Source organism: Onychomys torridus, chromosome 15, assembly GCF_903995425.1.
Source record: "Onychomys torridus chromosome 15, mOncTor1.1, whole genome shotgun sequence".
Classification (NCBI taxonomy): domain Eukaryota; kingdom Metazoa; phylum Chordata; class Mammalia; order Rodentia; family Cricetidae; genus Onychomys; species Onychomys torridus.
The window spans coordinates 71,536,457-71,824,814 of NC_050457.1; the positions used below are offsets into that span (position 1 = coordinate 71,536,457).

At 40.7% G+C, this 288,358-nt stretch overlaps 10 protein-coding genes, 1 long non-coding RNA gene and 1 pseudogene across 16 annotated transcripts; 4 read left to right on the forward strand and 8 right to left on the reverse strand.

Annotated features, from left to right (window-relative positions):
- Positions 1-3,061: 3,061 nt before the first annotated feature.
- LOC118596385 (zinc finger protein 58-like) lies at positions 3,062-23,038 on the reverse strand. Of its 4 annotated transcripts, none has more exons than XM_036207256.1 (4): positions 22,978-23,038; positions 12,674-12,800; positions 12,080-12,175; positions 3,062-6,839 (listed from the first exon to the last, which is right to left on the reverse strand). In XM_036207256.1, the coding sequence occupies exons 2-4, from the start codon at positions 12,795-12,797 to the stop codon at positions 5,266-5,268; spliced, it is 1,794 nt and encodes a 597-aa protein (XP_036063149.1). In that variant the 5' UTR covers positions 12,798-12,800; positions 22,978-23,038; the 3' UTR covers positions 3,062-5,265. The 4 variants fall into 4 exon arrangements, with proteins under 4 accessions (XP_036063149.1, XP_036063148.1, XP_036063147.1 ...); XM_036207255.1 differs by lacking the exon at positions 22,978-23,038 and adding an exon at positions 17,374-17,407; XM_036207254.1 differs by lacking the exon at positions 22,978-23,038 and adding an exon at positions 16,525-16,638.
- On the reverse strand, positions 18,956-27,295 carry LOC118596403 (zinc finger protein 58-like). Its single transcript, XM_036207279.1, is given in 5 exon segments — positions 18,956-21,302; positions 22,978-23,073; positions 23,562-23,655; positions 23,657-23,689; positions 27,213-27,295. Coding segments are annotated over 4 exon segments (1,524 nt in total). The 5' UTR covers positions 23,687-23,689; positions 27,213-27,295; the 3' UTR covers positions 18,956-19,998.
- Positions 27,296-33,286: 5,991 nt separating this feature from the next.
- On the reverse strand, positions 33,287-57,500 carry LOC118596392 (zinc finger protein 58-like). Its single transcript, XM_036207267.1, has 3 exons — positions 57,216-57,500; positions 47,911-48,006; positions 33,287-35,806 (listed from the first exon to the last, which is right to left on the reverse strand). The coding sequence occupies exons 1-3, from the start codon at positions 57,388-57,390 to the stop codon at positions 34,449-34,451; spliced, it is 1,629 nt and encodes a 542-aa protein (XP_036063160.1). The 5' UTR covers positions 57,391-57,500; the 3' UTR covers positions 33,287-34,448.
- A 7,943-nt stretch (positions 57,501-65,443) lies between these two features.
- On the reverse strand, positions 65,444-84,058 carry LOC118596400 (zinc finger protein 58-like). 3 transcript variants are annotated; one of them, XM_036207272.1, is made up of 5 exons: positions 83,940-84,058; positions 82,237-82,454; positions 76,677-76,803; positions 75,879-75,974; positions 65,444-68,694 (listed from the first exon to the last, which is right to left on the reverse strand). In XM_036207272.1, exons 2-5 carry the CDS (start codon positions 82,258-82,260, stop codon positions 67,562-67,564), a joined length of 1,380 nt encoding a protein of 459 aa, XP_036063165.1. In that variant the 5' UTR covers positions 82,261-82,454; positions 83,940-84,058; the 3' UTR covers positions 65,444-67,561. The 3 variants fall into 3 exon arrangements, with proteins under 3 accessions (XP_036063165.1, XP_036063166.1, XP_036063164.1); XM_036207273.1 differs by lacking the exon at positions 82,237-82,454; XM_036207271.1 differs by lacking the exon at positions 83,940-84,058 and having other exon boundaries at positions 82,237-82,524.
- On the forward strand, positions 84,018-100,842 carry LOC118596407. The gene is made up of 2 exons (XR_004946685.1): positions 84,018-84,293; positions 98,669-100,842. It is a non-coding gene; the product is annotated as an uncharacterized LOC118596407 (long non-coding RNA).
- LOC118596391 (zinc finger protein 58-like) lies at positions 97,542-110,475 on the reverse strand. Its single transcript, XM_036207266.1, has 4 exons — positions 110,397-110,475; positions 104,887-105,013; positions 104,015-104,110; positions 97,542-100,308 (listed from the first exon to the last, which is right to left on the reverse strand). The coding sequence occupies exons 1-4, from the start codon at positions 110,400-110,402 to the stop codon at positions 98,867-98,869; spliced, it is 1,671 nt and encodes a 556-aa protein (XP_036063159.1). The 5' UTR covers positions 110,403-110,475; the 3' UTR covers positions 97,542-98,866.
- A 4,636-nt stretch (positions 110,476-115,111) lies between these two features.
- Positions 115,112-128,392, reverse strand: LOC118596386 (zinc finger protein 58-like). Its single transcript, XM_036207257.1, has 4 exons — positions 128,004-128,392; positions 122,494-122,620; positions 121,628-121,723; positions 115,112-117,525 (listed from the first exon to the last, which is right to left on the reverse strand). Exons 1-4 carry the CDS (start codon positions 128,007-128,009, stop codon positions 115,907-115,909), a joined length of 1,848 nt encoding a protein of 615 aa, XP_036063150.1. The 5' UTR covers positions 128,010-128,392; the 3' UTR covers positions 115,112-115,906.
- Positions 128,393-132,181: 3,789 nt separating this feature from the next.
- On the reverse strand, positions 132,182-148,014 carry LOC118596401 (zinc finger protein 58-like). The gene is made up of 4 exons (XM_036207274.1): positions 147,894-148,014; positions 142,189-142,315; positions 141,422-141,517; positions 132,182-134,088 (listed from the first exon to the last, which is right to left on the reverse strand). The coding sequence occupies exons 1-4, from the start codon at positions 147,897-147,899 to the stop codon at positions 132,974-132,976; spliced, it is 1,344 nt and encodes a 447-aa protein (XP_036063167.1). The 5' UTR covers positions 147,900-148,014; the 3' UTR covers positions 132,182-132,973.
- Positions 148,015-150,737: 2,723 nt separating this feature from the next.
- On the reverse strand, positions 150,738-169,105 carry LOC118596387 (zinc finger protein 58-like). Its single transcript, XM_036207258.1, is given in 5 exon segments — positions 150,738-152,845; positions 152,847-154,555; positions 161,173-161,268; positions 162,053-162,179; positions 169,047-169,105. Coding segments are annotated over 4 exon segments (2,364 nt in total). The 5' UTR covers positions 162,177-162,179; positions 169,047-169,105; the 3' UTR covers positions 150,738-152,410.
- Positions 169,106-171,834: 2,729 nt separating this feature from the next.
- On the forward strand, positions 171,835-187,375 carry LOC118596195 (annotated as a pseudogene).
- A 42,864-nt stretch (positions 187,376-230,239) lies between these two features.
- On the forward strand, positions 230,240-249,113 carry LOC118596390 (zinc finger protein 58-like). The gene is made up of 4 exons (XM_036207264.1): positions 230,240-230,509; positions 235,796-235,922; positions 236,902-236,997; positions 247,157-249,113. Exons 1-4 carry the CDS (start codon positions 230,486-230,488, stop codon positions 248,689-248,691), a joined length of 1,782 nt encoding a protein of 593 aa, XP_036063157.1. The 5' UTR covers positions 230,240-230,485; the 3' UTR covers positions 248,692-249,113.
- Positions 249,114-265,514: 16,401 nt separating this feature from the next.
- LOC118596083 (zinc finger protein 58-like) lies at positions 265,515-287,129 on the forward strand. The gene is made up of 5 exons (XM_036206809.1): positions 265,515-265,545; positions 266,072-266,285; positions 274,995-275,121; positions 276,102-276,197; positions 283,329-287,129. Exons 2-5 carry the CDS (start codon positions 266,280-266,282, stop codon positions 284,516-284,518), a joined length of 1,419 nt encoding a protein of 472 aa, XP_036062702.1. The 5' UTR covers positions 265,515-265,545; positions 266,072-266,279; the 3' UTR covers positions 284,519-287,129.
- Positions 287,130-288,358: the final 1,229 nt, after the last annotated feature.

Here is a 288,358-nt window from a genome sequence, read left to right on the forward strand (position 1 = left end):
TCTATTGACTCAGAATAGACTTCCGATTCAAACTGGGAAACTGAGTCAGTTGTAGGTTCCCACAGGCCATCTTCATAACTCCAGCTGTGCCCACTCAAATGTTCACAGCTGACCATATTTAATGTTAACATGCCTTCAGGAAAGGAAAGATGGACAAGGTCATTGAATGGTTACCTGGGTATCCAGTCATTCCTCGAAGCTTGAAATATGCAGTTTGGGCCTAATTGCATGAGACCTTGATGTCTACTGTGGAAACAAAGGTGTACAGGGCACAAACATTTAAAAAGATGGTGCCTACCCTCACAGCCATAGGAGACCATCCTAAAACAAGGAATTGAGTCTTGTGGAGAGGATGACAGGGTTGTAGCCATCTTGTAGAGGATGACAGGGTTGTAGCCATCTTAGAGAAGGGTCTGACTGGGGGCAGGAAGCTCTGGGAAACCCACCAGAGGATGTGTTGCCCCTAGATCCAGACAATTAAGTGCCACATAAAAAATGAGTTCCAGACATTTCCTGCCATAACCTAAAGGATATGCTAGACTATATATCATGGCTGTTAGAGGGGACAAGTTTCCTACAGATAAAAAATGGGGTGTCTAATTGTCAGAGAAAATGGGTCTGAGATGACAAACTGCTGGAGGATATGGCAATTTCCTTGCAGCTACAACTCTTCAATCAGTTCAAACCAAGCATCTCTAACCTGAAGTAAGCACCACTCTTGAGCTTGTAACTATATAGAATTGGAATTCCCCCCAATTTCCTACCCAAATCCTTATCACCTGCTGGATCACCACTCAGTATCTCTCCTGCTCAGCTGCTGTGTCAGATGGATGGAGAGACCCAGGTTAATTCATAAGTAAAAAGACTCTGCTTTTGAATTTGGTCAGTCTCTTAGTGGTCTTTGGGGGGACTCTGGGTACAACACTGTGGACTCAGAAGTCAGTGCAGGTGAGACAGCTGCTTACTAAGTCACTAGGTGACCACATGGAGTCAAATCCTTGGCCACTATTTGGACCCTATGAGCCTGCTGGAGACAGGTACAAACTTCAGATGCAGTGCAGTCTGCTGTCTACAGGCTGTGGTTAGAGGCATAGGCCCAAAGTTGTAATGGATAAGTAGTTTGGTATATATAAATGTATATGTTTAATATATATATATATATACTAGATATACATGTTATTTATCTCTAAGGAAAAATGTAACCACAAAATTTCTAGGAAAATGGATGAATGTAGAATTATGATATTAAGGTGATTCAATCTCTGAATAAACTGTGTGTTCTCTTTCATATGCACAATCAGACAGTAATATATGTTCACATGTGAACAAGTTTACAGATGATTACACATATCTTCTAGAAAAGTGATCAAAATTTCTTTAAGGTTTATTAAAATGAAAAATTACATGCACAAATATTAAAGAACAAAAGTAAAACCTTAGCCGAGTCACAAGCAACCACTACCACCCGCCGTCGCTCACCTCCTCACTCAAAAGGGGCCTGCACACTCCTCTGCTCCATCCGCACAGTTTTAAATCAATGTGAAGTCCTCTGCTTCTGTTCTGAGTGTCCACTAACTACACAAAAGCTCATGGGTTCTGTAGTCTTCAGGTCTTGTTAATTCTTATGTGTGATTTTTTTTTACAACATTTTAAATAATAGAGTTTTTTCTTTCTTTCTTTCTTTTTTTTTTTTTAAGGAGATGAGCAGAGCCACCTCAGAGGTTCTGCTATACTATTCACTTCTCATGTTGGTTCCCTGAGAAGCTTTCTACACAGGGTATAGCTCTGAAAAATTGTTCCTTTATAGAAAAAAAAATGAATATCCATAAAGGATATTTCCATTTGGAAGGCAACCCCCCTTTCTGTGCCAGGAATAAATTATAACTAGGTCTTCAGAGACTCCAGGCAGGAAGAAAATGTTGACTCACATACACCTAGAAAACTTGACCTTTGTTTGGGGTGCCTTGTTGGCAACTTCCAGCTATCTTTTGTTAAAACTACACAGCAAACTGTCAAGGATGGGATGGGTTTAATCTTGACGTTTAGATCCTCTCTATGTGATCTACTCTAGAGGTTTGTTCATTTCTCTGTGTTCTACCTAATGTGTATATGACATTTACATGTTAATAAGCTGTATATGCAAAAAAGTTAACTATAGAAGGTATGTGAGACGTCTTGCAACTTTTTGTCCACCAAATTCATTTGACTGTTACATTCTTTTCCTAACATTAGTAATGATGGATAACCAGGAACCAAAGCATCTGTCATTACTATGGATGAAGGAGGGAGGTAAGGGAGGGCAGGGAGGCCACTGTTCATCATTCCTCTGTTGTGCTCATGGCAAAGCCAAGTAGAAGATACAAGGTGAGTCTGGCTGCATCTAATCTCTGCAAAGTCATCCCTGTCTCTTCCTTGAGGTTACACTGATGCAGAGCTCCTTAGTCCTCAGCATCTGAGCATCTTAGTGCTCCCCCTGTGTGTAGACATAGATTTGCTGGAACCTGGAAGCCTCTCAGATTGACTGTCTCTCACAGCAACCATCAATTGCCAATAGCTCCTCCAATCATGGTGAGACATAATGAGGTCATCGAGAATCTATTGTTGTATGGCTGGTTTTAGCCTGTGCAGGTGTTGTTCAAGTAGGAATAGCCACAGTGTGATTATGCATGGAATGGTCGTGACATTTCCACTAAATACTGTTTCACTGTACACATCTACTACATACAGTTCCGACAGTCTTTTTACCTCTTCTCTCTAATGGATCACTGAGTTTTGGCATTAGGGGTTGATATAAGTGTGTTGTGGAATAATATTTTTGTACACTGTGAAGATGTGTTATTCTGATTTGTGTAACAAAAAGCTGAATGGCCAATAGCTAGGCAGGACTTCCAGGCACAGAAGACACTGGGAAGAAGAAGGGGGGAGTTGCCAGGGGACACAGAACAAGCAGGATGGGCACAATGGAGAAGAGGTAATAGATCACGAGGTAGAAAGTAAATTAATATAAATGAGTTAAGCTATAAAGAGCTAGTTAGAAACAAGCCTAAGCTATCGGCTGAGCTTTCATGATTAATAATAAGTCTCTGTGTCATTATTGGGGAGTCAATGGTCCCAATGAAAGTCTGACTATGTAGGTGTCCAGTTTAGATCAGTGCCCTCCACAGGTTATGATTCTCTACATTTTGAACCATTGTGAGTCTGTGTATTATTCTCCATCTACCTCATAATTTGTTTTCTGATGGGTGTTGAGAGATGTCTGTGAGCATAAAGGTAAGAACGTGGATACATTTAGCTACTATGTCCACTAAGTCCAAAGGGAAGAAGGATTATAATGACCCCCATCTCTAGTGACCCCTGTTGAATACCTCAAGCATCTGCCTTGTGGACACTCTGGCCTCCAGGCTTGCAAAAGGAAGCAGGGATGAAGAGCAGGCCGCCCATCATCTCTGGGAGATGATTCAGAGAGGCTGATCTGGCTGGGCCTTTACAGTCCAGGTTTTGTTCTCCTTCAGCAGTGTTCTTTCCTTAGCTGTACCTGGTGGATCCACAGGAAGGCACCTGCAGCTTGCTGTTTAAATGAATGCCCACAGTTGAGCCTGCTGTACTGACTGGCCTCTTGGCTGATTCTGTCTTATGGTACCTAAAGCTTTTCTTGGGACTCCTTACCGCAGTAGGCATTGACCTGCCATCCTAGAACTGGGTTTGCTAGGGGGAGAAAACTGTAAAGTCAGGGTAAGGTCACAGCCAATTGAACTATGGTGTGAATTCCTTACCACTCGCCTGGCACTTTAGATGCAAAGATCCCCTATTGACAGCATCCTCATATGTCACAGAGACACTGAAGGCAGAGTAATTCCTATTTGCGTCTATAAATTGAGAAATTTAGGATGTGGTTACAGACTCCTCCACTTGGCAACTGAATTCATCCCACTCTCTTGTGAGACACGAGGAGAAATTAAATCTTTCTTACAGTTAAGGTGGTTTTCCTGATATGACCTACATGCCAGAGGGAGACTGAAGTAACAGACTTCCAACAGGTCTTACTTACCCATGCATCCTTATCCTCTAATATGGCTAGCATGCTATTTACTCTGATTGAGTCTGTGTCTCATTCAAGGGAAATGGTGCTATTTGAGCCTGGGGATGTCTAGCCATGCAAGGGTATTGCAAACCCTTTTTATTCAATTATTCATTTTTCAAAATAATACATATATGATTATGAGTATTATGCCCTATTAAACAAACTAAATTTAAACACACTTTGAGGTGTGTACTTTAGGATGTACTTCAACAGCATATACAGAGGACTACAGAACGAGAGATATATTGGATTTTCCTTCCCATCTCGTCTCTGTAAATAAATTTCATTTGGACTTAGCATGACTAGAAACACAATTCTAGGCATATTAGAGACATTTAATAATTTATAAGTCAGTGAATGTTAATGTTGAGACTTCAATTACCTTAACAGTTTACAGTAAATTAGTAAATGAGATTGAGATGACATTTTTGGATCTGTATCAATAGTAAAGTAAGACCTGCACCTACAATGTTTCATAGTTGATGATCACATATCCACTAATCAAATACATCCTTTCTGCTGAGTGAGTGCATTTGACACAGGACCTTATCTCAATGTTGTGGCCATTTCTATGACGTGACATTTAGAAATTCTATTCTGAACTTAAAATTGATAAGATTCTTTATTCTGGAATCAAATATGATAATATGTTGTGTTAGCATTTCCTGGGGAGAAAAAGACTAATGCTCATTCAGCCCAGATTGTTACCAATGCAGACCATTTCACCAAAATTCAACCTGGTGAGAAATATGAGTTTATGGAGATTCTTACACACCCAGGGGAGAGGTTATTACAAGAGCATGGGTGATCCCAGTGGGAAAAACAACAGTAACTGTACCACAGCTGAGATCTCACATTCAGGATACTCAACAGACAAAGTTATGACATGGTAAGTTTCACGGAACAATTATAGCTATAGAAGAAAATGTCATAAATCAAGGCAAGTTTCAAACACACTGCTTGAACAAACTGTAGGGAGGTTATAACAAAGAAAAGTTTCTACTGTTCTTTGGTGACATTCTTAGCATTTGTGCTTGTGGAAGTTAGATGTTCCTGTTGAGAGTCTAAAATAATTAAGGTAATAATATTCTCCACTATGGATTCATTTGGGTTGGATAAGTTCTAATGATTACCAAAGATTTTGCCATACTCCACACACTCACAGAATTTGTATTCAGAATGGATTATTTGATGTCTTTTAAGGGCTGAAGATATGTAAACGTTTTACATTTGTAGGATTTCTTTCCAGTATGAACTTTCTTGTGTCGAGTAAGGCTATAAAGATTAACAAAGGCTTTGCCACATTCCCCACACTTGTGTGGATTGTTTTCAGAGTGAATATTTTGATGTCTTTTCAGGTCTGAAGAATAGGTAAAGACTTTGTCACACTCGCCACACTTGTAGGGTTTCTCTCCTGTATGAACCGCCTTGTGTCTATTAAGGGCTGAGTGATTACGAAAGGCTTTGTGACATTCTTTACATTTGCATGGTTTTTCTCCAGCATGAACTATTAGGTGTTTTTTAAGGTCTAAAGTAGAGTAAAACATTTTTTCACATTCTTCACACTTGTAAGATTTCTCCCCTGTATGACGTAATTTGTGCAGAGGAAGGTAAGAGAGCACACAAAAGGTTTTTCCACATTCTTCACATTTGTGTGGTTTCTCTACAGTGTGAGATCTCTTGTGTACAGAAAGTTCTGCATGAGTACAAAAGATCTTGCTGCACACTACACACATGTAGGGGTTCTCTCCACTATGAATTCTTTCATGTCTCTTCAGTTTTGAAGGATAGGCAAACTTTTTGCCACACTTTTCACATTTGTGTCGTTTCTCTCCAGTATGGACTATCTTGTGCTGAGTCAGGGAAGAATTACTAGAAAAGGCTTTTCCACAGACTTCACACTTGTACAGTTTCTCTTGACAGTGAAGTCTTCTATGTTTCTTTAGGTCAGAAGTAGAGTAAAACATTTGGCCACATCCTTCACATTGGTAAGATTTCTCTCCAATATGACATAATGCGTGCTGAATCATGGAAAATTTAGAAGCAAAGGCTTTCCCACACTCTTCACACTTGTATGATTTCTCTCTAGAATGAACAAACTTGTGCTTAGTAAGGGTAGAAAGCTTAGAAAAGGCTCTGCCACATTCCCCACACTTGTAGGGATTGTCTTCAGAGTGAATTCTTTGATGTATTTTAAGGTCTGAAGAATAGGAAAAAAATTTGCCACATTCTTCACACTTGTATGGTTTCTCTCCACAATGAACTCTTTGATGTTTCTTAAGGAATGAAGGATCATAGAAAGCTTTGCCACATTCTTCACACTTATAGGGTTTCTCTCCAGAATGAATTCTTTGATGTTGCTTCAGCATTGATGGATAGTAAAATGATTTGCCGCATTCTTCACACTTGTAGGGTTTTTCTCCAGTATGATTTTTCTGGTGTACAGAAAGTGTTGAACGAGTACTAAAGGCCTTATGACATTCCTCACACTTGTAGGGTTTTTCTCCAGTATGAATTCTCTGGTGTATAGAAAGTTTAGAGCGAGTATTAAAGGTCTTACAACAATCTTCACACTTGTAGGGTTTGTCTCCAGTATGAAGTCTCTGATGTACACAAAGTGTTGAGTGAGAACTAAAGGCCTTACTACATTCTTCACACTTGAAGGGTTTCTCCACAGGATGAATTCTCTGGCATTGAATAAGGAGTGAGTTACCACCAAAGACCTTGCTGTAATCATTACAGTCATTGGGTATTGTCCCTGTTGAGCAAAAGTTGAGATAGGAACAAAAACTTAGCAACATTCTTCATACATATAATGTTTATCTTTAAAATAGAGATGGTTACTCATATATATTTAACCTTAAATGAGAAACTACAATACATTTCAACTCCTATGGGCAATGAGCATAATTCAGGAAACACAGTTGGTGAAAACAACTGGAATAAAAGCACAACCAAATAGCACATAGAAACAATGGAGAATGGCATATTATTCAAGGTGAAATAGCTAAATAAATTGTGACATCTAAAAGTATGGAAACTCTTAAGGTCATTTTGCTAACAGAAAAGCCCATTAAATAATACAGGTGTTATATGACTACACAGACATGAAATTATGAAGTAGCCATCCCTTGGATAAGAATAACTTTATTGTCACTTTGTGAGATAGGAGCAACAGAAATACATAATTTTTACCTTAAAAATAAAGTTTAAGGCAAAAATGATATGCTGCAAAATAAGTAGACTGTCCATAACTATTAAATAATGTATCTCAAGGATTTAGGGTGGTATTTCACATTTTATTTTGATGACATGAAAATATATGCCTGAAGGTTATGAAGTTATTGTAAACCTTCATGTTCAGCTGTAAATAACAGACAGAACTTTCACTGAAGAAAACCTATCTGTCAATGAATAGATAATAACATTAAGAATCTCTAATCTCTAAGAACTAATTTATTTATGATATTAAATAACCTCTGAGCAATGAAGGAGAGAGACCATGTGCAAGGTATGGACATGCAAGGACTTGTGATTACACAGACGTGGAAACACACAGGTCTCATGTTCACAGAATTAGACCCAATAGATCTCTTCACCTTACACTGTTCTGATGTGTTTTATAACTGGATATTCCACCTATGTAAATATATATAATACACACAGACAAATGCTTATAGGCATTGTGCCCTCTCCAGATATTAACACAGAACATCAAACTGCAAAGTAAAGAAAAAATCTTGAATCTGCAGAATTCTGAAAGCTTATTGATGAGCTATCAAATACATTCTCCTAGTTGTAGACAGTTTTACATTTGACGATATGTCCCCAAAGTACATGCATTTTAAATCATTGTTACTGAGTGTGTGACAGGAGAAAAATGAGAAGATATTTTCATCACTCATAAAGAACTCTGATGAGATGACTTTCATTAATATGAATGTACGCGATATGAAAGAGACTTATGTGTGAAGCTACTGTCTTACAATGGTTTCACACACGGTCTTTAGAAATTATGCAACTCTCAGATGTGAACAAACAGTGCAAAGTCTGTTACTGAATGCCCAAAGGGACTCCATTTTGCCTGAGTTTTATCCAATTGCTTCCCCCCCCCCTCCCCCCCCCCCCCCAACTAGAGAAAATGTTCTCATGTAGCCTCACCTGCAGCTTTGGAAGATCCACTGTTTTACAACATAAATTGAATCAATAAAACTGGCAATATTGAAATTTCAGACTCCTGGTTAGCATCTGGTATGAGGTAATTTTGTGTGTGTGTGTGTGTGTGTGTGTGTGTGTGTGTGTGTGTGTGTGTAGATCATGATGGGGAAAACTACAGAGACAACTGAACCAAGCTCATCAGAACTCATGAACTTCAGACCAACAGCTGTGGAGTCTGCCTGGGAATTGACAAGGCCCTCTGATACAGGAGACAGTTGCGTGGCTGGGTCTGTTTGAGGGGCCTCTGGCAGTGGGATCAGGATCCATCCCTGGTGCATGAGCTGGCTTTCTGAAGCCCATTATCTATGGTGGGACAACTTGCTCAGCCTTGGTGCTGGGGGGAGGGGCTTGGTCTTTCCTTAACTGAATGTACCTGCTTTGTTGACTCCCCATGAGAGCCATTACCCTTTCGGAGGAGGGGATGGGAGAGTTGGGAGGGGGAAAACTGGGGGGAGGCGGGAGGAGGGATGAGAGGGGGATTCTGTAGTTGGTATGTAAAACAACAACAAAAAATTCTTAAATTAAAAACAAGACTAATCACTTATGTCTTTGCTAACTTTGTTAAACTTTAGATATTTGGAGAAACTGAGTCAGGACAACTGTGTTGATAATTAATTGTACACCTTTTTAGTCTCACAGGTGTCTTTATATAAAGGTTAACCTTTCTATTCTCTCCTCTGGTTATATTCTTTGTAATAAAACAAGGACCTTAATGTAGAAGACCTGTTGGATTAATTCAGATTTTGTAAAGTTCCACCATAAAGAAATGAGGACATGGAGGTTACCAGTTTTTACATGGACTGTATTTATGTCTAAAGTTTAATTCTGTATAAAGCATCTTCAGATCAAAAAGTGCTAATTTGAAGATTCACATTTTTAACAGAGATAAGTGACTTTCAATTATAAAATCCCAAGTAGAGTCGCTAATTTACTGTAAACTGTTACAAAGATAATGAACACAGAATACCTAATGATGATTCACCTAATGAGTGATTAAATATCTTTAATGTATCCAAATATCTGTTTGTAGTCATGCTAAATACAAATGAATTCATTTGCAGAGACAATATTGGAGGAAGAGACCAATTTGTACCTTCTATTATACAGGCCAGTGTACATGTTATCCAAGTTAAGCAAAAAGCAGGCAACACAAAACAAATTTAAGGTTAACTTTTTGCTTAATAGGGAATAATATTTATAGTGATATTTTATTTGTATTGAAATGTGATTTTATTTATATGTTAATAAAGTTGCCTTGAGGTCAGAGCAAGCCATAGCAGAAGCCTGGTGGTGGTGGTGCACACCTTTAATCCCAGCACTTGGGAGGCAGAGCTAGGCGGATCTCTGTGTGCTCAAGGACACAGCCAGCATGGCAGACACATGCCTTTAATCTCAATACCAACCATAGAAGACCTGGAGGTCTGTACAAACAGGCAGTAATGAGGAGGTCATGTGGCTGGGTTTACAACCAATGAGAAAACAGAACAGAAAGTCTTTAAATAGACAGGACGCACAGAAGTAGGACTGGCGGAGAGGAAGAACCGCAGAAGCACTGAAGGGTAAGGTTTTCCGCTCTTGCTCTGACCTCGTGGTTTTTAACTCTGCAATCAGTTCTGTGTTTCTTATTTAACAAGCCGGTTACATCTACAAATATTCAAATATGAAGTATACTTAAAAAACTGGTTATTGGGCTGGAGAGATGGCTCAGAGGTTAAAAGCACTTCTTGCTCTTCCAAAGGTCCTGAGTTCAATTCCCAGCAACCACATGGTGGCTCACAACCATCTGTAATGAGATCTGGTGCCCTCTTCTGGCCTGCAGGGATATGTGCAAACAGAACACTGTATACATAATAAATAAATATATCTTTAAAAAAACTGGTTATTGAAATTGAATGCTTAAATAAAAAGTGTTAAATCCATACTACAGGTACATGGCAGGATACATCAAGGATCAAATAGCACACTTACCATCCTATGGGACACAGACCATACAAGAGTAAGTGGCATACTAGCCTCATCACAGAATAAGGATGCATAGGGAATAGGACTTGCCAGAATCTGCTGCTCCTGTCTCCCTCTGGCCTGAAAACCAGTCCAGGAAGTCCTATTCATTATCTGTAAGGAAGATGAATGTCCCATGTCCCACAAGACAGGATGGATTCTCTCATGCTGTAGAGGATCTTAGATTTTGCACCCGCATCTGAAATGTCTCAAGCAATGGAGACACTCATTGCAATCACTCTGCACTCAATGTATTATGAACTGATGTTGAGTATCCTATGTATAGGGGAACCTTGTACCTATACCTGGCACCCAAATGGTATGGGAACTACATGCTAGTTCAAATGGTCATGCTCCTTCCCCCGGCTTTCAATATTCCCCCTCTTAACAAAGCTAACCCCAGATTTGAGATGTCAATGGCTGATTGTGAAGGAGTCTTCAGCAAAGTGGTAGATAATGTATGACAGAGCCTCTGCCACAGGGCCAGTCAGCACAGCAGGATGAACTATGGACACTCATTTAAACTAAGTTGCATGTGCAATGGATGGACCCACCACAGCCAGGTAAGACAAGAAAAACCATCTGAGGAGGAGGAGTCATGGAATGTGAAAGTTCATCCAAACCCCTCTGAGTCACCTTCCAGAGACATCTGGGATGTTCTTCAGCCCTGCTCCATTACAAACCAGGAAAACAATGGACCTATACACACATGGAGAAAGTTTAAAGAAGTCAACAAGAGACATTTAGAAGAAGGGACCATGAGGTCTTTTCTCCCATTGGACTCCTGGAAATATGAGCCATAATGCTTCCTTCAGGGATAGCAACAATAGCAACCGAGGACTAGACTCTGAAACAAAACATTTCAGTAGCCATCATATATCTGGAAATGCCAGGTTTATAAATAAATTTACTTGATGTCTTCAATGACTTATGTAGGGCTATATCCAAGGAACAGTTATTCCTTGTAGATGATATACTTAACTGAAGAAAAAAAAATGGAGCCTTACAGCTCAGTAAAAGGCCTAAATGTATTACCTGCTGAGAAAGAGAGGCACACATTTCCTGTTACCATAGCTGGTTTGTAGGACCAAGGCTGAACACCTCACTCCCAGGCATCCCAGGACCTCTCATCCTTCTCTCCCTAGGTCTAGTAGTCTCACTCTGTATTACTTTGTGGAAAAGCAAAGCAGCCTCTGTTTAGTCAGTGGACCCAGTAGCCAACAACCCCTTATCAAATAAGTCAATGCTCTGACTCTTCCCTAAGACCAGTGGGGAATGAACTGTCCACGGTGGCTCTGGTTTGTCTGAGTTATATCCAACTGCTCCCCTCCCTAGAATTGTTTTCATCAACAGAACTGAAACTGTTGACCTATCACTGCTGCTTCTCTGTGATGGAATTGCAGGTTTGGATATATAAACCCAATCATGCCTCACTTCAGTGTAGAAATCTTTCCAGCATGGGCCTACACTAAACTCCAACAAATAAATGACTTTTCTGCATAGAGTAACATTTCCCTGAGTCTTACATTACAATGTAGTCTCAAGAAAAAGATAAACCTTGGAAGTCACTGCAAATACACGAACAGCTCACCACTGGGGAATTATCAAGCTTAAGAGACTTAAAACATCATAAACATCCGAGAGATGTCCTTTGACAACAATGGCAAGGAGAGACCTAAAGAATTAGCTCCATAATCATGTTTCAATGCAGATGGAAAAGCCTGCCTTTGTTGAACATTTGGACCTCTAATCTGTTCCTGACCCCCCATTCCTACACACCTGAATGCTCAGTGGCTGTTGCTTGTCTCTTCACACCTGAAGACCCTTGTCTTTGCTCCAGAAATGTCACCAGGAATGGCTTAGAGACAGCAAGACCTGTTTGTCAGAAAAGGGGACAAGATTGTTTAAGTGTTCTACTAGGAACTGGCATGTCCTTTCTAGTACAGTGTTTATAAGAGATAATACAATAAATGACTGCAGACAAGCAGGTCTTTAAATGTTTTCTGACTGTATTACTATAGTAGAGAAATTTACAGTGTCCAGATTCTCAGTCTTATTTAAAGGGAAAAACATTAGAACTGAATTATAAGACACGTTAATTAACAAGTGTGCTCCATGCCTCATGCTATTGAATTTCGAAAAAGTCCCATGGAAGTGAAGGAAACATGCATCCAACACTGACAGTTCAAACACACACCAAAAAAGAAAATCATTGAAATGTTTCTTAGATATGGAGCAATGTCTATAATTTTTCTTAAGGTGAAGAATATGAAACTCACTGTTGAAAAGCACAAGGTGCCATGAGATATGTACAAAGTGAGGAAGCTACATGTTGATGGTGAAATAAGAATTCACTATGGATGAGATCCTCACCAAGGAACACAAGGTTGCTGTAATTCTCCAACATCACATCCCTGTACAAGTTCCACTGAGAAGGCTCTAGACATTCCCACTCCTCTGGAGAGAAATCAACGGCTACATCCCAGAAGGACAGCATTTCCTGAAATAAAGATGAACAAATGACATCACACTTTTAATTAATTAAAACCACCAATAAGAATATAAATACCAAGATGCATCAGGCTGGATAGTTCTCCAGCTAGGGTCATTTGAGATGACAGAAACATAATTGAGAAAATGCCTCCCTAAGACTGTCTTGTAGCAAAGCCTAGGTGGCATTTTCTTAATTAGTAATTGATATGACACAGCACAGCCCATTATGGGTGATGTCCACCCTGGGCAGGTTGTCCGATATGGTATAGGAAAGCAGAATAATGTGTAGCAGTGTGATACGCTTGTATTATACAACACACACACACACACACACACACACACACACACACACACACATTTCTTAGAGGAGAAAAAAATGGTGAGGGAGAAGGAAATCTCAACACTTCATATGCACAACCATCAACATGCAGAATAATACAGGAAGAACTCACAGAAGAGATAGGTGTGAACATATGAACAAATCAACTACAGGACTAAGGCCACTATTGGAGAACTTAGAACAGAACAAACATCTCTCTGGTCTTTAGTCATTTTTCACTTTCTGTCTTTTCTCTGACAGGTATTGATCAATGTGTTTATGATATTCCTAAAATGTTTTCCATATATTACACCTGTTTGTCAGTGTGCTGTAGCTGAGAAATATATTTGCTGATGCTATTATCTTATTTCAAAATTTTCTAACTTCAGATTTCTGTCTTTCATATCTTATTGAATAAAGGCCCAGAATGATCTATGGGAATAGCCCTACATTATTTTTCCTTTTTATTAATACATGAAAATTATCAGCAACTTAAGTATTAATGGGGTATTTTGTAATAATTTTAGGAGTAAACTTGGATGATTTTCTCATGCTCATCTACTCAAACACTATAAATCAGGCTTCAGAAAAATACTTTACATAATGTTTACACACATCCAGCATTAGGAGGACAAGTACTGTGAGCACAAATTGCCCTCTTATCACACTGTTCCAGAGCACCTATTGTTTAGTAAGTCCCTAAGATTCAGTTTCCTGATGTCCCTGGCTGGTGGGAAAAATTGTTGTATCTCCAACTTCTGTGAGTTACATTGATAGCATGTAGCCTATCAATGTGATCAATTGGTACTTAACTTTCTCTGCCTGAAATAATTTCCAGTTTCACCCATATCATCACAACTGACTAGACTGGTTTGTTTTTCTGAAAACTGGTGCAATTAAAGTATATCATTCCCCTCTTCCTCATTCCAACTTCTTTCTTGTCCATCTCAAATGTATGACATCTTCTTCTTTATTATGGTTAATACAAACACATGACTATATACATATGAAAGGCCGATTCTGTCCAGGTTGCCTGTATGTGTGTTTTGAGATCTGACTCTTCACACGGGATGAACAGTGAGTGGGTTCATCCCTGGGGAAGACTAATTCTCCTTCTCTCAGCAGTTCTTTGGTGCAGGATCACACGAGACTGCCATCTACAGGGTGCTATATGTACATTGATGTTTTCATTGTTCAGGCAGTATGTTGTGGGTCGCCATTCCAACCTTGGCCTGGAGGTTCCAACCACCATTGAGGCTTTGGTAATGGTCATGCCTACAAGGCGGGGAGGAGAGAGGATGTGAAGACCCAGGATCAAGAGGAGAGGTCTTGCTTGGTTCTGGGACCCTGGACGCTGGAGGTAGACTGAGCAAAGTTCTCCAGAGAACATGGCCAGACTGTGCCATATCTTTGCCAGACCCTACAACCTATCCCTTCATTTGTAAGTTACCCCACAAAATAAACCTCCCTTTTAACTACGTGGAGTGGCCTTAATAATTTCACCAATATCTGGCGCCCAACATGGGGCACCTTCTAGTACTATGAAAAACTTGTCCTTAGGTTGGAGGCTCTCAGGTAGGACTCAGAACATTGTGCCTGAAGTACATGGTGTTTTCAGCACTAGGAGGGGGTGGGGCATGCTCTCAAGACTTTGGCGCAGAGGAAAGGTCTACTCTGTAAAGAATGATTACACTGAAAATGTCTTTTAATAAAGGGCAGACTTAAGCAGCAATGAGGAGGCCAATACATGTTCAAATAACAAGCAGGCCAGATAAACTTGGTGAATAGAACACCCTTTAATTTCTCAAGGGAAAAGCAACTGAACTGTGTTGAAAGCACCTTTGGAGCATGTAGACCATGTCCCCACCTTTACAACTAAGTGAGAAAAAAAACCCAGAAAACAAAGATTCCACTCTTTTTAACTATTAATTTCCAAGAGTAGGGGAAATGAACGACCATGGAGAATGGCAAGAGTCCAGACAGAGTGACGATGGAAGGCACTTCTATGAGAGAACTAGAGCAGGCCCCCACTGGAGAACTCACTGCAGGGGTCACCACTAAAGGAGCACAGCTCAGCGACAAAAGTTTAAATTACATATGGAATGTGTCAGCAGAAATTCACCACAAATAGTTCTTAAGTCAGCAATGTGCTGATTGCATGGATTTATCATGGTGCTCACTGTAAGAAACATGAAATGAACATAGAAAGTATTTCTCATGACCATCAAGTATGTTTAAATGTTTCTGGATACAGACTCTGGCTCGGAATTTGCTATGAAGCAAAGGACCACCAGAGGTCTTGTCCTCCCATCACAAATGCAGAGATGACAGGGATGTGCAATAGAGTAGACTGGAGTTTATTCTCTATCACAGGTCTGTTTACTTTAAATCACATGAATACACACACAGGTCTGTGAGTTCTTCCTCACCCTGCTGACCTGACACAAAAGCCTGGCACTGGAACCCAAAGCCATGTGAGGTTTTTTTTTTTGTTTTTTTTTTTTTTTTTTGTTTTTTTTTTTTTTACTTGTTCCTAGGGACCCTGCTTCGGGACTACCTCAACGAGCTCAAGGCAAGATCAGGATATGTTGACACAACCATTTAGGGCCAAGCAGACATCCTGTTGTTTTTACAGTTAGTCCATCCTACATTAAGGATGGAAGACCTTTCAAAGGTTAAGAAAACCCAGCCCTCCAGGTGAGGCCTGTAGTCAGCTTCTCCAGTTCCTTCTTCCTGCAGACGGTCCCTCTGTGTGTGTGGGGGGGGGGGGGGGGGGATGTACGTTCTCTCACCCCTAGTCAAAACTTTTCTATTGCAGCTGATTCTGGCAGATCTGTCTGCTGGTTCCAGAATTTCCCACCTGTAACCTTTTTCTCGTCTCAGATTTTTTTTTTTTCCTTTCTTAATTCTTTCACTGGCAGAGAAGATGAACACGATCGAGTCCTCAAGATCGTTACACTAGGCAGCTACAGAGTTCAGGACGGACCAGACCCCGTTTGCTCTACAGACACTGAGAAATCTGACAGCGTCCATGTGAGATGGCTCAGCTAGAGAAGCATGCTTCCCCACCAGAGCTGCTCACTGAGCTCCCAGCTCCGCCTCAGGAGCAGGCAGTCAGCTGACCATCATTAGTTTGCAGTCCCGGACTTTGCGCTGCCAGGTTGCTCTCTTGTCCCAGAAGCCCAAGCCTTACTTGGCTGTCAAGCGGTGTCCTAAGGAAACTGTCACTCAGGGCACAGTCCCTAAGGCCCTCACCTTAGCCCAGACCTGCAATCTCACGTGACCCGGCCAGTTCATCACAGCACTCCAAGGCAGTTTCTTCCGCCCTCCTACCCAGCCTAGGTCCGCTCCCTCCAAGACGGACCCCGGCATCCCGCCCAGGGCCTGAGGCTGCGCTGCACCCTGGACCAACCTCCATGTCAGAGACGCAACAGGAATGCAGAGCAGGACAGGACTCTCCCCAACTTTGGGGAAGACACACCTATACAAAAACGAAAGCTGAACTGGAATTTCCTGGACGGCTCCTTGTGATGTCACAATCGCATGGACTACATATCCCAGAATTCTGTGCAGACATCTACCCAGAAGCCTAGTGTGGTTCTTTTGTTTTTTCGTATCTTTTTTCCCACCCCCTGTTCTTGAACTTGTACTCTGCTTTCTGTTGTCTTTACTCTGGTAGTTAGCTCTTGACTCTAATGAGACTTTGTCTTAATACAGAGTACTAGAAATAAATAATCGTTGTTCCTCTGTATTGAACCTCTGTGTGAGCCATACATAGATGAGCCTCCGAGTTTTTGTGTGAACTTTGAAACCCGTGTAGTGAAGTTAGTTTGGTCGGGGACACAGAGGGCATACAAAGCATTGAACAAAAGTCCAACTCCCTAACATTTATTTGCAACAAACTCCCATAATCCATCGCGGGACTTTCCCACCAATCCTTAAGTCCTTGTAAATCTTTCAGATGTTAAAATACATAAGAAATTCAGCTTTAGTGGGAACACTACTAGTATTTTACCAATATCAACCTGGCTTTTCACCAACTCAGGTACATACACACTGTTATTAGTTCATGCTTATGTCCCCTGCTCCCATCCCACCTGGAGGGATACGGCCCCTGTCTCAAACAGGTGTGTGTAACGACCACTCGCCTATTATCCATTATTGGAATTCCCTCTTGTTTGATCTGTTTTGTTCAATTTCCTTTGCCTTCTGATACTGAAACTCTTCCTATGCGACAGTATTTTGAAAGTCTTGAACTTACCTTTGTTTCTCAAAATCAGGACACAGAAATGCTGATTTCTAAAATACAAAGATATCAGAAGTATCAAATAATCTTATTGAAATTTGACAATCAAATACGTTACTATGCACCTTAACCTCTACTCTGGTAGCCTCAGAGAGTTTCACTTTCAACTCTTACTTGGAAAGGCAATCCATTCTCAATGTCCACTTAGACTGTAATAGTTGCCAGGATGCAACTAGTAATCTCAGACGAACCTTTATTAAGTGTCCGGTTACCTTAAAGCAACCCAGAGCAAGACACAGCTTGGAAACTTGGGCTGCTTCGCTGTGCTCTCACATCCTGAGGTGACGGAGGCCGGAAAGGACAGCCTGTGGGGCCTTCAGTAGGCTCCTGACGAGGAGCTGCCATGTTGGCAGTGGTGGAGCATCCATTCTGCACTTTTTTTTACCCTTCTGAAACCCCAGGCAACCAGTAGCTCAACCAGCCAGGGAGGCCAAGCCCCAATTCACAGTGGCTATGGGGTGTGGGACCACTTTTTCAATACTAGGGCTGTGTGGCTCTCCCAGAGAAGCTATACTGGGTTCGAATGCTTTCTTTTCTTTCTTTTTTTAAAAGATTTATTTATTTATTATCTACACAGAAGAGGGCACCAGATCTCATTACAGATGGTTGTGAGCCACCATGTGGTTGCTGGGAATTGAACTCATGACCTCTGAAGAGCAGTTGGTGCTTTTAACCTCAGAGCCATCTCTCCAACCCTGCTTTCACTTTCTATGGACTCTAAGCCTGCTTTTTCTGTGATTCGGTATTCCTTGTTCTTGAAATTCCTTTGCCTCAAGCCTATGGTCTGCCTTGGTTTTTGCCGGAATAAGCCTGGCTACTCTTATGTTTCTACTTTTCCATTACAAACAAACAAACAAACAAACAAACAACAACAACAACAACAACAAAAAGTTGTCTTTTGTGTATGGATACCATTAAAAATTAATTGCCTGTAGAGGCTCCAGAGGGGATGTGGTATAATCAGGATATCCTGACATGGCCTAAGTGGCTTCATGGCCCACTTCTTTTAGTTACTTTCAAAACTTGATTTTTAAAGAAGGCTCTCGCTGGGCGGTGGTGGCGCACGCCTTTAATCCCAGCACTCGGGAGGCAGAGCCAGGCAGATCTCTGTGAGTCCGAGGCCAGACTGTGCTACCAAGTAAGTTCCAGGAATGGCACAAAGCTACACAGAGAAACCCTGTCGGGGGGGGGGGGGGGGCTGCCTCAGAATCACATTTCTCGAGACAACCTGTCATTTGACAAAGTTTTACAACCAGTTACTTAAGCAGGGCCTGGTCACTGGAGCAGATGTAGCAGGGGAGACAATGGCAGCAGACAGTCAGCAAGTCTTTCCCCTCACATCCTTACGGTGTCACATAATGAGCCTGCAATTTACTCTGATAGGGTCTGTGTCTCATCCAAGGGAAACGGTGCTACCTGAGGCTGGGGGTGTCCTGTCATGTAAGAGGATTGTTAAATTAACACCTTTAGCACTAACACTCTATTTCCCAAACCAGGACTTTTAAAAAATATAATTACACTTGGTTTTTAATTTTATGTGATATTAAACTATGTTTAAACTTGTTTTGAGGTGTGTGCTTTGGAATGTACTTCAATAGCATATACAGAGGACTATAGAATGAGAGACATAATGGGATTCTCCTTCCAATCTCATCTCTGTAAATAAGTTTCATTTGTACTTAGCATGACTAGAAACACAATTTTGGGCACAGTAGACACATTTAATCATTTATAAGTCAAGTGATTATTAAAGTTTAGGTTAATTACCATGTATTAACAATTTTTAGTAAATTAATAAACTTGAGATTGAGATGACTTTTTCATGTCTGTATCAACCTGCACCTACAGTGTTTCATACTTGATGATCACATATCCATTAATCAAATACACCCTTTCTGCTGAGTGAGTGCATGTGGCTTGGGTCCTTATTTCAATATGGATCCAAGTTTCTACGACATGACAGTTGGATTTACGAGAAAGGAAAGAAGACATTCTTTATTCTGGAACCAAATATAACTGAAAACGTATTCTGTTAACATTTCCAGGGGAGAAAAAGACTATTGCCCATTCAGCCCAGATTGTTATCAATTCAGACCATTTCATGAAAGTCCAACATGGTGAGAAATATCAGTCTATGGAACTTCTTACACACTCAGGCGGGGATGTTATTACAGGAGCTTGGGTAACACCACAGGGAAAAACAATAGTAACTATAACACAGCTCAGATCTCAGACTCCAGGAACCCAGTGGACAAAGTTAGGACATGGTAAAGGTTTCAGGGAACACTTACAGTTACACAAGAAAGAGAAGAGACTCATTAATCAAGACAAGTTTCAAACACACTGCTTGAACAAACTGTTGGAGGTTACAGCAAAGAGAAGTCTCCACTGTTCTCTGATGACATTTGGGCTGTTGGAAGTTAGATATTCCTGTTGACATTCAAAACAATTAATAATGATTACGTTTTTAATAATTAATAATTCGCCATTATGGATTCATTTGAGTTGGATTAAGATCAGAATGATTAGCAAAGATTTTTAAAATACTTCACAAACTCAGGGAATTTTATTCAGAATGAGTCATTTGATGTGTCTTAATGTCTGAAAAAGTAAACTTTTTAAGCCATTTGTAGATTTCTCTCCTGTATGAACTATCATGTGTCGAGTAAGGCTATAAAGATTAACAAAGGGTTTGCCACACTCTGCACATTTGTAGGGATTGTCTTCAGTGTGAATTGCTTGATGTCGTCCAAGGCATGAAGATGAGGAAAAACATTTGCCACATTCTTCACACTGGTAGGATTTCTCTCTAGTATGAACTCTCTTGTGTCTCCTAAGAGCTGAGTGATAACGAAAGGCTTTGTGACATTCTTCACACTTGTGTGGTTTCTCTCCAGTGTGAACTGTTTGATGCTCCTGAAGGCTTGCAGAACAGGAAAACCTTTTGCCACATTCTACACACTTATAGGGATTGTCTTCAGAATGGAATGTTTGATGTCGTCTAAGGGATGAAGATGAGCAAAAACATCTGCCACATACTTCACACTTGTAGGGATTGTCTTCAGAGTGAATTGTTTGATGTCGTCTAAGACATGAAGATGAGGAAAAACATTTGCCACACTCTTCACACTGGTAGGGCTTCTCTCCACTATGAACTGTCTTGTGTATCCTAAGAGCTGAGTGATAACGAAAGGCTTTGTGACATTCTTCACACTTGTATGGTTTCTCTCCAGTGTGAATTGTGTGATATTCCTGAAGGCGTGCGTTGCATTCTTCATACTTGTCGGGATTTTCTCCACAATGAATTCTTTGATGTTGCTTAAGGAATGAGGGATAGCAAAAGGATTTGCCACATTCTTCACACTTATAGGGTTTTTCATCTGTATGATTTTTCTGGTGTATAAAAAGTGATGAGCGAGTATTGAAGGTCTTATGACATTCTGTACACATGTAGGGTTTGTTTCCAGTATGAAGTCTCTGGTGTATAGATAGGGTTTTTTGAGAACTAAGGGCCTTTCCACATTCTTCACACTTGTAGGGTTTCTCTCCAGAATGAATTCTTTGATGTTGCTTCAGCATTGAAAAATAATGAAATGATTTGCCACATTCTTCACACTTGTGGGCTTTTTCATCAATATGATTTTTCTGGTGTATAAAAAGTGATGCGCGAGTATTAAAGGTTTTATTACATTCTTTACATGTGTAGGATTTGTCTCCAGTATGAAGTCTCTGGTGTATAGAAAGTGTTTTGTGAGAACTAAGGGCCTTACCACATTCCTCACACTTGTAAGGTTTCTCCCCTGTATGATTTTTCTGGTGTTGAATAAGCAGTGATTTACAATCAATGACCTTGCTGTAATTGTTACAGTCATTGGGTGTTGTTCCTGTTGAGCAAAAGTTGAGATATGAACAAAAACTAGGAAATATTGTTTATACTAATAAGGCTTATCTTTAAATTAGAAACATTTTACTAACAGAAATAAGTCTATTAAACAATACAGATGAAAAATAGCTGAAAAAAATCAATGAAATTATAAAGTAGTCATGCCTGGAAAAGATGAAGTTAATTGTGATTATGTGAGATTGGATCAACATCAAAATATACAATTATTATCTTAAGTATAGAGTTTTATTTTAGAAGATATAAAAGATATATTGCATAACAAGTAGACTGTCCACACCAATATTAAATAATATAGCCTAAGGATTTAGGACAGTATTTTATGTTTTATTATTGATAACTAGAAAATGAATACCTGAAATATATCAAGTCATAACAAAAAATTCAGGTTCACTGGTGAATAACAGAAATTTTGCTGAGGATTTTGTCAATGAACAGGTAAAAAAGTTTGTTTCTTTGTTTTTGTTTTTTTTGAGATAGAGTTTCTCTCTGTAGCCCTGGTTATCCTGGAAATTGCTATGTGGATGAGGCTAGCCTCCAACTCAGAGATGCACTTACCTCTGCCTCCCAAGTGCTGAGACTAATGTAGTGGGGTAGCATGCTTGGTGATAATTTACCTATTTCTAAGATTTATTCATTTACAAGATTAAATAACCACTGAGCACTGACTGGAGATAGACAATGAACACGGCATAAAAATGGGAGACTCAGCCAGGTGGTGGCGGCACATGCCTCCCGCAGCTCTCGGGAGGCAGAGGCAGGCGGATCTCTGTGAGTTCAAGGCCGGCCTGGGCTACAGAGCGAGTACCAGGATAGGCTCCAAAGCTACACAAAGAAATACTGTCTTGAAAAACAAAACAAAACAAAACAAAACAAAACAAAACAAAAAACAACAACAAAAACCCAAAAACAAAAGGGAGACTCATGTTTCCCTGTGAAAGGAAAATTCACAAAACCAGAGATATTAGATATTTTTATCTTACACTGTCTTGATGTGTTTTATCCACCCACCAAATATATAGGGTACATAAAACAAATGATTATAGGCAGTGCACACATCTAAATAATGATACACTATATCAAATTACAAGGTAAAATAAATCCTCCAACCCACAAAATTCTGAAAGCTTATTGCTAAGCTATTAAACACATTCTCCTAGTTGCAGACAGTTTTGATCTTTGAAAACATATCCACAAAGGGCATGCATTTTAAATCCTCATTTCGGACAATGTAATAGGAAAAAAATTTAGAAAATTTTCATCATTCACAAAGAACTCTGATGGGGTGACATTCATTAACATGAGTGTAAGTGACACAAAAGAAACTCATGTGAACTTACTGTACTCCAAAGGCTTCACCCTGAGGGTGGAGAAGAGGCCTGTAGAAAAGTGTACAGACTTTCATGCATTTCTCCCATTACAATGTAGATTCAACAAAAAGGAAAAACCTTGGAAATACACAGCTCACCACTGGGGAATTAACAAGCTTAAGGGACTTAAAACATCGTAAACGTCTGAGAGATGTGCTTTGACAAGCGAAAATGGAGAGACCTAAAGAATTATCTCCACATCAAAAGTTTTCAGTGCACATGTGAAAGCCTGTCTTTCTGTTGGAAATTTAGACCTCAATTCTGCCAAAACCCTTCTTTCCTACCCACCTGGGTGCATGGTGCCTGCTGCTTGTCTCTTCATATCCCAAGGCCCTCGCCTTTGCTCCAGAAATGCCACCAGGAATGGCTTAGAGACAGCAAGACCTGTTTGAGGGAAAGAGAACAAGACTGTTGAAGTGTTCTTCTTCCAGAAATTGACCTGTCCCTCCCAGTACACTGTTTATAAGGAAAGATGATGGAATAATTGACTGCAGACATCAGTTCCTTAAATGTTTTCTCACAGGACCACTACCGTACATGAAGCAATGTACAATGTCCAGATACTGAGTCTCATTTATAGAAAAAAAACCATTAAAACTGAATTGTGAAACACTTTAATTAACAAGTGTGCTCCAGCCTCATGCCATGGAATTTCTAACAGTCCCACTGGAGTGACTACTGAATGAAATATATATCCGACACTAACAGTTTAAACAGTAGAATGTTTCTTAGCCATGGAGCAACCTCTCTAATTTTTCTGAAAACAAAGGATATGAAACTGGCTGTTGAAATACTCCCATGAGAAACCATACAAAGTGAGGAAGCTACATGTTGATGGTGAATTAAGAATTCACTATGGATGAGAGCCTCACCAAGGAACACAAGGTTGCTGTAATTCTCCAACATCACATCCCTGTACAAATTCCACTGAGCAGGCTCCAGGCATTCCCATTCTTCTGGAGAGAAACTCAATGGCCACATCCCAGAATGACAGCATCTCCTGCAATAAAAACCAATGAATGACATCACACTTTTAATTAATTCTAATATAAATACCAAGATTCATGGGGATTGATAGCATTCCTATCAACTTGACACTAGCTGGGGTCATTTGAGAAGAGAGAAACATAGTAGAGAAAATGCCTACCTAAGACTGTCCTGTTCCAGACGGTGGTGCCGCATGCCTGTAATCCCAGTACTCAGGAGGCAGAGGCAGGTGGATCTCTGTGACTTTGAGGCCAGCCTGGTCTACAGAGCTAGTCCAGGACAGACTACAAAGCTACAGAGAAACCCTGTCTCGAAAAACAAAAAAAACAAAAAACAACAACAACAAAAAAAAGACTGTCCTGTAGCCAAGCCTAGGTGGCATTTTCTTAATTAGTGATTGATATGATACAGCACAGCCCATTAGGGGTGGTGCCCACCCTGGGCAGGCATTCCTCCATTCCTCTATGGTATAGGAAAGCAGGCTGGACAAGTCAGCAAGCAGTATTCTTCTGCAGCATCTGATTCATTACTTGCCTCCAGGTTCCTGCCTTGACTTCCCTCAGTAACCGACAGTTAACTGAAGTTGTAGCCTACAATAAACCCTTTTTTCTCCAAGCTGTCTTTCATCATGGTCTTGATCACAGCAATAGAAACCCTAACACAGGCATCATGTGCCTGTGGACACAAAAAAAGAGAGCTAGAAATGCTTCTTAAATAGGTGAGTACTATTGCTCAGACATGTCTGAAGTGGTCACATGATCTCACACTGTACCCATCTTCAAAGAAACACAAGTTAAAAGATGCTATAAACCCAGTTGGACACAATCCAATTCAAACAGATAAAATGTAAAGTGAATGCATCCAAAAAAAGAGCATTCACTTAGTGCCATATGCTATTATGCACCACACATACATACATTTCTCACAGAAGAAATAGTGAGGAAGAATATACTTTTCAACACTTAGTAAGTGTAATAATAAATGTGAAATGCAATGAAAATACAGATTTTGATGCAGTGGCTCTGGCTGTTGTCCTGGTTTCTGGATGTCTACAGAGTTCAGTAATGAAGCAAAGAGACATGAGATTGAGCAGGCAAAAGGTAAACTGATAAAGGAAGAACCACAGGCTAAATATCATTTAAGTATTTGAACATTTTTTTTTCTTCTTTTTTTTTTTGGTGTTTTGAGACAGGGTTTCTCTGCATAGTTTTGGTGCCTGTCCTGGATCTCACTTTGTTGACCAGGCTGGTCTTGAACTCACAGAGATCCACCTGGCTCTGCCTCCTGGGTGCTGGGATTAAAGATGTGCACCACCACCACCTGGCATTGAACATATTTTTTAAAAACTGTAAGAAAAGAACTAATAAATGGGAATTTAAAATAGAGTAGACATCACTGGATCTTTTAGTCACTTTCCTTTTCTACCTTTCCCCTGACAGGTGCTGACTGACACGTTAATGATAGTTCTAAAGCATGATGTGCACATATATACCTGTGTATCAGTGTGCCGCAGCTGAGAAATACAACTGCTGATGTTATTTCCTTATTTCAAAGTTTTGAAATTAATAATTATGTTTTTCATATATAATTGAGAAGAGTCCCAGAATGACCTATGATAACAGTCATACATTATTTTACCTTTTTAATTAATACATTAAAATTATTAGCAATATGTGTATGAATGTGTTATTTTGTAATAATTTCATTGGGAAGATTTGGATTGTCTTTCTCAGTTACAGTATGGTTAGCTCCTCAAACACTATCTTCGAGACTTCTGCAAAGTACACTACATAATGTTTACACACATTCAGAATCCGGGGCGACAGTACTGGGAGCTTCTCCTCCTATTACACTGTTCCAGAGCATACATTTTTTTTTGGGAAGTCCCCAAGCCTTGGTTTGCTGATGCCATTGATCAATTGGAAAAAAAAAAAAAAAACATTACTTCTCAAATTCTGTGAGTTACAATTTTTACATTTACCACGCTGATGAGATCATGTGTTATTTAGCTTTATCTGCCTGAAAATCACCAGTATTGTAACAATTGACAAGACTTTATTTTCTCTAAAAAAATTATTGAATTAAACTGTAAGTACATCATTTCCCCTCTATCTCCTCATTACAACTTCTCTCATGTTCCGCAACAGTCAATCTTAAAAATATGATGTATTCTTCTCTAATTATTATTGTTAAACACACATACACACACACACACACACACACACACACACACACACAGAGCACAAAAATACATAAATACATCTACACATACCTATATCAATCAGAATGGCCAATTCTGTTCAGTGTTGCCTGTCTGTATGTTTTGAAGACTGACCAGTTGTTCCTGGATGAATAGTGAGTGGGCTTATCCCTAGGGAAGACCGATTCATTCTCTTTCTCTCTCTCTCTCTTAGCAGTCCTTAGGTACTATACTTTGTTTACCCAGCAGACTGCCTCCTGCAGGGTATCATGTGAAACTGTCATTGTTCAGGGCTTGTTTAGGTAGTCATTTTGTTGGGGTATCATGGGTGCAGTTTCCCTTTATTTTCTAGAAGGCACAACTTCACAGCAGACTTCCTGGACCCCTGGCTCTCATAATCAATATACCCCCTCTCCAGAGATATTCCCTGAGCCTGGCATGCAGGAATTGTGATGTAGGGTATCTTTTGGTCACAGTACCACAAGACAATAGTTCTCTGCACTTTGTAAGTTTTAGCCTTCTGTATTGCTCTTTGTGCTGCGGAAAGAAGTGCCTTTGATGAGCAGTGACAGCTATACATCAGTGTAGGTCTAAGGAGAAGTATTTGGAGTGCAGTTATGGATTATGATGATTTAGTGGTATCAGTATGTTCTCCTCTATGATTTAAAGCCTAACAAGTCATCAGAGGCAGCTCCAACCATTATGTAGGTCTCCTGTCTCTTTTAAGTCCCATTGACAACTGCTGCTTATGCAAAAGTGTGACAGTTGCTGTGGCACCTTTAGAGATATCACGCCACACTGGTCATTGTTGTGGTTTATGGTCATAATAGCTAAGCAGGACTATTTATTGCTTCTCTCCCTTGGAGCTTGCAAAGCACCTTCCAGAACTAAGAAAATTCACCTTTAGACAGGAGATCTTCAGGTCAGATCCACCTCAAATGCTTTGACTTTGTGTCAGCATTTGGAGGAGGGAGTAGTTATTGTAACAAGACCTTTGGTACAGCAGAAACATATACTCTGTAAAGAGTGACTACATGGAAACCTGTCGTTAAATAAAGGGCAGAGCTAATTAGCAACTGGGACAACATATCTCCAGGTCACAAGCTAACTGAAGAATTGGTGAATGGCACATCCAGTAATTTCTTAAGAGAAAAGCTACCGAACTGTGGTAAAAGCTTCTTTGTAGCTAGTGGAGTACATTTCTACCTTTACAAGGAAGGGGGTGGGGGAAACCACAGATAAGACTCTTTTTAATGATATGATCACCAAGAGCAGGGGAAAATGGTCACCGTGGAGAATGGAAAGAGCCCTGAGCACAGTGAAGATGGAAACATACTTCTGTGAGAGAAATATTGTAGCTCCCCAATGGAGAACTAACTGCAAGGATCACTCTCTGTGTTGCCCAGCACTGGCTACCACTATTCCATGAGAAAGTGTCTGCTGTCTTGAGGCCAGTCTCCTATGAGATGCTGTCAGTGGAGGGCACTGCACCTGTAAACAGGATAGCATTTAGTAGGAATTTTAGCCAATACAATTAATGGCAACCATTTCAAGGGAATTTGAGCCTGGCAAAATTCGTTTTCTATGGAGGAGAAATGCAAATATTGTCTGCTCTAAGGTGGGCAAAGTGTCATTCATTAAAAATTGGTAACATTCTCACTATAATTGGGAAGTAGAAGTCTGTAGTCCACTTGAATAGAGGCTGGTCCTAGTCAAACCTAGAACAACAGAATGGACAGAGTAGACACATTAAGAACTCCTGCATCTCCTGTCAGTATCCCTCAGAGACACCTTTTCAGAGAATCAGACAAAACTGAAGATTGGTGGAAAGTCCAAGCCAGATGCAAAAGGAGGACTGGATTCCTCATCAGGTTCCTAACAGTAGCGACCTTCATTCAAAGCAGACTATGTTATGATCAAAGGACATAGTGCTTAAAATACAAACTACATACGTGTGGAATGAAAGAGTCATTAATTGATGATTTAATCCAGCATGTCTTGCAACATATGACTCAGAAAAGGGAATAAACCATGAAAAAATACGGGAGGCCAAATGTAGTATCTGCTTTGGAAACATGAATTACATAATTATAACTTTAATTTCAAAATATTATCACAAGCATTGCCTTTTACATTAGATGTCTAGATGTATTGGTGAATTGTATTAGTACATATATGGTTTCTGAGTCTTCTTAAAGTACCAGGAAGTGGAGTGTATGCAAAAAAGATTTGGGACATGCACCTTCATAGATCTGACTTAATTTTCTATAGATACTGCAAATAAAACAACGGAATGCAGATTATCAAAGAGATGACACTGACCATGCAACCATACACACCACTCAATTCAAACTATGTTGCTGCATTTGATAATGACTATGGAGGACACTATGAAACACATGAATATAATAAAAAATGACAATGTAATTAATGAAAATCTGTGCTGCTCAAGTTTATCCCTTGCATGTTTGATCCCTGTTCAACTCTTTTGCAATGTCTCTCCATGACCTCTGACATACTCATATAGATCGATGGACAGGAACTGAATGTCCTCACCCAGCACACCTCCCCTCCAGAGTGTCCCAGATATGACATGTCTCACACAGCAAGGTTCATGCATGAGTTGTAAACACAAGGAACTCCTCCCTCACACTGACATTAGAACACAAGGAAAGAAGCCTGGGAGGAAAGAGACAGGACTGCTCAACAAGGGCAACTGGACTGGACCTGTGGAAGAGCAGGAACCAACATGAGCAGTCTGCTTCATTGGTTGGACATGGCAGTGCCCATGTGCAGGACAGGGAGGAAGTGGTTTTGTTCTGGCTGACTGTGAGAAGCATCTGCACACACTGGAACCTCTGGAGTAAGGACAGGGGAAGGCATCCCAGCTGCAGAAAAAGACCCAGGAATGTAACCAGAGCAGCCACATCAGTCAAGAACTGCAGAATGGAAATGAAGAAATAATGGAGTCTCAGATTAGATATGAAAGGAGCAAACTGATGAAATCAGTGAAACCAGAAGAAATCAGCATCAGGTCATGACAGTTACAAACACAGATTAATCTCCAAAAAGAATGAACATTTGCTTCAAACAGTGAAAATTCAAGGGAGGCACAGAGAATTCTTCCTCAGAGTAAATACAAATAAGTATGTAATAACTAAAATGTAATGATTTAACAAAAATATCTCAATGACAAGACAGTTTAAATTACAAGTGAAATGGGTCAATAGAAGTTAACCACAAATAGTTCTTAAGTCAGCAATGTGCTGATTGCATGGATTTGTCATGGCGCTCACGGTAAGAAACATGAAATGAACATAGAAAGTATTTCTCAAGACCATGAAGTATGTTTAAATGTTTTCTGACACAGACTCTGGCTTTGAATTTGCTATGAAGCAGGGGAGGACCCCTCACAAATGCAGAGATGACAGGGATGTGCAATACAGTAGACTGAAGTTTCTTTTCCATCACAGGTCTGTTTACTTTAAATCACATGAACACACACAATCTGTGAGTTCTTCCTCACCCTGCCAACTTGTCACCAAAGCCTGGCACTGGAACACAAGGCCATGTGACCTTTTCATCTGTTCCTAGACATCCTGCTTCTTCTGGACTAGCTCAACAAGCTCAAGGCCAGATCAAGTCATGTTGACACAACCACCGTGGTCCACCCTACAGAAGAGTGGGGAAGACCTTTCAAATTTTAAGAAAACCCAGCCCTTAAGATGAGGCTTGGCATCACTTTCTCCAGTTCCCTATCTACTTGCAGAAGATGCCTCTCTCTGTGCGTGCTATGTGCTCTCTTACCCCTAGTCAACGCTTTTCTATAGCAGCTGATTCTGGCAAATCTGTCTGCTGTGTTCCAGAATTTCCCACCTGTGACCCTTTCTCGACTTGGATTTTTTCCTTTCTTAATTCTTTAGCTGGCAGAGAAGATGAACACGATCAAAGCCTCAAGACGGTTACACTAGGCCAGCTACAAAGTTCAGGACGGACCAGACCCCGTTTGCTCTACAGACACTGAGAAATCTGACAGCGTCCATGTGAGATGGCTCAGGCTAGAAGAAGCATGCTTCCCCACCAGAGCTGCTCACTGAGCTCCCAGCTCCGCCTCAGGAGCAGGCAGTCAGCTGACCATCATTAGTTTGCAATCCTGGACTGTGCACTATAATCACCCAGCACACCTCCCCTCCAGAGTTTCCCAGATATGACATGTGAATGCACCACGCTACCAGTCAGCTCTCCTGTCCCAGAAGCCCGAGGTGTATTCGAGCTTCACGTGGCATCCTAAGGAAACCATAACTCAGGGCGCAGTCCCTATCACCCTCTCCCCAGCCCTGACCTGCAACCTCACGTGACCCAGCCAGTTCAGCACAGCACCCCCAAGGCAGCTTCTTCCGCCCTCCCACCAAGCCCAGGTCTGCTCCCTTCAAGACGGACCCCGCACCCTCGCACAGTGCCTGAGGCTGCGCTGCACCCTGGACCAACCTCCATGTCAGAGACGCAACTGGCATTCACATTAGGACAGGACTTTTGCAAAACTTTGAGGGAGACTCACGTGTGTAGCTGAAAAGCCAGACTGGGATTTCCTGGATGGCTCCCCGTGATGTCACAGTGCCGCAGACTACATTTCCCAGAAGTCTGTGCGAACGAATTCCCAGAATCCAGGTATGGAGATTTCTAGAGTTCCTAGATTTATCTGGCTGCCTGCAATAGAGTATGGGAAGAAGCAGCAGAGTTAGCAGGACAGCTATGTGGAGTGAGGCTGGTGTTCACTTCCAGATCCACAATGCTAGATTATTAATGTGAATCGAGCCTTTGACAGAAATATTAGCCTTGGAGGTTTTCTTGTCCGTGTATTGTGATTTAATCTTACTACATCTTTACACGTAGACTCAGTTTTACTTCAAAATAACCAAGCAATACCCTAATGTAGGGATGAGAAGTATCTTTTAAAGATGTTTTCAAACCAGCCGTGGTATGTCACACCGTGCTCCTAACTGCGCAGCTGTTACTTGACAAATGGACCCGGAATGAAAGGCTGGACTGGAAAATTTAAAGAGACCCTGTATCTAAGTAAAAAGGAAAAGTCCAAACAAAGACAGATTAGGGCAGTTACGTTTAATGTCGGCTTTGTCTTCACAATCATTCCTACGAGTAAATAAATATTCCTTCTCCATTTATACGGACACTGTGTCTGTCTGAGCCATTCCTGTATCTGACTCCATGGCTTGGAAAACACTTTTGTGTGAACATTGGAATCCCTACAGTGCAGAAGATGGTGTGGGTCAGAGACAGTATAATCACTGAACAAAGTGAAATGTCCAACTCTCTGACATTTACTTGCAAAGATCTTCCATAATCCATCTCACGAGTTTTCAACCTGTCCTGTTTCTTGAAAACTTCCTTTTTTTTTTTTGAAGCTGAGGATCGAACCCAGGGCCTTGCACTTGCTAGGCAAGCACTCTACCACTGAGCTAAATCCCCAACCTCAACTAAGAATCCATGTAAGCTATCTAGTTTTTATGAGAGCTCTACTAGAATTTTCCCAGTGTCTCCATGGTTTTTCTCACAAATTCAGGTCCATATTCACCACCAGGTGTGCTAGGAGCTCATGCTTACCTCCTTAAGTGAAGGGTCACTAGTTCTGGATCCAACTCAGCACAGAGAGTTTAAACTATCTAAACACAGTCTAGAGTTTCCTATACTTCTACCATGAGTATATGGTACAGTTCCAATTCCACTTAGCTGTCACCTCTATGTTCCACGATGTGTGACCCCACAGGGACTGTTAGGAAGGACAGTGAATATCTGACTAGTTATATGGTAAAGCAGTTCTTTTTAAATAGTACTACAAAAGCCAGATCGATTCACTCTGTATCCATAAGTGTATTTTTTCCATTGATATTTTAATATTCTTGATACCCTTTTAACAGACTCTTATGGCATCACTTATGAGGTTGCACCTTCCTGACTACAAATCTAGTACAAAGTGCACAGTGCTGTCATGTTCTACTATCTTGGGACAGTGTAGAGCCCTATAGCACAGTTTCCTTCTTCTTTGGGTGCTGACCCTGGAGAAACTTTCCTAGAAGTAGTTTTGAGCATGAACCCCTACAATGGTCTCTCACCATGCAAATGAAATTGCACTTCCATAAGATAGAGACTTCCATGGATACACTAGCAGCTCAGATGTGTTGTCAGTTCAAAGTGCTACAATTGCCCATATTGGAGTTAATCTCACTGACAGTTACAGCTGATTTCACATGGTCTATAACGTTAAAGTCACTGTGCTTTAAAATGAGAATGGCACCTATAGGTTGAAGGCTTGAGCACCAGTTGGTAGGAACTGTTTGAAAAAGATTAGAGAGTGTGGCATTATCACAAGTATGTGTTACTGAGGGTGGACTTTGAGGTTAAAGAATCACATGTATTACCTGTCTCCTACTGGGGATCAAATGTAAGCTCTTTGCTACTGTTAGAGGGTTATGTCTGCCTAAACAATGCTATGTTCTCTAATAAAAGACTTTTAATCAATGAAATAATGAGCAACAAATTATTGTGTTGTCTCACAGCAATCAAAAAGACAATGTAATCTGTGATTATCCAATAGAGAAGAGAAATAATGTCTTACTCACTTCAGATCAGGCTCTAATGACAGACATAGTGATTCCATGAAAGTCCCTATCTTCATGAATCAGTCAGTTTATTACTGGGATTGCAGGCAGGATCACGGATAATGGATTAGAATAGGAACACACAACTACTCAACGCAGTAACATCGACAGTACTAAAAATCTGAGTGGACTCTGGGTAAGAATTAAGGAGGGTTGCCTGCCTTCAGCTGGGTGTATGACTTGCAGGGAGCTCCACTGATGAGGAAGTCTCCTCTCCTACAGTCCTTACTGCTTATATAGCTATGAGCAGTAAGCGTTCTATGAGTCCTGGAAATGTCCCCATACCTATCACATGCTTACTTCCTAAGGTTAATGAAGTCCCCTCCAGGATGGTATGTTTCCCTTGAGTGGAAATTGCTGTTGGTCAAATCACAAACAAATTCAATAGATGCTTCTGTTCAGCACTGTTTACTGTCAAGGGCCTATCCCCAAAGTATGAAGGCACACATGTTAATGGAGGGTCTTCTGGCCTCAATAATCTACAGTAGAAGAAGTTTCTCTTCTGGGTACTTCAAGATCTCATGAAGTGAACAATCCAAGCCTTCTGGATAACTGAGTTAGAAAATCATCTACATTAGGGTGACCTCATCACACATAGATGTCCTGGCAATGAGTTAGAGATGCACTTATATTCCTTATCATACCATACCTGGGAACATGTACCTGAAGGTTCCAAATAACTCAGAGGCTGAATATGAACTATAAATGCTCGGCCAATTGCTCAGGCTTATTGCTAACTTGCTTTTACATTTTAAGTTAACCCATATTCCTTATTTATACTCAGCCACATGTCGGTACCTTTATAAGCATGACACATTCATCTTCTGCTCCCTCTGGATCTGGCTCACAAGTCCTCATTCCATGCATCTCCTTCCCACCATTCTTAGTTTGGTTGCCTCACCTATACTTCCTGCCTGGCTACTGGCCAATCAACATTTTATTAAACCAATTCCAGTGATACATTTTTACACTGTACAAGAGGAATATTCTATAATCATATGTGTGTGTGTGTCTTATTGTTGAAAAAGGGTATAATGATTCACAAACCCTTTGCCACATTCTCCACACTTGAAGGCAGTCTCTTCAGAATGAATTGTTTTATGTCCCTTAAGATATGAAGGACTAGAAAATCCTTTGCCATACTCTTCACACCTGTATGGTGTCTCTCCAATATGAACAAATTTGTGTTGAGTAAATATACAAAGTTTGGTAAAGGCTTTGCCACATTCCCCACACGTGTAGCAACTGTCTTCAGAATGAATTATTTCATGTGCTTTAAAGTCTGAAGAATAGGCAAAACCTTTGCCACATAACTCACACTTATGGGTTTCTCTCCAGTTTGAGCTATCTTGTGCTCAGTAATTACAAAAGGCTTAGTAAATCCTTTTCCACACAGTTCACACTTGTAGGGTTTCTTTCCAGTATGAACTGTCTTGTGTCTCTTGAGGGTTGTTTGTGTACTAAAGGCTTTGTGACATTCTTCATACTAGTATGGTTTTTCTCCAGTATGAATTTTGTAGTGCTTTTTTAAGGCCCAAATCAAGTAAAGCATTTTGCCACATTCTTCACATTTATAAGATTTCTCCCTGAAATGATGTATGTGTGAAGTGTAAGGTATGAGAGCCTAGAAGATGTTTTTCCACATTCCTCACACTGTGTGGTAGCTTATTGGCATCAATTCTCTTATGTACAGAAAGTTCTGGGTGAGTACAAAAGTCCTTACCACATATTTCACATTTGAAAGGTTTCTCTTGACAATGAGTTCCTTTGTGTCTCTTCAGTTTTGAGGTACAGGAAAACATTCTTCATACTTGGGACATTTCTCTAGTATGAACTATTTTATGCTGAACCAGGGAAGAATTACTAGAAAAGGCATTTCCACAGAATTCACATTTCTACAGTTTCTCTTTATAATGAATTTTTCTATGTTTCTTTAGTTTTGAAGTAGGGTAAAACATTTTCCCACATTCTTCACACTGATAAGATTTCACTGCAGTATGACTTAATTTGTGCTGGATCAGGATAGAATTATAAGAAAAAGCTTTCCCACATTCTTCACACTTGTAGGGTTTCTCTCCAGAATGAATAAACTTGTGCTGAGTAAGGGTATAAAGCATGTAAAAGGCTCTGCCACATTCCTCACACTTGTAGGGATTGTCTTCAGAGTGAATTCTTTGATGTCTTCTTAGGGTTGAAGAAGTGGAGAAACATCTGTCACACTCTTCACACTTGTAGGGTTTCTTTCCAGTATGAGATATTTTGTGGTCAAAAAGGAAAGAAGGCTTAGTAAATCCTTTTCCACACAGTTCACACTTGTAGGGTTTCTCGCCAGAATGAATTAGTTTATGTTTGTTAAGGACTAAAGCAGAGAAAAATGTTTTTCCACACTCTTCACACTTGTACAGTTTCTGCCCACAGTGAGCGCTTTGATGTTTCTTCAGGTATGAAGGATCATAAAAAGCTTTCCCACATTCTTCACACTTGAATGGCTTCTCTCCAGAATGAACAAACTTGTGCTGAGTAAGGGCATAAAGCGTGTAGAAGGCTCTGCCACATTCACTACATGTGTAGTGATTGTCTTCAGAGTGAATTCTTTGATGATTTCTCAGGGTTGAAGAAGAGGAAAAACATTTGTAACATTCTTTACACTTGTAGGGTTTCTCTCCAGTATGACATATTTTGTGCTCAGAAAGGACAGAAGGCCTAGTAAATCCTTTTCCACACAGTTCACACTTGTAGGGTTTCTCATCAATATGAATTCGTTTGTGTTTATTAAGGATTAAAGCACAGGAAAACATCTGCCCACATTCTTGACATTTGTATGGTTTCTGTCCACAATGAGTTCTTTGATGTCGCTTCAGGAATGAAGGATAATAAAAAGCTCTGCCACATCCTTCACACTTGTAGGGTTTGTCTCCAGAATGAATTCTTTGATGATGCTTCAGCATTGAAGGATAGTAAAATGATTTGCCACATTCTTCACACTTGTACGTCTTTTCATCAGTATGATTTTTCTGGTGTATAGAAAGTGATGAACGAGTACTAAACACCTTATGACATTCTTTACACATATAGGGTTTGTCTCCAGTATGGAGCCTCTGGTGTATAGATAGGGTTTTTTGAGAACTCAGTGCTTTTCCACATATTTCACACTTGTAGGGTTTCTCCCCTGTATGAATTCTCTGGCGTTGAGTAAGGAGTGAGTTACAGTCAATGGCCATGCTATAATTGTTACAGTCATTTGGTATTGTTCCTGTTGAGGAAAAGTTGAGATATAATCAAAAGCTAAGTAATATTTTTCATACATATAATGCTTACTGTTAAAATGGAGAGATATACATATTTAACCATAAATCAGAAAACACAGTATACTTTCATACCTGTAAACATTGTCTATCATTCACAAAATAGAGCAGTAGAAATAATCTATGCTTTTATTGGAATAAGAGCACACTCAAATAGAACATGGAAATTGTAACTGGAGTTTTCTCCAGTCCTGCCTGGTTCATGGTCAGGACAAATCTCTCTCACCCGCCAGTCCTGTAGTTGCTCAAACCTAACCGAGTAAACACAGAGACTTATATTGCTTATAAACTGTATGGCCATGGCTGGCTTCTTGTTTTCTAGTTCTTCTATCTTAAATTAACCCATTTCTATTAATCTATACCTTGCCACATGGTGCATTGCTGTGGATATCGCTCTGTGTAAATAAAGTTCTGATTGGCCAGTGGCCAGGCAGGAAGTATAGGCGGGACAAGAGAGAAGAGAATTCTGGGAAGTAGAAGGCTGGGGAGAGACACCACCAGCCGCGGCCATAAAAAGCAACATGTAAAGACACTGGTAAGCCACAAGCCATGTGGCAAAGTATAGACTAACAGAAATGGGTTAATTTAAGATAGAAGAAGCAGATAACAAGAAGCCTGCCACGGCCATACAGTTTCTAAACAATGTAAGTTTCTGTGTGCTTTCTTGGTTGGGTCTGAGCAACTGTGGGACTGGCAGGTAAGAGAGATTTGTCCTGACTGGGCCAGGCAGGAAAACTCTAACTACAGCGCATGGCTTACCAGTACCTTACATGTTGGTACTCATGGCAGTTGCTGGCAGTGTCTCTCTGCCTCAGCCTTCTACTTCTCAGAATTCTCCTCTCTCCTACTGGCCAATCAGTACTTTATTTATTAACCAATCAGAGCAACATATTCACAGCATAGAAAACATCCCACAGCAGCAAATAATGGCATATTATTCAAAGTTAAATAGGTAAGTAAGTTCTAAGGCCAATTTACTAACAAAAATAAGTCCATTAAATAATATAGATGTTGCTGGGTGGTGGTGGTGCACACCTTTAATCCCAGCACTTGGGAGGCAGAGCCAAGTCGATCTCTTTGAGTTCAAGGCCAGCCTGGTCTACAGAGTGAAATCCAGGACAGGCAGAAAAAAACAAAAACAAAAACAGATGTTATATGACCACACATCCATGAAATTATAATGCAGCCAAGCAGAAAAAGAGAAAGTTAATTGTTTTTGTGTGATTTTTGAGTTATCATCAAAATACAAAAGTTTTATCTTCCACATAGAGTTTTATTTTGGAAGGTCCAAAAGATATGCTGCACAAAATGTAGATGGTCCAGCAAAAGATTAAATAATATAGCTCAAAAATTCTGGATAATATTTTATGTTTTTATTTGGATGACTGTAGGGAAACTTTCTCTGTCCCACCAGCCAGCTTCCAAATCATGACACATAGACTCATTACTCATTATGAAAGTTTGTCAATAGTTCAGGCTTGTTTCAACTAGCTCTTATAAGTTAAATTAACTCAATTCTTTTCATCTACTTCTTTTACATGGCTTAATTATCTTTACTTTGTAATGTCCATGCTGCTTGCTCTGTGGCCTAGCACCTCCCACATTTTCTAGTGTACTCTTGGCCCCAAAAATCTTGCATAGCTAATGACCACTCAGCGTTTTATTAAACCAATCCAAGTGACACATTCTCATAATAAAAAGATTATTCCACAACAGATGACATGAAATTACATACCTGAAACATATCAAGTCATGATAAAAACAACAAAACAACAAAACAAAACTTCAAGTCACCTGTGAATAACAGAAGTTTTGCTGAGGATATCTGTTAATGAATAAATTACAAAATTGCCTATTTCTTTTGTTTGTTTTGTTTAAGACAGGATTTCTCGGTTTTGTCCTTGTTGTCCTGACCATTAGGACTTGACTCTGAGATCTGCCTGCCTCTGCCTCTCCAGTGCTAGGATTAATGGAGCGAGCCATGACATATTTTTAAGATGTATTCATTTATAAGATTAAAGAAATACTGAGCACAGAATGGATATAGACAACAAATAAGGCATGAAAATTGGAGAATCCTGTTTGTACACAAAGTGAAAATTACAGAAGTACAGCTCATTGATTTTTAGAAAAGATTTCTTTATTTATTTTCTATACAGTGTTCTGGCATGTATGCCTACATACCAGAAGAGGGCAACAAATCTCATTATACATGGCTGTGAGCCACCATGTGGTTTCTGGAATTGAACTCAGGAGCCATGGAAGAGCAGACAGTGCTCTTAATCCCTGAGCCATCTCTCCATCCCAGCTCATAGATATTATCATCTTACACTGTCCTTACGTATTTCATCAATCTGCTTTATCCACCCACCAAAATACATAGTACATGCACAACAAATGATTATAGCTAATACATACTTCTAAATAACAATACCAGATATCAAATTGCAAAGTAAAAGAAAATAATCTTGAATCTACAAAATTCATTAAACACATTTTCCTAGCTGTGAACAGTTTAAATCTTTGAAATATATATCCCCAAAGTGCATGGATTTGAATCCTTATTACTGAATGTGTGTTAGGAAAAAATTTTAGAAATTATGTTCATCATTCACAAAGGACTCTAATGAGATGACTTTCATTAACATGAGTATAAGTGATATGAATAAAAGTTGGTATCTTACATTGTTTTCATAACTTGGTCTCTAGAAAAGTGCGCAATTTTTTGAGGAGTAGAAACAGTGCACAGTCTGTTACTGAACTGCCCAAAGTGGCTCCATTTTTGCCTGAATTTTATTCAACTGCTCCCCCAGCTAAACAATCCTCCTAAGAAAATACTTATGGGTGATATCATTCTGTATGCTGTGAATGTGTGTTGTTCTGATTGGTTGATAAATAAAGCTGCTTGGTCAATGGTGAGGCAAAATATGGTTAGACAGGACATTCCAACTAGAGAGAGAAGAAGGAGAAAGACAGAGCAGAGGAGACACTGTCAGCAGCCGCCAAGAGAAACAAGAAGTAAGCCACGAGCCACATGGCAAAGTATATATTTATGGAAATGGATTAATTTAAGATGTAAGAACTCGTTAGCGAGAAGCCTGACCCATTGGGACATGTCATTTGTAAATAATATAAGCCTCTGTGTGTTTACTTGGGTCAGAGTCACGTCCAGACCAATGGATGAGAGAGATTTGTTCTGACCGCGGACCAGGCATAATGCAGGAAAATTTGCAAGTACAAAACACGGTCATGCAGCCTCATCTGCAGCTTTGGAAGATCTCCTGTTTTACAGCATGAATTATCTGAATCAATGAAACTGACACTTTTGACATTTCAGGCCCCTGGCCAGCCTCTAGTATGAGGTATTTATGGGTTTGGCTTTACAAACCCAATCAAACCAGGGCCAGTGAGTCCATAAATGAATACTGTATTTCAGGACACCAAAACCAACCTAGTTCTTCTGGTGCTCTGAAGAGCTGTGTGTAGGTATGTTTCTCTGGTCCAGATTCTGGTATGTGGAACAATCCTGACAGGGACTCCTTCCCTGGGTCTCCTAAGTGGGGGGGATATTGACCAAAGAATTAATGCTTAAAAACTTCTAATCTGAGGTTGTATTAGTGAGTCTGGAAAACTCCCTGTCTTTTTGTCTACTCACTCATCTGAGGCACTGAGCTCCCCCTTATGGTCTTCTCTAAGACCCACACGTACTCTATTCCCAGCAAAACTCCCCCAAGAGACTCCTAAGACCAATAGTAATGGGGCCACATAATCTCACCAACCTATACATGCCCAATAAGGTCCCAATAGAGATAGGGCCACCTGTGCTGCAGAACACAAGCTGACTATGGGAGTCACAGAACCAGGGGCTATAATGTGGCAAGGGGGGAGGCCCTGAAGCATTGTGGTGGTGTGAAAGAAAATGGCCCCCAAAGGGAGTGACACTATTAGGAGGTGTGGGCTTGCTGGAGGATGTATGCCACTGTGGAGGTGTGCTTTGAGGTCTCATCTATACTCAAGCCTCTCCCAGAGAGACAGACCACTTCCTGTTACCTGTAGAAGATCTAGAACTCTCAGCTCCTGCTCGAGCAACATGTCTGCATGCTTGCCACCATGTCCTACCACGATGACAATAAACATCTGAATCTCTGAAAATGTAAACCACCCCAATTAAATATTTTTCCTTTATAAGAGTTGCAGTGGCCAGGTGGTGGTGGCACATGCCTTTAATCCCAGCACTCGGGAGGCAGAGGCAGGCGGATCTGAGTTCGAGGCCAGCCTGGTCTACCGAGCAAGATCCAGGAAAGGCGCAAAGCTACACAGAGAAACCCTGTCTCAAAAAACTAAAAACTAAAAAAAAAAAAAAAAAAAAAGAGTTGCAGCGGTTATGGTGTTTCTTCACAGCAACAGAAATCCTAACTAAGACATCAATCAAATGCCTAGCTACCTGTGGATCTAGGAATCCATCTCAAAGTGGCCAAGGAATTGCAGGCAGTTTTTCCGTGAGTTAGCTGTACTGCTTTTGTGGAAGAGTGGAGATGGAAGTTATGTTGGCTCCTTTCTACTGTTGCTCTGAGCCTGCTGCTTCTGAGACAGGACATTCTTTATGATTTGTGGACCCATTCGGACTAAGCCTGTGGTTGATCTTTGCTTATGCTCCACCAACACTTCCTCAGTTACTTCGATGTCTAGTTTTTATAGTTTGTTTAATTGTCTCTATGTAACAGGTACTTATGTATTTACAATTTAGAAGTATGACACACAAGGAAGTCAATATGTCTCAATCTCATAGAATCGTTACATCATCCTAAATATTGATATCTTTATGAGAAGGAAAATATATATTAAACTTTTAAGGTTGTTTGCCACCATATGTAGACACACAAGTGAATTATTGATATGCAAATGACTGGGTTCAGTCTTATAGAGAAACAAATGCCTTTTAAAGGTAGATAATAGTTTTTAAAAGTAGTCATATACTCTTTAAGCTCAATGAAATCCTGGCTCTGGAGATAGGATTTGCCCCACCCACTTCAAATTGAAGCCAATTTGTCTCAGAGTTTCTTTTACCCTGTCCTGAGTCAGGCTGGCTCCCTGACTCTGTGACAGGCAGAACATCAGGACAGCTCCAGAAAAGATACCTTGCATTTAAGAATAGACCTGTTTCCAATGCTACTATTAATTACCTCATGGAAGAAAGATGTATAGAATAAAAACAACCAATGGGATGCTGATCCATGTAATGGATAAAAAGGGACACTGTCTAAAAATATCTCAATACTGCTCTGTAGTGGAAGCACACACCTTTAATCCCAGCACTTGGAAGGCAGAAGCAGGTGGATCTCTGTTAGTTTGAGGCCAGCTTGGTCAACAGAACAAGTTTAAGGACAATCAGAACTATACAGACAAACCCTGTGTGGTGATATTTTGTTTGTACTCTAACAAATAAAATTTGCCTGAAGATCAGAGGACAGAGCCAGCCACTAGATGCCAGGCCTTGGTGGCACACACCTTTACTCATAGCACTCAGGAGGCAGAGATCCATCTGGATTGCTGTGAGTTCAAAGCCACGTTGGACTAATGGCATTAATCCAGGTTAAAGGAGAAACAGAGCCAAGAGGTGGTGGCACACACCTTTAAGCCCAATACTTGGGAGTCACATGCCTTTAATCCCAGCACTAGGGAGGTTGAAACAGGATGTGATATGGCTGGGCAGAGAGAGGAATATAAGACAGGTGGAAACAGGACTTCAAAGCTGTTTTGGCTGACTCGAAAGCATTCAGTCTGAGGATTCATGGAAACAGGATCTCACTTCCACTTCGCTTGAGGATTAGGTAGTCATGAGAAGTTCCACTAGTAGCTTGTTTCTTTGTTTCCTCTGATCTTCAAGCATTTACCCCAATATCTGGCTCCAGCTTTTTATTTAAGACCCATTAGGGTTCATGTAATAACTGTCTTACCTTTTTTATAAGGCTGACCTTGAAACATTCAAAGCACAATGGTTTAACAGTATATACATGGGTAATATTAATTCATCACAGTATCCTCACTGTGTCATTTGGATTCAACCTTCTTTTATTAAATTAATGTTGCACAATTATCTTCTTAGCTGAACACCTACCATCTTGACATCTCTAGCTGTGTCTGATAAAAATAATCAGAGCTGGGCTTGTAAATGTTGATATTCCTTTAAAACAGAAGATATAGGCCAAGTCATTGCAGCCTCACCTGAGTATCCAGTCATTCAGCCCAGATAGTTGCATGAAATGAAGCTTTAATTGCATGAAATTTTGAGATCTTCTGGAAACTCTAGGGTATACAGGCCAGAAAAACTAATACTGGGTGGGGAAGTCCACCTCTGCATTATGAGAAAGCTGTTGCATATAGTGATGTGTTGCCTTGCCTGTACATAGGTATGTGTGAGGATGTCAGATCTGCTGGAACTGGAATTACAATTATGTCTTACAGAACCATGTGGGTTCTGAGAATTGGATCTGGCTCCTTAGGAAGAAAATCCAATTCTCTTAACCACTGAACCATCTTTTACCCCTTTAGGAGGCAGAGTCAGGTGGGTCTGTTAGTTTGAGGCCAGCCTTGTCTACAGAGTGTGTTGTGTATGGTGGGTACAGACCCCATGAAAGTAGATGTTATTTAAAACCTCTCCCCTTTAGGAAATTTTCTTACAACAAATGGTAAATTTACTTCTTGCTGTGATCATGTCACATTGGAAATTGCTTAATGAAGGGAGATATATGTAAAGGTTCTCATGCCTGGTCCAAAGGAAATGAGATGTCTCAATTGATTCTTCAGTCAAGTACAGATTGAACTCTACAGTATATCCTGCTCTTGGTGTTTATAAAAGTTGTTCTCTCATCCTAGGCTTTTGACATCTCCAAACCCTTTGCTGAATGTAAGTTTTCTCTGTTTATATCAATGAAACCATTTTTAAAATATGAAAAAGATATCTATTAGATGATATTTCTCTAATAAAAGGATTAAGTTATTTAAGATAGATAAATAAATAAGATGGGGCAAAACCTTAAAACCTTGAAGCCAAGTGATGGGAAATCTGACTATATTATACAGGCCTTTGAAGATTATAGGAGTGTAGCCTGATAAAACCACAGCTGCCCTGTTCTAGGTAGCACACGTAGGAATGCCTGCTAGCTACTTCCTGCTGATGCAACTTGAAGTTTGACCCTGTACCTGGTGAGTGGTGATACATGACCATCAGGATGCTGGGGGTAAATGAGAAAGAGACAACATAGCTAAGAGAGTCTCCAGCTACCAATTTGAAATTGGGAGGGGGTATATAGGTTTGCCCCATATCTGCAATAAACAAGTCCATTACTTGCTTCTCACTTGACTCCTGGTGTCTGTATTGTCGACACCATGCCTTTTCACTCCCTCCCCAAAGGGTGTCCAGGCAGAGCAACCTGCAACATATGGCTCCCAATGAGGGGCTAGTGCCTGTGTGGGTGTCATTGCTCCTCTGGACATCCCCTTTCTTCCACAGTGTAATTTAGCACCCCCTGTTCAGTGATTGGTAGGTGAGTTGGCCCCTCGGTGTTTTGTGGGTTTGGTCCCTTCAGAGGTGAGCACTGGGACTCCCTCTCCTTTTCCCTTTCCTTGTTTGTCTGTTTGTCCATGTAGAGAGGTACATCTTTCAGTTTTGGGTTTCCCAGTGCCTCAATATAAGGGCTGACACCCCCCGGAGGTAGAACCCAGGAACAGCTCCTGACTACCACTCTCCATCCAGAGACACAATGTGGGCATACAGCCATGACCTAATTAACCATGGAAGTCCTCAACTAAGCACCAGTCACCTGGTTCCAATACATTCTCTGGCTGTTTTGTCTTCCTGTTAATAATTATCAAGTATCTGTTACAGCATGTGTCATGACAAGGGTCCATCAACAAGACTATCTTCAAGGTGCTCATGGTGTTAGAATTTCCTGAGTGTGGGCCTCCCTATGAGGTTATACAGGCTTGGCTTAGGGAAATACATAAGGCTGCTGCTAACTACTGCTCCCTCCACCCTGGCACACCTCCCAGAATAGCAATCCTTAGAGGGTTGGTAGTCAAAGACAGGTAAGGATCTGTATGGCAGACCAACCTAAGACAGGCACAGTCCATGGATGTTGTCTGAGGTGGGGACAACAAGGTCAAGGCATAGAACCTCGATTTCCACTGAACTGACAAAGAAAATGAATAAAAAAGTGGATATATATGTAACAGGAATTGTAAATGGTCTTTAATAATAATAATTAAAAAAAAAGTCTGGAGCCAGAAATTGGGGTAAATGCAGAGAGACAACGGAACAAGTCACCTTTTACTTCTAGGACTCCTCAGACTGAAAAACTTTCCTAGTTGAAAGTCTTTAGTTCCTGTCTCCTCACGCCTTATATACCTTTCTCTGCCCATCCATATTATTTCCTGTCTCAACATTCCTAGTGCTGGGATTAAAGGCATGTGACCTCCTAGTACTGGGAATAAAGGTGTATGCCACCACTGCCTGGCTCTGTTTTCTCTCCTAGACTGATTGAGTCAATCACATGTAGTCCAGGCTGGCCTTGAACTCACAGAGATCCAGAAGGATCTCTAAAGATTAAAGGTGTGTGCCACCATTGCCTGGCCTCTATGTCTAATCTAGTGGCTGACTCTATCCTCTGATCCCTAGGCAGGCTTTATTAGGGTACACAATACATCACCATGTATATAGGAGGAGCACAGCCAGCTAGCCTGATAAAACCACAGCTGCCCTGTTCCAGATAGTGTGCATAGGCATGTGTACTAGCTACTTCCTGCTGACCCAACTAGGAGTCTGCCACTGCTCCTGGTAATTGATGACACATGGCCATCAGAATGCTGGGGACCAACGAGAAAAAGAACCCACCTAAGAAAGTCTCCAGCTGCCAATGGGAAATCGGGAGGTGGTATATAGGTTCACTCTATGTCTGCAATAAATGAGTCTGCTGCTTGCTTCTCACCTGACTCCTGGTATCTGTATTATTGATGCTGCACATTCTCACCCTCTCCCCGAAGAGGATCCAGATAGGGTGACCCATAACAAAACATAATATACTTAATGGTCAAAAGTTGTTAAAGTTCCTACGGTTATGAAGGTCTATTCATGTTAACAAAAACTTACACAAAGATATCTATCTAGAAACTTATGTCTTTGCTCAATTTGTTAAACTTTAGCCATTTTATGTTTCTTAAAAAGGTCAGCCTTGGGGTTGGAGATATGGCTCAGTAGTTAAGAGCACTGACTGCTCTTTCAGAGGACCCAGGTTCAATTTTCAGCACTGAAAGGATAGCTAATAACTATGCATAACTCCAAAATATGACACCCTCATACAGATATACATGCAGGCAAACAACCAATGCAAATAAAAATGAGTAATTTTTTTTTAAAAGTCAGCCTTACAATTCTCTCCTCTGGTTGTATTATTTCTGATGAAACAAGCAACTTAATGTAGAAGGTCAGCAGGACTGATTTAGATGTTGTAAACATATATTATAAAGAGATGAGGAGAGCAAAGTTCCCAGTACATCCATAGACCGTATTTATGTTTAAAGTCTATTTTGGTATAAAAGAGCTTCAGTTAAAAAATTAACAGGGTTAAATTATTTTCATTTATTGAATCCCAATCTCAATGTAACCTGTGACAACAAAGGTAATTAAGACATAATAGTGGGGCTACAGAAATGGCTAAGTGGTTAAGAGCACTGGCTGCTCTTCCTGAGGTCCTGGGTCCCAGTAACCACATGGTGGCTCAGAACCATTTTTAATAGGATCTGATTCACTCCTCTGGTATGCATGAAAACAGCTCACTCATATCCATAAAATAAATATTTTTTACAAAGACATAATAGTTAATGATGAGTCACATTATTCATGCTTAAATATCCTTACTGTGTCCCAAAATGAGTTTGTAGTCATGATAAATACAAATGTAATTCATTTACAGTGACAATGTTGAAGGGAGAGACTAATTTATACTTTTCATTATATAGTCCTCTGTACATATTATCAAAATTAAGCATAAAACAGATAACTAATTTAAGGTCAACTTAAAGTTTCCTTAATATGGAATAATATTCAAAAGCATATGTACTTAAAATAATTGGTTATTGAAATTACATGCTTGAATAAAAAGGGTTAAATCTATACTACACTTGCATAGCAAGACACACCCAAGGTCAAATAGCACACTCATCATTAGATGGGACACAGAACTACGAAAGTAAATGTCACGCTAGCCTCATCAAAGGATAAAGATGCATGGGGAATAGGACTTGCCAGAATCTGTTGCCCCTGTATCCCTGTGGCCTGTAAGCCAGGCCAGGAAATCTTACCTATTATCTGTAGGGAAGAGGAATCACTCCTCATGTCCCACAAGACAGGGGGTGTATTCTCTCATGCTAAGGAGGATGTTAGACTCTGTACCACATCTTAAGCATCTCAAGTTATGGAGTCACTATTGCAATCACTCTGGACACAATGTCTCCTGAACTGATAGTTGAGGATCTTATGTAGAGGGGAACATTGTACCTATGAATTCTACCCAACTGTTATGGGAACTACATGCTAGTTCAAATGGCCATGCCCTGTCCTCTGGCTTTGAATTTCCTCCTCTTAACAAAGCTAGCCCCAAGCTGAGCTGTCCATGTCTGATTGTGTGAGGAGTCCTCAGCAAAGTGGTAGATAAAAGATGATGGAGGCTCTGCCTCAGGGCCAGTCAGCACAGCAGGGTGAACTATGGACACTCATCTAAACTAAGGTGCATGTGCATTGTGTACACCCACCACATCAGGTAAAGAAAGCAATACAGACTGAGGAAGAGGTAAGGTGGACTGTGAAAGTTCACCCACAGTAGTCAATATGAATTACCTTCCAGAGACATCTGGGACCAGCTCCTTAGCCCTGCTCCCATTATAAACCTGGCAGCCAGTGAACATACACATACTTGGAGGAAGTTTAAAGAATCAACAGACCTTGAGAAAGGATCACAAGATCTCTTCCTCCCATTGGACTCATGGTAATTTAGCCACAATGCTTCCTATTGTGCTAGCCACAGTGGCCACACTGACTGGATCTGAAACAAGTCATTTTACTAGCTCTGAGGTATCTGGAAACATCTGGTTTATATGTAAAATTTTATAATTTCTTTGTGGCTGGGTATATATCCAAATAACAGTCCTTGTACATAATACATTAACTTCAAAAATAAAACAAAACCAAAACACATGAGCCTTACAACTCACCTAAAGGCCTACATCTACTAACTGTCATGAAAGAGAACCACACAATCACTGTCCCCAGAATTGGTTGAATGGGCATCCCTGAGTCAACAGTGTAAGGCCCTGTAGATCACCCTGTCCTCCTCTTCCTGTCTGATGATCGGGCCCTGCTGAATCAACTGGTGGTAAAAGTGTTGGAAAAAAAAACAAAAAACCCAAAACTGCCTCTGTTAAATCAGTGTACCTAATAGCCCCATAAACCACTTTATACAAAACATTAATGCTTTGAATCTTCCCTAAGATAAGTGGGGAATGAACTGTCCAAAGTGACTACAATTTGCCTGAGTTTTATCCAACTGTTCCATTCCCCAAAATTATTCTAATCAACACAACTGAAACTATTGAGCCTTCTGCCTCTGCCTGCCTCTCTGTGATGGAATTGTGAATTTGGCTTTAGAAACCCAATCATGCTCACATCGGTATGGAGATCTTTCTGGCATGAGTCTGCTCTGAACCCCAGTAAATAATGGATTCATCTGCATAGAGCAGCATTCCCCTGAGTCTTAACATTACAATGTAGATTTAAAAAATGAAGAACCTTGAAGGTCTCTGCAAATGCATGCACAGCTCACCATAGGGGAATTACAAAGCTTGGGAAACTTAAACCATCATGAATGTCTGAGATGTCTTTCTTTGATAACAAAGACATGAAGGAGAGACCTAAGGAATTATCTCTACAACAACATCATCTTTCAATGCACATGGGAAAGCCTACTTCTCTGCCCCTGAACCCCTCATTCCTACCCACCTGGGTACACAGTGTCTGTTGCTTGTCTCTTCACATCCCCAGGCCCTTGTGTTTGCTCCAGAAATGTTACCAGGTGTGGCTTAGAGACAGCAAGACCTGTTTGTAGGAAAAGGGAACAAGACTGTTGAAGTGTTCTTCTACTGGGAATCGACATGTCCCTCCGAGTACACTGTTTATAAGGAGAGATGATGGAATAATTGACTGCAGACATCAGTTCCTTAAATGTTTTCTCACAGGACCACTACAATACATAAAGGAATTTACAATGTCTAGATTTTGAGTTTCATTTAAAGGGGAAAACATTAAAATCTGTAGGAATTAAGCAAAGTCACTGTATTTGAGATAGACATTAGGATGAATAGTTTTCACTGTATCTAGGGTTAAGTATTAGAATGAATACTCTTCACTGGATCAAGCATAAACTTTAGAGTGAATATTTGTTTTCCAAAGTACTTTGATCTTGGAGAATCATTGTGGTAAATAGTAAAGAATCTTTGTGGAAAACAGTGATTGTTTTCTGAGATTTGTAGAACTGTTTTTCTGAAGGGGCGTTGCAGTCTTCCCATGCCTTTGGTCACAAAATGCCTCTGGCGCACCTGAGGCTATTTGATTATTGTGTACTGCAAACCACAAAGGACTAATTCGTGGGGACAGGTGGTGCTTTCCTTGGAGAGACACAAAGAGTATATTAGGGACCTTGGTATAAGGAAATACTTTAGCTAAAAAAACAACTTTGTGTAACAATCAATAAATATGCATGACATATTTTGTACGACACCTGTTCAGAGTTCAGTTCAGAGGCTGGACCTTCCTGCTGTCATACAGGCCTTAAAATTGCATCTTGGATTGACCTCTTTTTTTGACAAATCCACAAAACACAGAACACTCCAACAAAAACTGAATTGTGAAACAATTGAATCAACAAGTATGCTCCATGGCTCATGCCACTGAATTTCTAACAGTTCTACTAAAGGTACTAATGAATGAAATATATATTCAACATTGACAGTACAACACAGACAGAGAAAAATAGTGGAATGTTTCTTAGCTATGGAGCACCTCTCTAATTTTTTCTTAAAATGAAATATATGAAAATGGCTGTTAAAATACTCCCATGAGATACCATACAAAACGAGGAAGCTACATGTTGATGGTGAAATAAGAATTCACTATGGATGAGATCCTCACCCAAGAAATCAAGGTTGCTGTAATTCTCCAACATCACATCCCTGTACAAGTTCAACTGAGCAGGCTTCAGGCATTCCCTCTCTTCTGGAGAGAACTCAATGGCCACATCCCAGAAGGACAGCATTTTCTGAAATAAAGATTAATGAATGATATCCTACTTTCAATGAATGAAAACCACGAATAATAATATAAAGACAAAGATGCATTGCACTGGATAGTTTTCCTGTCAACTTGACACTAGCCAGGGTCATTTGAGAAGAGAGTAGCATAATTGAGAAGATGCCTACATATAACTGTCCTGTAGGGAAGCCTATGGCATTTTCTTGATTAGTGATTATATAAAATAGCCCATTATTGGTGGTGCCCACCCTGGTCAGGTGATCCTATTTGGTATAGGAAAACAGAATAATGTGTAGTGGTGTGATATGCTTATATTATACACTGTACACACATGTACACACCCACATGAACATGTCTCACAGAAGAAAGTCCTGGTGAGGGAGAAGGAAACCTCAACACTTCATATGCACACTCACAAATGGAAATGAAATGAAAATACAGAGTCTGGTGCAGCAGCAGCTCTGGCTGAAGCCTGAGTTTCTGAATTCGTACAGAGTTCAGCAGTGATTCCAAAGACAGTGGCAGGAGACATGAGATGGAGCAGGCAAAGGTGAGAACAAGACCTCACAGAAAAATACAAACCTGTGAACACATGAAAAACCAGCAAGCACAGGATATCAACACTGAGAATTTAAAACAGAACTCTTACCTCGAGTCATTTCCTACTTCCTACCTCCTTTTCTCTGACAGCTATCTATGGATGTGTTTGTGATGTTCCTGAGCATGCTTTCCACATATGACGCCTGTGCCTCAGGGTGCTGGAGCTGAGAAATATATTTGCCGATGCTACTATTTTCCTATTTCAAATTTTTCTTGTAGTTAGAGGTTTCCTGCCTGTCCCAGAGTCAGGACAAACTCTCTCACCCACCAGGCCCACAGACGCTCAGATCCAACCAAGTAAACACATAGAAACTTACATTGTTTACAAACTGTATGGCCGTGGAAGGCTTCTTGTTATCTACTTCTATCTTAAATTAACCCATTTCTATTAATCTATACTTTGCCACGTGGCTCGTGGCTTACCATTACCTTACATCTTGTCATGGCGGTGGCTGGCAGTATCCCTCCTGCCCTAGCCTTTACTTCCCAGAATTCTCCTCCTCCTTATCCCGCCTATCCTATCCTTCCTGCCTGGCTACTGGCCAATCAGCACTTTATTTATTTTAACCAATCAGAGCAACACATTTGACATACAGAACATCCCACGGCACTTCCCCTTTTCTTTTTTTTTAAAGGAAGGTTTTAACTTTTACATAGTAAAATTACATATAACAAAACAATTATCAAGCAAGAATTATAGTTACAATATTAAAGAAGATATCCTATCTTATATTTGTGAGTCTAAGGTTTAATATCTAACTTATCTTTTATCATAATTGAGAAATTATAACTATCTAGTCTAACTAACTATCAGAGATTCTGCTTTTTCATTTTTTTTTTTGTTTGTTTGTTTTGCTTTTTGAGACAGGGTTTCTCTGTATAACAGCCTTGACTGTCTTGGAACTTGTTTTGAAGACCAGGCTGGCCTCAAACTCACAGAGATATATCTGAAACTGCCTCCGAGTGCTGAGATTAAAGGCATGTACCACTGCCACACAGCTGTTTTTCATCTTATTGAGTAAAGTTCAAGAATGACTTATGAGAACAGTCTTACATTATTTTTCCTTTTTATTGATACATGAAAATTATCAGCAATTTAAGTATTAATGGGGTATTTTGTAGTAATTTCATTAGTAAGCTTTGGATCATCTTTCTCAGTTATGGTATGCTCACCTCCTGAAACACTATCTTTTGGGCTTCTGAAATGTACCCTACATAATGCTTACACAAATCCAGCATTCAGGGAAACAGTACTGTGAGCACTGACCATCCTCTTATCACACTGTTTCAGGGCATCTATTGTTCCTTAAGTCCCCAAGACTCATCTTCCTGATGTCTCTGGCTGATGGGAAAAAAACATACCATCTCCAACTTCTGTGAGTTACAACTCTTGATTCTTATTATACTAATGAGATCATATGAACTTATCTTTCTCTGCCTGAACTAATTTGAGTTTCACCCATATTATTACAACTGAAAAGGCTTTTTTTTTCTGAAAAAGTCATTACAACTTCTCTCTCCCCCCAACACTCCACCTAAATGTAGGGCATCTTTAATTATTATTGTTACATAGAATGTACATACATACATATAACTGTATGACTATGAATAGCTGATTCTCCTAAGGGCTGCCTATATGTGTGTTGTGAAGACTGACCCCTTGGCACTGGATGGAGAGTGAGTGGGTTCATCCTTAGGAAAAATAATTCTTCCTCTCTCAACAACCTTTATGTACATTTTGTACGGGCTGGTTTATGAGTCAACTTGTCACAAGCTAGAATCATCAGAGAGGAAGAAGCGTCAGTTGGGGAAATGCCTCCATGAGATTCAGCTGCAAGGCATTTTCTCAATTGGTGATTAATAGGGGAGTGCCCAGCTCACGGTGGGTGGTGCTATCGCTAGGCTGGTGGGTTCTATAAGAGCAGGCAGAACAAGCCATGTGAAGCAAGCCAGTTAGCAGCACCTCTCCATTGTGCTGCATCAGCTCCTGCCTCTGGGATCCTGCCCTGTTTGAGTTCCTATCCTGACTTCCTTCAGTGTTGAACAGCAATGTTGAAATGTAAACCAAATAAACCTTTCCCTAACTTGCTTTTAGGTCATGATGTTTCATCACAGCAAGAGAAAACTGAGACACACATATTTTTTTGTTATTGTTGTTATTGTTTTGGTTTTCCAGAAAGGGTTTCTCTGTGTAGCCCTGGCTATCCTGGAACTTACTCTGTAGACCAGGCTGAACTCAGAAATTCTACCTCTGCCTCCTGAATGCTGGGACTAGAGGCATGTACCACCACACCTGGGTCGTTATATGTACTTCTTTAGGGATAGAACCACATGAGATAACCATCTACAGGGTACTATGTATATTGATGTTGTCATTGTTCAGATGCTGTTCAGGTAGTCCTATTGTTGGGTTATCACTGTTCTCTCTTGGAAGATTGCAAAGCACCTTCTAGTGCTATGAAAACTCATTCATAAATCAGAGGTTCTTGCCGAGGACAATTTTAAGAGCCATGCCATATTGCCTGCCTGAGTTAAGTTTCTGTTGTCCAGTATTGAGCCACTAACCAGAAAACTTTTGACATGCCTGAACAAGTCTTGAGTTATTAGAAAATAATTTAACATTTCCTTATCTTTCTGCTACAGTGACCATTAGTAACAATGTTTTGTGGTTAGGTTGCTTGGTTGGGTTGCTTGGCAACTCAACAGTCCCCTGATCTTTTCCCAAAGAAAGTTTCCTGGTCTGCTTACTATAAAACCCACCTGAGAGAAATAAACTTTTGCAGCTTGATCAGAATACTGTCTTGCTGTCAATTCTTTGTGTCTCTTGTCCCTTTCATTCACCATTCCCCCTTCTAGGGTCTCTGCTGAAGATCCCGCTGGTCGGGACAGGTTCTCAGGTCACACTGAGAGGATTGTTCCTGATAGGAACATGCATGGTGATTTCAGTGCTAAAAAGGAGGTGGGCATGCTTTCAAGACTTTTGGAGCAGTGGAAAGGTCTACTCTGTAACAATGATTACATTGAAAATGTCCTTTAATAAAGGCCAGAGGGAAGCAGCAACGAGGAGGTCAATACATCTTCAAATCAAAGCAGACTGGAGAAATTTGGTGAACAGAACACTCTTTGATTTCTCAAGGGAAAAGCAGGTGGCCTGTGTTGAAAGCATCTTCATAGCTCATACAGTGTGTTGCAAAATCTACAAATGAGAAAACAAAAACAAAACACAGTTTCCCCTCCTTTTTAATGATGACATTGCCTAGAACAGGGAAAATTGGTCACCATGGAGATTGGCAAGCGTTCAGACGAGTGAAGATGGAAACACTGTTCTGAGAGAACTAGAGCAGGTCCCCAATGTAGAACTCACTGCAAGGGTCACCCCTAAAGGAGCCCAGCTCAAGGGGACACGGTTCTACTTGGGGAAGTGTCTCCTGTCCTGGGGCCAGCCTCCTGTGACATGCTGTGGGTGGGGAGTGCACCTGTAAACAGAATAGCATTTAGGTGGGATTTTACCCAATACTTTTCATGGCAAATACTTCAGGGTAATTTGAAACTAGCAAAACTTACTTTCCATGGAGAAGAAATGCAAATAATGTCTGGTCTGAGTTGGGTAACCTGTCATTCCTTAAAAATTGCTGGGCTGGAGAGATGGCTCAGTGGTTAAGAGCACTGGTTGCTCTTCCAGAGGACCTGGTTTTAATTCCCAGCACCCACATGGCAGCTCACAACTGTCTGCAACTCCAGTTCCAGGGGATCTGACACCCTCACACAGACAAACATGCAGGCAAAACACCAATGCGCATAAAATAAAAATAAACAAATTATTTAAAAATTGCTACATATTCTCACTATGATTGGGAGGTGGAAATCTGCACTCTACTTGAACAGAGGCTGGTCCTAGAACAACAGAATGGATAGAGTAGATGTGATAAGAACTCCTGCATCTCCCTCAGAAATATCTTTTCAGATAGTCACACAAAACTAAAGACTAGCAGAAGATTGGTGGGAAGTCCAAGCCAGATGCAAAGAGAGAACTGGATTCCCAATCAGGGTCTTAACTATAGTGACCCTCCATTCAAAACAGCCTATCTATGGATTACATAACAGTGCTTAAAAAACACACTACTACACATATTATCAAGTAACAACTCCTAGATCTCTGTCCCAGCTCTTTACCCAAAAAATGTGGCATGAAACAATCATTATTTTATTTTTTTGCTTTAAACTACTACACTTTGAAATACTATGACTCAGAGAATGGAATTGGAACCATGAAAAATGCATGGGAGACCAAATGTAATGTCCTTTTTGGAAAACATGGAATTATATACTGAGAATTAGTTTCAAAATAAATATCACATGCTCTGTCCATTAGATGTCTAGATTTACTTGTGAATTTTAATTGTTCATATGTTGTTTCTGAGTTTCTTAAAGCAACAGCAAGTGGAGTGTCTTCAGCTAATGGTTGGGGCACACACTGACATAGGTCTGACTGACTTCTGTTAAAATAGATCCCGCAGAGAAGAGAACAATGGAATGCAGTGTTTAAGAGAATAGGCAGGGCAAACAGACACACCTCTGAACTCAAAATATGTAACTGATATGTTACTGCATGTGATAATGACAATGGGGGACACTATCACATGCACCAATATAACTAAATATGACAATGTAATGAAAATCTGTCATGCTCAGGTTTATTCCTTTCATGTGTTTGACCCCCGTTCAAATCTTTTACAATGTCTCTCCATGGCCTCTGACATAGTCATATAGAATAATAAGCAGGAACTGAACGTCCTCACCCAGCACACCTCCCCTCCAGAGTGTCCCAGATGTGACATGTCTCACACAGCAAGGTTCATGCATGAGTTGTAAACACAAGGAACTCCTCCCTCACACTGACATTAGAACACAAGGAAAGAAACCTGGGAGGAAAGAGACAGGACTGCTCAACAAGGGGAACTGGACTGGACCTGTGGAAGAGCAGGAACCAACATGAGTAGTCTGCTTCACTGGTTGGACATGGCAGTGCCCATGTGAAGGACAGGCAGGAAGTGGTTTTGTTCTGGCTGACTGTAAGAAGCATCTGCACACACTGGAACCTCTGGAGTAAGGACAGGGGAAGGCATCCCAGCTGCAGCTGCAGAAAAAGACCCAGGAATGTAACCAGAGCAGCCACATCAGTCAAGAACTGCAGAATGGAAATGAAGAAATAATGGAGTCTCAGATTAGATATGAAAAGAGCAAACTGATGAAATCAGTGAAATCAGAAGAAATCAGCATCAGGTCATGACAGAATCTAATGTTGTAGAATATTATTTCAAGGTGTGTTTTGGTGATGCTCTGGAACATTTGTTTAATGATGCAATGATGTGTTTGAGAAAATAAAATTCACCTGTGCTCAGTAGGTTCAGGCAGCAATTAGCGGACAGAAGTGGTGGGGAAGCGCTAGGTGGAGAAGGGTTTATAAGGAGAGGTGAGGGGAAGCAAGAGGGCTTTTGGGAGGATGTGAGCAAGGAGAGGAGGTGAGCTACTTGCTCTTCAGCCTCTCTGAAGAGCAGAATTCCGCCTTAACCTCTGAATCTTGAGTTCTTCAGAGGGAGAGAGGTTTAGTTAAGTTCCCTTTGTAGCTTTGCAAGAGTTGGAGTCTGAGGGAACAGTTTTCCCTTGGGGCCTAACTGCTGCTGGTAGTGGAGGAGTTGCAGTTGCTGATTCAGACAGCTATGGCTTAAAAGGCAGCAACCATTTATAAAAGAACAAGAACGCTGGGTGGTGGTGGCAGCGGTGGGGGCGCACGTCTGTAATCCCAGCACTCGGGAGGCAGAGGCAGGTGGATCTCTGTGAGTTTGAGACCAGCCTGGTCTACAGAGCTAGTCCAGGACAGGCTCCAATGCTACAGAGAAACCCTGTTTCGAAAAAAACCAAAACAAACAAACAAAACAAAAAACAAGTATTTAGCAAATTAGTATCCAAAAAGAATGAACAATCACTGCAAATAGAAATATTTAAGAATTGAGAATTGTTCCTCACATAGTAAATGCAAACAATTGTGTAATCTCCAAAATAAAATATCTTTAACAAAAACATGTTAATGGCAAAAGGATAATTACATCTGGGATGTATCCACAGAAGTTAACCACAAGTAGTTGTCAAGACAGTAACATGCTGCTTTAATGGATTTGTTAAGCTTCACAATCTAAGCAACCGAAACACAAAGTATTTCTCATGACCATGACGGATGTTTAAATGTTTTCTGACACATTTGTTATGAAGCAGAGGAGAACAAAGGGTCCTGTCTCCCCTCACAAATGCAGAGATGACACGGATGTGCAACACAGTAGACTGGAGTTTCTTCTCTATCACAGGTCTGTTTACTTTAAATCACATGAATACACACAGTCTGTGAGTTCTTCCTCACCCTGCTGACCTGACACAAAAGCCTGGCACTGGAACCCAAGGCCATGAGAGTTTTTCACATGTTCCTAGACATGCTGCTTATGGACTAGCTCAACAAGGTCAAGGCTAGATCAAGACTTGTTGACACACCATTGTGGTCCACCCTACATAAGGAAAGACTTTTCAAAACTTAAGAAAACCTAGTCCTCAAGGTGAGGCTTGGCATCACTTTCTACAGTACCCTATCTTCCTGCAGATGCCGCCACCTCTCTCTCTGTCTCTGTCTCTGTCTCTCTCTCTGGGCTATATGTATGTTCTCTCGCCCCTAGTCAAAGCTTTTCTATAGCAGCGGCTAGTGGCAGATCTGTCTGCTGTGTTCCAGAATTTCCCACCCTCGGGCCTAAGGTTTTTCCTCTTAATTCTTTAGCCGGCAGAGAAAATGAACACGATCAAGACCTCAAGACCGTTACACTAGGCGGCTGCAGAGTTCAGGAAGGACCAGGCCGCGTTTGCTCTACAAATAACTGAGAAATCTGACAGCGTCCATGTGAGATGGCTCAGCTAGAGAAGCATGCTGCCCCACCAGAGCTGCTCACTGAGCTCCCAGCTCCACCTCAGGAGCAGGCAGTCAGCTGACCATCATTAGTTTGCAAACCTGGACTTCACTATCATCTACTCCACGCTACTAGGAAGCCTTCCTGTCCCAGCCCAAGCCGGACTCGGGTGGCAAGCGGCGTCCTAAGGAAACCATCACTCAGGGTACCTTTCCTATCACCTTCTCCCCAGCCCTGACCTGCAACCTCACGTGACCCAGCCAGTTCAGCACAGCACCTCCATGGCAGCTTCTTCCGCCCTCCCACTCAGGTTCCCCTCCCTTCAAGACGGACCCCGCACCCCGCACAGTGCCTCAGGCTGCGCTGCACCCTGGACCAATCTCCATGTCAGAGACGCAACTGGCATTCACATTAGGACAGGACTTTTGCCAAACTTTGAGGGAGACTCACGTGTATAAACCAAAAGACAGACTGGGATTTCCTGGACGGCTTCCTGTGATGTCACAGTACCAAAGACTACGTTTCCCAGAAGTCTGTGCGAATGAATTCCCAGAATCCAGGTATGGAGATTTCTAGAGTTCCTAGATTTATCTGGCTGCCTGCAATAGAGTATGGGAAGAAGCATCAGAGTTTGCAGGACAGCTATGTGGAGTGAGGCTGGTGTTCACTTCCAGATCCACAATGCTAGATTATTAATGTGAATCGAGCCTTTGACAGAAATATTAGCCTTGGAGGTTTTCTTGTCCGTGTATTGTGATTTAATCTTACTACATATTTACACGTAGACTCAGTTTTACTTCAAAATAACCAAGCAATACCCTAATGTAGGGATGAGAAGTATCTTTTAAAGATGTTTTCAAACCAGCCGTGGTATGTCACACCGTGCTCCTAACTGCGCAGCTGTTACTTGACAAATGGACCCGGAATGAAAGGCTGGACTGGAAATTTTAAAGAGACCCTGTATCTAAGTAAAAAGGAAAAGTCCAAACAAAGACGGATTAGGGCAGTTACGTTTAATGTCGGCTTTGTCTTCACATGGAGTCCTACGAATATATAATAATCCTTCTTCCTCTGTACCTACACTCTGTGTGAGCCATTCATGGACCTGACCCCACAGCTTGGAAAACTGTTTTGTGTGAACATTGGAATCCCAACAGTGTAGAGGATTGATGAGGGACACAGGGACGGTATAATCACTGAACAAAGTTAAGTGTCCACCTCTCTGACATTTACTTGCAAAGATCTCCCATACTCCATCTCAGGAGTTTTGGACATGTCTTGCTCCTTGAAAACTTTCAACCAGTTATCTATGAAAGCCATTTAGTTTTTATGAGAGCTCTACCAGAATTTTCCCAGTGTCTCCATGGTTTTTCACAAACTCAGATCCATATTCACCACCAGATGTGCTAGGAGCTCATGATTATCTTCCAAGTGAAGGGACAATAGTCCTAGATCATAGACTCAGAACTGAAGCACAGATAGTTTAAACTACCTAAACACAGTCTAGAGTTTCCTATAGTTCTGTCGTGAATATATGGTGCGATTCCAAATCCACTTAGCTCTCACCTGCATGTTCCATGTAGTGTGACCCCACAGGGACTGTTAGGAAGGACACTGAACAGCAGACCAGTTAATATGGTGAAACCTCTTTTAATACTGCTGCAAAGTGCCATGTTGACCTACCTGTTGTTCCTTAGTGTCTACACATCTAGTACAATGTGGACAGTGATGTCATGTTCTGCTTCCATTTTGGGACAGCATCCAGCCCCATGGCACAGTTTCCTCATTCTTTGGGTGCTGACACTGAGAAACTTTCTTAGAAGTGTAGTTTTTTCATGAGCCCCTACAATAGGCCTTCACCTTTCAAACGTAATTGCACTTCCACAAGACAGAGACTTCCATGGATGTGCTCTTGGCTCTGAGCAAATTAATGTATCATTCGTACAAATTGCCAGGATTTCCCATATTGGAGTTAATCTCTCTGACATTTACATCTAGCTTATTTCACATGGTCTATTACTGGGATTGCAGACAGGATCACAGATAAGGGATTAGAATAGGAACACACATAACTCAAAGCAGTAACATCAGCAGTACTAAAAATCTGAGTGGACTCTGGGTAAGAACTCAGGAAAGTTGCCTGCCTTCAGCTGGGTGTGTGACTTTCAGGGAGCTCCACTGATGAGGAAGTCTCCTCCCCTACAGTCCTTGCTGTGTTCCAGGGTTCTGTGAGTCCTGGAAATGTCCAGGAATTCCCCATACCTATCACATGCTTACTTCCTGAGGTTAATGAGGCCCCCTCCAGGATGGGATGATTCCCTTGAGTGGAATTTGCTGTTGGTCGAATCACAAACAAATTCATCAGTGAGGGAGCAATGAATGCTTCTTCTGTCCAGCACTGTTTACTGTCAAAGGCACACATGTTAAGAGAGGGTCTTCTGGCCTCAATAATCTACAGTAGGAGAAGTTTCTCTCCTGGGTAATTCAAGATCTCATGAAGTGAACAATCCATGCATTCTGGATAACAGAATCAAGTGCAAGATGAGCAGACAGGAAGTAGGCTGCTTTCTTGTCGTCATTTCCTGTGGTGGAGGCAGGAAGGACTACCTGAGGTGGCAGTGGGAGCCTCCTGATCAGGAGTTGCAGTGTTGGCAAGCTTGGACCTTTCCCTCTGCACATTTTTACTCTTCTGAGACCTCTGGGTATCAAGAAGCCCATCCATCCAGGGAGGCGAGGCTCCAACTCACAGTTGGCATGGGGATTGGTCCCCTCTTGTTTTCGGTACTAGAGTGTGTGTTACCTGTGTAGTTTTCAAGTTAGAGAAACTACCGTTGGTCCTAATGCCTGCTCTTTCTGATAAATCTCTGCTTCTTTCTGATAAAGCCTGCTTGCTGTAGCTAAGATAGGACAGTCCCTCTGTCCCTGAGATTCCTTTGCCTTATGCCTCTGATCTGCCTTTGTTTCTGTCCCAACAAGCCTAGCTACTCTTGGTTGTGTTTCATCTTTTCCATTGTAGAAAATAATTCTCTCTCATGTATGGGCAATATAACAATCCTATGAACATATGCTGTCTTATCAAACTGAAAAGCTTGGCTCTAAAGCTAGGATTTGGCATCCCCATGTCAGACTCAAGCATGTTCGTCTCTAAGGTCTAAATCTCCTGAACTGAGTCTGTCCCCTGACCCTGAGACAGAAGAAAAGGAGCTCAACAAACAGCCAAGAAAATGACGACATTGTGTGCCTCAGAACACCTGACAGGAACCTATGTGGAATGAAGGCTACTAATTTTCATCTCTTAGAATAAAGGATTTTGCCATAAAAGCAAGTGATACAGAATGAGGATAGGAGGGACCCTCTGTCTAAAATCTCTCAGTAGCAATTCCAGCATCATAGGTTTATCAGGGCCCTCTCAGCAAAATTCTGTTAGATGCTGTAAATGTAAATTTAATAAGGATTATGACAAATAACTCTACATGCTGTATAAACCATAAAAGCTGTCTTATGTTTTCTATACAATTACCAGGAATCTTACATGTTAAGATGGTTAACAGTATGCACATAGGTACTACTAACTTATTACATTACCCTACTTGTTTAATTTTCATTCAACCTTCTCTTACATAGTAACTTCATAGTGAAACACCTGCCATCTTCATAACTCCATGTGTGTCCACTCAAAATTATCACAGCTGGCCTTCTTCAGTGTTAACATGCTTCAGGAAAGTAAGATGGACAAGGTCATTGGACAATCTCTCCTGTATCCAGTCATTGCTCCCAGCTTGGAATGTGCAGTTGGCCTGTAAATGCATTAGGCCTCAAGGTTTACTGGGGAAGCAAGGGTGTAAAGGGCACAAATACTAAGAAAGAGTGCCCACCCATACATCCACAGGAGAGCATCCTGCAACCAGGAACTGAGTCCCATAGCCTCAGAAGTCAGTGCAGATGGGGCTGGGGAGGCAAATCCTTAGTCACGTCTTGAACCATGTGAGCCTGCTGGAGGCAGATACTAAACTTGAGATGCAGTGCAGTCTGCTGTCTACAGGCTGTGGTTAGAGCCACAGACCCAAAGTAGCCTCTGAGACCACAACAGCATAGACTATGGGTGCAGCAGGGACAACTGGAACCTCACAAGACAGCACCTCATATCCATAATGACCTCACACCAATGAACCAGGGCTCAAGTCTCTGCACTGTCCCCATGATTTCAGTCCTGGGCTATGATCAGGGACCCTCACACCTTACTATAGAGATATTTGTGCCCCATATTTATTGCTTCTTTACTCAAAACAGTAAAGGACCTGAGTTAACATAGGCGTGCATGAACATATTAATATATATACTTTATTATAAATAAAAGCATATGTAATATATATGAATGCTTTCTAGCACTAAACAAAAACGTAATCACAAAATTTGCAGGAATATTGAAGGACTTGGAATGTATGATATTGGGATCACACAATCTCAGAAAGATAATATTCCTGAGGATAAAACATTTATCCATTAAGGATATTTCCATTTGTAAGTTCTTCCTCATATGCATATCCTAGACAACAATACACGTTCCTGTGAAAAATTTACATACGGGTACTGTATGTAATACAGAAAAGAGGATATAAAGGCTACATAATAGGGGACGAGGAATGATTGACAGCAGGCAATGAATATGGATTGTGAAAGAGAACATAGGACTCAGCCTTAGCCCAGTCTTCCTTGAAACTCCTGTGCTGTGAGAGCAAAGTAGATGAGGAAGCCAATGTGCAGGCTGAAGGGCAAGAGGAAGATGAGGCAAAGGTGCAAGTGAGTGAATTTGTGCCCCATGAGGGCTGGAGGAGCAGAGGTAAGGGATGCGGAAGGAGTGATGCCGGTACAAAGTCTTAGACTGTGTGCTGCTGTCTCAGCAGTGAGTCTCAGTGACCAGGAACGTCTCCATCTGCTCACCTACACACCTACCTTACAAACAGGGCAGTTCAGCGGCTCCTCTGCCCCGGACCTGTGGCATTCTGGACGAGTTCTCTTGTCACTTGGGGCCAAGTGTCACTTGTGTACAATGAATCGTCTTTATTGTTGTTTCCGCTGAAGAATCATCAAACAAAAAATAAGAAAGGGGTGCTGTGGAGTATTCCTTCATACTGTGTGAAATATGTTTCTGTGAGTGGTTAAAAAAACAAACAAAAACAAAAAAACTGAAGAGCCGGATGTCGGGGGTGGGGTGGGGATGCTGAGAAGGGCGGAGTCAGGAAGAGTCACCAGCCAGACGCAGGAAGTAGGAAAGCAGGACGGGCTGCGTGAAGAGGCGGAAGGTAAATTCAAAGAAATGGGCCCATGTAAGTAATGAGAGCCAGCCAGAAACAAGCCTAAGCTATCGGTTGGGCTTTTAAAATTAATAATAATCCTCCATGTTGTGATTTGGGAGCTCACAAGAGGGACAGAAAAATCTGCTCTACAAAAAAGGGGATATAATTGTTTTTTTTTTTGTTTCTCACTCTGTCGTGGATTTTTTTTTTTTTTTTTTTGCTGGTGTGGAAGTGCATAAATGTATTCGAAAGAAACAGTGTGAAATGCAATGCGAACTCCTCAGCTTCTCTTCTAAATGTCCATCGTAACTGTACAGAAATATCTTCATGAGTTATATAGTTTGGAGTTCTTCTTAATTTTGACACGTGATATCTTTTTAAATAGTAGGGCGTAAAATTAAAAAGAAATGAGAAATGTCACTTGACAGTGTGTGTCTCTGTTATACTATTTACTCAAGGGAGTGTGTGTCTCTGCTATACCACTCACTTTGTTCATGACATGTTTCCTACAGAGGCTGTACCTTGGAAAAATTGTTCCTGAGGATAAAACATTTATCCATTAAGGATATTTCCATTTGTGAGGAAACATTCCTTTCTGGACCAGAAATAAAAAAGATAATAATTAGATCTCCAGAGACTCCTATAAGGAAGAAAACATTGACTCAAATACACAGAGCAAACCTGATCTTTCTTCACATGTCTTTGGCCATATCGTAGCCATTTTTTTTTTTTTTTTTAAACAGGACCTTTCCACAAACCAGCCTTCATTATTTACGACAATGGAATTCAAGCTTGAAGCTGAGACTTTCTTCCTGATTTAGAAGTTTGTTCATTTCTCTTATCTCTAATATGTACACGAGGTAGACATGTTAATAAACTTTTATAAATAAATCAACTCTAGGAAGGTATGTGATGTGTCATCTTGTAACATTCTACCCAGCAAGTTCATTTGACTGTTATACTCCTTTTCTAACTTTAATAATAATAGATTATCAGGAATAAAAGCAGCTGTCATCAGTATGGATGTAGGAGTGAGGTAAAGGAGGGTAGGGAGGTCAGTGTTCATCATTCCTCTGTTGTACTCACAGCAAATCCAAGTGGAAGATACAAGGTGAGTCTGGCCACATCTCATCTCTGGCAAGCCATCCCTGTCTCTTCCCTGAGGTTATAATGATGCAGGGCTCCTTAGCCCTCAGCATCTCAGCCCTTATGGGAGTCCTCTCACTTGATCCTTTATGATGCCTCCCCAGCATCATGCTGACCCTCTATAAACTTTATGACAGGCAGATTCAGGTGCTGCAAAAACAGATCATTTGGAGGCTACCTTTCAATTGACCAAATTTAACAACCAGTTAGTTAACAGGGCCTGACCACTAGACCAAGATAAAGCAGAGTTAGTAAAATTTTGCTTAAGAGTCCAGTCCTGAGGAGCGGTTGTGACTAGCCCTATAGGAAGCAGTTTTGCCAATACTGTCCTGAGTCCAAAGGGAAGAAGGGCCATAGTGACCCTTATGCCAGTGCCCCCTGTTAAATTCCTTAAGTTTTTTTGCCATGTACACATTAACCTCCAGGCTTGCAAAGAGAGTAGGGTTGAAGAACAGGTCCCCATCTTCTTTGGAAGGTGCTTTAGAAAGGCTGGTCTGGCTGGATATTTACTGAAACATTTATCTAATTATTCCTTATCAAGAAAAAAATCAGGAGTCAGATAGTGGGGTAAGAACCTGAATGACCAGAGAAGCTGTGGAGAAGCCACCAGTGACCTCCTACCTCTCTCATCTCTCCCCACAAAAGGGTTGAGATCACAGCCCTTATTTTTTCCTGGCTCCTCTCTCTCCACAGTCCATCCAAACCTTTATGGTTAATTTTGGTCACCTAATGGCTAGTAATGCCCTCTGACTCACAGCAAGCTTTATTGTCAGAACACAATCAAAATATCACACAACAGTCTACAGTACAGGTCTCCCTCTCTTCAGCCAGTGTTTCCCCCTTAGTTGTACATGGTAAGTTCACAGGATGGCACCTGCAGCTTGATATTTAAATGAGTATCCCTAGTTCAGTCTGCTGTATTATCTGGACTCTTAGTCAACTCTGTCTTATGTTACTTAAAAACAGTTTAAAAGTATCATGCATTGACCTGTCATCCTAGAATGGGCTTTGCTAGCAGGAGAAAAATTGGAAGTCAGAGTAAGGGGCGTGGCAATTCAACTGTTGTGTAAGGCCCACACCACTCTCCTGCCAGGTCACATGTTAGGATCCTGTATTGACAGCATCCTCATAAGTCACAAAGGGAGACATTACAGGCAGAGGAATGAGTGTTTTCCTCTGTGGCTTGAGCAATTTTGTTCACTGGGCAATTGAATCCATCTGACTGCCATGTGAGACGAGGCGTAAGTCATCTTCCCCAGAGATAATGAGGTTGATCTGGCCTACATGATGAGGTAAACAGGAGCAGCAGACTTTCTAAAAGTCTTCTTTCCCTGTGCATGCTTATCCTGTAATGTGGCCAGTAGGCAATTTACTCTAAAAACGGTGTGTGTCCCATCCTAGGGAAATGGTGCTGCTTGAGCCTGGGGATGTCTTGCCAGGCAAGGGTACTGTACATTTTACACCTTTACCTCTAGTACTCTATTCCCCAAACCAGATTTCTCTTTAGAAACATATATGATTTTGAACACTATTTCATATTAAACTATGTACTTTAAACTTATATTGACATATGTGTTTTGGGATATACTTCAATAATATCAGAAGACTGTAGAATTAGATACAGATTGGTCTCTCCTTCCAATCTTGTCTCTGTCAATAAATTTAATTTGTATTTAGAGTAACTAAAAATATAATTTAAGGAACATGAGAGTCACTTAATCATTTATAAGGTGACTAAACATTAAAATTATGTTTTAATTCTCACTATGTAGACCAGGATGGACTGGAACAGAGACCTTCCTGCCTCTGCCTCCGGAACACAGCAAATAAGGGTATGTACCACCACACCGGCTGTACTCAATTCCTAATGAGAGAAAGAAAAAAATAAAGATACAAAAGGGATAAAAGTTGGAAAGGAAGAAGTTAAACATTCCTAATTACAAAATCATAATTCTGTTCTTAGATGGACCCATAGACTCTGCCTAAAACTTAATCTGATAAATATTTCTATAGTTTGTAGAATCAACTTATAAAAGCCATTAAACTTGATATACACTATTAGCAGACTTCCTGAGAAAGTAATCAGGAAAAAGAGCACATTCAGAATCTCTAAAGGAAAAGTAGAAATAAACCTAACCCAGAAGGTAAAAGATTTATACTAACAAAATTTTAAAATACTGAAAACATTACCTAAAGACAACAACAGATTACCAAGAGAAAAACATATCCCTGGATTAGAACTCATGTTGTACAAAGGTCTACATTAATAAAACTATTTACATAATCAATACAATCCACATAAAAATGCTTATGGAAACCATCATAGAACATGGGGGAAAATGTGAGAACACAAAAGAACAGAAATAACCAAAGATGTATATTCCCTAACGTCAAATTGCATTACAGAGCCATAGTGAAAAGGATGGCATGGGACTCACATAAATATAAACATACAGTCCAAAACAATGAAACATAAGAAAAAGAGATAAACACTAATGCAATGGACATGTAATTGTTGTCAAGGTGTCCAAAGCTAGGAACTGGAATTGACTGCCTTTTCAACAAGTAATTTGACAAAACTGGAATCAGACCAAAGACCAACACCTTGGGTGGCAAACACCTAGTCATATAGCTCCAGTTTAGTATGAGAGGTCTCTGATGAAACACAGTTGACTTGAAGGGCTTAGGAAGCCCCACCCATCCTGCTCAGCCTGCAGGACACATACCTTCACTACACTTCAATAGATCCATTACTAAGCCATGAGGAAAGATGTTGCTACATTATTTCCATGTACATAGTGCTTTAAATGATAGCTGATATGCTACTGTGAGGTGTAAACAGTGAGAAATGATTCTGCCAGTCATTGTATATAGGATTCATTACAATATGAATTTACTCATGGGTAATGATTGTTCTTAAGGCTTTGTCACACTATATCTGCAGGGCTCCTAAACCAAACAAACTCTGAAACTAAGGTATGAAGGAAAATCAATTCTCTTATCAACTGAGTGTGTTAGTTTTCCTTCATGCCTAAAATTCTCATGTTTGAGTTTAGAACAATTGCTCCACACATAGCCACTGTCTGTGATTTCACAGGTTTCTCTCTTGTCTGAAAATTTTGGTGTTGACTTGTGAAAACAAAATAATTTGTTATATTCTTTTACTTCTCTGCAGTGTGGATGCTCAGGTAGAAAGAAGAGGCTGGACACATCTACAGGCTTTGTCACATTGTCTCTAGTATGCTGTTGGATGGTAACAACAGAGTTGTGAAGACTGAAAAGCCTCCCATATTCATTGCTGTCCTACATTGATTTCTGTTAGACTATACTAAAAATGTGGACTGGACTAAAATCAACATATGGCTGTACTAAAAACAACATGGGGGGATAATCAGTTTATTTCAAATTATGAATTATTGTTCCTAATCCATGGAAAGCAGGACAGGAAGTGATGTAGAAACCATGGGGGAATAGTGCTTTCTGACTTGCTCCCTCTGATTCATGTTCACAATTCTTCTACAACCAAGGAATTCCTGTACAGGGTGGTGCTGGTTATCCTGGATGGCTTCTCTCACATCACTTAGAAATCAAGAAAGCACCCTGAACACAAGCTTGTAATAAAACTAATCAGAGAGAAGCAAATAGCTAACAGAGAATCCTTCAGATAACACTGGGTTGTGTAGTGTGGATATCTGAAGCTAGCTAACGAAGACATCTGCACCTGCAGTTTCTCATTTATGTCACACTTTGTTGCTGATGAAGACTTGAATTACTGTTCAATGCTTAGGCACAGCTTTTGAGTGTGCAGAGTGTCTCTGCAGTATGAAGTATATGCAGATACTTGGAGTATGACCAACAGGTAGAGAACTTGGACATTGATTGCTTTTGTTGGAATCTTCATCACAATGAATTCTCTAAAACTTATACAGACATGAGGAACAGCTAAGCCCCAGTCCTATTCTGCACATGAGTAGGGTTTCTCTCAGGTGAGAATTACTGAGGTTGAATCAGGACTGAATAGTAACTGAAACCTTCACCACATCCTTCACATTTCAACTTTGATTTTCAGGATTAAGAAGACTATTGTGTTCTTTAAGATACAAAGAAACACAAAAAGCTAGTCACTCCCTTCATGTTTGGTTGTTACACTGCTGAATGTTACACTACGTTACTGATGGTAGAGGGTGTTGACTGAGAGTTATAGCACTCACCATCCTTCACATGTGCATAGCTTCCCTACTCAATGCATTCATTTGTGCTGTATAAGGTCTAAATCATCATTAAGAGCTTTACCACATTCCACATGCTTGTGGAACTTCTATTCAGAATGACTTATTTGAGGTCTTTGAAGGGCTACAAAAGCGTAAACTTTTTATTACATTTGTAGGATTTCACTCCAGTGTGAACTGTCTTGTGTCGAGAAAGGGTATAATGATTAACAAATGCTTTGCCACATTCTTCACACTTGAAGGCATTCTCTTCAGAATGAATAGTTTTATGTACCTTAAGATATGAAGGACTAGAAAATCCTTTGCCACACTCTTCACACCTATATGGTGTCTCTCCAGTATGAACAAATTTGTGCTGAGTAAATATATAAAGTTTGGTAAAAGCTTTGCCACACTCTCCACACTTGTAGAGGCTGTCTTCAGAATGAATTATTTCATGTCTTCTAAGGACTGAATAAAAGGAAAAACATCGGCCACACTCTTCACACTTGTAGGGTTTCTCTCCAGAATGAACAAACTTGTGCTGAGTAAGGGCATAAAGCGTGTAAAAGGCTCTGTCACATTCACCACACTTGTAGGGATTGTCTTCAGAGTGAATTCTTTCATGTCTTCTAAGGGTTAAAGAAGAGGAAAAACATCTTTCACACTCTTTACATTTGTAGGGTTTCTCTCCAGTATGACATATTTTGTGCTCAGAAAGGACAGAAGGCTTAGTAAATCCTTTTCCACACAGTTCACACTTGTAGGGTTTCTCACCAGAATGAATACGTTTATGCTTGTTAAGAATTAAAGCAGAGGAAAATGTTCTCCCACATTCTTCACATTTGTACAGTTTCTTTCCACAATGAACTCTTTGATGTTGCTTCAGGAATGAAGGATCATAGAAAGCTTTGCCACATCCTTCACACTTGTAGGGTTTCTCTCCAGAATGAATTCTCTGATGTTGCTTTAGCATTGAAGGATAGTAAAATGATTTGCCACATTCTTCACACTTGTACGTCTTTTCATCAGTATGAATTTTCTGGTGTATAAAAAGTGATGATCGAGTACTGAAGGCCTTATGACATTCTTTACACATGTAGGGTTTGTCTCCAGTATGGAGTCTCTGGTGTATAGATAAGTTTTTTTGAGAACTAAGGGCCTTTCCACATATTTCACACTTGTAGGGTTTCTCCCCTGTATGAATTCTCTGGCGTTGAGTAAGGAGTGAGTTACAGTCAATGGCCTTGTAATGGCTGCAATCATTTGGTATAGTTCCTGTTGAGGAAAAGTTGAGATATGATCAAAAGCTAAGCAATAGTCTTCATATTTATAATGGAGAGATTTACTCATACATATTTAATCATAAATCAGAAACTACAGTATGTTTCACACTGAGCATAATTCACACAATAGAGTAGGTAGAAATAATCTATGCTTTTATTGGAATAAGAGCACACCCAAATAGAACAAAGAAATAATGGCACATTATTTAAAGTTAAACAGCTAAGTAAGTTGTACGGGCACTTTACTGACAAAAATAAGCTCATTAATATGGATGTTATATGGTTGGACATCCATGAAATTATAATGTAGCCAATCCTAAAAAGAGAAAGTGAATTGCGATTGTGTGATTTTGAGTTGTCATCAAAACACAAAACTTTTATCCTACACATAATTTTATTTTGGAAGGTAAAAAAGATATGCTGCACAAAAAGTAGATGGTCCAGAACAAGATTAAATAATATAGCTCAAAAGTTCAGGATGACTGTACGGAATCTTTCTCTGTCCCACCAGCCAGCTCCCAAATCATGACACAGAGACATTATTAATTATGAAAGCTTGCCAATAGTTTAGGCTTCTTTCTAACTAGCTCTTGTAAGTTAAATTAACCCATTTCTTTTCATCTACTTCTTTTACATGGCTTGGTTACCTTTACTTTGTAATATCCATACTTCTTGCTCTGTGTCTTAGCATCTCCTCTCTTTTCTCCAGCATCCTCTCTGCCCCAAAAGTCTTGCATAGCTAATGACCATTCAGCTTTTCACTAAACCAATCCAAGTGACACATTCTCATAGTGTACAATAAGGTTATTCCACAACAGAAAACATGAAATTATATACCTGAAATGTATCAAATCATGATTTTAAAAAAAAACCCTTCAGGTCACCTGTGAATAACAGAAATTTTGCTGAGGAAACATATTTGTCAATGAGTAAATGACAGAATTACCTATTTTTTAAAAAGATTTATTTACTTATTATGTATACAGTGTTCTGCCTGCATATATGACTGCAGGCCAGAAGAGGGCACCAGATCTCATTACAGATGGTTGTGAGCAACCATGTGGTTGCTAGGTATTGAACTCAGGACCTTTGGAAGAGCAGCCAGTATTCTTAACCACTGAGCCATCTCTCCAGCCCTTGTATGTTTTTTTTTAAGACAGCCCTTGTTTTGTTTTCTCTGTGTAGTCCTTGGTGTCCTGTCCAGTGGGTCTTGACTCTGAGATCTGCCTGCCTCTGCCTCCCCAGTGCTGGGATAAATGGAGTGAGCTACCACACTCAGGATAAAATGACACGTTTTTAAGATTTATTCATTTACAAGATTAAACAACTATTGAGCACAAGTGGAGAGAAACAATAAATCAAGCATGAAAATGGGAGACTCCTGTTTGTTCACAAAGTGAACATCAGTGTCACAGCTCATAGACATTTTAATCTTCCACTTACATATTTTATCAATCTGCTTTGTCCATCCACCAAAATACATAGTATATGCATTACAAATGACTTTAGTTAACACATACTTCCAAATAACGATACCAGATATCAAATTGCCAAGTCAAAGAAAAAAATCTTGAATCTACAAAATTCTGAAAGCTTATTAAGACATTAAACACATTTTCCTAGCTGTGAACAGTTTTAGTCTTTGCATATATATCCCCAAAGTGCATGGATTTAAATCCTTATTACTGAGTGCGTATTAGTAAAAACTTTAGGAAATATCTTCATCATTCACAAAGGACTCTAATGAGATGACTTTCATTAACATGAGTATAACTAATATGAATAAAAGTTGGTATCTTACATTGTTTTCATAACTTGGTCTCTAGAAAAGTGCGCAATATTTTGAAGAGTAGAAACAGTGCACAGTCTGTTACTGAACTGCCCAAAGTGACTCCATTTTTGCCTGAGTTATATCCAACTGCTCTCCCAGCTAAACAATCCTCCTAAGAAAACACTGTCATGTAGCCTCACCTGCAGCTTTGGAAGACCTCTTGCTTTGTTTTTGTTTCTGTTTTTAATTTATTTTTATTTTTTATTGGTGTTTTGCATGTATGTATGTCTGTGTGAAGGTATTGGAGTTACAGACAGTTGTGAACTGCCATGTGCATGCTGGGAATTGAACCTGTATCCTCTGGAGGAGTAGTCAGTGCTCTTTACTACTGAGCCATCTCTCCAGGCCCCTGACCTCTTGTTTTACAACATAAATTATCTGAATCAATGGAACTGACTCTTTTGAAATTTCAGGCCCCTGGCCAGCCTCTGGTATGAGGTAATTGTGGGTTTGGCTTTACAAACCCAATAAAACCAGGGCCAGTGAGTCCAGAAATGAATACTGTAATTTCAGGACACCAACACCAACCTAGTTCTTCTGGTTCTCTGAAGAGCTGTGTGTAGGTAGTTTTCTCTGGTCCAGATTCTGGTTAGTGGGACAATCCTGACAGGGACTCCTTCCCTGGGTCTCCTGAGCAGGCGGATATTGACTAAAGAAGTAATGCTTAAAAACTTCTAACCCGAGGTTATATTAGTGGGTCTGGAAAACACCCTGTCTTTTCTTCAATCACTCATCTGAGGCACTGAGCTCCCCCTTATGGTCTTCTCCAGGACCCAAACCTACTCTATGGATCAGTGAAACCATTTTAAAAAGATACAAAAATATATATTAGAGGCTATATCTCTAATAAAAGGGTTAAGTTGTTTAAGATAGATAAATTAAATGAATAAGAGGCAAAAACCTTAAAACCTTGGAGCCAAGTGATGGGAGATCTGACTATGTTATACAGGCTTTTAAAGACAGTATACTTAATGATCTAAAGTTGTTAAAGTTCCTAAGGTTATGAAGGTCTAAACATGTTAACAAAATCTGACTTGAAGATGTATCTATCTAGTCACTTATGTCTTTGCTAACTTTGTTAAGCTAACACTGTGTAACTCCAAAATATGACACTCTCACACAGATATGCATGCAGGTAAATGACCAATGCAAATAAAATAAAAATGAATGATTAAAAAAAAGTCAGCCTTACAATTCCCTCCTCTGATTGTATTATTTCTGATGAAAGAAGTTACTTAATGTAGAAGATCAGCAGGACTGATTTAGATGTTGTAAACATAAGACTTAAAGGGATGAGGACAGTGAAGTTCTCAGAATCATTTGTAATGGGATCTGATTCTCTCTTCTGGTGTGCGTGAAGATAGGTCACTCATGTACATGAAATAAATAAATAATTTTTAAAAAGAAATAATACTTAATGATGTCACATTACTCATGCTTAAATATCCTTACTGTGCCCCAAATTGAGTTTGTAGTCATGATAAATACAAATGTAATTCATTTACAGTGACAATGTTGAAGGGAGAGACTAATTTATACTTTCCATTATATAGTCCTCTGTATATCTTATCAAAATTAAGAATAAAACAGATAACTAATTTAACGTCAACTTCAAGTTTCCTTAATATGGAATGATATTCAAAAGCATATGTACTTAAATAGTTGGTTATTGAAATTACATGCTTGAATAAAAAGGGTTAAATCTACACTATACTTGCACACCCAGGTTCAAATAGCACACTTAAGATACATCAGGTTTGATCAGCCAAGACCACCTGAAAGGTCTCTGATGACACCATGGCCCAGATGATCCAACATCCAGAATGGTTTCAAGGCAACTGGCTCAGAGGTTCACCCTAATGGACTACTCCATAATCCTAAAATTTTCTTTATGTCCATAAAATACAGCGCCCCCCTCCAGCAGGAAGTAATAAAAAAACTACGCCCAATTTCCCAAAATTATCTTGCTGGCTTTGGAGATGGAATTGGCTCACTCCTTCTCTAAACCCAGGCATATTGTTAAAAGAAAAGGTTAAGAGCTTCTTTTGTCCCAAATCAGAAGAACCTTCTGGTGTGGGACAGAGAAAAACCCACTATTTAAAACAGATTGATTATAAATACAATCTCTTTCTAAAGATAAAAAGGGGATATGATATAGATATGATAAGATGAAAGGGTAAATTAATTAACTTACTTCTAAAAGAACAACAACTCATTTAAAATGTTTTACATTGATATAGATTTTAGTCTATTGATACAAACTTAAATTTAATTTTGTTATACTATATGTATATTTCTAATCATGTTTAAGTTATTATGTTTGTATAGCTCATTTTAAATTTAAATCGATAATTAAAAATAGATTAATAATTAGTCATCTATGATAATCATACTCCTAGCCATGTTAGTTAAGTCTTCTAGATATACATAGACATATTTCAGATAGATAGGTAATCTTCAAATACTTCAAAGACCTACACAATATGGCATTTAAAATACTTTTAAAATTTAGACTTTCTGGACAGTGATACATGTCTGCTCCTGGCAGCACTGATTTACTTCAGAGAGGAGGATGGGCATTAAAGACACATAGGGAGTTTATCTTCACCTTGGCAAAAATAGCCATTTGGGCAAAAAACTGTTCTTGCCTGGACTGCTCAATCACCTGGACATGCAGGACCCATAGAAAGATGACCATTGCTTTCAAAATGGTCCTTCAGGTTCCTGCTTCGCAGAGGAAACTGCCAGACATTCTACAGGACACTGAGAGAAATGACCGAGAGACTCTAGCCCTGTGGGCTGAAGACAAATGCCCCAACTTTACAAAGGAACATTAGATGACTGTCCAGGCTGCCAGCTTTCTCTGTCTACTCTTGCAAGACTCCCAAAAAATCCTTCTCCCGGTTCTCAGATAATAATATATCCTTCTGAGGTCTTTGATGTGGTTGAAGACTAGATAGTTATAATTTCCTCAGTTATGATAAAAGATAAGTTAGATATAAAACCTTAGACTCACAAATATAAGGTAGATAGGATATCTTCTTTAATATTGTAACTGTAATTCTTGCTTGATAATTGTTTTGTTACATATAATTGTACTATGTAAAAGTTAAAACCTTCCTTAAAAAAAAAAAAAAGAAAAGGGGAAGTGCTGTGGATATCGCTCTGTGTAAATAAAGTTCTGATTGGCCAGTGGCCAGGCAGGAAGTATAGGCGGGACAAGAGAGAAGAGAATTCTGGGAAGTAGAAGGCTGGGGAGAGATACCGCCAGCCGCCGCCATGAGAAGCAACATGTAAAGACACTGGTAAGCCACAAGCCATGTGGCAAAGTATAGATTAACAGAAATGGGTTAATTTAAGATAGAAGAAGTAGATAACAAGAAGCCTGCCACGGCCATACAGTTTGTAAACAATGTAAGTTTCTGTGTGCTTTCTTGGTTGGGTCTGAGCAACTGTGGGACTGGCGGGTAAGAGAGATTTGTCCTGACTGGGCCAGGCAGGAAAACTCTAACTACAGGACTTATTAGAATCTGCTGCCCCTGTCTTCCTGTGGCCTGTAAGCCAGACCAGGAAATCTTACCAATTATCTGTAGGGAAGAGGATCACTCCTCATGTCCCACAAGACAGGAGAAGAATTCTCTCATGCTGTAGAGGATCTTAGATTCTGCACCCACGTCCTAAATGTCTCAAACAATAGAGGTGTTCATTGCAGTCACTCTGCACTCAATGTCTTATGAACTGATGTTGAGTATCCTATGAGTGCAGGGGAACCTTGTACCTACACCTGGCACCCAACTGTTATGGGAACTACATGCTAGTTCAAATGGCCATGCCCTGTCCCCTGTCTTTAAATTTCCTCCTCTTAACAAAGCTAACCCCAAGCTGAGCTGTCAATGTCTGATTGTGGAAGGAGTCCTCAGCAAAGTGGTAGATAATGTATGACAGAGGCTCTGCCACAGGGCCAGTCAGCACAGCAGGGTGAACTATGGACACTCATTTAAACTAAGGTGCATGTGCGATGTGTGGACCCACCACATCAGGTAAAGAAAGCAATACGGCCTGAGGAGGAGGTGAGGTGGACTGTGACAGTTCACCCAGAGCACTAATTCTGAGTCACCTTCAAGACACAACCAGTACGAGATCCTTAGTCCTCATCCCATGAGAAACCCCAAAGCCAATGGACCTGTACACATGGAAGAAGTTTATAGAATTTAACAGGAGACCTTTAGAAGAAGAGACCATGAGATCTCTTCCTCCCATTGGACTCATGATAATATTAGCCATAATATTTCCTGTAGGGCTAGCAGCACTAGCTACACATGATTGATCTCTAGAAAAAAAAAAATCACTAACTCTTATGTCCTGGGAACATCAAGTTTAGAAATAACATTTTCTGATTTCTCTAATGCATTATGACTGGGTATATATCCAAATAAAAGTTAGTCTTTGTATATGAAAAAAATTAACCTAAACACACACACACACACACACACACACACACACACACACACACACACACACAAAATGGAGCCTTACAACTCAGTAAAAAGCCTAAATCTACTAACTGCCATGAAAGAGATGCCCATTACTGCTTGTCCTACAAGTGGTGTAATGGGGATCCACGGCTGAACCCCTTGAGGTCTAGCAGGCCCTGCTTTTCCTTCTCTTCCTTGGTTTAATGGTCTGGCTCTGCTTAATCAACTGCTTGTAAAACTTCATGGATAAAAACAAAACAGGCTCTGCTAAGTTAGTGAATGGAACGGCCCTTGTACAACCCCTTATACAATAAGTTAATGCTCTGACTCTTCCCTAAGAACAGTGGCGAATGAACTGTCCAAAGTGACTCTGGTTTTTCTGAGTTGTATCCAACTGGCCCCCATCCTACCCACCCAAATTCTTCTATTCAACAGAAATGAAACTGTTGAGCCTTTGCACCTGCCTGCCCCTCTGTAATGAAATTGTGGGTTTGCTTCATAAACTCAATCATGCTCACTTCAGTGCAGAGAACTTTGGGGCATGAGTCTGCTCAGAAGCTCAGCAAATAACTGACTCTTCTGCATAGAATGGCATTTCCCTGAGTCTTACATTACTATGTAGCCTCAACAAAATGAAGAACTTTGGAAGTCATGGTAAATACAAGCACAGCTCACCACTGGGGAAATACAAAGCATAGGAGACTAAAACCATCATAAACATCTGAGACACAGCCTCTGTTGAAAACAAATAAGAGATCTAAATAATAATCACCACCACAATATCTTGTTTCAATACAGGTGGGAACGTCTGGCTCTCTCTCAGATCTTTGGACTTTACCTCTGTCCCCTGACCCCCTCTTTCCTACACACCTGGGTGCACAGGGGCTGGTACTTGTCTCTTCACCTCCCAAGGCCCTTGTCTTTGCTCCAGAAATGTCACCAGGTGTGGCTTGGAGATAGCAAGACCTGTTTGGAGGAAAAAGGAATAAGATTGCTGACATGTTCTTCTACTGGGAATTGACATGTCCCTTCTAGTACAGTCTTTATGGGGAGAGATGATGGAATAAATGACTGCAGATGATCAGTTCCTTAAATGTTTTCTCACAGGACCACTACCATACACAAAGCCATGTACAATGTCCAGATTCTAAGTCTCATATAAAGGGAAAAATATTAAAACCAAATTGTAAAACATTTTCATTACCATGAGTGTTCAATACCTCATGATATAGAATTTCTCTCAATCCCACTAGAGTGAAGGATGCATGCTTCCAACACAGACACATTAAACACACAAAGAGAAATACAATGAAATGTTTCTTACCTATACAGCAACCTCCCTAATTTTTCTTATATTTTAAAATTTTTATTTCATGTGCATTGATGTTTTTACAGGCATTTATGTCTATATGAGGGTGTCAGATCCCCTGGAAATGGAGTTAGACAGTTGTGAGCTGCCAGTGGGTGCTGTGAATTGAACCAGGGTCCTAAGGAAGAGCAGTCAGTGCTCTTAAGCACTGAGCCATCTCCCTTATCCCTGAATTCTTCTAAAATGAAAAATATGAAACTCACTGTTGAAAAGCAAAAATTCTAGTGAGATACCATACCAAGAGAGGAAGCTACATGTTGATAATGAAATAAGAATTTCACTATGGATGAGATCCTTACCCAGGAAATTAAGGTTGCTGTAATTCTCCAACATCACATCCCTGTACAAAATCCACTGAGCAGGCTCCAGGCATTCCCTCTCTTCTGCAGAGAACTCAATGGCCACATCCCAGAATGACAGCATTTCCTGAAATAAAGACCAGTGAATGATATCACACTTTTAATTAATTGAAATAATAACAACATCGATTCTAAGATCTATTGGACTGGCTAGCTTTCCTGTGAACATGACACTGGCTATGGTAATGTAAAAAGAGAGAAGCATTGCTAAGAAAATGCCTCCCCAAGACTGTCCTGTAGCCAAACTAAGGGACATTTTCTTAATTAGTGATTTATTGAGACAGCACAGACCATTATGGGTGGTGCCACCATAGTAAGGTAGTCCTTGATGGTTTAAGAAAGCAGGCTGAGCAAGCCAAGGAAGGTAAATCAGGACATAGTATCCCTCTATGGCTTTTGCTCCAGTTTTTGACACAGGTTCCTGCCTTACCCTCCCTCAGTGATGGACTGTTACCTGAAATTGTAAGCTGAAATAAATCCTTTCTTCTCCCAGTTACTACTGGTCAGTCTTTATCACAGCAACAGAAACCCTAATACAAGCATCATGTGCCTTTGGACACAAATCTAGATTTTGCTCAAGATGAAAGATAGCAAGAAATGTTTCTTACATAGGTGAGTAATATTCCTTAGACATGTCTGAAGTGGTCACATGATCTCACACTTGACCTATTTTGAAGGCAGTACAAGGTAAAAGATCCTATTAGCATAATGCTCTGGATGATAGAACAGCTTTAGAAGATAAAATAAATATTTCAGGAGACACCTTAAAAGAAATATTATAAAGATCAGATTCAAACAAGAGAGACTTCTTGATTAAAAGGTGATACTCCAGGTAAGTGTGTCCATTTAATCTAAACTAACTTATAAAACTAACATTTGATCATTTGATCAGATATAATTTGCCAAAAGGGAAACTCCCCAAAGTTAGGGTTGGGGGATGGTTTTGTTTTTGTCTTTTCAGAAGAATGAAGACATCCAACTAAAGAATCTGAAGACCACTGGACAAATGAGAAATTTTAAGAAAAAGGTTGAATCATACAGAGAAAATGTCCCAAGAAAAAGGGTAAATTGGTCTATCAGTATATCACATTTCTAACAGAATAAAATTTCATAAATCTTGCTAAATGTTTGTTTCTGCTGTTCTCTAAAACATATAAAGCAAATAATCTTTTTGTAGTCCCAGTTCAGTTAAAAATTAAAGCTGGCTTTGGAGTTGGAGCATGGCTCTCTCCTCTAAACCCAAGCACGCTTGTTAAAGTAAAACCCAAACTCTGTTTCATGTCAGAAGAACCACCTGATATGGGACAGAAGGAAAACCAAATTAAGGGACTATTCTATTGCCAGTAATCTCATAATACTTTGATTTTAGTTTGTCTCTTTAAAACTTTTCTTAAGTTATAAATATTATCTCAAAATTTATAAGATTAATACATATATTTAACTTTTTCATGATATTAATGGTCAAACAGAGTACTAATTCTAGATAAAGGCTTCATACAGATTCCTGTACATGATTTTCGGTTTGTGTCTCTATCAGGTAACTAGGAATTAAGGTTTTGTACTCTGGATATACATAACAAACTATCGTCCTTTGACCTCTTCGAGATTTACTTTATATGACATTGAAAATGTATAAGTTTTCTGCAGTGACCCATGACCATGCCTAAGAGAAACCTTTGAAGTCTCCAAAAGAAGATGGGGCCCCACAACGATGACTCCACTGGGAATATGATAATGCCACTAAGCTGACAAACACCACCCAAAGATCAGGTTTGGATTACAAACTGCCCAGAACAAATTCAAGGTGGCTAGCTGAGACAGTCCAGTCCCACCAACTACTCTAGCCAGGACTTGAGACAAGTCCTGCACTTTCCCATTACGCAGAGACCGGGCAGCAAATGATACAGCCAGCTCTCCCAGGACTTGACAATTACATCATTTTTCTTTCAGGATCCCCTAAAGATGACATCATCCCCAGAGAACACGAAGTAATTTTAAGAAACATGACATCTACATTCCCAAGAGGTGTGATGGTGTTTTTGATTGGTCCTTGGGTTGTAGATATCTGTCCTTATTTAGGGAGGTTGGATATTTTGATTGTGCTCTGACAAATAAATCTTGCTTGGAGTCAGAGGGTGGGGCGAGCCAGTAGCTAACCATCAAGGTGTGGAGGATTGTCAAGAGAGGGACTGGAAGTGGTCAGGTAGATCCTGTCTCAGCCCTTTTGGACTGAGGAATGCCAGAGGTAGGAAGCAACTGTGGCTGATCCCTGTTCTCTGAACTTTCAGGTTCATGGGACCACAAGACAATAGTTCTCTGCAATTTGTTCTGTTTTAGTTTTCTGTAATTCACTCTGTGCTCCAAAGAGAAGCACCTATGATAGAGCAGTGACATGGATATTCCAGTTTGGGTCTAAGGAGAAGTACTTGGAGTGCAGTTAGGGATTGTGATATATATACATATGATAGGATGAAAGGGTAGATTTCTACTATTGAATCTACTTTTAAAGAGTAACTTGTTTAAAATGTTTTACATTGCAATGGATTTTAGTTATTGATACAAATTTAAAGTTAATTTTGTTATACTATATATATATATTTCTATTCTCATTTGAGGTACTATGTTTATGTAACTCATTTAGATTATAATGGATAATTAAGAAATACAGATTAATAATTAGTCTTCTATGATAGTCAAACTTATAGTCATGTTGTTTTCTAGGTATACATAGATATAATTCAGATAGATAGGTAATCTTCAAACACTTCAAAGACCTACAGAATATGGCATTTAAAATGTTTTTAAAATTTAGACTTTCTGGACAGTGAGACATGACTGCTCCTGGCAGCACTGATTTACTTCAGAGAGAAGGATGGGCATTGAAGACACTTCATATCTTATCTTCACCTTGGCAAAAATAGCCATTTGGGCAAGAAACTGTTCTTGCCTGGACTGCTTGATCAACTGGACATGCAGGACGCATAGGAAGGTGACCATGGAACTTTGCTTGGCAAAATGATCCTTCAGGTTCCTACTTCACAGAGGAAACTGCCAGACACTCTACAGGACACAAAGAAAAGTGACTGAGAGACTCTAGACCTATGGGCTGAAAACAGATGCCCCAACTTTACAAAGGAACACTAGGTGACTGTCCAGGTTACCAGCTGTCTCTGTCTACTCTCACAAGATTCTCGAAAGTTGCTTGCATCCTCCCATTACTCAGGTTATATTATATCCTTCTGCAGTCTTTGATGTAGTTGAATACGAGATAGTTATAATTTCCTTAGTTATGATAAAAGATAAGTCAGATATGAAACCTTAGACTCACAAATATAGGATAGATAGAATATTTTCTTTAATTTTGCCAAATACAAATAGACTAGTTATTGTAAATGGACTAGATATTGTAACTGTAATTCTTGCTTGATAACTGTTTTGTTATTTGTAATTTTACTATGTGAAAGTTAAAACCTTCCTTTCTTTAAAAAAAAAAAAAAGGGAAGTGCTGTGGATATTGCTCTGTATAAATAAAATGCTGATTGGCCAGGAGCCAGACAGGAAGTACAGGTGGGACAAGCAGAGAAGAGAATTCTGGGAAGTAGAAGTCTGAGGCAGAGAGACACTGCCAGCCACCATGATGAGAAGCAGATGTTAAGGTATCGGTAAGCCACAAGCCACATGGCAACTTAAAGATTAATAGAAATGGGTTGATTTAAGATATAAGAACAGTTAGCAAGAAGCCTGCCATGGCCAACAGTTTATAAGTAATCTAAGTCTCTATGTGTTTACTTGGTTGGGTCTGAGCTGCTGTGGGACTGGCAGGTGAGAGAGATTTGTCCAGACCGTGGGCCAGGCAGGGACCAGGAAAACTCTAGCTACATTGGTCTTTGTGGTTCATGGACATAACAGCTAAGCAGGATTATTTATTGCTTCTCTGCCTTGGAGCTTGCAAAGCACCTTCCAGAACTAAGAAAATTCACCTTTAGGCAGGAGACCTTCAGGTCAGATCCAGCTCCAGTCCCCTAGTCTTGTGTCAGCAATGGGAGGAGGGAGTACCTATTGTAACAATACCTTTGGTACAGCATAAATGTATACTCTGTAAAGAGTGACTACATGGAATCCTGTCCTTAAGTAAAGGGCAGAACTAAGTAGCAACTAGAACAACACATCTCCAGGTCACATGCTAATGAAGAAAATTGGTGACTGGAACACCCAGTAATTTCTCAAGAGAAAAGCAACCGAACTGTGGTGACAGCTTCTTTGTAGCTAGTGGAGTACATTTCTACCTTTACAAGGAAGGTGGAAAAAAAACCACAGATGAGACTCATTTTAACGATATGATCACCAAGAGCACTGGGAAGCTGTCACTGTGGAGAATGGAAAGAGCCCTGAGCACAGTGAAGATGGAAACATACTTCTGTGAGAGAAATATTGTAGCTTCCCGATGGAGAACTAACTGCAAGGATCACTCCCTATGTTGCCCAGCACTGGCTACCATCATTCCATGAAGAAGTGTCTGCTGTCTTGAGGCCAGTCTCCTATGAGATGCTATCAGTGTAGGGCACTGCACCTGTAAACAGGATAGCATTTAGTAGGAATTTTAGCCAATACAATTAATGGCAACCATTTCAAGGGAATTTGAGCCTGGCAAAATTCATTTTCTATGGAGAAGAAATGCAAATAATGTCTGCTCTGAGGTGGGCAAAGTGTCATTCATCGCCATCCCAGCTCTATACTTACACACATGTGGCATGAAAGACTCATTAATTATGATGTCTTAAAATTATATAATACAGAAAGTGGAATAAATCATGAAAAAAATGAGATACCAAATATAGTACTGGATTTGGAAACATGAATTGCATAATTATTAAATTTCAAAATATTATCATAAGCTTTGACTTTTACATTACATGTCTTGATGTATTTGTGGATTTTAATAGTCAGTATTCTGTTTCTCAGTCTTCTTAAAGCCCCAGTAAATGAAGTGTATCCAATAAAGATTAGTGACATACATTCTTATAGATTTGACTTAATTTCATATAGATACTGCAAGAAGGGAATAACGGAATACAGACTTTCAACAAGATGGTCATGCAACAATACACACCTTTCAACCCAAAATATGTTTCTGCATTTGATAATAACTATGTAGAACACTATGCCAGACACTTTAATAACCCATAATTGACAATGTAATGAAAAATCTGTGCTGCTCAGGTTTATTCATTGGATATGTGTTTGACCCCTGTTCAAATCTTTTGCAATGTCTCACCATGGCCTCTGACATACTCATATAGATCGATGGACAGGAACTGAATGTCCTCACCCAGCACACCTCCCCTCCAGAGTTTCCCAGATATGACATGTCTCACACAGCAAGGTTCATGCATGAGTTGTAAACACAAGGAACTCCTCCCTCACACTGACATTAGAACACAAGGAAAGAAGCCTGGGAGGAAAGGGACAGGACTGCTCCACAAGGGGAACTGGACTGGACCTGTGGAAGAGCAGGAACCAACATGAGCAGTCTGCTTCACTGGCTGGACATGGCAGTGCCCATGTGCAGGACAGGGAGGAAGTGGTTTTGTTCTGGCTGACTGTAAGAAGCATCTGCACACACTGGAACCTCTGGAGTAAGGACAGGGGAAGGCATCCCAGCTAGAGCTGCAGAAAAGGACCCAGGAATGTAACCACAGCAGCCACATCAGTCAAGAACTGCAGAATGGAAATGAAGAAATAATGGAGTCTCAGATTAGATATGAAAGGAGCAAACTGATGAAATCAGTGAAACCAGAAGAAATCAGCATCAGGTCATGACAGTAACAAATACAGATTAATATCTAAAAAGAATGAACCATCACTGCATATAGGGAGGAATATTCAAGCCAGGCAACAAGGAATTCTTCTCCACATAGGAATTGCAAACAACTGTCTAATCTCCAAAAATTTAGTGTCTTTAACAAAAACATGTTATTGAGTAATTTAGTCAACAGAAGTTAACCACAAATAGTTCTTAAGTCAGCAAAGTGCTGATTGCATGGATTTGTCATGGTGTTCACTATAAGAAACATGAATTGAACTATAGAAGGTATGTCTCATGACCATGATGTATGTTTAAATGTTTCCGGACACAGACTCTGGCCTTGAATTTGCTATGAAGCAGAAGAGGACCAGAGGTCTTGTCTCTCCTCACAAATGCAGAGATGACAGGGATGTGCAATACAGTAGACTGAAGTATCTTCTCTATCACAGGTCTGTTTACTTTAAATCACATGAATACACACAGTCTGTGAGTTCTTCTTCACCCTGCTGACCTGACACAAAAGCCTGGCACTAGAACTCAAGGCCATGAGAGTTTTTCATCTGTTCCTAGACACCCTGCTTATGGACTAGCTCAACAAGCTCAAGGCTAGATCAAGACTCGTTGACACAATCATTGTGGTCAACTCTACATAAGGGATGGAAGACCTTTCAAAGTTAAGAAAACTAAGCCCTCAAGGTGAGGCCTGGAGTCAGCTTCTCCAGAACCCCGTCTTCCTGTAGAAGATGCCTCTATCTGTGCCTGACATATGTGTATTCAAAGCTTTTCTATAGCAGATGATTCTAACAGATCTGTCTGCTGTGTTCCGGAATTTCCCAGTGGAGAACTGTTGGGCCTTAGATTTTTCCTTTCTTAATTCTTTAGCCGGCAGAGAAAATGAACACGATCAAAACCTCAAGACCGTTACACTAGGCGGCTACAGAGTTCAGGAAGGACCAGACCCCGTTTGCTCTACAGATACTGAGAAATCTGACAGCGTCCATGTGAGATGGCTCAGCTAGAGAAGCATGCTTCCCCACCAGAGCTGCTCACTGAGCTCCCAGCTCCGCCTCAGGAGCAGGCAGTCAGCTGACCATCATTAGTTTGCAATCCTGGACTTGCACTATCAACTACTCCGCGCTACCAGGCTGCTCTCTTGTCCCAGAAGCACGAGGCATACTTGGCTGTCAAGAGGCGTCCTAAGGAAACCATCACTCAGGGCACACTCCTTATCACCTTTTCCCCAGCCCTGACATCCAACCTCACGTGACCCAGCCGGTTCAGCACAGCAGCCCCAAGGCAGTTCTTTCCGACCTCCCACCCAGCCTAGGTCCGCTCCCTTCAAGACGGACCCCCGAACCCCGCACAGTGCCTGAGGCTGCGCTGCACCCTGGACCAACCTCCATGTCAGAGACGCAACTGGAATGCACAGCAGGGCAGGACTCTTGCCAAACTTTGGGGAAGCTGCACGTGTGTCTACCAAAATCCTGATGGGGATTTCCTGGATTTCTCCCTATGACGACACAGTCGTTTGGACTACGTTTCCCAGAAATCTATGCGAAAGAATTCCCGGAACCTATGTATGGAGATTTCTACACTTCCTGGATTTGTGTCTAGCTTCCGGCAGTAATGTATTCGAGGAAGAAGCTAAGTCAGCCGGACAGCCATGTGGATGGGGCGCTGCTATTCACCTCCAGATCCACAACATGAGAAGTATGAGTGTGAGTCGAGTCTGTGACAGAAATATTAGCCTTGTAAGTTTTCTTGTCCATCTATTGTGATTTAATCTTACTATAGCGTTTAAAAATCACGTTGACTCAGTTTTACTTTAAAATAACGAAGCAATACACTAATGTGGGAATAAGAAGTATCTTTTAAAGATTATTTTGAAACCAGCTGTGGTATGTCACACCGTGCTCCTAACTGCCCCGTGGTTACTTGACAAATGGACTCTAGATGAAAGGCTGGACTGGAAAATCTAAAGAGACTTTGTTTCTAAGTAAAAACGAAAAGTCAAAACAAAACACAATTAAAGAAAGATGGGTTAAAGCAGTTGAGTATAATGTCGGCTATGTCTTAATATGCTGTCCTACAAATAATAAGTAATCATTCTTCTGTACCAACACTCTGTGTGAGCCATTCATGGATCTGACCCCACAGCTTTGAAAACAGTCTTGAGAACATTGAAATCCCAACAGTGTAGAGGATTGATGAGGGACACAGAGACGGTATAATCACTGAACAAAGTTAAATGTCCACCTTTCTGACATTTACTTGCTAAGATCTCCCATAATCCATCTCAGGAGTTTTCCACCTGTCCTTCTGTTCCTTAAAATTTCAACTAAAAATCCATGTAAGCCATTTAGTTTTTATGAGAGCTCTATTGGAATTTTACCAGTGTCTCCATGGTTTTTCAGAAACTCAGATCCATATTAACCACCAGGTGTGCTAGGAGCTCATGCTTACCTCCCAAGTGAAGGGACACTAGTCCTGGATTACAGACTCAGGACTGAAGCACGGACAGGCCCAGTCTAGAGTTCCCTATATTTCTACCATGAGTATATGGTGCAGTTCCAATTCCACTTAGTTATCACCTGCATGTTCCATGAAGTGTGACCACACAGGGACTTTAAGAGGGACATTGAACATTTGATCAGTAATGTGGTGAAGCTGTTCTCTTTAACAGTGCTGCGAAGTGCCATTTTGACCTACCTGTTGCCCTTAGTGTCTACAAATCTAGTACAATTTGGAGAGTGATGTCATGTTCTGCTTCCATTTTGGGACAGTGTCCAGCCCCATAGCACAGTTTCCTTCTTCTTTGGGTGCTGACCCTGGAGAAACTTTCCTAGAAATGTAGTTTTGAGCATGATCCCTTACAGTGGGCTATTGGTGAAATTATTAAGGCCACTCCACGTAGTTAAAAGGGAGGTTTATTTTGTAGGGTAACTTACAAATGAAGGGGTAGGTTGCAGGGTCTGGCAAAGGTATAGCACAGTCCGGCGATGTTCTCTGGAGAACTCTGTCCCGTCTACCTCCTGCGTCCAGCGTCCCCGAACCAAGAGCGTGACCTCCTCTTGATCCTCGGTCTTCTGCTCCCTCCTCTGCCCCGCCTTGTGGGCGTGATCATTACTGAAGCCTCAATGGGGGTTGGAACTTCCAGGCCAATGCTGGGATGGCTATCCACTGCAATGGGCCTTTACCTTTCAAATGAAATTGTACTTCCATAAGATGGATACCTCCATGGATGTGCTCTTGGGCCCAGAGCACATTAATGTGCGGTCAGTACAAAGTGCCAGCATTCCCTCCAAATTGGAGTTAATCTCTGACAATTATAGTTGATTTCACATTGTTTTTGACTTTAAAGTGATTGTGGTTTATAATGGGAATGGAACTTATTGTTTCATACAGTTGAATGCTTAGGCCCTGTTTGGGAAGGATTAGACGGTGTGGCCTTATCAAAAGGGTCTCACTGGGAGTGGGCTTTGAGGTCAAAGAATCCTATGCATTACCTGTCTCCTACTGATCAAGATGTAAGCTCTCTGCTACTATTTAAGGATCAAGTCTACTATCCAATGCTATGTTCTCTAACAAAGGACTTTTACACAAAGAAACCATGAGCAACAAATTATTAATGTGTTGTCTCACAGCAATCAAAAAGACAGTCTGTTCTGTGATTATCCAATGGAGAAGAGAAGGAACATCTACTCACCTCAGATCAGGCTCTAATGACAGACACAGTGATTCAACGAAAGTCCCTATCTTCATGAATCAGTGAGTTTATTACTGGGATTGCAGACAGGATCACGGATAATGGATTAGAATAGGAACACACAACTATTCAACGCAGTAACATCGACAGTACCAAAAATCTGAGTGGACTCTGGGTAAGAACTCAGGAAAGTTGCCTGCCTTCAGCTGGGTGTGTGAATTGCAGGGAGCTCCACTGATGAGGAAGTCTCCTCCCCTACAGTCCTTACTGCTTATATAGCTATGAGCAGTAAGCGTTCTATGAGTACTGGAAATGTCCAGGAATTCCCCATATCCATCACATGCTTACTTCCTGAGGTTAAAGAGGCCCCCTCCAGGATGGGATGATTCCCTTGAGTGGAAATTGCTGTTGGTCAAATCACAAACAAATTCATCAGTGAGGGAGCAATAAATGCTTCTATTCAGCACTATTTACTGTCAAGGGCCTATCCCCAAAGTATGAAGGCACACGTTTTAAGAGAGTGTCTTCTGGCCTCAATAATCTACCACGGAAGTCTCCTAAGAGACAGTAAGAGAATTTTGTCTCCTGGGTAATTCAAGATCTCAAGGAGTGAACAATCCATGCCTTCTGGATAACAGAGTTTGAAAGTCATCTACATTGGGGTGACCTCATCAGACATAGGTGTCCTGGCAGTGAGTTAGAAATGTACTTATCTTCCTTATCACACCATACCAGGGAACATGGCCTTTACATGTACATGAAGGATAGAAGTCTGTGTATTCTCCAAAGATCAATCTCAACAGGTAGTTGAGGTAGTATTTTAAGTATTAAGGTCCATCTAGTCCTGTTTCCATTTATGTTTACTTGAACACTTCTCAGCCCTATAAACTTCTTCCATATTTCCATGGATTCTGCTGTCCATCAACTATATCTTTTTTTTTTTTTTGAGACAGGGTTTCTCTGTGTTTTTGTGGTGCATGTCCTGGATCTTGCTCTGTAGACCAGCCTGGCCTTGAACTCACAGAGATCTGCCTGGCTCTGCCTCCTGAGTGCTCAGATTAAAGGCATGTGCTACCACCACTCGGCTATCAACCATATATTAATGCCTATGGGACAATTTTCCATATCAGCCCTCTGTCTGTCTCAGATCATCTTGTTTGCAATCTTAATTTCTGTCTGCACTCTATACATTGTTTATCCTGTTACTTACAAATACATTGTTCAGTACCCTCAGTATTATTTCCCACTTTCTGCAATATAAGTCTTTTCTTGGTGAAAAATCTCTCAGTTTGGGTATTTATGTATGTATCACTATAATACACAAGGCTGTTAGTTGACCTGCAATCCTGTAACACCAGTGTCTGATTTGTTTAAAGACAAAACAATCATTTTATTAGACATACATAAGTAACCACCCTGTGAAAATTTAGGAACACAAAGGGGCCCACCATTCTTCTTCCCAAAGCTCTCTCTGTCCAGAAGTCCTGCCTATACTTTCTGCCTGGGTATTGGCCATTTATCTTTCTATTAAACCAATAAGAGTGACACATCTTTACACAGTATAAAGGAATATTCCACAACATTTTCCCATTTTTGTCTGAATAAAAAAGAAAGGTTTTAACTCTAACACAATAAAACTATATACAATGAGAACAATTATCAGTTAAGAATTACATTGACAATGTCCAGTCCACCTGCATTTGGCAAATTTAGAGAAAATACTCCATTTTCTATCCGATCTTAGTCCAAAGTTTTACACATTAACCTTTTTTGCCATAACTTGTATTGCCATCCTAAAAATATCTTTTTAGACCTTAAAACATCTTTTTAGATAAACAGCTTAAGCTTTTATGGTTCTCAACCTTATAAACTTTACATGTTATATATATTTCTTTTTTGAATTTGGTAACAAGGAAAACTGTAAAGCTCTAACTGTATAGTCTTCAATCCCATCAGAGACCCAATAAAATATTACTTGAGTAAACAGGAAGTGCAGAGCAAGCAACTTCCAGAACTATAGATATGACAGAGACAGCTGGCTGCCTGGACAGTCACCCAAGGTTCCTCTGTCACACTGGGGCATCCATCTTTGACTTTCAGACATAGAATATCTGACAGACTTTTGTGTGAAGGAGGAATTTTGAAGAACTATCCTATCTTGTTTTGGCAAAGTTTGGCAGTCACTTATCTTTGTATCCTGCTTGTCTAATTTGGACAGTATACTGTCATCAGTCGAGGCAAGGGCAGTTTCTTTGCCAATGGCTAGCTTTTACCATATAGAAAGCAAATTCCATGTAGAGATACTTGGATGCCCACCATCCTTTTTTTAAAAAAAAAAAACAAAAACAAATTGGTGTTGCCAAGAGTGGATGTGTCTCATTGTGATGAAAAGCCTTATGTTATTAACACATTTTTAAATGCCATATTTCATAGGCCTTTGAAGTATTTGAAGAGCATCTGCCTATCTAAATATATCTGTGTATAATCTTGAAAACATACCTGAGTATAAGTTTGACTATCATAGATGAAGATTAATCTGTATTTTTAATTATACATTACAGTTTTAATGAGTTGATTAGCACAATAACATAAACAAGAGTAGAAAAATACATACAGATTAACAAAAATAACTTTAAATTTGTACCAATAAACTGAAATCCATAGCAATATAAAATATTTAAGATTAATAGTTGTTTTTTGGATTAAAGTAGATTCAATAATATATCCTTTTATCCTATCATTTCTTTATCCCCCCTTTTCTTTTAAGAAGGAGATCTCTGAATCTAATTTTTTATTCAGTTTTTTTCTTGACCATTACCAGTAACAACCTGTAACCAACCGCTCTAATGTGGCAGGCCAGAGAAATCTTGGATCAAGACTTATTTATTAGAGGATGAAATTGATATAGCACACTCATGAATACAGAATGAAGTGGTGTCACTGAATTTTCATCCACCATGGAGGGATGGGGAGAGGTCCAGAACAGGTCACTGAGCTATGGCATCAGGAAGCCTTCCATGTGCAAGGGCACATAACCCTCCCCACTTGATTTTTAAAGAATTAGGTATCCTCAGAGAATAACATGCCCATCAGGCCAACACATTCCATGACATTGGTCTTTAGACCAAATAGCCAAGTTCCCACAGCATTTCCCCCCTTTGTCTAAAATAAAAAGGAAGGTTCTAATCCTAACATAATAACAACTATATACAATAAGAACAATTATCAAGTATTGTCCAGAGAAAGGAAAAGGTAATACCCTCAACAAAGAATGAAACTACATACAACAAGAACAATATTAAGAAGGAAATACATTCTGGATGTGCAGACCATAGTAATAGGTATTTTTATAGAGATTACTCTAATAGTTGTCCTTTCCTGGAGAATCTAAGTTTTGGATCTAATGTGTCTTTAGCTAAGATTCAAGAGGACAGTAACTGTAAATATTTGGTCTTCAACCTCTTCAAAAACCTGAGAAGGATGATAATATTACCTGAGTAAGCAGGAAGTGCAAGCAAGCTACTTCCAAAAACTACAAGGAATGACAGAAACAGCTGGCTGCCTGGACAGTCACCTAAGGTTTCTTTGTAACATTGGATCATCCAACTTCAACTTATAGGCCTAGAATACATAACAGACCTTTTTCAGAAGCAGGAAAATGTGAAGAACTGTTCGATCCTGTCTTGGCAAGGTTCAGCAGTCCCTGTGTGTGTGTGTGTGTGTGTGTGTGTGTGTGTGTGTGTGTCTGTCTGTCTGTCTGTCTGTCTGTCTGTCCTGTATGTCCAGATTGGACAGTGTGCTTGCTGTCAGCAGTCACAGTAAGGGCAGTTTCTTGCCCAATAAGCCAGTTTTGCCAAAGGGAAAACAAACTTCATATGGAATGTCTTCAGTGCCTGTCATCCTCTTGGGAGTGGATCGGTGCTGCCAGCAGCAGACAGGCTTCATGTCAAAAGAATTCTAAATCATTAAAAATTTTTAAATGCCATATTCTGTAGGTCTTTAAAGTGTTTGAAGATCATCTGTCTATTTAGAGCATACCTCTGCATGTCTAGAAAATCTAACTAACATGACTATAAGTTTGACAAATATGGGTGACTATTAACTTGTAATTATTATTAACCTATATACCTTAAGGACTAAAGCTTCATGTTGTAAAAATAAACAAGCTATAGAGGTAATACCTTTACAAGATTAGAAACAGAGGTACAGTATAAGGACAATAACCTCACAAGTGTGACAATATAAAAAAATATCTTAACTGTTGCACAAATCCTAATTGGTCTTTTAAAAACCTAGAGCCAGATATCAGGGTGAAAGCTGAAAGATCAGAGAAGCAGAACAAGCCACAGCCACCACCTCTTACTTCACCAACTTCTTCAGCCTGAAGGAGAGTTAGTTCCTGTCTTATCCTACCTTATATTCCTTTCATATCACTTCCTGTCTCAACCTTCCTAGTGCTGGGATTAAAGGTGTGTGCTACCACTGCCTGGCTCTGTTTCTCGTTTAGACTGGATTAGTCTCATATAGCCCAGTGTGGCCTTGAACTCACAGAAATCCAGAAAAATCTCTGCCTCTGTGTGCCACCACTGCCTGACCTCCATGACTAACTCTGTGGCCAGCTCTGTCCTTTGATCTTCAGGCAAGCTTTATTTCCTAGATTACAAACACTATATCACTACACTTATTGAGAGGCAAAAATGTAAAATACAATATGAAAAAATAACCTTATTTTGCATCAGTATACAAAAATATCCTAAACAGAAGTAGAAACACATACAGTATGACAAAAATAAATTTACATTTGTATCAATATACAAAAATATCTAAAACAGAAGGAACATATGTACAATATAACAAAAATAGCTTTGGATTTGTATCAATATACAAGAATCCATACCAATGTAAATTATTCAAAACTGATAGTCTACCTCTTATTACACCTTTCAATCTTATCATGCCTGTGCCCCCTTTTTCTATTTCAAATGAGCTTCCTGAGTTTAATTTCTATCATTCTGCTCCCAACCCTCTAACAACTTGTTACCACCCACTTCAGATGACAATTACCCTTAACTTTGAGAAAAAAAACCAAACCACCCACCCTACCTATTGGGAAAGTAAGTATCATTTTCTTAGAATTGCTTCCTGCTGTTGAGAGTGACAATGTCTCTATGGGACCCTATAAGAACAGAAACAATGGTTAAGTATTTGTAGAACTAGCTGCAACATTTTTAGCCAGTCTCTGAGTAATGGATTTATCTGAAGTTCTGCCTGGAGCAGTGCAAGAGGGCAGACCATCTCAGCTAGCCATCTTAGAATTGTCTTGAGCAGTTTGTAGTCCAAAACCAATCTTTGGGTGGTGTTTATTGGTGTGATGGCATTATAATGATCCAAGTTGAATTGTTGTTGTGGGGTCCAGTCATCCTTTTGGAGACCAGAGATTGGTGTTAAGAAAATTTATTGTTCACTATGGAAAACTTAAACATCATTAATATCAAAATGGAAAGTTTAATTTTTAAAGATAGTAATACACCTAAATAAAAGAGGGCAAGAAATTTGTGACAACCATCGTCCCTAGATTTTGTTTTCTTTTCTGTCCCATACCAGATGGCTCTTCTGATATGAGACAGAGACTCTAAATTTTCTTTTAACAACATGCTTGGGTATAGAGAAGGAGAGAACCACACTCCAACTCCAAAGCCAGTTTTAGTTAGTTTGTTTGTTTTGTTTTTCGTTTTTTGTTTGTTTGTTTGTTTGTTTATTTTATGGTTTTTCCGAGATGGTTTCTCTGTGTAGCTTTGCGCCTTTCCTGGAACTCACTTGGTAGCCCAGGCTGGCCTCGAACTCACAGAGATCTGCCTGGCTCTGCCTCCCGAGTGCTGGGATTAAAGGCGTGTGCCACCACCATCTGGCTCAGTTTTAGTTTTTAATTGAGTTGGGACAATAAATATTTTAAGAGGTAAAGAAATTTTTACCCTGTAGAGGTAATTATACCATCATACGAGATTGTTTTTCTTGGTAATGTTTTCTGGATAGTTCTCCCTCCTTCTTTAGATGTTTATCTGTCCAAAGGTCTTTGATGTCCTTAAGATGGATGTTTTTATTCTCCTGTAAAGACAAAAACAGAAACATGCCCCAACCCTAATTTGGTGAGTTTTTCATTTTGACATGTTGAATCACCACATTGGTTGAGAAACAATCACTTCTCCTAATCTAGAGGTCTCCCTTGTTTGAATCGAATCTTTATTAATTTTGATGGTATATTTAGCTTTTCTTCTCCTGTGGAAACAAAAGCAAAACCCCTTCCCCAATATAACACATATCCCGGTTTGCACTCTGAGGTCAACACATCCTTAAACTACACTGGCTGACTTAACTGAGTAGTTTTTTCTGTTGATCAATGTCTCTCTGCAGCTGTTGCTCCTTTCTTAGTAGCATTTAGAAAATTCAGCCTATCTTTGGGGGTCTTTATTACTCCTTTCTGCTTATTTAGCATTTATTTTAAAGTATAATTTGATCTTTCTATAACCACTTGTCCTGTAAGATTGTGCTGTATACCTGTAATATGCTTTATATTAGGCTGGAGAGATGGCTCAGAGTTTAAGAGCACTGACTGTTCTTCCAGAGGTCCTGAGTTCAATTCCCAGCAACAGCATGGTGGCTCACAACCATCTGGAATGACATCTGGTGCCCTCTTCTGGCCTGCAGACATACAGGCAGACAGAACACTGTATACATTAATAAATAAATAAATAAATCTTTAAAAAATATATACTTCATACTGTAATATTCAAAAACTGTTTCATTTTTACTAGAGATATGCTGGAGCATTGTCAGTCTTAATTTGTACTTCTATTCCCATGGTGGCCACAACTTCTAGCAAATGTGTGATTACAGAATCAGCTTTTTCAGTGCTCAAATCAGTTGCCCATTGAAATTCTGAATAGGTATCAATGGTATGGTGTACATATTTTAATTTTTCAAACTCTGCAAAATGAAACACTTCCACCTGCCAAATTTCATTTCTATGAGTACCTTTAGGGTTATTCCTTGTAGTTAATGGAGCTTGATTATACAAGAAACAAATAGGACATTTTCTTATAATTTCCTTAGTTTTTGCCAAGTGATAGAAAAATCCCTTGCTCTTGCTCTTGACATGGTGGTTTTTTTTTGTTGTTGTTGCTGTTTTTGTTTTATGAAATTCTGGCCTAATTCCCACAAATCCCCCCTTACATGATAATACCCATAACCCATTTTTTTTTTCTAAGTAGGTTCTCTAGCCTACTTCCTATTGATTATGGGCACTTTTATCTTTGGGGTGTCCTGAGAAAATTTAGGATTATGGTCAAGTGCTGACTAGAGTGTTCTATGAGGCTGGATCATCTCAGCCAGCAGCCTTGAAGCTGTTTTGGATGTAGAATTCTGAGGAGACTGTAACAGAGGCATTTGAAATGCTAGATCACCTGGGCCATCCATTTTCATTGGTGTCTGGTCTCCTTGTTCTGAAAATACATAAACTTTTAAAGGTAACATATACATCTGCATTAATACAAGTATAGACATATGTAATTACAGTCAATTTTTAATTTTATATCATATTAAACTAAATTTAAACTTGTTTTGGGGGTACATTCTTTTGGAATGTATTTCAGTAGCATATACAGAAGATTATAAATTGGCCTCTCTTTCCCATCTCATCTCTGTAAATAAATTTCATTTGTACTTAGTGTAGTACAAATCCAAATTGGTCTTAATAAAATCCCAGACCCAGATGTCAGGACAAATGCAGGAAGATGAGAGAAACAAAGGAACAAGCCACAGCCACCTCTCACCTCACCAACTCCTCAACCAAAAAGACTGAGCTCCTGTCTCCTCCCACTTTATATTCCTTCCTCTACTCTACCATATCACTTCCAGTCTCAATCTGCCTAGTGCTAGGATTAAAGGCATGTGTGCCTCTCAAGGTTTGGGATCAAAGACATAAGATCTCAAGTACTGGGATTAAAGGTGTGTGCCACCACTGCCTGGCCTCTATGGCTAACTAGTGGCTGGTTTTGCCCTCTGATCTTCAAGCAAACTTTATTTGTTCGAGCATACACAAAATATCACTACCTTTCCCCTTTTTGGTCTAAAATAATAAAATATGGTTATAACTAATATAAGAAAAACTATATACAACATGTACAATAACTATGTACAATATACACAAGCAGTAATTACATCAATAATGTCTATTCCATTAACATTTGACAGACTCAGAGAAAATACTCCATTATTTATCCTACTTAGGTCAGTCCAAAGTGCTGTACCTAATTCACTTTCTATCCTAACTTGTATTACCAACCGAAAACTATGTTTTGATGTCTCTCAAACTTATACACTTTACACCTCTTTAGTGAGTTTCTTTTCCAAATTTGTTAATAAGGAAACCTATAACTAGAACTACCTAGTATTCAACTCCATTAGAGACCCAAGAAGGAAATAATATTAACCTAGTAAGCAGGAAGTACAAGCAAGTGACTTACAAAAATTGTGAGAAATGACAGAAACAGCTGGCTGCCTGGACAGTCACCCAAAATTTCTCTGCAATGTTGGGGCATCATCTTCAGCCTACAGACCTAGAATATCTGATGGACTTACCCGTGAAGCAGGATTTTCTGAAGGACTGTCCTACCTTGTCTTGGCAAAGTTTGGCAGTCACTTTCTTTTGAGTCTTGCTTGTCCAATTTGGACAGCATACTGTCAACAGTTGAGGCAAGGGCATTTTTTTGCCCAGTGGTTAAATTTTGCCACAAAGAAGGTAAACTCCAAATGGAGTTTCTTCGATGCCCATCATCTTCTCTGAAGTAGATTGATGCTGCCAGGAGAAGACTTGTCTCAATGTCATGAAAATCCTCAGGTTATTAAACATATTAAATGCCATATTCTGTAGGTCTTTGAAGTGTTTAAAGGTTACCTATCTATCTGAAATATATCTTTGTATACCTAGAAAACCTAACTAATATGATTATAACCTTGCTATAGTGGATGACTATTAATTTGTATTTCTTAATTATATAATACATTTTAAAATGAGCTGCATAAGCATAATACCATAAACAAGAGTAGAAATATACATAAGGTATAACAAGATTAACTTTAAATTTGTGTCAATAAACCAAGATCCATACTAATGTAAAATATATAAGATTAATAGTTTTTTATCCTATATTCTTATATTTCCCTAAACTATAACAAACATTAATAACTCACCAAATAAGCAAATACCACCCACACCCCACAAACTTTTGGGCATGAGGGCATAGTTTTCTCCATACTGCTTTCTGCTGTCTGTGGGCAAAGGCATCCCCAGGGTCCCTGAGAAAATTTTGAGATAATGACCAAGTCCCAGGAAGACCAGTAACCTTTATTGGTATCATCTGTCAAGTTTCAGGAGGTGTTCTTTGATCAAATCTGATCCATATTAACCTGGAATGAATCCACAGCCTTTTGTTTTCCATGGAAACAAAAGCAAAACCTCTTTTCCAAAGCATTTTTTAAATTTCCATTTGAAAAATGCATTTATTGACTTTACTTATTTTTCTTTTCTTTCTTTCTTTCTTTCTTTTTTTTTTTTTTTTAGCTGAGGATTGAACCCAGGGCCTTGTGCTTGATAGGCAAGTGCTCTACCACTGAGCTAAATCCCCAACCCCCTGACTTTATTTTTAAAGTTAAGGAATTCTTAAAATATCTAGGTTGGTATATTTTATCAGTCCCTCTTTTTAATTCCATGTCTTCCAGTGGCTGTCTCTTGTCCATCAGACATTAAAAATTCAAAATTAATACAATAACATATACGATCCAGACTCCCTATGTATTTTCAGTCTCAACAAGGCATTTTAATATTACTTTTATTTCTTTTTTAAGTACTATGTTGTATTATTTTAAAACTATGTACTTCTTTTTTATGGCTGTATATACCTTCTCTTTTTCTCCCAAGCCTTTGTATATCTTTAAACACAATGTGAACTGTTTAGAGGTTGTTTGTTTTTCTGAATCTGTCTTTACTATATATCGCTATCTTTTTCTTACCATATGTGTGTTTAATCTCTTAAGCAGGTCTGGCTAGGGTTAAAGTGGTGGGCTCCACCCCATTCCTTACTTTCCCAAGAGTCTAGCTTCATGGTGGAGGTACTGGCATGAGCTACGTGTATTGCCCCCAACTCTGGGGAGGTCTTAGGTCCATGTCACTGAGTAGCATGCTGCCTGCTGCTCATAAACACCATATAAGTGTTGGGCAGTAGGGCCTCTTAAAAGAGCAGCATGGTTATTCCTGCTAATGTTGAGTCAGGAAATCATCCCTTAAAGGAGGTGTGCCTCTGCTCATGACCAGCAAACAGAGCACACCAGAGAAAAGACAGTTACCAAGAAGCCAAGTTTCACACTGTTTTTGTGTGCTTAAAATCCTTTTTCAAGGATTCTCAGGTTTTATGTGGAAATCCATGCCAAATGTTTGGGCACCACATGTAGGCAGAATGTTTCTCTTCCGTCTTCCTGTTCCCAAATATGCAGTAGCTGCATCCCAAATAATTGATGCAGAGGCTTATTATTACTTATAAATGTTAGCTCAGACTTATTATTGAGTAGCTCGTACACTTAAATTAATCCATAATTCTTATCTATGTTCAGTCACATGGTTTGGTACCTTTTCTCAATTCAACATTCTCATAGTGCTTCCTCTTCATGTGGCTGGCAACTCCTGACTCTGCCCTTCTTCCCAGATTTCTACTCCTCTGTTCCTCCTGCCTATACTTCCTGCCTAGCTATGGGCCAATCAGCATTTTATTAACCCATTTTGAGTAACACATCTTTACAGTGTACAAGAGCATTATCCCACAGCATTTTCCCTTTTTTGTCTAATTAAAAAGGAAGATTTTAACCTTACTATAGTAATACTATATTAGGGCACCAGATGTAGCATGGATCCTAATTGGTCTTAATAAAAACCCAGAGCCAGATGTTGGGGTAAATGCTGAAAGATCAGAGAGACAAAGGAACAAGCCACAGCTACCTCTCACCTCACCAACTCCTCAACCAAAAAGACTGAGCTCCTGTCTCCTCGTGCCTTCTATTCCTTTCTCCACCCAGCCATATCACTTCCTGTCTCAACCTTCCTTGTGCTGGGATTAAAGGCATGTGTGCCTCCCAAGTACTGGAATCAAAGGCATGATATCCCAAGTGCTGCAATTAAAGGTGTGTGCCACCACTGCCTGGCCTCTATGGCTAACTAGTGGCTGGTTTTGCCCTCTGATCTTCAGGCAAGCTTTATTTGTTAGAGCACACACAATATCACCACAACTTAGCATAACTAGAAACTCAATTCTGGGTACAGTAGAGATATTTAATCATTTGTAAATCAGTGATTGTTACTGTTTAGGTGTTATTTACCCTATATTAAGAGTTTACCGTAAATTAGTAAACATGAAATTGAGATGACGTTTTTGCATCTGTATCAAGTAAAGTAAGACCTGCACCCACAGTGTTTCATACTTGATGATAACATATCCACTAACCAATACATCCTTTCTGCTGAGTGTAATTGACTCGGGTCCTTATTTCAATATGGGTCAAGGTTTCTGTGACATGACAGTTGGAGTCATATGAGAAACACTGTTCTGAACTGAGAGGAAATAAGATATTCCTTATTCTGGAACCAAATATAACTGAAAATGTGTTGTGTTAGCATTTCCTGGGGAGAAAAAGACTAATGCCCATTCAGTCCAGATTGTTACCAATTTAGACCATTTCACCATACTCCAACTTGGTGAGAAATATGAATTCATGGAGATTCTTACATTCTTTACCCAGGGGAGATGTTATTACAGGTTCTTGGGTGACACCACAGGGAAAAATAATAGTAAATACCACAGCCCAGATCTCAGATTCAGGGCACCCAGTGGGGAAGGTTACAAAATGTTTCATGGTAAAGATTTCATGGGACATTTATAGTTATAGAAGAAAGTGACTCATTTATTAAGGCAAATTTCAAGCACATTGCTTGAACAAACTGGTTGGGAGGTTAGAGCAAACAGAAGTGTCTACTGTTCTCTGATGATATTTATGCTGTTGGAAGTTAGATGTTAATGTTGACATTCAAAATAATTAACTTAATACTATGCAATATGGATTCATTTGAGTTACATAAGATCTGAATGCTTGTCAAAGATTTCACAATCCATACACTCATGGAGTCAGAATGAATTTGATGTGTTTTAAGGACTGAAGAAGTCTGAACTTTTTAAGAAACTTGTAGAATATCTCTCCAGTATAAATTATCATGTGTTTAACAGTCTGCCACATTACCTGCACTTTAAGGGACTATCTTCAGAATGAATTATTCTCTCTCTCTCTCTCTCTCTCTCTCTCTCTCTCTCATTGCCTAAGGGATGAAGATAAGCAAAAACATTTGTCAACTCTTAACATTTGATGGTTTCTTTACAGTATGGACTGTCTGATGTACCTGAAGGTATGCAAAGTAGGAAAACATTTTCTACACTCTGCACACTTGGATGGATTGTCTTAAGAATGGAAAGTTTGGTATTGTCTAAGGCATGAAGATGAAGAAAAACATTTGCCACACTCTTAGGATTTTACTGAAGTATGAACTCTCTTGTGTCTCCAAAGGGATGAGCTATTACGAAATGCTTCATGACATTCTTTACACTTGTATGGTTTTTCTCCAGTATGAATTGCTTGATGTCCCCGAAGACTCCTAGAACAAGAAAACCGTTTGTCACATTCTACACACTTATATGGACTGTCTTCAGAGTGAATTGTTTGATGTCGTCTAAAAAACAAGTATGAATAAAAACATCTGCCACATTCCTCACACTTGTAGGGATAGTCTTCAGAGTGAATTGATTGATGTCGTCTAAGGGATGATGATGAGGCAAAACATCTTCCACATTTTTTACACTGGTAGGATTTCTCTGCATTATGGACTCTCTTGTGTTTCCAAAGGGCTGAGTATTTACGAAAGGCTTTGTGACATTCTTCACACTTGTATGGTTTCTCTCCAGTATGAATTGCTTGATGTTCCCGAAGACTCCTAGAACAGGAAAACCATTTACCACACTCTGAACACTTATAGGGACTATCTTCAGAATGGATTGATTGATGTCGTCTAAGGGATGAAGATGAGGAAAAACATTTGCCACACTCCTCACACTTGTATGGTTTCTCTCCAGTATGGACCGTCTGATGTTCTTGAAGGTGTGCAAAGTAGGAAAATCTTTTGCCACACTCTGCACACTTGTAGGGATTGTCTTCAGAGTGGATTGTTTGATGTCGTTTAAGCGATGAAGGTGAGCAAAAACACTTGCCACACTCCTCACACTTGTAGGGTTTCCTTGTAGTAAGAGCTGCCCTGTTCCCAATGAGGAAAGCAGGCTTAGTAAATCCTTTTCCACTCAGTTCACACTGGTAGGATTTCTCTGCAATATGACCTCTCATATGTCTCCAAAAGGATGAGTGATAACGAAAGGCTTTGTGACATTCTTCACACTTGTACAATTTCTCTCCAGTATGGATTATTTGATGGACTTGAAGACGTAAAGAACAAAAAAACCTTTTTCCACATTCTTCACACTTGTAGGGATTGTTTCCCCAATGAATTCGTTGATGTTGCTTAAGGTATGAAGGAAAATAAAATGCTTTGCCACATTCTTCACACTTGTATGGCTTCTCTCCAGAATGAATTCTTTGATGTTGCTTCAGGAGTGGAGGATAGTAAAATGCTCTGCCACATTTTTCACACTTGTAGGATTTTTCATCAGTATGAGTTTTCTGGTGTATAAAAAGTGATGAGCGAGTATTAAAGGTCTTAAGACATCCTTTACACATGTAGGGTTTGTCTCCAGTATGAAGTCTCTGGTGTATAGATAGGGTTTTTTGAGAACTAAGGGTCTTTCCACATTCTTCACACTTGTAAAGTTTCTTCCCTGTATGAATTCTCTGGCGTTGAATAAGCAGGGATTTACAATCAATGGACTTGCTGTAATTGTTACAGTCATTGGGTGCTGTTCCTGTTAAGCAAAAGTTGAGATATGAACAAAATTAAGAAATATTTTCATTCTTATAATGCTTACTTTTATATGGAGATATTTACTCATACATATTGAAGCATCAATGAGAAACTACAGTATAGTTCACAACCTATAGGCACTGAGCATGAAATATAAAATATTGTAAGTAGAAATAATCTATACTCTTAATAAGGGCACAACCAAATAGAATATAGACATAATGGCATATTATTAAAGTTTTAATAGCTAAGTAAGTTGTAAGAGCATTTTACTAGGAGAAATAAGCCCCTTAAAGAATAGAAATGTTATATGTCCAGACATCCCTGAAATTATAAAATATCCAAGCCTGTAAAAGAAAAAGTTTATTGTGATTGTGTCAAAATACAAAACTTTTATCTTCCACATGGAGTTTTATTTTGGAAGGTACAAAAGATTTGCTGAACAAGAAGTAGATAGATGGTCCACAACAAGGCTAAATAATATAGCTCAAAAATTCAGGACAGTACTTCATGTTTTATTTGAATGACAAGAAAATATATAACTGAAATGTTTCAAATCATGATTAAGAAAAAAAAAAAACTTCAGGTTCACCTGTGAATTACAGTAATTTTGCTGAGACAACATATTGGTCAATGACTAGATGAAAAAATGACTTGTTTCCTTTTTTATTTTTGCTTTCTCAAGACAAGTTTTTTTTATGTGTAGACCTTGCTGTCCTGGAACTCACTATCTAGACCAGACTGGCCTCAAAATCAGAGATCCGCCTTCCTCTGCCTCCCAAGTGCTGGGATCCATGGAGAAGGTCACCATGCCTGGGAAATGAAATTGTATATTTCTAAGATTTATTCATTTATAAGAGTAAACAGATATTAGGCTCTGAATAGAGAGAGACAATGAACAAGGCATGAAAACAGAAAATTTATATTAACCCATGAAGTAGACAGAGCAGAGCTCATAGTTATTTTGCAATTTTACACTGTCCTTATGTACTTTATCAATGTGTTGTACCCATCCACTGAAATATAAAGGGGATATATAAGAAATGATCATAGGATATCCACACCTCCAAAATAATACCAAAATGTGGTGATATTTTGTGTATGCTCTAACAAAGCTTACCTGAAGATCAGAGGGCAAAACCAGCTACTAGTTAGCCACAGAGGCCAGGCAGTGGTGGCACACACCTTTAATCCCAGTACTTGAGATCTTATGCCTTTGCTCCCAGTACTTGGGAGGCACACATGCCTTTAATCCCAGCACTAGGAAAGTTGAGACAGGAAGTGATATGGCTGGGTGGAGAAAGGAATAGAAGGTGGGAGGAGACAGGAGCTCAGTCTTTTTGGTTGAGGAGTTGGTGAGGTGAGAGGTAGCTGTGGCTTGTTCCTTTGTCTCTCTGATCTTTCAGCATTTACCCCAACATCTGGCTCTGGGATTTTATTAAGAGCTGTGGGAGCCCACAACTGACTCAGTTTCCCAGTTAAATCTGAAGTCTATTTTGTGTCAATAGAGTTCAAGCTTGCTTGCTCCAGGACTGTGAGAATGTACTGATTAGCCTGCAGAGTCTCCTTGCAGGGCTATGAGAAAGTCCTGATTAGCCCACAGGAAGGAACACACTAGCTAGCTAGATGCAGGCTGCTGATGCCAGCCAGAGGTACATCAAGATAGGTTGAATGCCTGTGTTGTGCATTGTTCTACCTCTGTCCTTCAAAACTGTATATAAGCTGGCTGTGAAATAAACTCGGGACTTTCCAGCATTGACTGGCAGACCTCTCGACTCTTTTCTGTCTTCTTGATTGTCTCTACAATCTGCACGCCTCTACCCAGCTGACAAAGACCAATTTGGATTCCTGCTCTATCAAGGAATACTCTAGCGGTAGCGACCAAGCTATATGATCTCACTGATCCATCCGTGTGCAATAAGGTCCAAGTAGGGGCAGTGCCTCCTCTATTGCAGAACACAGGACACTGTGGCAGCCACCAGCCCAGAGCCTGCAGAGTAGGCTGGAGCAAAACCCCCATATATCCAAGGACCCTAGACAGCTTCTAAGTCTAGGGTTCTAGCTCAGTGTGTGGACAAAATGTTGTAGTCAGGCTTTCTATTTGTTGGAGGCCTGTAGAATGAATCCTAATTGGTCTACGAAAAACCCTGAGCCAGATATCAGGGTCAATGCTGAAAGATCAGAACAAGCCATTAGACAGACTTATTACCTCTCCACCAACTCCTCAGATAAAAGGGGGTGAGATCTTGTCTCTACAAATCCTCAAACTGAATGGGGTGAGATCCTGAACACCCACCTTATATTCCTGTCTCCACCTCCCTAGTGCTGGGATTAAAAGTGTGAACCACCACTGCAACCTGGCTCTGTTTCTCTTTTAGACAGATTCAATCTTATATAGCCCAAGGTGACTTTAAACTCCTGAACTCCCTGCTTCCTCCCAAGTACAGGGATTATAGGTGTGTGTCACCACTGCCTAGCCTCCAGTGGCTAGCTCTTCCCTCAGATCTTCGGGCAAGCTTTATTTGTTATAGCACAAACAAAATACCACCACAGAGGCCCTTCCTGCTTGTGCCATGAGACAGAAGATAAAAGCCAAGTTGGGTCCTTTCTGCTGGGTCTGCAGGCCTGCTTCCTCTGGGATGTGACATTCTGTCTGTTCTTGGTACTACTTTGCTCTGTGGCTGAGGTCAGCCTTGGTCTCTGCTCCACCTCACTTTCACTTCTAGAACTTTCTGAGTTGCTTAGATGTCTAGTTTTATGGTTTTCTGTTTAAATATCTCTAGGCTGCAGGTACTTAAGTAGTTAAAGCTTGAAGGTTGATCCACAAAGAAGCCAATATGTTCCTGTCTCATAGAATCAGTATTGTATCCTAAACACTGAAATCTTTCTAAGAGGCAAAACACATAGAAAACTTTCAGGTTGTCTGCCTACATCTAAGACATACAATACAGTCATGGATATTTAAATTACTGTGTTCAGTCTTATTGAGAAACAAATGCCATTTGAATATAGATAATATTTTTATAAGTCTTCATATGCTGTTTTAGCTCACTGAAAAGCTGGATCTGGAAAAAAGATATCCCCCTCCCACATCGAACCCAAGCACATTTCTCTTAAAGTTTCTTCAAGCTCCCCTGTCCTGGGTCAGGCTGGCTCCCTGACTCTGACATGCAGAAGGAGAACATTAGGACTCCTCAGGAAAAGATACCATTCACATGAGAACAGTTAAGAGGTGAACTATTTCCAAGAGAGGCTACTATTATTTACTTCACGGTAGAAGGATATGTAGAATAAAAACAATTAATGGGATCATCATCCTTAAAAAGGATAAAATGGACACACTCTATGCAGGCCAGGAAAACTAAAACTGAGTTTCTAGATGGACCTCTGCAGTGATGTGAGTCTGCTCTGAAGCCCAGCAAATAATAGATTCATCTGCATAGAGCAGCATTCCCCTGAGTCTTAACATTACAATGTAGATTTAAAAAATGAAGACCCTTGAAGGCCTCTGCAAATACATGCACAGCTCACCATAGGGGAATTACAAAATTGGGAGCCTTAAGCCATCATGAATGTCTGAGATGTCTTTCTTTGATAACAAAGACATGAAGGAAAGACTTAAAGAATTATCTCCATAACAACATCATCTTTCAATGCACAGGGGAAAGCCTGCCTTTCTGCCCCTCGAAGCCCTCATTCCTACCCACCTGGGTGCACAGTGTCTGTTGCTTGTCTCTTCAGATCCCCAGGCCCTTGTGTTTGCTCCAGAAATGTCACCAGATGTGGCTTAGAGACAGCAAGACCTGTTTGAAGGAAAAGGGAACAAGACTGTTGAAGTGTTCTACTGGGAATCGACATGTCCCTCTCAGTACACTGTTTATAAGGAGAGATGATGGAATAATTGACTGCAGACCATCAGTTCCTTAAATGTTTTCTCACAGGACCACTACCGTACATGAAGCAATGTACAATGTTCAGATTCTGAGTTTCATTTAAAGGGAAAAAACATTAAAATTCTTGGGAATTTAGCAGAATTGCTGTATCTGGAATACACATTAGAATAAATACTTTCGCCGGGCGGTGGTGGTGCACACCTGTAATCCCAGCACTCGGGAGGCAGAGGCAGGTGGAGCTCTGTGAGTTTGAGGCCAGCCTGGTCTACAAAGTGAGTTCCAGGACAGCCTCCAAAGCTACAGAGAAACCCTGTCTCGAAAAACAAAAAACAAAACAAAACAAAACAAAACAAAAAAGAATAAATACTTTTCACTGCATCTAGGGTAAACATTAGAGGGCATATTTGTTTTCTAGTAGTACTTTGACCTTGAAGAATCAAAGTCACTGAATTTCTAATAGTTCCATTAGAGGTACTTTTGAGTGACATATACCTTCAACACTGACAGTTCAAACACACAGAGAGAAAAACAGTGAAATGTTTCTTAGCCATGGAGCAACCTCTCTAATTTTTCTTAATCGAAAGATATGAAAATGGATGTTGAAATGCACTCATGAGATACCACACAAATTGAGAATTCTACATATTGATAGTGAAATAAGAATTCACTATGGATGAGATCCTCACCCAGGAAATCAAGGTTGCTGTAATTCTCCAACATTATATCCCTGTACAAATTCCACTGAGCAGGCTTCAGGCATTCCCTCTCTTCTGCAGAGAACTCAATGGCCACATCCCAGAAGGACAGCATTTCCTGAAATAAAGATCAATGAATGATATTGCACATTAATTTAATTAAAACCATTATTAACATAAATGTCAAGATGCATTGGGATGGAGAGTTCTCCTGTCAACTTGACATTAGCTAGGATTTTAGAGAAGAGAAAAACATAATGGAGAAAATGCCTCCCTAATACTGTCCTGTAGCCAAAGGTAGGGGGGCCTTTTCTTAATTAATGATTAATATGAGACAGCACAGTCCATTACGAGTGGTGCCCACCCTGGTCAGGTGATCCTGTTTGGTATAGGAAATCAGAATAATGTGTAGTAGTGTGACATGCTTGTATTATACACTGTACACACATGCACACCCACATGAACATGTCTCACAGAAGAAAGTCCTGGTGAGGGAGAAGGAAACCTCAACACTTCATATGCACACTCACAAATGGAAATGAAATGAAAATACAGAGTCTGGTGCAGCAGCAGCTCTGGCTGAAGCCTGAGTTTCTGAATTTGTACAGAGTTCAGCAGTGACTCCAAAGACAGTGGCAGGAGACATGAGATGGAGCAGGCAAAGGTGAGAACAAGACCTCACAGAAAAATACAAATCTGTGAACACATGAAAGACCAGCAAGCACAGGATATCGACACTGAGAATTTAAAACAGAACCCTTACCTCCAGTCACTTCCTACTTCCTACCTCCTTTTCTCTGACAGCTATCTATTGATGTGTTTGTGATGTTCCTGAGCATGCTTTCCACACTACGCCTGTGCCTCAGGGTGCTGGAGCTGAGAAATATATTTGCCGATGCTACTATTTTCCTATTTCAAAGTTTTCTTTCTGTTTTTCATCTTTTTGTTTGTTTGTTGAGACAGGGTTTTTCCATGGAACAGTCTTGACTGTCTTGGAATGTGTTTTGAAGACCAGGCTGGCCTCAGACTCACAGAGATATATCTGAAACTGCCTCCCGAGTGCTGGGATTAAAGGCGTGTGCCACCACACACAGCTGTTTTTCATCTTATTGAGTAAAGTCCAAGAATGACTTATAAGAACAGTCCTACATTATTCCCTTTTTTTTTTTTTTTTTTTCTTGTTGTTGTTGTTGTTTTTTGTTTTTCTATGTAGCTTTGCACCTTTTCCTGGAACTCACTTGGTAGTCCAGGCTGGCCTTGAACTCACAGAGATCCACCTGGTCTGCCTCCCCAGTTGCTGGGATTAAAGGCGTGCACCACCACCGCCCGGCCTATTCTTCCTCTTTAGTAATACATGAAAATTACCAACAATTGAAGTATTAATGGGGTATTTTGTAGTAATTTCATCAGTAAATTTTGGATCATCTTTCTCAGTTATGGTATGCTCATTTTCTGAAACACTATCTTTCAGGCTTCTGAAATGTACCCTACACAATGCATACACACATCTAGCATTCAGAGAAACAGTACAGTGAGCATTGATCACTCTTATCACACTGTTCCAGGGCATGCATTGTTTCTTAAGTCCCCAAGACTCAGCTTCCTGATGTCCCTGGCTGATGGGAAAAAACTATACCATCTTCAATTTCTGTGAGTTACAACTCTTTTTTTTTTTTTAATATACTGATGGATCATGTGGATTTATCTTTCTCTGCCTGAAATCATTTCAGTTTCACCCATATTATCACAAATGAAGACCTTTTTTTCCGAAAAAGTTCTCATTCCAACCTCTCTCTTGTCCCCCAACACTCCCTCAAATTAATGATGTCTTCTTTAATTATTTTTACATAGAACGTATATATATATACATATAACTGTATAAATATGAACGGCTGATTCTGCTAAGGGTTGCATGTATATGTGTTGTGAGGACTGACCCCTTGGCACTGGATGGATAGTGAATGGGTTCACCCTTGGGAAAGACAAATTCTCCCTCTCTCGACAACCTTTATGTACATATTGTATTGGCTGGTTTGTGTGTCAACTTGACACAAAGTATAGTCCTCAGAGGGGAAGGAGCCTCAGTTGGGGAAATGCCTCCATGAGATCTAGCTGTAAGGCATTTTCTCAATTGGTGATCAGTGGGGGAGTGCCCAGCTCACGGTGGGTGGTGCTATCACGAGGCTGGTGATCCTGGGTTCTTTAAGAAAGCAGGCAGAACAAGTCATGTGAAGCAAGCCAGTAAGCAGCTCACCTCCATGGCCTCTGCATCAGCTGCTGCCTCTGGGATCCTGCCCCTTTGAGATCCTGTCCTGAAACCTTCAGTGATGAATAGCAGGGCTGAAGTGTAAGCCAAATAATGGTCATGATGTTTCATCACAGGAACAGAAACTCAAGATGCATAGAGTTTGTTTCTTTTTTGATTGTTTTTGTTTTTGGTTTGCTTTTCTAGACAGAGTTTCTCTGTGTAGCCCCAGAATTCACTCTGTATATCAAGCTGTCCTTGAACTCAGAAATCCCCCTATCTCTCCCTCCCAAATGCCGAGATTAAAGGCATGCACCACCACAGCTGGGCCATTATATGTACTTCTTTAGGGGTAGAACCACATAAGATTGCCATCTATAAGGTACCATGTATATCGATGTTGTCATTGTTCAGGTGCTGTTCAGGTAGTTCTATTATTGGGTTACCACTTCTCTCCCTTGGAAGCTTGCAAAGCACCTTCTAGTACTATGAAAACTCATGCATAAATCAGAGGTTCTCAGGTCACACTGAGAGGATTGTTTCTGATATGCATAGTGTTTTCAGTGCTAAAAAGGAGGTGGGCATGCTCTCAAGACTTTCGGAGCTGTGGAAAGGTCTGCTCTGTAACAATGATTAAATTGAAAATGTCCTCTAATAAAAGGCAGAGGGAAGCAGCAACAAGGAGGTCAATACATCTTCATATCAAAGCAGACTGGAGAAATTTGGTGAACAGAACACTCTGATTTCTCAAGGGAAAATCAGCTGACCTGTGTTGAAAGCATCTTTGCAGCTCATTGAGCATGTTCCAAAATCTACGAGTGAGAAAACAAAACACAACAGTTTCCCCTCTTTTTTTCAATGATAAGATTGCCAAGTATAGGGAAAATTGGTCACCATGGAAATGGTAAAATCCAGACAGCGTGAAGATGGAAAATGCTGTTCTCCAAGAGAATTAGAGCAGGTCCCCAAAGGAGAACTCACTGCACTGATCACTTCCTAAAGGAGCCCAGCTTAAGGGGACACTGTTCTACATGGGGGATGTGTCTCCTGTCCTGGGGCCAGCCTCCTGTGACATGCTGTGGATGGAGGGAATACGTCTGTAAAACAAGACAGCATTTAGGAGGGATTTTACCCAATATTATTAATGGCAGACATTTCAAGGTAATTTGAAACTGGCAAAATTTACTTTCTACAGAGAAGAAATGCAAATAATGTCTGGTCTGAGGTAGGCAACCTGTCATTCATTAAAACTTGCTGCACGTTCTCAATATAATTGGGAGGTGGAAACCTGCACTCTACTTGAACGGAGGCTGGTCCTAGAACAACAGAATGGACAGAGTAGATGTGATAAGCACTCCTGCATCTCCTGTCAGCATCCCTCAGAGATGTCTTTTCTGAGAGTCAGACAAAAGTGAAGACTAGCAGAAGATTGGTGGGAAGTCCAAGCCAGAGTCAGGTTCCTAACGATAGTGACCCTCCATTCAAAGCAGCATATGTACTGATTACATGACATAGTACTTAAAATACACACTATCCACCTTAAGAAGTAGCAAGTCTGTGGTGTGACATTTTGTTTGTATTCTGACAAATCAAGCTTGTCTGGGGAATCAGAGGGTGGAGTTAGCCACCAGTTAACCATAGAGACCAGACAGGGGAAGGCATCCCAGCTGCAGCTGCAGAAAAAGACCCAGGAATGTAACCACAACAGCCACATCAGTCAAGAAATGCAGAATGGAAATGAAGAAATAATTGAAGTCTCAGATCAGATATGAAAGGAGCAAACTGGAAAAATCAGTGAAACCAGAAGAAATCAGCATCAGGTCATGACAGTAACAAACACAGATTAATATCCAAAAAGAATGAACCATCACTGCATATAGAGAGGAATATTCTAGGCAGTTAAAGAGGAATTCTTCTTCACAGAGTAAATGCAAACAAGTATATAATCACCAAAATTTAATATCTATAACAAAAGCATGATAGTGAATAAAGTTTAAATTACATGTGGAATGGGCCACAGAAGTTAAGGACATGTAGTAAGTCAGCAATGTGCTGATTGCATGGATTTGTCATGGCGCTCACTGTAAGAAACATGAAATGAACATAGAAAGTATTTATCATGAACATGAAGTATGTTTAAATGTTTTCTGACACAGACTCTGGCTTTCAGTTTCCTATGAAGCAGGGGATGACCAGAGGTCCTGTCTCCCCTCACAAATGCAGAGATGACACGGATGTGCAATACAGTAGACTGAAGTTTCTTTACATCACAGGTCTGTTTACTTTAAATCACACTTAAATCTGTGAGTTCTTCCTCACCCTGATGACCTGACACAAAAATCTGGCTTTGTAACACACGACCATGAGAGTTTTTCATCTGTTCCTAGACACCCTTCTTCTAGACAAGTTCAGTAATGTCAAGGCCAGATGAAGACATGTTGACACAACCATTTGAGGACAATCAGACATCGTGTCCCTTTTACAATTACTCAGCCCTGAATTAAGGATGGAGGACCTTTCAAAGATTTAAGAAAACCCAGCCCTCAAGGTGAAGCTGGGTTCAGCTTCCCTAGTCCCCGTTCAGCTTTGCACTGGGTCTTTCCCTCCATATGTCTGCAGATGTGTGTTCTCTCACCCTAGTCAAAGCTTTTCTAGAGCAGCTGATTCTGGTAGATCTGTCAGCTGTGTTCCAGAATTTCCCACCGGTGAACTGTTGGGACTCAGGATTTTTCCTTTCTTAATTCTTTAGCCGGCAGAGAAGATGAACAGGATCAAGACCTCAAGACCGTTACACTAGGCGGCTGCAGAGTTCAGGAAGGACCAGACCCCATTTGCTCTACAGACACTGAGAAATCTGACAGCGTCCATGTGAGATGGCTCAGCTAGAGAAGCATGCTTCCCCACCAGAGCTGCTCACTGAGCTCCCAGCTCCGCCTCAGGAGCAGGCAGTCAGCTGACCATCATTAGTTTGCAATCCTGGACTTGCACTATCAACTACTCCGCGATACCGGGAGGCTCTCCTGTTCCAGAAGCCCAAGGCGGACTCGGGCTGCGCGCGGGCAAACCATCACTCAGGGCACAGTCCCTATCGCCCTCCCCCAAGCCCTGACCTGCAACCTCACCTGTCCCAGCCAGTATAGCACAGCACCTGCAAGGCAGCTTCTTCCGCCCTCCCACCCAGCCCAGGTCCGCTCCCCTCAAGACGGATCCCGTCATTCTGCTCAGTGCCTCAGGCTGAGCTGCACCCTGGACCAACCTCCATGTCAGAGATGCAAGAGGATTGTAGAGCAGGGCAGGACTCTCGCCCAACTTTGCGAAAGCTCCACTGGTGTGGACTAAACGCCAGAAAGGGATTTCCTGGACGGCTCCCTGTGATGTCACAGTCGCATGGACTACATTTCCCAGAAGTCTGGGTGAAGGAATTCCTGGAATCCTTGTAGAAGGATATTTACTCTTCCTGGATTGTTGTCTGGCTGCTTGCAGTACAGTATAAGAGGAAGAAGCAGAGTGCCCTGGACAGCGGTTAGGCCTGAGAAAAACCAATTGCACGAATGTCTGATTACAGCAAGCTTCATTTTACAGGTGCCCCAGGAACTGGCCGGCTGGCTTTCTCTCCCAAAGTCAGTATTTCAGAGAGCACTCTCTCATTGCCTTTTGAAGTCCCTTAATGGGGAAGGAATAGGGGTTATAGAAAACAGCAGTTGAGATAATTGGCAGTCAGAAAGAATGAAATTAAAAAAAAAAAAAAAAAGATGGTTCAATAATACATCATGTGGGAGGGGAATCATCAAGGTATCTGGCAAAACATTTTCATAAGGCAAAAGCCCAATCATATCACAGGTTATTTTTGTAAGTTAAATGGTGAGCATACATCATGGGGTCACAAGTTCAGCATAGGTTGAAACATGTTTTGCAAGGTACTTTGGTCTTAGAAAACAGAAACTTATTCTTGTAAGGTATGGAGACTCTATAACAACGTGGTTTCTGAACAACAATTTGACTATTGTTTTGGTTCAAACAGCCATGGTTAGTCAGTCTGGTGTTCACTTCCAGATAATCAACTCAAACTGTGTTAATGTGAGTCAAGACCTTGACAGAAACATTAGGCTTACAGGTCATGTCTGGTCCATATGTTCTGATTTTAATCTTACTACAGCGTTAAAAATCACATTGACTCAGTTGTACTAAAATGATGAAACAATATTGTGTGGGTAATCTTTTTTGTACACTGTGAAGATCTATCTTTGCCAACGCACCTTCTCATTGGTTTAATAAAGACCTCAATGGCAGGTAGCTAGGCAGAAAATGATGGGCAGGATTTCCGGGGACAGAGCAGAAGAGATGAATCTAGCTAAATGGAGAAGCCAACTATAGGCACACCAAGTCAGCCATACAGAATTGTGGAGAGGTTAAAAAAATAAAAATTAAAAAAAAAAGCCATGTGGCAGAATGTAGATTAATAAAGGCAGGTTAATTTAAGTTATAGGAACTAGTTGGGGATAAGCCTAAGTTAAAGGCCAAGCTTTCATAATTAATGAGAAGTCTCCTTGTCATTATTTGCTGGTTGACAGTCTAGACAAGTAAGTAAAACTACACAACACACTACCTGCCACGGCCATACAGTTCATAAGCAATATAAGTTTCTGTGTGCTTTCTTGGTTGGGTCTGAGCGACTGTGGGACTGGCGGGTAAGAGAGATTTCTCCTGAATCTGGGCCAGGCAGGAAAACTATAACTACACACATATAATATCTTAGATAAAATATATTAAGTATTAGACTCAGGTTCTTTAGGATAGGACACCTTTTGGAATGATCTTGGTAACATGCCACCTACCCATGCTCTAGACTTCCCTGGAGTTTACTATGTGTTTTTTGCTTGATATTGTTTGCACTTATTGTAATTCCAACGTATCTAAGTCATTATCCCTCATTACTCCTGGACAATATTTGATAACCATCTCTTTGTATATAGTCTTGTATTAGGTTAGAACTTTCTTATTTAGACAAAAGGGGGAGATGTAGTGGATAGCCATCCCAGCATTGGCCTGGAAGTTCCAACCCCCATTGAGGCTTCAGTAATGATCACGCCCACAAGGCGGGGCAGAGGAGGGAGCAGAAGACAGAGGATCAGGAGGAGGACGCTGTCTTGGTTTGGGGACGCTGGATGCTGGAGGTAGACTGAGCAGAGTTCTCCAGAGAACACCGCCGGACTGTGCTATACCTTTGCAGACCCTGCAACCTACCCCTTCATTTGTAAGTTAGCCCACAAAATAAACCTCCCTTTTAACTACGTGGAGTGGCCATAATAATTTCACCAATGAAGGAAGAAAGAAAGAAAAAAGAAAGAAAGGAAGGAAGGAAGGAAGGAAGGAAGGAAGGAAGGAAGGAAGGAGGAAAAAGGAAAGACATGGAGACATTGTTAATTAGGAAAACTCAGCCCATAGCTAAGGCTTGTCCCACCAGCTCTTATAACTTAAATGAACCCATTTCTATTCATCTAATTGTTGCCACATGACTTGTGGTTTTTACCTCTCCTCCTGCATGTCTTGTTCTCTTGGAGTCTCCCTGGTGAGTCCAACTTTCTTCTTCCTAGAGCTCTGTAGCTAGAAGTTTCTCTGGTCCTGCCTGGGCCCCGCAATCCCATGTCCTGCTTATATGTCCTGACACAGGCTTAATATTATTTATAACAGCTTGGCCATTAGCTCAAGCTAACTACTGACTAGCTCTTATACTTAAAACTCAGCCCATTTCTGTTCATCTATAGGTTGCCCCGTGTTCCATGGCTTTACCTGTGTGCCATTACATGCTGCTCCCTGGACAGCAGGCTGGCATCTCCTGACTCAGCCTTTCTCTTCCCAGAATTCTCCTTGTCTGCATATCCTGCCTATACTTCCTGCCTTGCTACTGGCCAATCAGTGTTTTATTAAACCAGTGTACAAAAGCATTATCCCACAGCAGAATATAGTGTTAATTTGACTAGTAGCAACTTTTAAACCTTTGGCTTAACCATATGCTTAAAAATATCTATGTAAAGAGCAGGTTCCTGTTGAGACAGGGCACTCACTTCTTCAGTTCTTTGATTACCTGTCCCTCCATAAACCAGGAGCTCTCCTGCAAGGTCTGCAGCCCTTGGCTGGATCCTATCCCCTTGAGTCTCAATACATACCGACTTCAGGTCCCTGTTCATGGCGCCACTCTGCCGAGGTCCAGCCTTGGCTAGAGTTCAGGTCCTGAGACAGGGAAGGGGTATCAGCTGCAAGGAAAATTTCTGATCACCAAGTAGATCACACTCAAGTGGCCCCAAATAGCTCAGATTGTCTTTATTTATACTTAAACAGTTTTCTCTTACCAGACTTAACATGAAAAAGCCTATTATTGGCTTCTATTTTTGACTTTAAGAAATACATCACAATTTAAGGAATACATTGTGACCATTATGAAAGTCCCCATTGTTCCTCTTTATGCTTCCCCAGATACACCTTCCACCCACTGCGTAACCTTATTCTAGACATAGAGCTCAGCATTTTTGCAGGCCTAACTAAATATTGAGTGAGACACATTCTGCTCTCACAGCATGTATGTCAGTTGTCAGCTTCTCATGATTACAAAGTTACAAAGCAATAGGCCTGGGCACAATGCTTTAAGGACAACAATATCCAAACCCAGACAATTCTTTCATGTCTGCACGATATATTTTTATACAGCTCCCTTTTGTACAAGCGGGTCCCATATCTCAATCTCTCTGTAAAAGGCAGATCTTGATAAAGCACTCTTTTTTCACCTCACTATACCATACTTCTTCCACCAATATAAGCTCCAGGGTATGGTAAAGATGGGTCTACCGATCCCACACTTTGTATTGTATTTTTTCCTCCAGGGCCATACGAGATCCTACCAACGAATCTATGCTTGCTTTCCAGGGAACTGACTCTCAACAGTTGGTACCATGTGTATTCCTGAGGCTTTCTTCGGAGTCTGTGTACGCATGCTCTGTCCTCCTTTCCCCAACTGTGAAACATGGTTAAATTTTCTCATATGTCCCTAACTATCTCCATTGAGTCAGAAAAGTTCCCAGGGTTGAGAACTGGAGTTAGTAACTCCAGATAAGGGATTTGAGAAGCAATAACCACCTGCTGAATCTTAGGGTAAAGTATTTGAAAAGGAACAGAATTTCCAGGGGAAAATTACAACTGTTGCATGTGTGACTGACAACATAAAACTAAAATCTGCCCAAGAATCACCAATATTATGGCAGAGAAGAGCGCCTGCAGGCCGCACAAATATGCAAATTCCTGTGCTGTCCAGTGGACCACTGGTCCATGCCAAGTGAGAGTCCGTTTCCACAGGTGCCTTGTTCTGAGGAAACCCATTGTACAGGTGGTCATGTGCTGATCCAAAACTAGGGTGTACGGCTCCCAACAAGGGACCTCTTTTACAATGTGTGACACAGGTGTCAATTTTAGAGGAGGGCCCTCCACAGGCTAATATTCTCTACACTGCAGCCAATGTGCATCTGTGTATTATTCTCCATCTACAACACAACTAATATTTTCTGGTGGGTGTGGAGAGGTGCCTGACTCTGTGGGTATAAAGATGAGAACTTGGGATCCTGATTCTGTGGGAATAGAGATGAGAACTTGGGTTCATTTAGTTAGGATCCACTTATTAGAATAACAGCGTTCAATTCTCCCTAGGGCTTATCATCTACTCAGGCAAAAGTCTATCACCAAACTAGCATCACATCAGTTATTATTTGTGGAATAAGCACTAAATCCAATCAGAAAATGATTGGTTATTCTCATAACTTTCCTGTCATTATTGCTCTACAAGCACTGTTTGGTTTTTTAAGATTTATTTATTATGTATACAGTGTTCTGTTTGTATGTATGTCTGCACACCAGAAGAGGGTACCAGATCTCATTATAGATGATTGTGAGCCACCATGTGGTTGCTGGGAACTGAACTCTGGACCTCTGGTGGAGCAGTCAGTGCTGTTAACCTCTGAACCATGTCTCCAGCACCACTGTTTTTTATCTGAGGCATAGCAGCTGCACCTGATACTATCTCTGCCTCAACTGCTGCTGAGGCCTTAGACCTGAAGAGCCTTCCTGTAGTTTTAACTAAGTCTATAGCCTTTTATTTTATCAATAAGATTCAGGAACCAGATGCTGGGTGAAAACCTGCTAGCTCAGAGAGACCGAGCTTCTTACACACCGAGGGGATATATTACAGGAGCTTGGATGACTCCACTGGGAAAAACAACAGTAACTATGACACAGCCCAGATCTCAGACTCCAGGCACCCAGTGGACAAAGTTAGGACATGGTAAAGGTTTCAGGGAACATTTACAGTTACAGAAGAAAGAGACTCATTAATCGAGGCAAGTTTCAAACACATTGCTTGAACAAACTGTTGGAGGTCGCAGCAAAGAGAAGTTTCCAGTGTTCTCTTAGTGGTTTTTTTGTTTGTTTGTTTGTTTTGCTATTGCAAGTTAGATGTTCCTGTTGACATTCCAAAATAATTAACTTAACATTCTCTACTATGTATTTATTTGAGCTGGAAAGATCTGCAGTGTTAGCAAAGATTTTACCACAATTCACACACTCAAGGAGTTTGTAGTCAGAATGAATCATTTGATGTGTTTTAAGGGTTGAAGAAGTAAACTTTTTAAGACATTTGTAGGATTTCTCTCTGGTATGATCTAATATCATGTGTTGAGTAAGGATATAAAGATTAACAAGGTCTTTGTCACATTACCCACACTATTAAGGATTGTCTTCAGAATGAATTTTCTTTTTTTGTTTATGTCGCCTAAGGGATGAAGATGATGAAAAACATCTGCCACACTCTTCACACTTATAAGGATTGTCTTCAGAGTGAATTTTTTGATGTCGGCGAAGAGATGAAGATAAGTAAAAACATTTGCCACACTCATCACACTTGAATGATTTCTCCCCAGTATGAATTGTCTGATGTTCTTGAAAGTTTGTAAAGTAGGAAAACCTTTTGCCACATTCTGCACACTTGTAGGGATTGTCTTCAGAATGGATTGCTTGATGTCGTCTAAGGGATGAAGATGAGCAAAAACATTTGCCACACTCCTCACACTTGTGTGGTTTCTCTCCAGTATGGACTGTCTGATGTTCTTGAAGGCGTGCAAAGGAGGAAAACCTTTTGCCACATTCTGCACATTTGTAGGGATTATCTTCAGAGTGGATTGTTTGATGTCGAATAAGGGATGAAGACGAGCAAAAACACTTGCCACACTCCTTGCACTTGTAGGCTTTCTCTGCAGTATGAACTCTCATGTGTCTCCGACAGGCTGAGTATTTACGAAAGGCTTTGTGACATTCTTCACACTTGTATGGTTTCTCTCCAGTATGAATTGCTTGATGTTCCCGAAGACTCCTAGAACAGGAAAACCATTTACCACACTTTGCACACTTATAGGGACTATCTTCAGAATGGATTGATTGATGTCGTCTAAGGGATGAAGATGAGGAAAAACATTTGCCACACTCCTCACACTTGCATGGTTTCTCTCTAGTATGGACCATCTGATGTTCTTGAAGGTGTGCAAAGTAGGAAAATCTTTTGCCACACTCTGCACACTTGTAGGGATTGTCTTCAGAGTGGATTGTTTGATGTCGTTTAAGCGATGAAGGTGAGCAAAAACACTTGCCACACTCCTCACACTTGTAGGGTTTCCTTGTAGTAAGAGCTGCCCTGTTCCCAATGAGGAAAGCAGGCTTAGTAAATCCTTTTCCACTCAGTTCACACTGGTAGGATTTCTCTGCAATATGACCTCTCATATGTCTCCAAAAGGATGAGTGATAACGAAAGGCTTTGTGACATTCTTCACACTTGTACAATTTCTCTCCAGTATGGATTATTTGATGGACTTGAAGACGTAAAGAACAAGAAAACCTTTTTCCACATTCTTCACACTTGTAGGGATTGTTTCCCCAATGAATTCGTTGATGTTGCTTAAGGTATGAAGGAAAATAAAATGCTTTGCCACATTCTTCACACTTGTATGGCTTCTCTCCAGAATGAATTCTTTGATGTTGCTTCAGGAGTGGAGGATAGTAAAATGCTCTGCCACATTTTTCACACTTGTAGGATTTTTCATCAGTATGAGTTTTCTGGTGTATAAAAAGTGATGAGCGAGTATTAAAGGTCTTAAGACATCCTTTACACATGTAGGGTTTGTCTCCAGTATGAAGTCTCTGGTGTATAGATAGGGTTTTTTGAGAACTAAGGGCCTTTCCACATTCTTCACACTTGTAAAGTTTCTTCCCTGTATGAATTCTCTGGCGTTGAATAAGCAGGGATTTACAATCAATGGACTTGCTGTAATTGTTACAGTCATTGGGTGCTGTTCCTGTTAAGCAAAAGTTGAGATATGAACAAAATTAAGAAATATTTTCATTCTTATAATGCTTACTTTTATATGGAGATATATATTTACTCATACATATTGAAGCATCAATGAGAAACTACAGTATAGTTCACAACCTATAGGCACTGAGCATGAAATATAAAATATTGTAAGTAGAAATAAACTATACTCTTAATAAGGGCACAACCAAATAGAATATAGACACAATGGCATATTATTAAAGTTTTAATAGCTAAGTAAGTTGTAAGAGCATTTTACTAGGAGAAATAAGCCCCTTAAAGAATAGAAATGTTATATGTCCAGACATCCCTGAAATTATAAAATATCCAAGCCTGTAAAAGAAAAAGTTTATTGTGATTGTGTCAAAATACAAAACTTTTATCTTCCACATGGAGTTTTATTTTGGAAGGTACAAAAGATTTGCTGAACAAGAAGTAGATAGATGGTCCACAACAAGGCTAAATAATATAGCTCAAAAATTCAGGACAGTACTTCATGTTTTATTTGAATGACAAGAAAATATATAACTGAAATGTTTCAAATCATGATTAAGAAAAAAAAAAAACTTCAGGTTCACCTGTGAATTACAGTAATTTTGCTGAGACAACATGTTGGTCAATGACTAGATGAAAAAATGACTTGTTTCCTTTTTTATTTTTGCTTTCTCAAGACAAGTTTTTTTTTGTTTTTTTTTTTTGTGTGTGTGTGTGTGTGTGTGTGTGTGTGTCTGTGTGTGTGTGTGTAGACCTTGCTGTCCTGGAACTCACTATCTAGACCAGACTGGCCTCAAAATCAGAGATCCGCCTTCCTCTGCCTCCCAAGTGCTGGGATCCATGGAGAAGGTCACCATGCCTGGGAAATGAAATTGTATATTTCTAAGATTTATTCATTTATAAGAGTAAACAGATATTAGGCTCTGAATAGAGAGAGACAATGAACAAGGCATGAAAACAGAAAATTTATATTAACCCATGAAGTAGACAGAGCAGAGCTCATAGTTATTTTGCAATTTTACACTGTCCTTATGTACTTTATCAATGTGTTGTACCCATCCACTGAAATATAAAGGGGATATATAAGAAATGATCATAGGATATCCACACCTCCAAAATAATACCAAAATGTGGTGATATTTTGTGTATGCTCTAACAAAGCTTGCCTGAAGATCAGAGGGCAAAACCAGCTACTAGTTAGCCACAGAGGCCAGGCAGTGGTGGCACACACCTTTAATCCCAGTACTTGAGATCTTATGCCTTTGCTCCCAGTACTTGGGAGGCACACATGCCTTTAATCCCAGCACTAGGAAAGTTGAGACAGGAAGTGATATGGCTGGGTGGAGAAAGGAATATAAGGTGGGAGGAGACAGGAGTGTAGTGGATAGCCATCCCAGCATTGGCCTGGAAGTTCCAACCCCCATTGAGGCTTCAGTAATGATCACGCCCACAAGGCGGGGCAGAGGAGGGAGCAGAAGACAGAGGATGAAGAGGAGGTCGCGCTCTTGGTTCGGGGACACTGGACGCAGGAGGTAGACCGGACAGAGTTCTCCAGAGAACACCGCCAGACTGTGCTATACCTTTGCCAGACCCTGCAACCTACCCCTTCATTTGTAAGTTACCCTACTAAATAAACCTCCCTTTTAACTACGTGGAGTGGCCTTAATAATTTCACCAATACAGGAGCTCAGTCTTTTTGGTTGAGGAGTTGGTGAGGTGAGAGGTAGCTTGGCTTGTTCCTTTGTCTCTCTGATCTTTCAGCATTTACCCCAACATCTGGCTCTGGGATTTTATTAAGAGCTGTGGGAGCCCACAACTGACTCAGTTTCCCAGTTAAATCTGAAGTCTATTTTGTGTCAATAGAGTTCAAGCTTGCTTGCTCCAGGGCTTGTGAGAATGTACTGATTAGCCTGCAGAGTCTCCTTGAAGGGCTATGAGAACGTCCTGGTTAGCCCACAGGAAGGAACACACCAGCTAGCTAGATGCAGGCTGCTGATGCCAGCCAGAGGTACATCAAGATAGAAAATGAAACTGCCTGCTCCTTGATGCAAGCTAGGATAGATACTGGTTGAATGCCTGTGCTCTGCATTGTTCTACCTCTGTCCTTCAAAACTCTATATAAGCTGGCTGTGAAATAAACTCGGGGCTGTCCAGTATTGACTGGCAGACCTCTTGACTCTTTTCTGTCTTCTTGATTGTCTCTACAATCTGCACGCCTCTACCCAGCTGACAAAGACCAATTTGGATTCCTGCTCTATCAAGGAATACTCTAGCGGTGGCGACCAAGCTATATGATCTCACTGATCCATCCGTGTGCAATAAGGTCCAAGTAGGGGCAGAACACAGGACACTGTGGCAGCCACCAGCCCAGAGCCTGTAGAGTAGGCTGGAGCAAAACCCCCATATATCCAAGGACCCTAGACAGCTTCTAAGTCTAGGGTTCTAGCTCAGTGTGTGGACAAAATGTTGTAGTCAGGCTTTCTATTTGTTGGAGGCCTGTAGAATGAATCCTAATTGGTCTACGAAAAACCCTGAGCCAGATATCAGGGTCAATGCTGAAAGATCAGAACAAGCCATTAGACAGACTTATTACCTCTCCACCAACTCCTCAGATAAAAGGGGGTGAGATCTTGTCTCTACAAATCCTCAAACTGAATGGGGTGAGATCCTGAACACCCACCTTATATTCCTGTCTCCACCTCCCTAGTGCTGGGATTAAAAGTGTGAACCACCACTGCAACCTGGCTCTGTTTCTCTTTTAGACAGATTCAATCTTATATAGCCCAAGGTGACTTTAAACTCCTGAACTCCCTGCTTCCTCCCAAGTACAGGGATTATAGGTGTGTGTCACCACTGCCTAGCCTCCAGTGGCTAGCTCTTCCCTCAGATCTTCGGGCAAGCTTTATTTGTTATAGCACAAACAAAATACCACCACAGAGGCCCTTCCTGCTTGTGCCATGAGACAGAAGATAAAAGCCAAGTTGGGTCCTTTCTGCTGGGTCTGCAGGCCTGCTTCCTCTGGGATGTGACATTCTGTCTGTTCTTGGTACTACTTTGCTCTGTGGCTGAGGTCAGCCTTGGTCTCTGCTCCACCTCACTTTCACTTCTAGAACTTTCTGAGTTGCTTAGATGTCTAGTTTTATGGTTTTCTGTTTAAATATCTCTAGGCTGCAGGTACTTAAGTAGTTAAAGCTTGAAGGTTGATCCACAAAGAAGCCAATATGTTCCTGTCTCATAGAATCAGTATTGTATCCTAAACACTGAAATCTTTCTAAGAGGCAAAACACATAGAAAACTTTCAGGTTGTCTGCCTACATCTAAGACATACAATACAGTCATGGATATTTAAATTACTGTGTTCAGTCTTATTGAGAAACAAATGCCATTTGAATATAGATAATATTTTTATAAGTCTTCATATGCTGTTTTAGCTCACTGAAAAGCTGGATCTGGAAAAAAGATATCCCCCTCCCACATCGAACCCAAGCACATTTCTCTTAAAGTTTCTTCAAGCTCCCCTGTCCTGGGTCAGGCTGGCTCCCTGACTCTGACATGCAGAAGGAGAACATCAGGACTCCTCAGGAAAAGATACCATTCACATGAGAACAGTTAAGAGGTGAACTATTTCCAAGAGAGGCTACTATTATTTACTTCACGGTAGAAGGATATGTAGAATAAAAACAATTAATGGGATCATCATCCTTAAAAAGGATAAAATGGACACACTCTATACAGGCCAGGAAAACTAAAACTGAGTTTCTAGATGGACCTCTGCAGTGATGTGAGTCTGCTCTGAAGCCCAGCAAATAATAGATTCATCTGCATAGAGCAGCATTCCCCTGAGTCTTAACATTACAATGTAGATTTAAAAACTGAAGACCCTTGAAGGCCTCTGCAAATACATGCACAGCTCACCATAGGGGAATTACAAAATTGGGAGCCTTAAGCCATCATGAATGTCTGAGATGTCTTTCTTTGATAACAAAGACATGAAGGAAAGACTTAAAGAATTATCTCCATAACAACATCATCTTTCAATGCACAGAGGAAAGCCTGCCTTTCTGCCCCTCGAAGCCCTCATTCCTACCCACCTGGGTGCACAGTGTCTGTTGCTTGTCTCTTCAGATCCCCAGGCCCTTGTGTTTGCTCCAGAAATGTCACCAGGTGTGGCTTAGAGACAGCAAGACCTGTTTGAAGGAAAAGGGAACAAGAGTGTTGAAGTGTTCTACTGGGAATCGACATGTCCCTCCCAGTACACTGTTTATAAGGAGAGATGATGGAATAATTGACTGCAGACATCAGTTCCTTAAATGTTTTCTCACAGGACCACTACCGTACATGAAGCAATATACAATGTTCAGATTCTGAGTTTCATTTAAAGGGAAAAAACATTAAAATTCTTAGGAATTTAGCAGAATTGCTGTATCTGGAATACACATTAGAATAAATACTTTTGCGGGGCGGTGGTGGTGCACACCTATAATCCCAGCACTCGGGAGGCAGAGGCAGGTGGAGCTCTGTGAGTTTGAGGCCAGCCTGGTCTACAAAGTGAGTTCCAGGACAGCCTCCAAAGCTACAGAGAAACCCTGTCTCAAAAAACAAAAAACAAAACAAAACAAAACAAAAAAGAATAAATACTTTTCACTGCATCTAGGGTAAACATTAGAGGGCATATTTGTTTTCTAGTAGTACTTTGACCTTGAAGAATCAAAGTCACTGAATTTCTAACAGTTCCATTAGAGGTACTTTTGAGTGACATATACCTTCAACACTGACAGTTCAAACACACAGAGAGAAAAACAGTGAAATGTTTCTTAGCCATGGAGCAACCTCTCTAATTTTTCTCAATCGAAAGATATGAAAATGGATGTTGAAATGCACTCATGAGATACCACACAAATTGAGAATTCTACATATTGATGGTGAAATAAGAATTCACTATGGATGAGATCCTCACCCAGGAAATCAAGGTTGCTGTAATTCTCCAACATTATATCCCTGTACAAATTCCACTGAGCAGGCTTCAGGCATTCCCTCTCTTCTGCAGAGAACTCAATGGCCACATCCCAGAAGGACAGCATTTCCTGAAATAAAGATCAGTGAATGATATTGCACATTAATTTAATTAAAACCATTATTAACATAAATGTCAAGATGCATTGGGATGGACAGTTCTCCTGTCAATTGACATTAGCTAGGATTTTAGAGAAGAGAAAAACATAATGGAGAAAATGCCTCCCTAATACTGTCCTGTAGCCAAAGGTAGGGGGGCCTTTTCTTAATTAATGATTAATATGAGACAGCACAGTCCATTACGAGTGGTGCCCACCCTGGTCAGGTGATCCTGTTTGGTATAGGAAATCAGAATAATGTGTAGTAGTGTGACATGCTTGTATTATACACTGTACACACATGCACACCCACATGAACATGTCTCACAGAAGAAAGTCCTGGTGAGGGAGAAGGAAACCTCAACACTTCATATGCACACTCACAAATGGAAATGAAATGAAAATACAGAGTCTGGTGCAGCAGCAGCTCTGGCTGAAGCCTGAGTTTCTGAATTTGTACAGAGTTCAGCAGTGACTCCAAAGACAGTGGCAGGAGACATGAGATGGAGCAGGCAAAGGTGAGAACAAGACCTCACAGAAAAATACAAATCTGTGAACACATGAAAGACCAGCAAGCACAGGATATCGACACTGAGAATTTAAAACAGAACCCTTACCTCCAGTCACTTCCTACTTCCTACCTCCTTTTCTCTGACAGCTATCTATTGATGTGTTTGTGATGTTCCTGAGCATGCTTTCCACACTACGCCTGTGCCTCAGGGTGCTGGAGCTGAGAAATATATTTGCCAATGCTACTATTTTCCTATTTCAAAGTTTTCTTTCTGTTTTTCATCTTTTTGTTTGTTTGTTGAGACAAGGTTTTTCCATGGAACAGTCTTGACTGTCTTGGAATGTGTTTTGAAGACCAGGCTGGCCTCAGACTCTCAGAGATATATCTGAAACTGCCTCCCGAGTGCTGGGATTAAAGGAGTGTGCCACCACACCCAGCTGTTTTTCATCTTATTGAGTAAAGTCCAAGAATGACTTATAAGAACAGTCCTACATTATTCCCTTTTTTTTGTTGTTGTTGTTGTTGTTGTTGTTCTTGTTTTTTGTTTTTCTATGTAGCTTTGCACCTTTTCCTGGAACTCACTTGGTAGTCCAGGCTGGCCTTGAACTCACAGAGATCCACCTGGTCTGCCTCCCCAGTTGCTGGGATTAAAGGCGTGCACCACCACCGCCCGGCCTATTCTTCCTCTTTAGTAATACATGAAAATTACCAACAATTGAAGTATTAATGGGATATTTTGTAGTAATTTCATCAGTAAATTTTGGATCATCTTTCTCAGTTATGGTATGCTCATTTTCTGAAACACTATCTTTCAGGCTTCTGAAATGTACCCTACACAATGCATACACACATCTAGCATTCAGAGAAACAGTACAGTGAGCATTGATCACTCTTATCACACTGTTCCAGGGCATGCATTGTTTCTTAAGTCCCCAAGACTCAGCTTCCTGATGTCCCTGGCTGATGGGAAAAACTATACCATCTTCAATTTCTGTGAGTTACAACTCTTTTTTTTTTTTTAATATACTGATGGATCATGTGGATTTATCTTTCTCTGCCTGAAATCATTTCAGTTTCACCCATATTATCACAAATGAAGACCTTTTTTTCCGAAAAAGTTCTCATTCCAACCTCTCTCTTGTCCCCCAACACTCCCTCAAATTAATGATGTCTTCTTTAATTATTTTTACATAGAATGTATATATATATACATATAACTGTATAAATATGAACGGCTGATTCTGCTAAGGGTTGCATGTATGTGTGTTGTGAGGACTGACCCCTTGGCACTGGATGGATAGTGAATGGGTTCACCCTTGGGAAAGACAAATTCTCCCTCTCTCGACAACCTTTATGTACATATTGTATTGGCTGGTTTGTGTGTCAACTTGACACAAACTACAGTCCTCAGAGAGGAAGGAGCCTCTGTTGGGGAAATGCCTCCATGAGATCTAGCTGTAAGGCATTTTCTCAATTGGTGATCAGTGGGGGAGTGCCCAGCTCACGGTGGGTGGTGCTATCACGAGGCTGGTGATCCTGGGTTCTTTAAGAAAGCAGGCAGAACAAGTCATGTGAAGCAAGCCAGTAAGCAGCTCACCTCCATGGTCTCTGCATCAGCTGCTGCCTCTGGGATCCTGCTCTCTTTGAGTTCCTGACCTGAAACCTTCAGTGATGAATAGCAGGGCTGAAGTGTAAGCCAAGTAATGGTCATGATGTTTCACAGGAACAGAAACTCAAGATGCATAGAGTTTGTTTCTTTTTTGATTGTTTTTGTTTTTGGTTTGCTTTTCTAGACAGAGTTTCTCTGTGTAGCCCCAGAATTCACTCTGTATATCAAGCTGTCCTTGAACTCAGAAATCCCCCTATCTCTCCCTCCCAAATGCCGAGATTAAAGGCATGCACCACCACAGCTGGGCCATTATATGTACTTCTTTAGGGGTAGAACCACATAAGATTGCCATCTATAAGGTACCATGTATATCGATGTTGTCATTGTTCAGGTGCTGTTCAGGTAGTTCTATTATTGGGTTACCACTTCTCTCCCTTGGAAGCTTGCAAAGCACCTTCTAGTACTATGAAAACTCATGCATAAATCAGAGGTTCTCAGGTCACACTGAGAGGATTGTTTCTGATATGCATAGTGTTTTCAGTGCTAAAAAGGAGGTGGGCATGCTCTCAAGACTTTCGGAGCTGTGGAAAGGTCTGCTCTGTAACAATGATTAAATTGAAAATGTCCTCTAATAAAAGGCAAAGGGAAGCAGCAACAAGGAGGTCAATACATCTTCATATCAAAGCAGACTGGAGAAATTTGGTGAACAGAACACTCTGATTTCTCAAGGGAAAATCAGCTGACCTGTGTTGAAAGCATCTTTGCAGCTCATTGAGCATGTTCCAAAATCTACGAGTGAGAAAACAAAACACAACAGTTTCCCCTCTTTTTTTAAATGATAAGATTGCCAAGTATAGGGAAAATTGGTCACCATGGAAATGGTAAAATCCAGACAGCGTGAAGATGGAAAATGCTGTTCTCCAAGAGAATTAGAGCAGGTCCCCAAAGGAGAACTCACTGCACTGATCACTTCCTAAAGGAGCCCAGCTTAAGGGGACACTGTTCTACATGGGGGATGTGTCTCCTGTCCTGGGGCCAGCCTCCTGTGACATGCTGTGGATGGAGGGAATACGTCTGTAAAACAAGATAGCATTTAGGAGGGATTTTACCCAATATTATTAATGGCAAACATTTCAAGGTAATTTGAAACTGGCAAAATTTACTTTCTACAGAGAAGAAATGCAAATAATGTCTGGTCTGAGGTAGGCAACCTGTCATTCATTAAAACTTGCTGCACGTTCTCAATATAATTGGGAGGTGGAAACCTGCACTCTACTTGAACGGAGGCTGGTCCTAGAACAACAGAATGGACAGAGTAGATGTGATAAGCACTCCTGCATCTCCTGTCAGCATCCCTCAGAGATGTCTTTTCTGAGAGTCAGACAAAAGTGAAGACTAGCAGAAGATTGGTGGGAAGTCCAAGCCAGAGTCAGGTTCCTAGCGATAGTGACCCTCCATTCAAAGCAGCATATCTACTGATTACATGACATAGTACTTAAAATACACACTATCCACCTTAAGAAGTAGCAAGTCTGTGGTGTGACATTTTGTTTGTATTCTGACAAATCAAGCTTGTCTGGGGAATCAGAGGGTGGAGTTAGCCACCAGTTAACCATAGAGACCAGACAGGGGAAGGCATCCCAGCTGCAGCTGCAGAAAAAGACCCAGGAATGTAACCACAACAGCCACATCAGTCAAGAAATGCAGAATGGAAATGAAGAAATAATTGAAGTCTCAGATCAGATATGAAAGGAGCAAGCTGGAAAAATCAGTGAAACCAGAAGAAATCAGCATCAGGTCATGATAATAACAAACACAGATTAATATCCAAAAAGAATGAACCATCACTGCATATAGAGAGGAATATTCTAGGCAGTTAAAGAGGAATTCTTCTTCACAGAGTAAATGCAAACAAGTATATAATCACCAAAATTTAATATCTACAACAAAAGCATGATAGTGAATAAAGTTTAAATTACATGTGGAATGGGCCACAGAAGTTAAGGACATGTAGTAAGTCAGCAATGTGCTGATTGCATGGATTTGTCATGGCGCTCACTGTAAGAAACATGAAATGAACATAGAAAGTATTTATCATGAACATGAAGTATGTTTAAATGTTTTCTGACACAGACTCTGGCTTTCAGTTTCCTATGAAGCAGGGGAAGACCAGAGGTCCTGTCTCCCCTCACAAATGCAGAGATGTGCAATACAGTAGACTGAAGTTTCTTTACATCACAGGTCTGTTTACTTTAAATCACATTTAAATCTGTGAGTTCTTCCTCACCCTGATGACCTGACACAAAAATCTGGCTTTGTAACACACGACCATGAGAGTTTTTCATCTGTTCCTAGACACCCTTCTTCTAGACAAGTTCAGTAATGTCAAGGCCAGATGAAGACATGTTGACACAACCATTTGAGGACAATCAGACATCGTGTCCCTTTTACAATTACTCAGCCCTGAATTAAGGATGGAGGACCTTTCAAAGATTTAAGAAAACCCAGCCCTCAAGGTGAAGCTGGGTTCAGCTTCCCTAGTCCCCGTTCAGCTTTGCACTGGGTCTTTCCCTCCATATGTCTGCAGATGTGTGTTCTCTCACCCTAGTCAAAGCTTTTCTAGAGCAGCTGATTCTGGTAGATCTGTCAGCTGTGTTCCAGAATTTCCCACCGGTGAACTGTTGGGACTCAGGGGTTTTTTGTTTTTTCCTTTCTTAATTCTTTAGCCGGCAGAAAAAAATGAACACAATCAAGACCCCAAGACTGTACACTAGGCCGGCTACAGAGTTCAGGAAGGACTCGGAAACCCGTTTGCTCTATAGATTCTGAGAAATCTGACAGCGTCCATGTGAGATGGCTCAGCTAGAGAAGCATGCTTCCCCACCAGAGCTGCTCACTGAGCTCCCAGCTCCGCCTCAGGAGCAGGCAGTCAGCTGACCATCATTAGTTTGCAATCCTGGACTTGCACTATCAACTACTCCGCGATACCGGGAGGCTCTCCTGTCCCAGAAGCCCAAGGCGGACTCGGGCTGCGCGCGGGCAAACCATCACTTAGGGCACAGTCCCTATTGCCCTCACCCAAGCCCTGACCTGCAACCTCACCTGTCCCAGCCAGTATAGCACAGCACCTGCAAGGCAGCTTCTTCCGCCCTCCCACCCAGCCCAGGTCCGCTCCCCTCAAGACGGATCCCGTCATTCTGCTCAGTGCCTCAGGCTGAGCTGCACCCTGGACCAACCTCCATGTCAGAGATGCAAGAGGATTGTAGAGCAGGGCAGGACTCTCGCCCAACTTTGCGGAAGCTCCACTGGTGTGGACTAAACGCCAGAAAGGGATTTCCTGGACGGCTCCCTGTGATGTCACAGTCGCATGGACTACATTTCCCAGAAGTCTGGGTGAAGGAATTCCTGGAATCCTTGTAGAAGGATATTTACTCTTCCTGGATTGTTGTCTGGCTGCTTGCAGTACAGTATAAGAGGAAGAAGCAGAGTGCCCTGGACAGCGGTTAGGCCTGAGAAAAACCAATTGCACGAATGTCTGATTACAGCAAGCTTCATTTTACAGGTGCCCCAGGAACTGGCCGGCTGGCTTTCTCTCCCAAAGTCAGTATTTCAGAGAGCACTCCCTCATTGCCTTTTGAAGTCCCTTAATGGGGAAGGAATAGGGGTTATAGAAAACAGCAGTTGAGATAATTGGCAGTTAGAAAGAACGAAATTAAAAAAAAAAAAAAAAAAGATGGTTCAATAATACATCATGTGGGAGGGGAATCATCAAGGTATCTGGAAAAACATTTTCATAAGGCAAAAGCCCAATCATATCACAGGTTATTTTTGTAAGTTAAATGGTGAGCATACATCATGGGGTCACAAGTTCAGCATAGGTTGAAACATGTTTTGCAAGGAACTTTGGTCTTAGAAAACAGAAACTTATTCTTGTAAGGTATGGAGACTCTATAACAACATGGTTTCTGAACAACAATTTGACTATTGTTTTGGTTCAAACAGCCATGGTTAGTCAGTCTGGTGTTCACTTCCAGATAATCAACTCAAACTGTGTTAATGTGAGTCAAGACCTTGACAGAAACATTAGGCTTACAGGTCATGTCTGGTCCATATGTTCTGATTTTAATCTTACTACAGCGTTAAAAATCACATTGACTCGGTTGTACTAAAATGATGAAACAATATTGTGTGGGTAATCTTTTTTGTACACTGTGAAGATCTATCTTTGCCAACGCACCTTCTCATTGGTTTAATAAAGACCTCAATGGCAAGTAGCTAGGCAGAAAATGATGGGCAGGATTTCCGGGGACAGAGCAGAAGAGATGAATCCAGCTGAATGGAGAAGCCAACTATAGGCACACCAAGTCAGCCATACAGAATTGTGGAGAGGTTAAAAAAATAAAAATTAAAAAAAAAAAGCCATGTGGCAGAATGTAGATTAATAAAGGCAGGTTAATTTAAGTTATAGGAACTAGTTGGGGATAAGCCTAAGTTAAAGGCCAAGCTTTCATAATTAATGAGAAGTCTCCTTGTCATTATTTGCTGGCTGACAGTCTAGACAAGTAAGTAAAACTACACAACACACTGCCTTGGGAATAAGTATCTTTTAAAGATGATTTTGAAAGCATCCTTGGTGTGCCTGAGTGTGTTCTTGAACTCGTTCTAACTCTAGGGTACTCCAAGCAGCACTCCATGCCTCTTTCATTTGTCATGTTCATTCCTTAGATGGATTTTTCTGTAGACCACCAGCTCTCTCTCTCACAAACACAAACACACACACACACACACAAAAAAAAGAAAAGAAAAGAAAAGAAAAGAAAGGAAGGAAGGAAGAAAAAAGAAAAGACATGGAGACATTGTTAATTAGGAAAACTCAGCCCATAGCTAAGGCTTGTCCCACCAGCTCTTATAACTTAAATGAACCCATTTCTATTCATCTAATTGTTGCCACATGACTTGTGGTTTTTACCTCTCCTCCTGCATGTCTTGTTCTCTTGGAGTCTCCCTGGTGAGTCCAACTTTCTTCTTCCTAGAGCTCTGTAGCTAGAAGTTTCTCTGGTCCTGCCTGGGCCCCGCAATCCCATGTCCTGCTTATATGTCCTGACACAGGCTTAATATTATTTATAACAGCTTGGCCATTAGCTCAAGCTAACTACTGACTAGCTCTTACACTTAAAACTCAGCCCATTTCTGTTCATCTATAGGTTGCCCCGTGTTCCATGGCTTTACCTGTGTGCCATTACATGCTGCTCCCTGGACAGCAGGCTGGCATCTCCTGACTCAGCCTTTCTCTTCCCAGAATTCTCCTTGTCTGCATATCCTGCCTATACTTCCTGCCTTGCTACTGGCCAATCAGTGTTTTATTAAACCAGTGTACAAAAGCATTATCCCACAGCAGAATATAGTGTTAATTTGACTAGTAGCAACTTTTAAACCTTTGGCTTAACCATATGCTTAAAAATATCTATGTAAAGAGCAGGTTCCTGTTGAGACAGGGCACTCACTTCTTCAGTTCTTTGATTACCTGTCCCTCCATAAACCAGGAGCTCTCCTGCAAGGTCTGCAGCCCTTGGCTGGATCCTATCCCCTTGAGTCTCAATACATACCGACTTCAGGTCCCTGTTCATGGCGCCACTCTGCCGAGGTCCAGCCTTGGCTAGAGTTCAGGTCCTGAGACAGGGAAGGGGTATCAGCTGCAAGGAAAATTTCTGATCACCAAGTAGATCACACTCAAGTGGCCCCAAATAGCTCAGATTGTCTTTATTTATACTTAAACAGTTTTCTCTTACCAGACTTAACATGAAAAAGCCTATTATTGGCTTCTATTTTTGACTTTAAGAAATACATCACAATTTAAGGAATACATTGTGACCATTATGAAAGTCCCCATTGTTCCTCTTTATGCTTCCCCAGATACACCTTCCACCCACTGCGTAACCTTATTCTAGACATAGAGCTCAGCATTTTTGCAGGCCTAACTAAATATTGAGTGAGACACATTCTGCTCTCACAGCATGTATGTCAGTTGTCAGCTTCTCATGATTACAAAGTTACAAAGCAATAGGCCTGGGCACAATGCTTTAAGGACAACAATATCCAAACCCAGACAATTCTTTCATGTCTGCACGATATATTTTATACAGCTCCCTTTTGTACAAGCGGGTCCCATATCTCAATCTCTCTGTAAAAGGCAGATCTTGATAAAGCACTCTTTTTTCACCTCACTATACCATACTTCTTCCACCAATATAAGCTCCAGGGTATGGTAAAGATGGGTCTACCGATCCCACACTTTGTATTGTATTTTTTCCTCCAGGGCCATACGAGATCCTACCAACGAATCTATGCTTGCTTTCCAGGGAACTGACTCTCAACAGTTGGTACCATGTGTATTCCTGAGGCTTTCTTCGGAGTCTGTGTACGCATGCTCTGTCCTCCTTTCCCCAACTGTGAAACATGGTTAAATTTTCTCATATGTCCCTAACTATCTCCATTGAGTCAGAAAAGTTCCCAGGGTTGAGAACTGGAGTTAGTAACTCCAGATAAGGGATTTGAGAAGCAATAACCACCTGCTGAATCTTAGGGTAAAGTATTTGAAAAGGAACAGAATTTCCAGGGGAAAATTACAACTGTTGCATGTGTGACTGACAACATAAAACTAAAATCTGCCCAAGAATCACCAATATTATGGCAGAGAAGAGCGCCTGCAGGCCGCACAAATATGCAAATTCCTGTGCTGTCCAGTGGACCACTGGTCCATGCCAAGTGAGAGTCCGTTTCCACAGGTGCCTTGTTCTGAGGAAACCCATTGTACAGGTGGTCATGTGCTGATCCAAAACTAGGGTGTACGGCTCCCAACAAGGGACCTCTTTTACAATGTGTGACACAGGTGTCACTTCTAGATCAGGGCCCTCCACAGGCTAATATTCTCTATACTGCAGCCAATGTGCATCTGTGTATTATTCTCCATCTACAACACAACTAATATTTTCTGGTGGGTGTGGAGAGGTGCCTGACTCTGTGGGTATAAAGATGAGAACTTGGGATCCTGATTCTGTGGGAATAGAGATGAGATCTTGGGTTTCATTTAGTTAGGATCCACTTATTAGAATAACAGCATTAAATTCTCCCTAGGGCTTATCATCTACTCAGGCAAAAGTCTATCACCAAACTAGCATCACATCAGTTATTATTTGTGGAATAAGCACTAAATCCAATCAGAAAATGATTGGTTATTCTCATAACTTTCCTGTCATTATTGCTCTACAAGCACTGTTTGGTTTTTTAAGATTTATTTATTATGTATACAGTGTTCTGTTTGTATGTATGTCTGCACACCAGAAGAGGGTACCAGATCTCATTATAGATGATTGTGAGCCACCATGTGGTTGCTGGGAACTGAACTCCGGACCTCTGGTGGAGCAGTCAGTGCTGTTAACCTCTGAACCATGTCTCCAGCACCACTGTTTTTTATCTGAGGCATAGCAGCTGTACCTGATACTATCTCTGCCTCAACTGCTGCTGAGGCCTTAGACCTGAAGAGCCTTCCTGTAGTTTTAACTAAGTCTGTAGCCTTTTATTTTATCAATAAAATTCAGGAACCAGATGCTGGGTGAAAACCTGCTAGCTCAGAGAGACCGAGCTTCTTACACACCGAGGGGATATATTACAGGAGCTTGGATGACTCCACTGGGAAAAACAACAGTAACTATGACACAGCCCAGATCTCAGACTCCAGGCACCCAGTGGACAAAGTTAGGACATGGTAAAGGTTTCAGGGAACATTTACAGTTACAGAAGAAAGAGACTCATTAATCGAGGCAAGTTTCAAACACATTGTTTGAACAAACTGTTGGAGGTTGTAGCAAAGAGAAGTTTCCACTGTTCTCTTAGTGGTTTTTTTGTTTGTTTGTTTGTTTTGCTATTGTAAGTTAGATGTTCCTGTTGACATTCCAAAATAATTAACTTAACATTCTCTACTATGTATTTATTTGAGCTGGAAAAGATCTGCAGTGTTAGCAAAGATTTTACCACAATTCACACACTCAAGGAGTTTGTAGTCAGAATGAATCATTTGATGTGTTTTAAGGGTTGAAGAAGTAAACTTTTTAAGACATTTGTAGGATTTCTCTCTGGTATGATCTAATATCATGTGTTGAGTAAGGATATAAAGATTAACAAGGTCTTTGTCACATTCCCCACACTTTTAAGGATTCTCTTCAGAATGAATTTTCTTTTTTTGTTTATGTCGCCTAAGGGATGAAGATGATGAAAAACATCTGCCACACTCTTCACACTTATAAGGATTGTCTTCAGAGTGAATTGTTTGATGTCGGCGAAGAGATGAAGATAAGTAAAAACATTTGCCACACTCATCACACTTGAATGATTTCTCCCCAGTATGAATTGTCTGATGTTCTTGAAAGTTTGTAAAGTAGGAAAACCTTTTGCCACATTCTGCACACTTGTAGGGATTGTCTTCAGAATGGATTGCTTGATGTCGTCTAAGGGATGAAGATGAGCAAAAACATTTGCCACACTCCTCACACTTGTGTGGTTTCTCTCCAGTATGGACTGTCTGATGTTCTTGAAGGCGTGCAAAGGAGGAAAACCTTTTGCCACATTCTGCACATTTGTAGGGATTATCTTCAGAGTGGATTGTTTGATGTCGAATAAGGGATGAAGACGAGCAAAAACACTTGCCACACTCCTCGCACTTGTAGGCTTTCTCTGCAGTATGAGCTGCCCTGTTCCCAATCAGGAAAGCAGATTTACTAAATCCTTGTGCACTCATTTCACACTGGTAGAATTTCTCTGCAATATGAACTCTCATGTGTCTCCAACAGGCTGAGTATTTACGAAAGGCTTTGTGACATTCCTCACACTTGTATGGTTTCTCTCCACTATGAATTCTTTGATGTACCTGAAGGCGTAGAGAATAAGAAAACCTTTTTCCACATTCTTCACACTTGTAGGGCTTCTCTCCAGAATGAATCCTTTGATGTTGCTTCAGCATTGATGGATAGTAAAATGATTTGCCACATTCTTCACACTTGTAGGATTTTTCATCAGTATGATTTTTCTGGTGTATAAAAAGTGATGAGCGAGTATTAAAGGTCTTATGACATTCTGTACACATGTAGGGTTTGTCTCCAGTATGAAGTCTCTGGTGTATAGAAAGTGTTGAGCGAGAACTAAGGGCCTTACCACATTCTTTACACTTGTAGGGTTTCTCCCTTGTATGAATTCTCTGGTGTTGAATAAGGAGTGAATTACAATCAATGTTCTTGTTGTAAATATTATAATCATTGGTTGATATTCCTGTTGAACAAAATTGAGATATGAACAAAAGCTAAAAAATATTCTTTATTCTAATAATGCTTACTTTTATATTGAAAGATTTAATCATACATATTGAAGCATCAATAGAAAATATAGGACATTTCAAAACTGATAGGCAGTGAGCATAAAAGATATAATATTATAGGTAGAAATAATCTATACTCTTACTAGAAACAGGGCACAACCAAATAGAATATAGACATAATGGCATATTATTAAAGTTTTAATAGCTAAATAAGTTATAAGAGCATTTTACTAGGAGAAATAAGCCCCTTAAAGAATAGAAATGTTATATGTCCAGACACCCATGAAATTATAAAGTATCCAGACCTGGAAAAGAGAAAGTTAATTGTGATTGTGTCAAAATACAAAACTTTTATCTTCCACGTAGAGTTTTATTTTTTAAGGTACAAAAGATATGCTCTGCACAAGAAGTAGATGGTCCACAAAAAAAAAAAATTAAGTTTATAGCTTGAAAATTCAGGACAGTAATTTATGTTTTATTTGGATGACAAGAAACTATATAACTGAGGCATGATTAAAAAACTTCAGGTTCACCTGTGAATTACAGTAATTTTGCTGAGACAACATACTTGTCAATGAATAGATGAAAAATGACTTATTTCCTATAGCACAAATCCTAATTGGTCTTATTAAAAACCCAGCCTTATACCAGGGTAAATGGTGAAAGATCAGTAAAGGAGCCAACCTCTAGAGAAACTTCTTACCTTCACTGAATCATCAGCCAGAAAGGGGGAGAAATCCTGTCTCTATGAATACTCAGACTGAATGGCTCCAGATCCTGTCTCCGACTGCCTTATGTTTCCTGTCTCTACCTCCCTAGTGCTTGGATTAAAGGTGTTGGCCTCTACCACTGCCTAGCTGTTTCTCTTTTAGACAGATTCTATCTCTTGTAACCCAGGGTGGCCTTCAACTCCTGATCTTCTTGCTTCCTCCTCATAAGTGCTGGGATTAAAGGTGTGTGTCACCACTAGTGGCTTGGCCTCTAGTGGATAGCTCTGTCCTCTGATCCTCAGGCAAGCTTTATTTTTTAGAGTACAAACAAAATTTCACCACAATTTTCTTTTTTCTTTGTGTTTGCTTTTTCAAGACAAGGTTTCTCCATGTAGACCTTGCTGTCCCAGAACTTATTATCTAGACCAAGCTAACCTTAAACTTAGAGATCTACCTTCCTCTGCCTCCCAAGTGCTGGGATCAGTGGAGTAAGGCACCATACCCAGGCAGTAAGATTATGTATTTGTAAGATTTATTCATTTACAAGAGTAAACAGCCATTGAGCCCTGAATAGAGAGACAAGGAACAACACATGAAAACAGGAGACTGGTGTTTACCTATACAGAGGAATCTCAAAGCAGAGCTCTTAGATATTTTGTAATCTTACACTGTCCTTATGTACTTTATCAATGTGTTTTATTCATCCATTGAATTATACAGGGGATGTATAACAAGTGATACACTACTGCAAGCCACATGAAAATGTAATGAAATCCAGCTACTATCACAAAAAAGTCAAGGACTTTTCCAAAGATTAAGCCATGGCTTAAGAAGCCTTAGTGATATTTTAGCTTTTGTATATATATTAGCTGGTTCCTAAAATGATTTACTTGTGTGCTTCCAAGAAATCCTAACAGTGTTTTTTATCTAAAATACCTATCAAGCATCCAAGGCAAATGTTCTCCTAAACTAATGGAACACCCTTATGGAAACAACACCTGTCTCCTAGGTCAGGCAAATAGCTTTAATTAAGGTAAGATCCTCCTTTCTTATACAGTCTTACTAACATTATAGTATCCTAACTTCTTACCTAACCATTTCAAAGAATGTAGACTGAGCACATAAATCCCCTTTTCTTGATATAGTAACCTATCATTAGCTCTCAGTTGACCTCCTCCTTTACCACACTCCCTTTTTGGGTTGTAAAAAAAAGCATAACAGTCACTGCCTGAGGAAAATTCTTGTCTGCCTTTATGACCCTGTAGGAATTCAAGTCTGGTGACCTGGCTCGAGGGGGAAGATTGCTATTGCTTGGGTTTATAACTGAGTACCTTGGAGACTTGGATGGAGAACAGAGAGGGATAAGGAGGATTTTGACTAGAGAATTTGAGGATGAGATGGAAGATGAGGAAGAGCCAGATGGGTAAGTACTAGATGGGTATGAATGAGATAAGAACCTAGATGAGGCAGAATTAAGATCAGAGAATTAAGGTAGAACTTAGAGGGGACAAACAAATAAAGGTAGAGAGAAATCAGGCAAGAAAGGAGCTAGGCATGAAAACAGAACTGAAGCTGTGTAGATAGGATGATGGGTGATGTCATTTTGTATGCTGTAAATGTGTTGTTGCTCTAATTGGTTGATAAATAAAATGCTGATTAGCCAGTAGCCAAGCAGGAAGTATAGGTGGGATAAGCAGAGAAGGAGAATTCTGGGAAGAAGAAGGCTGAGTCAGGAGTTGCCAGCCAGACACAGAGGAGGCAAGATGACAAGGCAAAACTGAGAAAAGTTACCAAGCCATGTGGCTAAACATAGATAAGAATTATGGGTTAATTTAAGTGTAAGAGCTAGCCAGTAATAAGCCTGAGCTAATGACTGAGCAGTTATAATTAATATAAGCCTCTGTGTGCTTACTTGGAGGACGTGAGTGGGAGATTTGTCCCAACCGCTGGCCAGCTGGGACACAGGAAAACTTCCAACTACAATAGAATTTTATCCCAGAGGAATAAAGTAGACGGATAAAGAGCATGATGTACTGAAAATAATTCTTGCTGTTTGTAGTTTCTCTTCTGAAACCCTGGGAAGACTATTATTAAGGCTGGCCCTTTAATAATATTCAAGAATATACACCTCCAAAATAATACCAAAGAATATCAAATTGCAAAGTAAAGCAAAAAACTTTGAATCCACAAAATTTGGAAAGCTTATTGGTGATCAATTAAACAAATACTCCTAGCTACAGACAGTTTTAATCTTTGAATATATATATCCACAAAGGGCATGCACTTTAAATCCTTAGTACTGAGTGTGATAAAGAAATTGTTTAGAAGATATCTTCTTCAAAGACAGAACTGTGATGGGGTCACTTTCTTCAACATGTGAGTAACGGGCATGAAAGAAACTCTTGTGTGAAGGTTAGTCTCTTACATTGGGTTCACACCCAGGTATTCAGAAATGTGTGCAATTTTTCAGATGTGTAGAAAATAGTACAGAGTCTGCTACTGAACCTTCACAGTGACTCTATTTTGCCTGAGTTTTACCCAACTGCTCCCCCAGCTAAACAATCCTGCTGGGAAAATGTTCTCAGGAAGCCTCACTGGCCGGTTTGGAAGATCCACTGTTTTACAACATGAAACACATAGTTTGAACAATGGAACTACAAGTTTTGGATTTTAGTCCACCAGCCTGTGTGTGGTATGATGTAATTGTGGGTTTGGCTTTATAAACACAATTAAACTAGCATTAGAGAGTGCTGGAATGACCAATGTATTTCCTGACACAAACCCAACCTTGTCCTTCTGATCCTCCAACGGGGTAGGTGTGGGTATTTTTGTCTGGTCCAGATTCTGGTAAAAATCCTGACAAGGATTCCTTCCATGGGTCTTCGTCTAAGAGTAAAGATGTTTACTAAAGAGATAATGGATAAATTTACAGTTAAATCCACATCTTATGTCAATTCTATGGATGCTGAATGATTGTTTGCCTAGTCCACACCATCTATGCTCTCTCAGCTACTGTTTTGTACCTCACTTTTTTGTCACTTTCCCTGACCCTCCTTCTGGAACAGAGAGTCAGCCATTCTCTGAGCTCACTTTGGATTCATGGTTACTGGAAACTGTGGGGTTCCTCTGCCTTCCTGCCTGTGGTTCATGGGCAATGCCAACACCCTTTCTGAGGTTGTATTAGTGGGTCTGGGAAATTTCATGTCTATTCTTCCTCAACCTCCTCATCCCTCACTCCGAGATCCCCCTATAGTATTCTTTATGATGAAACAAGCTACTTAATGTAGAAGGTCTGCAGGACTGACTTAGATTTTATACAGTACACGACAAAGGGACCAGCAGACTGAAGTGCCCAGTTCCTCCATGAATTGTGTTTATATTTAAATTTTGTTTGGTATAAAAGATTTTCAGTTCAACACTCATAATTTTAGAGTGTGAAATTTTTAACGGAGATGGATTACTTTCATTTATTAAGTCCTAATCTGATGAGAGTCACTAATTTATTGTAAGCTGTTACAACAAAGGTAACTAAGACACAATAGTTAACGATGAGTCACCTAATGAATGATGAAATAAACATAGTGTGCCCAAAGGTGTGTTTATATTCATGCTAAATACAAATATAATTCATTTACAGAGCCAATATTAGAAATGCTACCTTCCATTATCCAGTCCTCTGTACATGGCATAGAAGTTAAGCCTAAAGCAAGTAACAGAATCAAATCTAAGTTCAACTATTTTTTGCTTACTATGGAACAATATTAAAATGAGATGTGCTTGAAGTAACTGGTTATTGGGCCAGCAGTGGTGACATATGCCTTTAATCTCAGCACTCAGGAGCTGGAAGAGCATTTTGATTCCGTGCCAGCCTGGGCTACAAAGCCAGTTTCAGCGTAGCCAAGGCTACGCAGAGAAACCCGGTCTTGAAAACAACAACAACAAGACAAAAGCATATAGAACTGACCATTGCAATTGAACGCATGCGTGCTTGAGTCAAAAGAGTTAGAGCTACACCACGCTTGCACGGCAGGACACACCCAGGATATACTGCCACACGTACCCTAGGATGGGACACAAACCTGCTAGAAAGAATGGCATTCTTGTTCCAACACAAGATAAGGATGCATGGGGCATAGGACTTGTCAGTGTCTGCTGCTCCTGTCTCCCTCCAGCCCATAAGCCAGACCAGGAAATCCTTTTCCTTATCACTCCTCATGTCCCATAAGACAAGGTGTGTATTCTCTCATGCTGAGGAGGATCTTAGACTCTGCACTGCATTCTAAATGTGTCAAGTGCAGAAGGCCTGCTCTCACCTTTTAAAGGGTTCCTATGAGGAGGAGAGAGAATAAGAAATGTTTTATATAGAATGATAGTGGAGAAGAGAAAGAGAGAAACACAGGATAGCTTTAGGAAGAACTGGATCAAATCCACCGGCCCCTTCTGTCTCTTCAAAGGGGCTTCTTATAACAATGCCAAGGGGTGGGGCAAAAGACACCCCCCCCTTTTGCTAGATCAAGCATACCACACAGCCAAGTGTAGACCCTTCCAAACACCTGGCAACCATGCCCGTGGTCCTATCATTCCCCTGTGTAGCCCTGCTGGGTAAAGCAAGCTCAGATCTCACTAGGAAACCTCTGTAGATCTCCACAGCTCCTGCTTCTTAATATATTAAAGGGCCTGTCAGACCCCTCAGATAGACTGTACTGGCCTTAGGTCATTCTTCTTCTCTAGTCAACCTTACCTGTTCTTGAGATACACTGTCCATCAAGCATACTCTGTCTTGGAAGCTAGCAAGAAGAATGTTTCCCATCCCTGACTACCAGCCTTTCACAGGACAACATACAGAGCTTAACTCAGCTCTGACTCAGGGTTCTACTAAGAGCTTGCAAGTAGTTGAAACAACCACAGAAATCCCTAGGACTGCCACACACCCCAATAAAGGAATAGAGAATGACCAAGGTGCAATGTCCTTTTAGAATGCATTTAAGCTGTCTACAACAGCCTTAGCTACGCTGAGCCCTTTTTTAAAATCAATGCATCAAATAAATCAATAAACTTCAGATGCAACTGCATCAAACTTAGACTCCTTAAGCTTCACCAATCCACAGTTCATAATATCAACATATTTTTAGTATGAATATTACTATACATATTTACAATTCTTACATTCAAAAGCAAACTGTTTGTAGGGCTAGTTTACAAACTTTAGAAAACATCTAAAAGATATCTCTTAAAAGAATTACATTTTCTTCCAACAAAACAAAGGGTACATGAACCGTGAGTCACCACAGTTAAAACTGTAGGTGAACTCAAAACTGTAAAGTCGGTTCTAATTAAGGTCCTAAAGTTCTCCTGAAAGTTTGAAATCAGAGCCTAATTTGTCAGCGGCTCTAGAGTCTTATTAATCAGCTCCCTTGACCCTGGAATTCGGTGAGCACTGCTGCCAGGGGGCTGCAACACTCTGGATAATGCCACTGCTCCCCCCATCCCCTCCAGCCACCTTCCCTTCTGGGCCTTCTTAGCCATTCTGGGGCCTGGGGAAGTGGGCTCAGTGGCAGACCTTAGACAGTAGCCAGCTGGAGAGCAGTCCCTTTACCTAAATTCACTGCAGTTCCCCTGAATACAACTAAGTTCCAACAAACATTGCTGAAACTTCACTCCCAGCTATAGAGACACTTTTGATTTAGCTTCCCCTAGGGCGGAGATGGAATTACCACACTGAGCTGCCTTTCTGCTCAGCTAGTAAGACGGAGGAACAATTTTTTTTTCAGGATTATATATATATATATATATATATATATATATATATATATATATATATATATATATAACTTTTTAAAATCTGATAGGCCTACATTTTTTTTTTACAACAGTGAAGAATTCACCTTTAATTTTCTATTATCAGCTTGATACAGTATAAATTCTTATCCTAATTGTGAAATGTTTCATTGAGGTTTGTCAGGAACCATTTCTTAAAGGAGCCATGTATTCATTTGTGGCTAGCAATCAGAAGCGGTGTGGCTCCAGGCTCCAGGCTCAGTTTCATTCAGTCTGAATGAACTGTCCAAAGTGACTCGGGTTTGTCTGAGTCTTTTCCACTTGCTCCCTCCCCATTGTTCGAATCAACAGAACTGAAACTATTGAGCCTTCTGTCACTGCCTGCCTCTCTGTGATGGAAGTGTGCATTTGGTTTAATAAACCCTATCATGCTCACTTCGGTGTAGAGATCCTTCTGGCATGAGTCTGCTCTCAACCTCTGCAAATAAATGACTCAGAGTATGACCAGCACTGAGTTCTCTTTCCCTGATCTTACACTACAATGGAGAGTAAACAAAAAGAAAAACCTTGGACGTCACTATAAATAGAAGCACAGCTCACTGTTTGAGAAATATAAAGCTTAAGACATTTAAACGATCATAAACCTCTGAGAGATGTGCTCCTTGGATAACAAAGACATGAAGGAGAGACCTAAAGAATGATTCCCATAGTGTCATGTTTCAAGGCACATGGGAAAGCCTTCGTTTCTACTGGATATTTGGACCTCAACTCTGCACCTGAACCCCTCATTCCTACATACCTGGGTGCACGATGGCTGCTGCTTGTCCCTTCACATCTGAAGGCTCTTGTCCTTGCTCCAAAAATGTCACCAGGTGTGGCTTAGACACAGTAAGACCTATTTGTAAAAAAAAGGAACAAGACTGTTTATATGTTCTTTTACTTGAAATTGACAGGTGCCTTCCAGTACATGGCTTTAAGGAAAGAGATGATGTAATAAATGATTGCAGACAATCAATTCCTTAAATGTCTTCTGACAGGATAACTACATTACATGAGGAATTAAAAAGCATTCTGAGTTTCATTTAAAGGGAAAAAATATTAAAAGTGAGTTATGAAACACTTTCATTAACAAGTATACTCCATGTCTCATGCCATTGAATTTCTAACAGTCCCAAAGGAGTGAAGGAAATGTACATCCAACACAGAAAGGTTAAACACAAAAGAAAAACAGTGAAATGATTATTTTTCTTTAATGATTTATTTTTATGTTTTATGGGCATCGGTGTTTGCCTTTGTGTATATCAGTGTGAGTGTGTCAGATCTTGGAATTACAGACAGTTGTGAACTGCCATGTGGGTGCTGGGAATAACCTTAGTTCTCTAGAAGAGCAATCAATGCTCTTAACCACACCAGGCCCAAAATGATTCTTAATACAACAATCTCCCTAATTTTTCTGAAAACAAAGGATATGAAACTTGCTGTTGAAATACTCCCATGAGAAACCATACAAAGTGAGGAAGCTACATGTTGATGGTGAAATAAGAATTCACTATGGATGATCCTCACCAAGGAACACAAGGTTGCTGTAATTCTCCAACATCACATCCCTGTACAGATCCCACTGAGCAGGCTCCAGGCATTCCCTCTCTTCTGCAGAGAACTCAATGGCCACATCCCAGAAGGACAGCATTTCCTGAAATAAAGATCAATGAATGATACCACACTTTAAGTAAATCCATTAATAATATAAATACCAATTTACACTGGGCTGGAGAGTTCTCCTGTCTAGGTGGCATTTTCTTAATTAGTGATTGATATGACACAGCACAGCCCATTACGGTGGTGCCCACCCTGGCCAGACGTTCCTTTATGGTATAGGAAAGTAGGCTGGGCAAGTGTGCTTCAAGAAGCAATGTTCTTCTCTGGCTTCTGCTCCATTTCTTGCCTCAGGTTCCTGCCTTGAACTGTGACCTGAAGTTGTGTTCTAAAATAAACCCTTTTCTTCTCCAAGCTGTCTTTCATCATGGTCTTGATCACAGCCATAGAAACCCTAACACAGGCATCATGTGCCTGTGGACACAAATCTACATTTTTTTCCCAGGATGAAAGAGAGTTAGAAATATTTCTTTCATAGGTGAGTAATATTCCTCAGACATGTCCAATGTGGTCACATGATCTCACACTGGACCCGTCTTCAAGGAAAGTCAAAGTAAAAGATCCTATAAATTCAGTTGAGCACAATCCAATTAAGACAGAAATATAAAATGAATGCATCCACAGAACATGCATTTAGTGCCATATGCTACTATACACCACACATGCACACACTTCTCACAGGAGAAAGTCCTGGTGGGGGAGAAGGATTTCTCAACAGCCGATATGCACAGTCATGAGTGTGAAGTGAAATGAAAACAGAGTCTGATGCAGCAGCTCATGCCGTCATCTGGGTTTCAGGATTTCTACAGATTCACTAATGATGCAAATGATGGTGACAAGGGACATGAGAGGAGCAGGCAGGGGAGGAACTCACAGACTAAATGTCATTTAAGTGTCTGATCACGTGAGAAAACAGGCAAGTGCGGGACTAACAGCACTGCTGAGAATTTAACATAGAATAAACTTCACTGGATCTTTTTTTTTTTTTTTTTTATCATTTTTGCCTTTCTGTCTTTTCTCTCATGTGTTGATTGAGGTGTTTGTGATATTCCCAAAGCATGTTTTGCACATATGGCACCTGTGCATCTCTGTGCTGAAGCTGAGAAGTATAATTGCTAATGCTATTTCCTGATTTCAAACTTTGCTAATTTTAGAATTTATCACATTTTATTGACTAAAGTCACAGAATGATCTATAAGAATAGTCACGTTATTTTTCCTTTTTGTCAATACAAGAAATATCAACAATTTATGTAATAGTGAGGTATTCTGTAATAATTTCATGGTTAAGCTTTGGGTCCTCTTTCTTAGATATGGTATCATCACCTCCTCAAACACTATCTTCCAGGTATCTGAAATGTACCCTACATAATGCTTACACACACCCGGCATTCGGGACAACAGCACTGGGGGCTTCTTCCTCCTATCACACTGTCCCTGGGCATCCATCCTTCAGGAAGTGTAGCTGGCATTTTTCTTTCCGTCACCAACCAGCTCCCAAATGATGACATGGAGACTTCTTGTTAATTAGGAAAGCTTGGCCTTTAGTTTATTCTTGTCCCACAAGCTCTTATATTATCCTGTTTCTATTCATCTACATTTTGTCTCAGGGCTTTTACTTTTCCTTTCATTCTGTATGTCCTGCTTCCTCATGTCTGGTGAATGGCCCTCACTCTCTGTCTCCTAGGTTCCTCCTCTTACTCTCTCTGTCAGGAAGTCCTGCCGAGCTATTGGCCATTTAGCTTTTTATTAGACCAATCAGTTGCCTTAGGCAGGCAAGGCAAACAAATATAACACACCTTTACATAGTTACATTAATATTCCACAACATAAACAAATGCAACACATCTTTGCATAGTTAAACTAATATTCTACAACAAGGAAGTCCCAAAGTGTTGGCTTTCTAATATCACTGGTGAATGGAAAAAAAAAAAAAAAAAACATTTCGTCTCCAACTTCTATGTGTTATCATTGTTTATGTTTAACATAGCTCTATTTTATATTAGTTCAATTCATTACATTTAACTTATTGATGAGATCATGTGTTATTTACCTTTATTTGACTGAAATAACTTCCAGTTTCACCAATATTGTCACAATTGATGTGAGTGTAATTTTTCTCTAAAAAGTTACTGAATTAAAATGTAAGTATGTCGTTTCCCCTCTAACTTCTCACTGCAACTTCTCTCATGTCCCCCTATAGTCCATTTCAAATATGAAGCTTATTCTTCTCTAATTATTATTGTTTTACACACAGAGCACACAAACACACGCACACACATATAAATATAAATGGCCAATTCCGTCCCATAGTGCCTGTCTGTTCACTTTGAGGACTGACCACTTGTTACTGGAGGAACAGTGAGCATTCTCATCCTGGGAAACACTAATTCTCCCTCTCTCTACACTTGGATGCTTACCCAGCAGACTGACCCCTGCAGGGGATCTAGTGCCACTGTCATTGTTCAGGGCTTGTTCAGGCAGCCATGATGTTGGGGTATCATGGGTGCAGCTTCCCTTCACTTTCTAGAAGGCACAGCCTCCCAGCAGACTTCCTGGACCTCTGGCTCTCATAATCAATATGCCCCTGTGCAGAGATATTCCCTGAGCCTTGTGTGCAGGAATTGTGGTATGGGGTATCTTTTGTGTCAGGGCACCACAGACAATAGTTCTCTGCATTTTGTAAGTTTTAGTTTTCTGGAATGTTCTCTGTGCTGCAGAAAGAAGTACCTTTGATGAACAGTGAGAGTTACACTCCAGTGTAGGTCTAAGGAGAAGTACTTGGAGTGCAGTTAGGGATTATGATGGTTTAGTGGCATTAGTATGTTCTTCTATACAATTTAAGACCTAACATGTCATCAGATGCAGCTTCCAACCATTATGTAGGTCTCCTGTCCCCTCTAAGTCCCATTGACAGCTGTTTCTAAGGCCAATTTGTGAGAGACACTGTGGCACCTTTAGAGATATCATGCTACACTAGTCATTGTTGTGGTTCATGGGCGTAACAGCTAAGCAGGACTATTTACAGCTTCTCTCCCTAGGAGCTTGCAAAGCAACTTCCAGCACTGAGCAAACTCACCCTTAGGCAGGAGACCTTCAGGTCAGATCCAGCTCCAATCCCCTGACTCTTGTGTCTTAAGTTAATGGAGTTTTCACCATGGGGAGGAGGGAGTAGCTTATCATCACAAGAATTTTGGGACAAATGAAATATATCCTCCATAAAGAATGATTACATGGAAAAATGTCTTTAAATAAAGTGCAGAGTTGAGTACCAAAGAGGAGGTCAGCAAATCTTCAAGAAACAGGAAGAATGAAGCAATTTGGTGAACAGAACACCCAGTAATTTCTCAAGTGAAAAGAAAGCTGTTGTACTGTTTTAGAAGTGTATTTGTAGTTAGTATAGAATGTTACCACCTTTAGAAGTAAAAGGAAAAATAACAGATCCCACTCTTTTTTAACTGGGGCAGTGGTTCTCAACATGTGGGTCCTCAAAGAGCCTTTTAACAAACATTCATCTCCAAAAGTGTTTACATTACAATAAAAAACCCTTAGCAAAATTACAGTTATGAAGCAACAAGGAAAGTAATTTTATGGTTGGGGGTCACCACAGTATGAGGAGCTGCATTATAGGGTCACAGCATTAGGAAAAGTGAACCTGCAGAACTATGTACCACCAAGAGGGAATAATTATCAGCGTGGAGTAGGGCAAGAACCCAGAGGATGGAAATGGAAACATTAACCTCTGAAAGAACTTGAGAAGGCCCCTATAGCAGAATTAACTGTAAAGATCACTCCCCATATTGCCCAGCACAGAACAGCACCATTCTACATGGGGAATTGTCTGCTGTTCTTGGGCCAATCTCCTCCTGTGAGAAGCTGTGGGTGGTGGGCAGTGCACTTGTAAACAGTACAGCATTTATGAGGGATTTTACCCAATATTATTAATGGCAAACATTTCAGGGGCATTTGAAACTGGCAAAATTCACTTTTAATGGGGAAAAATGCAAATTATGTCTGGCCTGAGGGGCCATATTGCCATTCATTAGAAATTCTTACACATTCTCTATAATTGAGAGTTGAATAGAGTACTCCACTTGAACGGAGGCTGGTCCTAGAGGCAACAGAATGGGCAGAGTAGATGTGATAAGGACTCCTGTCGGTGTCCCTCCGAGATGTCTTTTCAGAGAGTCACACAAAACTGAAGACTAGCAGGACATTGGGAAGTCAAAATGATGTGCAGAGAGAAGACTGGATTCCTGGTCAGGAACTAAAAGATAACCACCCTCCATTGAAAATCACCAACCTACCGCTTACATGACATAGTGCTTTAAATACACAGCACACACATCATGAAGAAATAATTACAGGATCTCTGTCCCAGATAACTGTGCCATGAAACAATGACTACTTTTTGTTTCAAGCAATGAAATTTTGCAATTTTATGACTCAGTAAGTGGATTAAACCATGAAAAAATATGGGAAACCAATTATAGTATCTGCTTTGCAAACATGAATTATATAATTAAAATTTCAGTTTCAAAATAAGTATCACATGCCTTTCTCTACACAGTAGATGTATTTGTGGATTTTAGTAGTGATGACAGGGATGTGCAATAGAGCAGACTGAAATTTCTTTTCTATCACAGGTCTGTTTACTTTAAATCACATGAATACACACACAGGTCTGTGAGTTCTTCCTCACCCTGCTGACTTGACAGAACAGCCTGGCACTGTAACCCAAGGCCATGAGAGTTTTTCACCTGTTCCTAGGAGCCCTGCTTCTGGACTAGCGCAACAAGCCCAAGGCCAGGTCGAGACGTGTTGACACAACCATTGTGGTCCACCCTACAGAAGGGATGGGAGACCTTTCAAAAGTTAAGAAAACCCAGCCCTACAGGTGAGGCCTGGATTCAGCTTCTCCAGTTCCTTCTTTCTACAGACGGTCCATCTGTGTGTGTATGTGTGTGTGGGGGGGTGTATGTATGTTCTCTCACCCCCAATCAAAGCTTTTCTATTGCCCCGGATTCTGGCAGATATATTTACTGTGTTCCAGAATTTACATGCGACCTGTTGCGCCTTGGATGTTTCCTTTCTTACTTCTTTATCTGGCAGAGAAAAATGAACACAATCAAGACCTCAAGACCCTTACATTAGGCGGCTGCAGTGTTCAGGACGGACCAGACTCCGTTTGCTCTACAGATACTGAGAAATCTGACAGCGTCCATGTGAGATGGCTCAGCTAGAGAAGCATGCTTCCCGACCAGAGCTGCTCACTGAGCTCCCAGCTCCACCTCAGGAGCAGGCAGTCAGCTGACCATCATTAGTTTGCAAACCTGGACTTCACTATCAACTCCTCCGTGCTACTAGGAAGCCTTCCTGTCCCAGCCCAAGCCGGACTCGGGTGGCAAGCGGCGTCCTAAGGAAACCATCACTCAGGGCACCGTTCCTATCGCCCTTTCCCCAGCCCTGACCTGCAACCTCAGGTGACCCAGCCAGTTCAGCACAGCACCCGCAAGGCAGCTTCTTCTGCCCTTCCACCCAGCCCAGGTCCGCTCCCTCCAAGACGGACCCCTCACCCAGCACAGTGCCTGAGGCTGCGCTGCACCCTGGACCAACCTCCATGTCAGAGACGCAACTGGAATGCACAGTAGGACAGGACTCTCGCCCAAGTTTGGAGAAATAGCACACTTTCAGACAGAATGCACAAGTATTGTTTCCGGAATGGGTCCTTATGATGTCACAAGGACCAAACTACATTTCCCACAAGTCTGCGCGAAGGAATTCCGGTGATTTCTTCTGTTCCTGGATTTGTCCCTGGCAACCAGCAATAGAGCATAGAAGAAGCGGGGATCGCAGGACAGCCATGGGGTGTGAGGCTGGAGTTCACCTCCTGATCCACAACACGAGAAGTGTGACTGTGAGTCGAGCTTGTGACGGAAATATTAGGCTTAGAGGCCATTTCTGGTCCATATCTTGTGAATTTAATCTTACCACAGCATGGAAAAAACAAAACAAACGACAACAAAAATCACTTTGACTCTGTTTTGCTTTTAAATGACAAAGAAACACACTAATGTTAAGAATGAAAAGAATGATTTTAAGATGATTTCTGGAAGTAGCCTTAGTGTGCCTGACTATGTTCCTAGCTCCTCAGTGACTTCTGGAAGATCCTAGGCTGGGATGGATAATTTATGGACTTTTCTTCCTTAAACACACACAGACACACACACACTGCCAGGCGGTGGTGGCACACGCCTGTAATCCCAGCACTCTAGAGCTGGGCCAGGCGGATCTCTGTGAGTTCCAGGCCAGCCTGGTCTACAGAACGAGATCTAGGACAGGCACCAAAACTTCACAGAGAAACCCTGTCTCAAAAAACCAAAACACACACACACACACACACACACACACACACACACACACACACACACACACACACACTACTGAGCTACCCAATGGTAAAGCACTTGAATATAATGTAGGCTTTGTCTTAATGCCCAATACTACAAATTAGTCAATAATCTTTGTTCTTCTCCACTGACGCGCTGTCTGAGGTAAACATGGATCTGACTCCATAGCTTAAAAATAGCTGGATGTGAACACTGTAATCTGTACAGTGTAGAAGGTTCATCAGGGACACAGTAATGGTATAAATTGCTGCACAAAGTTAAAAGTACAACTCTCTCCCATAATCCATCTCAGGATTTTCCCTCCTGTTGGTAAGTCTCTTGAATAACTTTAAACTGTTGATCTATGTAAGAAATTCATTTTTTGGTGAGAGCTCTACCAGAATTTTACCAGTGTCTCCATGTTTTTTCACAAACACAGGTCCATAGTCACCACCATGTGTGACACAGCTCATTGGAACATTCTGGTGTGTGTAATGACCACTGGCCCATTACATTTTATTGGAATTCCCTATTCAGAGGTTTGATCTGCCATGTTCAATTTTCTTTGTCTTCCATGATACCTAATTAATTCCTGTGTGACATTGTGAAAATTGAGTGAATCTGCATTGAATTTCCCTTAGTTTGCCCAAATCAGGACACAGAAAGTCTTCTTTCTCAAATGCAAAGATATAAGAAGTATAAAATGAGCTCATTGGTGTTTGACAACAAAATACCTCACTTTAAATCTTTACCCTGGCAATCTCCCCCCAGGTTCAATTTCATTTCTTATTAGGAAAGGCAATTAGTCCATTCTTCAAAATCTCCTTTAGTTCCAACACTTTCAAACTTCAGTCTCTTGAATTTGTCATCCAATTTTGCAGTGTTTACATGTCATGGAGAACTGGAAATCTGCTATTGCAAAGGGAGGAGTAGGCATCTACCAAGCAAAGACAGGAACACAAGACATAAATGTGTGAAAATCCAAATACTACAGGATCACATGCATGGCATCTGAACTGAAAATTATGTCAACCTAAGTACCTGCATGGGGAGTGAATTACATATAGACTTGGTCTTGGGTTTGTTATGGATCTACAAGAGAATATAGTATGTTTCCAATGCATCTTAGCTGTCAACTGCACTGTTGCATGTAGTGACCTGTAGATGGGCTTTTTCGTCAGGACCGTTGGCTCCCCAATAATGACTCAGTGACATATTATTAATTGTGAAAGATCAACCAATAGCTTGGGCTTGTTTCTAAATAGCTCTTATAACTTAAATTAACTCATGTCTTTTAGTTTACATTCTTTAACCTGGCTCAGTTACCTTTACTCTGTGTTGCCCATGCTGCCTCCTGTGCATCTCCTAGCATCTTGGTCCTTCTTTTTCCCAGAATCCTCTGGGCCTGGAAATCCTGCCCAACTCTTGTCCATTCACCTTTTTACTAAACTAATCATAGTGACACATCTTCACAAGGCATAAAAAGATTATTCCACAAGAGTGACCACACAGGGACTGTTGGGAGGGACAATGTATATCCTACACATTGCCTCATGAAGCTGGTCTCTTTAATAGGGCTACAAAGCTCCATGTTGACATGCATGATGCATCTTAAATACCTACAAAACTAGTACAATGTGGAAAATGCTCTCCAGTTGGGGTTCCATCTTGGGATGGTGCTAGGCACCATAGCACTGTTTCTTTTGTCTGTGGGTGATGACCCTGGAAAGACTTTCCTACAAGTGGGGACTCTTCAACAGTATCTCATTTTTCAAATGAAATTGCACTTCCACAAGATAGAGACATCCATGCATGTACTCTTGTCTCAGAGCTCATTGAATGTAGGCTTACTACAAAGGACCAGGATTGCTCATTTAGGAGTTAATCTAAAAATTACAGATTTAACATTGTTTATAACTTTAAAGTCACTGTGGTTTAGTATGAGAATGGCACCTATAGGTGCATAAAATTGAATTGTTGGGCACCAGTTGGTAGGAACTGTTTGGGAAAGATTAGGATGTGTCCCTGGAGCTGGGCTTTGAGGATACAGAATCCTATGCCATTCCCAGTTACCTTTGCCTGTCTTCTATCTGTGGATCTGTCCTTCTATCTGTAAGCTCTGTCCTATTGTTCCGGAACCATGAGTGTCTGACTAAGCCATAAGGAAAGACATTGCTACAGTATTTCTATGTACACAGTGCTTCAAATTATAGCTGATACACTACTGTGAGGTGTAAACTGTGAGAAATGATTCTGTCAGAGTCATTATATATAGAAAGATTAATTACAATATGAATTTTATTCATGGGTAATGAGGATTGTTCATAAGGCTTTGTCTCACTATTTATATCTGTAGGGCTTCTAAACCAAACAAACTCTCTGATACTAAGGTATGAAGAAATATCAGTTCTCTTATCAAGTGAGCATGTCAGTTTTCCTTCATTCCTAAATTTCTCATGTTGAGTTTGGAACAATTGCTCAACATAGCTACTGTCTTCAATTTCACAGGTTTCTCCCTAGTGTGAAAATTTTGATGTTGATTTGGGGAAACATAAAAAAATAATTGGTCACATTCTTTACTTCTCTGGGCTTCTTTGCAGTGTAGATGCTCAGGTATAGAGGCTGGACACATCTACAGGCTTTGTGACATTGTCTCTAGTATGTCATTGGATGTTAACAGCAGAATTATGAAGAAGACTGAAAAGCCTTCCATATTCATTGCTGTCCTAGATTGATTTCTGTTGGGCTGATAATAAATGGCTGGACCAAATACAACGTGGGGGGAAATAATCAGTTTATTTCAAATTATGAGTTACTATTCCTCATCCAGGGGAAGCCAGGATAGAACATGAGGCAAAAACCATGGAGAATACTGCTTTTTGACTTGCTTCTTCTGGTTCATGTTCACCACAATTCTTATGTAACCAAGGAATTCCTGTGCAGGGTAGTGCTGGTTATCCTGGCTGTCTTCTCTTATATCACTTAGAAATCAAGAAAACACCCTGAACACAAGCTTATAAGCTAATATGATAGAAGCAAATAGCTAACTGAGAGTCCTTCAGATAATATTGGGTTGTGTGGTGTGGATATCTGCAGCTAGCTAACAAAGACCTCTGCACCTGCAGAGTCTCTCACCTATATCAACACTTTGTTGCTGATGAAGATGTGAATTATTATCTAAGCCTTGGGGACAGCTATTGAGTGTGTAGAGTGTTTCTGCAGTATGAAGTATCTGCAGATATATACAGTGTGAAGAAAAGGTAGAGAACTTGCTATGTTGATTGCTTTTGTTGGCTTCATCACAATGAATTCTCCAAATCTCATATAAACATGAGGAACAGCAAAGTCCTGGTCCTTTTCTGCACATGAGTAGGGTTTCTCTCAGGTGAGAATTACTGAGGTTGAATCAGGACTGAATAATAACTGAAACCTTCACTACATCCTTCACATTATAGTTTTGATTTTCAGGATGAAGATTGTTGTGTTATTTAAGATACAAGGAAACACTAAGTGTCAGTCATTCTGTTCATGTTTGGACTGTTTTGCTGCCGAATGAACGTTACTGATGGTAGAGGGTGTTGACTGAGAGTTATAGCATTCACCATTCTTCACATGTGCATAGCTTCCCTACTCAATGCATTCATTTGTGCTGCATAAAGTATAAATCATCATCAAAGGCTTTGCCACATTCCACATGCTTGTGGAACTTCTATTCAGAATGACTTATTTGAGGTCTTTGAAGGGCTACAAAAGCGTAAACTTTTTATTACATTTGTAGGATTTCTCTCCAGTATGAACTGTCTTGTGTCGAGAAAGGGTATTATGATTAACAAAGACTTTGCCGCATTCCTCACACTTGTGGTTATTCTCTTCAGAATGAATTGTTTTGTGTACCTTAACATATGAAGAGCAGGAAAATCCTTTGCCACACTCTTCACACTTGAATGGTTTCTCTCCAGTATGAACAATCTTGTGCTGATTAAGGGTGTACAGCTTAGTGAAGGCTTTCCCACATTCCCCACACTTGTAGGGATTGTCTTCAGAATGAATTATTTGATGTCTTTTAAGATCTGAAGAATAGGAAAAAACTTTGCCACATACTTCACACTTGTAGGGTTTCTCTCCAGTATGAGCTATCCTGTGCTCAGTAAGGACAGAAGGCTTAGTAAATCCTTTTCCCACACAGTTCACACTTGTAGGGTTTCTCTCCAGAATGAACTGTCTTGTGTCTCTTTAGGGTTGTACGTGTGGTAAAGGCTTTGTGGCATTCTTCACACTTGTATGGCTTTTCTCCAGTATGAATTTTTTGGTGCTTTTTAATGTCTAAAGTAGAGTAAAACATTTTGCCACATTCTTCACATTTACAAGATTTCTCCCCAGTATGATGTAATTTGTGCACAGTAAGGTATGAGAAAGTACAAAAGGTTTTTCCACATTCTTCACATTTGTGTGGTTTCTCAATGGTGTGAGTTCTCTTGTGAACACAAAGCTCTGGGCGAGTATGAAAGTCCTTACCACATACTTCACATTTGACAGGTTTCTCTTGACAATGAGTTCTTTTGTGTCTCTTCAGTTTTGAGGTATAGGCAAACATTTTGCCACATTCTTCACACTTGTGACATTTCTCTCTAATATGAACTATTTTATGCTGAACCAGGGAAGAATTACTAGAAAAGGCTTTTCCACAGACTTCACACTTGTACAGTTTCTCTTGACAATGAAGTCTTCTATGTTTCTTCAGTTTTGAAGTGGAGTAAAACATTTTCTCACATTCTTCACACTGATAAGATTTCACTCCAGTATGACATAATTTGTGCTGGATCAAGGAAAAATTATAAGAAAAAGCTTTCCCGCATTCTTCACACTTGAATGGCTTCTCTCCAGAATGAACAAACTTATGCTTAGTAAGGGTAGAAAGTGTAGAAAAGGCTCTGCCACATTCCCCACACTTGTAGGGATTGTCTTCAGAGTGAATTCTTCGATGCCTTTTAAGGGCTGATGAAGAGGAAAAACGTTTGCAACACTCCTCACACTTGTGGGGTTTCTCCCCAGTATGAGCTATCTTATGCTCAGTAAGTATAGAGGGCTTAGTAAATCCTTTTCCACATAGATCACACTGGTAGGGTTTCTCTCCAGTATGAATTGCCTTGTGTTTCCTAAGGGCTGAGTGATTACGAAAGGCTTTGTGACATTCTTCACAGTTATATGGTTTTTCTCCAGAATGAACTTTTTGATGTTCCTGAAGGTGTGGGGAACAGTAAAATATTTTTCCACAGTGTTCACACTTGTAGGGATTCTCTCCAGAATGAATTCTTTGATGCTGCTTAAGGAATGAAGGATAGCAAAAGGATTTGCCACATTCTTCACACTTGTACTTTTTCTGTCCAGAATGAATTCCTTTATGTTGGTTAAGGATTAAAGCAGAAGAAAATGTTTTCCCACATTCTTCACACTTGTAGGGTTTCTCTCCACAATGAATCTTTTGATGTTGCTTCAGGAATGAAGGATCATAGAAAGCTTTGCCACATTCCTCACACTTGTAGGGTTTCTCTCCAGAATGAATTCTTTGATGTTGCTTCAGCATTGATGGATAGTAAAATGATTTACCACATTCTTCACACTTATAGGTTTTTTCATCAGTATGATTTTTCTGGTGTATAAAAAGTGATGAGCGAGTATTGAAGGCCTTATGGCAATCTTTACACTTATAGGGTTTGTCTCCAGTATGAAGTCTCTGGTGTATGGAAAGTGTTGAGCGAGAACTAAGGGCCTTACCACATTCTTCACATTTGTAGGGTTTCTTCCCTGTATGAATTCTCTGGCGTTGAATAAGGAGTGAATTACAATCAGTGGCCTTGCTATAATTGTTACAATCACTGGATGTTGTTCCTGTTGAGCAAAAGTTGAGATATGATCAAAAGCTAAGCAATATTCTCTATACTTAGAATGATTACTTTTAAAATGGAGAGATTTACTCAAATATATTTAACCATAAATCAGAAACTATAGTGTGTTTTAACACCTATCATCACTGAGCATAATTCACAAAATATAGCAGTATGCAAAAACAATCTATACTTCTCCTAGAATAAGAGTACACCAAATGAGCAAAAATAATGGCATATATTTCAAAGTTAAATAGCTAAGTAAGTTGTAAGGGGATTTTACTAACAGAAATTAACCCACTGAAGTATAGCTGGTCATCTATGAAATTACAACATAGCCAAGAAAAAGTTAATTGATATTTATGAGATTGGACCAACATAAAAACTCACAATTTTTACCCAAGTATAGACTTTTATTTTTATATGTTCCATAACAAGTAGACTGTCAATATCAATATTAAATAAAATATCTTGAGGCTTTAGGATGGTATTTTATTTTTTATTTTGTTGACAAGAAAATATATGGTATTTTATTTTTTATTTTGTTGACAAGCAAATATATACCTCAAAGATATCAAATTATAAAAGAATTTTCAGGTACACTTATAAATAACAGAAACTATGCTGAAGGCAACATAGTTGTCAATGAATTGTTTTGTTTTGTGCTTTTAATGACAGAGTTTCTCTGCATAGGCCTGGGTGTCCCGGGTGTCCTGGATCTATCTCAGTCAACCATGCTAGCCTCAAACTCAGAGATCTTCCTGCCTTTGCCTCACAAGTGCTGTGATTAAGGCATGCACCACCAAGCCCAGTGATAAAATTACATATTTCTGTGAACTATTCATTAATTAAATAAGCATCGAGCAATGAATGGAGAGAAACAATGAATAAGGCATGAAAACAGGAGACTTGTATTTACCCATGAGGTAAAACTTCACAGAAACAGCACTCATAGATACTATTTCTTATAGCATAGATACTCTTTTTATCGTGGACTGTCCTGATAGATGGACAATCCATCCATAGGTAGAACATGTATGACAAATGATTACAGATGATGCACACTTCCAAGTAACAATGCAGAATATCAAATTGCAAAAAAAGAAAAAATACATTCTCCTAGATATATATATATATATATCTCCACAAATGTCATACATATTAAATCCTTAGTACTATATGACACAAAAAAATTATAAAGACAGTTTCATCATTCATAAATGAGACAAGTTTCATTAAATGAGTGTAAGTGATATGAAAGAAACTTATGTGTGAAGTTATTGTCTCACAATGATTTCACACCCAGGGATTTTAGAAATGTGTGCAAACTTTCAGAGGTGTAGAAAACAATTTAAAGTCAGTAATTGAAGTGCCCAAAGTGTCTGCATTTTGCATGAGTTTTACCCAACGACTCCCCCAGGTAGCCAATCCTGCTGAGAAAATGCCCCCATGCAGCCTCACCCACAGCTTTGGAAAAATCCACTCTTTTACAACATAAAAGACATTCTTTGAATCAATGGAAATGAAACTTGAAGTTTCAGGGTATAGCAGCCTTTGGTATGAGGTAATTATGGGTTTAGCCTTATGACCCAATCATGCCTTATGTTGAGTGGCTAAAATTGTCCCTGGCATGAGCCTGTTCTCCAAAACAGCAAAAAAGACTCATTATTATTATTATTATTATTATTATTATTATTATTATTATTATTTTTTGTGTTTTAATTTTACACATCAGCCATGGGTTCCCCTGTCCTCCCCCCTCCCACACCCACACCTACCTTCCCCTCATCCCCTCCCCTCTATTCCCATCTCCTCCAGGGCCAAGACTCCCCTGGGGATTCATTTAAACCTGGTGGATTCAGTACAGGTAGGTCCAGCCCCTCCTTCCAGACTGAGCATGTGTCCCTGTGTAAGCCCAAGGTTCCAAACATCCAGCTCATGCACTAAGGACAGATCCTGGTCCCACAGACTGGATGCCTCCCAAACAGTTCAAGCTATTCAATTGTCTCACTTATCCAGAGGGCCTGCTCCAGCTGGGGGCTCCACAGCCTTTCGTTCATAATTCATGTGCTTCCATTCGTTTGGCTATTTGTCCCTGTGCTTTTCCAATCTTGGGCTCAACAATTCACGCTCTTACAGTCCCTCCTCTTTCTTGACAATTGGACTCCTGAAAAGTCTCTTTATCTGAACTTCACTGAGTGGCCTTGAACTGCGTCTCCTGTGGATACAACACTTGGAGGTACCAGCAAAATTTCTGACAATCAGGAGCTTGCTTCATTCACTGTTACAGTGGTAGTGTCCCACTGAGACCTTCCTAGGCCCCACAAATATCTCACCAGGGCCAGAGAGCCAGAAATTTCCACTGTATTTCCTGACACCAAATCCAACTGACTCTGGCCCTCCAAGGAGTTCGGTGCAGGTATTTTTCTCTGGTCCAGATTGTGGTAAGTGGAAACGTATTAACACTGACTCCTTCCCTGTGTCTCCTTCTAAGAGTAAAGATGTTGATGGAAGAGCTAATAGATAGAAACTGTTGGTTAAGGGGCTGGAGAGATGGCTCAGTGGTTAAGAGTACTGACTCTTCTTCCAGAGCCCCTAAGTTCAATTCCCAGCAACCACATGGTGGCTCACAAACACCTGTAATGAGATCTGGCACCCTCTTCTGGCTTGCAGAACACATGCAGATAGAACACTGTATGCATAATAAATAAATATTAAAATTTTTTTTTTGTTAAATCCTTGTCTTATATCATTTCTGCAGATGCTGGATTAATAATTGAATAGTTCATTTAATGCATGCTGTCTCACTATTGTCTTAGCCTTACTTTTTGTCCCTATTCCTGACCTTCATCATAGAACAGAGAATCAGGCCACTGTTTGAGCTCACTTTGGCATCAAGGCAACTGGAAGCTACAGGGTTCTTTTGCCTTCTTGCCTATGGTCCATGAACAGTGCCAACCTCCTTTCCAAGGCTGCACTCATGGGTCTGGAAAACTCCATGTCTGTTCCTCTTCAAACAGCTCATCACTGGCACTGAGCTCCCCATTGTGGTCTTATCAGCACAAACCTAGTCAACTCCCAGCCCCGTGCTCAGGAAGATCTCCCCTGGGCTAGTGGAGATCTACCCATCTATGAACGATAAGGTCTGAATCAGGGCAGGGCCCCTTTTACTGCAGAACATAGGAGGCTATGTGAGCCATTAGGCCAGTGACTGCAGTGTGGGGAGAGCAGTACCCTCATGCATCAAAGGAGCCGCCCAGGTGTGGGTCCAGGACTCTACCTTACCACGGGCAAAGAGTGGCAGCCAGTTTTTCTCTGGGGAGAGCACCTTAGCTGCACTGCTTCTATGGGAGACTGGAGATAGAACATTCTTTCTGTTCTTGGGACTCCTTTGCACTATGGCTGAGGTCAGCCCTTGTCTCTGCTCCAAGCCTGGATACTTTTGCTTTTATTTCTAGAACTTTCTGAGTTGCGTAGATGTCTACTTTTATGGCTTTTGGTTTACGTAGCTCTAGGCTACTGGTACCAATGTATTTAAAACTTAGAGGTTTGACCCTACAAAACCAATATGTCCCTATCCCATAAAATCACTATATTATCCTAAAAATGTAAATCCGTGTAAGAGGGAAAATACATAAAGTACTATTCAGGTTGTCTGCCTATATCTACAGGCACACAATACATTTATGGGTATACAAATCACTGGCTTCAGTCTAATAAACAAATGCTTTCTGAATATAGATAATATATTTTGGAATTGTCATATGTTGTTTTAGCTCACTGAAAAGCTGGCTCCAGAGATAGAATAGGCACCATCCACCTCACACCCAAGGCTAATTGTCTCAGCGTTTCTCCCAATGCCCTGTCCTGGGTCAGGCTGGCTCCCTGACTCTCTGACAGGCAGAAGGAGAACATCAGGAAAAGACACCATGTACTTGAGGATAGCGCAGAGGTGAACTGTTTCCAAGAGAGGCTACTGTTATTTACCTCATGGTAGGAAGATGTGTAGAATAAAAACAACTAGTGGGATCCTCATCGTTAAGAAGAATAAAAGGGACACTCCATCTAAAATCAATCAATAATAACTCTGAAATCATAATCTGCTAAATTCTGTTAGATGCTGTTAACATCACTTTAATAATGATCATAATAAGTCCACAAACTATCTAAACCATGAAGACTGTTTTATGTTTTCTATAAAGTTTATCTCTAAACTTTCAAGGCACAGTGATTAACAGAATGTGTCCACAGGTAATATGAATGCATCACATTGCCCTTGCTGTGTAGTTTGGATTCAGCCTTCTTTTATTTAACTGATGTTGCATAGTAACTTCTAAGCTGAACAACAACCGTCTTCATAACTCTAGCTGTGTTGATAAAAGTAACCACAGCTGAGCTTGTTAAACGTTAATATTCCTTCAGCAATGGAGGATAGAGGCAAGGTCACTGAACCCTCACTTGAGTATACACTCATTTCTCCCAGCTAGTTATGGAATTGGGACTCAATTTTATGAGGTTTCAAGGTTTTCTGGAGGCACTAGGGTATATAGGCAAGAAAAACTAAAACTGGGTTGGAAGTCTACCTCTGCAGTCATGGGAAAGCTGTTGTGTGTACTGAGTAATGGTCCCCATGAAAATAGCTATTGCCTTACACCCTCCACCTGGGAAATTTTCTTACATCATGTGGTAAATTTACTTGTTAATGTTATGTCTCATTTGAAATTGCCTAATCAAGGGAGCTATACAAAGGTTCAGGTGGCTTTTCAAAGGGAGTAAATCATCTTAATTGATTCTTCACAATAAGTTACCAATTGAACTCATGACCTATACTCCCCCCTCTGAATTCTGGTTTACAAAAAAATGCTCTCTCATCCACGTTTATTCATATCTCGAAAGCTCTTATGGAGATGTAACTCTACTCTCTCAGGACCAGTGGAACCATTTAACAAAGTTATAAAAGTCGTAAATATGAAGTGATATCTCTGAAAAGTGTTAAATTGTTTTAGATAAGATAAATTATAAAAGAAGAGACCAAAAGCATAAAAGCTTTAAGAGAAGTCACAGTAGGTCTGAATACATTGTATGGGACTTACGCAAGATGATATCCCTAATAGTCAAAAGATGTTAATGTTCTAGGGTTACAATGGTCTATTATTGCTAACAAAAACTGATATAAAGATATCTATCTGGTCACTTAGTTTCTTTGCTAACTTTGTTAAACGTTAGCCATCTGGAGTGACTGATTCATGACAAGAACTTTGAGAGTAATTAATTTTCCATCTTTTTGTTCTTACAGGCTTGCCTGTCCTGGGTCTTGCTCTATAGACCAGGCTGGCCTCTAACTCACAGAGATCCGCCTGGCTCTGCCTCCCAAGTGCTGGGATTAAAGTGTACCACCACCACCCAGCCAGGTGTCTTCTTATAACGGTTAACTTTACTATTCTTTCCTCTGTATGTATTCTTTGTTAGTTTTTCTGTTTGTTTGTTTTTTTGCTTTGTTTTATTTTTTGGGGTGGGGGGAGGGGATCCTTGGCTGTCCTGGAACTCACTCTGTACACCAGGCTGGCCTGGAACGCCAAGATCTGCCTGCGTCTGCCTCACAAGTGCTGGGTACCACCACTGCTGGCAAATACATTCTTTGTGATAAAGCAAATACTCATATAGAGTATCTGTAGGATTGATTTAGATTTTGTAAAGGTATACTATAAAGGAATTAGGAAACTAAAGTTCCCAATCTCTTCATGGACTGTATTTATGGTTTAAAGTTTATTTGGTATAAAAGAACTTAGGTATAAAAATTGTGAGTTTTTAAAAAAATTTTTAGAGGCTGGGTTTCTCTGTGTAGCCCTGGCTGTCACAGGACTTGCTCTGTAGACCAGGTTGGCCTTGAACTCACAGAGATCCATCTGCCTACATCTCCTGAAAAATGGGATTAAAGGCATATGCCACCACTGCCCAGCTTTGTTTTATTTTGTTTGTTTTACTTTGCTTTTTAAAATTGTGACTTTTTAAACTCAAAATTTTAATAAGGATAACTTACTTCCATTTATAAAATTCCAATATATGATAGTTACTAATTTATTGAAAGCTGATACAAAACCAGTAGTTAAGACACAATAGTTATTTATAATGACCTTATTAATTAATTATCAATCCTTAATGTGCCCCAAAGTGTGTTGTGTTTGTAGTCCTGCTAAATACAAATGTAATTCATTTTCCCAGACAGTATTAAAGGGAGACACTAATTTCTACTTTTAATTATACAGTCCTCTGTACATGTTATCAGAGTTTAGCATAAAGCAAGTATCTCAAACAAAGGTCAACTTAAAGTTTGTTTAATATGCAATAATATTCAAATATGAGGTATATTAAAAAAAAAAACTGGATCATTGAATGTTGGAGTAAAAAAGAGGCAAATATAAACTTCACTTGCATTCAGGACACACCCAGAATCAAAGAGCACATTTACCCTCCAATCTGACACATCCCCTCCCAGAGTAAACAGGATGCCTCATCAAAGGATAAGGTTGAAGGGAATAGGACATCCCATGTGGGAAAGCCTGCCTCTCTGTTGGATCTCTGGACTTCAACTCTGTCCCCTGACCCCTCTTTTCTACACACCTGGATGCAGAGGGGCTGGAGTTTGTTTCTTCACATCCCAAGGCCCTTGTCTTTGCTCCAGAAATGTCACCAGGTGTGGCTTAGAGACAGTAAGACCTGTTAGTAGGAAAGAGGAACAGGATGGTTTGGGTGTTCTTCCACTAGGAATTGACTTGCAACTTACAGTACGCTGCTTATGAGAAAAGAAATGATGTAATCAGGGGCTGGAGAGACGGCTCAGAGGTTAAGAGCGCCGACTGCGCTCTCAAAGGTCCTGAGTTCAATTCCCAGCAACCACAAGGTGGCTCACAACCATCTGTAATGAGATCTGGCACCTTCTTCTGTGTACATAATAAATAAACAAATAAATCTTAAAAAAAAAAAATGATGTAATCAATGATTGCAGGCAATTAGTTCCTGACATGATTTCTGATAGGTATATTAGAATATTGAAGAGGAATTTACAATCTGCAGATTCTAAGCTTCAGCTAAAAGGAAAAACGTTAAAACTGAATTGTAGGTTGGGGATTTAGCTCAGTGGTAGAGCGCTTGCCTAGCAAGCACGAGGCCCTTGGTTCGATCCTCAGCTCAAAAATAAAAAATAAAAAAAATGAATTGTGAAACATTTCCATTAACATGAGTGCTCCATGCCTCATGCCATTGAATTTCTCCCAGTCCCACTAGAGTGAAGGATGCATGCTTCCAACACAGACAGGTTAAACGTACAAAAAGAAAAACAATGAAATGTTTCTTACCTATATAGCAACCTCCCTAATTTTTCTTAAAATGAAAAACATGAAATTCGCTGCTGAAAAGCACAAATTCCCATGAGATACCATACACAGTAGGGAAGCTACATGTTGATGTTGAAATAAGAATTCACTATGGATGAGATCCTCACCCAGGAACACAAGGTTGCTGTAATTCTCCAATATCACATTCCTGTACAAATTCCACTGAGCAGGCTCCAGGCATTCCCATTCTTCTGGAGTAAAATCAACGGCCACATCCCAGAATGACAGCATCTCCTGAAATATAGACCAATGAATAATATCACACTTTTCATTAATTAAAACCACTAAAAATTATGTAAATACTAAGATGCACTGGGTTGGATAGTTCTGTCAACTTGCCACTGGCCATTTGAGAAAGAGAAGCATAACTGAGAAAAGATCTCCATATGATACAACTTTCTTGAATGGTGATAGATATGGAACAACCCAGCCCACTGCAGGTGGTGCCAGCCTGGGCTGGTGGTCCTCAAAGGTATAAAAACGTAGGCTGGGCAGGCTGGAGAGATGGCTCAGAGGTTAAGAGCACCGACTGCTCTTCCAGAGGTCCTGAGCTCAATTCCCAGCAACCACATGGTGGCTCACAACCATCTGTAATGAGATCTGGTGCCCTCTTCTGTATACATAATAAACAAACAAACAAACAAATAAATAAATCTTAAAAAAAAAAAAGTAGGCTGAGCAAAGCTTGGAGAACAAGCCAGGATGCAGTGTTCCTCTATGGCCTCTGCTCTAGTTCCTGCCTCCAGGTTCCTGCTTAGACTTCCCTCAGTGATGGAGTGTTGCCTGAATAATAATCAGCAAATACAGAAATAGAAATACTTTGGGAATATTTAAAATACACTAGATATTGCTCTGATCTTATGTTCATTTCCCTTTTCCCCTTATTTGTCTGACATGTACTGATGGGTTTGCAATATTCCTAAAGCATGCTTTGAATATTTGACCCCTGTGCCTTGGTGTGCTGTAGCTGAGAATTATGATTGTTGATGCAAACTATTTTCTTATTTCAAAATATTCTATGAATCAAAATTTTTCTGCTTTTCATATATTATTGAGTAAAGCCCTAACATAATCTGTATTAGTTAGGTTTTCCATTGCTGTGAAAAGACACTATGACCACAGCAACTCTTAAAAATGAAACATTTAACTGGGTTGGCTCACTTACAGTTTCAGAGGTTCAGTCCATTATCATCAGGATGGGGAGCATAGTGGTGTGCAGGCAGACATGGTGCTGGAGGAATGGCTAAGAATCTTACATTTTGACTCAGAGGTAATAGGAACTCAACTGACTGTCACACTGAGGGAAGCTTGTGCAAAAGAGACCTCAAAGCCCACCTCCACAGTGACACACTTGCTTCAACAAGGTCACACCTCCACATACTGCTACTCCCTTGGGAGCCACTTTCTTTCAAACTACCACATAATCTATGAGAGCAACAATATTATTTTTCCTTTTTTCTTACTGCATGAAAGATATTGGGAATGTATACATTAAAGGGGTATTTGATATAATTTTAAGGGTAAGTTTTGCATAGCCTTTTCATCGGTTTTCAGTGTGTTCGTCTCCCCAAACACCATATTTGAGGCTTCTGAAATGAACACTAGATAAAGCTTACACATATCCAACATTTGGAGCAACAGTACAGTGAGCATTGATCACCCTCTTATCATACTGTTCCAGAATATCCATTGTTTAAAAAGTCCCCAAGCCTCAGATTCCTGATGTCCCTGGCTAATGGAAAACCATTATATCTCCAACTTTTGTGGAGTTACAACTCTGCATGTAGCATATTGATATGATCAAGTAGTACTTTTCCATGCCTGAAATAATTCTCAGTTTCATCCATATTGTCACAAACACCATGAATTTATCCCTTTTGAAAATTGTTTAAAATATAATTACACAATCTTCCCTTTTCTGTCCTTATTCCAACGCCTCCCATGCCCACTTGTTACTTCTTCTGAAGTACATTGTGTCTTCATCTTTAATTATTATTGTTACATGTATATGTTCATACATATGCACACATAAATAAATATGAACTTCTGATTCTGTTCAGTGTTGTCTACATGGATGTTTTGATGGCTGACTCCTTGGTGTTGGATAAACAGTTGAGAGAGAGGACTCATCTATGGGGAAGACTGTAGATTCCCTGCTGCAAGAAATCATGTATATTAGCGTTTTCAGATCATTTTCAGGCAGTCACATTGTTGAGGTATCATGAGTGCAATTTCCCTTCACTCTGTAGAAGACACAACCTCACAGCACACACAACTGACCTTTGCTTCATATGATCTAATAGCTCCATCTCCAGAGATATTCCCTGAGCCTTATGTGCAGGAATTACGATGATTACAATGTAGATGTATCCACTGGGACAGGGTACCACACGATCATTCTACTCTGTATTTTGGTCACTGTGGTTTTCCATGATGCTCTCTGACTACTACAGAGAGAAGCTTTGAGAAGCTGTGAGAGCTACACTTACCTATAGTTCTAAGGGAAAGATTTGGAATGCAATTAGGTATTATGATGGTCTCGTAAAGTAGTAGTAGCAGGAACTCCTCGAAGATCCATGACCCAACTAGCTGTGAGTGGCAGCCTATGATTCCAGGCAGGATTTGCCTACTCTTGAGCAGGACTTAAGTCCAATTAGACAGCCAGTGTCCATGCCACGATATGACAGTCACTGCTGCACCCTTAGTGATATCTTGCCATATTGGTCATTGTTGTGGTTCACAGGAACAACAGCTAAACACAACTGTTTATCACTCCTCTCCCTTGGGAGCTTGCAAAGCCCTTTCCATCACTATGAAAACTTGGACTCAGGTAGGAGGCTTTCTGGTCAGATCCAGCTCCAGTCCTCTGAGTCTTGTGTCTTTCAAAGTGCAAGGTATTTTCAGCATGAGGAGGAGGATGGCTACAGTCAAAAGACTTTTGGTAGAGAGGAAAAGTGTGTTTGGAAAGAATGATTACATTGAAATAAACATCTCTTATCTCAAGGGCAGAATGCAGAGGCACTGGAGGAAGATGGATCCCCAATTCACAGTACACTGAAGAAAGTTAGTGAATAGAAAAATCCAGTAATTTCTCAAGAAAAAGCAACTAAACTCTGTTGAAAGTTTCTCTGTAGCTAGTAGAACACATCCCCACATTTTCAAATAAATGAAAACCACAGATTCCACTCTTCCATACTTAGGAGATCACCGACAACAGGTCAGCTTGGAGAACTGCAGGAACTCTGGGCAGAGTGAAGATGGAAACACTGTTCTCTCTGAGAACTGGAGCAGGTCCCCAGTGATGAACTGACTGCAAGGACCTCTCCCCAACGCTGTCCAGCACCCGTTACCACTGTTCTGGATGGGGAGTGTTGCTGTGCTAGGCCACTCTCTGCACTGGGCTTCTGTGGATGAAAGGCAGAAGGCCTGCCATCATGGTCCCATTCAGTTGGATTTTAGCTGATATAATTAAAAACAGACATTTCAGGGGCAGTTGCAACTGGCAACGTTCATTTTCCATTGAGAAGGGAGGCAAACAATATCAGGCCTGAGAAGGACAAACTGTGATTCATTCAAAATTGCTGCTAACTCAAACTAACTACCAGATGGTTCACTGGAGACCAACTGTCCTTCCCTGAATGGTGGCTGGTCCTAGAGACAAGCCTCCAATAACAGAACAGACAGAGCAGAACTCCTACAAATTCTCACATGCCCTCTCAGTATCCCCAGGGAGGTATTTCTTGCACCATCCAGACAATCCTGACTACCTGGAGACTGTGGGGAAATCAAAGCTCCTTGCAAAGAGAGGGCTGTGTTACTGAGCAGGCTCCAAATCCCAGTGACCCTCCGTTCAGACCCAGCCTGTCTCTCAATTACAGAACACAGTGCTTTAAAAACTCACCACAAAGAACATGAAGAAGGAACTCACAGGTCTTTGTCCCAGCTTTTGACTCAAATGAGTGAAGCACCCAACAATTAATTTTTGCCTTAAGTTATCACATTTGGCTCTACTACAACTTAGCATATGGAAATGACCCATGGGAGACCATATGTCATGTTTTTATTGGAAATATGGAATGTATAATTAGAATATTAGTTCCAAAATATATATTACATGTTTTGCTTTTTGTATGTTAGATGTCTAGATGTACCTGTGGATTTTAAAGAGAGAGTACATTGTTCCTGAGTCTTCCTTTTTTTTAAGTTTTTTTATTTTTTTTATTTTTGTTTTTTATTGTGAGTGCTCTCCATGAAATAGTAAGTGGAGTGTGTCCAGTCAACAGTCAGGACTCACATTCTCACCTGACTTACTTTATGTAGCTACTGCCAAGAAGAGAACAATGGGTTGCAGTTCTGAAAGAGTCCACCAGGCAATTAGACATGCATTGTTGACTCAAAACACATCACTGTGCTTGAAAATAACTACTGATGGATTCCCTGACACACATTTTTATAGCCCCCCAAAAGAAAGTAAAGAAAACCTGTTTCTCAAGTTTATTTCTTGCTTATGGGTTGACTCCTTTTCAAACCTGTCCAAATAGCTTTGGCATCTACTCTCTCTGGCCTCTGACTGATGTCTTACATTTCTCCAGGAACTGATTGTTGACCCAGCCACCTTCCCTTTAGTTTTGCATGAGCCATAACAGGATACTACACTGTTCGCATATAAGTCTGTAAAATTGAGCAACCCCTTCTCTCATATCATCACTCACACAAACATTAGCGTACCGCGAAAAGAGCTTGGAAAAAGTAGGCAGGACTGGACACCATGAAATACTGTACTCCTCCCTGTGGAAGAGGAAGGAATCCCACCTCACAAGTTTGGCTGACTGTTTGGATATGGCAACACCAGTATATTGTTTGTATATGGCAGTGTCCACAAGGTGGAGGGTGTTTGTCACTATCCACATGCAGAGTTTCACTCTAAGTGTAAAGAATCATTGCACACAGAGCTGAATCTGGGGTACAAGGAATGGGATGTCATCAAAGCAACAGAGAAAGAGATTGAAATGTAAACCACAGAGGGCTGCATCAGTCAATAAGTCAGAGTGAAAGGGAAATGATGGGAGTCTCAGATTATAATGAGTCAACAGAACTTGCGCAATCCAGTTTTTAAAGTCAGCAAAGTTTGATTGAATGGATTTCTGGTGTGGTACTGGTTGTAAGAAACCTCAAATGAACCATAAATTTAGCACATCTATACACTATGTTTAAATGTTTTCTGATGGGACTGGCAAGATGGCTCAGCAATTAAGAGCACTGGCTTCTCTTCCAGAGGACCCAAGTTCAATTTCCAGAATGCACATTGCAGCTCACAATTATCTATAACTCCAGTTCCAGGGCATCTGACACCCTCACACAGACATATGTGCAGGCAAAACACTAATGCACATGAAATAAAAATAAACCACTTAAAATAAATAAATAAGGTTTTCTGACACAAACTCAGGTAGCATAGGTTGGCCTTGATTTGCTAAAGGATCACCTTGTGCTCTTGCCTCCCCCTCACAAATGCAGAGACAACAGGGATGTGCCACAGAGTAAGATGAAGTTTCTTTTCTTTCTAGTCTGTTTACTACAAATTAAATGAATACACACAGGTCTGTACATTATAAGTAAGCATGCTACTGCATCTGCATGCTGTACAGAGAAAGTATCAGTTTTGATGGAAAAGGCAGCATACTTTTTCCATCTTAAAAACATAAAACACGCTACCATTTTCTTGCAATTTATTAACATTAATGATCAAGTGCCGATTATTTTAATTTTAGTCACAAAAGACACAGAAAATACTGGTATTTAAGATGAGGTGGTTTGAAGCCTATGTTTCCTAGGAGTAGATTTCAATGTCATAAGTCAGTCTCCAGCTCACAAACACTTGGTTTGACTGAAAAGTGAAAATCACAAAGGACAGGATGAGGAGCGAACACCGTGCCGATCACAGGACCCTGAGTGAGCCAGGGTCTTTACTCCTTACTTCCTTCTCTTAGTGTTTATGACATAGTATAAGTTCTTGAAGGAAACACTCCCATAAGCACTCTACAGGGACATCACGGAAGCTGAACGCCACATTCAGTGACAGGTGAACAGAAACAGAGTACACAGAAGCATGGGGGAGGTTGTGAATGGAGAACAATGCACACAGGCTGTCAGGTGTGCAGGGCTATGGTTCCTCCACAGAGTCTCTCAAGCCCCCCTCCAATCACTAAAAATCAAATCTGTCCTCACGTCTCCATCCTGAAAGGCGTCCACACTTCCAACATCACACAGTCTCCAGCAGAACAGGATGAGTTGTTATCTTCTATTATTTTTCACCCCACACTGTAGGATCAACATTGCTGGGACAATGCAAAGCTCAGCTTATCCCCTTTATGCATGGTTCTGCCTCCCTATGGGAGTGTAACTGTGAGGATTCAGCTCACAGGATTGGAGATGTGGGAGATTCCTTTTCAGAGTGAACCGCCCTTAAATCCACAGTTCATTCCAAAGAAAGTGGGAGAAACATCATGTACACCACCGGTCTTCCTTGCAGAACTCTGTCCAGGGAACCTAGCCACTTGATAAACTTCAGTCAACTAAAACGAGAATATTGGCCAACCATAAAGTAAAGAAAGGACCAGATAGCCCTTGCCTAAACAGACTGAGAAATCAAATAACAGCCATGTGTGAATGAGTTCCCAACACCACCTCCAGCCAAAGACTGTCAGAAACTCATCCAGGCAATCCTGGTTCTCCCAAGCTTCCCCATGCCTGAAGTACCAAGCCTGATCTCCTGTCCCTGAAGCACAAGGAGGATAAAGACTGCAGCATGCCTTGCTACAAAGTGGTCATTCCCAGCATCAGCCCCATCGTCTTCTCCCCAGCCCTGACCTGCACCTTGATTGTGGCCCAGGCTAGTTCAGCACAGCTCCTCTAAAGGCTTAGATTCCACCCCTCCTCTGCTCCCTTCAAGCCTCACAACGCTACGCCCTCCCCGCACTGTCCCTCCGGCCTGCCTGGTTGCGTTGCACCCTGGACCAACCTCCATGTCAGAGACGCACCCCAAGAGCGGAGCAGGACTGGATTCTCACCAGATTTGGAAGAGGATGCACGTGTGCTCACCAAAAGCTGAATGGCGATTTCCAGCGTAGCTCCTTGTTTTGTCGGAGTCTCGGGGACTACATTTCCCAGAGGTCTTGGGAATTCCAGGAACCATGGGAGAGAGATTTCCACTTTTCTGGATTTCTGCCCCGAAGTCTGTAGAACCGGTTGGAGGGTAAAAGCCGAATCTTCACCTGGACAGCTGTTTTCAAAGTTCCAGATTCACAACAAAGCCACACCTAGTCCCCTCATCTCAGGAGAAGTAAGTCCGAGCCTCATGGAGTTTGTAGGGCCGTTTCTGTAAGGGAATCTAACTGTTGTTTTAATTCAAAAGCAGAAACTTTATACCTCTAGACCCTGATCATCACGTCTACACAGTTTTTAAAGTTTTTTTTTTTTTTTTTAATCACTCGTAATAAAAGCTGGTGTTTCTATGGCTGTCAGTGTGCCCGTGCAGGCTCTATTCAGGAGTAGAGTGGGGGCAGGCACAGTTCTTCTTTTCTTTGCAGTCCATGGCCCAAATTAAAATGTTTTTTTTCTCCCCCATTATATAAATCATCAAGAAAAAAACACATTTAGTTAAACCGTTGGTACATGCCTACCAAGTAGTCTCAGGGGCCCAGTAATATTCCTCTTGTCCAGACGAGTTAACCCACCAGGATGAAAAGCAGACATCAGAATAAGGGAAAGTGCCTAGGCTAAATGTTTTCAATATTAGATATCTTCCAGTCCATTGTAAGCCCTCTGACGTTAATTTGGGCTGTCCCCAGTCACAGATTTGTCAGTCAAAGGCTGACTATCTGGGTAGTTCCTATCCCTACATAGTGCAGGGGCTGGGGGCGGGGCATGTCTAGGGGGCGGGGCATGTCTGAGCATAACTGGTAATTCTGGCCAATTTCTAGCTGGGAATGAATGATCCAGCAGTGGACCTTGTTGATAATAGAAAAGGGGTTTGGGGATACCTCAGCTTCCTAAACAGTTGGAGACAGGACTTTGGCCCTGTGTGTATTAAGAGGGGAGAGTTGGTTTGGGCCTTGACACAGACAGGCAGGAGTTCTTTGGTCTGGGGACCTGGATTGTAAATCTATCCCCACGGTCCCTTCTTGTGGCAGAGAGTATGATTCTCCAAGTTCCCCCTGTTTTCCAAAGGCCAATCCTTTTAACGGATTTCCAGGCCTTTCATTTTTGTGGCCACTGGATTACATTCTCTCCTTGAGGGTGGAGGTGGGGCTTTCTTTCTGTATATATCTATATATCCGTGTGTTTTCAGGAATCCTCTATTTCTCAATCCTCTGGGGAAGATAAAGCTCCTTGGTGCTGAGAACTTAGTCTAGGGTGTCCTGTCTACATCCATTCCTAGCATTACAGGAGAAACAGGTTAAATATCTCTTTCTTTTGAAGGATGCCTGCATGTTTAACTTTCCTGGCTTTTCCAGTACTTTTTTGCCCTCTACAAAGTAGCTTGAAGATATTCCATCAGGACAACTATTGGTGAAATTATTAAGGCCACTCCACGTAGTTAAAAGGGAGGTTTATTTTGTGGAGTAACTTACAAATGAAGGGATAGATTGTAGGGTCTGGCAAAGGTATGGCGCAGTCCGGTGGTGTTCTCTGGAGAACTCTGCTTGGTCTACCTCCAGCGTCCAGGGTCCCAGAACCAAGAGAGACCTCTCCTCTCGATCCTGGGTCTTCAGCTTCCTCCCTCAGCCCCGTCTTGTGGGCGTGACCATTACCGAAGCCTCAATGGGGGTTGGAACTTCCAGGCCAAGGCTGGGATGGCTACCCACTACATCTCCCCCTTTTGTCTAAATAAGAAGGTTCTAACCTAATACAAGACTATATACAAAGAAATGGTTATCAAATATTGTCCAGGAGTAATGAGGGATAATGACCTAGATAAGTTGGAATTACAATCAATGCAAACAATATCAAGCAAAAAACACATACTAAAATCCAGGGAAGTCTAGAGCATGGGTAGGTAGCATGTTACAAAGATCATTCCAAAAGGTGTCCTATCCTAAAGAACCTGAGTCTAATACTTAATATATTCTATCTAAGATATTATATATGTATATATACTAAGTTGTAACTATAACTGCTAGTCTTCAACCTCATCAAAGACCTGATAAGGAATATAATACCTGAGAAATGGGAGAAGGACTCAAGCAACTTTCGGGAGTCTTGCAAGAGTAGACAGAGACAGCTGGCAGCCTGGACAGTCACCTAATGTTTCTCAGCATTGTTGGTGCATTCAAATTGGCTACAGGCCTAGAGTATCTGAGAGACCATTTTCAGAAGCAGGAATTCTGAAAGACCATCTTACCCTGTCTTGGCAAAGTACAGTGGTCGCTTTCCTTGTGTCCTGCTTGTGGCGCCCAACGTGGGGCACGGACCCACAACCCTGAGATTAAGAGTCTCATGCTCTACCAACTGAGCTAGCCGGGCATTCACTTAACAAGTACAGGTAGGTTATGAGAGCCAGGTATGGTCTTGCTGGCCAATAATCATAGTATATAGAAGGGAGATCAGGAATACAGGGTCACCTTCAGATACACATTACATTTGTGTTTCACCTGAGCTGTATACTTTGTCTCAAAATAGAAAAAGGTTATAATACTTGATTAATGGTACATGGCTTAGGTACACTTCTGCTGCTGTAAGAAGACAATATGACCAAGGCAATTTATAAGAGAAAGCATTTAATCTGGGGCTTGCTAACAGTTTTAGTGCATGAGTTCATTATCAGCATGGTGGGAAGCATGGAAGTAGGCAGTCATTGTGCTAGAAAGGTGGATGAAAGCTGTACATCATGATCCACAGGCAGCAAGCAGATACTTGGCCAGGTGAGCTTTTGAAACCTCAAAGCCCACTCCCAATGGCACACTGTCTGTAAAGAGTGCACCTCCTGCATCTTTCCAAACAGTTCCTCAGCTGGGGCCTAAGCAAGCAGATATATGAACCTAGAGGGTCATTCTCATTCAAACTTCCACATGACATATATTGAGTTATGTGGAATATTCCTTTACACTGTGATTGGTTTAATAAAGTAGCTGACTCGCCAATAACTGGACAGGTAGTTGGGACTTGCAAACAAAAACAGCGTGAAAGAAAAGAAGGAAGGAGTCTCAGAATCTCAAGGAGATACAGAGAGAAGGAGATGTGCTTGCTGTACTGAGAAAAGGTACCAAGCCATGTGGCTGTAGTTAGAGTTTTCCTGCCTGGCACACAGTCAGGACAAATCTCTCTCACCCACCAGTCCCACAGTCTCTCAGACCCAACCAAGAAAGCACACAGAAACTTACATTGTTTACAAACTGTATGGCCGTGGCAGGCTGCTTGTTATCTACTTCTTCTATCTTAAATTAACCCATTTCTGTTAGTCTATACTTTGCCACATGGCTTGTGGCTTACCAGTGTCTTTACATGTTGCTTTTCATGGCGGCGGTAGGCGGTATCTCTCTCCAACCTTCTACTTCCCAGAATTCTCTTTCTCTTGTCCCGCCTATACTTCCTGCCTGGCCACTGGCCAATCAGAACTTTATTTACACAGAGTGATATCCACAGCACTTCCCCTTTTCTTTTTTTTAAAGGAAGGTTTTAACTTTTACATAGTACAATTACATATAACAAAACAATTATCTAGCAAGAATTACAGTTACAATATTAAAGAAGATATCCTATCTATCTTATATTTGTGAGTCTAAGGTTTTATATCTAACTTATCTTGTATCATAACTGAGAAAATTATAACTATCTAGTCTTCAACCACATCAAAGACCTCAGAAGGATATAATATTACCTGAGAACCGGGAGAAGGATGTAAGCATTTTTTCAGGAGTCTTGCAAGAGTAGACAGAGACAGCTGGCAGCCTGGACAGTCACCTAATGTTCCTTTGTAAAGTTGGGGCATCTGTCTTCAGCCCACAGGGCTAGAGTCTCTTGGTCACTTCTCTCAGTGTCCTGTAGAATGTCTGGCCGTTTCCTCTGCGAAGCAGGAACCTGAAGGACCATTTGTCAAGCAAAGTTTACTGGTCACCTTCTATGGGTCCTGCATGTCCAGTCGATCAAGCAGTCCAGGCAAGAACAGTTTCTAGCCCAAATGGCTATTTTTGCCAAGGTGAAGATAAGATATGAAGTGTTTTCAATGCCCATCTTCCTCTCTGAAGCAAATCGGTGCTGCCAGGAGCAGACATGTCTCACTGTCCAGAAAGTCTAAATTTTAAAAATATTTTAAATGCCATATTCTGTAGGTCTTTGAAGTATTTGAAGATTACCTATCTATCTGAAATATCTCTGTGTATACCTAGAAGACTTAACTAACATGGCTACGAGTATGATTATCATAGATGACTAATTATCAATCTATTTTTAATTATCCATTACAATTTTAAATGAGCTATATAAACATAATACCTTAAACAAGAGTAGAAATATACACACAATATAACAAAATTAACTAAGTTTGTATCAATAGACTAAAATCTAAACCAATGTAAAACATTTTAAACAAGTTGTTGCTCTTTAGAAGTAAGTTCCCTAATCTACCCTTTCATCCTATTATATCTATATCATATCTCCTTTTCTTCTTTAGAAAGAGATCGCATTTATAATCAACCTGCTTTAAATAAAAATATTGGTTTTTCTCTGTCCCACACCAGAGGGCTCTTCTGATTTAGGACACAAGAATCTCTTAACCATTTCTTTTAGCTATATGTCTGGGTTTAGAGAAGGAGTGAGCCAATTCCATCTTCAAAGCCAGCTTGATAATTTTGGGAATGTGGGCGTAGTTTCTCTTACTACTTACTGCTGGAGGGGGGCGCTGTATCTTATGGGGATACAAAGAAAATTTTAGGATTATAGAGTAGTCCATTAGGGTGAACCTCTGAGCCAGTTGCCTTGAAACCGTTCTGGATGTCAGATCATCTGGGCCATGGTGTCATCGGAGACCTTTCAGGTGGTCTTGGCTGATCAAACCTGATATATCTTAATCTGGAACAAATCCACAGCCTCTGGCTTTCTGTGGAAACAAAAGCAGAGACTCTTTTCCAAAGCAACATATCCTTATATCCAAATTTTGAAGTCAAGGTACCTTTAAAATTTACATATTTGTTTAACTCAACAGTTTTTACGATCAAATCTTTTTCTGTAGTTAAAAATCCCAAAGACAAGACAAACCAGATTCTCTGTGTAATATCCATCTTTGTAAGACTGAAACGCCGCTGTGGCTGCTGGCTCCACCCACCTCAGCTTCCCAACATGGTGGTGGTACAGTTTACCACCAGCTCTGGGTCTAGAAGCAGTTCTATCAAAGCAGTACATAGCCCAGAAACTTTTTTTTTTTTTTAACTAGCAAAGGCTAAATCCACCATGCAGCAGAGTAAAGTGCTGCTTGTAGACTCCTCATTCCCACCACACTGCAGGTCAGACGCACACGCCAGGAACCCGCCATAGTAGCTCAAACCGGCAGGCTGCTGCTAACTTGAGAGAAACAATTAGGAAGCTGTTTTTAGCTCTGTTTTAGAATCTTTTTTCTCAGGTTTTAGGTGGAAACTCTTGCAAACACGTTGGGCGCCATTTGTAGTTAGAGTTTTCCTGCCTGGCCCACAGTCAGGACAAATCTCTGTTACCCGCCAGTCCCACAGTCTCTCAGACCCAACCAAGAAAGCACACAGAAACTTACATTGTTTACAAACTGTATGGCCGTGGCAGGCTGCTTGTTATCTACTTCTTCTATCTTAAATTAACCCATTTCTGTTAGTCTATACTTTGCCACATGGCTTGTGGCTTACCAGTGTCTTTACATGTTGCTTTTCATGGCGGCGGTAGGCGGTATCTCTCTCCAACCTTCTACTTCCCAGAATTCTCTTTCTCTTGTCCCGCCTATACTTCCTGCCTGGCCACTGGCCAATCAGAACTTTATTTACACAGAGTGATATCCACAGCATGTGGCAAAGTGTAGATATGAAATATGGGTTAATTTAAATGTAAGAGTTAGCTAGTAACAAGCTTGTGCTATTGGTTGAGCATTTATAATTAATAAGTCTCAGTGTGGTTGTTTGGGAACTGGCGGGTACGACAGAAAAGTCCACCTATAGAGTTATCTCAATTTATTTTAATATTTTTATATTGCAATGTTTCTAGTTCAAATCTATATAAATTGTGAATTCTCTCATGGATGGTATATATTCTTTTTGTATGTAAACATCTGCATTATTTACAAGCATGCTGCATGTAGTCTGGACTATTAATGATGATTACCTTGGGCAGTGTCCTGAGAGGGGTATGAGGCTCATCTATAGGTTATTTTTAAAAGGATGAAATAATTTGTCAAATTACTAGAAAACAAAAACTACCAGACAACACACAGTTCTCTGGCTACATCTTTTCATTAGTAAGGACCAGTAGGAATACAATAATCATTCTTGGACCTGGCAGGGTTCTAATACCCTTCTGTCACAACTGTCCTGAATTCCTTTTCTGGGGTTGGAATAAAACACCATGACAGAGGCAAATTACTGAGAAAAGCGTTTATTTGGTTTAAGGTTCCAGAAAGATAAGAGTCTATTGTGGCAGGGAGACGTAGCAGTGGGATGCAAGCATGGACACCAGGAGGGAACCTAAGAGCTGAGACAGTGAACTAGACATGGCTGAAATCATTAAACTCCCACAGCCCAACCCCCAGTGAGAAAATCCCCTTAGCCAGGCCACTGTCTTAGCGTCTCAATTACTGTGAAGAGATACTATGATCATGGCAACTCTTAGAAAGAACATTTAATTGAGGTGGTAGCTTACAGTTTCAGAGGTTTAGTCCATTATCATCCTGGTGGGACATTGAGACATGCAGGCAGATTTGGTGCTGAAGAAGGAGCTGAGAATTTTACATCTTGATACACAGGCAACAAGAAAGTGGTCTGAGATACAGGGCAGGGCTTGAGCATATGTGAGACCTCAAAGCTCACCTCCACAGTGACACACTTCCCCCAAAGAGGCCACACCCACCTCAATAAGGCTACACCTCCTAATAGTGCCACTTCTTTTGGGGGCCATTTTCTTTCAAACCACCACAGCTACCCAGCCCAAACCTACCCAAACAGCACCACTCACTGGGGACCAAATGATAAAAAGACGTGAGCCTCTGTGAGACAAGTTGTAATTAAGGCACGTGCATCTCTTCATAGTTACCATAGAGACTGTTTAATTCATTCTCTCATGCCTAATACTACACAGATACTGGCATCTGTGTCACTAATTACTAAAACTCATGCTCAATCATAGCACTGAAGAAAGAAATAGAAACAATATAATTTCCTTATGGTGATTAAAAATAGCTTTATGATTTTCAGAAACAGCTTCCTCATAAATCAGTGTCCATCATGTGAGCATAAACTCTTCCTTCTGTTAGAGGCTTGTACTTTGGTTTCTGACATGATCCCTACAGAGATAAACATTCCTACTAAGAGAAAGGAGGTCTTAATACTCCACAGTGACAATCTGCCTTATTCCATTGGGCTCATTTGATATTCTCATGATGCTATTTCTGATACCTTTGCATCTATGGATGAATTATTTCTGCATCCTGATTTGCAGAAACTGAGGGATGTTCAAAGCAGATACTCTTGAATTTGTAATTATTGTCACAAGGAACAATTTCAGGATCAGAAAGGAATTTGAAGATCTATCAAAGCTCTACCTAGGAAATTTCACAGTGGATGATGGGCCAGGAGTAATTACACACACTGATGTGCTCGCAGGAGCTGAGTCCCTCCACTTGGGAGAAGAGGGGGGCAGGTAAGCATGAGCTCATAGCACACCTGACTATGTCTGGCCTACTATGATGTCACTGCGTTTCCGCATTCGGTCTACACACGTGCATCTTTCCCAAAGTTGGGCAAGAATCGGGTCCTGCTCAGTACTTGGTTTGCATCTCTGACATGGAGGTTGGTCCAGGGTGCAGCGCAACCCTGCAGGCCTGAGAGACGGTGCAGGGTGGCGGGTCCGGATCCTAGGGGGAGGGCTTGTGAATGGGAATAAGGAAGAAGCTGACTTGGAGGTGCAGTGGTGACCTAGGCTGGCCCAAGCCCCACAGGATGGAGGTCAGGGCTGCAGAGAGGGCAATGGGGTTGGTTCTGAGCACGATGGCTTTGTTTGCACGAGGCTTCTGGCGATAAGCGAGCTGGCTCAGGGCCCAGGAGTGAGAACTGCAGGAAATCCAGATTGCCCTTAGTGGGTGGGTCTGCTGAGAGCCCTGCCCCTGAGCCTGTGAAACCCCTAGTGAAACAAACTGTCTTTACCTGACCTACCTTCACATGGCAGCTGTTATTTCTCAGGATATCTGAAGCAAAGTGGGCTTCTGGTCCCTCCCATACTTTATAGCCGCCCTATGAGTCTTGGTTTGAGTTGACAGAAATTCATAGCCTAGTTTGTTTGCAGGTACAGAGAGTGCTCCAAGAGTGGCTGGTGTATGAATGTTAGTCTCATTTTCTTTGGAATGACTTGTTAGATGTATGAATGGCTGTTTTGATTAGGAATCCTTCATGATCATCAATGTGACCTGAATCCTGAGACTAACACTCCCCATGTAGGGCAGAATAATTCCCTAAATTGAAAGATTTGATTTTTGCATCATCCTAACAATTATTCACTCCATAGTGCAGAGCAAAAAGTACTAGAAAATAATAGATCATCCAGTTCCTACAGAGACTGTATGTTTGGACTCCTTTTCAAAATGGAGAAATGCATTGGTATGAGAACGGACTTGTGTATAGAGGGTTGGTGACAGCTGAGAAGGGGCTTAAATGTCTCCAGGAGGAGATAGCCCTGCATCTGAGAGGCTGCCTGCATTGTTCTCAAATCACAAGCTCTTCTTCGGTCTTTGCGTGCCATCTGCAGTGTGTAAACTCACTTAAGCCCACTGTCACTGAATGTGGCATCCAGGTTCCCTGATGATCCTAAACAGTTACCCAAGTAAGACTTAGCCAAGTATTTATACTGTGTCAGGGAGACAAAAAGATGAATTTGAGGAGCTCTAGCTTGCCCAGAGTCCTGTGATTAGCACAGTGTTTGCTCCTCATCCTGTCCTTTGTGCTTTTCACTTTTCAGTCAAACCAAGTGTTTGTGTGCTAGAGACTGACTTACGACATTGAAATCTACTCTTAGGAAACATGGGCTTCCAACCACTTCATCTTTAATACAAGCATGTTCTTTGTAGTGTGTCTAGTTAATGTCACTAGCCTGCAGGAAAATAATGGCGCTGTGTTTTGCATTATTTAAACTGAGAAAAGCACAGTGCATCAACACTGCTTTCTTACAACATCAATATGATATGGCAGCATGCTCACTGATAACATACAGACCTATATATACATATAATTTAAAATGAACAGACCAATGATTGAGAAGAAGACTTTAATCTGTGCTGCATCCTCTCATGTCTGCTTTTCCAAAGTGGAGTCAGGAAATCAGGGGTTCAGTGTCATCTGCTGCTTCATAAAAGATCCAAAGCAACCCTACACTAAATGAGAGTGTGCAAAAACAAAAAAAAAAGTTTTTTAAAAGCATAATTTATGAATGCACTAACTGCTTTTTATAGTTCTTATCAGCTGAGTTATCACCAGTGAAATAACAGAAATCCATGTAATTGACAGGCAGTGATTTTTCCACACTTCCACGTGTTTTCAAGAAGTTCTATTGACTGTATTTGACATGTCATTTAAAATTTTCTCACTAACATATTTCTGTAGAAAGACATTTCTGGTCCCAACTGCCTGTTCCCAAATACCTGGCAGCTGCTTTCCAAATTACCATACAAAGGCTTATATTAATTATAAATGCATGACAAATAGCTCAGGCTTATTACTAACTAACTCTTACACTTAAATTAACCCATAATTCTTATCTATGTTTAGCTATGTAGCTTGGTACTTTTTCTTAGTGCAGCATTCTCATTTTGCTTCTCTGGGTTTGCTGGTGACTCTCTGACTGCACCCTTCCTCCTCTGAGACTTCTAGTCTGGCTTGCCTTGAACTTGGATTCACCTGCCCCTGCCTCCCGAACGCTGGGACTAAAGGCATGTGCCAACACTGCCTGGCCACAAGAATGATTTTAAATGATATGAAGTATCAATAGCTAAATGTCAGATTGTGATTAGATGTCCCAGTAGATTTACCTGTAAACAGAAATTATTACTGAACTATTTACTGTACCAATAAATTTTGTTTAGAAATGTGAAAGCCTGGCTGTCTTGTGCTGTGGAATGTTCTGTATGTTAAATGTGTTGCTCTGATTGGTTAATAAATAAAACACTAATTGGACAGTCACCAGGCAGGAAGTATAGGTGGGACAAGGAGAGAAGAGAATTCTGGAACAGGAAGGCTGAGGCAGAGAGATGCTGCAAGCTGCCAGGATGAGGAGCAGGATATAAAGTACTGGTAAGCCACAAGCCATGTGGCAAAGTATAGGTGAATAAAAATGGGTTAATTTAAGTTAGAAGAACTAGATAATAAGAAGCCTGCCACAGCCATACAGTTTGTAAGCAATATAAGTCTCTGTGTGTTTACTTGGTTGGGTCTGAGCAGCTGTGGGACTGGCGGCGGGTAAGAGAGATTTGTCTGACTGTGGGCCAGGCAGGACTGGAGAAAACTCCAGCTACAGTCCTGGTTAGGATTTCTATTGCTACAATGAATCACCATGACCAAAAAGCAAGTTGGGGAGGAAAGGGTTTATTAGGCTTACACTTCAGCATTAAGGTTCATCCCTGAAGGAAGTCAGGACAGGAACTCAAAACAGGGCAGGATCCTGGAAGCAGGAACTGATGCGGAGTCCATGGAAGGGTGCTGCTTACTGGCTTGTTTCCCATGGCTTGCTCAGCCCACCTTCTTATAGAACCCAGGGATGGCACCACCCACCATGGGCTGGGCCTTGCCTCATTGATCACTAAATGAGAAAAATGTCTCACAGTTGGATCTCAAGGAGGCATTTCCTCAGCTGAGGCTCCTTCCTCTGATGATTCTAACTTGTGTCAAGTTGACAGACAAAAAACAGCCAGTATGGTGACAATGTTTTATACCTTTCCAGAAGAGTCTGTTCTGTAATCAGTTACCTCAGCAGCCCCTTTTTAATTCAGCATCTACACTACCAATGTCAGCATGCCCTAATAAGGTCTAAAAGAAAGCACAAATACAAACATAAAAATATTAGATCAAGGTGTAGCCATTATGTGGATGCAATGAGCTACATTTTCTATGCAAGATTGTATGTAGAAATGTATGAAATTTAAAAAAAAATGATGATTTCATAGTAAATTATGACTATAGAATTGCTGGACATGGTAGCACATGCCTGTAATTCTAGCTTGTAGGAGACAGAGGCAAGTGATTTCAAGGCCCATATGGTCTATATAGTGATTTCAAGGCGAGCCAGAGCTACACACAGAAACCACCCTCACAAAGTAGAATATAGAATCTAATGAAATTGGGCAATGCGACACATAACTACTATGTTTCACTCTCCACTAATATTCTGTGTAAGTTATGACTTATATTTTGATAATGATATTTGAGAGGAGATAACATGCTACAAATTAAGCATGGCAGAAACTATGCATGGATTAATTGAAGCACCCAGCCTGCACCCTAATTATTTCAAACTAATAACCAATTTGAACAAATGCTAGCCTATCAACCTTCTATCAGTTCTTTTTTATATGAATCCAAACATCTGTTTACACTTTAAAGTATAGAATCTATAACCAACTCTCATTATGCTATGGAAATATTACCACAAAATAATTATGAAAGACTTAATAATAAGGAGCAAAGGACAAGACTTTTATCTCTTGCACAATAAATGAATTAGATAAATTTATTTAGTTAAAGTTAATTATATATTTAGCATAAAAGATTAAGCTAAATATCTGAAGCTGGGTGAACTTCCAGTTTTTAGAGTGAACTCATTTATGTAACATAATAGTGAGGTATAGGTAGATGTCAGGCCTCATGAAGAATGCTTCTGCAGATCAGCCCTTTAGTTTAACTCTACTTATCTACCTAGCTCTACATATATCTGTATGTATGTGTGTATGTATGTATGTATAAATATGTATTTAAGTGCTAACTCCCAAAGAGGCAGTTCTTTAAAACAGGATACAGCCTTATATAGAGAGTAAATAAATAAATATACCTAGTTAACCCCCAATTAACAATCAATAAAGAAAGCATCTGGGCTCAACAAATAAACTCATTTTAATTTCAGTACTCAAGAAGCACCTAAGCATTTTAAACTATATTATTCTATTATATTTATAGGTGAGATACTGTTAATGAGTGAACAACATGAATCAAATGTTCACTGATGTTTAACAACTTTGTAGAATAAATGTATTATTTCATTTATACATTCAGAGTAATGTTAACTGCACATAGAAAATCAATTAGGTGAAGATTTAAAAAAGTAAACAGAACTTGAAAAACAACAACCTTGCCTGTTTACCACAAACAACATCTCTGTCATTATCAACATTCAAGGTGCCACCTACCAGGGGACATATATTAAGTGGCTTTGGAATCCTGACCAAGTTAAGAAAGCATAGTCTTTAGTTCTGGTATTAATGACTGGTATAAATGACAGGAGTTTATCTCTACCTCAGTGGAATGACTTCCTCATGAAGAGACTAAGAGAAACTTCAAGACAGGAAGACCCTATGGAGTTTTATCATATTAATCCACCATGTCCCCACATTCCTAAAAGGACTGACAATCTTAGTTACCCTTCCTGTCACTAAGGTCCTGTGAGATCTGGATGTGAACCTGTGCCCAAACAGTAGTGCAAGGTGTGTCGACTTTACAATCAGATGCACAACTGGAAAACAAAGGGTAGACTTGTATAACCTTTGGCATCCTGAGTTTGCTAGGTGCTGCCAGGTTCTCTGAAGGCCTGCTTGCCATAGGACAAGTTCGGTTTATGGGGAAATTAAAGAGAGAAGATAGTTACGAAGAAGTTGATATTGATGCATTTGCAGAACTGAGCATTAAATGAAGTGGGGTAGTTGGAACTAGCACTGTCTCTGCACCTGAGTACATTACTGAAGTCAGTGCTGGAGTGTATGGACCCACTCCACTGCTGTTCCAATGCTCTACTGAATGTACACACTCACCATGGCTTTCTCCTATGAGGGTGTATGTAATGTGTGGTGTGTAATACAAGCATACCACACTAAGTACATATTTTTGTGGACTACCACATTTAACATTTTATTATAAATTATATTCATGTAAGTTTTGAATCTTATATCTTTCTCTTTAAAGAGGATAAATTCATGAGCTATCATTTCATTTAAAAGTATCAAATATTGGGGCTGGAGAGATGGCTCAGAGGCTCAGAGCACTGAATGCTCTTCCAGAGGTCCTGAGTTCAATTCCCAGCAACCGCATGGTGGCTCAAAAGTATCAAATATTACACACCCATGTCAGAAAAATTTTTAGCTCTGATTTCATCTTTGGCCAAATTTAGAATTGTGATTCCAAGCATATTGACTTTCAGTGTTTATATTATTGATTGCGCTGTTGATTTCATTTAATTTTAGAAACTGCTCTCATTTGGAGATGTGGCCATTGATTTCTCTGCAGAGGAGTGTGGATGACTGGAGCCTGCTCAGTGGAATTTGTACAGGGATGAGAGATTGGAGAATTACAGCAACCTTGTGTTGCTGGGTGAGGATCACTTCCACTGTGAATTCTTATTTCCCGTCAACATGTGACTGCCTGTTGAATATCTCATGGGAGCTGTGCTCCCCGGCACATATGTGTAGCTCATATGACTGCTTCTAAAGAAAAAATAGAATGTGATGGAACTAAGAAACATTTTATTGTATTTTTCCCTGTGTTTTCAACTTGTTTTTGGAAGTATGTGTCCTTCACTGTAGTAGAAATGTTAGAAGCTCAGTGGCATGAGGCACCTAGTCCATGTGTTAAAGAAATGTCCCACCCTCCAGCCTTGATACTTTTCCTTGTAATGAAGGTCAAGATCTGCAGATTGTAAATTACTCCTTAGCACCCTGTCTTTCTGGAAATAAGAAATTCTAAAGATAGAATTTCCTGCAATCTTTTATTGTCTCTTTCCTTTGACGCATAATACTGGAGTTCAAATGTTAATTTCCAGGAGGAAATAGCCAAGCATCTTATTCCCCTTTTCAAACAGGTCTTGCTTTCTCTAAGCTGTACTTGGTCACATTTCTGGAACAAAGTAAAGAGCCTTGGAGTGTGAAGGGACAAGCAAGAGTAGGCGCACACTCAGGTATGTATGAATGAATGAATCGATGCGCACAAGTGAGCCATCCAAAAATACAAGAGAAAGCATGGCTTTCCAATGTGCATGGAGAAGTTATGTTTTAGTGGAGAATATTTTATAGTTATTACACTTACCATTAAAGAACATCTTCTGCCAGTTGCTTATCATGCCTAGCCTCTCCCTACCATTTCACTCAGTACTGCATGGATTTATGATGATTGCTGAAGTTCTTTTATTTTAACTTTATGTCTGTGTGGTACTTGAAGTGTGTGTATGTTTGCATGTGTTCATATGTTCCTTAACAGTTCTTCTACCTTATTTTATTGAGGCAGGATCTCTCAGTCAGGTTCAGAGCTAGCCAATATAGCTAGTCTCCTTAGCCAGTTTGCTTGAGGGATTCCCTGTCTGTGCCTTCCATGGTTGGATTTACAAGCTGATGAGCATGCTCACCTTGCATTTACAAAGGGATCCAAACCCTAGTCTTCATGCTTCTGTGATAGGCATTTTAATGCTGAGTCATCTCCCCAGTCCTAAAGACCATTTTGCATGTGAAGTTCTAGATTATAACACAGCTTTCTACAGCTCAGAAAACTCATACATGTTGCTAAAAATCTATGGGGAAAGCCTTTGTAAACACAGTAACACCACAAATATGATTCGCAAATTTCATTTACAAATTCATTAGTCAAAATAGAGCTCTTTGTGAGTTCTTATAGTTACATATTTATATGTAAGTGATTATGGTTATTTATTTATGCAAGTTTCTGTGCGTGAACAGTATAATCAAAAAAAGGTCATCACTCTAAGATGGGGGGCATAGGAGGAATTGGGGAAGGGAACATGGCAAGGATTAGAGGGAGAAAAGGAAAGGGGGAAAGTAAAATTTTTAAAAATTTGGAAGGAGTTGATTTTCTCATGTAGGTTGCAGAATGGACCACAGGTGGCCAGGCTTACCTGCTGAGGCATTTTGCTGGTCCTCTAATTTATTCTTGCAGTTTTGGTTTCTGCCATATAGTCAATGTCAGCGATATAAAGTGTGTGCCTTTGGTGGATATGTGGATATTTGAAAACTGCAAACCCCTAGAGTGGTTTTGTTGAACACCTCTTCCACAGTCTTCCAGAATTTCATGAGCCCAAATTTTCCTTTTTCTTATTTTATAGTTCTATTTTCTGTGTTTTATTATTTTTTTTGTGTGATTTAGATTGCTTCACATGTAATAATGTACTTACATGTACCCTATTTATTTTTGAAAAAAAGCATTATTTGATATTGTATTTTTTTTCAAGACAGGGTTTCTCTGTGCAGCTTTGCACCTTTCCTGTAACTCACTCTGTAGCCCAGGTTGGCCTTGAACTCACAGAGATTCCCTGCCACTGCCTCCCGAGTGCTGGGATTAAAGGCATGTGCCACCACCACCCGGCCTGCTATTGTATTCTTTAATGCATTATAAAAAATTGAAAATATCTATAAACCATGTCTATTGAAAACAAAGTCAAATGTTTTCACTTGCCAGTAAAAATATTACTCTTGTTTTCATATCATGCTTATTTTCTCACTTTGTTCGTGTGTGTGTGTGTGTGTGTGTGTGTGTGTGTGTGTGTGTGTGTGTGTGGCTTTTCAAGGCAGAGTTTCCCTGTGTTGCCCTGGCTGTCCTGGAACTTGCTCAGTGGACCAGGCTGGCCTTGAACTCAAAGATCTGTCTGCCTGCTGAGAACAAAGGCATGTGTCACCACACCCAACAGTCACTTCATTGTTTACTTAATGGTTGTTGTATCCTGTGAAGTGAGTTTTTCTAAAAGTTTTGTTTAAAACATAACATTGTCTTACATATTTCAAGTACGTTGCTTTGTAGTGTTAGGAACATTCTGTGTAGCACCTGTATACAGTTTTGTAGCTTTGAGAGCTGAAGCCCTAGAGTCACCACTTGCTTGCCAGTCTCACAAGCTTTTCTACTTTGAGTTTCTATTTAAGACCAACTATACAGTCAGCTGACCTCATAGAATAGGTTTATTTCCTTTAGCTCAATGCCCTCATTACAGATGTCATGTCTGGCTCAGCTGTTTAAGTGTAATAGCACTCCATTATTTGTTTGTTCTTCATTGTCTTCATATTCACAATTCAGTGGTAGCTTAGGTGGTTTTCACTTACCACATTTTCAAATCATGTTGAAAGAGTATAGGTGTTTAAGTGTCTACTGTTTCCCATTTGTGTGGTTTGACTGATTCCCACTCTTTTTTTATGTGATCCTTAATTACATTTAAATGTGTAACTATGAGTGAAAAGTATACATATTAAAACTAAGCATCTTACATTTAACGTTTAGTGACATGCTTTTAGTGATACCTCAACCTTTAATCAACAGGATCAAAACCCCATAAATGTAAAGAATGTGGGAAGGCCTTTGATTGGAAATCGCTGCTTGTTCAACACCAGAGAATCCATAGAGGAGAGAAACCCTACATGTGTAAAGAATGTGACAAAGCTTTTAACTATTCTTCCAGCCTTAAACAGCACCAAATAATTCATACCTGAGAGAAACACTACAAGTGTGAAGAATGTGGCAAAGCTTCTACTAATTGTTCAGGCCTTGTTGTTCACCAAAGAGTTCACACTGGAGAGAAACCGTATAAATGTGATGAATGTGGAAAGACTTTTAATGTTCACTCAACACTTTCTAAACACCAGAGAATTCATACTGGAGAGAAACCCTACAGATGTGAAGAATGCGGCATGGCCTTTAATGTTCCCTGCATTCTTTCTAAACACCAGAGAATCCATACTGGAGAGAAACCCTACAAATGTGAAGAATGTGGTAAAGCCTTTAACTGTTCTTCCAGCCTTCACCAACACCAATGAATACATAGTGGAGAGAAACTCTACAAATGTGATGCATGTGGCCAGGCCTTCACTTTTGCTTCATACCTGCCTAAGAATATGAGAGTCCACATTGGTGAGAAACCCTACAAGTGCAAGGGATGTGGCAAACTTTACTGTTCTTCCACTCTTCTTTACCACCAGAGAGTTCACACTGCAGAGAAACCATGTAAGTGTGATGAGCCTTTAGCATTTATTCATCGTGTATGAAGCACCAGCGAATTCATAGTGGAGGAAAACCCTATAAATGCAAAGAATGTGGCAAAGCCTTTACTTGTACTACAGCCTTACTCAACATGAGAGAATTTATACTGGGGAGAAACCCTACAAATGTGAACAACATGGCAACACATTTGAAAATTGTTCAGTATTTACTCGACACAACAGACTTCATACTAGAAAAAAAATCCAGATTAGTGCAAACACTGCTGCGAAGCCTTTAGTAATGTTCACCTATAACTCAATACAATAAGAATAATTCAGTACAATAGAATTGCAAGGAATTTACTAATAATTCAACCTTTCTTCAGCACCATCAATTTAGTACTGGAGAGATCTTGTAAAAGCAAAGAAGGGGTCTCAACTGTTGAATAATATTTTATACACATGATCAAAAATGTAATTATGAGAGAAATCCTACAAATTCAAATAACACAAGAAATCCTTTATTCTTCACAACATAATCAATAGAAGTATTGATGAGAAACCCTTTCCAATACAATGGGGCTACCTTTAAGTGAAGCCAGATCTTCATTAACTCTGAGTGAATTCCACAGACACTACTCATGTACACAGGAAGATAATTTTCAAACATATAAACTTGAAAAGAGAAAATTTGTTACAGTAGAAATCACTGTGTAAATAGTGTAGCAATCCTTACCCAATCACTTACATATAAAGAAATAGACGGATGTTACTGGAGACAAACCTTGTGAATTGGTTTGGCTATGTTGGTTAGTTTGTGTTAACTTGACACAAACTAGAGATAATCTGGGAAAAAGGAACCTATATTGGAGAATTGCCTCCCAGCCTGTGGGCATGTTTTGGGAGTATTTTCTTGATTAATGATTGATGTGGGAGGGCCTCTCTCCCTGGGGGTGGTGCCACCCCTGAGAATGTGGTCCCAGGATTGAATAAGAATGCAAGCTGAGGGTTTGGAGAGATGACTCAGTGGTTAACATCACTCTTTGTTCTTGCAGAGGATCCAAGTTCAGTTCCCAGCACCTACATGTGGCTCCCAACCATTCATAACTCCAGTTCCAGAGCATCCAACATGTTTTTATGATCACCACAGGCACCAGGAATGCATCTGGTGCACGTAATACATGCAGGCAAAACAATCAAATATATAAAATAAATGAACCTAAAAATAATTAAGAAAAGAAACAGAGAATGAGTAAGAAAGAAAGGAAGGAAAGAAGGGAGAGAGGGAGGAGAGAAAGGAAAGGAAGGAGGAAGGAAGGAAGAAAAGAAAAGAAAAGAAAAGAAAAGAAAAGAAAAGAAAAGAAAAAAGGAAAGGAAAGGAAAGTTCAGAATAGGCCATGGAAAAGCCAGTAAACAGTGTTTTACTGTAATGGGCAGCCATCCCAGCATTGGCCTGGAAGTTCCAACCCCCATTGAGGCTTCGGTAATGATCATGCCCACAAGGCAGGGCAGAGGAGGATCAAGAGGAGGTCTCTCTCTTGGTTCCGGGACGCTGGACACTGGAGGTAGACTGAGCAGAGTTCTCCAGAGAACACCGCCGGACTGCGCCATACCTTTGCCAGACCCTGCAACCTACCCCTTCATTTGTAAGTTACCCACAAAATAAACCTCCCTTTTAACTACGTGGAGTGGCCTTAATAATTTCACCAATATTTTACTATGGTCCACACTTCAGGTCCTACCTCCAAATTCCTTCTCAAGTTCTTGCCTTGACTTCCCTTGGTGATGTAACCTGTGAGCTGAAGTAAACCCTTTCTTCCCCAAGTTGATTTTGGTCAGTGTTCTACCACAGAAACAGAAAGCAAACTAGGACAGAACATAGGACCATGGGATATTCCTGTGGTGGACCTGGCCAGTTCCTGGAAAGGATTCCCCATCCATGGGAGGATTATGGAAACAGTTTGAGCTTTCAGCAGGAAAGGCCATTAAGTACTCAGAACTAACTGGGATGTTAAAGGAGCTTGGAAAATAGGACTGTCAAGAGAGATGCAGGTAGTGGAAATATAGCTTGTAAAGTTTCAGAGAAAAGCAACGAGTATAACAACTTGAATTAGGTCTTCAAATTAAATGTGGTTAGTTCTGTTTTTCCACTGTTTTTAGGGCTGTCTGTGCGATATATTTAATTTATGAATCTGTGATTTCTGTTGAGCTGGGTCTGAAGAAACAGCTTTAAATAATAAGAGACCAGAACCACTGAAGTAAAATCTTTGGTTATTAAGACAGTTGATGCTGGGGCTGTGATTTGTAAAAGACAGGCATCAAGTTAAAATCTTCTGCAAAGTTATTTCCTCAGTACCAGCCTCTAGGATCTATAGTCCAGATGGGGCCAAGGCTGCATCTTAAGCTGGCATCCAAATTCGGTAATGTGTAAAAGTCTCCCATGTGGTACTGTTTTTGTTTGGCCAGAAAACTGCAGGAGTTAAGAGGTCATAGAAAGCAGTTGATTCTTGGCACTATGTGAGACCACAGTGAAGAGGCTATTAGTGAAGGTGCAGCCTCAGTTGTAGTGGAAACCCCTGGATTAAAAGTGTCATGTAGAAAAACTGAGGGTTGGTGATATGTGGCATTGTTGTAGTTCCTGAAAAAGCCAGCAAAGTTCATTGCTGAAGGGGCTGGCTTAGTTTTGTATTGGAGACTCCAGAATTGGAGATGCCAACACCATGGGATGATTATCAAGGACAGCAGCACATATAGAGTGGAATAGGCCTGAGCCTATGGGACAAGCTTATGTTTCCAGATGCCATAGCAGGACAAATGTGGCTATAGCCCTTCAAATCCAGAAGATCATGAGCAAATCCCAGACACTGAACACTGAATATTTACACTGCTGGACTTTGGTTTCATTGTAATTGTATCCTGACTCTTCCTTCTTGAAATAAGAAAGCATGGATTTATTTAGAATTTTATAGAAAAAATTTTATTATTTTACAGTTAAGAGACTTTAGATTTGTAAGAGACCTTGGACTTTTGAATTATTTGAATTTGTTTAAACTCTACAAGACATTTAAAATTATACTATGTTTTATATTATGATAATAACATGAGATTTTGGGGATAAACCATAAAGGAAAGGTTATAATTTAATGGCAATGTGTCAAGTTGACATAGAATCAGTTGTGCTAGTGGTGAGTTTCTTTTTATCATTGTGACATAAACTGGAGCCATCTGAGAAGAGGGGACCTTAACTGAGGAATTGTTTCCATTAGAGTGGCCCAAAAGCATGTCTTTGGAGCATTTTCTTGATTAATGATTAATTTGGGAAGGTCAAGTCCACTGTGAATGGGACCAACCCTGGGCAGGTGGTCCAGGGTATAAGAAAGCAAAGTGAACAAGCCATGGTAAAAGCCAGTGAACAGCATTCCTCCATGGCCTCCACTTCATTTTGTTTCCCCAGGTTGCTGCCTTGAGTTCCTGCCTTGGTTTTCCCAATGATGAAACTGTAGCCTGTCAGCTGAAATAAACTATTTCTTCCCCAGGTTGCTTTTGTTCCATGTATTAACACAGCAACCAAAGGTAAACTGGAATATTAGCAAAGCATGAAAATATTGCTTGTATTTTATAAGATATTGTTGCTTTGTATGACTGAAAACTTACTATAGATACTGGAATCATGCAGATGCCTCAAGACTGAGTGTGTCTATTTGTTATAAAACCAAATTATTACATTGGCTCAATTTTGAACACTGAAAGGATCAAAAATACTAGATGACTTTTATCAGGAGACTGAGTCCAGAGGTTTTAGAGGATTTTTCTTCCAAAGACCATACAGTACATTATTGGTATATAATTTTTGGAAATGTAGTGATTTTTATAAATAACAGCAAGTAGTTCTTAATGCATTGTCAGTATTGTCTTTGGAATAAAATTCTGTCATAGACATTAAAATATTGTATGTAAATAAGCTTTGGTAGCTCATCTTGGTCATCAATTTGACACTATTGATCTTACTTATCCAGTAACTGATGGTTGTTTTCTTCAATCTATTGAAGCTAATTCTTTCTCATAGTACTATTACTTGTCATTTAATATATTACTTGCTTTATCCCATTCCACGGAGTAGGACTTATTTGACTGACTGAATGCTTAAATAGTGTTTTAATATTATTTAATTTTTTTTCAGAAATTGCCTTGAAAATATGTCAAAGTGGACAGACTAAGGTACATATTTGGCACAGCTATATCTGGTGGGAACAGCAGAAGTCATAAGGACAGCACAACTGTTTGACAAGGATTCAGCGAAGCTGAGCCACATGATGGCTGCCATGCCACCTTTGGTTTTCATCTTCCCTTGTTGCATACTTGGGAGACTTTTAATATTTGCACAGTTTGCGGATATTGGGTTGATGGAAAATTACTTGTTGGTTGTTTTTGCTCTTGCAGGGGTCCCACCACACAAATAAATCTCACACAGAGGATTATTCTTAGTAATAAATGTCCAGCCTTAACTTGTTTTTTTTCTTGCCAGTTTTTCTTAACTTTAAATTACCCCATCTACTTTTTTGCCTATGGGCTTTTTCCTTTTTTTACTTCTGTATATCTTACTTCCACTCTTACTCTGTGGCTGGCTCTGTGACTGGGTGGCTGGCCCCTTCTTTTCTCCTCTCCTTGATCTCTCCTGTTCTTTGTTCTTTTCCTCCCAGATTTCTCCTTCTGTATATTCTCTCTACCTGCCAGTGCCACCTATACTTTCTCCTGCTTCACTATTGCCATTCAGCTCTTTATTAGACCATCAGGTGTTTTAGACAGGCACAGTAACACAGCTTCACAGAGTTAAACAAATGCAACATAAACAAAAGTAACACACCTTAAAATAATATTCTACATCTTATGAATCATGTATGCCTTCTCCCAGGAATACTGTTTCTAAGCTTCCCCAGGAATGCACTGAACATACTACCCCTCCTACTTGTAGGTAGATAGCCTTATCTGCTTGAAGGTCTTCCTTATGCCTTGCAGGTTGTGACACACATAAAGAAGACAGAGCTCTCTTTATGAAGCTATGAGACACTTTTTGAAATATCTGTACCTATACTTATTCAGGAACAAGATAGTCATAACATAGTAAACTTTAAAAAGTCAACAAGATTCAGTGGGCTAGAGGAGTTAGTCATAATTCAGATTGCAAGACTCTTCCCCTTATATACTCAGGCAATTACGTGACATATACAGCAACAAAGTTAAATTATCTGAAGTTACCTCTGTCCTACACAGAGACTTATATTGATGAGCAAAGTATGAAATAGGCAGATGATTAAAAAAATGAGATATTAGGACCTCCCTTTCTGAGAAAAGATAGCACAATCAAAGTCACTGTGATGTCTTATGACCAAAGACAACAGAATGCCTGGGCTAGACATATAAACATTTTATGAAAATATAAAATATAAACATTGTATTATGCCAGAATTTGAATAATGACTGCAGCAGCTTTGGACTGAGGGTTTTTCTTGGTCACTCTGACCATTAAGAGTTAATATGCTGCTTGGGAAATGGCAATATGCCAGGACTAGCTTGAAGATTCTGTTTGTGTCTAGCATCCTTGAAGCAACCAAAGCTACCAGCCTGAGAACAGGCAGGCTGTCATATGCCTCTAGATTCTTAAAAATTGGGTTATGGGTTATGAGTAAAAATGATAACTCTGTTCATCAGTGATGTCAAAACTTGAGGGAAAATAATTTGGAATAATAACTATGACTCTATTATGTCATAGTTTATTAATGATGACTAGGAGATGAGCAAGGTAAGGTGAATCACATGTTTAAAAACAAAAATGATATGATCTATGTTTTGGAACAACATGAATCTATCCCTGCTTACTAAATTTTGTATAAATAAAGAAGGACTCTGGCTGCTAATGAGTTGGGACTGCAAGATTCTCCCGACCAATATGCCTGGCCAATTCCTTCCCTTATCAGGGTGGAGCCAGCTGCCGAAGCTGCAGCTTTTGTCCTAGCCATACCAACTTGGCAATTTAAAAACTTTTCTGAAGCCGAGTGGTAGTGGTGCACGCCTTTATTCCCAGCACTCAGGAGGCAGAGGCAGGTGGATCTCTGTGAGTTCGAGGCCAGCCTGGTCTCCAAAGTGAGTTCCAGGAAAGGTGCAAAGCTACACAGAGAAACCCTGTCTCGATAATAATAATAATAATAATAATAATAATAATAATAATAATAATAAAAATAAAATAAAAACTTTCCTGGTCAAAAAAGATTAGGGATATACTATAAGAACAGATTCAGACACCCCCCCTCCATAAAAATACCTCTAAACAAGTCACCATGTTTAAAAAATGTCTGTAGGTTTGGGAGAGATATGAGAAAGGGTATAGATAATCATAAAAATAAAATAAAGTCTTAAGAGAGAAAAATAAAACAATATAAAAAAGAATAAGCCACATAGAAATGGGAAATACACAATTTAAAGTCAATTTTGTTATGCTCTATGTATTTTTCTACTCTTTTTAAAGGTTTTTTTATGCAACTAATTTAAAATTGTAATATATAATTAAAAATACAGATTAATAGTTATCTATAACAATCAAATTTATAGATATGTTAAGTATGTTTTTATGATCATAGAGATACATTTAGATAGATGGTCTTCAAATACTTCAAAGACCTATAGAATATGGCATTTAAAATATTTTGATAACATAGAGGTTTTTATGACAATGAGACATATCTGCTCCTGACAGCACCAATTGACTTCAAAGATGATGGACATCAAAGAAACTCATTATGGAGTTTGCTTTCAATGTGGCAAGGCTAGCCATTTGGACAAGAAACCATTCTTGCCTGTATTGTTTGACAATATGTTGTATAAACTGAAAATGCAGGACCCATAGGAAAATGACCACTGAACTTGCCAAAACAAATCAGGATGGTCCTTCAGGTTCCTGCTTCAGAGAAGAAATTGCCAGACATTCTACAGGATACAGAGGAAAGTGACTGATGAACTCTGCCAAAACAGTTGGGACAGTCCTTCATATTTTCTGCTTCATTGAAAATTCTGTCAGATTCTCTAGGCCTATTGGCTGATGATGGATGTCCCAATGTTACAAAAAAAAAAACCAAAAAACAACTTTGGATGACTGTCCAGGCAGCTAGATGTCTCTATCATTTCTAGAGTTTTGGAAGTTGCTTATAATGCAATTCCTGTTCACTCAGGTAATATTATATCCTTCTGGGGTCTTTGATGTAGTTGAAGACTAGATAGTTATAATTATAAATTTCCTTGGTTATGATAACAGGTAAATTAGATATGAAACTTTAGACTCACAAAAATAGGATAGATGGTAGAATATTTTCTTTAATTTTGCCAAATACAAATAGGCTAGATATTGTAGCTATAATTCTTGCTTGATAACTGTTTTGTTATATGTAATTTTACTGTGTTAAAGTTAAAGCCTTCCTTTTTGATTAGACAAAAAAAGGGAAATGCTTTGAGATGTCTTTTGTATGCTGTGAATATATGTTCCTCTCATTGGTTGATAAATAAAGCTGCTTTGGCCTATGACAAGGCAGGCTAGAGACAGATGGGAAATCCAAGCAAAGATACAGGAGAAGAAAGGCAGAGTCTGGGAGACAACAGCCAGCCACCCAAGGAGCAACATACCAGCAGTCTGGTAATGCCACAGCTATGTGGCAAAACACAGATTAATTAAAAAAAAATGGGTTAATTTAAATGTAAGAGCTATCTAGTAATAAGCCTATGCCATTGGCCAAACATTTATAATTAATATAAGCCTCTGAATGGTTATTCAGGAACTGGTGGGTGGGAGAGATTTGTCCAGTTACAATCAGGCATTATGTTACTACAAACAATGTTCTTTCTATTCAGCATTGCTTTAGCTATTAGAAACCTGTGTGCTTCCTTGTTACTTTTAAGGTTGTTTTTCTATTTCTGTGGAGATTGTCATTGAAATTCTTTACTATGTTAAAGTCTCAGTTACTTCAATACCTTGATATCTTCATTGGAGAGGTCTTTGCACATCCTTGGTTATGTTTATTCCTAGGAGGAGAGGTTCTATCTGTTAAGCTATTGTGAATGGAGTTTTTCACCCATGATTATTTGCTAATTACTGATAAATAGCAAAGCTACTGTATTTTCTGTTGATTTTATATTCTAATACTTTGCTAAAAGTGTTCATCAGAACTAAGAGTTTTTGTGGGGTCTTTAGGATCGTTTAAGTAGATCTTGTCATCTGCAAATAGGTACAAGTTGACTTCTCTCTTTGGTATTTTTGTTCCTTTCTTTTCTCCTCTTATTCCTCCAACACTAAGAGTTTGACTTCTCCAAGAGAAGTCACTTCCAAACTTTACAGAAGCATTTTTCCCCTTTACTGTAATGTTGACTAGCTTTTATTATGTTGAGATGCACTATTCTATTTCTTCAGAATTATTGAACTTTGTTAAGAAGTTTTCTTCTTTGGTATGATCATGTGACTTCTGTCTTTATTTTGTGTGGTGAATTACATGTATTCAGTTTGCATATTTTGATCCAATCTTATGTCCCTGGAATGAAAGCAACTTGTCTATGGTGTGTGACCTTATTTGTGTGCTCTTGAATTATCAAATTCATGAATCTTTTTTTCATAATTTTGGCATTTGTCTTAATAGAAAAAAATTGCTGTATAGTCTTATTTATCTATTATATTCTTCCTCATTTTAGTCTCAGAGTAATCTTGGTTTCTTGAGACAGTTTGCTAGTGCTAAACCTTCTGTTTTATGGAACTGTTGGAAGGACATTACTGTTAACTCTTCTTGGAAATTTGGTAGAATCTGGGAATAAAACCTTCTAATCTGGTACTGGGATTCTCTTCCTCAGAAGATATTGTCTTTCTCAGTTTTATTTACTGTTTTGGATCTGTTTAAATAGGTTCTGTCTTCTTGACTAAAGAAGGTCAAGGGATAGGTTTGAACCACTCTCTGAGTTCTCTATAAATTATTATTGAGTAAGTGTGTGTTGTAGAGTGTGCATATGGTTTGGGAGATAGAAAGGTTGCAACAAGCTCCATTCACTGATAGGAAGGAGGAGAAGAATGAGAGGTTGGAGCATACAAAGCAGGAACAGCATTTTAAAGCAGAGGCATGGTTGGTTACAATGGAAAAATGAGAAGTGCGCAAATGACATCATCAAAGATGTTACATGAAGCTGAGTTCAAGAGAGATACTAGTGTAACAGAGCTATTGAAGCACATATGATATCCCTCCTGTAGCTGGAGATTTGATGATGGGACAATGAAGTCTTTCCAATAAGAATCCCAGAAGTTTTTTCTCAAATTATGATAAAAACCACTGGGAGTGGTTTTTTGTTTTGTTTTGATGCCAAATTTTGTTACAAAGGAAAATAAGGATATTTTTCTTTGTGAGTTTGAGGACCAAACATATTAATTTTATAATATGTCCCAGGGGTGAGTCAGAAAGAAAAGATGAAGCAAGACCCATCATGATTTCTTCTGTAACTGCAGTGGTTACCCTGAAAATATTTCGTCAGGTTATATTCCTCAGGAATAGAGATCTTTGGATCATTACACCCATCAAGAGCCTTCACCTGTCCAATGTGAAACTTCTAGCAGTTTTCCTGTTGGCAGAGCTGAATTAAAATAGCTAGAATCATGATGTAGTCCTTTGTCCAGCCGTTGGTAACAAACATCTGTAGAAATAACACACCATTGAACACCAGTACTGCCACAGCTGGCGACCTCATAAATAATAGCTGACCCTACTTAGAAAATCAGAAGTAGTTCTGGAAGGAGTTAATAGCTATAGATTATGGCTATCAGCTAACCATTGAGTCTGAGACCTATATGATTAGTTTCTACACACCTCATTGGTAGGACATGTATGATCCATGTTCTTTCCCTACCAACCTAATGCCCAACAAATAGTAGGAAGTATTTACTCCTCAATATGCTATGGGACTAAATTAGAAGCATTTTGTTATAGGATGCTTGAGAAAGAAGGCACAGCCCCTGTACAGCAGGAGGGGACCCAGGGAGTGGGCTCCCACTGAGCTTCGGAGTTAATAAGGCTATCCTGAATGGAGGGAGGGACTGTAGGAATGAACTCTGTGGGTGGAAAGAAACATTTATGGGGATCAAACTGCCAGGCTATCTTGGGGTTGAGGGGACGACAGAGAGAAACAAAATGGCAGAACAGCAAGCAGATTTTGTGTGATAGGTGGGTAGGGTCTCAGAGCTGATACAGTCTATAGGTAGTTGACTTTTAAGAGAGGATTAAGGGGCGTAGTGGTTTTCCTGGTAAACAAAAATTAGCCCTACAGAGATTCCCGAGGAATGCTGAGTTTAGGTTTCTGTTTACTCAGATACCTTCTGTTTTGGATGTTGTCGCCAACACTGCCATTTGGTGGGTTGGATTTGGACCTAACAAAGACTGTACTAGGCTCCTGCAGTGGAGAGCAGGGAGTCTGAGCTCAACTCAGAGCTAAGAGGGACAGTTTTCAACAGAGAGGAGCTAGAGGGAGATAGGAGAGAGCATCAGGGCGTGGCATGCCCTGTAAGATGCACTTTGTCTCTAGCTGGGCCTGAGTTAGTGAGTTCTTTATCTGATTAAGCCCTCAGGGTTCATTAACTCAGAGACTGCAGAGATTCATCTTCCTCAGATACTAGAAGTTTGAGTGGGCCCACCTTCTCGGAATATTTGCATCTCAAAGGTGTGTAACTATAGTTAGGTTTGTAACATGGACAGTTTGTGGAATAGATGCTCTGAAACAGGTTTACATCCCAAAGGGGCAGAGAAAGTTTCAGCTGCATACCCTCTCCTCCTTACCCCTCCCCTTAAAACTACCTTATAAAACTTTCTTACTTAAATTGCTAATTATGTATTCAATCTGCCACTTCTGTAGGCGTTCACAAGTATACACTAACGTGTTTCTGGAAATACTTACAAAATTAAGAGTAGTGACCAGTGTTAGTTGCTCTGTTGTGTCAGCCAAGAATCCTAAGGATGAAGGTGACAGGTGATCACAGCATATGCACAATCCACAGGTAGAAAGTTAGGGGAACTACACAGTAACTTCAGCTCTGTACTTAACAGACAAATTATTGTGGCGTTTCAATCCACTGGGAGGAATCAGAGACTTCGACGCAATTCAAATGCACATTAAATGAATGTTTTCTTACTGCTAGCAGAAGGATGGCAGCCTTAGTGCCGATCCAGCATGCCTTGCAGAAGGGGAATTAAGGTGAGGTTTTAGGGCGGACATCAGAAAGGTGTGCATTACAACTATCCATGGAATCCACATGGGCAGGAAAATTGTTTTACTCCCTCACTTGTTTCTTACTTCCCATCTCTATACTAACAAAGAGGCCATTTCATCCCCTTCCCATAGCAATAAGCAGGCTTTACAGAAGCAACGGCAGCTATGAAAACCTCACAGTCCATTATCTTTTTTTTTTTTTTTAAAGATTTCTTTATTTAATGTGCACTGATGGTTTTGCCTGTATATACTCTGTGTGAGCGTGTCAGATCCTCTAGAACTGGAGTTACAGACAGTTGTGAGCTGCCATGTGGGTGCTGGGAAATGAACCCAGGTCCTCTGAAAGAGCAGTCAGTGCTCTTAACCACTGACCCATCTCTCCTGCCCTCCATTATTTTATTCTTATCTCACCTGCAGGCCACTGGGATTGGATGCCTGGCTCCACATTAAGCTTCTTTAGTCATCACAGGCACCTGAGTAAATCATCACTCAGGGCTGAGCACTCTAATGACTGGAATAGAGCAGTTCATTTCTGGTGACAGGGCTGGCTGTCACATCTCCACAAAAAGCAATGCTTGAAATTCTTATAATCAGCTATTTATGTATTAGTCAAGGAGTAAATAGGGAAACAGTCAAAATTCTAAAATATTCTATTTTCGTTATAAATTTATACTATTTTCTGGAGCTTAGCTCAGTTGAAGAGACTTGTCTAGCAAGGCCCTGGGTTTGATCTCCAACACTATAGAAATATATATATTCTGATTCCTATAACTGCCATTATTGGTTTATTTCATATCCATAAATTTGAATTGTTGTTAGTTTGAAAGAAAACAACTGTCAGTCCGAATTTAAATGTTTCTTTCATAGTTAATAGTCTTTACACCTTCATGGCTTTCAACTTTTATTACGCAGCATGGAAGAGGACATGTGCAAAGCGAATTGACTTTATTACTGAAATATCTCAGCGGGAACAGAAAACCTCTCAAGCTGCACCCCTCGGAACCAGAGTCCTCCTCCGCTCTGTGAAAGGAAACCCCAAACAATAATTGTGCCCTTGGTTGCCTTGACTACGATGGCCACTGCCATCCTTGCTGGCTTGTTCTTCTTTCAGTTCCTCACTGCCACTGCGCCTTGAGTAAGGGTTCAGCTAAATCTATTTCATATCAAAGACAGCAACCTGGAGGATTGCGCTTCTCTTTTCTCTTCCATTTCTCATTAGAATTTTAGTTGAAATCTGTTTTCCATGGGAGATGCTGGGTAGCACATTGAAAGAATCCTGAGCAGAGGATACGGAGGAAAGTGCTGAGAAGTGTGTCTAGAGATCAAAAGGCATGATGAGTGTCTGAAGATCAAAATTTAACGATTGTTGGGTAATTATTGGAACGTTTCCAAAGTTCTCTAACTATGTCTGCGTGTCCAGTAACATGTGATGAGCCCTTTCTCACTTTCTTGTGCCTTTGAATTGGGCACTCATGTGTGGATGACTTTTGAAGATTGCCTTGTTCACTTATGAGTGAAACAGATGGCTACTGTTGTGATTAAAATGCCAAGTCCCACATGTGAGATGCTAGCTCATACTTAGAGAAAAAACGACTGATGGACATATCTTTATCTTTTCAATGTTCTCTTTCTCTGTTTACTTTTCTCACTTCATTTTCTGTTTCTATCATTTTAAGTAGGAAAATTTATATTACTTCCATGAGGCCTTTTTTTTTCTTTTTAGTATAATATATTGCCTCAGTCTGCACTGCTGTGACAACATACCCAAGGCTGGAACCTGTGAATGTAGGCACTCATTTCTTACAGTCTGGGAAGATGGTCATCAAGATGGCAGCAGAGTTTGTGTCTGGTGTGGGCTGTCCTCTGCTTCCAAGATGGTAACCTATTTCTGTGTGTCTTCACATGGCAGAATAAAACAAGGAGCAAAAGATTCAGCATGGGTATTTGTGGAAAGTAGGAACCTGGCCTTTTGAAATGTAATTGTATTTACTATGCCTAATTGTTTAAGATTAGGACAGTTGTCTGCCATCATCTGCCAGGGTACCAAATGATGCAGCTGCAGGATTATATTTGGGGACCCAAAGGTAGCACTGAACATTTAGACCAAGGGGCTATTAAGGGCAAAACCACATCCCAGTATCTTGCTTAGCGAGCAAGCAGTTTAGCAGAAGTTCAGGTAAGCTACCTGGAGCATCTTGACCTTAGATTTCTAGAGTAGAGTTGGGTAATTTTCCATGGGATTCTTCACCGAGAAGATCAAATTCTAGTCAAACCTAAAATGGCCTCAGCAAGAGTACAAGATGGGGGGAACTCTACACTGCCTCTCCCTGTCACAACACTATACTAGGATCTGGATTTTCCAAACTATTGTTAACATTCTTAGCTGATGTCCTCCTCTATAGCTGCTCCACTTCTAATAACCTTTCCTGTCTGCAGGTCAAGTCCATAGTAGGGTAATCACGTTGAGATTATACTAACTCAGGATTCAGATTTAAATAGGCTATCATTTTATTGATTATTCAGAAAAAAAAACCCTGTGGATTATTGTTGTCACTACTAGTCAACAATGAGGTTCTACTCAAAGGATAAGAGGGACTCGTGGAAAGGTGATGGACACTTCCATTAAATTCCCTAACATAGCTGTCTCCATGGCTACTGTGCCTTCCTCTGCACAGGGCTTACTGACTTCTGAGTGAATGACTCATATCTCATCGGGAACAGTTAGTCTGCAAAGGACACAGCGTCTGAGCAGCTGGGGCACTCTGGGATGTTGTACAGTTAGTGGGATGATTTAATTATGTAGTCACAGCCTCAAACGTGATAAGCGTCCTTCCTAGGCAGCGTTATCCTGGAAAAGAGCTCACTCGCTTCCCGGCGTCTCTTGTTTTAGTATGTCGTGATGAAACCAAACAGTTCTTTGGAAAGTGATCTAGAGACTCCCACACCTTCATGAAGTTTGCCCTGTTCAAGGGTTTATATATCCCTGGGGTGTCTTTAGGCTACAGGAAGTAGTAATTATTGTTAGCTAACTTCTTAATCATGTTCTCTTTCTCTTGGGAGCTCTGAAGCTTCCTGTCCTTAAGCAGCTCAGTTAATGGAGTTTGCCTTTGGAGATTAAGATTACTGTAAGGAAGGGTTCGATTGCCTTGGCAGCAATTATCTGCCAGCTTTCACATTAAGGGTGGAAATGCAGAGCTCTTGGAAGAAGCCAGGATTTGTGAGGGGCATTCAAGCAGTCTGCACAAGGCTGCCCGGGCACCTTCCCTCCCAGCTGCCTGGCGCCTTGCATGTCCATCAAACCTCCCCTTCCTTCCTTAGTTACTTGACGAAGGACAAGGACACAGGTGAATTAGGTCCAACTTTATCTTCTTTTTACTTTGTCTTTTTGCAGTTCTTCCTGTCCCTGAGGTTTCTGCTGACCTCTGTCCCTGAGGTTTCCACTGACCTCTGTGCCTGAGGTTTTGACCTCTGTCCCTGAGGTTTCTGCTGACCTCTGTCCCTGAGGTTTCTGCTGACCTCTGTCCCTGAGGTTTCTGCTGACCTCTGTCCCTAAGGTTCCCGCTGACCTCTGTCCCTGAGGCTTCTGCTGACCTCTGTCCCTGTTGTTCCTGCTGACCTCTGTCCCTGAGGTTTCCACTGACCTCCCTGTCCCTGAGGTTTCCGCTGACCTCTGTCCCTGAGGTTTTGACCTCTGTCCCTGAGGTTTTGACCTCTGTCCCTGAGGTTTCTGCTGACCTCTGTCCCTGAGGTTTCTGCTGACCTCTGTCCCTGAGGTTTCCACTGACCTCCCTGTCCCTGAGGTTTCTGCTGACCTCTGTCCCTGAGGTTTCCACTGACCTCCCTGTCCCTGAGGTTTCCGCTGACCTCTGCCTTGAGGTTTCTGCTGACCTCTCTGTTCGACCTCCCTAAAACCTTGAGGTTTCTGATGCTTCCTCCCTAAAACTGGTGCCATTCCTGTGGCAGCACTGAGGCAAACAGGCTTCAGACAGATAAAATGGCTCCATGGATTGTATTCCTCCCCACTGCATGAATCATTAGACTGTGTATAAGTAGTGAGGGAGGGTGAGATGGCAGGTTAGGTGAGGGCGAATTGGTAAATAGCTCATTTTCCTATAGAAAAAAAAAAATTAACCACAGTAATGATGGCCAGGACCACCCTGAAGTTCAGGCTCTGTCTCTCTCCTGTTTCTCTCTCCCCTGCTTTCTCCTTTTTCTCTGCCTCACTGTTCTCCTCCTCTGTCCCTTTATCTCCAGTCTCCATCCCCACGTTAGCAGACTTCGGATGAGCTAGAGGTCAAATGAGGGGAAAAAAAGCAAGATGCCACCTCCCTCCCACGGCCTGTCGCCTGGCTCCGCTGCTGCCTCCCTCGGCCTCCTTCTATGGTCCCCTTTTACTCTGCACATGTTCCTTGCCACGATCAATCTGATTTTGATCCCATGCGTGTCTAACTATGAACAGGCATTAGATGGTAAAAAGAGGATTCTTCCTAAAAGTTAAGTTTGAGGATTCAATTTGCTTTATTGCACATGTACCTGAAACCAGTCTAAACTGGGTTGGCTCTCCTCCCCTCATGCCCGGATATGCTGGAAATATGTCTGAGTATGTCCAAGTTTGATGGTCATCGGAGAAAGGAAAACATAATTCATTGTTTGGAGTGTAGGGAGTGCTGCTCCATGCAAGTGGGGACCCTAGGTTGTTAAAAGGTTGCTAGGTGCATTGCTCAGAGTGGGGTGTGCATGCACAGCACACAAAGTAACTGGACAACTTGAATTTGTTCAGCCACTAGAGGGTGCTATCTAAATTTTCTCCCAGAAAATTTAGTTCACCTGTAAGGAAGCATCTCTTCATCTCCAAGCCAAATGGAAAATATCCATCTCTTCATGCCAAAGCCCAGAAGCCAGCATCCCCAGGCCCATCCACTACATCTCCAACAGTGATTGATCAATCATTTTGTGCCATAATGTTGATATGGCTCAAGGGTCAAAAGATTAAAAATACATTGTATTGATAGAGTTGAAAAGACAGCTCAGCAACTAAGAGCATGTATTGCTCTATTGAGGACCCTAGTTTAATTCCCTGTACTCACAACTGTGGTGGTATTGTGTTCCCCAAAATATTGTGCACCCTAATAAACTTATCTGGGATCAGAGAACAGGACAGCCACTAGATACAGAGGCTAGAAAATGGTGGCACTCACGCCTTTAATCTTAGCATTCCAGAGGCAGAAATCCCTCTGGATCTCTGTAAGTTAAGGCCACATTGGAAACAGCCAGGCATGGTGACATACACCTTTAATCCCAAGAAGTGAGCTTTTAATCCCATGGAGTGATAACAAAACCAGAAAGATATATAAGGCATGAAAACCAAAAACTAGAAGCTTTTGGCTGGTTAAGCATTCAGGCTTTTGAGCAGCAGTCTGAGGAAACAGGATCAGCTGATCTTCCAGCGTTTACCCCAATAGCTGGCCTTGGGTTTGATTTTATTAATAAGACCATTTAAGATTCATGCTACACACAACTGCCTGTAACTTCAGTTCCATGGGATCTGACACCCTCTTTTGACTCTGTGGGTACTGTACTCATATGCACAAACCCATACAGAGATACACTTATATATACAAATTTTGTTAATTAAAATATCGAGCCATGCATGGTGGTACACACCTTTAATCCCAGCACTAGGGAGGCAGAAGCAGGCAGATCTCTATGAGTTGGAGGCCAGCCTAGTCTACAGAGCAAGTTCCAGGACAGCCAGAGCTACACAGAAACCGTGTCTCAAAAAAGCCAAAAGTAAATAAGTAAATAAATTAATAAGTAGATTGCACTGAACAATTGCCTTAATTTCGGCATCAGTGGATGTCCCAGCATTCCAGGGGTTAGGGCTGACCTGTTCTAAACACCCTGAGGTCACTTCTGGTTTGTAAATGGTCAGTGACACTCATCTGCCTTAGTGACCATTTTGGATATCCTTTTCTATTTACTCCGTCTACAGATAATTATTAAAGTGGACTTGCCGAGGTCTTGGCCAGCAGCACGGGGATCCTAAGCCTTGCCCCAGAACACTCCTTTCTGGGACAGTCCTGACTTTATATAGTCTAGATTTTCATTGCTATGCTCCAGTGGGATTTCATTTTTACATAACTGAAAACCACCTTGAATGGCAGTCAGAGGAAGAAAACACTGTGAAGGGTCACATTTTCTTCCGTAAGGTTAAAAAAAAAAAATGTGGCGGAGTGCTGAAACAGCACTGAGGATTCTCAGCCATGCAGAGACATGTAGATAGGATTCCTAAGTCCGCTTGTCAGCTTGCATTAGAATTGAAAAGCTGCATCTAAGAAGAAACAATACTGACAACTGGAATATTCGCCTTCCAGATAGGAAGCCAATGGCTTGGCCCCTGCAGAGATTCACCTTACAGGGGAGCAACTGAGCTGTAGGGGGTTGTGGCTGCTAGCTGTCCTTCAGGGTGGGTACTGGTGGAGCTGGCAAGAGTTGAGATAGTCTGAGAACCACTGAAGTGGGGTAGAGGGAATGGGCTTCAAGAAGCCAGTTTATATACCTGGGATAAGTCCTGGTCTCACTGTCCGGGGCCCCACAAACAGATCAAGCCACACAACTGTCACCCACATTCAGAGGGCCTAGTTTGGTTCCATGCAGGTTCCCCAGCTGTCAGTCCAGAATCTGTGAGATCCCACTAGCTTGGGTCAGCTGTCTCTGTGGTTTTCCCCATCATGATCTTGATCCCCCCTTGCTCATATGATCCCTCTTCTCTCTGAGATTGAGATGGCAAAGTTGGGGGAGGGGCAGAGAGGGAGAGCAATGAAAGAGATATCTTGATAAAGGGAGCCATTATGGGTAATGGAGAAACCTGGTGCTAGGAAAATTTCCAGGAATCCACAAGGATGACCCCAGCTGAGTCTCTTAGGAACAGTGGAGAGGGTGCCTGAACTGGCCTTCCCCTGTAATCAGATTAGTGACTACCCTAAATGTCATCATAGAACTTACATTCAGTAACTGATGGAAGCAGATGCAGAAATTCACAGCCAAGCACTAGGCTGAGCTCCTGGAGATGAGTTGAAATTCAGTTTCTTAATAAAATATAAAGCTTGATAAAATGAAGACATTGCTTTCAGTCAGTCAGGTATATCTTAGTGAGATCATTGATTCCATGGCTTGAGAACAATATTTCATTCTCGTATTTACAACTTTCAGAGATGGAACTGCTCATATGTTCTTGAAAATTCTGAATCCCTATAGATGGGAAACTACTAGAACATTTATTTTTTGAAAAGTCTGATCTCATAGACACACCTGAATTTTTTTATTAGGTGATCATTGTGTATTTTTGATGAAGAATAAAATGATCCATGATCTCTCATGATGAGGCACAGGTGTACAAAATTGCTCTTAGTGTCTTCCTTTTTATGTTTCATTTCTTGGATGAAGGGTCTACCCCTTATTTCTGCTCTTGCCTCATCTTGAAAAACAAAGAGACTAACTCCTCCCAGGGTATTGAGAAGTCACCTATGTAATACTGCTTCTCTGTTTAGACTGGCCAGACACAGGATACACACCCTAAGAGCCAAAATTACAGAGAGGACACTCTTGGGGTTTCATGGAGGACAAATGGAAGGAGGAAGCCAACAGGAAATAAGAAGTCTCTGGGAAGATGCCAAAGAAATGAACAGGAGCTGGGGGAAAAGTGAATAGCTCTGTCATTTGTTATTCCCCAGATTTCCTCTGAAAGGAATGTGACTTTACAGCACAGAGCTCTCATTTATGGGGGTACCTATTATGCCCCTCCCTCCAGGAGAGTACTGGCTGGAGCGTGGTGGTGTCAGAATGTTTAAATACATTCAGATTTGCTTCAGTGCTTGTGAGAAGCAGCTAAATCCATCAGAAATGAATGTATGGGCTGAGAATATAGCAGTTTAAGATAATTTCCCCATGGAATCTTCAGATATGAGTGTTTCATTTGGCATAGTGACAGAGGTCAGGAAATCAGTAAAGGGCCACTGTAGGTATTTCAAGAGAAGGGGGATAGAATGAAGTGATTTAAAGGGTTGAAGGCTGATGATGGTACAGGAAGGGTTTGGTGAGGAGACCAAGGGAAAAGTAGGGCAGGGGAGAGTAGGGAGAGGAATAACAAACACTAAAGATGCTAAAATCTCTAAATATTATAGAAGCTTCCTAAAATATATGCTAACACATCTATAAAAGAGTTAAAATACAGTTACGTTACATTTTACGCTCCCTTTAATAGAGACAGCATTGTCTCTATTAGATACCACAAGATAACAAATAAAAAGCTGAGTGCTAGGAATGGGCTTTTTCCTTGGGCTACTTCGTTTTGGGTTGTTGGCAAGTGAAGTTCCACAGACCCTCAAACATTTAAGATTATTGCCAATGCACTTAGCTACCATCCAGATCTTGACAGTAAGACTGTATTGTTGAAGACACTATATATTTGAGTCATATAACATGGAGGAATCCGGCTAGTTCTCACCTAAAGGTGTCATCTCCACTGGCTAGCTTTATAGTGCTATAAGCTACTGTGCACGGCACTGGAGAAGTAAAGAAATCATTGATCTTACCCAGTGTTAGTCCTTCCAGTTGCAACAATGACCAGGCCTGTAAGACAGGATCATTAGTGCAATACAGGAATCACTGTTGTGAGAAGAATCGAGAACTGGATTCAGGGACTTCTCTACAAGTTAAAACACATACCTAGCACTTTCAGGACCAAGAACCTACGACTAGACAGGCCATAGGCCCTCAGGAAGAACCTACTACTTATTCCGCTAAATGGACATAGTATTAAGTCCTAATGACTTGTGCTTGTACCCACATATTAGTGTATTGGACAACCCTCATCAGTGAAGCTTAATTTTGCAGTAGATGGAGATTAGCACAGGTATCTACAAATGATCAAGGTCTGGACCCAGAGAATAAGAGACTGTGGAATACTCATCACTAAACAGGACATCTATATTATTCCCATTCCACCTGTGTTTCAGGAACATTCGGGAAGAAGGAAAGAAAGGCTGTAAAGGACATAAATGGTGGATGACTCCAAGGAAACTGTTTTTCTGACACAGAAGGGCAGCAACACATGTGCATTCACAGCAGCTGAGACATGATACACAAGACCTTCACAAATTCAGGACAGACAGAACCCTAGCATGAAGGGGAGCAGAGAATGCCACCCCTAGCTATGGAGATATTGGCAGTTGGCAGTGGCTAGGAAAGGATGACTCAGTTTTCATTACCGGGGCTGCCCTGGTAGGTAAACCACTGTCTAGTGAAGACCACATATCCAAGAACATATAAACAGTGTCAACTTTATGAGTTAAAGATAAAAAAAAAACAAAAACGGGGGCTGGAGAGATGGCTCAATGGTTAAGAGCACCAACTGCTCTTCCAGAGGTCCTGAGTTCAATTCCCAGCAACCACATGGTGGCTCACAACCACTTGTAATGAGATCAGGTGCCCTCTTCTGGTCTGCAGGGACACATGCAGGCAGAATACTGTATATATAATAAAAGATTTTTTTAAAAAATCAAACAAAACATGAGGGCATAATGTTGGGTAGGTTGGGAAGTGGAGGAATATGGGAGGAGCTGAGGGGAGGGGTGAATTTGATCAAAATGCATTGTATGACATTCTCAAAGAACAAAAAAGAAGTGAGGAAAGATGTTAATGGTGAACAATAGTTTCAAACAATAAAACTGATTTGCATTTAGTTGCTTGAATTTCAGCCTTTAGAACACAAGAAATTGTCCTGTCTGTTAGAGGAGTGTTCTCTTTCTTTCCCTAACTTAAGCAAGGCAGCAATGTTGGCCACATTTTAAAACTCTGATCAATGCTTCAGGTCATTTCAATGACAGAGAAGGTGTGTTACTTACACACTGTCACTTTTTCCGAGGGTTTTAAAAGTAAACTAATATAATATTGTTCACCCTCAGGAGTTCTTGATAAATAAATATGCCATACATGCACATGGAGCTAACTTTATGTCTCCAAAGAAAACCTACTGATACTCTGTACTTGATTCCACACAAGGTCTTTCTTAGACAGAAAATGGTTATCAGATCCTTTAGGGAACAAATTCAAGGAGACTTTTGAATCCTAGCATTGCTTTTTACGTCCACTTTGATGATGAAAGTGCCAACGACTAATCAAAGCTTTGAGTCTAGAGTCTAGCTTAGGGATAGAAAGGATCAGAGCTGATACTGAGACAGTCTTCCATCAAAGTTTTTTCTACCTTTCATTTAGTCAGGCAAGAAGTCCCACTCGAACAAAATCAGATTCAAAGTCAAGCTGGCTTTCTAGCACTACTTAGAAATGAACTCCTACGTGATGGTAGAATGGTACAAATTCACACAATTACATGGTTGCAAAACCTTTTACAAATGACTTTTCAATGACAGCTTTTTTTGTCTACAATTTCTGTATACTCCAGAGCAATTTCCCTGAGCTGTGCGTGACTACTCTGATGTTGGAAAGTTTATTCCAAGGTCATTGGACTATTCCATACCCATCCCAGTGAAGGAGAAACTTTTCTCTCTTTGTTTCCCCCAAGCCCCAAACCACCAAAACCTAGAGACTCCACTTTGGGAGAATAACAATGTTTTTTCTATTCTGATCAGGGAATATTAATGTGCATTCCTTTTTGCTAATTCCAAGTTTCCTTTTACACAAACAAAAACCAAAACAAGTATTCAGATGTTGATTATATTCACAGAAAAATGCCTTAAAGAATTGATGAAGCATGTTTAGTGCCCATGTTTTCTCCTGCTCTCTACTGTTCCTATTATCTCCTATACTATGCTGGTAAAGTGGAGGGCAGGAGTTACAAACACACAGAGCACTTGTTGACACACAGAGGCCAATCAACACAAAGCCCAGATAGTTAGTACCTGTGACTAGCTCTCAAATAATGCTGACTATGCTATTGCCGTGCACCCTTTTAGAATCACCGATACAAGCTCATCCGCTGTGGAGTAACCCTTCTGTACACTATATGAATATAGGTTGCTATGATTGGTTTCATAAAAAAGCTGACTGGCCAATAGCTGAATAGGATAAATTTAAGCAGGAAAGCCAAACTGAGAATGATAGGATGAAGGAGGGTGCAGTCAGAGAGTCACCAGCCAACCACTGAGGAAGCAGAATGTGCAGAAAATGAGGTAACAAGCCATGAGCCACATGGCAGCACATAGATGAATAGAAATGGGTTAATTTAAAATGTAAGAGTTAACTCAAAACCATCCTGAGCTATTGGCTGGTCGTTTGTAATTAATATAAACCTCAGTGGGTTTACTTGAAAGCAGATGTGGGACAGGAAAACTCTGCCTACGGTCATCGTTCTACTTCACTTCCAATTATCAGTTTCATGCAGCCTAGGGTCACCTGAGGAAGGTCTCGGTGGAGGGACTGCCAGACCAGGTTGATCTGTGGGTTAACTGTCTTCATTGTTTTACTGATGTAAAAGGGCCCTGCCCATTGTGGGAGGTGTCATTCCCTGGATGGGTAGTCCTGGGATGCAGAAGAAGGCTAGCAAACAGCATCCCTCTTACTTGGGCTCCTGCCCTGACTTCCTTCAGTGATGGACTGAGACCTGGAGGCTGACATAAGCGCTTTCTTCCCCTACTTGCTTTTGGTCAAAGTGTTTTTATCATAGTGACAGCAAGGAAGGAAAGCAGATGGTTATTTCACTCTCTCTTGGTCAGACCTAACCCTGTAGGACTGAATGAAATGAATGCACTGTGAAGAATACAGTGCTAGATTCTAGATCTCAAGAATTGCAATTGCATTCCCAGCTCTGCCAGTGATTTTCTTAGTGTGTCCAGGAAAGAGCTGTGTGTGTGTGTGTGTGTGTGTGTGTGTGTGTGTGTGGTGTGTAACTTCATCTCTCATCTAAATGCTGACCTGTTTGAGAAAAGAGATTGCTCCCATGTATTTCAGATCTACAAAATTAAGTTGAAGCACTCAGCAATTACTGCCTTCTGGTATTATATTGATCACGACTCAGCTTTTTATTGATCCAACAGTGTATTAATTATTTATAGAAAATTCTCCTCTTGAGATTCTGATTCAATCACAGACTTGTCATTATGCTCACAGTAACTAACTGTCCCTCATCACCACAGCTGTTGATAGCTGGACTGTGTGAATTTCCTCCCCAGGGCTGCTCTGTGAGTGGACTTCTTTGATTTAAAAACAAGCAGAGATGAGAGTGTGTGCTCGGGTTTAATTAACCTGCATATGTACACAGCTTTCTTGCTCCCCGCTTCCCCTCCCACCTGAATGCCTGGTTTTGCTCAGGTTTTCCTGGAAGGAGACTCACATATAATGTGTTTTAGGTTATAGTAGTTTCTCAATGGGCTTAATCATGATTCTGCTTACCATGTTGCATTTAGGGGTCCACTTTGGGGTTGCTGATGTATTGAGTCACTGTATTGGAAGGAACTCATGCTGTGGCTTTTATGGTGTGGTGGAGAACAGGCAACATAGGGAGGCAAGGGTCTGTCTGACCCTCAGCTGGGGTTTGCTTTACTAGATTTTATTTCTTAGGATCTGACTTGTACTGGACAGTTTCTTTTCAGTGTTCCCATGCATAATTTACCGGCTTACATCATTTTAGGTTATTTTTGAAACACTCCTATTTATTTCTTAGGAAAGCTAACCTTAAGAGCATATTCCTTCTGAGAAAATGTTCAGGGGGGCAGAGTTGGAGATATTGCCCTGGTAAGCTGTTAGGCCCCACCAATGCATCACTGCAATTGGCTAATGGCACACTTGTATGCTTTTGGTGGTTGCTACTTTCTAAAGAGACAAAAGGGCTTACATTTTAATAGTTTATATATTTCCCCATTTTTATGATCTCCTCCAGGAATTAGAGACATTTATATCCCCTCCGGGCTGTTGCAAACTCCTGCAGTGTCGTTAAAGTTACATCTCAGCCCACTGTTTTCTACACCATTACTTATCCTGGGGATTCCAGCATCCTAGCAGGGAATTCTCACATACTTTCTAAGCACCTTTTAAACCTATATAAAGAATTTAAAGCCATCGACTGACTGTGTAGACTCTTTGCTCAGAGTTGGCAAAGACCTACCCACACAAACACTTGTGAAGTTTACTACATTTTAAAGTTGACATCCAGGGAGAGAACAGAAGACTGAAGTCAGTCTGTATTGACTTTCGATGGAATAGGTAGGGAATAAGGTGCTTTGTGGTGGGGCACAGTAAATCTGGGTGTATTTGCCATTTTCATTAATCCACCTGGAAATACTATTCAAATGAGAATTTCCTACACAGCCTCATTTACTTTGAAATAGGTGACTTTCACCTTTAAAATATGACACCCCCCCCCCTTTTTTTTTTTTTTTTGTTTTTTCAAGATACGGTTTCTCTGTGTAGCTTTGGAGGCTGTCCTAGATCTCGCTTTGTAGACTAGGCTGGCCTCGAACTCACAGAGACCCACCTAGCTCTGCCTCCTGCGAGCTGGGATTAAAGGTGTGCGCCCCCACTGCCCGGCTAAAATATGACCCTTTAAAGTGTACTTTTACCTGAACATTCCCGTATTTCCTCTTGTTACTCTGTATGGTACAAGGCCATTTTCACATCCAGAAATCATTTTTGGAGATACCTTCTTAGGGTCTGCACACATACACATAGGGACACATGAACCAGTCCCTTCTTTGGTCTGTGGGTTCTACTATACTTTAGTTTACTTAAGTGATCCTTTGCTGGCATTTACATGAGTCCCTGCTGAGGATAGCACCACACACAGACTCGTCATGAATGTGTGCGCAAGAATCTGTACCGTTCTCTTGGAACTAAAACTACAAGTTCCGAGTGATAGAAGACCTGTCAGCCTTCTAAAGCCATTCTTTGGCAACAGAAACTCCCGCTCTTCCTCTCTCTGTCTCTCCCTGTGTCTGTGTGACTCCTTGCAGGGGATTGTGAGGAAGCAATCTGCAGTGCTACTAATGCCGGAAGCAGAATGCCTCGTGGGGTGTGTAGAAAAGCAAAACGGGTGTGAGAGCAGGTTCCTGACTGTGGGGACGGAACTGCCCTGCCCAAGAGAGCCCATCAGCCCTGTTGACCCTGTACACTGGAGGCATTGCTTTATCCGCAGTGGGCTGAGCGAGCTGGAGGCTAGAGCGTCGTGGGCTGACGTATGGGAGGGAGTGAGCATTAGACTCTCCGTGTTGTATCTGCTTTGGAGTGGGACTCCCAGTTTCTCTGTTCGCTTTGTAAATTCCTCTGCACCAGATGGTAGAGGTATCTTTTCTGATGTGGGCCAGGTCAATGTATCTCCCTTTCTTTGGGGATTTGCTGCCCAGGCAGAGCACTGACTCTTTGCCCAGATCCCTTTCTACAGAATAGAAGCCCGAGGAGTCAGTTCCACCCATGCCAAGGTAGGCGTCCTCCCAGAATTTAGAGTGTCTCTGGTCGTCTCACTCTGCTGTCAGAGCTGAGATGTTTCTCCTGCATGGCCCGCAGCGTCCACAGAGAGCCCCCGTGGAGTGGCAGCTCACAGTTTATTTACTCTGCCTGCAAGCTGACATGGTCCCTGTCATATATGTCAGGAACAGCCCCAAGACCAGCGGTGCGATCACAAAGCCTCAGCAGGTGATTTGCTCTGTAGCCGCCCCCCCCCCTTTCTAACTCTTGATGTCTTTTATTTCAGACTAATTAATCTAAAAAGAGCCCCTTTTCGTCCAGTTTTGAACAGTTATAGAATTACTAGAAACACTGAATGAATTATCCTAATGGTCCTGAGAGCATCATAGAAGAGGGCATTAAGGTAAAAATTATTATGTGAGAAAGCATGAGAGTTCTGGCCAATATGGCAATGCTTTGATATTACATTCTATGTAAATGAAAGTGACTTATGAGACCCAGATGGCACCTGGTATGAGGAATGAGAGGGTACTGTACTGCTGGCTTAAAATAAGATTGTATGCTTTTGTATTCTTTTATTATTTTCTTTTACAACAGGCACAAAAAAAGGACTGAATTTCAAGTAGGGAGGAGGGTTAGTAATCAAGGGATCTACTTCATTGTATTTCTTGAAGGTGTTTTGAGATAATTTTCTGTGGCCTTACCAGCATCCAGCTATGTTCCAGCTGAGAAGAATGAATGAATATCTTTGGAACCCAACCTGGGAGCAGGGTAGGGTCTCCCTGCTGGATAGTGGATTTGGTGTGGTGAACAATCAGTATACAAGTGTGGAACTGAATTTGTTTCCTCAGGAGATGGAAAGATCATTTCAAGAAATTGCCATCAATTTCCTACTTGCTCATGTTCTCTTGGCCCTTTTACCAATAGCTCTGTATTTTCACTTTGTGGGCTCTAAAACGAGTCAATATGTAGCAACTTCTCCACCTACTGGTATTGATGGTTACAACACCACACCCACTCTTGTCATACACACCCAACCTGTTTTCTAAGAAGCATCAGAATTTGAGTAATTTCAAACAGAGCCGCAGGAGTTTCCCAGCTGGTCTTCTAACAGGACCCGGGGAAGCACACTATGGATGTGAAGTTTTCCTTCAGCAAACATGATGCAGGACTGCTCTGGGCATTTGCAAAGCTCCAAACCACACGGCACTTAAAGCTACACTGGATCTCAGAGGTGCACTTCTCACAAGGATCCCATGGGATCCCCAGACCTCTAAAGACTCTTGAGCTGTGATGTGGCCCCAGGCCCTGATTTGTTTAGTGAAAGTGACCTTTTTACATTATGGGAGGTTTTTCTTTGTAATGAGCACTGCCTCCCACTGTTCTCCAGTGGGCAAATTCTTTACCCAATGTTACTCAGTGTAACCTAAAGGGTATGTTGTGATGGCCAAAGAAACTCCATTCCATGGTAGGTGTCTATCTCCAGGTGTGAGAGCCATTACATTTTAAGTTTTAATTACTATGCCTAAGAGATCCATGAAACAAAAATGCCTCCAATCTGCAAGCTCCTTTGCCAAGGACAGATAGTTCTTGAAATGCTGGAGGCTATTGTATATGGGAGATAATAAGCCACATGTTTTCACTCCCCTAAACAAGTTTGTTTGACCCATCTGCATTGGATGTGCTTCATCACATGTGGGTGGGAGGTTCACAGGCAGGAGATATGTCAGGATATCTGATTGGATGTAGGCTGGAGGTACATCAGGATGTATGCTTGCCCAAGATTGGAAATGATGGAAAATGCAATAAATTATAGTTTTTTCTTCTTAAGCCCTTGCAAAACTTGATTCTGGGCCATTTCCCAGGAACCTGGAAATGGACATAGTCAGAGCCCATCTACCTAGACAATATTTAAGTAAAGCTTGCTTCAAATTTGGCTTTAAATTGTGGTAGTGGTCTTATTCTTGATCAGTGGAATTAACACAGGAAAATAAGTTCCCAGTAACACCAACTCAGTGACCCTCACCAGAAATGTGCAACTCTGACCATCAACTTGTTATGGCATTACTAATCACTTTTTTTACTCCGGTAACTTGCTTATGCTGACATTCAAGGACTATTTCAAAGTCACCTTGACAGTGTAGTCAGAATAGCTTTTGGGATACTTGTGCAGATAGTCAAGATCTTCTTCTGTCTTTGACCTTTAAAAACCCATCCCACATCTGCCTTGGTGCAGCAGCCTCAAGTTTGGATTGGAGACTGCTGCCCTGCTAGCAGAATTAATCAATTTGGCTAATCACAATCTGAATTGAGTCTGTGGTTCTTTTCCCAGGTGACCCTGAACTCCATAACAATGTCTTCTTTGCCTTCATGAACCTCACATTGTGTAAGAGTGTAAGTGGAAGAGTGGAAGAAGACATGGGAAAGTGGATTTGAGTTCCTGGGGGCTAGCCCAGCGACTACATCTTCTTTCTATAAAAACAACAAATAACAACAAAAGCATCCACAATGGAGAATGGGGGGCTGGAAAAGGGCTCAGCAGCCATACGGAGTACATGGAGGACTGATATTCACAACATCCTGTGACTCCAACTTCTGGGATATCCTATGCCTCTGCCCTCTGTAGGGGGCCCAAAACAGATTGATCACATGGTTGCCATGACAGGCTTAGGTGTCCACCTGGTATTTGCAGCAAAAGCTATAAGATGACGCCACCCAGGGATGGGCCAGCATCTAAGGGGAAGTACCTAACATTCCACACATTCCAACCATTAGATAAGGTTAAATAAGATCACCAGATGTCCCTGAGCCCAGCATGCACCTATTTGCCTTTCATCAAGATGCCCCTAGACAAATGTCAGCCAATCAGGCTCTTGAGCCCTGGAAATCCCCTCACTCCCAACCTCTACTATTATTAAAAAACAAACAAACAAACAAACACACAAAAAAACCCTACCCCACCTTGGGTCAGAGCTCTCTGCTCCCACTGCTGCATCAGACAGATGGAGAGTCCAAGCTTGAGCTTGAAATAAAGGCTCTTTGCTTTTACATATGGGATTCCATTTCCATGGTAGTCTTTTGGTGGTCCTCAAGATATGGGCATAACAGCCTCCATGGGCACCTACACTCACATCCACATGTCCACATTCAGACACTGACATAGACACATAATTTAAAAATAATAAAAACAAATCTCTGTGTTGAAAAGGAGACTATTAAACAGAACTGCAGGTTTTAGGTGTGTACATCACTGGAGAAAAATCAGCATTTTGATTTTCTTTAATTTAAAAATACATACATGCAGTTCAGGAGTAGAGCTTTAGTCCAGCACACTCAAAGCCCAGGGCTTCTGTTACCAACAATCTTGTCTGTGAAAGAAACACACTCTGCATCAAAGAGTATCCTGACCCTTGGTACACTAAGCACAGAAGGAAATGACCTGTATAGGAACATGCTGTTCCTTAAGATGTATGGTATCAGAACACAGTCCATGAATGAAGCTGTGTGAGATTTCTGAGAGCTTGTGACAAGTCCAAAGTAAACAAGACAAGAGTCTTATAACCTCTGTTCCTCCACTGTTCTTGGAATGCACTTTTATGCCTCTCCCAGCTGTAAATGGGAGTGGGTTTTACTTTAGATAGCCTATCATCTTATCTGTAATTATTCAGAATGGTGTTTCCAAGCAGCAGTTGTCCTGTGACTGTATACAGCTTGAACTAAGGTGACCTTGTCCTACAGACTATACAAGCCTGAACTCATGTGACCTTGCCCTTGTGACTATATACTACTCTAACTTGAGTGAACATTTCTCTCATGACCTTACTTAACCCTCGGAATATAAAAAGTTGTTTGACAGCCTGAATAAAGTTGGCTATTACGTGAGACTTTAGCCTGCCTCATTGTTAGGCTCAGTTCTCCCAGGTTCATGAAGCCAAAGAGATCGGCAACAGTATGGGCTTGTTATGTTCCCATATATTTTTCTAGCTGTGCTTTCTTGTCTTTGTTCTCCCAGGTGATATATTAAGTAAAACATTCTCTTTCCTTGTAATCATGGTTTAATGATTACATAGTATCCTTGCATGCAGTTACCTCTATGAAAAAGCTCAGCAGTGGGGATTCCTGCATGATCTTTAGGTCCTTAGCATCCCTTGCCGAAAATTCATGTTGCAGACTCAGTCTCATGTCATGAACTGAGCTCTGCTATCTTTGGTAGGTTTTATTCCTTAAAACTGTAAAAATAAGTGAATAAATAAATAAATTTAAAAATATATGCTATTAAGTAGGACAAGTTTCAGCACACTTTATTAATTTCTGCAAAAAGAAATAGACTATCTGTCTCCACTATATGTGGGATCAGTTCCAATCTTCTGTCTATCAGCCCTTTGAGGACCAGCTAAAGTACCACTCTCCTCTCTCTTTACTTGTGAACAGGCTTTATCTTTATAGAAGAATCTGACGTAATGGGAAGGGATGGGAAGAGGCTCTCTAGTAGTGTTTATTTGTTGACGAGTAAATCACCTAGAGATGTAATTTAATACATATTTAAATAGTGACATTGAGCATAAAGATTATTATGTCCTAGAAAGGTGTTTGTTACTGTTTCAGAGTGAGATACGGTGGAGTAAGAAGTGTGACAACAGCCTGGCTGTGGTGGTGCATACCCCTAATCTCAGAACTCAAGACAGAAGAAGGAGGAGCTCTGGGGGTTTGAGGCCGGCATGGTTTACAGAGAGAGTTCTGGGACACCCAGGGCTGTTATACCAGAGAGAAGCCTTGTCTTGAGGGGAAGAAGAAGAATAACGACCATATACTTGCTCATGTGCTGGCCATTGCTAATCCAGAGCATAAGTGTTGCAATTGTCCTATAAAGCTGTACGATTTGATTCAGAACTTCTGACTATTTTCATTTGCCCATGTGTGTTTTATCTGAAAAATCCTGAGTATGTGTTCCTGGCTGAGAGGGCCAGGTGAGAGGACCAAGGAGATACCATGACAAGTTCCTAATAACTCAGTTAAGAACTAAGCCTCCTGCCTCTGGAAACAGGACAGACGTGTCTGAGGAAGATGGGAACAAAGACCAATCAATCACCAATGCCCCTGACAGCGAGGACAGGAGAACTGCACATCCTAGGCCTGGGCCAATCACCTCCCCACCCCCCACTTCCCAGGTACCTCAAGGCAATCACCAAATAAAGACAAAGACTGGTAATTGTCCAGCTTTGTACTTTTCTAATGGTTGGAAAGTTTGGAATTTCAGGTTCTTCCTCATCCCTGGGTAGATCCCTGGGTGGTATCAGCTTAAGGCTTTTCCTGGATCTGTGTGTTGCCCGCCAGTAAACCTGTCACAGAAGCTGTGTCTAGGCCAGTAAGCCTGTCACAGAAGCTGTGTCTAGGTCCCTAAGCCTATCATGGCTGCTGTGTGATCAAGCTATTTTGGGGCCCCTTCACACTTGCCCTAACCAACTAGAAACATTCTAATATTATTGTCACTTCTATAAGCCGAACCTAGATAGGATGATCTTACTGCCTTTAGAATTCTTTCAGCTATGTATAAAAGGAGCCTGTGAACTTCTCTTAGGGTCACCATTTTGCCTTTGTGTGAAAGGGACAGTCCCATCATGCTGGAATAAACAACCATCTCGCTGATTGCATTCGCGAATGGTGGTCTTTTATGGGACTTCTCCAGGATCCTAACATATCATTCATTCATTGGCTAGGACATCCTCATAGGCCTTCCATCCTGTTGAGCATCTGATAACCCAGCTGGTGAGTGAGCACTCTTTGTCTTGGACTGTATTCTGGCTGTTCCTATGTTATTACTGTGTTCTATGTATTTATGTCTCTGGAAAGCTTGAGCTGACGAAGGTAAGTCGAGGCCTGAGTGCTAGGTGGACACACTGCTAGTATTTGCAACATATGTGGCTTGAGAGACATCTCTGATTCACCTGCACCTGGAAAAGACTTCGGGCCCCACTGGTTGTACTGGGATTCACAGGTGACTCCTGTTTGTAGTGGAAAGCCATCCCAGCATTGGCCTGGAAGTTCCAACCCCCATTGAGGCTTCAGTAATGATCATGCCCACAAGGCGGGACAGAGGAGGGAGCAGAAGACCCAGGATCAAGAGGAGGTCACTCTCTTGGTTCGGGGACGCTGGACGCCGGAGGTAGACCGAGCAGAGTTCTCCAGAGAACACCGCCGGACTGCGCTATACCTTTGCCAGACCCTGCAACCTACCCCTTCATTTGTAAGTTACCCCACAAAATAAACCTCCCTTTTAACTACGTGGAGTGGCCTTAATAATTTCACCAATACCTGTTAGTTATTAATGTGGTGCTCTTAACCCATGAGGAACACGTCCTGAACATGACAAATCCACAGAAGAGCTGTTTATTAATATAGGATAGAAAGAGACGTGACAGGCCTGTGTGAAGCACACATGTGAGTGAGGAGAGGAGAGAAGAGGAGGAGAGAGAGGAGAGAGAGACCTGTGCAACATGGCGCCAGCTTTTTAAATAGTGAGCCGCACATGCATACAGGACCGCATGTGGCTACTCCATGCATGTGCATAGATTGCATGGCCGTGTGCGCTTTATGCAACCATGTAAAGCCATGGAGTCCTAGCCATGCGAGATGTTCTGACCTGGAAATAGCTATTTTGAACCGGAAATAACTAGGCAGTACACCGGGAAAGCCCAACCATGTGGACATGTTGTGATTTCCTATCATTCCCGACTCATATGTTCTTAAAAAAAGAAAAAAAATGTGGGTAGATGGGTATGGGGTGCTGTTTCTCTCAAAGACTGCTTCAGGCTGAATGGTGGACGTCAATTGGTTCTTGAAGGGAAATAGGGAAGCTGGCTCCTGAAGTCCTGGGATGAAGTCCTGCAGCTGTGTCCATCCTCCATGGTGTGGCTGGTCCTGGGATGAAGTTCTATCATGCCTTGTCCTGCAGCTGTCTGTCCTTCATGGTGTGGCTGGGAACCTTCTGTCTGACAGGACACTGGTGACATAAAAGCTTAGAGAAAAGACTCATTATTATTTTGTTTTTGGAGTTGACATTTATCTGAGGTAGATCTGGCCTGTCTGGATGGAGACATGTTAAAAAGGTGGCTGTGATGTACTCTGCTTAATTTTTACCTGAGACAAGCCTTATTTAAGGCAGTTTATTTAAGGCAACTGTTTGTTTTGTTAGTTTAGCGTTTGGGATACACAGGTGATCAGTTGCTGAGTATTGAACAGTGATAGATTGTTATATCCTTACTGCCTGGATATTTTGATGGTCCCTTTTGCCTCCAGCCCTGTGTGGCCCTGGTTGGGAAAGGAAGGGGTGATACCTTATTCCTCTGGAGTTGGTGACAAGGCAGTGGATCCTGATGTCCTCTGGAGCTTGAGAGTGGAAGAGAACTTATTTTTTTGAATTAGGGACAAGGCAAAGATCGTGGCCCTGTCTGTATGCACATCAGAAACACAGGCGGTAACTTTGAAATGAGACAATGAGCTCTTATCTTAGTTGGAAATCTTTCTCATTAAGTAACTCTGAAAGTACAATTAAATCTGGTGAGGTAAGTAAGGCTGTCCTCTGTTCCCGACAAAAGAAAGGAGCAGTGACATCCTAAAACTACCAGGGCTGAGTCAATGGCTCTGGTGTCCAGAAGGAAAGAAACTGATTGCTTCCCTGCTGAGTTCTGGGTTCCCTGCTGTGTCTGTAGCCAAGCCTAGGTTTGCTGGAGGTCTTAGCTTGCTGTACCCATGCGTCTTGGCACCTGGGGGAAGTCAGCTGACTGGTTGTCTTTCTAGGCAACACAAGGACAAGGCTGTTGATGGGCAGGGCATTCGCTAGCCCATGGCCTTTTTCACTTAAAATAGGGACCCAACAGCTTTTGGGAGTCAGCGAGTGCCAGCACTTGGCAGTTTTGTTTTCGGACTTTAATCTCTTCCCTGGCACACCTTAAACACCACAGATGACTCTTTTGCCCGTGGGGTCAGGAGCCTTGCTCTTCAGATACTTAACTTTTAACCGGGAACAAGAAATGGATTTTACTCTGTGTCCTGATTTTTTTCCTGATGATTGGTGGCTTAAGGACAGCTTTTGGAAGATCTGCCAGTAGGCAGACTGTAAACTGATCCTTTGGAAGACTTGCCTGAGGCTATAAGCTGATTTTTTTTTTTTAGTTTATGAGCCATCCTGATTATTGTAAACTTAATTGTTTAGATCTCAGCTGCTTTTAGACACGTCTGTGGTTCTCAAGGCAGTTTGAGAATGAGTGGAGGGTGAGTCTTAGAAACCGCCCAAGCCCGCGCATTTGAGCCCACCCACCACCGGCGTGGAAGTCAGACAGAAAAGGTTACACATGGCTGACACCTTAGTGGGAAAGGAAAGAAAGGGTTTAGAGCTTTAGCAGAAAGTTTGGAGATGAAGCAACTCTTATTTTCCTGTTCGCTGGCTGAAGTACCTGCCACACTGTTATGCGGTCAGGTTTACCGGTACCGCAAAGCTGTTAAGTGGCCAGATTTACCGGTACCTGCCCCATCCGCCAATGTAAGTGGGTGGTATCTGCCCTCTGTCCCATGGCTGTAGCTGAGTGGAAAATAAAAAATTAAAATAACAAACCAGGATCAGACTCCAATCTTGGGCATCCCCAAAGAATGGAGAGAGATCTAAGAATCAGCTCAAGTTCGCCATCCTCTTTGTCAAGGGATGGGAAGGGCTGCGACTGTGCTGCAGTGGTCCACCTGGTAGACCCCAGACAACATTATGCTCCGAGCAAAAATGTGCCTGCCGTTGCCAGCACAGCCTGAGGACAACCCCCGGGATTGTCCTTCGCAAACATATAGCTCAGATTTCAGCCATTAGAACAGCAGACTCACTGTAAAAAATCATGGCAGTATCAATAGTGGAAAGCCGAGCTTCCCATGGCTGGCCACCACCTGTGGTGGCCAGCTGGAGGTGCATGCTGGTTGGCGGAAAAATCACAAGCCATGGTTACCTTTCTAGAGCTTTATTGAGAGAGAGAAAGCTAAGATAAAGAGCAACTCTTTCCATTTGCCTGTTCGCTGGCCAGAATTAGATAACTCCCGTAAAATATCAGGATCTTTTGTTGTTTTTAAAGCATACTTGGGCCATATCTCAGTACAGAGACAGATAAGCTTAGGAATCTTTAAGTAAAGCCTCAAGAAGACAGCCTAAGGGATCGGGTTGGAAGCCTTATTTCCCATGTCTACAGTGGAGAGGCAGAAAAAAAAAAAACCCAAAAAAACAAAAAAAAACATGATCTGGAGCCAAGACCTCCTGGAGGCTGGACAGATCTGGGGCACAAGCCACCTTATCAGCTCGTCAGCTGATAAGCAGGGCCCCCGCTGTGTGAGGCAGACTCCCCGGGAGCCCTTAATGCCCAGCCGCCCCAATGGGGCACGAAGAACGTGCCGGTTTCACACAGCCCTAGGACGCACCTGACAGTGGTGGTCCCATCGCGAAAAATATCTCAAGCTGTAGACGTGGGAGATAGCTGGAAATCTGGGCCTGCGATGGGGGCCAACCATAGCCAGTGAAGACCATGGCTGGGGGTTCCCCCAGTCTCAAGAATAACCAGTGAGGCGCTGGATGCTCAACGGTAGTTCTCACGGATTCAGGAAACCATTTACGCTAGCCAAAGAAGGGAAAACTCACCAATCAGCAGCGGTATTGCATTCAGATTTGTGTGACCAGGCTAATGGAGAGTGATCTGTCGTGAGTGGAGCAGAGTTTCCATCCCCGGTTCCCAGGTTTCCAGGCGCAAAGTGCCTGGAAGCACCCATTCCCTCACAGCACCAATGTTAGTTATTTATTGGCGCTCTTACCCCGAGTGGAACACATCTTGAACAGACAAATCCACAGAAGAGCTGTTTATTAATATAGGATAGAAAGAGACATGACAGGCCTGTGTGAAGCACACACGTGAGTGAGGAGAGGAGAGAAGAGGAGGAGAGGAAGAGAGAAGAGAAGAGGAGAGACCTGTGCAACATTGCGCTGGCTTTTTAAAGAGTGAGCCACACATGCGTACAGGACCGCATGTGGCTACTCCATGCATGCATATAGATTACATGGCCGCACGTGCTTTACACAACCATGTAAAGCCATGGAGTCCTAATCATGTGAGATGTTCTGACCTGGAAATGGCTATTTTAAACCGGAAATAACTAGGCAGTCCGCCAGGAAAGCCCAACCGTGTGGACATGTTGTGATTTCCTATCAATTCCTGCAAGGTGGAGCTTGCCAACAGCATGATAGGCCATCTGATAGATGAAGCTTACCTGGAGCGAGACAAAAACCATCATCCCAGCTCTAATGTACTGGTTCCAGATTGACTTTGGCATTATTTGTTACTGTCTATTATGATAGGAAATCACAACATGTCCACACGGTTGGGCTTGCCCGGTGGACCGCCTAATTATTTCCGGTTCAAAATAGCCATTTCCAGGACAGAACATCTTGAGTGGCTAGGACTCTGTGGCTTTACATGGTTGCGTAAAGCACGTGCGGCCATGTAATCTATGCGCATGCATGGAGTAGCCACATGCGGTCCTGTTCGCATGCGTGGCCCACTAAAAAGCCGGTGCCATTTTGCACAGGTCTCTTCTCCTCTCTCTCCTCTTCTCACTCACGTGTGTGTTTCACACAGGCCTGTCACCTCTATCCTCTATCCTCTTTAATAAAAACTCTTCTGTGGTCTTGTGTTCGGGACGTTTTCTCGCAGAGTAAGAGCACCAAAATAAATAACTATCATATTAACCTCCTTCATTTTTCTGAAAAGGCTGAGGCAAACAACCTTTGCCCTCCCCCTTGAGCATTTCATTGGATCAGTTCCAGGACTTTAGGGCCTGAGTCAATGCCTTGAGCTTATTGTCCAGAAAGGAAAACTCTCCAAAGGGGGGGGGGGGAGAGGCATGGCGAGGGCTGACTCCCCCATTGTCCTCTTGCTCTTGGGCCACAGTGTGGGCAGGGCTTGGGTTGGCTTGCAGGAGAGGTCTGCAGCCAGCCAGCAGCTCTCACAGAGGGCGGCGGGGTTGGGGAGTGGGTTTGGGGGTGTAGGGTAGGTGGGGGGGTGCTTGGTGCAAAGGGACAAGGCTACTGGGAGGAGCTCTTGCTGGTGTGAGTGGGGTGGCGGGAAATTGCTACCTGCAGCTGGTGAGTGAAAGCCTAACAGAGAATCTGGGGTTTGGCCAGAGGGGTTAACAATCTCCCTTGCAAAGCAGCCACCATACCCCTCCCTTCCTTCCTAAGCTAAGTTCTTCACTCACTGCGATACATTTTATGGATTTGTGATCATGTCAAGCAAGGTCTTGGCTGCTGGCCAGCACTAGTCTGACATTGTCTGAGACACTGTTGAATTGAACTGGCCTATAAAAGAGATATCATGTTTGGGAAAAAATATGCTTCTGTTTCCTCAGGAAAAAAAATACATGGGTTTTGGTCATTTGGATTCAATGAATTATAAATACTTGTCATTATTTAGAGGAATTGGTTACAAATTAATATTGGTTAGGGTAAAGAAAACTACTGTTAGTCTTAGATATTTCACATTGGTACATGTTTTTATATTTTGATGCAAATTCAGAGTTATTTTTGTATATGTATACACACACACACACACACACACATATATATATGCTTCTGCTCTTGTTTGAAGTGTACCTATGCAATGTTCTGAACTGCTGGTACAAACCATAAGAAGGACTTTGATGAAAATTTGCATGTTGTCTGAGAAGAAAGAGAAAAATCAGGAGAATGGAGTAATGAAAAAAAAAAGGAAAAAAAGAATTTGTCTATGTCTGGATGAACCCGAGGAGCAAAGATAGGAAAGGCCTGACCTAAGGATATATAGAAAGTTGTAGAAGGCCAAAGGAATATGAACTATACTGAATTTGAAGGGAAACTATAAACTATGTTGGAGATTTATCCATATTAGGTTAATTTTAGTTGGTTTTCTTCATTAAAAAAACAACTGGTGATTCTTCACTGCAAAATGTTTATGCTAAAAATGAAATCACGCTCTTCAAAAGGAGAGAAGAGGACTAAGGTCCAAAACCATCATGTCATTGTTATACCCACATCATGAGCACCCTAGAGACTACCAGGAGTCTGAGTTCATATGCAAAAGCAAAGAGCCTTTATTGCAAGCTCAAGCTTGGACTCTCTGTCCATTTCAACACAGTGATTGGATCAGGGAGAGCCCTGAGCTCAGTTATAGCAGGTTTTTTTGTTTGTTTGTTTTTTGTTTTTGAGACAGGGTTTCTCTGTGTAGCTTTGAGCTTTTCCTGGAACTCACTTGGTAGCCCAGGCTAGCCTCGAACTCACAGAGATCGGCCTTCCTCTGCCTCCCAAGTGCTGGGATTAAAGGTGTGCACCACTGATGCCCAGCTGGCAGGGTTTTTAAGGAGTAAAGAATGGAGGCAGGTAGGGGAATTCTGGATTCAGATGGTGGTTGAACTCCTGATTGGGCAGGAGTGGGGCAACAGAAGTCTTGTCAAACAGAGATTCTTACTGGTGTTGCTGCAAGGACATTGACAATTTATATATAACTTATATAAGCAATCCTTAATGTTCTGGAGCATCTAATACTTGTTTGTCTCAATTCTGATTGGTCCCCTGCAGGTTACAGTTTGTAGCTTTTCCTGGTTATTGTAATGGTGAGGTCTAGTCCCATTATTACTAGTCTGCAGCCTGTCATGGCTGCACTAATGTGCCTCTTCAGTCACAACCCTTTGAGTTACAGGGTTCTATATGTTTGGTCTTATATAAAATGACAAGGTTAAAGCTCTTAGTTACCCAGAATTTCATGAAAAAGTCCAAACTTGCTTCTTAAAAACTGTCAATAAAATATCTATGGCCTGTTAATGAAAACTGCAATCTAACTGCTCCTATAATATCTATAATAGGGAAAAATGCTTATAAAATAAGAAAAACACAACAAAACCTGACAGGTCCATTTGACTAATACATCTACAGGATAAAAAACCTGGTTGTTGTTACCAAACTTAGATATATTTTCAAGATTATGCCTAGATATATGTAATAAATAATGGTCCTCAAACCTGTCAAAGATCTGATGAATATGGCATTTAAATTATTTGATAGAAACTTACTATGACAGACAGAAACTTCCAGCTCCTAGCAATCGCTCCCAAGGTAGCCAAAGAAGATATGAAACAACACAATGACACCATCTGGATTGTTGATAACACTGATCACTGGGCAAGATGTCCCAACACAACACCTGTTGCCAGGACCCAACACAGATTGTAGACAAGTGAGACACTAACAAAATAAAGCCAGTCTTTTCCAGGTTCCTCCTCCACAGGGAAAGCTCTCACCTTATGGGCTTGGCAACTAAAGACTGTCCTGATAACTCTGCTTCCAATGCCACAAAGATCACAGGAGTCTGGGATGGTGGTCTAGGTAATGGGAAATCTCTGTCATTTTTTCCAAAATAGATTTGGAAGCTGTTTGGTCTTCACTTAGAATTTATCCTTCTCAGATCTCTGATGGTATTGATAACTAGGCTAGCTATAACTTTGTCAGTTTAGCAGCACTAGACAACCAGATTCTTTCACAAGGCTGCAGCCACCTTATTAGTTCATTGATTAATTAAAGCTAGTAGGTCTCTTGATAAGAGAAAGCAAACAGGATTGCCTTACAGGCTTCATATTAAGGGATAAACAGGTATCAAACATAGCTTAAAATGGCTGTTCTCAATAATAACTACTTATATCTTTGATAAATGATTAAATTAAAAAACAGGGGTTGGGATTTAGCTCAGTGGTACAGCACTTGCCTAGCAAATGCAAGGCCCTGGGTTTGGTCCTCAGCTCCAGAAAAAAAAGGGTTAAAAGCTATGTAAATTTTCAAGGTCTAAAAATGATTTAAAATATGGAAAATGCTTCAGATTTCTTTGCCCTTTTATGATATTGTTTATTAATATTTCAAAAGTTTGACAATAGAATTCTGACAAGCTAATAGAGCAATGACTGCTTACTGTTTGAGTCACAAGCTCAATATTTTAGATTCCTTTTGGTTGTCTTCTAAATATAGAATAGATGCATTTCATTGAGCTAAAAACATTTCAGTTTAATCTATACCTGGCCATCTGGACACAATATAATACACAATGTACATGCTTTTAAACCCAAATCTATATTTGTTGCTAGGATTCAAGGACGTGAGTCTACTGTTGTTTTACAGATACCTGTTATCTGCTTTTTCTGCAATATGGATTTCAGTCCAGATTGATAATGCTAATATATCTGAAACTTTTATGTCTTTTCATGAATTGGATATTCATGTAAACCTCAGAAAATTGACAAAGTCATAAAACTTGGATCTATATCTCACAGCTCAAAAGGATTCCAGATAAATACAGCCTAAGTTTCCCTACGTGTCTATTCATGAGGATGTCTCTCTCTCAACTGGTCTTGGACTCCTCCCCTTCCTCAATTACTGAGACTATGGGTCTAAATATTCCAAATGAGTTCATAAATTTTAATTTCTGTTCCTACTTTGTATCTGTCTCAACAGGTTTCCACTTGGCTGACAGACACATCCAAACATAACTAATTGCTCATGACAACCTGCTCCAAATGACTGCCAGCCCTGAACTTGCTGAAAGCTGAGAGGGGCCAATCCAGCCAATATAAATGCTGTCTCTTCAACTGGTTGATGAACCAGATGCTTCTAAATTCCCTCCTTGACTTTGACTAACATACTTGCTTTCCAAGGCCCTGACAACAATGTCCTAATGTCAGCAGGAAGTAATTACAGAAGTGAATATATCACTTCCCCCCGACCTTGGAATGTTAGATCAAAAAGGACTTTGTCATAGGGAACCTGAGATAGAATAATACTGGTCCCCACTATCAATACAGGTTCCTTGTAGATAGTAACTCTGTCAGCCATCACAGGGCTTTATCCTTCTGTTTCTGCTAATGGCTGTTGGCTCTTATGTCACTGATGCCTTGACTAGATGAAGACTCCTGTCTGGGTACCACTAAACTGAGGATGCTAGAATCCCAATATCAGCCCCTGGACCAAACCCCTGACATACAAACTTCCAGATGGCAACACATGAATAAGGGAAGGCTCACTTTGCTGTTGGTAATAGGAAATGATCTCTGAAACAGCCTCTGTATGGCTATTCTCCCTCCATAATCTCATTCAGAATCCAATGGGAGCCAGCTTCCTGATCCCACCAAATGATGCCTGATGGGCATATGTCTCTGGCTTGACTCCCTTTGTTAATGTTCAGGTTTTAGGTCAGAACAAAAGTCTCTTGTGTCCTGGTCCAATTAGTCCCCAGAATAGTCTACTACCCTGATGATAAATTTTTTTTAGCAATTAGAAACATCACCAAGACAGTAAAAACAAAAAGTCATCACAACCTTTATATCCACTCTCCTAAGAGTTGGCTTAACTGGGGCCATAGGTACTAGAACTTCAGCCTTGGTATTACAAGAGCAGAACTACAGGGCCTTGAAAATGTCAATAGATGCAAATGCCATTGTCCTAGAGAAAAGTCTGAAGCACACTTAGAGAAATCACTCTCTAGCTGAAATAGTTCTCCTAAATAGGAGGAGCCTATGCAAGAACTTAGGAAAACAATACTGCTTTTATATTAACCATTCTGGGTTATCAGGAACTCAATAGCCCTGCTTAGGAAGAAGCTGCATGATTGACAATTGGAAAGACAACAAAATGAAGAAGGGTATGAATCTATATTTTACTGGTCACCTTGTCAGCCTTAGTTGAACCCTTAATCATCTTACTGTTGACTCTGACCTATGAACCATGTACAATGAATGCTTTAATCAGGTTTGTTAAGGAATAGATCTCTACAGTCCAGTTAATGGGTTTAAACAACAATACAAGCCCATGAATCAAAGAGAAACATCTCCAAGATTTGAGACGATGCGCTACTCAAGGGGGAAATGAGAATAATAAGCAGACATCCTAACAGGCTGCTCAGTCTTCTGTCAGAGATCAGGCCTCCATTTCAGTTCCTGAAAGAGCCACAAAAAAAGGACTATAATCTTCAACCCCCTCAAACGGTCCTCACCCCACCCTAGCCCACTCCACCCCTGGCCCCAACAGCAAGGACAAGGAGGCCTAGTACATGCAGTACTAGGCCAGGCCTGAGCCACAGTCAGCAGATAACCAAACAAGGACAAAGCCTAGGATTTGTCTAGGCTTGCCCCCAAATGGAAAACTTTAGCCCTGACAAGTCCCTAACTAGCCCTGGCCAATTAGAGCAAACTAATATGATTGCCACTTGCTTAAGCCAATTGTAGATAAAATGACCCAACTGCCCTAAGGACTTCCCTTCAGCTGTGCTTAAAAGGAGCCTGGGAGCCCCTCTCAGGGCCATCATTTTGCCTTTTTTTTTTTTTTTTTTTTTTTTTGCCAGAGCTGAGGACCGAACCCAGGCCCAAGCATGCTGGAATAAACAACCCTCTTGCAACCCTCTTGCTAATTGCATTCGTGGATGGTGGTCTTTGTGGGACTTCTCCAGAACACTAACATGCACAAATGCAGGAACTAAAGAAATCACCTAATGAGTTCTTGAATTTTCTTCCCTCAGACTTCTGGGAAATGTAGTCTCTGGAACTGTGACATCACGGGAGCCATCCAGGAAATCTGCACTCCGTCTTTTGGTCTACACACGTGAGTCTTCCTTAAAGTTGGAAGAGAGTCCTGCATTGCTCTACATTCCTGTTGCGTCTCTGACATGGAGGTTGGTTCAGGGTGCAGCGCAGCCTCGGGCACTGTGCGGGGTGCGGGGTCCGCCTTGGAGGGAGCGGACCTGGGCTGGGTCCGGGGGCAGGAAGAAGCTGCCTTGGAGGTGCTGTGCTGAACTGGAAGGGTCACGTGAGGTTGCAGGTCAGGGCTGGGGTAAAGGCAATAGGGATTGTGCCCTGAGTGATGCTTTCTTTAGGACGCTGCTTGCACCTCGAGTCCGCCTTGGTCTTCTGGGACAGGAGGGTTTCCTGGTAGCGTGGAGTAGATGATAGTGTAAGTCCAGGATTGCAAACTAATGATGGTCAGCTGATTGCCTCCTCCTGAGACGGAGCTGGGAGCTCAGTGAGCAGCTCTGGTGGGGAGCGTGCTTCTCTAGCTGAGCCATTTCACATGGACGCTGTCAGATTTCTCAGTGTCTGCAGAGCAAACGGGTTCTGGTCTTTCCTGAACTCTGCAGCCGGCCTAGTGTAACAGTCTTGAGATCTTGATTGTGTTCATTTTCTCTGCCAGTTAAAGAATTAAGAGAGGAAAAATCCAAGGTGTAACAGCTCTCATGTAGGAAATTCTAGAGCACAAGCAGACAGATCTGCCAGAATCAGCTGATATGGAAAAGGGGTGAGAGAACATACAGACATCACACACACAGAGGGACCATCTTCAGGAAAAAGGGGAACTGGAGAAGCTGACTCCAGACCTCACCTGGAGGGCTGGGTTTTCTTAACGTTTGAAAGATCCTCCATTTGTAATGTAGGGTAAACTAACTGTAAAAACAGCAGGATGTCTGCTTGGCCAACAATGCTTGTGTCAACATGTCTTGATCTGGCCTTGAACTTGTTGAGGTAGTCCATAAGCAGGGTCCCAAGAACGGGTAAAAAACTCTTATGGCTTTGGGTTCCAGGTCCAGGCTTTTGTGTCAGGTCAGCAGGGTGAGGAAGAACTCACAGACTGTGTATTCATATGATTTAAAGTAAACCAACCTGTGATAGAAAAGAAACTTCAGTCTACTCTATTGCACATCCCTGTCATCTCTGCATTTGTGAGGGGAGACAGGACCCTCTGGTCCTCCCCTGCTTCATAGGAAATTGAAACCCAGAGTCTCTGTCAGAAAACATTTAAATGTCCTTAAATGATGGGGTAAATACTTTCTGTGGTTCATTTCATGTTTCTTACATTGAGTGCCATGACAAATCCATGCAATCAGTACTTTATTGATTTACAAACTAGGTGTGCTTACCTTCTATTGACTCATTCCACGTATAACTTAAACTTCGTGTCTAACATGTTTTTGTTGAAGACTAAATTTTGCATTTACTCTGTGAGGAAGAATTCTCAGTGCCTTGCTTAAATATTCCTGTGTGTAGTGATGGTTTATTCTTTTTGGCTATTAATCTGTGTTTGTTACTGTCATGGCCTGATGCTGATTTCTTCTGGTTTCACTCATTTCTTCCAGTTTGCTCCTTTCATATCTAATCTGAGACTCCATTATTTCTTCATTTCCATTCTGCAGTTCTTGACTGATGTGGCTGCTCTGGTTACATTCCTGGGTCTTTTTCTGCAGCTGCAGCTGGGATGCCTTCCCCTGTCCTTACTCCAGAGGTTCCACTGTGTGCAGATTCTTCTTACAGTCAGCCAGAACAAAACCACTTCCTCCCTGTCCTGCACATGGGCACTGCCATGTCCAACCAGTGAAGCAGACTGCTCATGTTGGTTCCTGCTCTTCCACAGGTCCAGTCCAGTTCTCCTTGTTGAGCAGTCCTGTCCCTTTCCACCCAGGCTTCTTTCCTTGTGTTCTAATGTCAGTGTGAGGGAGGAGTTCCTGGTGTTTACAACTCATGCATGAACCTTGCTGTGTGAGACATGTCACATCTGGGAAACTCTGGAGGGGAGGTGTGCTGGGTGAGGATGTTCAGTTCCTGTCCGTTGATCTATATGAGTCTGTCAGAGGCCATGGAGAGACATTGCAGAAGATTTGAACAGGGCCACACACGTATGTAAGGACTAAACCTGTGGTACACAGATTTTCATCACATTTTCGGTTGTATTCATGCTTGGCATAGTGTCCTCCACAGTCATTGTCACATGCAGCAACATTTTGAATTGAAGGATATATGTGGTTGCAAGGGCAACTCTTTCAAAATCTGCATTCCATTGTTCTCTTTTTGCAGCATCTCTATGAAATAAACTGAGATCTATGAGAGTGTATGTCCCAAATCCTGATTGGCTACACTCCACATACTATTGCTTTAGGAAGACTCAGAAACAATTTATATTGACTATTGTATTGACAAATACAACTAGACATCTAATATGCAGAGCAAAGGATGTGATACTTATTTTTAAGCTAAAATTATAATTATATAATTTATTTTTCCAAAGCAGATACTATACTTTGTCTCCTATATTTGTTCATGCTTTAATCTGCTTTTTCAGTCATAAAATTGTATAACTTGGTGGCTTTAAGCAAAAATTAGTGATTGTTTCATAGCACAGTTGTGTGAGTGAAGCCCTGGGACAAAAATCCAGGAGTTGCTTCTTCATGATGTGTGTGCTGTATATTTAAAGCACTATGTTATGCAATCAGTTGATTGGCGATTTTGAATGGAGGGTCACTATGTTTTAATTCCTGACCAGAAATCCAGTCCTCTCTTTGCCTATCATTTTGACTTCCCACCAATATCCTGCTAGTCTTCAGTTTAGGCTGACTCTCTGAAAAAATATCTCTGAGGGATACTGACAGGAGATGAAAGAGTTCTTAATACATCTACTTTGTCCATTTTATTGTTCTAGGCTATCTCCTAGAACAGGCCACCATTCAATTGGAGTACAGATTTCCACCTCACAATTATAGTAAGAATGTGTAGCAATTTTAAATGGATGGTAATGAGCCTCTCTTAGGCTACTCGTTAGGAAATGAATTTATTTCCACTCTTTATTATAGAAATGAATTTTGCCAGTCTGAAATTCCTCTGAAAAGTTTGCTGTTAACTTTATTGGGTAAATTCTTTACTAAATGATATCCTGTTTACAGGCCCACTGCCCTCCACCCACACTGTCTCACAGGAGATTGGCCCCAGGACAGCAGACACTTCCCCATTAGAATGGTGCTATGCTGTGCTGGGCAATGTGGGGAGTGGTCCTTACAGTTGATTCTGCTTTGGGGACTGTTCAAGCTCTCTCAGAGGTTTATGTTTCCATCTTCATCTTCTCTGGGCTCTGCCCATTCTCTGCTGTGGTCATTTTTCCCTCTTCTTGGTGACCCGCTAGTTCTGCTGTCTCCCCTTTCCTAATGCTGGACCCTTAGTGCAGCTCCTCATACTGTTGTGGCCCCAACCATAAATTATTTTCCCTGCTGCTTCATACCTGTAAGTTTGCTAAGGCTATTTACTATGATGTAAATACTTTCGTTGATGAAGGCTTGTCAAAGGGGTCATGACCCACATCTTGAGAACCCGTGCCCTAGTTAAAACAGAGTGGGATCTGTTTTTCTCTTACTTACTTCTAAAAGTGGCAACATTCTGTACTAGCTACAAAGAAGCTTCCAAAATAATTCAATTTCTTTTCCCTTGAGAAATTACTGGGTGTTCTAGACACCAAACTGTTTCATTCTGCCTGTTCCTTGAATATCTGTAGGCCTCCTCATTGCTGTTCAACTCTGCATTTTCTTTAAAAAAAAAAATTTCCATGTAATCATTCTTTATGGAGGATATATTTCAGTTGTCCCTAAAGTCTTGTAATGATAAGCTACCCTCTCCTCTCAATGGTGAAAACAGCATGCCCTAGAGACACAAGAGTCAGGGGATTGGAGCTGGATTTGACCTGAAGGTCTCCTGTCTAAAGGTGAGTTTTTTAGTGCTAGAAGATGCTTTGCAAGCTCCAAGGGATAAAGAAACAAATAGTCCTGCTTAGTGGTTATGTCCATGAACCACGATGACGTGATATCTCTAAAGGTGCCACAGTGCCTTTCACATCTTGGCCTTAGCAGCAGCTGTCAATGGGACTTAGAGTGGACAGGAGACCTACATAATGCTTGGAGCTGCCTCTGATGACTTGTTAGGTTTTAAATAATGGAGGAGAACATAGTAATGCCACTAAACCATCACAATCCCTACCTGAACTCCAAGTACTTCTCCTTAGACCCACACTGGAGTGTAGCTGTCACTGTTCATCAAAGGCACTTCTTTCTGCAGCGCAGAGAACTATTGTCTTGTGGTGCCCTGACCCAAAAGATACCCCATACCACAATACCTGCACATAAGGCTCAGGGAATATCTCTGCACAGGGGCATATTAATTATGAGAGCCAGAGGTCCAGCAAGTCTGTTGTGAGGCTGTGCCATCTAGAACGTGATGGGAAGCTGCACCCATGATACCCCAACATCATGGCTGCCTGAACAAGCCCTGAACAATGCCAGTGGCACTAGATCCCCTGCAGGGGGCAGTCTGCTGGGTAAGCATCCAAGTGTGGGCACCTGAGCACTGCTGAGAGAGAGAATTAGTGTTTCCCAGGATGAGAGCGCTCACTGTTCCTCCAGTAACAAGTGGTCAGTCCTCAAAATGTACACACAGTCAGCAATGAACAGAATCAGCCATTCATATTTATATACCTGTGTGTGTGTGTGTGTGTGTGTGTGTGTGTGTGTGTGTGTGTGCGCTCATGCTCTGTATGTGTGTTTGTTTAACAACACTAATTAGAGAAGAATATACCATATATTTGAGACGGACTATATGGGGACATAAGAGATGTTGCAATGAGGAGATAGAGGGGGAAATGACATACTTTAATTCAGTAATTTTTCCGGAGAAAACTTACACTCTTGCTCCTTGTGACAATATTGGTGAAACTGGAAGTTATTCCAAGCAGATAAAGGTAAATAACACACGATCTCTTCAATATGTTAAATGTAATGAGTTGAAACTTATGTTTCATAAAGATTTATAAGACAGAAGTTGGAGATGTAATGGTTTTTTTCATTGACCAATGACATGAGGAAGCCAACTCACTGGGGGACTTTCTTGTTGTGGAATATTAGATTTATTATGTAAAGACGTGTTACATTTGTTAATATTATGGAATATTAAACTATGTAAAGATGTATTACATTTGTTTATGTTGTGGAATATAGTTTAACTATGTAAAGATGTGTTGCATTTGTTTACCTTGCCTGCGTAAGTCACCTAATACATCTAATAAAAAGCTAAATGGCCAATAGCTAGGCAGGAGGTGGGGCTTCTGGGCAAAAAGTGTAAATAAGAGGAAGAATCTAGAAAACAAGAGACAGAGGGAGATGCCGGGGGGGCCAGACAGACAGACAGGGAGGAAACAAGAAAGCAGGACATATAGAATGAAAGAAAAATAAAAGCCCCAAGGCAAAATGTAGATGAATAGAAACAGGTTAAATTAAGTTATAAGAGCATAAGCTAAAGGCCAAGCTTTCCTAAATAAGAAGTCTTAGTGTTGTTATTTGGGAGCTGGTTGGTGACGGATAGAAAAATGCCAGCTACACTTCCTGAAGGATGAATGCTCTGGGACAGTGTGATAGGAGGAAGAAGCCTCCAGTACTGTTGTCCCAAATGCCGGGTGTGTGTAAACTTTATGTGGGGTACATTCTGAAGCCTGGAAGATAGTGTTTGAGGAGGTGATGATACCATAACTAGGAAGAGGATCCAAAGCTGAACCATGAAGTTATGAAATACCTCACTATTACATAAAATATTTACTGGTATTTCCTGTATTGATAAAATGGGAAAATAATGTGTGAGTGTTCTCTTAGGTCATTCTGGGACTTTACTCAATAAAAAATGAAAGCTATAAGTTCTAAAATTAGCAAATTTTGAAATAAGGGAACAGCATCAGTGATTATATTGCTCAGCTTCAGCACAGTGATACACATGTTTCATATGTGCAAAAGGTGCTTTAGGAATATAACAAGCATATTAGCTAACACCTGTCAGAGAAATGTAGAAAGGGAAAATGGCAAAAAGATCCAGTGATGTGTATTCTGTTAAATTCTCAGCAGTGCTGTTAGTCCTGCACTTGCCTGTTTTCTCACATGATCAGATACTTAAATGACATTCAGTCTGTGAGTTCCTCCCCTGCCTACTCATCTCATGTCCCTAGTCACCATCATTCGCATCATTAGTGAATCTGTAGAAATCCTGAAACCCAGATGACGGCCTGAGCTGCTGCATCAGACTCTGTGTTTTCATTTCACTTCACACTCATGACTGTGCATATCGATTGTTAAGAAATCCTTCTCCCCCACCAGGACTTTCTCCTGATAGAAATGTGTGTGTGTGTGTGGTGTATAGTAGCATATGGCACTAAATCCATGTTCTGTGGATGCATTCATTTTATATTTCTGTCTTAATTGGATCATGTCCAACAGAGCTTATTGAATCTTATGCCTTGACTTTCCTTGAAGATTGGTCCAGTGTGAGATCATGTGACCACATTGGACATGTCTGAGGAATATCACTCACTTATGTGAGAAACATTTCCACCTCTCTTTCATCTTGAGAAAAACCCAGATTTGTGTCCACAGGCACATGATGCCTGTGTTAGGGTTTCTATGGCTGTGATCAAGACCATGATAAAAGACAGCTTGGAGAAGAAAGGGTTTATTTTAGACCACAACTTCAGGTAACAGCCCATCACTGAGGGAAGTCAGTGCAGGAACCTGAGGCAAGAATTGGAGCAGAGGCCACAGAGAACACTGTTTACTGACTTGCCCAGCCTGCTTTCCTACACCATATAGAATTGTCTGCCCAGGGTGGGCACCATCCATAATGGCCTGTGGTATCTCTTATCAATCACTAAGAAAATACACCCTAGGCTTGGCTACAGGGCAGTCCTAGGGAGGCATTTTCTCAATTATGCTTCTCTCTTCTCAAATGACTCTAACTAGTGTCAAGTTGACAGGAGAACTCTCCAGGCCAAATCATGTAGTTGTTTATATTATTAATGGTTTTAATTAAATTAAAGTGCAGTATCATTTATTGATCTTTGTTTCAGGAAATGCTGTCCTTCTGGGATGTGGCCATTGAGTTCTCTGCAGAAGAGAGGGAATGCCTGGAGCCTGCTCAGTGGAATTTGTACAGGGATGTGATGTTGGAGAATTACAGCAACCTTGTGTTCCTTGGTGAGGCTCTCATCCATAGTGAATTCTTATTTCACCATCAACATGTAGCTTCCTCACTTTGTATGGTATCTCATGGGAGTATTTCAACAGCCAGTTTCATATCCTTTGTTTTCAGAAAAATTAGGGAGATTGCTGTATTAAAAATCTTTTCAGGACTGGTGAGATGGCTCAGTTGTTAATAGCAATGACGGATCGTCTAGAGGACTGGGTTCAATTCCCAGTATCAATATGGCAGCTCACAACTCTCTGTAATCCCAAGATCTGACACCCTAATGTGTGATATTTTGCTTGTTTTCTGACACAGCTTGCTTGGAGTCATAGGGTGGAGCTGACACTTAGCTGACCATAGAGGTTTGGAGGACTGTAGAGAGAGGGACAGGAAGTCGTAAGGTGGGGTTGAGACAGGATTTCAGCTCTTTTGGATGGAGGAATTGAAGAGGTAGCAAGTCAGTGATGGCTGCTCCCCTGCTTCTCTGATCTTTCAGGTTCTTACCCCAATATCTGACTCCCAGTATTTTATTGTAAAAGATTAATTAAATTAATGCTTCATCCTCACACAGTCATACATGCAGGCAATACAACAATGCATATAAAAATATAAATAAATTATGAAAAATAGGATGATTTCACTGTTTTTCTTTTTGTGTTTAGCCTTTCTGTGTTGAAGAGGTACGTTTCCTTCACTCCAATGGGACTGTTAGAAATTCAATGGCATGAGACATGGAGTATACTTGTTAATGACAGTGTTTCATAATTCAGTTTTAATGATTTTTCCTTTGAAATGAAACTCAGAATCTGAATATTGTAAATTCTTTTATGAAGTGTCATGATCCTGTCAGAAAACATTCAAAGAACTGATTGTCTGCAATCATTTATTTCATCATCTCTTTCCTTATAAGTCATGAACTGGAAGGCACATGTCAATTCCAAGTAAAAGAACCCATAAACAATCTTGTTCCTTCTTTTTTTCTACAAACAGGTCTTGCTGTGTCTAAGCCACAGCTGGTGACACTTTTGGAGCAAAGACAAGAATCTTCAGATGTGAAGAGACAAGGAGCAGCCAGTGTGCATTCAGGTGTGCAGGAATAAGGGGTTTGGGGGCAGAGTTGAGGTCCACATATCCAACAGAAAGGCAGGTTTTCCCATGTCCCTTGAAACACGACACTGTGGGAATCATTCTTTAGATCTCTCCCTCATGTCTTTATTGTCAAAGCTCATCTCTCAAAAGTTTATGATGGTTTAAGTCTCTTGAGCTTTGTATTTCCCCAACAGCGAGCTATGCTTCTATTTACAGCAACTTCTAGGATTTTTCTTTTTGTTGAGTCTCCCTTGTAGTTTAAGACTCAGGGAAAGAGAACTCAGTGCTGGTCAGACTGAATGTCATTTATTTGCAGACATTCCGTGCAGACTCATAATGGAAAGATCTCTACACCAAAGTGAGCGTGATTGGGTTTATTAAGCCAAACCCACAATTCCATCACTGAGAGGCAGGCAGAGACAGAAGGCTCAACAGTACTGTTGATTAGAACAATTTGGGGGTCGGGAGCAGTTGGCTAACACTCAGATAACCTGCATTCATTTGGACAGCCCCATTCCCCACTGATCTTAGGGAAGAGTCAGATCATTAACTTATTGTAGAAGGGGTTGTATTGAGCCATTAGGTGCACTGATTAAACAGAGGCTGTTTTGGTTTTTTCCAACACTTTTACCACCAACGGGTTCAGCAGGACCCGACCATCAGACCTAGGAAGAGGAGGACAGGATGAGCTACAGGGCCTTACACTGTTGACGCAGAGATGTTCTACAAACCAGTTCTTGGTACAGTGATTGTGTAGCTCTCTTTCATTCCATTTAGGCCTTTCATTCTATTTAGGCCTTTCACTTGCTATAAGGATCTGTGGTTATTTTAGGTTTTGTTTTGTTTTTTCAAGTTAATATGTTGATCATATATTAGGTCTAACTGTTATTGGCATATATTTCCAAACACAACTTGTTAGAGAATTTATACACTTTTGTGTATAAGCCTGATGATCCCAGATATGCCAGAGCTAGTAAAATGTTTTGTTTCAGATCTTGTCAGTGTGGACACTGTGGCCATCCCTACAGGAAGCAATATGGCTAGTGTTACCAGTAGGCCAATGGTAGGAAGAGATCTTGTGGCCCCTTCTTCTCAAGGTCTCCTGTTGATTCGCGGTCTTCCTCCAAGTATATAATTTCACTGGCTTCCAGATTGGTAATGGGAGCAGGGCTGAGGTGTAGGTGGAGTTTTTTGTCGAGACCACAATCAGCTCTGTCCCACCAGCTACTCTCCAACAACCACTCAGAGACTTAATATTAATTATAAATGATCAGCTAATAGCTCAGGCTTATTATTAACTAGCTCTTACATTTTAAATCAGTCCATAAGTCCTATTTACATTCTGCCACATGGCAGTTCTTTGTATGGAATGTTTATCTCTTTCTCCTCTGTATCCTGGTGACTCTTCTGACTCTGTCCTTTTTGTACCCAACATACTTTCTGCCCTGAAAATTCTACCTAGCCATTGGCCAATCAGCTTTGTATTAACAATGAGAGCAACACATCTTCATGCTTTACAGAAGGATTATTTCATACCATTTTTCTCCTTTTTGTCTTATTAAGAAGGATGGTTTTGGGGCTGGAAAAATGGCTCAGAGGTTAAGAACACTAACTGCTCTTCCAGAGGTCCTGAGTTCAATTCCCAGCACCCACATGGTGGCTCACAACCATCTGTAATGAGATCTGGCGCCCTCTTCTGTGTGCATAATAAATAAAGAAGGATGGTTTTGCCAGGTGGTGGTAGTGTATGTCTTTAATCTCAGCACTTCGGACGTGGAAGCAGGAGTATCTTTGTGCGTTTGAGGCCAGCCTGGTCTACAGAGGGAGTACCAGGACATCCAGGGCTATTACACAGAGAAACCCCATCTCAAGAAAAAAGGAAGATTTTAAGTTTAACATAGTAAAGCTATGTATAACAAAACAGTTCTCAAGTAAGAATTACATATCCAGTTCATTTGTATTTGGCAAATTTAGAGATAATATTTTATTATCTATTTCATCTTTGTGAATCGAAATAAGTTTTATATCTAATTTACCTTTTATTATAACTAAATAAACCTTTAACTCTAATTATTTATTCTTTAACTTAATTAAAGACCTCAGAAAGGTGAAATGTTACCTAATGACAGGGACATCTGACTGCCTGGATAGTAATGGAAAATTTTATTGTAATATTGGGGCATCCATCCTTGGCCTACAGGCCTAGAATATCTAACAGACAATTTTGAGAAGCAGGGAATTTTTGTTGTTGTTGTTGTTGTTTTGTTTTTTTGAGACAGGGTTTCTTTGCATAACTTTGTGCCTTTCCTGGAAATTGCTTTGTAGCCCAGGCTGGCCTCGAACTCACAGAGATCCGCCTGCCTCTGCCTCCCAAGTGCTGGGACTAAAGGCATGTGCCACCGCCGCCCGGCTGTGAAGCAGGGGATTTTGAAGGACTGTCCTACTTTGTCTTGGCAAAGGTTGGCAGTCATTTTTATTGGTGAAATTATTAAGGCCACTCCACATAGTTAAAAGGAGGGTTTATTTTGTCGGTAACTTACAAATGAACGGACAGGTTGTAGGGTCTGGCAAAGGTATGGCGCAGTCCGGCGGTGGCGGTGTTCTCTGGGGAACTCTGCTCAGTCTACCTCCAGCGTCCAGGGTCCCAGAACCAAGAGAAGCTTCTCCTCTCCATCCTGGGTCTTCAGCTTCCTCCCTCAGCCCCGCCTTGTGGGCGTGACCATTACCGAAGCCTCAATGGGGGTTGGAACTTCCAGGCCAAGGCAGGAATGGTTACCCACTACAAATTTTCTTTTGCATCTTGCTGGTCCAGGTTGGACAGCATACTGTCGCCTCTGTGGCAAAGGCAGTTCCTTTGTCCAAATGGGTAGCTTTTGCCATGAAGAAAGTAAAAACCCTGCTGGAGAGATGGCTCAGAGGTTAAGAGGACTGCTTGCTCTTCTAAAGGTCCCTTGAGTTCAATTTCCAGCAACCACATGGTGGCTCACAACCATCTGTAATGAGATCTGGCGCCCTCTTCTGGCCTGTAGGGATATATGCAGACAGAACACTCTATGTAATAAATAAATAAATAAATAAATAAATCTTTTTTTTTTAAAAAAGTAAAAACCACTAGGCGGTGGTGGCGCACACCTTTTAATCCCAGCTCTTGGAAGGCAGAGCCAGGAAGATCTCTGTGAGTTTGAGGCCAGCCTGGGCTACAGAGCAAGATCCAGGACAGGCACCAAAACTACACAGAGAAACCCTGTCTCAAAAACAAAAAACAAAAATCCAAGCTGGGTGGTGGTGGCACATGCCTTTAATCCCAGCACTCGGGAGGCAGAGGCAGGTGGATCTCTGTGAGTTTGAGGCCAGCCTGGTCTACAGAGTGAAATCCAGGAAAGGCACAAAGCTACACAGAGAAACCCTGTCTTGATTTAAAAAAAAAAAAACAAAAACAAAACAAAACAAAAAAAACAAAAAAGAAACCACAAAACAAAACAAAAAAAATTCAGAATCACAGAGACAAAGGAACAAGCCACTGCCACGTCTCCCCTCCCCAACCCCACAAATCCTCTGTTGTGTGCCTCTACGTCCTCAGCTGAAAGGCTCTTAGCTAAAAGGGTGTTGTCCAGAAAGCATCTAGTTCCTGTCTGCTAACGCCGTATATACCTTTCTCCATCCAGCCACCACTTCCTTCTTAGTGCTGGGATTAATGCCATGTGTGCTTCCCAAATACTGGTAGCAAAGGTGTGTGATCTTAAGTGCTGGGGTTAAAGATGTGTGCCTCCACTGCCTGGCCTCTATGCTTAATCTAGTGTCTTGTTCTGTTCTTTGCTCTTAAGGCAAATTTTATTAGGGTACACAATGTATCACCACACTGAATAAACACAATATGCCAAACAAGAGTAGAAACATACACACAGTATTAAAAAAAATTAACTTTTAATTTGTATCAATAAACCAAAATCTATACCAATGTAAACTATTTTGAGATTAATTATTGCCTTTTGGCTTAAAGTAGATTCAATAATCTACCCTTTTATCCCATCATTTCTATATAATATCCCCCTTTTTCCTTTAGAAAGAGATTTTTGAATTTAACTCTTTTGCTTAGCCTTTTTTCTTTATTTTACTAAGACCAATAAAATCTTATAACTAATCCCCTTTAAATGATAATAAACATCTGTAACCCATATTTTGGGAATGTGAATGTCATTCTTTGGATTATTTCCTGTTCTCTATGGGCACTGGTATCTTTGTGGAAACCTTGAGTAAATTAGGATAATTGGTAGGTCTTGGCTAGTGTAGTCTGTGAGTCTGGATCATTTTAGCCAACAGCCTTGAAACTGTTTAAGATACACAATTCTGAAAAAATTGCAACAGAGGTGCTCTGAGATGTGGGCCATCCATTTTTATTGCTGTCTGGTCCCCTTCTGAAAGTACATAAACTTTAAAACATAACATTCATACCTGTATTAATACAAGTATAGAGTATGTGGTATACACAAGTTAGCCAAAGATGATTTTTTGTTTTATGTTTGAGCATGTAAAATATGCGTCACCTGTTTTGTAGTTTTTCTATGTTTATTTCTTTACATTTGTAGCCAGGAATTTTCCTGTTTTTGTTTTGTTTTGTTTTGTTTTGTTTTTTTGTTTTTTTGTTTTTAAGTCAAGACATTTTAAAAATGTATCGGTTGGGGGATTTAGCTCAGTGGTAGAGCGTTTGCCTAGCAAGCTCAAGGCCCTGGGTTCAGTCCTCAGCTCTGAAAAAAGAAAATGTATAAGTTGGTTTAATCCAGCAGTTTTCATCATCCAATGTGTTCCTTCATTAGCAATCAGAATCCAAACACAACACATTAACATACAGAATCTAGACACTCTGTGTATTTCCCCTCTTTATGTGGCTTTTTATAAAAAAAATATTACTTTACCCTCTTTTCAAGGACCCTTACTTTATTATTTTAAACATAGTTATATATTTTTTATGACAATCTATACCCTTTTAATTTTCTTTCCCAAACCTTTGTACATTCTTAAACACACTGTACCTCATTTAGAGATCCCCACCCCCACGATCTGTCTTTCCTGAGCATCTGTAACATTTTCTGTCTGCATGAGCAAAACATCAAACCTGCCACACAGTGTGCTTGCAGAGCTCAGGCGGCTCAAATCTGTAGGCAGCTGCCAGGAGACTCATCTCTCTGCCCACATGAGAGGCACAGGACTAGGAAGCTGCCTTTGACTCCACCTTTGTGTGTTCAGTATCTTTTTTAAAGCTTTTTCAGGTCTTATGTGATTGTGAGTGCACCCTAGTTGGAATGCCATTTGTAGGCAGAGTTTTCCTGTCCCAGTAGCTGCTCCAAAATAACCAATGTGGAGACTTAATATTAATTATAAATGCTCAGCAAATAGCTTAGGCTCATCCTTAGCTGGCTCCTACATTTTAAATAAACCCATACTTGTATCTACCCTCTGCCACGGGATGGTGTCTTTCTACAGGATGCATTCATCTTGTTTCTCTCTGTGTCTGCTGGCGACTCCTCTTGCTCCACTCTTCTTCCCATCATTCTCTCTGCCTTAAAATTCCTGCCTACCCATCAGCCCATCAGCTTTTTATTAACAGTGAGAGTAATACATCATCCTATTGTACAAAAAGATTGTGCCACAGCAGAGATGCTGGTCCCAGATGTCTCTGGACGGTGACTCAGAATGACTGCTTTGGGTGAACTGTCACATCCACCTCACCTCCTCCTCAGGCCATATTACTTTCTTTACCTGATGTGGTGGGTGTACACAATGCACATGCACCTTAGTTTAAATGAGTGTCCATAGTTCACCCTGCTGTGCTGACTGGCCCTGAGGCAGAGCCTCTGTCATACATTATCTACCACTTTGCTGAGGACTCCTTCCACAATCAGACATTGACAGCTCAGCTCTGGGGTTAGCTTTTTTTTTGTTTTGTTTTGTTTTGTTTTTTAGATTTTTTTTTCCAGACAGGGTTTCTCTGGTGTTTTGGTGCCTGTCCTGGATCTTGGTTTGTAGATCAGGCACAGAGATCTGCCTGGCTCTGCCTTCCAAGTTCTGGGATTAAAGGCGTGCACCACCACCGCCCAGCGCATGAGATTAGCTTTTTTAAGAGGAGGAAATTCAAAGCCAGGGGTCAGGGAATGGCCATTTGAACTAGCATATAGTTCACATGCCAGTTGGGTGTCAAGCATAGGTATAAGGATCCCCTTGGTATCCTCAACTATCAGTTCAGGAGACATGGAGTGCAGAAAAATTACAATGAGTGTTTCCTTTGCTTGGCACACTTAGAATGTGGTGCAGAATCTAAGATTCTCCTCAGCGTGATAGAATCTACTCCATCTTGTGGAACATGAGATTCATCTTCTCTACAGATAAGGAACAGGATTTCCTGGTCTGGTTTGCAGGCCAGAGGGAGACAGGAGCAGCAGACACTGACAAGTCCTATTCCCCATGCATCCTTATCCTATGTTGAACTAGCATTAATTCAGCAGGTCTGTGTCCCTTGTGAGAGTAAGTATGCTAATCTATCTTGTTGTGTCCTGCCTTACAAGTGTAGTATAGATATAATTCTTTTTTTTTTATTTATTTACTAAAAATTTTTTCATTTTACATACCAACCCCAGTTTAGATTTAATTCTTTTTACTTAAGCATCCAATTTCAATAACCAGTTTTCAATGTTTTTATTTTGTTTTGTTCTTTTTTTTAAGACAGGGTTTATCCATAGCTTTGGCTTTCCTTGAGATGGCTTTTTTATACCAGGCTAGCACTGAACTCAAAAGGATCTTTCTGCCTCTGCTCCTGAGTGCTGGGATTAAAGGTGTATTTCACCACTTCTAGCCCAATAACCAGTTACTTTAAATACATCTGATTTTCATATTATTCTATATTAAGGAAAAAAGAAGATGAACTTAAATTCATTTTAGTTACCTGCCTTAGGCTTAACTTTGATGACATGTACAGAGGACTGGATAATGGAAGGTAGAAATTTTTCTCTCTAATATTGTGTCTGTAAATGAATTATATTTGTATTTAGCATGAATATAAACACACCTTTGGGCACACTAAGTATTTTTCATCATTCATTAGGTGACTCATTAACTAGTATGCCTTAATTACCTTTGTTGAAACAGCTTACTACAAAATAATGACTCTCATCAGATCAGGACTTAATAAATGAAAGTAATTTATCTCTGTTAAAAATTTCACACTCTAAAATTGTGACTGTTGTACTGAAAATCTTTTATACCAAAACAAAATTTAAACATAAACACAGTCCATGGAGGAACTGGGCACTTCAGTCTGCTGGTCCCTTTATAGTGTACTGTATAAAATCTGAGTCAGTCTTGCAGACCTTCTACATTAAGTAGCTTGTTTTATAATAAAGAATACCATAGGGGGATCTCAGTGTGAGCAGGTTGAAGAGAAATAAACATGGAGTTTCCCAGACCCACTAATACAACCTCAGAAAGGATGTTGGCATTGCTCATGGAGGACAGAGGAATCTCACAGCTTCTAGTAGCCTTGACTCCACAGTGAGCTCAGAGTGGTTGACACTCTCTCTGTTCCATAAGAGCATCAGGAAATCAACAAAAGTAAGGCCCAGAACAGTAGCAGAGAGAGCACAGATGGTGTGGACTATACAATCATTCATTCAGCATCCACAGAAATGACATAATTTGTGGATTTAACTGAAAATTTTATCCATTACTTCTTCAGTCAACATCTTTGCTCTTAAGGTGACCCAGGGAAGGAGTCTTTGTCAGGTTTATTACCAGAATCTGGACCAGACAAAAATACCCACACCTACCCCGTTGGAGGATCAGAAGGACAAGGTTGGGTTTGTGTCAGGAAATACATTGGTCATTCCAGCACTCTCTAATGCTAGTTTAATTGTGTTTATAAAGCCAAACCCACAATTACATCATACCACACACAGGCTGGTGGACTAAAATCCAAAACTTGTAGTTCCATTGATTCAAACTATTTGTTTCATGTTGTAAAACAGTGGATCTTCCAAACCGGCCAGTGAGGCTTCCTGAGAACATTTTCCCAGCAGGATTGTTTAGCTGGAGGAGCAGTTGGGTAAAACTCAGGCAAAATAGAGTCACTGTGAAGATTCAGTAACAGACTCAGTACTATTTTCTACACATCTGAAAAATTGCACACATTTCTAAATACCTGGTGTGAACCCAGTGTAAGAGACTAACCTTCACACAAGAGTTTCTTTCATGCCGGTTACTCACATGTTGAGGCAAGTGACGCCCCCATCAGAGATTTTTGTCTTTGATGAAGGTATCTTCTAAATATTTTCTTTATCACACACTCAGTAATAAGGGTTCAAAATGTATGCCTTTTGTGGATATATATTCAGAGATTAAAACGGTCCATAACTAGGAATACGCATTCCATAGCTCACCACTAAGCTTTCAAAAATTTGTGGTTTCAAAATATTTTTCTTTACTTTGCAATTTGATATTCTTTGGTATTATTTTGGAGGTGTGTATAACCTATAATCATTTGTTATACATTCCCTATATATTTTGTGGATTGATGCAACACATTGATAAAGTACATAAGGACAGTGTAAGATATCAAAATATCTACAAGCTCTGCTCTGTGAATTATTACTTCATAGGTAAACACCAGTCCCCTGTTTTCATGTCTTGTTCCTTGTCTCTCTATTTAGTGCTCAATAGCAGTTTACTCTTGTAAATAAAGAAATCTTCGAAATACATAATTTTATTGCCTAGGCATGGTGGCCTACACCATTATTCCCAGCACTTGAGAGACAGAGGTAGGTGGATTTCTGAGTTTCAGGCCAGCCAGGTCTAGATATTGAGTTCCACGTCAGCAAGGTCTACATAGAGAAAAGTTGTCTTGAAAATGCAAAAACAAACAAAAAAGGAAATCAGTAATTTTGTCATCTATTCACTGACAAATATGTTGTCTCAGCAAAATTTGTGTAATGCATAGGTGAACCTGAAGATTTTTTTTTTTATCATGATGATATGTTTCAGGTATATATTTTCTTGTCATCAAAATAAAACAAAATATTGTCCTAAATTTTTGAGCTATAACTTAATCTTTTTGTGGACCATCTACTTCTTGGGTAGCATACCTTTTGTACCTTCCAAAATAAAACTCTATGTGGAAGATAAAAATTTTGTATTTAGATGATGGCTCAAATTCACACATTCACAATTAATTTTCTTTTTCCAGGCTTGGTTACTTCATAATTTCATGGGTGTCTGGCCATATAATGTCTCTGTTGTTTAATGGATTTATTTCTCTTAATAAAATGCCCTTACAACTTACTTAATTATTAAACTTTGAATCATATGCCATTATTTCTATAGTCTATCCTTTTGTGCCCTTTGTCTAGTGGAAGTAGAGATCATTGCTACCTACAATATTTTAACATTTATGCCGGGTGGTGGTGGCACATGCCTTTAATCCCAGCACTTGGGAGGCAGAGGCAGGCAAATCTTTGTGAATTTGAGGCCAGCCTGATCTAGAAAGTGAGTTCCAGGAAAGCTACACGGAGAAACCCTGTCTTGAAAAGAACAAAAACAAAAGAAAAAAAATTATGCTTAATGCCTATAGGTTTTGAAATGTACTATGTTGGGGAATATTATTTTAAAGTATGTTACTTTTGTTTATGTTGCATTTGTTTAACTCCATAAAGCTGTGTTACTTGCCTTTCTAGAGCACTTGATGATCTAATAAAGAGCTGAACATTCAATGGTGAGACAGGAGAAAAGATAGGTGAGGCTAGCAGGCAGAAAGAATTAATAGAAGGAGAGATCTCTAGGAGTGAGAGAAAGAAGTGGATGATAGGGGCCAGCCACCCAGTCACTAAGCTAGTCACAGAGTAAGAGTAAAAGTAAGATGGGATAATTTAGGTTGAAAAAAGCTGTCAAGAAACAAGCCAAGCTAAGGCTAAACATTTATAAGTAAGAATAAGCCTCTGTGTGTGATTTATTTGGGAGATGGGTTTTGGGCCCCAAAAGAACATGAACAATAGTACTGTACGTTCTCATTGATGCTTTAATATGTATAAGTAAATATTTCCTTTTAAAAAGATAAGCATTGTAAGTATGAAGAATATTTCCTAGCTTTGTTCATATCTGAACTTTTCCTCAACAGGAACAACAACCAGTGATTATAACATTTACACCAAGGCCATTGATTGTAACTCACTGCATATTCAACGCCAGAGAATTCATACAAAGGAGAAACCCTACAAGTGTAAAGAATGTGGTAAGGCCCTTAGTTCTCATAAAACACTTTCCATACACCAGAGACTTCATACTGGAGAAAAACCCTACAGATGTAATGAATGTCATAAATTTTTCAATACTCGCTCATCACTTTTTATACACCAGAAAAATCATACTGATGAAAAAACCTACAAGTGTGAAGAATGTGGCAAATCATTTTACTATCCTTCAATGCTGAAGCAACATCAAAGAATTCATTCTGGAGAGAAACCCTACAAGTGTGAAAAATGTGGCCAAGCTTTTTATGAACCATCATTCCTTCAGGTGCATCAGCGAATTCATATGGCAGAGAAACCATACAAGTGTGAAGAATGTGGCAAATGTTTTTCCTCACTTTTGTACCTTAAACAACATCAAGCAGTTCACTCCAAAGATAATCCCTACAAGTGTGAGGAGTGTGGTAAGAGGTTTTCGCATTCTGCAAAGCTTCAGGAACATCATACAATTCATAGTGGAGAGAGACCATACAAGTGTGAAGAATGTCACAAAGCCTTTCGTTATCACTCTGGCCTTGAGAACCACAAGGCAGTTCATAATGGAGAGAAACTTTACAAGTGTAAACTGAGTGGAAAGGGATTTACTAAGACTGCTTTCCTCATTGGGGACAAGGCAGCTCATATTGCAGAGAAAGCCTACAAGTGTGAAGAGTGTGGCAAGTGCTTTTTCTCATCTTCATCCCTTAGACGACATCAGACAATCCATTCTGAAGACAATCCCTGCAAGTGTGAAGAGTGTGGCAAAAGGTTTTCCTCCTTTGCACACCTTCAAGAGCATCAGACAGTCCATACTGGAGAGAAACCATACAAGTGTAAAGAGTGTGGCAAATGTTTTTGCTCATCTTCATCCCTTATACGACATCAACCAATCCATTCTGAAGACAATCCTTACAAGTGTGCAGAATGTGGTAAAATATTGTCCTGTTTTACAAACCTTCAAGAACATCAGATAATTCATACTGGAGAGAAATCATACAAGTGTGAAGACTGTGGCAAATGTTTTTATTTATCTTCATCCCTTCGGCGCCATCAAACAATTCACTCTGAAGACAACCCTTACAAGTGTGAAGAGTGTGGCAGATGTTTTTACTCATCATTATCCCTTAGAGGACATCAGACAATCCATTCTGAAGACAATCCTTATACATGTTTACAATGTGGCAAACGGTTTTCCTATTCTAGGAGTCTTCAGGAACATCAAACAATTCATAGTGGAGAGAAACCATTCAAGTGTGAAGAATGTCACAAAGCCTTTCATTATCACTCATCCCTTAGGAAACACAAGAGAGTTCATACTGGAGAGAAACTCTTCAAATGTGAAGACTGTGACAGATGTTTTTCCTCTTCTTCAACCCTTAGACGACATAAAAAAAAGACCAAAATTCATTCTGAAGGCAATTCTTAAAAGTGTGGGGAATGTGGCATAGACTTTGTTAATCATTATATATCCTTACTCAACATATGATAGAGTTCATATGGGAGAGAAATCCTACAAATGTCTTTAAAAGTTTATTTCTTCAACCCTTAAAACATATCAAAAGACTCATTCTCACTACAACCTCCTTAAGTGTGTGAAGTGTGGTAAAGTTTTTGCTAAGAATTGAGGACTTATCCAACTTTAATGACTCCATAGTGGAGAATATTAAGTTAATTATTTTTGAATGTCAACACAGCATCTAACTACCAAGAACACATGCTAAGAATGTCATCAGAGGACAGTTGAGACTTCTCTTTGCTGTAACCTCCAACACTTTGTTAAAGCAATGTGTTTGAAACTTGCCTTGATTAATGAGTCTCTTTTTTCTGCAACTAACAATAAATGTTCCATGAAACCCTTACCATGTCCTAACTTTATCCACTGGGTGCCTGGAATCTAAGATCCGGGCTGTGGCATAGTTACTGTTGTTTTTCCCAGTGGAGTCATCCAAGCTCCTGTAATATCCCCCCTTGGTGTGTAAGAATCCGTCTCTCTGAGCTAGCAGGTTTTCACCCAGCATTTGGCTCCTGAATTCTTATTGGTAAAATAAAAGGCTATAGACTTAGTTAAAACTACAAGAAGGCTCTTCCAGTCTAAGGCCTCAGCAGCAAGGCAGAAGCTGTAGAGACGCAGTCATCAGCTGAGGCAGAGATGGTATCAGGTGCAGCTGCTGTGCCTCATAAAAAACAACAGTGCCCATAGAGCAATAATGACAGGAAGGTTATGAGAGGAACCAATTATTATCTGATTGGATTTAAAGCTCATTCCACAAACGGAAGCTAATGTGACGTTAAATTGGTGATACACCTTTGCCTGGGTGATATGTGCTAAAGAAAATTTACTGCTGTTATTCTAAGAAGTGGATACTAACTACATGAACCCAAGTTCTCATCTTTATACCAACAGAGTGAGGCATCTCTCATCATCCACCAGAAAATTTAATTGTGTTGTAGATGGAGAATAATACACAAATGCAAATTTGTTCAAGTGTAGAGAACATTAGCCTGTGGAGGGCTGTAGATGTAATTTTAAAGCTTTATTAAATAAGAAACACAGAGCCAAATACAGAGTTAAAAGCCCAGAGATCAGAGAGCAGTAGCCAAAAGCTGAGACCACCTTCTTACCACCCGCTGCCGACCTTCCCCTGAGAAAGAGACCTACTTCATGTGTGTCTATCTTTTTATTGACTTTCTGTTCTGCCTTCTCATTGGTTGTAAACCCAACCACATGACCTCCTCATCACTGCCTGTCTATACAGACGTCCAGGTCTCTGTAGTTGATATTGAGATTAAAGGCATGTGTCTCCATGCTGGCTGTATCCTTGAACACACAGAGACCTGTCTATCAGTGACCGGGATTAAAGGTTTGTGCTACCACTGCCAGACTTCTGCTAAATGGCTTGCTATTAGCTGTGACCCCCAGGCAGCTTTATTTATTAACATACAAATAAAATCACATTTCAGCACAAATAAAAAAGGTCCCGAATGCAAAAGTGACACCTGTGGCACACACTGTAAGAGTTTCCTTACACACATCGTAAGCCAAAAGTTATGGATTGCTAAGGTAGAAGAGGGAAAAAGAATGTCAGAGGCAGATACAGTTGATGTCTCCATTAAGATAGTAGAAATGTTGAAACATCTGTTGAACAGTGAAACATTGCTAGAAATGTCAGTACCATTTCATGCACGAACACACTGTGGCACCAGGTGGCAGTACACTCTCTTAATCCCAGCATTTGGGATTAAATAGGCAGAGGCAGGTGGATTTCTATGAGTTCCAGGCCAGCCTGGTCTACAGAGCAAGTTCCAGGATGGGATCCAAAGCTACACAGACAAACCCTTTCTTGAAAACATAACAATACAAAACAAAATTTAGAAAACCCATACTGTGGCTGTTACTACCTGGACAACACTTATACAAACTAAACTGGCCATAGAACAAACATGGTTACATTAGGGCCACACTATGTCTCTCCCTAAGTGGAGGAACTATTGGCAATTGATGGCTCCTGAGGGAGACAGTCATTCTTAGAGTCTTTCAGGTTCCACCTGTCCTACACCCCTACACATGGAGGGAGCGCTAAGTGGAATGAAGAAATAACACAGAAAAAGCCCAAAAGTTGGGAGAGTAATGTGTTTTTAAGGGTAGAAAGCAATAAGTGAAGCAATGTTGGGGATTTAAATAAAACATTTAACACACATGTGTTAAATTCTCCCAAAATAAATACCATTTCACCTTGTTGGTTTTGAATATGTCCAAACTTGACCTGTTTTAGCAGTGATTACAACCCATGAATCTGGCTGTCATAAAATTTACAAAGGGTCAGCACTCTACTGGGAAGGCATCATAGGAGAGCAAATGTGAGGACTCCCAGAAGTGTTCAGATGCTGAGGACTCAGAAGCCCTGCATCAGTGTAACTTCAGGGCAGAGACAGGGACAGTTTTTCAGAAATGAGATGTAGCCAGACTCACCATATGTTGTCCACTTGGCTTTTCCATGGGTACATAGAGTAATGATGAACAGTGGTCCCCCCACCTTCCTTTACTTCCCTCCTACATTCATAGTGATCACAGCTGTTGTTGTTAAGGTTATCCATCATTACCAAAGTTAGGAAAGGAGTGTAACAGTCACATGAACTTGGTGGGTAGAAAGTTACAAGACAACACATCACATATCTCTGTCATTGAGTTTTGTTAAGGTGATATGCACAATAAAAAACACAGAAAAATAAATAAACCTCTAGATTATATGGCAATGAAAGAGTCTATGATTCTGGCTTTAATCTCCATTAGAGTTAATAACAGAAAGGCTGATAGGTGGGAAGGTTTCTTTTTAAAAAATGTCTAAGATGTCAACATCAATACACCTTGAACAAAGGTTGGGTGTGCTATGTGTATGTGAGTCAATGTTTTCTTCCTGCTTGAGTCTGTACCTAGTTAGTAATTTCCTCAGAATACACAAGAAGATGTCATTATGAATGGAAATGACCTTAATGGATGTACATTTGTTCTACAAGAGGGTGATTTTTTTTAGAGCTACAGTCTGCAGGGAAAGCTTCTCAAGGGACCAGCTTATGTGAGAAATATAGCAGAGATACACTCAAGAGTAAATAATATAGCAAAGGCTCACATTGTCAAGAGTAGATAGTATAGCACAAACATACTCTCAGGACTAAATAGTATAGTAGAGACTCATATCTCAGTTGGCATTTCTCATTTAAATCTTCATTTTTAAACTTTATTAATTTGAAAGTAAAGAATAATTTATATGTGAAAATTTATCAAGAGCTGAAAACTACAGTGTTAATGGAATATTTTAACTAGGCAAAGATGTTTATACTGTGGAACATTACTTTAACTGTAAAGTTGTGTTACATTTGTTTCTGCTTCCTTTGTTAACAATGTAAAGATGTGTTGCATTTGTTTTATCTTGCCTGCCTAAGGCACCTAATTGCTCTAATAAAAAGCTGAATGGCCAATAGCTAGGCAGGATAATGATATGTGCAGCTCACAGACAGAGAATGAATAGGAAGAAAAATCCTGGGTGGAGGAAAAGTAGAAGAGAATGAGGGACAGAAGAATATGCCAGGGCCAGAAGCCAAGTAGCCACCAGGCAGCCTCAGAGACAGCAGGAAAACAAGATATACAGGGGGAAAAAAGAGGATAAAAAGCCCTAAGGCAAAATATAGATGAAGAGAAACAAGTTAAGTTATACAAGATAGCCAGAAACAAGCCTGACCTACAGCTGAGCATTCATAACTAATAAGTCTCCATGTCATGATTTGGGAGCTGGTTGGTGGCCCAAGAGACAGCTTGTTACACTACAGAGGTCATGAATGTCTGTACATTTAGAAGGGACATTCAGAACAGACTCTGAGGCATTCACATTGGATTTGACACTGTCTGCACTGAATATATTTTATGCACTTATTCACCATGAAACTAAAATCCATGACAGATTTGGAACCTAAAAATCAGTTATCTTATGTCCTCTTTCACAATCCATGTTCATTACCTGCTTTAAATCTTCCTCATCCCCTAATATTTAACTTTTATTCTCTTTTCTACTCTATATATTATATCCACGTATACATTTGTTCACATATGTAGATACATTACTGTCTATACTAACCACATGAGGGAGAACATGCACTATATTTCTTCATATGACTGGGTGACCTCAACTGATATATGTTCAACACTCGTCCATTTTGCTGTAAATTTTTGTGATTACTGAGGAGAGTATGTGTTCTTTCTTGTCTCCATTGGAAAATTACAGAAACAAGTGTCTTTTTCCTTTCCATGAGACAATACATTAACGATTCATGGCTCATTGTTTCATTGTGCAAATGTCCCCTGCTGGAGAGCATAGTATCAGGTGGTCTGGCATGGTCCTCAAGCAGTACCAGACTGCTTAGAATATTTATACCCAATAGGAGGTAGATAAAGCAAACTGGGAATGTCTTGGGATCCTGCATATTCAAAATCCACCCCCAGTGACACATCCCTTACAACAAGGCTATACCTCCTATTCTTTCCCATATGGTTTCTGCTGACTGGGGCCCAAGCATTCAATTGTATGAGCCTGTAGGTGACATTCTCATTCTAAGGCCATAGTGACTTTAAAGTTATAGACCATTTTAAATCTGCTGTAATTGTCAGAGAGATTAAGGTCAATATAGGCAATTCTAATACTTTGAACCAATGATAAATGTGTTCTTAGCCAAGAGCACATTCATGGAAGTCTCTATCTTTTGGAAGTGCAATTTAATTTGAAAAGTGAGGGACCCTGAGTTTCAGGCTCTAAACTATACTTTCAGGAAAAATTCTTCAGGGACAGAACCCAGATAACAAAAGAAACCTTGCTATGGGGTCTGGAACTGTCCCAAGATTGAAGCCAAACTTGATGGCATTGTCCAAATTGTACTACTTATGTAGACACTAAGGTGCAACATGTCGGTCTACATGAAGCTTTGCAGCAGGGTTAAAGAGAACTGATTCAATATGAAAGATGCAAATGACAGCTAAGTTGTCTTGGAAATTGCTGTGGGATGTCTTTCTCTACGCTGTGAATATGTGTTGCTCTGATTGGTTGATAAACAAAGCTGCATTGAATTATGGCAGGGCAGGATAAGGTTAGGAGGAACATGCAAACTAAAGACAAAATGAAGAAGGGTGGAGTCGGGGGAAATTCGAGCCAGCTGCCCAAGGAGCAACAAGATGCCAGCAGACTGGTAATGCATGGCCATGTGGCAACCTATCGATTAATAGAAATGGTTTGGATTAAGTTATTAAGAGCTAGCTAACAAGAAGCCTGACCCATAGGCCATACAGTTTGTAAATAATATAAGTCTCTGTGTGCTTACACAAACAGCTGCAGGACTCAGGGGGGAGAGATTTGTCCAACTCTGGGGCCCAGGCAGGACCAGAGAAACTTCCAGCTACAGGAAACCCATCCTATACTCATGACAGAAACATAGCAAAGTCTAGACAAAAGCTATCTTTTCTTCAGAGTGAAGAGATGAAAGTTTGAGTTTACACAATTCTTTGGAATCCATACATTTCAATCAGGATCCTCAGATAGCATGCATCATGTGATGTTGCAGGGTTTGCAATTTCCCACTGTGTTTCTGTCTCATTTATTCTTATCTTTTCTTACTAGATGATTATTTCTCCCTTCTGAAATGGCAGGTGGCCACTGTTCCATGGCATGTTGAAGCTATAATATTGTAAGCACAGTGGGATAAGCAGTTGTTTAAATTACAAAGTCAAGAGATTTTGGGCTTTGACTCTTTGGAGTATTAGATTCTAGAAGAACATAGAGAAGTAGACTACTTTTCCCAGTAAGAGATGAAAGTGAAACTCTCAGAAGCTACCAGGGTAGAGGTTATGGTATACAGTTAGGTATTTGATTGTCAAATTCCATTAAGATTATTTGATATGTTTGTATTTTATAAATAATTTCTGTCTCCTTATTTTGAGAAACTGATGTATATTCAAGGCAGATGCCATGAATTTCAAGATACTGTCACACAGGAATCCTTTCAGGATCAGAGAAGAGGAAATTGAACACAGCAGATGAAATCTCTGCAGAGGGAATTCCAGCAATGGATAAAGGTGAGGTGTCATTACACACCCTTGTTTGAGCCATGAGCTGAGTCCCTCCACTTTGGAGAGGAGCTGGGGATGTAAGCAGGAGCTCACAGAACACCTGGAGTTATGAAAAAAAACAAAAACAAAACAAAACAACAACAACAACAAAAAAACAAAGCCCAGGGAACATGGCTAAAATTCTAGTAGAGCCCTCCAAAAACTGAATTTTTTATACAGATTAACAGTTGAGAGTTTCAAGGGACTTACGGACAGGTGACAAAGCCTGAGATGGATTATGTAGCTCTCTGTAAGTAAATGTCAGAGAGTTGAACTTTTACTTTCTTCAGTGATGATACCATCTCTGTGTCCCTGAGGAATCTCCTACACTGTAGGGATTCCAATGTTCACAGGAAAACTGTTTTACAAGCTGTGGAGTCAGATCCATATCTGGAACATAAAGTGTCAGTACAGAGCCACATGGATTACTTATATGTAGAATTGCATGTTAAGACAAAGCCTAGCTTGTACTCAAACTGCTTTACCATGTATGTTTTATTCATTTATATTGTTGTTGTTTTTTAGTTTTTGTTGCTGTTGTTCTTGTTTCTGTTTTTTCTTTTCTTTTGTATTTTTTGTTTTGTTTTCCTTGTTATTTATACAGAAGGTCTCTAAATTTTCCAGTCCAGGTTTGGATTGGGTCCATTTGTCAGAAGCTCGCAGCACTTAGAAGCACATTCAGGCACACCAAGGTGTGGCAACATTCCTGTTAGGCTCTACCTGGCCTGGCTCCAGAAAGTAGCACCTAGCCCTAATCCATCTTCTGTTTAGCCGAGACTCTTTATTTCTCTTGTTTCCCAATGTGAATCTTGTCTCAGAGTCTCCCAAGAATACAAAGCCTATGTAATACTTGGTTCATGAAACCTAGAAAACTGTGGTACCTGATGAATTGGGAAGTTTGTACTTGGCATTGTATGTTTAGAAGCTTCTTTCAGGTTGTTTTGAACATCTGGAAATCAGCTGGCTGAAGTGTAAATATGGAGAAACATAAAAATGCCCTGAGTGAAGGGAAAGGCTTCAGTCCTTAGAGGCTGGATCCATTTGTGTAGCTGAAGTTTTCCTGGTCCTGTCTGGCCCATGGCCAGGACAGATCTCTCTCACCTACCAGTCCTGCAGCCTCTTGAACTGGCCGTGGCAGGCTTCTTGCTATCTAGTTCTGATATCTTAAATTAACCCATTTCTATTAATCTATACCTTGCCACGTGGCTCGTGGCTTACTTGTATCTTTACATGTTGTTTCTCATGGTGGCAGCAGGCAGCATATCCTGACTCAGGCTTCAACCTCCCAGAATTCTCCTCTCTCCTTTTCCTGCCTATACTATCCTTCCTTCCTGGCTACTGGCCAATCAGCACTTAATTTAATCAATCAATCAGAGCAATACATTCACAGCATCCCCAGCACATTTGCAGCAGCAGAAGGCTGGATTCATTCTTTAGTTGCCTCTGAGACTTCGTTCAATGCACATTTGTGACCCACACACCTGTGCTATGACAATTGGCCTCCAACAAGTGGCTTGAAGGACAAAGGATCCACCGAGAAAGTAAAGAGGAGCCAGTTATTTAAAGAATGGGAAGTGAGTACCCTCAGGGTAAGGGGACTCTAGGATTGGCAGGGTCATGGGGGATTTAAACTTCCCAAATCAGGAGCAACAAAATGTACAGTTGCTAAAATGCTTGTCCAAAGAAAAATTGGTAATTGCACAATTTTTAAACGTTGGAATAGAGTGGCTCCTGAGACAGGAAATAAATCAAGAAAAAAGACCTTTCTCAATAGAGAATAGGGAGAGAAAGAAAATAAAAAGGAAATCTTCACAACAGAAAAACAAAGGGAAGGGAAGGAAAGTGAAAGGAAATTTCTCTATGCAAAAGGGAGAAAATTTTAATCAAGAAAAAAGGATTTTCCCAGTGAGAAGGGGGAAAATGTGGAAACTGGGACTGAAGATTAAGAGGCCTTTTAAAAGAAATATAAAGGAAAGAAAAAGCCTCTTCCCAGTGTTGTGCCCATGTCTCGGAACCCCCAGAGACCACCAAGGATCCAATTTCTGATGAAGACACACAAGGGTCTTTTTTATTATCAGATTCGCACCTGGGCCTCCAATCTCTGCTCCCACGCAGTGAATACGGGAAAATTCAGAGGCCACAGGCCCAGGAGAAGAGAGTTTTTATAGGGAAAAACCACAAACTGAAAATTGGCAATTTGGGATTAGGTAGAAGGAGTAGGGGGCAAGGTGATTTTTTGAAACTACTGGTCCAGACTTTGAGCACAAAACCACATTTGAAACCATTGGATTAGACTTTTGGTGGGGAGCCACAATTTGCTGAGCAGGACTATCTGGATTGCTGGGCGGGATTATCTAGATATCTTCAAAGGCCATACATTTCAGACAGGGTGTCTGCAGGAGCATCTGGATCTTGTTAAACTTTACTTCCCTGTGTCTGTTCTGGTTGCCATGGCACATTCCTGAGATTCTTCCTGGAACTGAGTACAGCAGGCGGTCTGAGATGGTGGCCCTTTCCCTAAGATGGGGTCTATAAAAGTCAAGTCTAGACCTTCACACCCAGTACAAATAGAAGAAGAAAAGGCTCTTTCTCATATAAGAAAATGAGGATAAAAAACTCTGAATTCTTTCTGCCTGTCAGCTCTTTCACAGCCGGGCTGCCAGGCCAGAGTGGCAGCATCTGAATAACAAGGAATCAGCAGGTGGGGCTTCACTGCTGCTGCCTCAACAAGCACAGCCCAGAGCTTAGAGGGTTTTTTTTTTTTTTTTTTTTTTTTTTTTGTCTGTTTGCATAACTTTGGTTTAAATGTTCTTTATTTTTCCCTCAGAGCAGGAACAACCCAATATTAAATATGCCTTCATGGGTAATGTTTTTAGTTTCTTCCTAATGGTGGGAATTGTTATGCCCAGATGGTGGGGACCCCCAAAAGACCACCAGGGAGACTGAATCCCATCTGTAAAAGCAAAGAGTGTGGAGGGGTCCCAAAGCAGCTTGACCACAGAGCAGCCATGAAAGGCTTAGGGGCCTAGACACAGCTTCCGTGGCAGGTTTACTGGCAGGCAACACCCAGATCCAGGAAAAACCTTAAGCTGATACCACCCAGAGATCCACTTAAGGGTCAGGAAGTACCTGACATTCCAAACATTCCAACCAGATAAGGTGGCCAGAAGTCCTTGAATCTACCCTGTATCCAGTTTTTTGTTTTACAGATATCTGTAGACAACTGTCAGCTAATCAGGGTCCTGGACCCTGGAAATCCCCTCACCCCAACCTCTGCTACAATAAAAATCCCACCCTGCCTGGGTTCAGGGCTCTCTGTTCTCATTGCTGTGTTGGACAGACAGAGGGACCAAACTCTGGAGCTTGAAATAAAGGCTCTTGGTCTTTGGGGTGGTCTTTTGGGGGTCCCTGTGATCTGGGCATAACAGGAGCTTGGTCTCTCTGTCTGTCCAATGTAGTGGTGAAAGCAGGGAGCCCTGAGCCCAGGCAGGGTGGGTTTTTTTTAATCATCGTAGAGGTTGGGGTGAGGGGATTTCCAGGGTTCAGGCCCTGACTGGTTGACTTTTGTCTAAGGTATAGGTGTGTGCTATGGAATGTCTCAGGTATTTCCCCTTAGATGCAGGCCCTCCCTGGGTGGGGTCAGCTTATGAACTTTTCTTGATCTGGGTGTTGCCTGCCAGTAATCCTGTCACAGAAGCTATGTCTTGGCTTCCAAGCCTGTCAGGGCAGTTGTGTGGTCAAGCTGCCCTGTTGCCCCGCCCCCCCCAGGAATAAATCATTAGTAGCCCCTTCACGGAAGAAAAAGGATGTTTAAATGGACCCAACATCTGGTGAAGAAGGGTTGCAGTTGAAAATGGAATGATATGTCCATACTGTTTGAATTTCCAGAGGTATTGATCATCCATTATGTGGAGGATGTCCTCGCCTTCTTATTGTCTACTAAATATTTAGATGAAGTTTTGATTTTCATGCTAGATAAACTGAAGGAATAGGGTTCACAGTTTTTAAACAATAAACTATATGCTCTTGTCTGTTTATCATTACTGAGAGTTTGGCTCTGCTCTTTAAGTTGGTTTTTAGAATTTTTTGGTTAAATTTTTTAAAAATATTACCTGAAACAGATTGGGTTGTTAGCTTATTAATGTGTTGGTTAAATCGGTGCTGAAGGAAAGTCACAAACCATGGTTACCTTTCTAGAGCTTTACTGGGAGAGAGAGGGGGAGAGGGAGGGAGGGAGGGGGAGAGAGAGAGACAGAGACAGAGAGACAGAGAGACCTCGAAGAGGGAAGAGAGTGGAAAGAGAAAAGGGAAACACACAGAGGGCCTGCCCGCTTTTTAGGCTGGGCTGTCTCAGGCTGATGACATGACATAGCAGGAATCTTAAAAGTCTTATTAATAAAATCAAACACGAGGCCAGTTATTGGGGTGAATGCTGGAAGATCAGAGAGACAGAACAAGCCACAGCTACCTCACCTCACCAGTTCCTCAGCTGATCCCGTTTCCTCAGGCTGGAAGCCTCTGAGTCCTCATCCAGATGGGTCTCAGCTGAACTATGCTGCTCAAAGTCTAAAAGCTTAACCAGCCAAATGCTTCTAGTTTCTGGTCTTCACGCCTTATATGATCTTTCTCTTTCTGCCCCCACTCCCTGGGATTAAAGGCTCCTTTCTGGGATTAAAGGCTTGTGTCACCAAGCCTGGCTGTTTCCAATGTGGTCTTGAACTCACAGAGATCCACCTGGTTCTGCCTCCCAGTGCTGGGATTAAAGGCGAGTGCTACCACTTCCTATCCTCATGTTTAATATTGTGGCCGTCCTATTATCTGACCCCAGATAAGTTTATTTCGGGGAACACACAATATTTCGGGGAACACAATACCACCACATTTCCCCTGTTTTTGTCTAAAAATTAAAAAAGCTTATAACTAATACAAGAAAAATCATATCCAATAAGTATATACAATATACATAGTTAAGATTACATTAATGATGTCTACTCCATTAACATTTGACAGATTCAGACAAAAAACTCCATTTATATATATTAACAATGTCCAGTCCAGTAACATTTGATAAACTCAGACAAAAAAATTTTCGTTACTTATCCTCTGTAAAACAAGTAGTTCCTTTTTAAAAGTAGATTCAAAAATTGATCTTTTTTCTGATAAGAACATATAATATTCATATTCTCTTTTTTCTTTTCATAAAAGTTCCAATAATCTACCTTTTGTCATTTTTATATCTTTCCCTTTTCTTTTTAGTGTAGATTCAATGATCTACACATTTATCCTATTATTTCCTTATCTTTTTTCTCAGGGTAGATTCAGTGATCTACCTCATATTTATATTCTCCTTTTTCTTTTTTAAACAACAACAACAAAAAAAAAGGACAAAATTAATTAAGGACAGAATCATTACATCCCAGATTTTCACTTATTATACAAAAGCAGGTAGATGGGAATAGGGGCATGGTTCCTCTCAATAACTGCCTCCAGCTGACTTTTGGATGTCTGTTGGCTCTTGGGCGAATGGAAAAGGGGAGTCTTCAGAGGTAGACAGGGGTTGTGGGATGCTGTCTGTCATCTGTTTGCTCTGAAGACATGTATCCCTCTTTGCTGTGTCTGGGAACCTTCTGTCTGACAAGATGCTGGTGACATAGAAAATAGCTTTGAGAGAAAACAATTATTTAATGTTGGAAGATCTGGCCTGTGCAGATGGATTTTGAAACATGTTAAGCTTTATCAGAGACAGATTATTTTAAAGCACCTGTTCCCTTTACTAGTTTAGCATCCAGGAAACAGGTGATCAATTGTTAAAAGCATCTCATAGTAATAGATGTTTACATTAAAGTTTTTTGTAGCACCAAGACACGTTTGGGTCTGGGAGTATAAATACCTTTTAGCTATTACAGTTTCTTACTTGATGATATTTGGACTCCGGCTCTGTGGTGCTCCTGTACTATTAGCTGAACAGTGAGTTAGAACAGGGAACTGGGAAGAGAAAAGCTTATGGAACATGAGAATTTATTTTTTTTGGAATTAGGGAAAAGGCAAAGATCAGGGCCCTGTCTATATGCACTTGAGAAACACAGGCAGTAACTTTGAAGTGAGACAATGAGATCTTATCTTAGTTGGAAATCTTTTTTCATTAAGTAACTCTGAAAGTGCAATTAAATCTGGAGAGGTGGGTAAGGCTGTCCTCTGTACCTGACAATAGAAAGGAGAAGTGACATTCTAAAGCTCCCAGGACGGAGTTAGTGGCTCTGGTGTCCAGAAGGAAAAAAAAATGGATTGCTTCCCTGCTGCATTCTGGGTTCCCTGCCATGTCTGTAGCCAAGTCTAGGAGGTCTTAGCTTGGTATATCCATGCGTCTTGGTGCCAGGGGGCAGTCAGCTGACTGGTAGTCTTTCTAGGTGGCACTCTTAACAAGGCTGTTGATGGCCCGGCAGGGCATTTGCTAGCCCATGGTCTTTTTCTCTCTTAAAACAGGGACCCAACAGCTTTTGGGAGTCAGCGAGTGCGAGCACTTGGCAATTTTGTTTTTGGGGTTTTATCTCTTCCCTGGAATACCTTAAATGCCACAGATGACTCTTCTGCCCATGGGGTCAGAAACCTTGCTCTCCAGATGCTTAAGTTTTAGTCGGGGAGGTCTGAGGAACAAGAGATGGATTTTACTCTGTGTCCTGGATTTTTTTTCTTTCCTGATGATTGGTGGCTTAAAGACAGCTTTTGGAAGATCTGCCAGTAGGCAGACTGTAAACTGATTCTTTTGGAAGACTTGTCTGAGGCTATAAGCTGATTTTTTTTGGCTTAGGAGCCATTCTGACTACTGTAAACTTATTTGTATGAATCTCAGCCGCTTTCAGACCCATCTGTGCTTCTTAAGACAGTTTGAGAATGAGTGGGTGGAGTTAAGGTGAGTTAGGGCGAGTCTTAGAAACCGCCCAAGCCCTCGAATTTGAGCCCGCTAAGATAAGTTAGGGTGAGGCTTAGAAGCTGCCCAAGCCCACCCATTTGAACCCACCCCCTTCCGGCAGGGAAGTCAGACAGAAAAGGTTGCATGTGGCAGCCACAAAAGTGGGGAAGGAGAAGGGTTTAGAGCTTTAGCCGAAAGCTTGGAGATAAAGTAACTCTTATTTGCCCGTTCGCTGGCCAAAGTTCCTGCAACATTGTTATGCAGCCAGGTTTACTGGTGCCCACGCCTATCCAACAATGTTGGTGGTAAATATATCTGCCCCTTTGTCCGATGGCTGTAGCTGAGAGAAAAATAAAAAATTAAAATAACAAACTAGAATCAAACTTTAATCTCGGGCATCCCTGAGCGTGGAGAGAGATCTAAGAATCAGGTCAAGTCACCATTCCTCTTCATCAAGGGAACATGAGGGCTGTAGCTGCACTGCAGCTGTCCACCTGGTAGACCCAAGACGACATTTTTCTCTTCGTTGGGAGTGAAAATGTGTCTGCCGTTGTCAGTACAGCCCAAGAACAACCCCCAGGGAGTCTGTCACAAAGAATATAGCTCAGACTACAGCCGAGAGAACAGCAGACTCACTGTGAAGAATCATGGCGGTATCAGTAGTGGTAGCTGTATAGGGGTCCAGCAAGGGACATGCACGCTTGCACTTTTGCAGTCTCGATGGACGGGGGAGGAGGCAGCAAGCGGCAGCAATCAGCAGGTCCTCGGTGGTGTATATCTGAGTCATGGCACCAAATGTTGGTTAAAGCAGGAGTGCTGATGGCTGGCCGGCATTTGTGGTGGCCATGCCCAAGGAGGAGAGTGTTGGAGGAAAGTCATGAGCCATGGTTACCTTTCTAGAGATTTATTGGGAGAGAGAGAGAGAGAGAGAGAGAGAGAGAGAGAGAGAGACCGTGCAAAGGGAAGAGAGCGGAAAGAGAAAAGGGAAGCATACAGAGGGCCCACCCGCCCACTTTTTAGGCTGGGCTGACCTAGGCTGATGACATAATTAAGGACAGAATCCTTACATAATGAGGTTGCTACGATAAAAACTCATAGAAAATAATCTCTCACCAATAAAGTGCTTAGAAGAACATTTTTCTAAATAAAATAAACTAAATAAAATAGAGACTTTTGCAAAAAAAAGTTACTTGATATGACAAAAATGGATATTAAAGGAAGTTTTGCAGATACCATAGCCTCATACAATCCTATGAATCACTTTAACAGGTTTCTTATCCTAGCAGGTCTTGCTCTTGCTCTAGTGTGCGAGTGCCCAAAAGAGATTGACCACACAACTACTATGACAGGCTTAGAGACCCAGACACAGCTTCTATAACAGGCTTACTGGCAGGTAACACCCATAACCAGAAAAACCATGAGCTGACCCCACCCAGTGAGGGGCTGCATCTAAGGGGAAATAACTGATATTCCAAACATTCCTTATACCTCTAGACCGATGTCAGCCAATCAGGATCCTGAGACCTGGAAATCCCCTGATCCCAACCTCTGTTATGATAAAAAACAAAAACAAAAACAAAAACAAAAAACCAAACTAACAACCCGCCTTGCCTGGGCTCAGCTCTCTGCTCTCACCACTGCATCAGACAGAATGTCCAAGCTCTGCTGAGCTTGTAAATAAAGGCTCTTTGCTTTTACATATGGGATTTAGTGTCTGTGGTGGCCTTTTGGGGGTCCCGGTGATGTTGGCATAACACTAGCAGTAGTAACTATATTGGCTTTAAAATGTATTTTGTTCTACATATGTGAGATTGTAAGACCAACAGATAAAAGAAGGGCTGTATTTATGATGAGGCTGTATAACTTTCAAGAAAATTAATTTTTGTATGAAGGAAAGAGATCTGTGGCAACATTCCCAGTGGACCACAACAGGGCCTGCTTCAGAGAGTAGCACCTAGTCCTAATTCATCTTCTGTTTAGCAGATACCCTTTGTATCTCTTGTTGCCCTATGTGAATCTTCTCTCAGAGTCTCCCAAGGACACAAAGCCTATGCAAAACTTGGTTCAGGAAGCAGGGAAAACTGTGGTACCTGATGAATCAAGAAATTTGCACTTGGCATTGTATTTTTGGAAGCTTCTTTCAGGTTGCTTGGAACATATGGAAATCAACTGGTTAAAGTGTAATTATAGAGAAAAGTGAAAATGCCTTGGGCAAAGGGAAAGGACTTCAGTTCTTAGAGGCTGGATCACCTTGCAGCCAGAAAAAGGCTAGATTCATTCTTAAGGTGCCTCTGTGTCTTCATTCAACAGACATTTGTGAATCCACACACCTGAGCCTTGAACCACGACTGGATTCAAAATCATCTTTAAAGATAATTTTCATTTCCATATTAGTGTATTATGCACATTTTACTTACTTGTCTGAACTGCCAGCTTGCAAATAAAGACAGGGAGAATTCCTTTTATTTTATTTTATTAACATTTTTTCATTTATTTTACATGCCGATCACAGTTTACCCTCCCTCCTCTCCTTCCATCTCCCCCCACTTCCCTCTATCCCCCTCCCCATCCCCTCCTCCTCTGTCTCCATTCAGGGAGGGGCAGGTCTCCCAAGTGCTTGAACAAGGCATGACACATCAAGTTGAGGAAGGACCGAGCTCCTCCCCCTGTGTCAAAGCTGGGCAAGGTTATCATCCAGCATGAGGAACAGGTTCTGGGAGATTTCTTAGTGATTATGAACACTTGCCCTTCAGGCTTTTCCCTAGCTAGCTCTTATAACTTAATTTAACCTGCCTTTATTAATCTACAATCTTCCCCCATGGCTTTTCTTTAAATGTCTCCATGGCTTTTCTTTAAATGTCTCCACCATTCTGTACGCCTGACTTGGTCCTCATGTAGCTGCTGTCACCCTGCAGCTAGATTCATCTCTTCTGCTCTATCCCATGAATCCTGCCTGTCCTCTACTGTCTAGCTATTGGCCACTCAGCTCTATTAAACCAATCAGAAGGTGCCTTGGCAAAGACAGATCTTCACAGTGTACAAAAAGATTATCCTATACAGCATTGCTTTATTATTTTACAGTACAACTTTGTCAACATGATTCTTATTGCTGTAGTAAGATTAAAATCAGAATATATGTACCAGAAATGATCTGTAAGCCCAATATTTCTGTGTGTTGTGGATCTGGAAGTGAACACCAGACTGACTTTCCCATGGCTGTTTGAAACCAAAACAGTAGCCACATTGTTGTTAAGAAACCACATTTTCATACACTGTTATTAAGTCTCCATATCTTAAAAGAATAAGTTTCTGTTTCCTAAGCCTAATGTACCCTCCAAAACATGTGTGATGATATTTTATCTGTGTCCCAAATATAGTTTATCTGAGGATCAGAGGAAAAAGCCAGGTACTATATTAAGTAGAAGTCAGGCAATGGTAGCACAAGCCTTTAATCCTATCACTTCGGAGGCAGCTGTCTGGATCTTTGTGAGTTTAAACCCACTCTGGGAACAGAGCCAGGCATGGTGAAACACGCTTTAAATTCCAACACTACTTAACCATGAAGGTCTGGAGGTCTATACAGACAGACAGGAAGTGACAGAGCTAGGCAGGAAGAGGAAGTGATGTAGCTGGGCATAGAGGAAATGAGATGGCAGAACAGAAAGGCATGTAGGTGTGGGTATACAGGAAGTAGCTCTCTTTGGAAGCTGAAGGTCTGTAAGGTGAGATTGGCTTTGGCTTGTCCTATACCTCTGATCTTTCGGGATTTACCCCAATATCTGGCACCAGGTTTTATTAATAAGATCATTTAGCAATTTGTCTTACAACATGTTTCAACTATTCTGAACTTGTGGCCCCATGATGTTTGCTCATCGTTTGCCTTACAAACATAACCTGTGAAATGATTGCACTTTTGCCTTATGAAAATGATTTTCTGGATACCTTGATGATTCCCCTCCCACATGATTTATTTTTGAACTTCAGCTGTTTTTATTTTTTCCTGTCTAACGGCCAATTATCTCGACATCTGTTTTCTATTAACCCTAACCCCCATCAGGGGGACTGAAAAGGCTATGAGGAAGGGGCTGCTCTCTGAAATACCGACTTTGGGAGAGAAAGCCAACCGGCCAGTTCCTGGTGCACCTGTAAAATGAAGCTTGCTTTAATCAGACATTCGTGCAATTGGTTTTTCTCAGGCCTAACAGCTGTCCACCGGATTGTGTTTCTTCCTCCCAAACTCTTCTGCAGGCAGCCAAACTAATCCAGGAAGACTAAACGTCATCTAAATAGGAGAACAGGAATTCCTTTGCTCAGACTTCTGGGAAATGTAGTCTAGGCGACTGTGACATCACAGGGAGCCGACCAAGAAATCGCCTTCCGGCCTCTAGCACTCACAGGTACAGACAGCTTCCTCAAAGTTTGGCGAGAGTCCTGTCCTACACAACGCGTCTCTGACATGGAGGTTAGTGCAGGGTGCAGCGCAGCCTCAGGCACTGTGCGGGTTGCGGGGTCCGACTTGGAGGGAGCGGACCTGGGTGGCAGGGCGGAACAAGCTGCCTTGGGGCTGCTGTGCTGAACTGGCTGGGTCACAGGAGGTTGCAGGTCAAGGTTCTGGAGAAGGTGATAGGAACGGTGCACTGTGTGACAGTTTCCTTGTGACGCCTAGCACAGCCCGAGTCCACCTTGGCCTTCTGGGACAGGAGCGCTTCCTGGTGGGGCGGAGTAGTTGATAGTGAAGTCCAGGATTGCAAACTAATGATGGTCAGCTGACTGCCTGCTCCTGAGGCGGAGCTGGGAGCTCAGTGAGCAGCTCTGGTGGGGAAGCATGCTTCTCTAGCTGAGCCATCTCACATGGACGCTGTCAGATTTCTCAGAATCTATAGAGCAAACGGGTTTCCGAGTCCTTCCTGAACTGTAGCCGGCCTAGTGTACAGTCTTGGGGTCTTGATTGTGTTCATTTTTTTTCTGCCGGCTAAAGAATTAAGAAAGGAAAAAACAAAAAACCCCTGAGTCCCAACAGTTCACCGGTGGGAAATTCTGGAACACAGCAGATAGATCTACCAGAATCAGCTGCTATAGAAAAGCTTTGACTAGGATGAGAGAACACACATCTGCAGACATATGGAGGGGAAAGACCCATTGCAAAGCAGAATGGGGACTAGGAAAGCTGAACCCAGGTTCACCTTGAGGGCTGGGTTTTCTTAACTCTTTGAAAGGTCCTCCATCGTCAGTTTAGGTCTGAGTATTTGTAAGAAAGTGCTGATGTCTGCTTGTCCCAAAATGGTTGTGTCAACATGTTTTCATTGAAATTATTGAGTTGTCTAATAGTAGGACACAGGTAAAAAACTCTCATGGCCTTGTGTTCCAGTGCCAAGCTTTGGTGTCAGGTCAGCAGGGTGAGGAAGAACTCATGGACTGTGTGTATTCATGTGACTTAAAGTAAACAGACCTGTGATAGAGAAGATACTTCAGTCTACTCTATTGCACATCCCTGTCATCTCTTGTGGTGATATTGTGTTTCCCAAAATATTGTACACCCCAATAAACTTATCTTGGGTCAGAGAACGGAACAGCCACTAGATATACATAAAGGCCAGAAAATGGTGGCACATACATCTTTAATCCTAGAATTCCAGAGGCAGAAATCCGTCTGGATCTCTGTAAGTTCAAGGCCACACTGGAAACAACAAAGCATGGTTACTCATGCCTTTAATCTCAGGAAGTGATGGCAGAAAGCAGAAAGATGTTTAAGGCGTGAGGACAAGGAACTAGAGCCTGGTTAAGCTTTTGGGCTTTTAGCAGCAGTTCTGATGAGATCCATTTGGATGAGAACTCAGAGGCTTCTAGTCTGAGGAAACAGGATCACCTGAGGAACTAGCAAGGTGAGGTGGCTGTGGCTTATTCTGCTTCTCTGATCTTCCAGCACTAACCCCAATACCTGGCTTCAGGTTTGATTTTATTAATAAGACCTATTAAGATTCATGCTACAGTCTCTGAATTTGTGAGAGGGTGGGGGACAGGACCTCTGGTCATCTTCTGGTTCATAGCAAATTCAATGATGCCTAGGATACCAGAGTCTGTGACAGAAAACACTTGACCATACTTTATAGACATGATAAATACCTTCAATTGTTAATTTCATGTTTTTTACTTGTGATTATCTTCTGCTGCCCATTCCATGTGTAATGTATACATCTTTCACTATCATGCTTTTGTTGTAGGTATTAAATTTTTGTGATTACATACTTGTTTTCATTTACTCTGTGAGGAAAAATTCCTCTTTGCCTGTCTTGAATATTTATCACTATATGCATTGAATATTCATTCTTTTTGGATATTAATCTGTGTTATTTACTGTCATGACACAGTGCTGATTTCTCCTGGTTTTACTGATTTCTTCCAGTTTGCTCCTTTCATGTCTAATCTAAGGCTCCATTATTTCTTCATTTCCATTCTGCAGTTCTTGACTGATGTGGCTGCTCTGGTTACATTCCTGGGTCTTTTTCTGCAGCTGCAGCTAGGATGCCTTCCCCTGTCCTTACTCCAGAGGTTCCACTGTGTGCAGATTCTTCTTACAGTCAGCCAGAACAAAACCACTTCCTCCCTGTCCTGCACATGGGCACTGCCATGTCCAGCCAGTGAAGCAGACTGCTCATGTTGGTTCCTGCTCTTCCACAGGTCCAGTCCAGTTCCCCTTGTTGAGCAGTCCTGTCTCTTTCCTCCCAGGCTTCTTTCCTTGTGTTCTAATGTCAGTGTGAGGGAGCAGTTCCTTGTGTTCACAACTCATGCATGAACCTTGCTGTGTGAGACATGTCATATCTGGGACACTCTGGAGGGGAGGTGCGCTGGGTGAGGACGTTCAGTTCCTGCTTATTGATCTATATGAGTCTGTCAGAGGCCATGGAGAGACATTGCAAGGTTTGAACAGAGGTCAAAGACATACAAAGGACTAAACCTGAGCAGCCCAGATTTTCATCACATTGTTGTTTACCGGTTATTAAAGTGTCTGTCATAGTGTCCTCTATAATCATTATCAAATTCAGCAACATGTTTTGAATTGATAGGTGTGTGTGGTTGCAAGGTCAACTCTTTCAAAATTTGCATTCCATTGTTCTCTTTGCTGCATCCATATGAATTTAATTGGGTTTATGAGAATGCATGTCCCAAGTTGTTATTGGATATAGTATCCATACTGTTGCTTGAAGAAGATTCAGAAACAATATATTGACAATTAAAATCCACAAATATAGCTAGACATCTAATGTACAGAGCAAAACATGTGATACATTATGAAACTAAGGTTATATAATTCTTGTTACCAAAGCCAATACTATATTTTGTCTGCCATATTTTTTTATGGGTTAACCAACTTTCTGTGTCTTAAAATTGCAAAACTTGGTGACTTGAATAAAAAATTAGTCATTATTGCATGACACAGTTGTGTGAGTATAGCCCTGGGAAAAAGATCCAGGAGTTGCTTCTTCATGATGTGTGTGCTGTGTATTGAAAGCACTGTGTTATGCATTCTGTAGATCGGTGATTTTGAATGGAGAGTCATTATTTTTTAGTTCCTGATCAGTAATCCAGTTCTCTTTGACTATCATTTTGACTTCCCACCAATGATCTGCCAGTCTTCAGTTTTATCTGACTCTCTGAAAAGATGTTTCTAAGGGATACCAACAGAAGATTCAGGAGTTCTTATTACATCTACTCTGTTCATTTTGTTGTTCTAGGCTTGCCTCTAGGAACAGCCACCATTCAAATGGAGTTCTATATCCACCTCCTAATTATGGGAAGAATGTGTAACAATTTTTAATGAATGGCAATGTGCCCCTCAGACCAGACATAATTTACAATTTTTCTCCATTAAAAGTGAATTTTGCCAGTTTCAAATGCCCCTGAAAAGTTTGCTGTTAATTTTATTGGGTAAAATCCCTCCTAAAAGATATCCTGTTTATAGGCGCACTGCCATCCATCCACATTGTTTCACAGGAGATTGGCCCCAGAACAGCAGACAGAATGGTGCTATGCTGTGCTGGGCAATGTGGGGAGTGGTCCTTACAGTTGATTCTGCTTTGAGGACTGGCCAAGTTCTCTCAGAGGGTCATGATTCCATCTTCATCTTCTCTGGGCTGTGGCCCTTCTCTGCTGTGGTCATTTTTTCCCTCTTCTTGGTGACCCGCTAGTTCTGCCGTCTCCCCTTTCCTAATGCTGGGACCTTTAATGCAGCTCCTCATACTGTGGTGACCCCAACCATAAATTATTTTCCCTGTTGCTTCATAACTGTGTTTGCTAAGGCTATTTACTATCATGTAATGCTTTTGTCAATGAAGGTTTGCCAAAGAGGTCATGACCCACATTTTGAGAACCTGTGCTCTATATTGAAAAGAGAGTGGGTTCTATTTTTCTTCCTTTCTTTTTTTCTTTTTGTCCGAGATTGGGGTTCTCTGTGTAGTTTTGGTGCCTGTCCTGGGTCTTGCTCTGTAGGCTAGGCTGTCCTTGAACTCACAGAGATCCGCCTGGCTCTGCCTCTCAAGTGCTGGGATTAAAGGCGTGTGCCACCACCACCCAGTGGGATCTGTTTTTCTTTTGCTTACTTCTAAAGATGGTAACATTCTATACTAGCTACAAAGAAGCTTTCAGAATAATTCAATTTCTTTTCCTTTGAGAATGTGCTGGGTGTTCTGTTTACCCAATTGTTTCATTTTGCCTGTTCCTTGAATATATGCAGGCCTCCTCATTGCTGCTCAAGTCCACATTTATTTTTAAAAATTTCTATTGTCATTCTTTATGGAGGATATTTTCAGTTGTCCCAAAAGTCTTATGATGATAAGCTACTCTCTCCTCCCAATGGTGAAAACGCCATGCCCTGGAGACACAGGAGTCAGGGGATTGGAGCTGGATCTGACCTGAAGGTCTCCTGTCTAAGGGTGAGTTTGCTCAGTGCTGGAAGGTGCTTTGGAAAGTCCAGGGGAGAGAAGTAATAAATCCTGTGTAGCTGTTACGCCTGTGAACCACAACAATGACCAGTATGGCATGATATCTCTAAAGGTGCCACAGTGCCTCTCACATCTTGGCCTTAGCAACAGCTCTCGATGGGACTTAGAGGGGACAGGAGACCTACATAATGCTTGGAGCTGCCTCTGATGACATGTTAGGTCTTAAATCGTGGAGGAGAACATACTAACACCACTAAACCATCATAATCCCTAACTGAACTCCAAGTACTTCTCCTTAGACTCACACTGGAGTGTAGCTGTCACAGGTCATCAATGGTGCTTCTTTCTGCAGCACAGAGAACATTCCAGAAAATTAAAACTTACAAAGTGCAGAGAAGTGTTGTCTTGTGGGGCTGTGACCCAAAAGATACCCTACACTGCAATTCCCACACATAAGGCTCAGGGAATATCTCTGCATAGTGGGTATATTGATTATGAGAGCCAGAGGTCCAGCAAGTCTGCTGGGAGGCTGTGCCTTCTAGAAAGTGAAGGGAAGCTGCACCCATGATACCCCAACATCATGGCTGCCTGAACAAGCCCTGAACAATGACAGTGGCACATGATCCCCTGCAGGGGGCAGTCTGCTGGGTAAGCATCCAAGTGTAGGCACCTAAGAACTCCAAGGAGAGGGAGAATTAGTGTTTCCCAGGATGAGAGCGCTCACTGTTCCTCCAGTAACAAGTGGTCAGTCCTCAAAACTTACACAAAAATCGGCCATTCGTACTTATGAAGTTATGTATATGTTTACATATATGTATATTTGTGTGCTGTGTTTGTGTTTGTATCAATAATAATTACAGAAGTATACACTATATATTTGAGATGAACTAAATGGGGACATGAGAGAAGTTGCAATGAAGAGATAGAGGGGGAAATGACATTTTTATTCAATAATTTTAGAGTGAATTTACACTCTTGCTAATTGTGACTATATTGTTGAAACTAAGTTCTTTCAGGCAGTAAAGGTAAATAACATGATATCATCAATATGTTAAATGTAATGAATTGAAACTCATGTAAGATAAAGATATTAAACATAAAGAATTATAATAGAAGTTGGAGATATAGTGGTATTTTTCCATTGACCAGTGACCTAAGGAAGCCAACACTTGGGGACTTCCTTGTTGTGAAATATAAGTTTAACTGTGTAAAGATGTTTTGCATTTGTTTGTGAAATATTTATTTAACTATGTAAAGATGTCTTACATTTGTTTATATTGTGGAATATTGGTTTAACTATGTAAAGATGTGTTGCATTTGTTTACTTTGCCTGTTTACAGCACCTGATTCGTCTAATTAAATTCATCTAATGTCCAAAGTAGCTAGGAAGGAGATATAGGTGTAGCACGAATATTAAAAGGACTTACTAATAAAAATAAACCTGGAGCTAGGTATTGGGGTGAGCACTGGAAGATCAGAGAAACAGAACAAGCCACAACGACCTCTTTTTGCCAGTTCCTCAGCTGATCCTGTATCCTCAGACTGGAAGCCTCTGTGTCCTCATCCAAATGGATCTCAGCTGAACTACTTCTGAAAGCCTGAAAGCTTTACCAGCTAGTTTCCGGTTTCCACTCCTTATATACCTTTCTGCTTTCTGCCATCACTTCCTGGGATTAAAGGCATGAGTCACCATGCCTGGCTATTTCCAGTGTGGCTTTAAACTCACAGAGATCTGGATGGATCTCTGCCTCGCAAGTGATAGAATTAAAGGCATGTGTGCCACCATTTTCTGGCCTCTATGTCTATCTAGTGGCTGTTCTGTCCTCTGACCCCAGATAAGTTTATTAGGGTGCACAATATATTGGGGAACACAATATATCACCACATATTTTTTTTTTTTTCGCCCGAGACATGGTTTCTCTGTGTAGCTTTGCACCTTTCCTGGAACTCACTTTGTAGCCCAGGCTAGCCTCGAACTCAGAAAAATCTGCCTGCCTCTGCCTCCCGGGTGCTGGGACTTTAAGGCAAAGCAAGAGGAGGGATCTGGGAGACAGAGACAGAGGCAGATGTCAAGGGCCAGACAGACAGACAGGAAGGAAGCAGGAAACAGGACATACAGAATGAAAGAAACATAAAAGCAACAAGGCGAAATAGATGAATAGAAACAGGGAAAATTAAGTTATAAGAGCTAGTGGGACAAGCATAAGCTCAAGACCAAGCTTTCCTAATTAATAAGAAGTCTCCATGTCATGAAAAGAAAAATGCCAACTACACTTCCTGAAGGATGAATGCTCTGGGACAGTGTGATAGGAGGAAGAAGCCCCCAGTGCTGTTGTCCCGAATGCTGGGTGTGTGTAAACTTTATGCGGGGTAAAATCAGAAGCCTGAACGATAGTGTTTGAGGAGGTGGCCATACCATAACTAGAAAGAGGATCCAAAGCTGAACCATGATGTTATTGGTGGTTATGATAAACGACATTGGTGGCAGCAGAAAAGTCACAGGCCACAAAGAGCTTTATTAGAAAGAAAGAAAGGGGATAGGAGGGAGGAGAGCCAGGCCTGGTCAGAAAGCAAGATGGCGGGAGCAGAGAGAGAGAGAGTATGGGGGTCCGCGTACAGCTTTTTAAGGTGGGAATTGCGTGGCTACAGGGCAGGTACATAGTCACCAGGGCCCACTGATGGCGTAAGACCCAGAACCCCGAGGAGCCATGTACAGAGTCCTAACATTCCAGACTTTGCTTTGTGGTGATATTATGTTCCCTAAAATATTGTGCACCCTAATAAACTTATCTGGGATCAGAGAACACAACAGCCACTAGATACAGAGGCCAGAAAATTGTGGCACACATGCCTTTAATCCTAGCATTCCTAAGGCAGAGATCCATCTGGATCTCTGAGTTTAAAGCCACACTGGAAACAGCCAGGAATAGTGACCCACGCCTTTAAACCCAGGAAGTGATGGCAGGAAACAGAAAGGTATATAAGGCATGAAAACCAGGAACTAGAGCCTGGTTTTGCTTTTAGGCTTTTAGCAGCAGTTCAGCTGAGATCCATTTGGATGAGGACCCAGAAGCTTCCAGTCTGAGGAAAGAGGATCAGCTGAGGAACTGGCCAGGTGAGGAAGCTGTGGCTTATTATGCTTCTCTGATCTTCCAGCATTCACCCCAATACCTCCCCCTGGGTTTGTTTTTTTTTATTAATAAGACCTTTTAAGATTCATGCTACATTGCTCATTATTAAAAAGCAAGTGAATAGGAATAGGACGTCGTTTCTGCTTCCAGCTGAATTGGTGGGCATTGTTTGGCTTTTGGGGGGAGTAGGAAGGGGGGTCTTCTGAGGTAGACAGGCGTCCTGGGAAGGGGTTGTCCTGCTGCCTTGGAGCTGTCCATCCCTCTTTGCTTGGCACCCTGGCTGCTTTTGTGTCTGACAGGATGCTGGTGAGGCAGGAAAAGCCTGAAGTAGATCCGACCTATCCAGATGGTTTTAAGCTGGTTTCTGGAACTTGGGAAAAAAATTGAACATGTTAAGGAGCAGCCATGAGAAAATTAGTGACCAGTTGTAGTGTTTAGTACTCTGCTTATGTTGGTTAGTGTTAATGAGAGAGACAGAGAGATTGAAACATATTTTTAAGCTTTATCAGAGACAGATTATTTAAGGCACCTATTTCCTTTACTAGTTTTGCGTCCAGGGGATACAGGCGATAGAACTCAAACACTTTTGGGTCTTGGGGTGTAAGTACCTTTTAGCTATTACAGTTTCTTACTTGATGATTTCTGGACCCCAGTTCTGTGGTGGTCCTGTCCCATTAGCTGAGCAGTGAGTTAGAAGAGGAACTGGGAAGAGAAAAGCTTGTGGTGCATGAGAAGAACTTATTTCTTTGGAATTAGGGACAAGGCAGAGATCAGGGCTCTGTCTGTGTGCACAGGGAGGAGAAGCACTGCTGACAGGTCTGGAGTGAGGCACATAGAGGAAGCAATGAAATGAAAGCTCCACCTTCACTGGAAAATCTTTTCCCATTAAGTAACCCTGAAAGTACAATTACATCTGGTGGGGAGGGTGAGTAAGACAGTTCTCCCTACCCCGACAATAGGGATCATTTCTCAGTTCCCAAGTGACCCTAACTAGTGTCAAGTTGACAGGAGAACTATTTAGCCCAGTGCATCTTGGTTATTATATTATTAATGGTTTTAATTAAACTAAAGTGCAGTATCATTCATTGATCTTTATTTCAGGAAATGCTGTCTTTTTGGGATGTGGCCATTGAGTTCTCTGCAGAAGAGAGGGAATGCCTGGAGCCTGCTCAGTGGAATTTGTACAGGGATGTGATGTTGGAGAATTACAGCAACCTTGATTTCCTGGGTGAGGATCATCCATAGTGAATTCTTATTTCACCATCAACATGTAGCTTCCTCACTTTGTATGGTGTCTCATGGAAGTATTTCAACCGCCAGTTTCATATCCTTTGTTTTCAGAAAATAAGGGAGGTTGCTGTATTGAAAGTCATTTTGGGGCTGGTGAGATGGCTCAGTTGTTAAGAGCACTGAATGCTTCTCCAAAGGACCCAGATTCATTTCCCAGCACCCATAAGCAGCTCTCAACTCTGTAATCCCAAGACCTATCGCCCTCATGCTGTGTGGTATTTTGTGTGTGTGTGTGTGTGTGTGTGTGTGTGTGTGTGTGTGTTCTCACATATAAAGCTTGATTTAGTCAGAGGGCAGAGCTAGCCTCTATATGACCATAACGGTTTGGAGGATTGTAGAGACAAGGATAGGAAAATGATAAGGTGGGGCTGAGACAGGATCTCAGCCCTTTTGGATGGAGGAATAGAAGAGGTAGCAAGTCAGTGATGGCTGCTTCCCTGCTTCTCTGATCTTTCAGGTTCTTTCCCTGATATCTGACTCTCAATTTTTTATTGATAAAGTTAATTAGATTAAAACTTCATCCTCACATGGACATATATGCAGGCAAAACACTAATGCATATGGAAAAAAAGTAAATTGTGGGGGAAAAAATCATTTCACTGTTGTTCTCTTTTTGTGTTTAACTTTTCTATGTTGGGACTGTTAGAAAGTCAGTGGCATTAGACTTGGAGTACACTTATTAGTTAAAGTATTTCATACTTCAGTTTTAATATTATTTCTTTAAATGAAACTCATAATCTGAATGGTGTAAATTCCTTTATGTAGTGTAGTGATCCTATCAGGAAACATTTAAGGAACTGATTATCTGCAATCATTTATTACATCATCTCTTTCCTTATAAGCCATGTACTGGAAGTGACATATCAATTCCAAGTAAAAGAATACATAAGCAATCTTCTCCCCTTTTCCTACAAACAGGTCTTGCTATGTCTAAGCCATACCTAGTGACATTATTGGAGCAAAGACAAGAGCCTTCAGATGTGAAGAGACAAGCAGCAACCAATGTGCATCCAGGTCTGTAGAAATGAGGGGTTTGGGAGCAGAATTGAGGTCCAAATAATTAAACAGAAAGGCAGGCTTTCCCATGTGTCTTGAAACATGAAATGATGGTAATCATTCTTTGGGTCTCTCCTTCATGTCTTTCTTGTCAAAGTATATCATTCATTTGTTTATGATGGTTGAGTCTCTTAAGCTTTGTATTTCCCCAACAGAGAGCCGTGCTTCTATTTACAGTGACTTCCAAGGGTTGTTTTGTTTTGTTTTTGTTGTTGTTATTGTTGTTGTTGAGTCTCCATTATAGTGAAAAACTCAGGGAAAGAGAACTCATTGCTGGTCAGACTGAGAGTCATTTATTCACAGAGGTTGAGCGTAGACTCATACCAGAAAGATCTCTACACCAAAGTGAGCATGATTGGGTTTATTAAGCCAAACCCACAATTCCATCACTGAGAGACAGGCAGAGACAGAAACCTCAACACTTTCAGTTCTGTTGATTAGAACAGTTTGGGGGAGGGGAGCAGTTAGATAAAACTCATACAAACCAGAGACACTTTGGACAGTTCCTTCAGCACTGTTCTTAAGGAAGAGTCAAAGCATTAACTTATTGTAGAAGGGGTTGTATGGGGCCATTATGTACACTGATTTATTGAGAATATTTGGTATTTTCAACCCTTTTACCACCAGTCCGTTGAGCAGGGCCTGACCATCAGACCTAGGAAGAGTAGGACAGGGTGAGCTACAAGGCCTTACACTGTTGACTCAAGCATGTCCATCAAACCTGTTTGTATACAGTGATTTTGGACAGCATACAGTCAGCAGTTGAGGCAAGGGCACTTTCTTTCCCAGTGTCTTAACTTTTGCCACAAGGAAAGGAAACTCCATATAGAGTTTCTTCTCTTAAGTAGATTGGTGATGCCAGGACCACAAATGTCTCATTGTTATATAAAAAATAATCTATGTTATCTGTAGATGTATGAAATGTTTGAAGATGACCTGTATATCTAAAATATATCTCTTTGACCTTGAAAACACACCTAACCTTAATACAAGTTTGATTATAATTAGTGACTATTTAATACCCTTGCATTTCTTTATTATCTTAAATAGTTTATAATAATAACTTTCAAGGACTAATAATTTTCTTTACATTGTTAAATGAGTTGCATAAGTACAATGCCTTTAACAAGAGTAGAATTGTATGTACAGTATGTTCTAATGAAAATAACCTCTGATTTATATCAATATAAAAAAATTCATACCAATGTAAAGTTTTTATAACTAGTATTTGTTCTTTATGTTGAAAAGCAGATGTAACAATCTACCTTTTTATCCAATCATGTCTATACCCCTTCTTTTCAGAGTAGATTCATTAATCTATACTTTTATGCTGTGATATCTGTATTTCCCTTTTTTTCTTTTCAAAACATGATCCCTGAATTGAATCTCCTTTGTTCAGCTCTTTTCATAATCATTACCAATAACAACTTGTAACCAACCACCCTAAATGATGAGAAATATCCATAATCCATTGAATGACTACACACATCACCTCTTGCGAATATGGGTGTTTTGTCCTTAAATTTAAAAGTCCTGCTGTCTGTGGGCAATGGAATCTTTAGGGTACCCTATTTAGGGTATCCTAAATCCTATTTTGTATCCTAAATAATTAATAGAATGTTGCCTTTGAATTTTTTCAGGAGCAATTTGTAACTCCAAAAAAGGCACAGTTTTCCTTCATTCCTCAAACAATCTAAAGTATCTATATTTGAGACAGCCAGTAAAATGTAATTCACATAATGGAAACCTATAGATTGATGAAGTTGTTTATGTATCATTTCCAATGGCTTTCATACAAAATGTTGACACAGGTTGGGGCAATTTAACAGTCCCTATGGGAAAAGCTTTCATTGATATCTGTTAACAGACTGAAAATTATTATAAATAGAAAACATGAAGGAAATTTTTTTCTCTATGTTTTTGTTAACAGTATAGTGAAGAAACAGTCTTTTAAGTCAATGACTATAAGAGGTCCTCCTTTAGGTAATAGAGAAGACAAAGAAATTCCAGGCTGTAGAGAGCCAGTTGGCTGAATCACCTTATTTATAGATCTTATATCTGTTACCATTCCCCATTTTTTCTTATTTATTTATTTATTTTTGATTTTTCCAGACAGAGTCTCTCTGTGTAGCTTTTGGAGTTTGTCCTGGAGCTTACTCTGTAGACCAGGCTGGCCTTAAACTCTACAGATTTATTTTTAATAACAGACATAAGGGAATTCCAATTCCAATTCTTACCTGGTTGATTCTTCAGTATACTGATCATTTAGTTGCTTCTGTACCAGTTCTAAGGCTGTAATTTCTCTGATATTAAAGGCCATTGCTCAATTCATACAGGTTTGCTGATTATCCATCTTAAAGGTAGGGCTTTTGTTGTCTTTGAAAGATCAGCAGCTGTTGTGCCCTGTTCTTGAACAAGCTGAATGGTCGGTGACTGTTCTTTATAATAACCTTTTAATATTATTTCCAGAAATATATGATAGTTTTGGTTTGTTTTTGATATTTGAGGGTTGTTAATTTGAGTATATTATTAATGTCACAAATCACATCCCCATAAATTCATTGCTATGTTAGTCACATATGGCTTTTATATTCCTCTCTGTCTTTCTGGCCTTACACATTTGACCCATCTTGCACTCTGTTTTACTTGAGATAATGATCTATTCCCTAAAAGCTGAGCATGTATCTCCTGAATAGGCTAATTTGGATGCCAAGATTCTGGTGCAATTATTGTTACATCTGCACCTGTGTCTACAAGACCTTTAATGACCATTTATTCACATTTTTAACTTTGGCATTTAACTTTTGTTCATTTATAGACATTTGACAAAATATTTGCTTTACTGTTTCTCCAGAATTTTTTGTTTTATCTTCTTAAGGTGTTTTATCATCCAGAGCAGTATTTTTGTTTTGTTTTGTTTTGTTTTTACAATAGGCATTAAGTTCTTCAATTGCTGTAGGAATGTGTTTCCTCATGGTCACAGGAAATGACTGAACCAAATTTGGTACAGGGGCCTGTGAGAGGAACCCCCGCAAGGCATTTCTGGATGTCAAAGAGTTACTTTGTCTGTCCTTGTTGATCTACATTCCTTAGTTGAATGCTGTTCTTTGCCACACCTTGTGAATACTCCAGAAGGGAGGGGCATTCTGTTTGGATTATTCTTAGCAATGTTGTGTGCACAATCCTTTGTTAGTTGACTTTGTTTATCACAATTGAAATACCTAACATTTTGATTTTTTTTCAAACTTCTGGAAACCACTTCTCCAATCCAAGCATCATCATGGTTATGAGATTCAATATTGACTGTATCTCAAATCTATTCTTCTGTAGGTGCTGATCTTGCCTTTAGTGGCCTAATTACCCTTCTGTATTGTGAATTAACATTTTCAAAAGGTAGAGATTCAATTATTATTAGCCTGGCTTCTGAATTTGGTATCATTCTATTTGTTGCTGAAGTCAATATTTGTTAAAAAAAATCATTGAAGGTTTCTTTTGGGCCCTGTATAACTGTAGTAAATAAGTCAATTTTCTTTCCTACTTCTTCAATTCCGTCTCAAGCATTCCAGGCTGCTGTGAGACATAAAGACAGGGTGTGTTCATCATATAGAGATTGCCTTTCTACATTAGTATAATCTCCCTCTCCAAGAAGGTGGTCTTGGGAGATTTCCATACCTCTAGGCCTGAACATTGTTCAGTGTTTTTAGCCTCATCTTTCCACCAGGTCCTCCACTGTAATTGAGGACCAGCCTCCAAGACTTCTGTAATCCAGTCTATAGTCTTGAATGACAATTCTATTACAAATTGCCATGTGTTTAACATCTGCTTTACAAAAGGTGAACGCATGCCTTATGAGACTATCACTTCTTTGAATGTCCTTAAATCTAATATTTGCAAAGTAATCCAGTCAGCTCTTACACGTCCTTGAGGATTTGTATCATTTGGCAGTTCCTGTAAGAACACTGGATAAATTAAGGTTGGCTATTTGAGAACCTTATGCTGTTCCTCTGTAACCTTATAGTGCAATGCTAAGATTCGTTCTCCTTTAAGTTCCTCTGTCTGGGTTTGAATATCTCTATGATCTGTTTTAATGTTTTTGTAAGACTTGTCACTTAACACTCATATTAACCAACTTTTTTAGTGATAAAACAAAATGATCAGATAGTATTTATAATCGACATTATACAAATCCCATCTACCTTAATTATCCTCTCATTTAACTGTTCCATTTTCAAACCATCCAGTGTATTATCATATAGAGACCTAAGTCCCTCTATTGTGATAGTATTTTCTATCTTTTAATGTGAGTCAAAACTCCCTTTTAACTAATTTCCCCTATTAAAAAGAATCTCAATCATGTCACCAAATCTGAAAATGATGTTGAAGATTTGATGCTGACTGCTCTGCATAGAACAGTAGAAGCCCAATTGGTTTTCAAGGCAGCTAACTAGTTTGGCAGCCCCCCTAGTAGGGCACCCAGGGAAAGCCCACACCCACCAGGAGAGGGAAGAAGCCAAAGAGCCAGTCGTCTTCATGGAGGAACATGCAAAAGCAGCTAACTTTTGGGATTTTTGGAGTCCAAAAGCCTGTGGAGTTTGCTGCAGATAGGTAGCAACAGAAAAATCCCAGACTCCCTCAGAGGGCTTGGGGAAAAGGACGGAAAATCTAGCTGGTAGGGTGCTGACTCTGGTTGTGTGCAGCTCTGTTCTGTGCCAATGGCTGCAAAGCCACAGGCATGGGGCTTTTCCCTGAATTTGTACCCCACAACTTAGATGCCGGATATAGCACAAATATTAATTGTTCTTAGTAATAACAACCCGGAGTCAGATATATGGGTACGTGCTAGAAGATCAGAGAGACAAAGGAGCAAGCAAGCTCAGCCACTTCTTACCTCGCCACTTCTCAGCTGAAAAAGGGCAGAGCTCCTGTTTCTGCCTGCGTTACCTGTCATTATATATTGTGTACCCTTATAAAATTTGCCTGAAAATCAGAGGATAGAACAAGCCACTGTGTTAAACATAGAGGCCAGGCAGTGTTGGCAAACACCTTTAATTTTATTACTGGGGAGGCAGAGATTTGTCTGCATCTCTGTGAGTGCAAAGCCACCCTGAAGGAATCACATGAAATTGACTTAGTCTAGGAGAGAAACAGAGACAGGCATTGGTGGCACACACCTTTAATCCATTTCTCAGGAGTCATGGGCCTTTAATCCCAGCGCTAAGAAGGAAGTGATATGGCTGGACAGAGAAAGTTCTATAAGGCTTAAAAAGACAGGAACTAAAACTTGTTTGGTTGAAGCCTTTTCACTGAAGCTTTTCATTCAGCTGGAGAGCTTTTGGCTGAGGACACAGAGACATTCAGTCAGAGGGTTCATGGAGTTGTTGAGGTGAGACATGGCAGTGGCTTGTTCCTTTGTCTCTCGGATCTTTCAGCATTCACCCCAATATCAGGCTCCAGGTTTTTTTATTATGATACCAATTAAGAATTTGAACAACACTCACCAATTCTTCTCTCCCCCCGTGCCGTATCACTTCTTATATCCTTCTTGCAAGTTCTGGGATTAAAGGTGTGTGCCACTGTCTGGCTTTTATGGTTAACTGGTGCTTGTTCTGCCTTCTGATCTTCAGGCAAGCTTTGTTTGTCAGAACGCAAACCACCACCACAAGGGCAGTTTCTTTGCCCAAAGGAAAACAAGCTTCATACAGAGTTTCTTCAGTGCCCATCATCTTCTCTGAAGTAAATTAGTGCTGCCAGGAGCAGACATGTTTTTCTGTATTTTTAATTACACATTACATTTTTAAATGAGCTGTATCAACACAATACACAAAACGAGTAGAAATATACATACAGTATTAAAAATTAACTTCAAATTTGATTCAATAAACTAAAATGAATACCAGCGTAAAATATTTTGAGATTAATGGTTGTCTTTTGGCTTAAAATAGATTCAATAATCTACCCTTTTATCCCATCATTTCTATATCATATCCCCCTTTTTTCCTTTAGAAAGAGATCTTTGAATTTAATTCTTTTGTTCAGCCTTTAAAAAAATAAGACCAATACATACTTGTAACCAACCCCCCCTTAAATAATAAGCATCCATAACTCATATTTTGGGAATGTGGGTGTTCTGTGGACTACTTCCTCTTGTCTGTGGGCACTGCTATTTTGGGGGAAACCTTAAGAACACCAGGATAATTGTTGGGGCTTGTCTGGAGTAGTGTGTGACATTTAAACTAGCAAGTATTTTGCATACCAGTTGGGTGGGAGGCATAGGTATAAGGATCCCCTTGGTATCCTCAACCATCAGAAGTAGGTAGATCTCTTAAGTTTTAGGCCAGCCTAGTCTAGAGAGTGAGTTCCAGGACAGGAAGGTCTACACAGAGAGACCTTACCTTGAAAAAACAAAAATAAACAAAAAAGGAAATCAGTAATGTTGTCATCTATTCATTGACAAATATCTTGTCTCCGGGAAAGTTTGTGTAATGTACAGGTGAACCTGAAGATTTTTTAAATCAGAACTTGATATGTTTCAGGTTTATATATTTTTTGTCAACAAAATAAAACATAAAGTACTGTCCAGAATTTATGAGCTATAAATGCAATATTTTTGCGAACTCTCTACTTTTTGTGCAGCTTATCTTTTATTCCTTCTAAAATAAAACTATGTGGAGAATATTTTATATTTAGATATACAAATTCACATAGTCACAATTAACTTTCTCCTTTCCTGGCTTGCTTTATTTATAATTTCATGGGTTTCCATTCCAGCCATAGAACATCTCTACTGTTTAATGGTTTTATTCTTTTACTAAAATTCCCTTGCACCTTATTTAGCTATTAAACTTTGAATAATATGCCATTATGTCTTATGTTTTCTTTGGTTGTGCCCTTATTTTAGGAGAAGTATAGATTATTTCTACCTCCAATATTTTATAATTTATGCTTAGTGACTATAGGTTTTGAAATGAACTATAGTTTCACACTGATGCTTCAATATATATATAAGTAAATGGTTCCTTTAAAAAGAAAAACATTAGGTATAAATATTATTTCCTAGCCTCTGATGATATCTCAACTTTGGCTCAACAGGAATAACAACCAATGATTATAACATTTACAACAAGACCATCAATTATAACGCACTGTATATTCAACGCCAGAGAATTCATAAAAGGGAAAAACTCTACAAGTGTGAAGAATGTGGTAAAGGTCTTAGTTCTCATAAAACACTTTCCATCCACAAGAGACTTCATACTGGAGAAAAATCCTACATGTGTATAGAATGTCATAAGACCTTTAATACTCGTGAATCACTTTTTATACACCAGAAAAATCATACTGATGAAAAATCCTATAAGTGTGAAGAATGTGGCAAATTATTTTACTATCCTTCAATGCTGAAGCAACATCAAAGAATTCATTCTGGAATGAAACCCTACAAGTGTGAAGAGTGTGGCAAATCCTTTTATACTCCTTCAGTGCTGAAACAACATCAAAGAATTCATAGTGGAGAGAAACCATACAAGTGTACAGAATGTGGCAAAGCTTTTTATGAATCATCAATCCTTCAGGTACATAAGCGAATTCACAATGCAGAGAAACCCTACCAGTGTGAAAAATGTGGCAAGTGTTTTTGTTCATCTTCATACCTTAGACAACACCAAATAATCCATTTTGAACAAAAACCCTACAAATGTGAAGAGTGTGGCAAGAGTTTTTGTTCATCTTCATCCCTTAGACGACATCAAACAATCCATTCTGAAGAGAGTGCGTACAAGTGTGAAGAGTGTGGCAAAAGGTTTTCCTACTTTTCACACCTTCAAGCACATCAGAGAGTCCATACTGGAGAGAAACCATACAAGTGTGAGGAGTGTGGTAAATGTTTTTCCTCATGTTCATCTCTTAGAAAACATCAACCAATCCATTCTGAAGGGAATCACTTCAAGTGTGAAGAGTGTGGTAAATGTTTTTCCTTATCTTCATCCCTCAGACGACATCAAACAATTCACTGGGAAGACAATCCCTATAAGTGTGAAGAGTGTGGCAGATGTTTTTGCTCATCTTCATCCCTTAGAGGACATCAAACAATCCATTCTGAAAACAATCCTTATTTGTGTATACAATGTGGCAAACGGTTTTCCTATTCTAGGAGTCTTCAAGAACATCAAACAGTTCATACTGGAGAGAAACTGTACAACTGTGAAGAATGTCACAAAACCTTTCGTTACCACTCAGGCCTTAGGAGACACAAGAGAGTTCATGCTGGAGACAAACCCTAAAAGTGTGAAGAGTGTGATGATGTTTTTCCTTATTTTTAATGTTTAGACGACATTTAAAAAAAAAAAAAAAAATCATTCTGAAGACAATCCCTAAAAGTATGGGGAGTGTGCCAAAGACTTTGCTAATTTTTATATCCTTACTGAACACATGATATAGTTCATACAGGAGAGAAATCTTTCAAATGTTTTAAGAAGTTTACTTCAACCCTTAAAACACGTCAGATAATTCATTCTGACTACAAATGCCATGAATGTGTGAAGTGTGGGTAAAGTCATTGCTGATAATTCAGGTTTTATCCACCTCTAATGAGTCCATAGTGGAGAATATTAAGTTAATTATTTCAGAATGTCCACACGAACACCTACCTTCCAAGAGCACAAATGCTAAGAATTATAGCGAGCCACAGGACTATGAAATAGAAGTCCAGCTGTATATTATAAGCTATACCTTGACGAGGCCAACGGTCAATTGAGTGAGAAAGCCAGTCAGCAAGGTCTATTGGTGTTAGGCGGCTTAATATTCAGTTGTGTCTTGCTATGAATTCTTTGTGCTCATAATTCTCCTAAAGTGTGTGTGTGTGTGTGTGTGTGTGTGTGTGTGTGTGTCTCCTTTTCAAAACACCTGAATAGTTGCATAGACAGAACCTTCTGCCTCTGAGCTCCAGGCCCCCTCTTTACCATTGGTTTTGGGTGTCTGCTATTTGCAAATACCTTCCTTGAGCTCCTTCCTAAGATAAAGTTAACCCCAATCAAAGTCTTAAAAGACAAGCAAGCAACAGAACATCTGTTAGATGCCTGAGAACCCCCCCCCCAGCTTAGATAAAATGTCCTTTCTGAGACTACATGTCTCATAGGCCAAATGTCTACAAACTAGATGATCAAGCCTTGTTGTTGTGCAAATCCAGGCCCCCCATCTCACTGCCCCAGAAAACCTCTTAGATCAAAGGGAGTTTCCCCTCAGCAGGTGTTTGAAGCTGTAATGCAGATCGACTAGCTATAAACACTCTTCTCCCCCTCCCCCTCCCCCTGCCCACTACCAGTCAGGGAACTGGTAGCAGAGGGAAAAGGTGACAGCTTTAACTTTTAGTGACCTGCAGACTTTGCCTGCCCTATTACCTGTAAGTCTATAGTTGATAGATTCATCATGCCTCCGCCTAACCACAATAAGGACATATTTCTAGCGCATACATTCCTTTTCTGATTTATCACAACTACTAACTGACTCCACTCTCATCTCTCCCCTTTTGGGTTGCAAATAAAATTGCCAGGAAGCCTCTAGAGGGGACCCCTACAATCTTGTGCTATATACAAAACATAAGGTGTTACTGTCTGGGATAGGATAGAGGCCAGTCCTGGGAGAAGGAAGAAGAGGGAGGGAGGGAGGAAGGACGACTGAGGGATTGAGGATTGAGGGATTGAAGATGGGAGAGAGCTAGGATTGGAGGAAACAGAGTTGAGATGATGAAGGATTGAGGGAACTAGGAACTGAAGATTAGAGGGAATTAAGAATGGAGGGAACAAGAAGAAGGGAACTAAGGAAATGAAGAGAGATCTGAGAGTTGAACTAGTGACTGAATGATGGTGACTGAAGAATAAACGAATTGAACTAAAGAGCTCCGAGCAACTGGATTCATTCCCACGCCGTTGGTGGTGTCTTTCCTGGGCCCCTGGATTTGTATAAATTTAAGGCTGGACCTTGAATGTTATAGAAAAAAGAATGTCATCAGAGAACACTAGAGATTTCTCTTTGCTGTAACCCTCAACAGTTTGATCAAGCAGTGTGTTTTAAACTGCCTTGATTAATGAGTCTCTTCTGCAACTATAAATGTTCCATGAAAGCTTTACCATGTCATAACTTTGTCCATTGGGAGCCTGGAATCTGAGATCTGGGCTGTGTCATAGTTACTGTTGTGTTCCCAGTGGAGTCATCCAAGCTCCTGTAATATCTCGCCTTGGTGTATAAGAAGCTCAGTCTCTGAGCTAGCAAGTTTTCACCCAGCATTTGGCTCTGGAATTCTTATTGGTAAAAAATAGGATACAGAGTTAATTAAAACTACAAGAAGGCTCTCCCAGTCTAAGGCCTCAGCAGCAGTAGGCAGCAGCTGCAGAGACACACAGTCATCAGCTGAGGCAGAGATTACATCAGGTGCAGATGCTGTGCCTCAGATAAAAAACAACAGTGACCATAGAGCAATAATGACAGCAAAGTTATGAGAGGAACCAATTATTTTCTGATTGGATTTAAAGCTTATCCACAAATAGTAACTGGTGTGATGTTAATTTGGTGATATACTTTGACTTGACTAGGTGATAAGCCCTAGGGAGAATTTATTGCTGTTATTCTAATAAGTGGATACTAACTGAACCCAAGATATCTTTATATGTACAGAGTCAAGAACCTTTCAACACCCACCACAAAATATTATATGGTGTGATAGATGAAGTGTGGGAGCCCAAAACTGAATCAGTTTCCCAGTTTTAATCTGAAGTCTATTCTTAGTCAATAGAGTTCAAGCTTGCTTGCTCCAGGGCTGTGAGAATGTCCTAATTAGCCCATAAGAAGGCACACACTATCTAGCTAGATGCAGGCTGCTGATGCCAGCTGAAGGTACATTGAGATAGAAAATGAAACTGCCTGCTCCTTGATGCAAGGCAGGATAGATAGTGGTTGAATGCCTGTGCTATGCATTGTTCTACCTCTGTCCTTCAAAACTGTATATAAGCTATCTGTGAAATAGGCAAGGGACTGTCCGGCATTGACTGGCAGACCTCTCGACTCTTCTGTCTTCTTCACTGTCTCAACACTTTGCATGCCCTCACCCAGATACCTAGTGGATTGTTGGTAGGATCCAACAATAAACAAGAAAAGGAGATGCAAATTGGTTCAAGTGTAGAGAATATTAGCCTATGGAGGGCCTAATCTAAAAATGACACCTGTGTCACACACATGCATCTAAAGCCAAAAGTCATGGATTCCTAAGGGAAAAGCAGCAGAAAGAACGTCTGAGCCAGATACGGTAGATGTCTGCAGTGTGACAGTATAAATAAGAAACATTCCTAGAACCCTGAAACATTGATAGAAATGTCAGTACCATTTCATGCATGGACACGCTGTGTCTACTACACGGACAACACTTCCACAGGCTAAACCCCACCATACAATAAGCATGGTTGCCCAAGGGCCTCAATTTGTCTCTCACCTTGTGGAGAAGATACTGGCAATTGATGACTCCTGAGGAAGATACTCAATCTGAGAGGCTTCTAGGTTCCAGTCAGTTGTCCTACAGCCCTACACATGGAGGGAGCACTAAGTGGAATGAAGAAATAATGAAGAAAAAGCCCACGAAGGTGGGAGAGTAATGTGTTTCTAAGGGTAAGAAGCAATAGGTGAAGGAATGTGGAGATTTGAATAAAACATTCAATATACATGTATTAAATTCTCCCAAACTAATATCATTTTAAACCTTGTTGGTTTTGGATATGTCCAAACTTGACCGGTTTTAGCAGTGATTACAGCACACGAATCTGGCTGTCATAAAATTTAGAGAGTATCAGCATCCTACTGGGAAGGCATCATAAGGGATCGAGTGGACTCCCAGAAAGGCTCAGATGCTGAGGACTAAGGAGCCCTGTACCTGTGTGACCTCAGGAGGAGACAGGGATGGCTTTGCAGAGATGAGATTTAGCCAAACTCACCTTGTAACTTCCACTTGATTTTGCCATGAGAACAACAGAGGAACGATGAACAGTGGCCTCCCTTGCTGTGGATATGTGCTATGAGGCTGGACACTTTTCCAAGGTGGAAGCAGAATATGACAGCACTGCTGTGGATATCGCTCT

Bases quoted from the DNA above. Each gene is read 5' to 3' on its own strand.
- LOC118596392 (XM_036207267.1), bottom strand. From the start codon at position 57,390: ATGCTTCTTCCCATACTCTATTGCAGGCAGCCAGATAAATCTAGGAAC. The intron at 48,007-57,215 runs GTGAGTCTCCCT...TCCTACAAACAG, and splicing joins CTGTCTTTTGGTTTATACAC to GTCTTGCTGTCTCTAAGCCA. The intron at 35,807-47,910 runs GTGGGTAGGAAT...TTTCCTCAACAG, and splicing joins AACAGACACTGTGTACCCAG to GAACAATACCAAATGACTGT.
- LOC118596401 (XM_036207274.1), bottom strand. The intron at 141,518-142,188 runs GTGAGGATCATC...TTTTACAAATAG, and splicing joins CAGCAACCTTGTGTTCCTTG to GTCTTACTGTGTCTAAGCCA. The intron at 134,089-141,421 runs GTATGTAGGAAT...TTTGTTCAACAG, and splicing joins AGCAGCCATCGTGCACCCAG to GAATATCAACCAATGATTAT.
- LOC118596386 (XM_036207257.1), bottom strand. The intron at 121,724-122,493 runs GTGAGGATCTCA...TCCTTCAAACAG, and splicing joins CAGCAACCTTGATTTCCTGG to GTCTTGCTGTCTCTAAGCCA. The intron at 117,526-121,627 runs GTGGGTAGGAAT...TTTGCTTAACAG, and splicing joins AACAGACACTGTGCACCCAG to GAACAGCACCCAATGACTGT.
- LOC118596400 (XM_036207272.1), bottom strand. From the start codon at position 82,260: ATGTTGGTTCCTGCTCTTCCACAG. The intron at 75,975-76,676 runs GTAAGGATCTCA...TCCTCCAAACAG, and splicing joins CAGCAACCTTAATTTCCTGG to GTCTTGCTATCTCCAAGCCA. The intron at 68,695-75,878 runs GTGTGTAGGAAA...TTTCCTCAACAG, and splicing joins ACCAGCCCCTGTGCACCCAG to GAACTATACCAAATGATTGC.
- LOC118596385 (XM_036207253.1), bottom strand. From the start codon at position 16,484: ATGCCGGGGTCCGTCTTGGAGGGAGCGGACCTAGGCTGGGTAGGAGGG. The intron at 12,801-16,367 runs GTGAGGGCCTTA...TCTTTATTTCAG, and splicing joins GATTGCAGGTCTGGGCTAAG to GAAATGCTGTCCTTCTGGGA. The intron at 12,176-12,673 runs GTGAGGATCTCA...TCTGACAAACAG, and splicing joins CAGCAACCTTGTGTTCCTTG to GTCTTGCTGTCTCTAAGCCA.
- LOC118596390 (XM_036207264.1), top strand. From the start codon at position 230,486: ATGTTGGTTCCTGCTCTTCCACAG. The intron at 230,510-235,795 runs GTCCAGTCCAGT...TCTTTGTTTCAG, and splicing joins TGGTTCCTGCTCTTCCACAG to GAAATGCTGTCCTTCTGGGA. The intron at 235,923-236,901 runs GTGAGGCTCTCA...TTCTACAAACAG, and splicing joins CAGCAACCTTGTGTTCCTTG to GTCTTGCTGTGTCTAAGCCA.
- LOC118596391 (XM_036207266.1), bottom strand. The intron at 104,111-104,886 runs GTGAGGATCTCA...TCCTTCAAACAG, and splicing joins CAGCAACCTTGATTTCCTGG to GTCTTGCTGTCTCTAAGCCA. The intron at 100,309-104,014 runs GTGGGTAGGAAT...TTTGCTTAACAG, and splicing joins AACAGACACTGTGCACCCAG to GAACAGCACCCAATGACTGT.
- LOC118596083 (XM_036206809.1), top strand. The intron at 275,122-276,101 runs GTGAGGATCATC...TCCTACAAACAG, and splicing joins CAGCAACCTTGATTTCCTGG to GTCTTGCTATGTCTAAGCCA. The intron at 276,198-283,328 runs GTCTGTAGAAAT...TTGGCTCAACAG, and splicing joins AGCAACCAATGTGCATCCAG to GAATAACAACCAATGATTAT.